This window comes from Drosophila serrata, unplaced genomic scaffold, assembly GCF_035046125.1.
Source record: "Drosophila serrata isolate PLE 108 unplaced genomic scaffold, ASM3504612v1 contig_276, whole genome shotgun sequence".
Lineage (NCBI taxonomy): Eukaryota > Metazoa > Arthropoda > Insecta > Diptera > Drosophilidae > Drosophila > Drosophila serrata.
This window is the reverse complement of record NW_028257174.1, coordinates 1,514,103-1,723,190: the sequence shown is the minus strand read 5'-3', so window position 1 is coordinate 1,723,190 and position 209,088 is coordinate 1,514,103. Positions and strand designations below refer to the sequence as shown.

At 38.4% G+C, this 209,088-nt stretch overlaps 8 protein-coding genes and 1 long non-coding RNA gene across 17 annotated transcripts; 6 read left to right on the top strand and 3 right to left on the bottom strand.

The window, feature by feature from the left end:
* Positions 1 to 262: 262 nt before the first annotated feature.
* On the top strand, positions 263 to 117,490 carry LOC110180430 (uncharacterized). 3 transcript variants are annotated; one of them, XM_086835412.1, is made up of 4 exons: positions 263 to 921; positions 33,624 to 34,193; positions 90,574 to 92,755; positions 114,775 to 117,490. In XM_086835412.1, the coding sequence occupies exons 2-4, from the start codon at positions 33,822 to 33,824 to the stop codon at positions 115,884 to 115,886; spliced, it is 3,666 nt and encodes a 1,221-aa protein (XP_086691538.1). In that variant the 5' UTR covers positions 263 to 921; positions 33,624 to 33,821; the 3' UTR covers positions 115,887 to 117,490. The 3 variants fall into 3 exon arrangements, with proteins under 3 accessions (XP_086691538.1, XP_086691536.1, XP_086691537.1); XM_086835410.1 differs by lacking the exon at positions 263 to 921 and adding an exon at positions 17,238 to 17,931; XM_086835411.1 differs by lacking the exon at positions 263 to 921 and adding an exon at positions 17,307 to 17,920.
* On the top strand, positions 47,100 to 50,782 carry LOC147643187 (uncharacterized). Of its 2 annotated transcripts, XR_015272249.1 has the most exons (3): positions 47,100 to 50,485; positions 50,549 to 50,621; positions 50,679 to 50,782. It is a non-coding gene; the product is annotated as an uncharacterized LOC147643187 (long non-coding RNA). The 2 variants fall into 2 exon arrangements; XR_015272248.1 differs by lacking the exon at positions 50,549 to 50,621 and having other exon boundaries at positions 50,679 to 50,774.
* Positions 85,048 to 171,875, bottom strand: Setd3 (SET domain containing 3). The gene is made up of 6 exons (XM_086835413.1): positions 171,219 to 171,875; positions 128,351 to 128,548; positions 120,878 to 120,988; positions 119,485 to 120,695; positions 86,057 to 86,323; positions 85,048 to 85,992 (listed from the first exon to the last, which is right to left on the bottom strand). Exons 4-6 carry the CDS (start codon positions 120,390 to 120,392, stop codon positions 85,473 to 85,475), a joined length of 1,695 nt encoding a protein of 564 aa, XP_086691539.1. The 5' UTR covers positions 120,393 to 120,695; positions 120,878 to 120,988; positions 128,351 to 128,548; positions 171,219 to 171,875; the 3' UTR covers positions 85,048 to 85,472.
* On the bottom strand, positions 121,059 to 124,963 carry comt (comatose). The gene is made up of 6 exons (XM_020948047.2): positions 124,359 to 124,963; positions 124,201 to 124,289; positions 123,917 to 124,135; positions 122,223 to 123,851; positions 122,002 to 122,160; positions 121,059 to 121,875 (listed from the first exon to the last, which is right to left on the bottom strand). The coding sequence occupies exons 1-6, from the start codon at positions 124,365 to 124,367 to the stop codon at positions 121,743 to 121,745; spliced, it is 2,238 nt and encodes a 745-aa protein (XP_020803706.1). The 5' UTR covers positions 124,368 to 124,963; the 3' UTR covers positions 121,059 to 121,742.
* On the top strand, positions 125,792 to 132,041 carry LOC110180380 (uncharacterized). The gene is made up of 3 exons (XM_020948048.2): positions 125,792 to 125,927; positions 125,990 to 126,086; positions 131,195 to 132,041. Exon 3 carries the CDS (start codon positions 131,195 to 131,197, stop codon positions 131,861 to 131,863), a length of 669 nt encoding a protein of 222 aa, XP_020803707.2. The 5' UTR covers positions 125,792 to 125,927; positions 125,990 to 126,086; the 3' UTR covers positions 131,864 to 132,041.
* On the top strand, positions 127,611 to 187,923 carry mew (multiple edematous wings). 2 transcript variants are annotated; one of them, XM_020948044.2, is made up of 8 exons: positions 127,611 to 128,517; positions 176,043 to 176,170; positions 177,176 to 177,205; positions 181,137 to 181,249; positions 181,639 to 181,772; positions 183,382 to 184,915; positions 184,986 to 186,107; positions 186,170 to 187,923. In XM_020948044.2, the coding sequence occupies exons 1-8, from the start codon at positions 128,330 to 128,332 to the stop codon at positions 186,413 to 186,415; spliced, it is 3,495 nt and encodes a 1,164-aa protein (XP_020803703.2). In that variant the 5' UTR covers positions 127,611 to 128,329; the 3' UTR covers positions 186,416 to 187,923. The 2 variants fall into 2 exon arrangements, with proteins under 2 accessions (XP_020803703.2, XP_020803704.2); XM_020948045.2 differs by lacking the exon at positions 177,176 to 177,205 and having other exon boundaries at positions 127,616 to 128,517.
* Positions 157,573 to 158,579, top strand: LOC147643186 (uncharacterized). The gene has a single exon (XM_086835414.1). The coding sequence runs from the start codon at positions 158,073 to 158,075 to the stop codon at positions 158,508 to 158,510; it is 438 nt and encodes a 145-aa protein (XP_086691540.1). The 5' UTR covers positions 157,573 to 158,072; the 3' UTR covers positions 158,511 to 158,579.
* A 1,010-nt stretch (positions 187,924 to 188,933) lies between the features above and the next one.
* REG (proteasome regulator gamma) lies at positions 188,934 to 191,230 on the bottom strand. Of its 2 annotated transcripts, XM_086835409.1 has the most exons (4): positions 191,049 to 191,230; positions 190,533 to 190,608; positions 189,915 to 190,456; positions 188,934 to 189,849 (listed from the first exon to the last, which is right to left on the bottom strand). In XM_086835409.1, the coding sequence occupies exons 3-4, from the start codon at positions 190,288 to 190,290 to the stop codon at positions 189,482 to 189,484; spliced, it is 744 nt and encodes a 247-aa protein (XP_086691535.1). In that variant the 5' UTR covers positions 190,291 to 190,456; positions 190,533 to 190,608; positions 191,049 to 191,230; the 3' UTR covers positions 188,934 to 189,481. The 2 variants fall into 2 exon arrangements, with proteins under 2 accessions (XP_086691535.1, XP_020803648.1); XM_020947989.2 differs by lacking the exon at positions 191,049 to 191,230 and having other exon boundaries at positions 190,533 to 190,622.
* LOC110180325 (Protein strawberry notch) lies at positions 191,092 to 208,734 on the top strand. Of its 4 annotated transcripts, none has more exons than XM_020947982.2 (12): positions 191,092 to 192,068; positions 198,289 to 198,394; positions 201,383 to 201,838; positions 202,148 to 202,501; positions 203,251 to 203,703; positions 203,768 to 204,560; positions 204,622 to 205,056; positions 205,117 to 206,359; positions 206,423 to 206,909; positions 206,979 to 207,117; positions 207,176 to 207,563; positions 207,636 to 208,734. In XM_020947982.2, exons 1-12 carry the CDS (start codon positions 192,066 to 192,068, stop codon positions 207,864 to 207,866), a joined length of 5,088 nt encoding a protein of 1,695 aa, XP_020803641.2. In that variant the 5' UTR covers positions 191,092 to 192,065; the 3' UTR covers positions 207,867 to 208,734. The 4 variants fall into 4 exon arrangements, with proteins under 4 accessions (XP_020803641.2, XP_086691532.1, XP_086691533.1 ...); XM_086835407.1 differs by lacking the exon at positions 191,092 to 192,068 and adding an exon at positions 197,182 to 197,438; XM_086835406.1 differs by lacking the exon at positions 202,148 to 202,501.
* The last annotated feature ends 354 nt before the right edge of the window (positions 208,735 to 209,088 follow it).

The following is a 209,088-nucleotide window of genomic DNA, read 5'->3' as shown; positions in this document are numbered from 1 at the left end:
TTTTAAGCTTTAGTTTGATTTTATTTCAATTGGAACTGCGTAGTTAGTGTGGAGAGGCTTTCGGCTTTTTCGGCTTCCATTCAAAGTTCTCATTTATAAATAGAATAGATCGTAGTTTAAGATAAGCCTCCGAAATGTAAGAGAGAGCTTATCAGATCTCATTATCTGCCTTCAGGTGTGTGAGAAAGAGAGAGAGAGTGTTGTTTCTAAGCTTCACTTCTCCCCTCTCAAGTTCTGTACTCTAATCTTTGCATTTTCTGCATTTATCATTGTTCGTTTGAAAAGGTCGGTCGAACTTAAGTCGCAGCTCGATGGGAAAAAATGCGTAGATCATGGAAATTGCTGGAAAAATCGAAAACAGTAGTGATTTTCCGAATCTTGTACTCTGCCGTGGAAAACCAGCCCTTGCATGGGTTCGGAAACTGATCAAAGTGTGAAAATCCGAACTTAAAGGAGGAAAATCGAAGCCCAGGGTGCGTACACTTCAGAATTTTGGGTGTGTGTTCTTTTTGCGGGTATGTGTGTGTATGGTTTCAGTTTATTCTTTTTATAGTCTGTTAATTGTAGTATTTTATATTTGTATTTTATTTTTGTATATTAATTTTTGGGTTTTTTGTTTGTATTCTTATTGTAGTATTATATTTTTTAGTTTACTTTTTTTTTTAGTTTATTATATTTATTATTTTTTGTTTATTTATTTCTACTTCAATTAATTATTTATTTTTGGTTTTGAGAGATAGAGAAATGTTCCTGGAAGACCGAAAACTACAAAAGTTACGCTATCTCAGCTTGGAATTTTTCAACACGCATATTATGCCTGGCTACAATTTTTTCTCCCGGTGTATTTGCGTGAATTGGATCTTGACAAAAGAGAAGACGAAATCGTTATCAGCGTGGGAACTTTCAGCAACTAAGAACAGAGTGAGTGAAGATCATTTTTATCTATTTTCTTATTCCCTTTTATCGTTACCGTTTTTCGACTTCGTGGTTAGGTTTTTGCATTGCTAATAATTATCTTTATTCGAGAATGTTCGACAATGTTCTTTGCATATATTCCAAGCGGGTTCATTCAGAGCTTTTAGTTAGCTTTTCTTATCGTTTGATCACAGTGGTTCAATTCTTAATTGTTTTATGATAAAATTAGGAAGGGTGTAGAATCTTCAGGGTGCCTTTCTTGTTTTGTTATTATTTCTTTATTATTTTAAACTGTTGTTCATTATTTTTAATTGAATAATTATTTTGATTAAATAATAAATAATAACAAATAAATTAATAATAAATAATAATCAATAATTTAATAAATTAATAATAAATAACAATCAATAATTTAATAATAAATAATATTACATAGTAAATAATAATAAAAAATATTAACTTGTATAAAATAATAAAAAATAATAATAAATATTACAAAGTAATAATAAATACCAATAAATAGTATAATAAATATCAATAAATAAAAAAATACAATAAGGTATAACAAAATATAATAAAATAATAATATATAAAAAAATAATAATATATTATATTATTATTATTATTTTATTGTTATTTATTATTTTTTATTTTGTACTATAATATATACAATAAATAATAATATATTATCATTATTATTTTAATATAATAATAATAATAAATAAATATAATAAAATATTAATATATAATATTTAATAAAGTTATAATATATTATCATTTATATTTTATTATATTTTATTATTTATTCTTATTTATTCTTATTTATTATTATTTTATTTTATTTTGCTGTTTATTGTTGTTTATTAAAATATAATAAAATAATAAACAATACTAAATAAATAATAAATAATTAAGAAATTGTATACAATTAATACAATTTTTTAATAATAATAAATTATTGTTTGCAAAAGAATATTATTTATTAGCTAAAAATTTCTATATAACACTAGAAATTTAAAAACTGCATTGCTTTGCTAGCCAATTTCAATTTATTCGCAAAGTATTAATATTATTTTATTTTAATAATAATATTATTATTTTATTATTAATTTGTTTTCTTATTTTATTTATTATTATTATTATTATTTTTTTGACTCCTCATGTTCCCTAAGGTTTGTTTCCTATTTCGATTAGTTATTTTGCTTTACGAGTCTAAAAGTTGTATTTTTTCGTGCCAGCATTTGCTTATCTGAATTTTGTTTCTCTTTTTTATTATATTTTTCTTTCACATTTTTTTTTTTCATGTGTGTGTGTGTATTTTTTTTAGCCATATTTTGCTTTTAGTTTTTCATTTCCCCCCCAATATCCTCTCATAGCCTGTTGTTTTTTTTGGCTGCACATTCAATTGCCGGTCCACAGACGCGTTAATAAAAGCAAATTCAAATTGCTGGCTGACCGATTTTGGCATTTGACTGGCAGCCAATTAGGGGCTAAAAAAAAAAATACAATAAAACACAAACTCCGAAAAAAAAAAAAAACAGAAAAGGGTTGGAGGCAAAACAAAATATATAGAAAAGGGTCAAAGTTCAAATGATGTTCAATATTTAATTGAATTATGTCCGAGTTCCGTGAAAAGAGCGGCAAAAAAGCTAGCGATTCACTCAACTGAAGTGGATGGAAAATTTATTTATTCGCAGACAGATAAAGTGGGAAATCCGCTGGCCTAGATTTTCACAGCGAACCAGCGATCAGCGAATTTTCCCCCCCATCATAATTGCTTGTTATTTTCATAGTCTAGCAAATACAAAAAAAAAATAAATAAAAATAAAACGGCCAGCATGAGTTGAAAATTAAATTACAAAACACACAAATTGGTCATTAAATGGACAATATGTATCCTACATATAGAAAAGGATACATTTTCATCTAGTATCCATAATCTGCACAAAGTCTAGGATGATAGGTGCTTGGCAACACATTTATTGCCGGTGAATTTTAATTGAATGCACACAAAACATGGTAAACACAATGAGATTTCATTAATTATATACACTAACATGCTAAATAATTGATTATTTCGCTGTCAAGTACAGAAAATAACCATGAAAAGCTGTCTGTTTAAAAAGGAGATTGTGAATATGACTTTTATAGAAACATAATTTTTGCAATGAATTGTTTAATTTTGAGTAGAGAATATGGCTTACAAGTGTTTAATTTTATTTGTCTTGAAAATTTAATTAAAATGGATATAAAAGTCATAGATTTTGTACATAAATATATTGTTTCAAGGCAATTTTTACTGATTTATATGGCTTCCTTTGAGTAAATTAAAGCACCTTTTTGCAGTTTCCTTGGTAATCGATTAAGTGGCAGCCAGACGATTTCATTTCGGAAAACTCTTGCTTCGATCCTGTTGGCCATTTAAGCCACTAAGCTGACCAAGAAAGTCGAAGACAAACACAGACACGACCATCGGCTTTTGGTCCTTTTTTGGCCAATTTAGAGAAGCACTTTGCATGCCGCACAGTTGAGGAATTGAAGAGAGCAGGACTCTGGTCTCTGGACTTGGACTTCGACTTGGAGCACTCTCCTGTCCATGGGCCATGCCCAGTCCGAACCATTAATTTCATATTAAATTCAATTTACTTCAACGTTTTGAAGTTTCGCCCATTGAAAGAACAACCTTATCGCATTTACCACAGACGCCACAGACGGCGATGCAGTCGAAGGATTGGCCAGGATGTGCCAGCAGGACTGGCAGGATCGGTGGGTGGGGAAGCCAAATAAGTGTCTTATCGCCATCTACACACGCCAGGTGGGCAAAAAAATAAAATAGAAAAAAAAAGAAATAGTAAAGAAAATAGTGGGAGTGACCTCTCTGCCGTTCATGACTTGCTTCCGCTCATAAATCAAATCAAAAGTAAGGAAAAACTAGAACTGGAAATAAAACAGGCAACGGGGTTGAGGATTGTAAGGAATATCTTATATTTAAAATTTAAAACTTGCAAGTACTCTATGAAAAGTATAGAAATTATGGAAGGAAAAGGGAAATAATAAATAATACATATTTTTGCTGCCTAAACCTAAATTATGTCATTTTTAAATATTTTTATACATACACTAAACAACTTTTTTAGGAAATGTAAGGAAATATAGTTTGACTAAATGCTTTTTATTAATATTTTTGGACTTTTAAGTTACATAAGTCGAAAACAAATAGAATAAATAAAGACAAATTTTATAAACTCAGATCGTGAATGACTAAGAAACTAATTTACAAAAATGTTTAAAGAAGTATAATGATAATCTGATTTTAATTAAACAAATTTAAATTCTTCAAGTACATACAAGAAAGAAAAAGAAAATAAATTAAATGGTTTATTCATTAAAAATATCTATGAAATAAATTATATATACATACATATGAAGATATATATAAAATTTAAAGAAAATGTATTTTTCTATATATGTATATAAGTATTTTCTAGGGCAACTTAAGGTTTATACCTTTAAATAAACATTTGTTAGGAAGCTTAAAAGACAGTTTTCCTAGATAGAGTATAAAGCAATGATATATTGTGATATATGTTTGAAATATAAGAACAAAAAAGAATTCTATTCAGCTAGCAACTGTCAGAATTTCATTTTATTTTTCCCTTTGTCGTTCGTCTTCTTCAGATTTTCTTTTAGATTCCTTTCAAAGCATTTTCTTTTTGTTGTTTTTGTTGCTCTCTCAACACTCTGTGTTTTAATATCCGCTTCCGGGACACATATTGTATGACATTTTCCCACACACATCATCTCATATCAACTCAGTTTTTTCTATACTTTATAGTTTCTTGTGCATGTTTTTTTTTTATCGTAGAGAAAAGTTCACCTGTCCTTGGGAATGCCTGAGGTCCGGTTATGATGGAAAATTTATGCACAATTAAGTCTAATTGCATCGTACATGTACAGAGTGCACATAATTGATGTGAAATTTATCCGAAATTTCCGGTTGCTGCTTCTGCCGAATTTATTTAATTAGCCATAATTTAATTTATCCGAAGAGTGCAACATACGAAAATTGAATTGCCGAAAGGACATCTGAATATGTCCTCGTCCTTGTCCTGGTCCTGCTCCTCGTCGTCATCATCATCGTCGTCGTCTCTCTCTTTGCAGTCTGCACTCCATCATAGCTGCCTTTTTTCCGGCTTTTCCTTATATATTTCCTTTTGCTTTTTCGTGTTATATATTTTTTTTTGTGCCTTATTGGCTCTTTCCCTTTGGAAATGATAAATGTTTGGACCCGTCAGCTGTGCATTTTTCTTCATAATCGAAAAACCTTTATAGCCGTCAAGCGGCACAAAGGGGGGTTGGTGATATGTCTACGAATATATATACGTATGAATATAAAGATGGATAGAAGTTATGGTAGTCAAAGTAATACCCTTATTTTCTATAATTTTTAAGGATAATATATTATGTTTATTCTTTTAGATAACACAAAAACAAATATTTATATCAGTAGTAAATCATATAAACAAATCAATAGAAAATCAAAGTCATAAAATAAGAAAGCAAAATTGTAACCAACTGACATTAGGTTTTTATATCCTGGCAAAGGATAAAGAGTGTGCCCAACTTCTTTAATGATGTATTGATTAAATATGCCCGTATCGTAAGAACTTTTTGCCACAAACAGTTAATTAATTTTTTTTTTTATTGTTTAGAAATATAGTAAAACGTCTTAACATATTTATATATGAATTATATGCTGAAATACATATTTTTTTCTAGTATTCTAACTAAAATTGTCCATCAGCAGGCTTGTTTAAGGTAAAACTTAATTTTAATCAATCATTTTAAATCTTTTTCCTTCATGTGTGATATTTTTAGTTTCTCATTCAGTATTTTGTTGGGAAATCGATTTTATTGTCGTCTGCTCCGTCGCCTTCTGAGATCTCAGATGTTGAAATTTATTACCGAATCTACTATAGTGACTTCCAATTGGCCATCGAACTTTGTTATTATTTTTATTTGTATTTTCCTCTTATATTTTTTTTTATGGTGGCTAAAAGTGTCCCCTTCCATGGATCGGTGGCTCAATTAAAAATTCGCCGTTGTTTATGATGCCAGACTATGAACAAAGAATGGAGAATGGTGAAGGGAGGGACTACTAGCGTCCTTCAGCAATCCGCCTTCTTTATTGCCCTATGCTTCTTTTTAGCACGCGCCGGCGCCAAAAAAGTATGCAACGATTTTTCGTGGATGCTTTATTTATTGCCTGCAATTTGCGTTCGCCGCTTTTATGTGCAACCAGCTAGCAGCTCGCAGCTTACAGCTTACAGCTCCCCCCATCCTTTTGGCCATTTGTTATTTGCGCATTTTCACTTAAATTCCGGCCAAGAAGAAGGCTATCCCGTCTCCTGCTGCTGCTGCTGCTGCTGCTGCTGCTGCGGCTGCTGCGTCCCCTTGGCATGGCCGCAAATGTTGATGAGGCTTTTTTCTAAAATTACCGAGCATAAAATTTAATTAGCCAAAACCGAAAAGGCAAAAAGAAAATTTCTTCCCCCATCCCCCCGTACACTTACACAGAAGTAAATTGCATTTAAGAGGGAGCAACCCAGGGCCCTGGCAAGGGGCGACGGCGAACATAAGTGGGTGCACTGGAGAAAAATGTTTGGGTATTAATAATATTGAAAATTAAATATTATAATTTTAGTCAGAAGGATAAAACTTTGTGAAGGAGATATTTTCGACCCTATAAAACATATATATTCTTGATCAGCATCAAAAGGGGAATCTTTCTAGACATCTCAGGCGGAAAGAAAATATGTTTTCAATTTATTCATAATTTTATAAGGGGTTACATCGTTAAAATTGTCAAAAATTTACCAACAAATTTTAATTTTTTTTTTTATTTAAATTGAGTATGCAGATTTATTATTCTAGCAAAAACAAACATAGGACAGCTTTCCGAATTAAAATTAATGGGTTTTGGGCTAAGCTATGACATTTTTAACCTACGATTTTTCGAAAATAATTGTCATATAAAAATATTAATAAATATTGATTTAAAAAATGCTAACATTTTAAACTTAAGATTAATTTCCGAGTCTATCATATACCTACAAGGGTTTACAAACTTTGGCTTTCCAAAGCTAGTTTCCTTTCATTTTTGTATGTTCAATTTTGTATTATTAATATATATTTTTTAAATTGTTTATTTTATATAAATAATTTATTTTTAATACCCCTTCCTGGTATTATAGTTTCAGTCAGAAGCCAAAAACTTAGGGAAGGAATCATTTCCGACCTTATTAATCATATATATTTTTGATCAGCATTTAAAGGAGAATCGATCTGGCTGTGTTCGGCATAAGTTAATTTTTTTCAAAAATTTCACAATTTTTTAAGGGGTTATATCGTTAAAATTGTCAAAAATTGACATAAAAAATTTAATTTTTTAAAATATTTTGTTGAGTATGCAGATTTATTAATCTAGCAAAAACAAACATAGGACAGCTTTCCGAATTAAAATTAATGGCTTTTTGGCAGAGTTATGAGTTTTTTAAACTTTGATTTTTCGCAAAAATACCATGGTTATTTTGTATTTTATTTATTAAAAAATTTTGAATTTTGCAACCCAATTTCTTCCAGTGCAGTGGCGACGGCAAGGCGCAGCGTGTGAATTTTAAAAGCTTCCCAAAGAGCGGCGAAGAAAAGGCGCCTTGGAGCATAACATTGTGGCCCCTTTGGGCCACGTTGCCGTTGCGTCGTTGCCTTCGCCATTGCTGCTGCTGTTGCTGCTGCTGCTGCTGCTGCTGCGCTTTTTTAGTGCCTGCAAGTATGCTACACAAAATTTTTTCCCTTTACCGAAGCAATTTGTGTGCATTTGGCATTCAATGGCAGGCGGGAGTCCGCGTCGCGTCGCACAATCCCTTAGCGAAAATCGCAAGCGTTAAATTGCCAAAGGCCATAAGTCCGACCCCCATTGCAGCCATGTCCATGGAGGATAGCCCTTCCCCTCCACCCACTCTATCTTCTCCTTGATTTCCTCTATATCCCCTTAATCCTAACCCTGGTCACCCTTCCCCCCTCTGGCATCATCGGTCTTTGGGGCTATATTAACCTTGGTCACATTTCAAGCGTCACTTGCCGAAAGGCCGCGGCCCATAAACATTTCTCTTTTCTTTCGCGGGGCAAAAATTACACTGAAAACTTTTTGTATATAAATTTTAAATATATGTCCTTAGTATACAGCAAAGAAAAATGTATAGAAAAAAGATATAACCTTAGAAAGCTATTGGGAATTGAAATAAGAAGATAGAAGATCGTCGTAAGTACGATAAATCCTTGTTTTGTGTTTATACATTTTCATTTATTTGAAATAATCTGTAAAATACACAAATTAAATAACGTAACTGTATGTTAACTAGGAAGATTAATACTTCTATATATCCTCAACTTATGATAGCTTCGATATTTTATCGATAGAAGTGAAATAAATCATTATTCTGCTTATTATAAAATAATGCTTCTGTTATTTTTGATGAATTGCAGTAACTTCAATGATATTTTAAGATATTTAAAAGATCTATATATCAAAAATTTCGAATAAAACATCTGGTACATCTAAAATCATATAAACCTAGCATTTAACCATAGAAAACTATTCAACATTGGTATATATAAAACATTAAAAAACGTGCCGGAAACCACATTGTAGCAGCAGCAATCGAAAGGAAATGCTTTCCAGAGAGTGTGAGAGATTGACAGAAACAAATTTTTATTGCATACTATCAGGCAGAGAAACTATTGTTGTAAAATACCCCAGAGATTTTAAGAACACCACGAACTCGTGTTTTCCTTGTATTTCTTTTTTATATTTTCCTCCCATTTTTTCTGTGTGGTTTAAAAGGGGTTTTGCACAAAACAAATTTCGAAGATTAATGCCGGCCGCTTGCAGTTTTCTTTGCCATATATATTTTGTTACCTCGTTTTTTTTTGTATTTGTTTCAATGTTTTTTTTTTTTATTTGTCTTTTTTTTTTTTTGGATTTGGGTTTTTGGGGTTTTCGTTGTTGTGGCGTTTTTTATGTTTCTTTCATTCACTTGACACAGTTTTTTGTTGAGGCCCCGTTGGCCATCACACCTTCAATGGTTCCAACGACGGTTTCGTGTCCATTTTCCGGTCAATGGCTGACCATTTCCACACTTGACATTGGTTCGGGGTAGAGGGAGTAGAAAGGAGGTGAAAATACGGGAAAATTTGGTTAGTTTATTTCGGAAGAATATCGGTTTTTTTTTTCTGGGTCTTTAAACAACATCTAGATTCGCTTGGATTAATTGCTGCTGTCTTGGATAAATTCTCCTGGGCCTTGGGGTTTCTTTTTATTAAAAACAATTAAAACTTATTGATGCAATCCAGTTTTGTTATGTTATTATTCCCCCCCCCCCAAAAAAAAAACTTTGCTGGACTCATCCAACTTTATTTTTAATTGAAAAATACATGTACCAAGTTGTTCAACTGCCCATAATTCACTTTTATTTCCCTCCCCCCCTCCCAAAAAAAAAGGATGTACGAGAACTCGAACATATTTGAAAACACTCAAACAGTGCGTTATGAATATATAAGGTTTAGAAAACCATTAGAGAAACCATTGAAAAAATGGATTTTTATTTCAAAATAAAGTAATTTCCATAGGGGGTAAATATATATTCTATAATAGTTGATAATCCACATTTGCACCTCATATATAATTGCGGAACGCGTCGTACTCACTTATGCCATTATGTAATTGTGTATGCAGGTGTGTGTATGCGATTATATCCCCGGTTTTTCCCCCCAATTTGTGGGAAATACATATGAAATGGTCACGTGGAGGGAGAGAGAGTGAGTCCTCGTCGTCGTCCTCGTCCTCGTCCTCGTCATTGCTATTGATATGCTTTTGCAGTTGTTTGCACTTTTTCGGGGTGCCTCCATCTCAGGGGGGGTACAAAAAAAAAGAAAAGAAAAACCAAGCAAAGCAGGTGCAAGTATTTTTAGTGCAGACCATGAAATACCCTGGTTTTTGGTACATAAAATGCATAGCTTCAGTTTCAGTTAAGAAAGAGAAAGATTGTGTATAGTTTTTTAACTTATCTTATTGCTATCATACATTTTTTGGTGCATATGCAATATTTCTTATACAAACCTCACAATTTCTTCATTTTAATATTTGAAATTTTATATAAATATTGTCTATACATTATTTATATTATTTTCTATTTCAAAATGGGTTTTAAACTCTCTAATGTATTAGATAGCTTAATATATATATTTTTTAAATTCAATACTCAATATTTCAAGTACTTTAGGTATTATCTGAAATGTTTCTTTTAACTTTCTGACTTTTGGACATACATAAAATGCATAGCTTCAGTTTCAGATAAATATAATATATAGTTCTTTAACTTATCCTATTCCTCTCTTACATTTTTAAGATGCATATGCAGTATTTCTTATACAATTCTTATATTTTCTTCATTTTATTATTTGAAATTTTATATATTAATTGTTTAAACCTTATTTATATTATTTTCTATTTCAAAAGGGGTTTAAAACGTGTCTTATGAACTAGACAGCCTAAAGAAATTTTAGATTTCTCTTGTATTAAATTTAATAAAATATTTGTAAGATATTTTATATTAAATACTCAATATTATAAATACTTCAGCTAGTATTTCAATTGTTTCCTTTAACTTTCTGACTTTTGGAAACACTTTCTTTTTCTTTTATTTTCTTTGATATTATTTTCTTTTCTGTAGAAGTAAACAAATATACCCTTTTACTCGGGGTGGTACAAATAACAGCTTTACCTTGGCACATTCTCGTTCGTATTCGTAGTTTTGCATGCAATTTTTGTTTGATTTTATTTTTGGCACGCCTACACATTTCATGAGCGGAGGGAAGGGCGACTCCTCTGTTCTCCTTCCTTATTGTTGATGCAACGTTTGGTTTTTACCATGAATTTATTGCTTGCATATATATATTTATTTTTTTTTTTTGGTTCCTACAAGCTACAAGCTCTTTTCCCTGGCCAACCCCCTATTTTTTTCCTCCATTTTCCGCAGCCCTTTTTCCCCCATGTATGTATTTTCACGGAAATTGTTAACAACAGCAGCGGATGTTGTGTAAATTTAATAAATATTACTCGTACCTTTTCGCTACTTTTGTTTATTTAACCAACTTGATTTTTTTTGGTTTCGTTTCGTTTGGTATTTCCTTTTGTTCATGAACTATATATATATGTAGACCGATATATGTATATATATCGGATGTGCATCTAATTAGCGGTTTGGTTTTCATTGTGATTTTTTCTTTTTTTGGAAGAGAGCTGGATGAAAGTCATTCGTAAATCGCTTGGATTATAATTTGTATAAATACTCATATAGTTGGACTTGTTAAACATTCCAGAAGCCGACTTTTGCCAGCTCAGACGGGCTTAAAATATATATATATAGATATTTTAATTTATATATCAATATATGTATATATATATTTATTGGCATTAAAAACAGGAACTAACTAATCCTGTTGCTTGTCCAGAGTAATTGCTACTTAACAGCGGTTTAAATCAATTTAATTGAATATTTGTAGATTTAAATGTATAGTGAGGGAATTTGGGAAAGAATTGCGGTATGAATAGTAATTATTATGAATTATATACATATGTATATAGATTTTATATTCATTATTAACTTATGAACTTTTGAAAACGGTATTTAAACAAGGTTTCTTTACTTCTTGTTTTTAAAAAAAGGGTTTTAGATAAAACCCCATTTGCTTATGAAAGTATTATAAATGTTTATTATTATTTACGCTATGAAAATATATAATGAATTTATTTTATATTTATATTATAAATTTATTTATTTGTAGTAATGTCTTTAGAATGCTTTCCACATAGAAATATATTACTTTAAATAATATTAATAAATATACTATATAATAATATGTTTGTATTAATTTGAATTGCCTTGAAATATAAAGATATATGTTATATATATTTTTAATATTTAAAATATATATATTTCTACTATTTTTCAATATTTTTAATATGTTTTTAAATATTAAAATTTTTTTATTTTCTTATAATGAAAACATTTATTACTTCAAAATTTCTGTTCAAACTGCAAACAGAATCCTCCAAGTAAACCGGCTTTGTTTGAGTGCCGCCTCTATAGAAAGTGCTCCACTAACCATTTTCACCTGACTAAATGGAAAAAAGAAGGCGTTTTGGCTTTCCACGAACAGGATTTTCTAGTTGCTTGTCGCTGCTGGCTTTTGGGAAAGTGACAACAACAACAATAACAAATAACAAATGACAAATAACAAATGACAACAACAAGAAGACAAACAGCTGTTGCAAGTGCAAGTTTCAAGCATTCATTGATTGCCATCTTGGCATTAGTTTCAATTTATTTCGCTTCGAGTGTGATGGATGGCACCCGGCATCCATCCGGTTTTTTTTTTTTAATGCCAAAACAATTGTTGCTCAAAAAATAAATGTATATCATTCCACAAAAGCAAGAAAAGAAAAGCAAAGAGTGGAGTGGAAAAATGGAAAGAAAAACCCGAATCGAATCGCAACGAATCGAAGGCGAAATTGAATTGCAGCAAAAAATAAAATAAAAATAGAGTAGACAAGACGAGAGAAAATGCGAAGCTTTTGGCTGGAAAATGCTATCTAGCTGGCTGTGAAATGGCCAAGCAATCAGCTGGCCCATTGTAATGGTCAATGGGATTTTCCTCGAGATGTGGAAAATTGGTAGCAGCAGCAGCAGCAGGGGGGGGGGGTCAGTGGAGAACCCTTGACAAATGTGCCGTTCAAATGCTGTGGACGCCATTTAATTGCCAACATTAATTGGCACACTACGTAGCTTTTCCAAGGGGGAGGAGGGAGGAGGAGGAGGAGGAGGAGTTGTGCTTTTCTGCCACCCATAAACAACACCCTGACTTGGACTGTTTTCCTCGCTCCCTCGATTTTCTCTACAGATTTTTGATGCTTTTATAAATGGCCAACGTCAAATTGTTGTTCAATGATTTCCAATTGACTTATTGCCACAGAATTCAATTGAGACGCCGGGGATCAAGAAAGAGACTCTTTTTGTTGAGTTCATCTTCGAATATTTCAGCACTGATTTGAGTTGCCAATTTAGGCTCAGTTTAGGCCCAATTCGAGCCCAGTACAAGTTCCAGGCCAAGTCCCAAGCACAGTTAGGTGAAAGTCAAGAGACATTATTTGACTGCCATAGGGTGCAAGTTTTCTTTCACTTACCAAGATTTTTCTTTGTATATTTTATATATTTATTATTATTTCTATTTTTAACGATCCTTTGTATCGTAGCTATATGATATAGTGGTCCGATTTTCATTAATACACAAAATTCTAGATTAATATATAATGGCTATATATCAAATTTGATGAAAATCTGTTGAAAACTGGAAAAGTTATCATTATTTTTTAAAATTTTCCGATCATTCCTATGGCAGCTATGTATATGTATGTATATAGTCCACCGATCCGCAATGCTCCGACTTATATACTAGTAAAATTATATAGAACAATAACACCATAGTTTTACTCAAATAGCTTGCTCTTGAATTAGTTCAAAAACAAATCTCACCCATGTGTGCTATGATTCCCAACTAGTTTTAGCCTCCCCGGAACGAAGTGCTTGCTGCCGGCCACGTCTCAGATATGTGTTGTGTTACAAAAGTTGCAAGTCATTGTTTATTAGTGTTCAAAGTTAGTAAATGAGCATACATACATCCCTACTGACCATAGATACTTACTGATCATGGTTAATTACTGATCATAGATACTTACTAATGAGAGTTACTTATTGGTCATATATACTTACTGATCAGAGTTACTTAATGTTCATAGATGATTACTGATCATAGTTACTTGCTGGTCATAGATACTTATAATTACTGATCATAGTTAATGTTCATTAATACTTACTGAACCTCTGTATTTAAAAACAGTTTCTCTGGCAGTTATATTAAATATTATTCCGATTTTCATAAAACCAAAAACAAAATTCTATAATAATAATAGATAGTTTTGAATCATTTCGGGAAATTTCTAATAATTTTTAAGTTTAAATAATAATTAATACGGCTCAAAAGTTTTCTTCATATATATCATCATTTAACATATATTTAACAGTCCAAACAATTGCATATAATTTTTCTGCAAAGCTTCGATAGGATTAAATTCCTATACATTTCCGGGAAATTCCTAGCGATTTTCGTGGGGGGTTTTCCCTAAAGGTAAATCATAATTAACACCGCCTGCTGCTGCTCCTCCTGCTGTTATTGCCAGTTGACCAGACATCCCATATATGCCAGCCGGTGTCCATCCGTCTCAATCCTTTGACGAACACACACAACACACACACACACTCATCGCACACACACACATCGCACACCTAATAGTCAAAGTGACACGCTAAGCTGATTAACTCTAATCTAAAGTTGCAACCGGGGGAAAATAAAACACCAAGCGGAGCACAATCAAGCCAGGAGAAGTGAGAGGGGGAGGGGTGGAGAGGGAGAGGGAGAGGGAGAGAGATAGGGGAAAAGCGGGGAAAACATGAGGGAGTGAGAGAGGAAAACACAACCCGCATGGCCGCCAAAGTGACACTGAAAGGAAATTTAAAACAGAAAGTATAAGAAATAAAAGAAAATATAATAGGGAGAGTGATAAATAAGTAAATAATATATAATAAATACATGTATTCAATTAATGAAATACAACGATTTAAGAGAAGTTTGTAAATTTTTTTATAATATTCTTATATATTCAGGGTAATATAATTCCTGTCAGAAGCTTAAAACTTAGTGAAGGAATCATTTCCGACCCTATAAATCATATATATTCTTGATCAGCATGAAAATCCGAGTCGATCAGCCATGTTCGGCACAAACAAATTTTTCAAAATTTTTTGTTCAAAATTTTATAAGGTTTTCCATCATTCAAGTTGTCAAAAATTTGACAAAAATTAAAATTTAAAAAATGCTAAAACCCAGTATGTAGATTTCTTAACATTATAAAAACTAGCACAGAAATGATATCCGAATTAAAATTGTTGCATTTTTTGCTTAGTTATGGTATTTGAAAAACATGGATTTACCTCAAAAATTAGCATATAAAAATTAAGATTTAATATATCTAAGCTTTGGTTTCCCTAAGCGAGCTTTTTTACTTATACATAAATAGTTTAAACACCTTTAATAATTAAAATTTTAAATAATTTAAAACCTATGGTTGTAATTTCATAAAAATATAAATATTTTATAGTATCGTTTTCATTTTCTTTAAAAACACATGAAAATATCTTTCTCTCTTTATAATTCTTCATGTTTTTAAAAAGCTAGTCTTTTGTTTTATATTCTCTTTAATAACAAAAATATAAGATAATACATTGCTTATTAAAAAAGTTTTCCAGTTAATTTTCAAGTTATTTCGGATGCTTTCGGAATATTTAATACATTTCTATGGTAATTTTTATAATTTCTCCCAGTGTACGGACTGAAACCGTAGCAACCCAACGACGACTGTTTACATTTGTCAAAGATTTTCGGAAAAGAAGAGCGAGTCAAAGGGGGTTTTCTTTTTTCCTTATTCTTTTTGCCAATGAAGACGGAAACAAGTGCATGAAATTGGGGGGCGACAAAGAAAGCAAAGGAGAATAAAAAAAAGGATCCCGATGAGCAGGAGTTCAAGCAGGAGCAAAGGCAGCAGCTTGACCAGAACCTAAAGCTAAAACTGGACAGATAAAAGTGCACCCGAGACACGGGACACCAAAGTGACCTCGAAATCCCGGTCCGAGACTCTTATCTGTCTCCGGATTTGGTTTTCGCTAGGAACCTCACCCCTCCTCAACCCCTCAACAGAGACTCGGTTTCCGTTTCCGCTTCCGTCTGACTGTGTGTGTGTGTTTGGTTTGGCTTTTTGGCCGCGTTTCCTCCCTATCCTTCGTGTCCTTGAGGGTGTCGGGATTTGAGGCTTTCTTATTCCCTATTTCTCTCTTTCTACCTTTCTGACAAAGGTGCCCCCCGCGTCCTAAGCTGACCGTGAATAAGGATGAGGATCAAGTTGTCGAATTTCCCCCAAACCAGGTAACCTGGCTTATCGTCCTGATAATAAGTTTCCGCTGTCTGTTTGTTGTCCTTTTATTTTTGTAGAGTCGTTTGTGTTGGTAAACTGTCAGCGCTTTGCGGCATTGAGCGGGTTGGCAGTCCTATCAGCAACTTGGACAGGTTGGCAGTCCTGAAAGTCCTTAAATATAGATTTTTATTTGGATTTAAATTGGGGTTTTCTGGGGGGTACTTAAAGAAATTAAACTTATTTAAGATAAAGATGGTTTTTGCGTGTTTTATTTATTTTTTGGTTTTTTAAAAGATCAAATATAGAATAGGTGCAGTCATGAATGCCTAAATAATGGTGTTTATTTAAATGATTTCCTGAATAGTATTATTTTTTTTTCTGTATACAGTTTTTGTACTATTTTTAACTTTTACTTTATTTTGAGATTATTTATTTAATTTTATTATATTAAAGGATCAAATATAAAATATATGTTGGCTTGGGCTTCTTCACTGACATTATTCTCAGTGTTTTTTTTTTTTTTAACCTATACGTTATTATTATTATTTGTATATGTTGGCATTCTTGATTTTTGTAATAAATAAAATATTGAGGCGATTTAGCCATCCTGTTAATAGTTTTTAATATTTTTTTTGGACAGATTCTCAAACCTTTTGCCTAAAAATCCATTCTTCAAAATATTTTTCCTTTATGTTTTCTTAACAATATTATTTTCATAGCATTTTATATTATTTATTTTATTGGGTATTATGGGGTGCTATAATATATTTCTATATAATATTATAAAGTTAATCAATGTTTAAAACACTTTGATAGTTTTTCATGATCTTATGATCATTTAAAAAAAAAATTCCTTTTAAAAGATGCTGGCATTTCCCTCAAAATAGAGCCATTCAAGTGGCAGCAATCATTCCGAGGCTCTTGGAAATCATCAGTTTTCCTTCAGGCAGTGGTCGGGGGGTGGTGCGGGGATAGTGGGGTAGGTTAAGGGGGGGGGGGGGAGGCAGGCGGGTACCGGCTTGGCCATATTTTGGCGCAAGTTTTCACCACACGCCCAAAAGTGGAAAATGCAGACGCTGCACCATCGTCGGCAAAAGTGGGGAAAAGTGCGATGGCATTCGGCTCAGAAGCTTCGGGAAATCATGGTTTGGCATGGGCTTCGGAAAATGCTGTCGGAAAATGCCACAAGCGGCGGCAGCAGCAGCAGCAGCAGCAGCAGCACAGGCGGCATTATCAGACGGCAACTTCAGTTGCAAGCGAGCGCTCAGCGTGTGTGCCTCGTGTCTCTCGTGTGGCAGCAAAAAGCCGCTAAATATTGCCAACAATTTCTAACATTAATAATATTAATAATAACGTGCAACGTGCAACACTTGCCACTGAGCCTGACTTTGACTTTGAAGCTCTAAAAATTTTCGTAAATACAAGAAAAAACAACCTTTTCGCGTCAAGTTTGTTGTGTTTTCCCTTTGTTGTGCTTGGTGTTGTTGTGCGGTGTGTGTGCGTGTGTGTGTTTTGTCACGTGCTCGATTTGTTTATTTTTATTTTTTTTTTGTTACTGTTTGCTGTGTTTTGCGGCTGTTAAGCCGGCAAAAAATAAAGGTGTTTGTTTGCTGGCATTAAAGCAAAAAAAAAAGGATAAACTGGTGTGAAATTAATAACTAAATTAAATACGTTTAAAAAAGCATATGATAAATATACAAAAAATATAAATTAAAGCATAATATTAAACAAACTTAAATGCTATAATTAATTCAATTAATTGAACTGTAAAAACTGTAAAAAATATTAACAAAAGGAAGTAAGAGGAAATATATTGCTGCAACACTTGCATCTTTGGACTTGGACTTGGATCTGGATTTGGTGTGTGACTGGTTCGTGTTTAGCTTAGTTTTCTTCTTCTTTGTTTTAAGTCTTTTTTTTTAATTTATTTTTTTAGCGAAAGTTTTGTTTGATTTTTCTTGTGCCCGGCATGACGAGTTTCAGTCGATGGCTGGATGCTCTTGGCCTTCTCCTCATCCTCTTAGCCCCCTAATTAAACTGGTTAGGCTTGGTTTTGCCTCGGTTTTTTTTTTGCTTCTTCAATTCCCCCTCCGGTTTTGTTTGGTTTTTGGTTTTCGGTTTTTGGCTGCTAATTGCCAGTGAAATTTTGTGACAGTCGCCAGACAACGAAGACAACAATCAGTTGCCATTGTGAGACCGGCAACGAGGGCTCCTTGTTAATGAAATCGTTAAGCCAGGGACACACAAGGACGATTACCAGGAGCACAAAAAAAAGAAAAAATACAGAGACAAGAAAATAAAAGACAAAAAAATATATATAATATATATATATATATATACAAAATCATCCAAAAGGATGCTGGCGATGGTTGTGCCAATATCAAAAGGATTTCGTTTGAATGCGAAAAATATGCGAAAAATGTTTTGCGTGGGGAATCTGGCAAAAATCTTGGGAAAGCCCCTTTTGGAATTATATATAATGCACATATATATATTTATATATACTCGTTTAAGCCTGTTCATATTGAAAATTATATTCCATTTATATTAAATTAAATCTAAAGTTTAAAGGAAGAAAAGGAACTAAAGGATTGGAGGAGAAATGGGGAAAAGGCAAAGGGACAATGCTACCCTTGATCCTTTTTGTTCTATAGAAAAGATTGGGAAATTTAATTTGCTTATGAATGGTTTGTTTTTATAGGAGAAAATATAAAACTAAACAAACAATATAGAAGTTGTGGGTTTACAAATAATACATAAATAAATACATATATAAAATATTTATTTAAAGGATTTATGATACTTTACTCACTCATTTATTTTCTTCACTTTGCAAAGCTAGTACAAATAAATCAATGTATTTTTAAACAATGAATTATTTGTTTAATTTTTTTTTTTTAAGGAAAGGATTTAAAAGTGACAAAAGAAATCACTTTTCTTTTGAAGACCAAAAAAGCAATCAAAACTTTTCTAGTTTTTAATAACTAAATTATTATTACTTTTATAACTTTAAAATTCTTAGATATCTAAGGTAAATACTGACTAAAATTAATTATTGACTGATTTATTTATATACTATACATATACGTATATTTATAATTATTTTATTAAGATAATGTATACTTGAAAGCTATGAAACTTTGTGGAATAAGATTAATTAATATTTCAAATTATTTATTTATTATGAATCTACTATTATATTGTAGATCAAATTTATTATATTTCATAATAATATAATATAAACTCTTCTTAATTATTTAAAGTTATTAATTAATTCTCATATTTTTACCTGCCCTATATAAATTATTATTTTCTTTGAAATGTCTAGTATTTGTAAGCAATTAGTAACTTGATTTTTAAGTATTTTTACCACATAATTAATATTCCTTTGATCAATCGTTTCCTTGAATTATTTTCTTTGTTAAAAAATTAAATAAACAAAAACCTTAATTCCACTTTAAAACCAATCAATGAAATGCTGTTTGCTGACATGTATCTTTGTTGTTCGCTCTTTGTATCTGAAAGATACTTTTACCTTTTCTTTTACATAAGTAAAGCCACCTTTTCCTGAGGGGGATGTCTTTCAAGTGGATTGCTTAATTTCTGATGAAATTGACATTTCATTAAATTTGGCAACAGGCTAAATTGTATTGTCATTTCATTTGATTAAAAATTTCATAATGTGAGCCTCAATCTTGTTGTCTGTGTGTTTTTTTTTTTCTCTTCTTTTTTGTCTTCTTTTGTGGGTTATTTTTTGTCAACAAGAGGGAAGGAAAAAAGTGAAAATCTAACATTTCTGGCCTGCAGGCAACACAAAAAAAAATTAATAAAAAATAAACTGAAAAAAGCGAGATAACATAAAAAAAAAAAAATGAAATTGTGCCGCAGTATTTGCGTTTGGCGGCATTTTTCCGCCGGTGCCCCGTCGCTTTGGCGCGTTTTCACATTTTCCCTACGCCCCCAACCCCTCCCCTATTCATGTCTCGATTTTTCACATTTTCACCCTCTTCCCTTACCGATTTTTCCAGCAAATTGCTGTTGCTTTTCCCGCCGCTGCCGTTGCACATGGTGCCGCGTTGCTGATGGCTTCATATTCATTTAGTTGCCCAATTCCTTTTGTTTATCTTTCTCTCCTCTTTCCCCTCTCTCTCTCTCTCTCTCTCTCTCTCTCTCTCTCTCTCTCTTTTTATTTTTTGTTGTCATCTCTTGTTTTATTTACATTTAGATGGAATTTTTAATTTTAATTTGATATGTCGCAAAACGACAGCAAAAATTGGAGGAGCAAGTTTTGTACGTTCGGAGGAACTTGCTTCGTTTAAGAATAGCTTAGCACAAAAAACAAGTGAAGTTTATTTTTAGTTTTTGGTGAAAAACATACTCAGAAAACAATTAAAATCTACTTAGCAGGTTTCTATATACTTTATTTTGTTTTTAAATAATTGCTTAGGGACTTTGTGATACCCTGTATCTAGTGTTTATAAGGACATTATAGATTGATGTCTCGACAAAGAGGCTTTACAAGATATCTTGGGAATGCCAGGAAATATTGATATGCAGATAAAGAAATTAGATTTAAAGCTCAATAATTAAATATATATTTTAAAATAATAAATGAGGGATTACCTGGATCTGAAATATATGTATTTATACCCTTTCCTGGTATTATTATTTTAGTAAAAAGCATGAAACTTACTGAAGGAGTCATTTGCGACCCTATAAATCATATATATTCTTGATCAGCATAAGCCGAGTCAATCTAGCCATCTCAAAGAAATTTTTTTTTTCAATTTTTTTTTTTTCATAATTTTATGACTTTTAAAAGCCTAAAAAATTGATAAAAAATGAGTATGAGTATTTTGAGTATGCAGATTTATAAACCTTATAAAAACTAACTTAGGACAGCTTTCCGAATTAAAATCAATGCTGTTTTGGCTTAGTTATGAGTTTTTTAAGCCTTCAGTTTTTGGAAAAAATTTCCATATAAAAATATCGTAAAGTGTATGCGAATATTTAATTTATTTATTTATTTTTGGAGATTTATTATAATGCAACTTTCTATTCTATATTTTATATTTTATATATTTTCATATTTTTGATTAGAAACTATAAAAGTTATAACTGCATGGCTTTAACTTGAATCAATACTTATTGTACAAAAAGCCTTAAATAAATTTAAAATATCTAGAATGTAAATAAATACTACATACTCCTTGCAACTTTTAATTAAATTGAAACCCTTTCCCTTGATATTTATTAACAATAACACCAAACAAGTTGGAAATAATCAAATTAAATATCAATTTTAGCTTGTTAAAATGTTATGCTCATCGGGCTTTCTTTAGAAATTACCCAAAGATTTGATTTCCAAATGAAAATTCACAATTCTATTAGGAATTGTTCAACAGTGTGTGTGTGTGTGTGTGTGTGTGTTCCAGGGGTCAATTATGCAAAGTAGATTTACAGATTTACTGATTTGCATTCGACATTTGGTATAATTGATATTAATATTGTAATTAAAGCATAAACCGATTGTGGCATTTCGGATTATGCAACATTTCATTTGTTAAAAACAATGCAAATTACGGAGACAGTTATGATACATATCGTATTTATCGAGAAATATATATTTATATATAATATTTATTTTATTCCTTGTATTTTAAGCTATCGAAGTTTGGATAATCGATCGCAATTTTTTGGTTCTGCTTAATTGAATTACCTTTTGTGTCTGTGTTGTGTGTTTGGGGAAAAGGCTGAAATTGTTGGAAAATTGCAATTCGAAAATCGAAAGTCGCCCACTCCCCTTTCCAACATCTCCCCCCCCCCCTCTCTCTCTCTCGCCGCTTTTCACGGATTCAACAGAGCATTAAAATTACCTTTTAATTATCACGAACGTACACAATACCCACACACACACCGCATCAAAAATAGAAAGAAAAACATGGCAAATGCCATAAAGAGTGCTGGAAAAAAAAAGAAGAAGCTAAATAAATGCATAAATTGCCTAAGCATGAAACAAAACATAAATGTATATATACAAAAACATATAGCTGGCAATCAGAGAGAGTGATTAACAATAATTGAAAAGCTTGGATTTTAATATTAAGATGAAGGTAAAATTCGGATTACAATTTTTTTTTGCCTGCCTGCTGATTTCCTTTCATTTGGGGAGATTATTTCATCAGTTTTTCTTCACACACAAACAAAGCTAACAAGTTGAGGAAAATTGCGTGGGGTATCTTTGGTTATGTGATAAGCTGCCACCTTAAATTAAGAAAGAAAAATATTGATATACATATAAGTAAGTGGTAAAGTTGTAAATTAATATAAATAGAGCATGGGAATCACTATGGAAAAGTCGTATAAATTATTAGTTTTGTTGTAAAGCATTTAGACAATATAATTTAAATTGCTTAAATATAAAATAGGGACTTGAAGTTGTTTAAAGATTTTGAAAATAAGATTTGATTACTAATTCTTCTTCTTTTTTTCCTAAGGAATTATCTATGATATATTAAGTTAGTCATAAAAACTTTTCTTTATATATTTAAAAATATATTTTTCTTATCCAACTTTAAACTTAAATGATCTCTTAAACTGCCTAAACTTTAATGTCAAAATTTATTACTCAAAAGTGTTTGAATTTTGGCATATTATCCATCTGCCATGGTTTTGCCCCTGTCAGTTCTCATCATCATCTTTGCTCAACTTGAAGTTGAGTAGTTTTATGTCTGAAACTATTAGGATTATATTCCGAATATATTATATTTTCGAAACATGTAACCTGTGACCCTGCTCTGGCTCTATCTATGAATATTCTTTAAAATGGGGATTATTTTGATCGGTCTTTAAGGCCCTTCCCCAAATATGTTTTGGTTAGTTCACCTGACAGCTGTCAGCTTCCAACTTTCCCCCTTTTCTTCTTCATTTTTGCACCTGGCTCCCTTTTTTTTTCTTTCTCTTCTTGTTTATTCTCTTTTCATTTTTGTTGTAGTATTTCTTTTTTTTTGTTTTTTACTTGTGTTTTGTTTTTTTGCACTTCATCAAGTTGCGTTGAGGCAGCGCAGAAGGAAACTAAATGCGCAAACACATGTTCCCCCCATATACTTGCGACACACGGCAACACTTTGTGGGAGTTCAAGCAGCTACACTGAGCGAAAAAAGGGTATTTGGTGGGAGAATTTAAAGGAATTTATTGGGAATTTGTTATGGGAAATTTTTAAATATTTATTAAGAAGTTGTAAGTGTTATTGTTAGATGAGTTAAGTTTTAGGTAATACTTATTTATATGAAATAAGATCATTACCTACTATATATAGTATTATACAGTATTATATGGTATTAAATAGTAGTTAATAAAATGTAGTATTTCAATTAGTTTATAGTATTTATATTGTATTTTAAATAATTATTTTAACAAAACAGTTAAAAACCTAAGTACGTATCGTATTTATCGAGAAATATATATTTTGTAGTAGTAGTATTTTAATTAGTTTATAGTACTTATATTTTATTTTATGTATTTATTTGAACAAGCCAGCTAAAACAATAATTAACTATTTAAAACCCTGAGTATTTTTTGTACATCATATTTAAATAATACAATTAATTTAGCAAACCCTTAAAAAAAGAAGAAAAAGGCTAACGTAGTAAAATAATTTCAATAATTGATATTAGTATATTTTAAAATATTATTTAAACTTGATAAATCACTAAACAAAAAAGTAAGTTAAGGCCTCAAGTAATCTTTGTTGAGTTCTTAAACTCGATTTACATATCAATGACTTTTTTAGTCTTAAAAAAAAAATAAATTACTAAAAATCAAATTCATTTAGTACATTTTTTTCTGTCTCTGCATATGTTTATATGTATATTTGCTCCTGTATATATATTTTCTGGCGTCAGGATGGCCAGGATATCAACAACAACAGCAACAAATAGTTAAACAAAAAGTTTTGGCTTTAGTTTTTGCATTTGGCTTTGGATTTGGCCTATGGCCATAACGAGATGAGACGGCCTGTATGTTGGCTAGTATGGATATGGGGGGAAAGGGGTTAAATGGGGGGGGGGTGTAGAACTGATATGGATGTTTGAGGGGGTGGTGTATAACACACACACACACACACACACACGTCCACACAGAAGTGTGAAGTAGAACTTGAGGCTAAAAGAGGAACAATTCAGATAATTGCCAAAGCAACGAACAGAGAGAAATTGCACTTGAAAAATATTTTGTTATAATTATAAAATACGTGAAATAAATATTATAATTATATAAAAAAAACCAAAGGTAGTAATATAATAAATTGAAAATATATGGTATAAATAAATAATATGTCAGTGGTAGTATTTTTTATTTCTCTTCAACTGTTTTCATTATTTTTTCTAACTAATAAAATAAAATATATGTTTTCGGTACCTTTGAAAAGCATAAATATTCTTAAAATAAATATGAGTTATTTATAATATTTAAAATAAATAGTATATAAATACTCTGTATTATTTATTTATAATATTTATTTTACTTTCTCTGATACTTAAAATCTTTCCTACCAAAGCAAAGTTAATTTATGTTTAAAAAATATGTTTCAAACTTTAAGAAACTTAAATCTAGTTAAATTAAATATCAGTTACTTAATATAAAGTAATTTTAATAATATAAAATTATAATTTGTACTCGGGGGAACTTTTTGAAAGACTTATTTTATTTTTCCTAACTTTTTTTTAAAATTTCTTCTAACAAAAGTAAATAGATTTGTGGTTTAATATATTTTTCTTTTGCCTTTGCATTAAAAATCATAAAAAGTATACAAAATTAATTAATTAAAACAAAATTAACTAATTTAAAGGCTTATAGATTTTCTAGCAATTAATTTATGAGCTTTTCTAATATTTTAAATATTTAAAAAACTAAATAAAATAAATACATAATCTTCAGTTGTATCTCTAGTTATTTCTTTGACTATTATTTATGGTATTTTTATTTTCTTTTTGCTGTCCTTGTGTCACATTAGTTACACTTTTCATTCAACCCTATTTTTTCTCCCTTTTCACCCATTTCTCTCTCCCACTCATAATTCTCTGTGCATTCTCCCTGGAGGTTTAAGGGTATCCAGTGCTTCGGCCAGAAAACTTTTCCCTCGCTTGACAAACGAACAGACAAAATGGCTTACTGTAACACTTCCGTTTCCTGCCAGAACAACTCACACACACATAGAGAGAGAGTCTCATTTGATTAATGGTTTTTTGTGCACTTCCCTGTCTCCCTGTCTCTGTCCCGTCTCCTGCCCCAGTTCCAGTTCCAGTTACAGCTTCTCTTGGCCCTGTTTATGAGACAAGTTTACAACACCAGAGGATCCATTGAAAATGCGTGTTATTATTTGATGCTCGCCTCGTCTCCGCTCCTCTAACTATCCATGATTCATTCTGGGTGGAAAACCAGGAGGATGCTGTAGGGGATGAGGGGGATGAAGAGGGGAAAGGCCTGGCAGCCACGTTTTTCCTGCTGATTAGTTTTGGGAATTTCCATCACCTTGGCTGTCAAACATTTTGAATGTTTCCTGCCACTACTGGGTTATGTCTGAGTGTGTTTTTCTGGCTTAAAGCAAAGCTCTTTTTCTCAACCAAAACCAAATAAAAAAATAAATCTTTAACTCTTTGGGAAGTTTTTATATTTTTTTATAACTAGATTTATGACAAATTATACTTTTTAATGATATTGTTTTAAGTACCAAAATACCCTAAAGTTATATTGAGAAAGTTATCCTTTGGTACAACGAAAACCATTTGCTTTTTAATTTAATATTAGGAAAATGTACTACAAAATGTTAAATCTTTGTTATGCCTTTTTTTTTATTACAACTTTTGTAACTAATTGAATTGTGTACAATATTTTAACTACATTTTATTAACAATATCGAAGTTTAAAATTGTATTATAGGATCGTATCGGAAATCGGTTATAAGTAGGCTTTTACATATTCGCATTAATTGAATAGATATTTTTTTATCGGCATTTTTTTTGATTAATCAAAGCTTAAAAAATCCATATTCCAAATTACATAAATCCGGAAAGCGTTTGTATGTAAGTTTTTATGATGTTTATAAATCTGTATACTCAATTTTAAATTTAAAAAATTCGAAATTTTATCATTTTTTTTTTTTTAATTTAAACGATGAAACACCTTATAAAATATTAAAAATTAAAAAAAAAAAAAATTTTTGCCTAACATGGCTAGATTGATTCGCCTGTTGATGCTGATCAAGAATAAATATGATTTATAGGTTCGGAAATTACTCCTTCAGTTAGTTTTAAGTTTCTGACTAAAATTTTAATACCCTGCAATGGTATTGAAATAAGACAGCTAAAATAATTTATAAATTTAAATATATACCATATTTATTCTAAAATTAAGCCCTAATTTAATGGCAAGCCTCTTTTGTTTTATGTAAAAATGTTCTCCTCCTTTCGAGGTTGATCTGGTTCCAATTTTCCTGGTTTTCCATTTCTGAGCCTCTCCATGGCCTCCATGGCCTCATCATCAGCGAGTCAAAGCCAGTCGGAGAGCATTCTCAGCAGCTGCCATAACTCACTTGCATTTCCGTTTCCTCTACCCCAACCCCCATTTTCCTTTCCTACCCCTTCTCAAAAACCAACTGCAGTCGCATTCATGCATAAATTACGTTGCGTATACGCAGCGTCTGACAGTAGAAGAAAACGAGAGGGGGGAAGGGAAAAAAAGTGGAAAAGAAATCCAAACCAGACAAAAGCGAAGATGACACAATTCGGGCACTTGGCCAAAAGGTTAATTGCCGTCGCAAAAATGCACGCTGATTGAGGTGAACTCTGAACTCTGATGGCATTTCAACCGTAGCTTGGATTTGGAACAGCATCGGAAAATCCAGCTGCTTGTGAACAATTTTCCTAGTTCATACAGTGAAAAATATATAATATTATATACCAGAAAATTTGTGTTCTTGGAAGAAAAATTTCAAATTAATTGAGTTTTTCCTAGGTTTTTAATATATTATTTAAAAATATTTTAAAGTTCTTAGCACTCTTGTCAAGTTTATTATAACACTTTACATCTAATTTTCCTCCCATTCTCAACCTTTATATTTATTGTTTATTAGTATTTTTAAATAATAATAATTGCAATTACTTAATATGATATTTTTCTTAGTGAAGACACGTCCTCTTTCGATTTTTGGCCAAGAGTTGAGCTCCAGCGGACTTTGTGCCAAAAATAGCCAATGTCCAGAAACGGTGTGAGATCGAAATTTGTTGCAATGCAAATCAAATTAGACACACACACAGAGAGGAAAAGAGAGGTGGGCATAGTCCTGCGAAGGACTCCTTCTGTTTTAAGCGGGGGGCTCAAAGGCCGGGATGCTTTTAATCAAAAAAACAGGCAATGCAGCGAGCTGAGTGAGGGGTTTTTTTCGGTGCTGCTGCTACTCCTGCTCATACTTCTGGCCTTGGGCACAAAGTATCGACATACATCCTGGCTGGAAACTAGCCTTTCAACGAGCCTGATTGCATTGACCATGGAGGAACAGTCGCGACCTCATGCCACCACCTCTTGCCACTTGCCACTTGCCACTTGCCACTTGACTTTGGCCCGTCTCCCTGCCTCTTTCTGGCTTTATTGTTCTGTTTTTGGAGGGTTAATTTCCGGAAGAGAAAGGAGGAGAGAAAGAGACAGGGAGGGGAAAAGAGAGGGAGAAAGAGGGAGAGAGAGGGAGAAAGAGGGAGAAAAAGGTAGATAGAGGGAGAGAGAGAGAGACTTTCTTTGAAAAGAAAAACGCATTTCCCAGTCTCATCAACAGCAGTGAGCTTAGATAACATTTATGTTAAGCCAATACTGGCTGATGATTTGTTTATTATATTTATATTAAGTTAAAATAAGTGTATGTATTATTTTTTAAATATTTTGAAATATTTTCTGTACAAGTCATATATAGACTTTAATCTATACGATTTTTTTTTTTAGATTTTAATAATATTCCTATATGTTCCATAAAATAATTTCATATTCTTTGATACCTTAAAATATGTATATATATTCCTTAAATATATTCCTTCCTTGAAAAATTCTACATAGATTCCTGCATATTCTTTAAGATTTTTAAAAGTTTATTAATATTTGCATAGCCTTGGAGAGTATTATAATTTTAGTCCGAATCATAAAACTAAGTGAAGGAGTCATTTCCGACCCCATAAATCATATATATTCTTTAAAAAAAATCATAAAAATTTTAATATTTTAAAATTTTCAATGGAGTATGCAGTTTTATAAGCCTGATAAAAACTAGCATAGTAAAACTTTCCGAATGGAAATTAATGCATTTTTGGCTTAGTTATGAGATTTTTACATTTTGACTTGTTCAAAAAATATTCATATAAGAATATTGTCAATATCGGTTAAAAAATCGTATTGCACCTTCAGTCAGAAGCTTAAAACTAAGTGAAGGAGTCATTTTCGACCCTATAAATCATATATATTCTTGATCAGCATCAACAGGCGAATCTTTCTAGCCATTTTTTAGAGAAATTTTTTTTATAAAATTTTTCAAAATATTTTAAGGGGTTACATCGTTAAAATTGCCAAAAAAAAAAATCATAAAAATTTTAATTTTTTTAAATTTACAATGCAGTATGCAATTTAATAAACCTGATAAAAACTAGCATAGTAAAACTTTCCGAATTGAAATTAATGCATTTTTGGCTTAGTTATGAGTTTTTTAAAATTGGATTTTTCTATAAAATTGGCATAGAAAAATAATGACTCAAATAATGCGAATATTTTAAACTTAGTTATGATCTAGTTCCAATTAAATCCTATACTAAAATTGCTAATGCAAACTGCAAGGGTATATAAACTTTTGCTTTCCAAAGTTACAATTCCTTCTTTTTGTTTTTTTGGTGACCACTTTTGTGTAGCGTGTAGGCGTAAATCTAACCAGGAAAAGCGATGAAAAACTAGGATAAAGGTAAACGGGGAAAGAAGGGAATGAAAGCGGAAGTGGACATGTATACCTGGCAGAGGGACTTGGGGTAAGGTTAAAGGAATGTGCAACTATTATCCTAACGAGCAACAAGGTGCCACGCCCCGCTTTCGGCTTGTTTGCTGGCTTTGTGTTCCGTTCATTTGCCTGGCTTCCTTCCACCGCTCACTCAAGTCCTAGTCCTAACCAGGTCCTACTCCTACTCCTGACCAGGTCCTGCACCTACTCCTACTCCTTCTCCTAACTAGCTCCTCCCCCCACTTCCGCTTTATTCCTGCAGCTACTTCCGCTTGTCCAGGACATTCTTATCAGCGTCGCACGTTTTTATCATAAATTTTACACTCTGCTTGCAATTTTTCCCTCGATTTTTGTGGGCAGCCTCTAAAAAAAAAATGAAAGAAAATCCAGAAAAAGAGGCGTCGCAAAAGGGGGGTTGGACGCATAAAATGCCAGACGACACCATCATTGGATTTCCAACTGAAACTGAAACTGATGCTGATGCGGGGGACTCTTGTTGAGTTTTGTGTCCCATTAAAATACTTTATGAGGCGAAGGTTATGGCGACATTACGTAATTTTTGTGGAACAAGTGTTGGCCAAGCTGTGAGCTCCCCAATATCGTACCCATTCCCTCATTTATTGTTTATCAATTTTACGAGGACAGCTATAAAATCAGGGGAGTGAGAGAAATACCAAAGGAACTGGATTTCTGAAGGGGAAAAAAAAAGAAAAATCAACACCAGAGAGAGATTTTTCAAGTGAATTTTTAGCTTACTTTTGTTTAACATATATAATTTTAGGGCTTATTAATAGGATTATAATATATTTTGTACCTTAAAATATATTTTAAATATTAAATTGAATTTATTTGAATTTGAATTTATTTAATTTATATATTTTTTTAGATTATAATAATAGGATATATTGTAAATATTCAATTTAATTAACAAAAAGAAAAATCAACAGCTGAAAGTGCTTTTGCAGTTATGTTTTTGCATAATTGTATTTATTATAAATATTTTTAGGGCATAACACTATGACTATAAAATGTTTCGTACCTTTAAAAATATATTAAATATTAAATATAATTATACAAAAGTAAAATCAACAGCTGAAAGTATTTTTGAAGCTACGTTTTTGTTTGAATTTATTTATTATACATATTTTTAGAACATATAACCATGATTATGATATATTTTGTACCTTAAAATATATTTTAGATATTAGATATAATTATAAAAAAGTAATATTATTAGCTTAAAGTATTTTTAAAGTCAAGTTTTGTTTGAATTTATTTATTATATATAATATTATTATTATTAGATCATTTATCTTAAAACATATTTTAAATATTACATTTATTTTATAAACTGGATTTAAAGGCAGTTCTCATATTTATTTTACAAAATGCAAAGATATTTCCTCACAGTTCTCATTTTAAACTCCCCTTTAAATATTTAAATTGATAATTTCCTGTACTTAATTTGACTTTAAATCTTTAAAAATATACGCTTCCTTTGAGCCTTACATATTTACACATCCACTCTGAGAGAGTAATGATTATTTTTCTGTATGTGTTTAAGTTCCCAGGCCCATTCCTTTTAGCTTTTCTCGGGATTTCTTTTTTTATCCATGGGGATTTATTTACACAGAAATCCCTTGCATGGCCATTATATTATTATTATAATTATTATTTTTATTATTGAAAGAGCTACGCCTTAACTCAACTCGACTCACCCGTTGATTGGCATAATGACGATGATTATTGGCCCACTTTACGGCCTGGCGATGAAAAGGGCCAACGTATACGCAACGTTGCGTATACGCCGCGTGTGCCGCTTTTGCCGCGTTTGCCACTTGCAATGATCATTGCTGCCGCTGCTGTTGCTGCAACGGACACTTGTGCAAATGAAGTGTGTACACAAAGTATCATTCACGCTATCATTGACACCAAACAAGGGGTGGGTGGGGGGATGATCGGGGGGAGGGAGTGGGAAAATTCCGCCGGGGTAAAGTGCCACAGTATCGCTGTTTCAGTGGCCAAGAGCGGGGCGCGAAAAAACAAGTTTGTTAACGCAGTCAAAAGTTGTTTTCCCCATTTTTTATTTTCTTTTTTTTTCCTGTGGCTTCTCCGTAAAATAAAATTTATTTTTTTCGATTAAAACACACATGCGTGCGTGTGTGTGCTTTTGGGATTTTTCATTCGCATTCATTCATATGCAGCACATTAAAAGGTTCTTATTGATTTTATTTTTGCAAGTTTCTCGGGGAAATTAACGCAAGCGAAATTTATGATTATGCCGAGGCGAACCAAGAGGCGCCAGAGCGGAGAGGCACGTTGCTACAGGGTACAGTGGGTACTCTAGATGAGTGACTTGAATAAAAATATAACACATAATGTAAATATATATAATATTAATATATACAATATAAATATATCTAATAAAATATATATTTAATAAAGTATACATAATATAAATTAAAAAAAAAGCTTTTAAAGTAATTTTTAATATTTTTTAAGACTAAAATAACAATTTTTTAAAATTTATTTTGCTCTGCCATAGGAAAGATTTGTCTAAAATGAACAATTTTTGAGTATATTTAGTTATTTGTTTACTTTACTTTAGTATTACCTTTTTTATGTTTTATTTTTACTATATTTTCTTAATTTTTTTTATTATACTTACCTCTGAAAGGGTTTTATAATTTTAGTCGAAAGCCAAAAACTAAGTGAAGGAGTCACTTGCGACCCTATATTCTTGATCAGCATTAAAAGGAGAATCGATCTAGATAAGCCAGACAAAAAATTTTTTTTTTAAATTTTATAATTTTATTAGGGTTAAAATTACAGAAATAATTGAAAAAAATTAAATTTTTTTTACATTTTAAATGGGGTATGCAGATTTATTAACCCGATCAAAACTAACATAGAACTGCTTTCCAAATTAAAATTAATGCTTTTTTGGCTGAGTTATGAGTTTTTTAAACTTTGATATTTAGAAAAAATTGTCATTTAAAAATATAGTTAATATCGATTAAAAAATGGTATTATAATCTTAGTCAGAAGCTTAAAACAAAGTGAAGGAGTCATTTCTGACCCTATAAATCTTCTTATTCTTGATCATCATTAAACGGAGCATCGATCTAGGTATTTTCGGAAAGAAATAATTTTTTTCAAAAATTTTCAAATTTTATTGACATAAAATTTATTAAAAATTTCAGTTTTTTAAGGTTTAAATTGTTTATAGATTTATTAACCTAACAAAAACTTTCATAGGACCGCTTTCCGAATTAAAATTACTGCATTTTTGGCTGAGTTATGAGTTTTTTAAAATTAGATATGTTGAGGAAATTGTCATTTAAAAATATCAATAATTATTGTTTATTTTCTGTTGATTGTTGATTTAGTCTTTCTGGTACACTCTAACGAGTCTTCACTGTTTATTATCCATCTGCTTCTCTGCCCCGCCCCCCTTTATGAGCCGCAGCAAAGTGCAATTTTTGCGGCAACTGTTATTGCATTTGATATTAAAAAATAGCAGCTCATCGGCATCATTAGCATCATCATCGTGAGCGTAGATCATCGTCATCATCCTCATCGTCATCATCATCCTCGGCATTTAATTGAAAAGTGAAATTGATTTCCTCGCCGTCTTCTCTCATCTCTTTCTTGTTGTTTGCCTCTCCTACTTCTTCTTACACTTTTCCAGCAAAAAGAAAATTGTTTTGTTTTGTTGCGTTGCGTTTCTTTTGTGCATTAATTATGGAAAATTATATTTTTGATTTTTGCACGCAGCAGACATTGCTTATATTTTCGTTGTTGTTGCTTTTGTTATTATTGATGTTATTTTGAGAAAAAGGATGGAGAGCATACAGCTCATTATTTGCCATTTTCTTTTGTTTTAATTGCTGCTGGATTTTTCTCGTTGTGCGTTTGTGGCCACAATTATTTCCATGGAATATTAAAATGATACATTCCATCCACAGCACTCCCCACTTCTCTCCTTTCATTTCTTTTATTGTTATTGTGCTTAAAAATTCCATTAACTTGCACACAGCTATCTATGATTTTTTTAAAGCAAATTAGAGTGGTTTGTTGGAAATTGTGATATAAAGTTGGGGGCCTTAGTTAAAATTCTATGTATACTATATATTTTAGGGAATGAAAAGTTTAAGGAATTTACAATTTTCTGCAGTTTGAAATATATTTTAAACTCCCCAATTATATCCAAAATAATGTAGATAATTTCTTCGTTTCTTGCTGACTTATGGCAAAATCTTTATTAATTGCTTTAAAAATCCTTGTTCTCACATTACTTAATTAAAACTATTAAATACTCAAAACTTAACCAAGTACAATCCACTGGAAACCACTTTAATAGACGGTTTTCTCCCAAAAGGGGGGTTTGGCATATCGAATGGCAAGCACTAAACAAACTATTTGCCATTTTCCCCCCAACCCACACACACACACACACACACAGACATATACTTATGTCAGACACTTGAGAACAAGTTGGAATTTATTTGCACTTTTCCTTCATGTTTTTCTTACAGTGGCAGAGCCGAAACTTGCAACTGGTTGGAGTAAAAATAGCGCAAAAAGCAAGGAAGAAGGCAACCAAAGTGTTGCATACTTGGCAGCCAAAGAATAGAGTGAAGCGGAAACGGATATATATACCGTACCCAACTCCTGTCTCTCTATATATATAATATATATCTATATATATATATATTTATATATATACTGGCAAGATGCCGTCGCCAGCAATAAATAAAACAGGACGCAGTGTTGCCAATACGCTGCAACTCCTGGCAATCGCTCTCTCCTGCTGCTGTCTGCTGGTGAATGGCCAACAGCAGCAACAGCAACAGCAGCAGCAGCAGCAACACTTGAAGTACCAGCAATTGCAATATCAAATGCAGCAGCAATATGAATACCAACAGCAGCAGCACTATCAGCAGCAATTCCAACAGCAGCAGCAGCAGCAACAACAGCAGCAGCAGCAACATCAACAGCAGCAGCAGCAATTGACACCCACAGCAGCATTGGTACAGCAACAGCAGCAGCAACAAAAGCAGCAACATGAGGAGCAAATCGACCTGCTGTCCACTCAGCCAACTCAGGTGAGCGATAATCACCGACAAGCAATCACAATTTATAACAATTATTATAGCTGCACGGGGAAAAATTAGTTAAAAGAAACATTTGTCATAAATATTCCAAATTTAAACCTTTTCCTTTTGAATATATATATTTTGAGGCAATTGAAGAGAAGCATCTTAAAAATCTATAGTACTTAAGGTTAAAGTATAGCTAGAAAATAATAGTATTCATCGATGAATTCCTGAAGAATTGATCTAATTTTCCCTAAAGGTTTTAATAGAGATGAAAAACATAGATAGTAATAAATTTACTACTGATTTATTGTTGATACTTTGGTGACAAAAATATCGAACATTTGCAATCCTTTAAAGTTATATTCATAATATATATTTCTTAGTCTTCTTTCTGATATTTTATGACATCAAGTTGGATTGTTTTTAAAGAAATTATTATAATATTATATTTATTTTATAAAGATCCATTGTCTAATAATTAATTAATTACAGAATAACTATGTTATTAGGCAAAATGCTTTTTATAAAGTAAATATAATTATTATAATAACATAATATAATATATCATTTATAATTATATAATTTTAATTATTATGATATTATTATAATTATTGTAATCAATATTATGATATTATTTTAATTATTAAAATAATTATTATGATATTATTATTCTTATAAAACCATATTAGGATCTTTTTAACCCGAGTTTTATTTTCAAATAATTAAATACTGAAAACAATCGTATTTTCTCAAGCAAAAAGTATTCAAATTTATTTTATTATGATATTATTTTAATTATTAAAATATTTTTTATGATATTATTATATTTCTCAAAATATATTAGGCCTTTTAAAACCTGAATTTTCTCTTCAAATAATTAATTACTGAAAACAGTCATACTGTCTCAGACAAAGAGTATGCAAATCTTTTTTTTTTGTTATGATATTATTAATATTATAATATTAATTAAATTATTAAAATAATCATCATGATATTATATTTCTCAAAATATATTAGGCCTTTTAAACCCTTAATTTTCTTTTCAAATATTTAAATATTGAAAATTATCATATTTCTCGGACAAAAGGTAATCAAATCAATATTATTATAAATATTATTGATATTGATATTGATACTGGCATTATTTTTTTTTTTGTTCTGTGTGAATCCCTGACCTGGCGCTTTATCCCGAAAAATAAACCCAGCTCATTGTGTAATTAATTGAACTTTGGGAGCTGCCAGAGTTGCCGCAGCTGCTGCTGCTGGTGCTGGTGCTCTGCACATCTGACTCTGGTTGGCAAATTGAATTTGATTTTGTTGAGCTCCCAGTTTTCCAGTTGCCAGTTCACAGCTCCCAGCTCCCAGCTGCCAGTTGGCAGTTCTCGGGGAGAGGAACAGTAGCAGCTGCAACTGCTTAAAAACCAAATCCCCAATTGCCAACTTTTCGTTTTTCCAGCAGCAGCAGCAGCGGCAGTACGGCCAGCTTTTGTGGATTGGCCCACAGCCAGTGAACCTCAAGTTCAATAAGCTGATTAACTGAATGAAATCAGCAATGAAAATGAAATAGAAAGTGCCTGCCCCGGCTTTTTGGCTTGGCTTTTCTTTTCTTTTCCTTTTCCTTTTTTATTTTTTGTGTGCTCTCTCGAGGCAACCGCAGGTTCTTAGCAATTTGCGGCTGTTAAATGATTAATTTGCTTTTGATAGACTTTAAGTTATATTTAATTAGCAGTGGGGCTTAAAAAGAAGGAAAGGAAATGGCAAAAGAAAATAAATGAAATTTTCCCTTTGGGAAATAAATAGAGAAAAAGTATTCCTTAGAGTGGAAGTTATCCAAGTTGGCAGCCAGATAATCTGGCAACTTTTTGTGGCATACTTCTTTTTTAAGAATTTATATTTATTAGCACAGATCTTGCATTATTTATTATTATTTGAAATATATATTAGTGATATAAAATATCTATAAAATATCTATTTTCACACTTTAAGCCTCAAAAGGCAGCCTCTATTTTCTCTCCGCTTTATATATTGACCTGGCAACCCTATCAGCAATTTGCAGCAATACCAAAAAACTTACTAAAAACAACTAAAGGAAAAGGAGAAGAAATATACCGACACCTTTGCTGCTCACACACATTTCGAAGTCACACATTTCGTAGGAGAGTCTCTCCACTTGTGCTTCGAGTAGCGGGTGACAACCCTGGTCGTGGCAAGCCTGTTAATTTCACACACGATTTGCTGCTTAGTTTTTGCACTTTCCATCCGCACTCCTGTCACTGACTTTTCACACAGCCTTCGTTCATCCTTCTTGCTCCTCCTCTTGGAATTTTCCTTTATTTTTTTTTGTCTGACAAAAGGCGTGTCGAGCTTTTGTCAGGGGCCAAAAACCACCAAGTTCCACCAAAAGCCCCCACCTAACCATCACCTCGCTCCACCTCCCCGAAAATCTCATCCTGAAAAAGCAGAAAGAGAGAGAGAGAGAGAGCTCTAAACCAACTTTTGCAGGACAAAACGTGGCAGCGTTTTGTAGATTTTTAAGTCCCATAAATTTTAAGTGTCAATATATAAAACCGCATATGTGCGGGGCCAACAATGGATGCGCCACATGCGGAGGCGGGGCAAGTGGCGAAACAGCGAACAGCGAACATTTCTGGGAGGGATCGGTTGCGGCCAGGGGCGGATCGTCCAGGGGGGGTTTGGCCAGCGGTGCCAGCGGCGAGTCGAAATTCATAAATTTAAGCGTGAAACGAAACGAAATGGTAAAATAAAATGCAACCAGCTGAAGCAAAGGCACGAGCGAATGCTCTCTCTCTCTTTCTGGTGATGGGATTTTCTCTGGGAAATATATTATAGAAATTATATAAGGTATTGAAAAAGTTATAACAATACTTTGTATTAAACTAAAAGCGGAGAAATTACAATAATTATTGCCAAAGAAATGAAAAATGTATTAATAAAGCATTTATCTTAAAGGAATTTTATGAAGCAATTCCATAGGAATTTTCTACAGCGTTGTGTGATCACTTTTTAAAGCATATTTTGAAGCATATTTTAAGTATATTTTGAAACACATCCCGAAACAATTTGAAACAAAGTCCTATTTATTAAATGGTTGTGGGAGACGCTTTTGTTTCAGTATTCACTCCATTTTAACAATTCTTAAAACTGTTTTACTTGTGGGCTTAAAATCGAATTTTGTTGAATTTGTTTTTAGTTTTGGTGGGTTTTTAAAGTAATAATTGCAGATCCTTTTGGTGGGGTTTTTAAAATGTTTTTCAAACGGCTTTTGTTGAGTTTTTGAAGCTGTTTTTAAAAAGAGATTTTAGAGGGACTTTTTAAGTATTTTTATGCAGTTTCTGCAAGGTTTTTAAGACCACTTTGGGGAGGTTTCTCGAACAGAGATTTATTATATTTCCAAAATTAGTTAAGTTAAAATATTTAGTTGCCTTGCTTTTTTCTGCCTTTGTTTTTCAAATTTCCAATAGTCCTGACCCAAAACTATCGTTGCCATTGCTAAATCCTCACGAATCAGGGCTTTCGTGTCACGCCACCATCCCCAAGGAGCGACACATAAATTATATGAATGAGGTTTTTTGCTTTATAGTTGCGCGTTCCGTGTCTGTGGCCGAGGGCCGTGGTGGCCATTCCGGGCCAAGCAACCAGCAGCTCCTCTTGGCCTCTCCCTGGACATGCTACTACGTCCTGACCATTGCCGGCACTCTAATCCCCCCGTCTGGGGCCTTGTGTGGCTTTTATTTTATTGCAAACTTCAAATAAAAACAGCAGCAGCAACGGCACCAGCTCCAACCAAAAAGTTGTTAAAAAGAAAAACAAAAAAACAAAAAACGGGTCGAGGAAAAGTGGAAATATTTTGTATGGAATAAAACACAGCAGCAGCAGCAGGATCAACAATATGAAGGGGAAGCCCCGAACTCTGAGCATACAGTGTGACCAAATAGTAAACCGAGACGGGGACTCAGGACGAGACGAGGCGGTGGGGGGTAGGGGCAATCAAATCAATTTGGTCTGCCAATCGAGAGTCCACCGAGCCATGACCACCACCAGATCCACCAGCACCACCGGCACCACCGGCACCACCACCACCGCCGCATCAAAATCGCATGGAGTTCAAAGTGCGGCGTTTAATAATCGATGGGTTCATCAATCAGCCTAGGCTTCATTTTTCACAGCTGTGGGAAAAGAATGAGTTGACACTAAAGTCCGAGTACCAACAGTCATTAAATTCAATAAAACGATTGATTTTGGTCATGTTTTTAGCTGGAAAAGAGGCCTAGCAAAAAAGGGTTTCAAGTGTTTTTTTTTTCTTTGTTAAAGCTTTTAAAAAATAATGTTCAAGGTTATTTCAAAGGGTTAATGCTTTTTTATAATAAGGTTTTGCTTATAAAAAATATATTCAGGGTTTTTTCTTAAATAGTTACTGCTAAATCAAGGTTGTTTTTAAATGTTTTGTGCCTTTGAAAAATGTTGAATTATTTTTAAATGATTTACTTTTCGGTGAATGCCATATTTCAATTAAAACAACTATAAAATATTTTTAAATAGTTCTATATACACAAAAATTAATGAATCTTATAAGTTAATTTATTGAAACATTCAAAATAATTTTATTTAAATTATTTTAAGGGAAAACTTTACAAATATATAATATATATAGTTCAAAAATATGGCGTGTATCACTATATTATTCTTAAAATTAAAAAACAAAAGCACAGCTAATTAGATACATTTTTTAAAGCTTTTTATCCATCTTATTTTTCCCTATGTTATTTTATTTACTCCAAATATAAATACATATTACTACAAAATGTATTAACAATTAAAACTTCAAGTAGTCCTAGGAACTTATATATTTTCAATGCAATCAGTGTTTAAAAATATTAAAAAAAATTAGTCTAGAAAGTTCGAACAAATTTATTCAATTCAGTTATCAATAGTTAAATCCTTGACAATTAATATATAATTTAAATTGAATGAATTTCCTCTAGTTAAAATTGTTAATCAATCATTTTAGACTTTAAATTCGTCTAGTTAACTCCCCCCCACACAATTTATACTTAAGTGGCTGTCAGTGTAAATTTCTTAAAACAAAAGTCTGACAAAACTTTGATAAATGAACTTTAAGACAATCACAAATTCGTAGCTAAATTTCTTTGCCATGATTTATGCATTTAAAATAGTTCAAAAAGTTTTCAGTAAAGTTTGCAAAAACAATTATGAGCACTTAGCTTCTAGTAATAACTTTAAAGAATATATATATACATATATATACAAGTATATCAATAAGCTAAAAAGTTTACACAAGTTTGCAAACAAAATAGGAACCGCTAAACAAGATGGTTTTGATATTTATGAACATTTCTCAATATTGCTCCCCTCACCCCTTTCGCACACACACACACACACACAGGCCAATTAAGATGAAATTGTAATTACAAAATTTGTAGCACGCTTATTAGGGCCAGCAGCTGGGGCAGCCCAAGGGAGAGGCGAAGAAGCGAGAAAGCAGGGAAAAAGCAAAGAGAAAGAGAGAGGGAGAGGGAGATAGAGATAGAGGGAGAGGAAAATTGGTGTAAAGAGAAAAACCCCGTTGAGACGCCGTGTCAGTCAGCGGCAAAGCTGAAAATCGCTTAAGATTAATGATGCAAAAAATTGAGCATCATTAAAGAAAGTGAAAATGGAATTAAGTGCAAGGCGAAATACGGTGGTCAGAGGAGAGGGGAGAGAGGGAAAAACCTGCAAAAAAAATACCAACACACACAAAGTACCGGAAAAAAGTACGTGCAACACGCAAGGCGGAAGAAAATGGCGGCATAAAACTTAACAACAATAAGCGACAGAGGCCAAAAAACGACCTGACAACAACAACAACAGGAGCAGAGAATGTTGCCACATTTTGGCGGTTTACTTTTAGAGTGCACTTAAAAAAAAAAAATAATATTTTTATAAATTTTTAAAAACGAAAATAATATTTATTAAGTACATAAACAGGAAATTATTTGAACTATGCATTAGCATAGAAACTCTTTAAGCTTCTCTTAAACTAAAAATGATTTACAAGCCTAGTTTGACTTGACTAATTTTTTCGTTTAATTTTTTTTTTACATATTTTTAATGGCTAGAAAAATTCCATAAAATTTTTTGCAGCTGTGTGTGTAGTTTGGGGCATGACCCCGAAAAGTCTATCTGTGTGGCAAAGTAGTTGGGCCAAGTGCCTCGTACGTGCAGCGGAAGCGGAAATGGCAAATGCCGTCACAGAACGCCCTCGCTTTACGGCTCCTATGCCACGCCCCCCCGCGCCCTCTCTAATGTCTTGAGCAAGTTGTCTCCTCTTTGGGAAGTACCCCGCTTTCCCTCTCTGTGTCTCTTGATAAGCCAAGTCAGCCATTGAGCCAGCGAAATGATGACAACAAGTTGGCCAGTTTAGGGTTCATGGCCCGAATAAAACACTTCATAAACTATGGACAAGTTGCGAATTTTCGCACATTTTCTTTTTAGGGTATCTTGCATCGATTTTGATTTTGTGTATATTAGGATAAAGATGGTTTACATTTTCCTAAGCTGTTTGTGACTAGAATGGAGTTACGTGGGGACTAGCTAACAAAATAAAGAAAAATAAGAAGAGAAAATAAGTACTCTTGCAGTTTGCAATTGTATTATAGTATATAATCGAAAATCGTTCATAAGTAAAAGATTTTTACATTCTTTGAATCGATATTTATCGATTTTTTCATACATATTTGCAAATTTGTTCGATACACTACAGTTTAAAAATCGTATAACTTAGCCAAAAATGCATTAATTTCAATTCGGAAAGCTGTCCTTTGCTGGTTTTTATTAGATTAATAAATCTGCATACTCAATAAAAAATATTAAAAAATTTACAATTTTATCAAATTTTAAAAATTTTAACCCCTTAAAAATAATGATATTTTTGAAAAATTAAAATTTTTGTCGGACATAGCTAGATCGATTCCGTTCTTCATGCTGATCAAGAATATATATGATTTATAGGGTCGGAAATGACTCCTTCACTTTGTTTTATGAATCTGACTAAAAGTAAAATACCCTGTAAGGGTATGAAAAGCTTAATCTGAGCTTTAAGACTTACTTAAATTCTAAATTCTACTCCCAATTGGGTTTTCTTATTTTTATAAAACTTAACTCAACCTCAACTTAATCCCTTCCCTCTTTAACTTCAAATTTACATCCCGCAAACTCTCTTAAACCTTTAGAAAATTATTCGTTAATTGGGAATTATCACAGATAATTACTCATAATTTTTGTCTCTACTTAGGCTTCCATTGCTCCCAATTTTCATCATCAGAACACCTTGGTTAACCTCCGTTTAGAATCCAAAGCTCTTCTTAACGATGAATGCCACGTAATTTCACCTGTCGAACGAACACAACTCCTTCAAAATGTGTGATTTTCCGCGACGCCTCCTCCATCCTCAGTAATGAGGAAAATTCTCGGGTCCCCGAAATGAAAATGTCTGTCTGGAGGCATTAGACTACAATTTAGTCGTAGAGGGAAAAAGGGTTTAAGTTTTCCACCGCAACGCGAACATTTTGTTACGCAACCCGAGAAGCGAGAGAGAGGAGAGTGTAGGAAGGCAGGCATGCTGAAAAATAATTAGCGCGTTGTGTTTATAAGTTTTCCTTTAAAAGCGTTTTACGTGAGTTTGGGGAAATGGGGGGAAATGGGCGTGGAAACTGTGGAGGGAGGGTTTTTTCAACTCCGGCTGAGATTACGACTTTGATATATTAATGAACTGCGGAAGAGGCAAGAGGCGAAGAAGATGGCTGTGACAGGAGCCGAAGCCATTGATGTCGCTCGAACTTTGAAGAAGGTTAATTTATTTACAGCCCAAGCGATTCAATTATTAATGGACAAGACACAAAACTTTCAAGGAAATTGCTTTCCTTGAACCAAAATAAATCAACGAATTATTTAAATATCGGGGCAAAAATATCTGAGAAAAACCGTATAACCTAAAATCCAAATCCAAAAACCACACCAATTTGCGGTTTTTCCACCGTGATAAAGTTGCCATAAGGGGGTCACAATGAAAAAACAACATAAACTAACGAAAATCCTTTGACTTTGTTTGGCGAAAGTTAAGGGTTAAACAACGAACGCCAGCACGAATATGCAAAAATATAAAAGTTGATTTTGCTGCTGGTTTTCATTTTGTTTTTTATATATACATATATACAGTTTTCGCATATATGAAAACAGAGGCAGCCGCTGCTGCTGGCATGTGATAAGCGCCACTAAAGCCCTATAAGCTCACGGCATTACAGCAACATCAGCAACCAGCAACCAGCAACCTGCAACATCAACAACCATCAGCAGTCCGTTGCCAAAAACTATGCAACAAACAGAAAGCAAAGTGAACGGGAAGGAGCCGGAAAAGCAGGGGCAGGATTCGCTGCAGGATTAAGTGCAACTCAGAAAAGTAGAAGGGGAGGCCAGGCGAGATGGATAGATAGATGGTAGTCCCAAGGATATGCCAAAATATGTCAGCTTTTGGGAAGACCTAAATAAGGCCAAGTCAGTGGGAATCAGGTGTCACGAAAATGGGGATTAAAACTTAAGAGAAAGAGTTTTCGTCAGTCTCAGTCTCAAAATTCTTTCTCTACCGCAATATAGAGATATTTTATAGCTTTTTCGAATCGGTATTTCCGCATAATTATCATATTGCTCACTCCATGGAGAATGGCGGTGTTTTCCCTTTCCAGCTACATTGTCCTGTATTCTTGTCACCGACTCAATCTCGCATCCTTGGGCAAATGGCTTTTGTAGTGGCTGTGGCCTGGGAAAAGTCCCCCGCAATTGAACGATTTTTCACCGGGAAAAGGGAAAGACATCTTTGTTTGCCCTGTACCCCCCATGACATGCATTTCCCTTCCTTCTGAGTGTTTTCCAAAAGGGCATTTCAATGTGTGAAAGCATTCCGAAAACTCTTAAGAAAATATTCAACATGTGGTCCTTAATATGCTCAATCAATTCGCTGAGGATATTAGATGCAAATGCTGTTCAAATGGAACTTTTCTCATTCTCATGAATGCAAAATGCCAAATAAAAATTGCATGTAATCTATGATTGTATGAAATATTAAAGTGACCACGGGGCGTATGAGTTATTTTACTATTTTTAAATATACAAAATGTTATATATTATTAGCTTGACTAGATTTAATTTAATTTCAACTGTCACACTTGACGTATGAGTAATATTTATACTTGCATTTTCCCCAAATATCACTCATACGCCATGTGTTACCCCAAGTTTTTAAATTACTCCTCTGTTTGAGTTAAGGTAATATAATTTTCTCAAAAAATAACTGCCAGAAACTATTTTCAAATAGAAAAACTGCTTCATTAGCACAAAATAAGAACAAACACAAGCCTTGTGAGTTATTATAATCCATGGAACGCCCGGAAACAAAAAGGGGTTTAAATATTTGCCAACATTATATTGCAATTAATTAAAGCGAAATGCAAATATTTGACCAAATGAAAATTCATGGCACCTCCCTAGCCCAAAGCCAGGCTAAAATTGATTAAAATTTGCGAATGGCAAAACGCACGAAAGCCATTTGAATGAAATGAAATGAAATGAAATTACAAAGTAATTGTCGGACAATGGTGTGCCAAAGAATTTTTATTTTGTATTTTTTTTTTTTAGTTTAGTTTGGTCAAATAAAATGTTGCATTTTATGCACAGCTTTTAAGTATTACCCACAAGCGCGCGGCCACGTTTTTACCATATTTAGTTTACGCACTTTTGGACCAGACCGAAAGCAATCTGAAATGGAACCAATGGGGGCGGAAAAGTCTCCCCCCTGCATTTTCCGACCCGCTTAAGCGCTCATTTAAATGTTGGTCAAACCTTTGCTGCCCCCTCCCCGGGGGAGCTGTGTGATGGAGGGGGAGGGTGGCTTTGGAAAATGATGGAAATGGTGTGTGGGGTAGGGGAAAAGCGAACAGATATCTTGTTCGCAGGCCATTACACACATAGCGAATAGGTGTGGCAAAAATTTCAAAATATGTAAAGTGTCGTAAGGGTTAAAAATTTAAAAAAAATATATAGATATTTGAAAAATATTTTTATTAATATATTTTGTATATATAAAATAATATAAAATATTTTATATACAAATATTTTATAATATATATTATTTGTGTTATACATAATTTTTCATTAATCTTGAGCTAGAATATTTTACGAAATATTCATAATTCTGAGGTACTTATGATTCTATTATTATGATTTAAAATCTGACCTCATTATAATACATTTTATTTATTTTGAATCTTGTAAAAATAATAATAATAATAAAATAAAAATCTCATCTTGAATGTATTATATGAACATATTATTTTTAACATATTTTCGATACAATATTAATATATCAAAGATGATTGCGATTGATCTTTTTATTGTCATGTTAAATGGTTTTTTATTTTTGCTATATTTTTCACTAGCTATTTATGTACATTTTGTAAAATACTGTTAAAATCTAGTGTCAATATAAAAATAATATGTTTTCTATATTTATTGTGATATCATATTGATATTTATACGATAGTTTTGAACCTATAATGATTTTAATAAGCATCAAGTCGTTTTATATTTATTTTACCATATTGTGTGTGATGTTTTTTTCGAAGTTCGTAAACTCTTTATTAATACTGAATCGATTGTTTCGATATTAATATACGCTTTTTATTCGTTAAACTGTTATTTTTCGATATATATCGAACTAATATTTCTTCTCCAGAAAAGAGAGAAAGAAAAAAGCGACCAAAACAATACACAGACAAGTGGCAGTCCGATATCTGTGATCTGTGTGTGTATTTATATGTATGCCTGCTTGTATATCTATGATGTGTGTGGGTGTGTATTTGTATGCGAATGCAATTCGATTGCACACGCTCGAGTGGGCGACAAGTGTAAAAATGCAAATATTTACAAATATGAGAACGAGACCAGACAGCAGCAGTGGGGTTTGAGGGAGGGGAAAAACGAGTGCAGGAGTTGGGTTGAAAACTGGGACATTGTGACTATAAGTTTTTGCCAATTTCCTTTACCCCTTCTCCCAGTCTCTCAATTGCTCTCTATCTCTCTCCTACTCTCTCTCTGTCTCTCTCCCTTTCATTGTTGTTATCATTGCCGCTCTGCCAGCTTGAATTTGGGTTTTTGTCAAAAATACTGGCAACACCATTTACCAATTTGCAATTTAAACACAATTTACTGAGTGAGTTTAGCATATGAAACATTGAATATTCCAATATTCCAATATTCCAATATATGTACCATCGCGACCTATCGATAGTCATGGAAGTACCAGGGGTGGGCTAAAAGCGGAAACGGAAATGGCAACGGCAACGGAAACCGAGGCCAGAGTTTAAGTCGAGGCTAACAAGCTCGGGAAAATCATTCATTCCGCCATTAGCCCTGGGGGAGCGGGATGGGTTTTGGTTGAGTGGGTGGTAAAATTGGGGAAAATGGCCATGGAAATCGTGTGCGTATGTGTGTGTGAATGTATGTGTGTTAATCGCGCCAAAGTTTGTTGCCAATATTGCGAAAAGCCCCAAGGAAAACTGCAACAGCCAACAAACTGTCATATTATTGTGCATATTTATGTACATATATCACCTACCAGGGTAAACATTGTCATACAGAGAGAGAAAAATTGATGAATTCTTAATTAAAGAAATTATTTTACATTTGGAGGCTATTTTAATTTCAGTCAGAAGCTTTTAATGATATGAAGGAGTCATTTCACACCCCATAAAGCATATATATTCTTGATCAGCATCAACAGGCGAATCTTTCTAGCCATTTTAGGGAGAAAAAACATTTTTCCAATTTTTTTTTTAATTTTATAGGGGATTACATCGTCAAAATTGTCAAACAATTTACAAAATTTTGAATTTTTTAAATAATTTAAATGGCGTACGCAGATTTATTAAACTAATAAAAACTTACATAGGGCAGCTTTCCGAATCGAAATTAATGCTGTTTTGGCTTAGTTATACGATTTTTACATTTCGATTAGTCGACGAATTTTTCATATAAAAAAATAGTTAATATTGATTAAAAAATGGTATTATAATTTCAGTCAGAAGCTTCAAACTAATCGAAGATGTCATTTCAGACCCTATAACTCATATATATTATTGATCAGCATTAACAGACGAATCTTTCTAGCTTTATCCGACCAAAATCAATTTTTTTTTTACAAATTTCCCATTTTTTTGGAAAATAAAGGAAAGGGGTTACATCATTAAAATGTGCAAAAATTTGCCAAAAATTTACATTTTTAATGAAGTATGCAGTTTTATTAACCTACTAAAAACTAACATAGGAATGCTTTCCGAATTCAAATTAATGAATTTTTGGCTGAGATATAAGTTTCTTAAGCTTTAATTAATCACTTATTTGATTCTATATCAAATTTCTTGAAGCTGGTTTCTTTCAGTGCACCTGCTCAGTGCTCAATGTGTGTTGTGCCGTCTGCTTGCCTTTCGTATTTATATTGTGTGATATCGTCGACATTTTGTCTTGTAATTAAATTTCCTGTCTCGCTGCGCGCTACACCCACACCTCCCCTTCTCACCCCTCGAGAGGGGAAAACGAAACACCTACTCCCCCCGCCCCTTCTTGCCACACCTTTGACCCCTAACCGCTGGCAATGCGACGACCTACACTCGCATGAAATCAATCGCGGAAGCGTTGAGCTGATTCTCATATATACTCTACCCAGTAACCGGTGAATGCTCGGGGGGAAAATGCCAAGGGAAAATTTGTGGGGGAAAATTCGAGGGGAAAATGTGTGAGTGTGTGTCTGTGAGAGAGGGAAAATAAACTGGGGAGAGGGCCTCAGCAAATATCGCTCATACGCCCCGTAAACTGTTTAAAACTGCATGACAGTTGATTTCACTTGACTTGAGGTGTTGAGGCGAACATGAAAAGAAAAGAGAAAACAGAAGGAGAAGAAAATAAATAAAGGAAAAGGAAAGAGAGTAAAGAGTAAAGAGAGGGAGATATGACAAGGTGGAAGGTCAACAAGCTGCGGCCAAAGTTCAAGCTGGCGGGTTAAGCAAAGATTTACCAACGAAAACGAGAGAGAACCCTCGAAGGAGGAGCAGCATCAGAATGAATCATTGAATTATTGAAGGACTTGGCCAATTGACAGGGAAAAGTACTCTTCCACACACACACTCTGGATGTGTTTGTGTGTACAATTTGAGGTGTAATGAAGCGATTGCCCAATGTAGTTACCGTCAGCATTTAGTGCCATCAATATGTAATGGCAAACCCAATCCCACGGTGGCGGTCACTCCTTACCTTCCTCCGGCTCCCTTGCTCAATAATTGCTCAAGTCATGACTCGAATCGAATTGAATGGAATGGTTGATTCATGATTCATGAGTGGCCCATGAACTAGGTACCCAGAAATCGCTTATGACTTAATAACCAGCCATTTAATTTATGTTATTGCTTTTGGGCATATTTGATGAAAGGGTTGAACTTTACCTAAGAAAATATATACACATTTAAAACATACCCAAGGCTATACACTGACCAAAAAAAATGGCACCCGTTTTAAAGTTCATGCCACCCTTTGATCGATTTTCAATTAAAATTCAGTGGTTTTTTTTACCCCAAAAAGGAAAATCTTTAAACACAAGCAATTTTCCAACTAGCAAAGAGATGGAGAGAGAGAGCGGAGGGATTCCATGCGACCATTAATTAAAGCAATTAAATGGATTTTTCATTTAAATTCAATTGCAGCATCCTTTGGCAGTGTCCTTGCTTGCTCCTCCTCTCATCCTCTCCTCCCCCTTGTACCTGTGAACTTTTCCTCATCTGCTTCTTGCCCGGCAGGACGACACGTGCTTTGGTGCTGGGTCCTTGGAGCTTGGGGGGCGGGCCAAAGTTTTTTTATGGCCTATGCAAACGATCTGGCAAAAGTAATAACATTGCCAAAATCCAGCAAAACAGAAGGAAAAGTAGTAAACAGGACTCGCATTGACATTTAAATGCCGCCTTTAAATTGCAAAATGGCAGGAAAGTTTTTTAAATGTTTCGAGTCAGAAGCAGGGTTTTCCTTTTAACTGAATGGATTTCAGGGTTTGTTTGTATTTTCGAATTAGTTGGATAATAAATGTAATTTTTACATTTTATAAATACATTTATTTAAAGATTTGAGATGATGTTCAAGTAATATCCTTTGAATATCCACAATTAACCCTTAAGTCACGTGCAGGGACTTCCCCCTTTTAAATATCCTTGGTCTCAATGCTGACGACATCCTGCTATAAGGTATAAGGAAGCTGACAAAGCGGATATATACGTATATATATCCACAGACATACATGGCATTATCCTGGCCATTTGGTTGGCAATAAAATTGCGAATGTGAATGGGGAATGGAGAATGGAAAATGGGAATGGGAATGAGACTGGAAATGGGAATGCGAAGCGCTTTAAATGCATTATGGCGAGTGTCATTAAGTACAGTTGTCCCCAAAAGTTGGCCGTAAGAAATTGTGAGAGGCGTGTGCGATTGTAAAACATGCATTAATGTGGCCTACGTGTGCATTCGTCCTTGCACGCACACAGACGCATAGCACACACACAGCACACACACACACACACATTTGCACGTTGGACAATTTTCAATTAATTTGCAGACCAAGAAGGAGGCGTATCCCATCGAAAAATGAAGTGTCTTCGTGGCAACTGACACCAGCAGAAAATGCCAAAGATACGAGTTGTCCTCTTCACACATCTAGCTATATATATATTTATTTATATATTTATTTATATATTTATATATATATCTGAAAATATCGAAATCAATCCATCGATATACAGAGGACAAGTTAGAGTTAGGGAAAAGGTTGATTGAAGATAATTATTTTTATAAATTACTACAAATTTTTGCAAATGGTTAGTTTAAAGAAAATGTAGCACATATCATAAAAATATATATGTATAGATATATATTTCGATATGTATATTCTTTATATACATTTTTATTTCCTTTTTTTTATATTTTGTTTTATTTTTCTGTTTATTTTAATATATTTCAATGGATTTCTCAATTTCTCTACATATTTCCATAAATATATATATCTATATTTCCCTATTTTCCTATTTATTTCACTGCATATCGATATACTGCGATAGTTTTGCATACATTTTCGATATTATTACGCTCACCTCTAGCGCTCACCAGCTCCCATGCTGAAGCTGTCAGAATGGTGGACTTCCGTCTTTTTTGCCGATGAAACGCCGCCATTGCGGCGGAAGTTGTGCGGTAAATGCATCTGCATCGATGCACACCCCCACCCCCCTTTCATCCAATTTTCCCCTTTAGAAAAAGCATCCCCCCCTCCTCCTCAAAAACACACACACACACACACACACCTGACACAGAGACCCTTTAGAGGGTGTGCCGGCGACGCGTTGTTTGCGCGCTTGGTCAGTCATAATGAATATTCATATGATTAAGGGATTTAACCCGCTTGTAATTGAATTACCCCAAAAGAATTTAAAAATAAAACCCAATTTAAAATGACGTACGCAACGTAATGAGTTAATGAGGAAATTGCCAGGCTCATTAAGGCTCCAAAGAGCAAAGCAAAAAAAAAAAAATAAATTAAATGAAATAAAATCAAAAATAATCAAATGGGAAAGGGAAAGAAAAAGTTATGGTTAAGTAAATACATAGAGGCAGAAAAATCAAAATAAATACAAGGAATTTAAGAAAATGACACACAAATAAAATATCATTCAATCAAAGTAGGCCAATACTATGGCAAGATATGTAACGCCTTTGCCATGACTCTAGTGTTTCTCATTCAAAGTCAAGTCGCTCTACTGAAAACACATTAGTATTACCTTGTGCTCAAATCAAAACAAATTTTTGGAATAGTAAACAAAAATATCTATATTATTTTAAATATCTAAAATAAATACAATTAACTCGGAAAGACACAAAATGGACCATTTTGGTGTACCCACAAGTGTAAATCGTCATGTCCTCCGGGCCGTGAACTTTTTAACAAACATCGAGAATTTCCCTGCCGCTCTGCCGGATGATATCGAGGCTCAGGTGAAATATACCATGCGCTACCTCAAACCCATTGACGATGTGGAAAATGTTATTAAACAATCAGTGGAGACTTTAGCCGGCATAGGTTTCCTAAAGAAGCTCGGAGGGGGTTACACAATCAACTTCCCAGAAGATGACGAACTTATGGTAATCATTATTAATATATGTATCGAGTTATAAGCATTATATTTGTTTAAATGTTATTTTTAGGAAGAATAATCAAGAGGACGTAACTTTTGAATTGTTAAAAATTGTTTTATTCAAAATTCACAAGATGTTCAAAGTTTGTAGCCTTTTTTCAATTATGAACTCTTTAATTTGAAAAGATTTTTTTTAACAGATTCAAGTCCTGGAAACTGGTCCTAAATTTATCAAGTAACTTTCAATAATTGAACAAGAAATATCCGACCATAAATTGGTCTACTAAATTATATGTTAATAGCCGTGCTTTCAATAATTGAACAAGAAATATTCGACCAACGATTGGTCTACTAAATTATATGTGTTAAAAGCAGTATTTTGTCATAAAGGATATTTCAACAGAATTCTTAAGTAAAGCTACGGGGTCTTGAGACAATCTGCTCCTAAAAGTGGCACCTAAATCTATCAAGTAATAAAACAAATTCAATAATGGATAACAGGAAAGACTGCCAGCAATTCGTCTCCTAAATTAAATGTTAGTATGAGTATTTTGTCGCAAAGGACACTTCAAGAGGATTAATAAATAGCCAACAGCCACGGAGGCTTGGGAATCTGCTCCTAAAGTCAGGTTCCCTAAATGTATTAAATGTTTATCAAAATAATTAGAATAAAAATACTCGTTTTAAAGTAGACCAACTATTAGTTTAAAGGATATAACAATAAGCATCAGAAAAGTGAAGGCTGCCACTTGCCATCTGCCTTTGGATTACTTAACGGTCATTTGGCCCATTTTGTGTTGGCCCACATTGCTGGTGACAAATGTAAATTTGGATTTGGCCAACAACTCTATTACCCAATAGCTTTCCCGCTCTCCCCCCTCTCCGCTCTCGCTCTCGCTCTCTCTCTCTCTCTCTCTCTCTCTCTCTCTCTCTCTCTCTCTCTCTGTTAGCCAGCTTCGGGCTTTTCGCCAGGCCTGTAATTGAAAAGCGTCCGCTGCTAATTGACTGGTCGAGTGACTGGCTGAGAAGCACACATGGAAACACTTTCCACCGCCCACAATTTACTCTCCCAACCACTTTGGCCTCTACTGTGAGCAAAAGAAATTGTCTTGCCACGAACACACATTTAAAATGCGCGAAAATAAAATGAAATTAAACTAAAGGAAATCAGGGGGGAGGCTATGATAGACTTCAAAGCTGGTCAAATTGTTTATAAATATTTTCAAAGGCAATTGAATGTAGTAAATCAATGATACAAGCTTATAAAAGTACCTGCTACCCTGTAAATAGCAAATAAACAGAACGACCAACTTTAATCCCCATTCAACTTTAGCCGCAAGTCAAATCATTTGCTGTATTTTCACTTCCTGTAATATATAATATATCCCTCGAAAGCTGCCAAAGCGATGAAAACTCTTTGACTTTAAAAGTTTCAAACAGTTTTTCTAAAAAATATATAGGTCTCTTTTTAATATAAATATGAATTTAATGTGAAATAAATTATAGCTATACAACAAATGGTAATCAAAGCTAGTGTTAATTAAGGAAAAAATTATTATTGGTGATACACATATACATAAATGTTCTTAAATTATATTACTATATATTATAGCATTTTAATTAATTAAAAAAAGATGATTTTAAAGTAAATGCAGTGTGACCTTGCCACTTAAAGTGTCCTAAAGCTAGGACATTTAAATGCTGGTGAGATGTGACCTTGCTACACGAATTGTTTTTAAATTTAACGAATTAACTAAGAACCTTGGATCAATATAGGGATAAAGACTTTTTAGTAAATGTTATTTCAGCTGAAATTGCTTCTTTATTTTAATATACATTTTATATATATATTTATTTTGTGTTAAATCCTTATTTTCCAAACCTTAAACTCTGGCTCTGCATTCTACTACTTTGAATTTGTGTGTGAACTGGAACATGTTAACTAGTGTGTGTGTGTGTTTGGTTGTGTTTGGGTGTGTGTGTATGCTTGTTCTTGGCCTTCTGGGTTTTTGGCTTTTGTCTGACGGCGGCGAGACTTCAACTGCGAGCAATATTGAGTGAATTTTTTTCTCCATCCTCTTGATTTTTTTTTGTTTGGCATTTTTTCATTCGAATTTCTCCGTCTTTCTTGTTCTTGTTTTTTTGTTATATTTTTTTTCTTTGTCCCTTTTTTTTCCTTCGTCCTTTTGTTTTGTTTTATATATGTTTTTTTGTTGTTGTTGTTGTTGTTTTCAGCGGAATGTCAGAGATAGTGGACTGGTCAGGGGTTAAGGGTATATACGATGTATCTGCTGGCATCTGCCAGAAGGCGTTAAGTGTTTGAATTTAGTTAGTGGCAAAAGGGATTCTGTTTCTCTCTTTTTCTTTTTATTTTCTTTTCTTTTCTTTTCCCTTTAGCCTGTTGCCATCAATTGAATTTACTGCGATTTATTGTTATGGCATTTGGCACACACACACAAATACACACACTCAGCCAGACAGTTATGCGGCTGTTTATCCCTTTTCCCCGGTAGCCATACATGGCGTATACGTAATATTTTCCAAGGGGAGAATAAGAAGCCTTTGATGAGGCATAGTGAGTGGAAGAGAGAAACCCATTGTTCTTTATTGAGGAAAACTAGCTTGTTTTCTTGTTGGTTTTTCCTTTTTTGGGGTAAATCAACTCAAGCCAACTCATTGCGCAATTTAGCAGCTCGATGCACTTGCAGCTATAAGGAAGGAAGCAAGGAAGGAAGGAAGAAAGCCAGGCAGGACTTGATGGTGGTGGTGTTGCATCTATCATAAATACACGCTAGATGCGATTTATGGCCAAAACTTAAAATCACCAAAACCAAGTGCCCCAAAGTGGATAAGCTAATGGGCAAAAGGATGAAGAGAAGCGAAGGAGTAGAGTTTCATCCGTTGAGAGGGACAAATGGTGAAGACGAGACGTTGAGTTGAGTTGTGAGAAATTGTGGGGGTTACTTTCGGGGTCACAAAACGAGCCTAAAAGCGTTTCGGGAGGGGATGCTGTAGAGAAACGGAAAAGCGGAAAAGCGGGGTTAGAACGAATGCAAAAACTATGCCGGAAATACGTGCTTAGCATGCAAAGGCACAACAACAGGAGACGGATGAACAGACATAGACACACACACACGGACGAGCACACACACACACACACAGATACTGGCAGACAGTCGGTGGGTGGAGGAGGAGGCTGTGTGTGCGTGTGTGTGTGCTCACCAATACCTATGCACAAGGCACAGACACAGACGCACACATGTGGCATATAAACCGCTTAACAATGCCACTTCCGCTTTTGGCATGCGGTTGCCCCAATGCACACCGTGCACAGTGGGACGGAAAATGATTGTTTTATATTTTGTAAAAATATTTGGAAACATATATCTTTGATTTGCTTATAAGAAAAAAGGGTTCCTAGTTGGTTAATATTTATTTGACTTATATTTATTATTCTTATATATTGACTTTAATTTTTAAAGCTTTAATTGCTTATGAGGTACAAAAAAGGTACATTGTTGGGTAAAATTTTTTTCTATTTCTTATAAATATATTTATTTATATTTATTACATTTATTTTACTTCCTAAAAACGAGTCCAGCTTTCTAAATATTTTTGGAAGAAAGGGCAATAGATTTTATTTGCTAAACACGAATACAAGTTCTGAGATGATTCTTCACAATATATATTATTTGAGAAATTGGTATTATTTGCTAATGAAAATGTTCTAATAAGACACATATATTAAATAAATTTTTAATATATATTAAATTTATATTTAATATATAATATATATAATATTATTTTCTATAATGCTCTATGTGTAATATAGTATTTTCTTTTGGTTTACCAAAATCATTTATCTCAATACATTTTCAAAAATAGAGAAGGAACTGTATGAGTTTCGGTATTCTTGAAAGTTTTTATCATGTGGCATTTTCTGATTAAGGAGTTATACTTTTCATAAAAAACATAATTTTACAAATTTATTTCCCAAATTCAACCAAATTCAATGGAACATTGTAAGCCCAGAAAATGTTAATGAATTTTTAAGTCAATTATTTAAACACAAATCTACCAGACTTTCACCTTATAAATTATAACAAATAATACTAATACTATATATTAAAGTTTAATATAATAATTTCAGGTGAAAAACTTTAAAACTTAGGTGCACAGTAGGTTTTGTTTCCAGGGGGTGTTATGCCTTAATTTCGGTGGCCACTGTTCCGTGTTTTCTCTTCGGTTAGAGACGTCAGTTGCTGAATTGTGGCTGCTTTTGTTGTTGTTGTTGCTGCCATTGTTGTTGTTTATGTTACTCACGCTTTTTGTGCACACACATACACACGCACACATACATTAAACGAGAGGGATTTTCGGGGCATACAAGAGCAGCGAAAATTTTCCACATTTTCACAGAGTTGAGCCAGCCTACAACGCTGATGTCGCCTCGGCTTATGCAATCATTTTTTTGTTTCTGTTTTTTGTTTGTCATTGCTTAGTGATATTTTGTGGAGTTTGAATTTGAATTTGAGTTTGGTTTGTTTTTTTTTGTTGCTTTTTTGGGCCTCATAAATAAGCATTTTCTTTGTCTCAATGTCAGAATTATTTCCATTACATTAGTAACAGCAGAAGAGCATCTGTTTAGGATTGTCCCCCCTGAGTTTCCGCTTGAATTGGTAAAACAAACCATGTTTTTGGTTTGCTTCTTTGGTTTTATGGGTTAATATTAAAGCCAGAACTAGAGGTAATTAATATTAATTAGTTTTTAAGAAAGTTGTAAGTGTTTAAAGCGGAAGTAAAAGCAAAGAAGAAGTTATAGAAAGTCTATAAAGAGTTTAAGAACCTAAGCTATATATTTCTTTATTAAATACTAAATTAAATAAATTTATAGTTTAATTTAGGTATAATTTTATATTCCGTGGCTTCTTTTTTATTGAGAATTATAAATAATTCCGCCCATAATTTGATGGCTGGCTTCGTCTTCTTAGTTTTGGCAATAGTTATTCTTACTGCCTGCGGTCATAGTTTTCGGTTTGTTGATTTTAAAGTTATAAATCTTGAATGCAATTTCCTTATTGTTGCTACGCCCCCTCTCCCCTCCGCCACCCCACTTCTCAAAGAGTCAAACTTTCGACCCCCCCTTGACAGGCCACTGAATGTTTAATGAGCAAATATTTGTGCCAAACATTGAACAAGAAGAAGTGCCACCTCAGCAAATGGGGAAGAGGGGTTGGGTTGGTAGAAAGGGGTTTTCCTCCCTCCGCCCCCACCTGTAAACAATAAGCAGATTGAGGCATTTGTGGCATAAGTTATTCATAAAACCACCTCGTCTCCTGTCCCCTGTCCTCCCCCCCAAAAGGCTTTCAACTTAACTTCCAGAACGCCACTTGAACTAATTCCCAAATATTAGCTAAACAAACTTCTTTGCAAAACTTTCAAACGGTGTGTGTGTGTAAGTGACCGGCAAAAATCAAAGTCAGAACCCCTTTTTCCACCCCTCTTCTGGGACGCCACTGTGTCACCTCAACCGCAATTGCCGCAAAAGCACACAAACACACATATGTACATACATTTGAGATTTTTAGCAATTAAGAAAATTCGAAATATATATTTGCAGAAAGCCAGCTAAGGCAGGGGCGGCGGCGGCCTATTGAATTATTAAACATATGGAAAGGGGGAGCCAAGGGAGGAGAACTTTTGCGGGGGGTAAAGGGAAATAGTGAAAGTCTCGTAGCAAATATTTGCATGCAACACTTGCTTACATTAAACAAACTTGAACGCACACCAAACACACAAACACACACACACACACACAGGTTGCAGCAACCTCAGGGCCTCACCCTCAAACAAACCCCCTACGTAGACACACTCGCACACACACACACACCTCTCTCCTGATCAGTGTTGCCCCAAATAAAAAATCAGCTTCAAAATTACCCAAAGGTAAAAGCTGGAAAATAGGGGGAAATATAATATAAAAAAACAAGAAAGGATATATAATATAAAAAACATTGAAATTCGATCACTAGAAATTAATACAATCTAAATTATATATATAATTATGTTAAAAAACAATAAAGTAACAACTGTTTTTATTTCATTAGCTTTTTTCTCCATTTTTAACGATCGTTTGTATGGCAACTATATGATATAGTAGTCTGATTTTCATTTAATTTAAAATTTAACACACAATTCTAGAAAAATATAAAATGGCTATATTTCAAATTTTATCAAAATCTGTTGAAAACTGGAAAAGTTTTCTTTTTTTTTAAGATTTTCCTATCGTTCCTATGGCAGCTATATATATGTATATATATAGTCCACCGATTCTCCATGCTCCGACTTATGTACTAGTAAAATTATAAAGCAGAATAACTCCATAGTTTCATTCAAATAGCTTAAATTTGTTCCGAAGCGTATCTCGCACATCTGTGCTATGATTCCCAACTAGTTTTAACCTCCCCGGAACGAAGTGACTGCTGCCGGCCACGTCTCAGATATGTGTTGTGTTACAAAAGTTGCAAGTCATTGTTTACAAGTGTTCAAAGTTAGTAACTGATAGTACATACAAACTTACTGGTACTGGATACTTACTGATCATTGTTAATTACTGATCATAGATACTTACTGATCAGAGTTACTTACTGGTTATAGATACTTACTGTTCAGAGTTACTTACTGCTCATAGAAACTTACTGATCATAGTTAATTATTGGTCATAGTTAATTACTGATCATAGTTCTATAAATCGTCCGATTGTTCCTATGTCAGCTATATATATGTATATATATATAGTCCACCGATTCGCCGTGTTCCGACTTATACAGTAGTAAAATTATATAGATGAATAACTTCATAGTTTCATTCAAATAGCTTGCCCTTGAATTTGCTAAAAAACAAATCTCGCCCATGTGTGCTATGATTCCCAACTAGTTCAAACCTCCCCGGAACGAAGTGACTGCTGCCGGCCACGTCTCAGATATGTGTTGTGTTACAAAAGTTGCAAGTCATTGTTTACAAGTGTTCAAAGTTAGTAACTGATAGTACATACAAACCTACTGGTACTGGATACTTACTGATCATTGTTAATTACTGATCATAGATACTTACTGATCAGAGTTACTTACTGGTTATAGATACTTACTGTTCAGAGTTACTTACTGCTCATAGAAACTTACTGATCATAGTTAATTATTGGTCATAGTTAATTACTGATCATAGTTCTATAAATCGTCCGATTGTTCCTATGTCAGCTATATATATGTATATATATATAGTCCACCGATTCGCCGTGTTCCGACTTATACAGTAGTAAAATTATATAGATGAATAACTTCATAGTTTCATTCAAATAGCTTGCTCTTGAATTTGCTCAAAAACAAATCTCGCCCATGTGTGCTATGATTCCCAACTAGTTTTAACCTCCCCGGAACGAAGTGACTGCTGCCGGCCACGTCTCAGATATGTGTTGTGTTACAAAAGTTGCAAGTCATTGTTTACAAGTGTTCAAAGTTAGTAACTGATAGTACATACAAACTTACTGGTACTGGATACTTACTGATCATTGTTAATTACTGATCATAGATACTTACTGATCAGAGTTACTTACTGGTTATAGATACTTACTGTTCAGAGTTACTTACTGCTCATAGAAACTTACTGATCATAGTTAATTATTGGTCATAGTTAATTACTGATCATAGTTCTATAAATCGTCCGATTGTTCCTATGTCAGCTATATATATGTATATATATATAGTCCACCGATTCGCCGTGTTCCGACTTATACAGTAGTAAAATTATATAGATGAATAACTTCATAGTTTCATTCAAATAGCTTGCCCTTGAATTTGCTCAAAAACAAATCTCGCCCATGTGTGCTATGATTCCCAACTAGTTCAAACCTCCCCGGAACGAAGTGACTGCTGCCGGCCACGTCTCAGATATGTGTTGTGTTACAAAAGTTGCAAGTCATCGTTTACAAGTGTTCAAAGTTAGTAAATGATCTTACTTATTGATCATGGTTAATTACTGATCATATATACTTAATGTTCAGAGCTACTTAATGTTCATTGATACTTACTGATCAGAGTTACTTACTGGTCACAGATTCTTACTGATCTTAGTTAATTACTGATCCTAGATACTTACTGTTCAGAGTTACTTACTGGTCATAGATACTTACTGATCATAGTTAATTATTGGTCATAGTTAATTACTGGTCATACTTTTATAAATCGTCCGATTGTTTCTATGTCAGCTATATATATGTATATATATATAGTCCACCGATTCGCCGTATTCCGACTTATACAGTAGTAAGTTATATAGATGAATAACTTCATAGTTTCATTCAAATAGCTTGCTCTTGAATTTGCTCAAAAACAAATCTCGCCCATGTGTGCTATGATTCCCAACTAGTTCAAACCTCCCCGGAACGAAGTGACTGCTGCCGGCCACGTCTCAGATATGTGTTGTGTTACAAAAGTTGCAAGTCATTGTTTACAAGTGTTCAAAGTTAGTAAATGATCTTACTTATTGATCATGGTTAATTACTGATCATATATACTTAATGTTCAAAACTACTTAATGTTCATTGATACTTACTGATCAGAGTTACTTACTGGTCACAGATTCTTACTGATCTTAGTTAATTACTGATCCTAGATACTTACTGTTCAGAGTTACTTACTGGTCATAGATACTTACTGATCATAGTTAATTATTGGTCATAGTTAATTACTGATCATAGTTCTATAAATCGTCCGATTGTTCCTATGTCAGCTATATATATGTATATATATATAGTCCACCGATTCGCCGTGTTCCGACTTATACAGTAGTAAAATTATATAGATGAATAACTTCATAGTTTCATTCAAATAGCTTGCCCTTGAATTTGCTCAAAAACAAATCTCGCCCATGTGTGCTATGATTCCCAACTAGTTCAAACCTCCCCGGAACGAAGTGACTGCTGCCGGCCACGTCTCAGATATGTGTTGTGTTACAAAAGTTGCAAGTCATCGTTTACAAGTGTTCAAAGTTAGTAAATGATCTTACTTATTGATCATGGTTAATTACTGATCATATATACTTAATGTTCAGAGCTACTTAATGTTCATTGATACTTACTGATCAGAGTTACTTACTGGTCACAGATTCTTACTGATCTTAGTTAATTACTGATCATAGATACTTACTGTTCAGAGTTACTTACTGCTCACAGAAACTTACTGATCATAGTTAATTATTGGTCATAGTTAATTACTGGTCATACTTTTATAAATCGTCCGATTGTTTCTATGTCAGCTATATATATGTATATATATATAGTCCACCGATTCGCCGTATTCCGACTTATACAGTAGTAAGTTATATAGATGAATAACTTCATAGTTTCATTCAAATAGCTTGCCCTTGAATTTGCTCAAAAACAAATCTCGCCCATGTGTGCTATGATTCCCAACTAGTTCAAACCTCCCCGGAACGAAGTGACTGCTGCCGGCCACGTCTCAGATATGTGTTGTGTTACAAAAGTTGCAAGTCATCGTTTACAAGTGTTCAAAGTTAGTAAATGATCTTACTTATTGATCATGGTTAATTACTGATCATATATACTTAATGTTCAGAGCTACTTAATGTTCATTGATACTTACTGATCAGAGTTACTTACTGGTCACAGATTCTTACTGATCTTAGTTAATTACTGATCATAGATACTTACTGTTCAGAGTTACTTACTGCTCACAGAAACTTACTGATCATAGTTAATTATTGGTCATAGTTAATTACTGGTCATACTTTTATAAATCGTCCGATTGTTTCTATGTCAGCTATATATATGTATATATATATAGTCCACCGATTCGCCGTATTCCGACTTATACAGTAGTAAGTTATATAGATGAATAACTTCATAGTTTCATTCAAATAGCTTGCTCTTGAATTTGCTCAAAAACAAATCTCGCCCATGTGTGCTATGATTCCCAACTAGTTCAAACCTCCCCGGAACGAAGTGACTGCTGCCGGCCACGTCTCAGATATGTGTTGTGTTACAAAAGTTGCAAGTCATCGTTTACAAGTGTTCAAAGTTAGTAAATGATCTTACTTATTGATCATGGTTAATTACTGATCATATATACTTAATGTTTAGAGCTACTTAATGTTCATTGATACTTACTGATCAGAGTTACTTACTGGTCACAGATTCTAAGTGATCTTAGTTAATTACTGATCATAGATACTTACTGTTTAGAGTTACTTACTGGTCATAGATACTTACTCGGCAGAGTTACTCAATGTTCATTGATACTTAATGTTCATAAATAATTATTAATTAACAGACGTTTCTCAGGAATTTGTATATTATTATTATAATATAATATAGCATTCCTATTTTCATAAAACTTTAAATGAAATTGTATAATAATAAAGGTAAGCTTTCAATCAAATAAGATAGAAATATGTTAAAAACAAATATTAATATACAAAAATAGAAAATCCTTGATGAAAATGTACCCCCTTAAATTAAATTTCTCTTCAAATAACCACAAGGAGATTTTCCCACCAAACTGACAGCAATGTGACTGTGGACAGCATACATATATAACTATGTTTATATATACATATATCTCAGCGATAATTAAGCACACATTATGAACGCTCATCTGGGCATCGCATTCACATGGACGAGTATTCCCCTGTGGGTGCTCTGTGCCTCATGTCCTGTGCCCCCGCTAGCCGGTGTTTGTGGCATATATAATGTTGCCCAGTTTTGGCCAGGATATATGTTTGTGTGTGTGTGTGTGTGTGTATATATATCCTCTGCACTGACCGTGACACGTGAAGGGGTCCTGTAGCTCATTCACTTTCGCGAGCATTCAAGTCAACGCGCGCATTGCGGCGCTCAAATGACCCAGAAACCGATTTTAGGGCTTAAAATAAAAGAAGAGATCATGAGTTTACAGAATTAACTAGTACTAGCATTGATTTCTTATAAAATTTTGAGATATTTTATGGGAAATTATGGGAATTTATGAAAGAAAAGGAATATTTGTAAGCCTAAACTTGAGGGAAATTTAATTTGCAATTTGAAGGCAACTAAAAAGGGCTTAAAAATATATTATATTCCATCAAAAAACGATATACATTTTCTTTGGAAAAAAGAGGATAGTATCATAGTTTACATTTTTTAAGAAATAGAAAACTTAAAGCAAATTTAATTTAAAAGAAGGTTTAAAGATCATATGAAAGTTCCTTTATTTTAAAATATGAAAGACAATTAGGAAGACTTAAATATACATGGTATTAAGCCAAAAAATAATACAAATATCGTTCGAAAAGTGGATACTATAGTTTATCTTAATTATTTAAATATTTCCACTAATTCTCCAACTACTTTATCGTCTTGCCGCGATGTCAATAAACTTTTTGGGGGGTAGTACATAGTATGCTGTTGTTGCAGCTCTGATTTCTCACTGACACCAAAAATCCTGGCAGGAGGAGGCAGGACCGCCATACCACACATGCACTTAAAAGTGTATTCGTGTAACACGTAAAAGGACTTAAAATGAAGGTGTGCATAACTAAATAAATTCTATCAGCGGCAGCGGCGGCGGCGACACATCCTCCCGTGGCGCCTCCCTTTTTCTTTCTTTTTTTTTCCTTTCGTCCTCGGCCAGAAACATGTGGGACAGGCCTCCCAAGTGGGACAAACACTATTTCTGCCTGTGACACCAAAAGAAAGCAAGAGAAAGCCAAAGAAAGGGGTGAAGCGAAATGAAGAAAATAAACTGCAAAAAAAAAAAGAAAGAGAAACTTAAAAACTAAGAGCAGGAGGAGAAGGAGAAGCAGCAGGGAGGAGTGTATAAAATTGTGTTAAGCGTTGATTCTTTTGTTCTTGACTCTCTCTTGCTCTCTCTCTCTCTTTCCTTTCATTTGGCGCCTTTCTACTTTACTGCCTAGTGGCATGCATGTCTAAGATGCAGCCGCCACGCCCCCCCTTTAAGACCGCCCCAGAAAACCCAGGGAGGCCCAATGCCCCGCCCCGTTCCCTCCTCTGGCTGCAAATTTGTGCTACTTTGTCTTTTGTGTTAAACAACAGCGACAAAAAATACGTTCTAGTCAAGTGTCTAGATCTAAAAATACCTTAAAGTATTTTTTAATAAGAATAAATAACAAAATAAAGCTTCAATTAAATCAGAAAAGTGTTTATAACAGAAAGAACTTTCTTTGAACTTTTAAAGTTGGCCAGGAGTTCTTCATTATATTCAATCATGAAGTTTCTGGATCCAAAAAATTACCTTCCTATATATATAAATATATTATTTAAAATATATAGATTATATAAAGAATAAATTGAGATTATATTGAAATTATAGTTTAAAGAAAACTAAGTGTGCAAAGAGTTAGTTTTATAGTTATTTGTAAAATAGCTTCTACATTTTTAAATGCCTTAAATAATACATTTAAATAGTTTATTAAATAAATAAAATATGGAAATATCCGCACATATTTTATTTAAATAAGAAACTAGCCTTGAACTTGAATTTTGAAGTAAAGTAAGGTTCAAGGAGTTGTTTTTAGAGTTAACTTGTAAAATAATTTAAACATGTTTCTTTATACTAAATACTTATATTTTACAATGCCTTTAAAGAAATTTGTTTCATAGTTTATTAAATAAATTAAGGATAGATATATTTTAAATATTTTAATTATATGGCAAAGAAGCTTTTAACTTGCATTTTGAAGTAAGTTAAGGTAAACAAACTTTTTTCGAGCTTAGTAGTTTTCGATTAATCAGTTCCTAAATAATTCTTCAACCTAAACCCCATATTTATATACCCTACAAAAAAAAAACCCCAAAATAAAGGGTACAAAAACCGAGAGAAGCACAAGAAATTGCTGCTGCCTAAAATATTTTAGCCCAAAAAACACAAAGTTTTGTTGCTTCTTGGCAACGTTGTCGTTGTCGTCGCTATTGCTAAAGGAGAGTGTGGAGAGAGCGGCAAAAAAAAAATAAGGAAAATAATAGAAGTACTTAATAAAACAAAGACACGGCGTGGGCGGCGTCATCATCATCATCATCATGCTGCACTTTTTGCATACTCCTTTGCCCCACCCCGGGCAGTGTGCCCCTGGTTGTTTTTTTTTATGGCCAGTGTGGCCAGCGCAACAAAAAAAGCAAAACAAAAAAAATCCGAACACGAGTGCCTCAGCTCTCCTCCTCCTTTTCGATTTGCTGAAAAATAGGCAAATTGCATGAAAATCTGGCGCTTTCCTTTTTGTTTTTTGCTGTTTTTTTTGCGTTGTTTATTCATTTTTCGTGCCCGATTTTTTGTTTTGCTTTCTGGTTTAGAGCTATGATCCCTTACGTGAGAGCAAACGAATTTTATGGCAGCTTTGATTTTGCATTTTAAATGGGAGAATTTATTTTCATCCAAAGGATATTTATATATCTAACAATATATAATTGATAAATAATTGCATGTGAATTAAATGGGGAAAAATTCACTTAACTGATGTCATTAGGCACCTTTTTGTTCCCGCTCATCTTTTTTGTTTTGCCACTTCACGACTTTATTAACTTCCCGGGGAATGCCAACTAGGAATCCTCTGACTACCAACTTGGAGGGCAGACACTCATAACTTGCTCTTCCATTAGAAGAGGGACCAGAAGCAGCAGGAGAAGCAGGAGCAAGGACTTGCTGCAGGACCAACTGGAAGCTGTATCGCCTTACGTGACGTAAGCTCAGCCTTAAGTTGCGCCTTATGACGATGGTGGTGCAACTGCAACTTCGTTTACACTTTCAGAGCAAAACCCACTTGACCTGCCATTACGGCTGCCCTGCACTCTGTCCCCCAAAGCAGTTACACAGCAAGAAAAAGTTATGGGGGGTGGAAGAAAAAGTTATCAAAATGTTGAAAAGTAATTCAAATAAAATATTTCTTATATATTTAATACAAATATTACAAAATGATTAAAATAATATAATTCGTTCTTATTTTTATGGCCTAAATTAAATTAAATTTAAAAATTGCATAACTCAGCTAAAAATTAATTAATTTCAGTTCTGAAAGCTGATCTGTGATGGTTTTTATTAGGTTAACAAATCTGAATACTCAGTTAAAAATTGAAATTTTGGTCAATTTTTGAACATTTTAACGATGTAACACCTTTCTTAATTAAAAAAAAACTTCAACATTTTTGAAAATTTTTTTTTTCTAGCGGAGTTTGCTAGAAAGTTTCGTCTGTTGATGCTGATCAAGAATATATATGGTTTATAGGGTCGGAAATTACTCCTTCGCTTAGTTTTAAGCTTCCGGCTGAAATGAAAATACCCTGCAAGGGTATAAAATTAACATAGACAACACATATTTTATTGTATTATTATAAGCTTAAAATTACTATTTCCTAAATTTTTCAATTCCATAAATATATTTTTATGCAATTACAAGTATAAATCATTTGCAAATATTTAAAATATATAATATTCCTCTTTCAAGAAACATTTTTAAACGTTATTAGAGCCAATGAGTTTATTAAGACTATATCAAATTTTATGAAGAAAATAGAATTGTTAAATAGGTATAAATTAGTAATGTTAGCTCTTGATTTCTTTTGGTGCAACACCCAAGCCTCAGGGAAGTTAGCGCCGCCCATTGATAAAGCGAAAAAGAGGGTAAAATATGGAGTAAGTGTGCTTCAGCCATTAGCACAGTACTTTTGCACTTTTTTGCACTTGTTTTTCTTTTTCTTTTCTTTTTTTGAGTCTTTTTTGCCCGGTGTTTGTGCTGTCGACAGTGGCTTTTTCTTGGAGGAGGTGGAAATCCTTGGGTGGCTCCCGGCTCCCGACTCCTCCTTGCTCCTACTTCTTGCCAAATTGTTATGCAAAATCTGCATAATACATTATGTAATTATGAACGTGACAAAAGTATATTTCCATCCCTTTTGCTGTTCTCCTTCTCTCTCTCTCTCCATTTCTGTTCGTATCTCCTTTTCTGCTCCTGTCCCACCGGGCGTATGCGCAATATTCGTTTTTGCATTTAATTTTGCATAAACAAGATTTAATTAGTTTTTGCGGATATCCTGGCGACCAGCTCCTTGTCGGGTCATCGGGTTACAGCAAATTATTTCACACCATTTCACTTGTGTGTATGTTTGTGTGTGCTGTAACTGGAAATGTACTCAATTAATTGTAATTTATATAAACACATATTTATCCGAGGATCTAGGAGCTAGTGTGTGTGTGTTTGTGTGTTTACCTTAACCAACACACACACATGGACACAGTCATCAGCATATGTCAACAATCTGGCTGGATGTGTGTGTATGAGTGTGTGTGCGTTTAACCCAACCAACAAATTGTTTGCCCAACTAAAAAATATTAATTAAAGTGTTTAAATAAATGACTAGCTGCTTAATTTATATTTTAATCTATTAAAAATTTCGTTAAATCTTTAATTAAGTAATAAAAATGATTAAATATGGGTTTCTATATTTAATTTATGGGAATACAGGTATTAACTGATATTTTTATAAAGCAATTGTGAGTTTTAATTATTCCAGAAAATTAATCAAAGCTTTTAAATTGAAGAACAAATAATTTAGAACTAGAAGATGTTAATTTAAGTATTTAAATAAATTATTAGTTGCATAAAGCATATTTAAAGTGCTTAATTAATATTCTAATTTTGCTAAAACAAAGTTTTATCTATGTTACGGATGAAGATCCTATCAAAGAGACTCTAACTTATATTTTCCAACAATTTAAAGACTTCAACTAACCAAGAAGCTAATTTTCTAACCTTCAGCTTATGCATATATTTTACCATCAATTTGGAATTAAACAATTTGGTTTTCTGGGTATTTAAAACAAACTTTAAAATTTATTAGCGCTGCATTTTTAATTGATTACATTACTCATTTATGCATTTTAATTGCTAATTAATGCAGAATTTACACAGGGAATCGGGGGGAAAAGCGGGAAGGGAGCTCGCTGGATTTATGTATAATTAGCGGTGGAGTATTAGGCAGCTCTGTGTGTGAGTGTGTGTGTGTGTGTGTGTACTGTGCACAACAATTTGCATAAACAAATAGGCAATGAGCGGCAGGTGGGCGTGGCCAGCTAACTGTCCGAATAAAGTTGGCGGCAAAAGGCGGAAGTTCATTTTATGGTGCTGTCTCTTCCGGTTTACTGTGTGTGTGTGTGTGTGTATTTACGGGGGTGTGTTTAATGAGCCGTTATTTATTACCTTGGCCTTTTAATTTATGTGTGTGTGTGCAACAAATTAGAGGCCAAGAGGCCGGTCCTAATGCCCTTTTTCAACTAGATTTTGCAAGTATTTGTGCAAATTGCTGCCCCCAGACAACAAACAAACAAAAAACACAAATCAGCAAAGTAAACAAAAAGGGAATAATGGCGGAAAAGAGGTGGAAAATAGCTCAGAAGAAGGAGGAGGTGGAGGAAAATCTACAAGCTGCAGGAGTAATTGAAGCAAAGGTATGCCAAGAATTAAATAATAAACAAGTTCTCAGTTCCACAAAAAATAATTTACAAGGGAGGGGTTTTGAATATTTTCAGAAATCTAAACAAATTTAAGAAATGAAAAAAGAAAACTAAACAAATATAAATGAAGGACTTCACGCAAAACTTCAGCTGAAAAGAGAACTTTTTCAATAAGTCACTCACTTACCAACTTTCCACTGCCAATGGCAACACAACAGGGCTAAATAGGACTAAACAGGACCCAACAGGATTCAACAGAGGACCAAATAAATTCTCCCCCTCTTTAGATATGAGCGATTTGAGTCCTTATATTTTCCTTTTACTCGCAGCAAAGTAAACATGCAACTGACATTAATACCACACGTACATATACATATGTAAAAGTTATGAAAACTCAAGAAACCTCAAAAAGCAACTCGCGGGGAAATGAAAAGAAAACGTCTTAACACTCAGTACTGGAAAAAATGGTTAAAAGGGAAAAGCCAAAAGAAACCAAAGAAAAGCGAAAAGGCGACGTAAAGTGTGGGGTGTGTCTGCGTGTACGCTTAAGGATAAGAAGGATCTTTTCCTCCTCCTTTGCGCGTAATGAAGACATTCCCCAACTTTCGGCACTGAAACTAATTTCGGCAAAACTGAGGAGCAGGGCGGAGTCTTCGTGGGATGGGGAAAGGGGGCGTGGCAGCAGCAAGAACATAAATTAAAATGTTAGCTAAAAGTTTTTGCCGCTAAAATGGCGCAGCAAAGGAGCCGCCTGCCCCGAGGGGGGCGGTAATGGGGAGTAGGAGGGAGGGGCTGCAAAAGAGTGTAAATGACACTTAACACAATTAAATAAGCATTTAAAGTTGCACAGCCTCAATTCGCATACGAGTGTGCGAGAGAGTGTGTGTGCGAGAGTGTGTGTAGCATGCATTACTGCGCTGCATATTAAATTAATGGTGTGCCAAAAAGTAGGCTACAGCAAAAGAGTAAGGAAGTTGAGCAGAAGGACGACAAAATGGTTGAACATTTTAAGGGGAAAAAAATTAAAAAATTAAAGGTTATTTGTTAGTAAAGATCAAGTAAATGTTGATTATAAAAAAACATAGCATACTTTTATGGGCCCCATTTGGTGACAATTATTGATAATTTAAATCGCTACAAATTACCTTGATTTATAATTTACTAATTGAAAATAAACCGATTTAAGGTCAGAACTGTGTAGGATTTTCACCTTCAATCTTTTTTCTACCAACATAAAGTACAAATAAGGCTTTATTTAGCTGGAAATAGGACAAAGTGCAAAACATTTGGCACTAAATACGAACAAAAAATGAGAAAGAAGGAGATAATTTTTGGAAAGTCGAAGCTTGTATGCCCTTGCAGTTTGCAATAAAATTATAGGATATTTATGATTGATTTTATATGTGATTTTTTTAGATTTGTTAAAGTTTAAAAATCGCATAACTCAGCCAAAAATGCATTAATTTCAGTTCGGAAAGCTGATCTGTGCGTGTTTTTATTAGGTTAATAAATCTGCATACTCAGTTAAAAATTGAAAATTTAGTCAATTTTTAAAACATTTTTACGATGTAACCCCTTCTTGTTTTTCAACAAAAATTTAAAAATTTAAAAAAAATTAATTTTTTTTACTAGAAAGATTCGCTTGTTGATGCTGATCAAGAATATATATGATTTATAGGGTCGGAAACAACTCCTTCGCTTAATTTTAAGCTTCTGACTGAAATTAGGATACCCTGGAAGTGTATAAAAAGGGCATTCGTGTGGCTGTGCCTTTGGGTGTGTTTAAAAAGTGGAAAGTGGGCGGGGCTGTTAAGGATTTATGCGCTCGTTAAGGGCAGTTTCATGCTGCTTTTTATGTGTCATGTGTGCTGCTTCCGGTGCTTTTAGCGAACCCTTGTAGCCATCTCCTTTCGCCTGTTGCTGCAGTTTGTTGAACTAATCATACATGATTCAGTTTGTTTGCTGGTCACACTGGAAAGTGCGTGGCAAGTGCAACTTGCAACTGGAAATGAAACAATAAACTGAGCAAATAGAAAGTTACGATGGGGATTTTATAAATATATCAGTATCAAGGTTGATTTATGGTACACAATACAAACTTAAAATAGATAAACCTCTTAATGTATGGATTAATTTTCTTTATTTATGTTTTAATGCTGGGTTTCTCTGCGAATTTTAATCACTTTTTCTTGAGGTGAAAATATATGTACTCTTTTAATAATTTTACAATATTTCAATTCAAGATAAGTTAATAAATTGTCCAAAGGCTATATGTTCATTTTCTGTCCCATTGAGTTTTCTGCTGCACTTTTCCCCCTCCCCTCCCCCCACTTCTCCTCTCTGAAGCAAAACAAAGTCAAGGAAAAGTCAACCAAGAAAAAGAAGATGAAGAAAAATTACGGTTTAGTTGGGTTTTCTGGACCCGCCAAGGACCAAATAAATGACGTGTATAAAAATGGTAAAAACGTAAATAAAGCGAGGGAGCCAAGAGGAAAATCTATGGAAAAGCTGTGAGTGAAGAAGAAGAAGGGAGAAAAGAAGGAAAAACAAACTATACTCCCGAAAAACTCTGTGCAAACATTTTATGGCACTTTTGGCTTATTTTCTGCTGCTGCTGCTGCTGCTGCACACACGAAGGCGACTTTGTTGCAAGGTTGCCTTGGCCCCACAACCACTCTTTTTGCAACTCGCCACCCCTGTTGCCAATACACTCCCCCCTTGCTACCCAACTAGCAATAACTGTTGACAATCTTTGGCAACTTTTGTTAGCCTCAGATTCTTCGCTTCGAAACTTTGTAGGGGGGGTTTTAAGGCCCCCTTTATAACCCCCTTTTACCGCTGCCACAGCCATCTTTCAATCCCTTCCATTTTCCACTCTCTGTCCCTCTCTTTCTCCCTCTCTCTCTCTCCTGCTACTCTTTATTATGCCCAGCTTCTGCACTCTTCTTGCTTCGCCATCACGCACATCAACGGAAATCGATCTCATCACTTATGCAAAATGTGACGCAGTTAGTTGGGAAAATTTATACGAAAGACTGTAGTGTAGTTTGTGTGTGTGTGACCCCTGATAAAAAACGACTCACGCCTGGGAAAAATCTCAAAAAAAAAAAAAAAAGAAAAGCATGCCTCAAACTGGGCAACAAAATACGAGTACACAAGTCAGTGCAACGTGTGTGCCTTCTGGCTAAACATTTCTTTGCTTTTCCTTGCTGGTTGAGATGCTTCGTTATTGAGATTTCAACCTTAAAAACTGCATAAAATTTCAAATATTTATGCTGAGCGCTGATGAGTTTAAGAACGATGTGGGCGGAGAGGGGGTGGGTGCAAGCGAGAGAGAGAGAGAGAGACAGAGGAGCCCAAAGTCACGAATGAAAATACCCAAGATACAGTTCAACATTTACGAGATGTTGCCAAGGTGAGCGATACGCAAACAAACACACACAACCAGTGAGGGGTGGGGGAGCTTATGCACTGAGCGAAAATATGGGGATAATGGGGGAAAAGAAAATCAGGGGTGATGTATGCAATAAGTAATGTGTTTTATTTTAAAAGTATATATTAAAATATGTTTACTCTTATTTAATAATAATTAATACAAATTTAATACGAATTGAATAGTTAATGGATACATCAAAATTTAAATATATATATATTTGTTTAATATTTATTTAATAGTAATTAATACTTATTGAATACTAATTTAATAGTTATTGAATACGAAAAATATATATTTCTCTGAGTGCTTAATGGCAAGAGACAGTGTCCTTTCTATTACTGCTTGACCATGTCCAGTATTGCAGTTTCAGTGGTCTCTTTATCTCTCTCATTCTTTAAGCTTACTCCAAGATTACTCTCTCTCTCTCTCTCTCTCTCTCTCTCTCTCTCTCTCTACTACCTGGCAATGTCCACTATCTCAGTTTTAGTGATCTCTCTTGCTTTCTTTAAGCTTTCTAAGTGATCGCTCTTACTGCCTACCTAAGTCCAGTATTGCAGTTCCCTCTCTCTCTCTCTCTCTCCTTTTCTCTTTCTCTTTTATTGCACTTTCCCTGTATAGCTCTTCTTCTCTTTTAACTAACTCCAGGATAGCTCTCCCTTACTCTTTCTCTTTTTTGCACTTTCCCTGTATAGCTCTTCCTCTCTTTAAGCTTACTCCATCATAGCTCTCATTGCAGTTCTCGTGCTCTCTTCTTTTCTCTTTCTCTTTTTTTTTGTAATTTCCCTGGCTCTTCTTCTCATTATTGTAGTATTGCATTTCTAGTGCATTTTCTCTTTTGTTGCACTGTTCCCTGTATAGATCTTCTCTTTTAACTAACTCCAGGATAGCTCTCATTCCAATGCCAATGCACTCTTCTTGTCTCTTTCTCTTTTATTGCACTTTCCCTGTATAGCTCTTCCTCTCTTTTAACTTACTCCATGATAGCGCTCTTTGCAGTTCTTATGCACTCTCCTTTTCTCTTTCTCTTGTTCTTCTCTCACACTTTCCCTTTATAGCTCTTTGGCTCTGTGATCTCTCTCTCTCATTCTATTGCAACTCCAGTACTCTCTTTTACTTTCTCCTCTCCACTCCGGACTTACATTTCTCTTGCTCCCATGCTTTCTACTCTTGAAAGTTGCATTCAAGTTTCCAGTTTTCTTTTCTCTCAGTGTGCTGGAATGGGTCCGTGTGGTACACAATCCGAGCTGTGACAGAGCGAGAATGCAACCGCGATGTCTTTGACTCCTTCCCCTGCTGCTACTCCTGCTACTCCTGCTACTCCTGCTGGTGGCAAGGATCCCCTGCCGTGTCAACTTCAGCTGCCATGGCAGTTGCCAAAAAAGAATGTCGGGCAAAGCGGAAACACATACAGTGCCCCCCTTGCCACGCTGGGGAAAAACTTCTCTTTCGACTCTCTCTCTCTCTCTGAGCGCTGCTTTATTTCCTTTTGGCTTTCGGTTTTTATTTATTTGTGTGTGTTTGTGTTTTTTTAAATTGTATGCAAGATTTATTAAGATTTAAAAGCTTTTATGTGTGTTGCTGTCAATTGTTGTTGGCTCACTCGCTCACTCGCCTCGCTCAATGACAGGCAGAGAGAGAGAGAGAGAGAGAGCAGGAGGAGGGACAGATGTGACGTGCACACGTGTTTGTCCTTTAATTTCCTTTTTGCCACAAAACTGTTGTTATTGCAACACTTTAATTGAAATTTGTCCCAGTCTCAGTCTCAGTTTCAGTCGCTTCCATTTTCCACTTTTACTGCTCTCCCTCTCCCTCCCTCTCACTGTCTCTCTATCTCTGTCTCAACTGAAAGCAGGGAAATGCCTGAGAGATTGCTCATACGCACTGTGTGCGGTCTCTGACCATAGAATTAATATTATTATCATGAACCATAAGTGTCTGAGCCTAGTGCCTTGCACTTGTGTTTGTTTTCGTCCTGGTCAAGTCTTCTAATTGGATTCTGACTGGGTTCTGCCAGATTTGTATTTGTTGTTGTTGTTGCTGTTGTTTGTTTTTAGTTTTGTTTTTGAGAAATGCATCTCCTGCTAGGAGAACAAGGTGAAACTGTTCAGCCTGGACTTTTGTTTGCCCATCAGAAATCGTTCATCTAACCGTTTGCGTGTCCCTTTGGTCTTACTTCCTGTCCTGTCTGGCAATGTCCTGTCTTGTCCTGTTCTGTCCTGTTTTGTCCCGTCCTGCCACTGTCCCAAGAATGTCCAGAGCCCAGCCAAATTAGTTTTTATTGTCCATTAAGAATGTTTCAAAATTGTAATCGCATTAAATGGCAAATGGTTATCGATAAACGACAAACGATAATTGCACTGGGAGTTGTGGGAATTATAATCGCATATCCACAAGCAAAAGCCATAAGAACGTGTAAAAGGGGTTTTATTGTTGGTTTTTAGCTTTGTTATATATAGTTGGGTTATAGTCAAGGTGCTTCCGTGCCTTTCTTTGATTGCTTTGCCCTACTTGAGGTCCTTGACGGCATAGACTTGATTGCTTTGATTATTTGTTGCTTATCGAGGACACAAATTATATTCCCCCACAATTGAGTTGTTTTGTCCTGGTTTAAAGTAATTTTTAAATTAAATTTTTAAAGCTAGAGTTAGGTAAGGAGTTAAATAACTTGCTTTCTCTAAGAATAAATAACTTTCACTTAACTTAACTTAAAAGAAATCCCAAGAGGCACACTCATTCCCGAAGCATAAATGAGCATATCCTTTGGTATGTACTCTGTTTCACTTATGTCCTTTTTTATAGTGCAATCATTGCATTTTCTTCCTTGAGAAAGAGATTGAAAGATCCTTCCTCTCTCTCTCTCGAAAGAGAGCCACTGCTTTAACAGTGTGTCCAACTTTCCGACACTTGTTACTATTTTTTGCGAGTCCTTCCACTCGCCAAAGTTTGTTGTACCAATTTACCATATATTACGTGTATATATACTCCTATATATATCCACACGACCATGTCTTGGTGATGGCACTTAGCTTAACCAACTGAAATGCACACAACATTAACTGACACTGGAGTGGGTGAGGGAAATGCAGCGGCATTATCATATCTTATTACAGCCATTCGCCAGTTATCCCAATGACGAGCAGAGGCAGAATCAGGAGCAGGAGCTGGAGTCCTGTGCAAGTCCTTCTCCTGCCACTGCTGGCAACACTTAACTCCATAAAGCCCCCGCCGTGGAGCATAAATTGAAATTTAAATGAATATGCCACAGAGAAAGAGAGAGAGAGCCAGGCATGGAAAAATAATATAAAAAAAGAGAAGGAAAATTCTCCACTTTTGCTTGGGGGAAAAAAATAACAGCAACAGCTGGCAATCATTTGATTATGTTTTTGGCTGTCATGTGTGTGTATGTGGTGGGTGTTATGTTGTGTTGTGTTTGGTTCGACAAGGCAACAAACCAAAAAAAGAGGAGACAATTAACACGCCATGTGTACAAAGTGTGGCCGCAGGGCCACAAAATGATTTGCATTAAAAATGCTCATTAACTATGGCATATCAGCAGCAGAGACCCCGCCCCCAGCCAGCATTTCTCCTCCTCGAGGTCAGCCGTCCCGGCGCCTGTTGTTATGCAATATGACTTTTTCGCCCAGAGGCCATGCAGCCAAAGCAACAGCAGCAGCAACAAAAAAATACATAAAACGAAAAATACAACAAAAAAATCCAACAAGCCAGCGAATGAGAGTGAGAGGGAAAAGCTGGAAAAGCAACATAGAGTTAGGTTGGAAATTTTTCACAGTTCTAGTGGAAGATGGAATGCCCTAAGAGTTGGCAAAAGAAGGGATTTACATAAATACAAGCAAGAGAAAGTAATAATTTAAATAAAAAATAATAATCAAGGGGAATAAAATATAATACATTTAATTAAATAATATTTAAACACCAGCTTCTTCAATTTGTTATCAATTAATAACATAATTAAAGTTCTTTAAGGGACCATTTGATGCTTTTAATGAAATCACTCATACGCACCGTTTTACCTTTACTTAAAAAATCACTTTTTGTGATACAATTTTAATATAAATAATCATACAAATACATAAGCAACATTTCTGTATTATTTTCACAATTTTTTCCGACCTTTTTCAAGACCTTTCTTTCTGTTATATTAAAATCACGTATACGCACTGTTCAACCTTTGCCTAAATATTTTGATTTTTTATTGCATTTTCAATAGAAATAATTCACCAAATATAAGCACAACCCTTCAGTTTTATTCATATAAATTTTGTTCTGACATTTTTAAGGTCTTTCTTTCTGTTTTACTAAAATCACTTATACGCACTGTTTAAAATTTCTTTTTATATATACATGATTTATTTTAAATTTAATATTTATAAATAAACAAGTAAATAAACAACATTTCTGTATTGTTTTCATAATTTTTTCCCAACTTTTTCAAGGTCTTCCTTTTTGTTTTATTAAAATCACGTATACGCACTGTTCAACCTTTACCTAAATCTTTCGATTTTTTAATACAGTTTTAATATTAATAGTACACAGCCACATAAATACAGCATTTCTGTAGAATTTGAATTAGTTTTTCCTGATCGTTTCAGAATTTCTCTGTCTGTTATTACATAAATCACTCATACGCACTGTTTGAATTTTTTTTAATTATTCAAATGATTTAATTAAATTGCAATACAAATGATAAACAAAATAAATACACAACATTGCTGTATTATTTTATTAATTTTTTCTGACCTTTTTTAAGGTTTATTTTTCTGTTTTATTAAAATCACGCATACGCACTGTTCAACCATTGCCTAAATATTTTGATTTTTTCATACAGTTTCAACATAAATTATACACAAGCCATATGTAAGACATGTTTTCCTTTCTAAGATATATATTTAATTTTTGTTTTAATCACTCACACGCACTGTTGTACATTTAATTAAAAGTTGTGATTTTTAATTGCAACATTATTATAAATATAGTTAGAAATTATTCCGTGAGATTATTATTATCATAATTTTGTATTACTTTTTATTGTTTTTATTTTACAAACTTCTCTTCTGAAAATATTACTCATACGCACTGGTGAAATTTTAATAAATAATATTATTTTTTAATTGACTTTTAAGTATAAGTACTATACAAATGTCATGCTTAGTATATATGTTTTATTATTAATATTTTCATTCAGATTTTTTGGGTTATATAAACAACATAAGTTCTTTAGTCACAATATCACTCATACGCCTTGGTGAACCTTTTTTATTTTGACATCATTAAATACTAGGCACATTTTAAAAAATAAATATACCCCACATTCTGTATAATTATTATAATTTGTTTTATTTTTTTTCTGCCCGAAAGAAAGTCAGACAGACAGACAGACATGCCCCATGCACAGCAGGGCATTATAATAACATGGCGCTTGCAACATTTAGCTCTATGGCACGTTTTTTTATGGCTTTTACTTTGCCTTTTGCCTTTAACACGATTTTAAATTGTGCTCGCAATTAAATATTTAAATTGTATTTTATATACCCCAGCAACCATACGTATATATATACGTTTTTGAGTGCCCAGAGCCAGTGGCAGAACGCTTTAAGTGCGGTCAATTTTCAGTAATTTGTGTGCGGTTTTTATGCTCGCCAAGCTCAAAGCGCACTTCAATTATTCAGGGAGCCGACGCGAGAAACACATTTACTGCTTGAGACATATTTGTGTGACCCACATTGTATGCTACAAATTTAAGGTTTTTGTCGTCGTTGTCCCTTTTGCCGCTAAGGTTGAGCCTGAAACCGAAACAGGAAACGGAAACGGGAACGGAAACCGGAGGGTGTGTGTGTGTGTGTTTGGGTTGGAATATATTTGAAATTTATCATTTGCGGTTGCATAATTGAATTATTAAATATTTATAATGTGACATTTACCTGGCTTTCAAAAACGAGTTCCGTCAACCTGTCAACCAAAAAGATTTATGAACATTAATATAAATCATTTATTTATTAGGTTTAGATGAAGGTTGTAAAGGGATTATGTGGAGGATGTAATATATTAACCAAATATGTTATTTATGTGTCTTTAAATAAGTTTATATTTATCCCTAGGAAGGATTTATTTTATTTATAAAGTAATACAAAATATGAAATAATATAAATCAGTTGATTAATTATAAATACTTGCCTTGAAATGTTTTTTATATATTTTATACATCAATTTAGTTTCTTAAATAGTATAAAATACAATTTGCAACTTGTGAACATTTTTTTTTTTTGTTGCATTCTTTTATGCAAACAAATGTCCAAGGCAAAACTTTCACTTGGCTTGACCTCCAATGGTGAGGGGCACTCTTCTCCTCCTCCTCATATGCAATTCAAATGAGAAGCCCGCCAAAGTAGGCCACAACTTGTCGTATTTCGTGGGATATATACATATATATGTATTCCTGAAAAGGAACACATATAAATATATATATATAGATGCAGTGGTAGCATTTTATATAACCCAGAACATCAATATCAATCCGTCCGATAAGTGACACTCGCTCATTTTAATGGTGGCCATCAATTTGTTGACCCATTGGGACTATATTTCTCGCTGAATATTCACAGATACATATTTCATCGGTCGGCGGGAAATGCAAATTAATCAATTATACATTTTGCTAAAGCATTTAATCGCATTTAATAGAATGTATCAAGTTATGCACATAAATTAATTGATTTAATGTGTGCGGCAAGCGAATTAAAACACCGCAAACAAACTGCCTGTGTATGTGTGGGGGAGTGTGTGTGTGCGGGTGGTGTGCAAGCTGGTGTGGTGTGTATGTTTTCGTTTGTTTGTTTAAAGTGCGGTTTTTTTTTGCACAGCCGTCTGGCAGCAGTTAATCAAAGGGCCGCCGCCAGTCTGGTCGGGATTGGTTCCGTTTCGGCTTGAACGCCATTGGCGACGCCATATTGCTTTTTCTGCTTTGACAAGCGGAAATGACAGTTGACGCCATTTTTGTTGCACTTGCCCAGATGCTCATTCAACGATTATTTACAATTATTAACGATTATTTACGATTATTTGCCCTTTATCAGAGATTTAAACTGCGTAAATAGAGATGTCAGGGTAGTTGGAAAGAGGGAATTGGGTATATCAAAAAGCTAAGGGTTTAATTAAACAGTAGAATTTGGAAATAAATAAATATATGTGGCAAAATATTTTTATTGAAAGGTATACCCTTGGAGGGTATAATAATTTTAGTCAGACCTTAATAATCATATATATTTTTTCTTTGATATTTCATTACCTTTTACTTATATTGTACCAATAAAACTAACTTATTTTAAGCTTTTGCTTATTAGAAAGTAATTTTATGGAATCTTTACTAGTCTAAGCATAAGCTTATATATTTTTTTATTTAAACCCCCTTTTATAATCAGAAATAACCTGCTTCCAATTAGTAAATTATCAATTAGTTAAACATTTAAGCTGGAAAATGCCCCCTCTCCTTTTTTTTATATATATTGTGAAAGTTAAAGAGCTTAGAGCGCGCGTGAATCGCTTCACATTGTCGGACACCAAAAACTCTTTAATGGCATTCAATTAATTAAAATTTAATATTTATGAAGCTGTCATATGTATATTGTGAAAAAGCGGCGCATTCTCGTTAATTTATCAGAGTGAGCCGGGACTCAGAGGAGCATCCCGGCCGTTCACAGTTGACAGATGAAGCCGCATGCTCGCGTGGCGTTCCACCAGGACCTGTCAATCTCCTTCTGCCAAACGTATCCCCAAAGGATATTTTTGCCGAGGGAAGCTGCGTCGCTTGATTGCGTAATGTGCCCCCATTATAGATTTAACAGCAAAATGAAACAATTCTCCTTGGGGGTAAAAGGCAAGCTGGAATGTAATTGCCCTGAACAATTTATGGATGTGTTTATGCACAGCTCTCCTTCATCCTTTCTCTCCCTTTTGAAGACATTATTAATTGAGGGGCCCCGAAATGAGCTCAAATAATAGTACTTTGACTTTGACTTTATTATGTATGATGGCCTTTATGTCCTGCCATCGATATATACATATATTGTGTGTGTTTGTGTTTGTGTAGGCCACTCTCGACAGGCTCTCAGCTTAACCTTATCCTGTTGGCCAAGTTACTGACTGTCAGTGGCCTTAATCGCCTGCAAAGTGTGGATAACGATGGAACTTCTGACAGGTAATTGACTTTGGAGTAAATTGAAAATATCAGTTGCACGCTCTCTCCCCATAAATCAGTTCAAAATTGGATTGTATTTATATGTATTTGTTGTATATCTGCTTCAAATGGGGCTGACAGGGTGACAATATAAATACTTTTGTGTGTCCTGTGAGAATTGTAAATAAATTACCTGCTAGCAAAAATAGCTACACTTTATTGTGTGTATGTTTTTTCCATCAATAAGTACTGATACCTTCAATAATTTATGTTTCTTAATAGAGTTTAGTGAGTAAGCAATTATATTTGATACTGTGAATCAGGCTTTAAAAAAATACTATAGAAAATACTATAATTTAAAGCTTAAACATTAATATTTCATTAATAATTGAAGGAGTCATTTCCGACCCTATAAATTATATATATTCTTGATCAGTATCAACAGGCGAATCATTTTAGCTATATCCGGGTGAAAAACATTTTTTTCACAAATTTTCCATTTTTTGAAAAAAAGGAAAGGGGTTACATCATTAAAATTTGCAAAAATCGGCCAAAAATTCACATTTTAAATGGAATATGCAGCTTTATTAACCTGCTAAAAACTAACATAGGAATGCTTTTCGAATTGAAATTATAGCATTTTTGGCTTAGTTTTGAGATTTTAAAATTTAGATTTTTTATAAAAAAAATTGCAACAAAAAAATATCCATAAAAACCTTGAAAATAATGGGAATATTTTATCCCATTTGATTACAAAATGCAAGGGTATTAAGTTTCCTTTCTTGTTTGCTTTATCAATTTTCTATTATCAATATTTAATAATCCAATTGTTTAAATTATATTATTCATTTAATTGTAATACCCTTCCCTGGTATTATAATTTAAAGCTAAAACATTAATTTCTCATCAATAATTGAAGTGAAACCGAAACCTGGCAAAGTCCTTGCCACTTTGGCATTAAACAAAATTATTATATTAACCCCCAAGCTGCCAGTCCTCTAAGCCGCTGCTTACACTGCTCGCTTTTCCAGCCACCAAAATAAAAAAAAACAGTACAAGAACAAGAAAAAGAAGGAGGGAAAACAAAAAATAAAATAATAAGCATTGCAATGGGTTTTCTCCTTTTCGCGTTTTTCCCAGGCAGCACTTAAGCCGCCCCGGCTTTTCTTCGCCTCGCAATTTTTGCGAGAACTCAACTCTCTCGAGTATCCTGGGGAAAACAAACGTCGCCGGCTTTCTGCTGGCTTTTTGGGTTAATGCCACGCCCCCGGCGCTACGCAAAAGTATGGAGGGGGCGGCACTTGTTTTCAGCTTAACTCATGCCATCAAAAGATGACGATGGAGATGTGAATGCAGGCCAAGTGCCAAGTTGGAGAGTGTAAAAAAAGAAATGGTTGGAATGCAAAAAACATAAGTGACTGGAGAATGTGGAAAACGGATTACCCAAGGGGGTTAACTTAACACCAATACAAGGATCCTTAGTTAAGGGAAATCCTTTTGTAAAAAGTATACTTTATTGATTAGGAAAACTATTAACTAATAATGTTTGAGGGTATCCTTAAAGGTTTATAAGTAATAAACCAATCACAGGAGTCTTTCCTCTTAAATCCTTTTTAATTTAAAAAGATGATAAAGAATGTCCAGCCAAAAGGTATTCATTTGATTAGTTTTGCAGGTGAATCTTGGGAAAAAAAATGAAAAAGGGAAATGATGACAGTTTTCCTTCTTCGTTTGCCATTACATTACGGGGGTAGGGCTGAAAGTAAGCTAAAAAGGCAAATGGAAACGAACTTGCAAAATGCGTCACTTTTAATTTGTTTACCCTGCCTTCGGCCTTCTATTTTTCTCTATATATATATATATATTTCTATATAGTATATAACTATATATATATATTTATTTGTGTGAATCGCTACCATCGTTGTCTGTTGCTGCTGCAACTTGTCGAGCACTTGTCGTCCGCCTGCTCTTGGCCCCGTCTTGAGTGTTGCAATTAGCAAATAAAATAAGTAGCAGCTACCAGTTCTCAGTTCCCTGACTTGCAGCGGCATTGCAACAATGCAACACAATGTTGACAACAATGGCCGACTTAATTGCAAACAAACACGATGCTGGCAACGCTGGCAGCTCGCAGCGGGTACAGTCACGTGCCATGCAAATTAGTTTCCATTCAACTTAACCTTGTTAGGACAAAGTGACAGTGGCAGGACTCCCACTCTAGCGATGCCACGAATATGCATGAGCAGTGCAGCAGAAATAAGCCGCATTGGGAATGTAAAAATAGCAAGGAAATGTATCTATTTTATGTCCTTTTTCTAATTGGCAAATGAACGTGTATTTGTATATTTCTAAAGTAGAGTTGGAAGATGGTAAGAAACTAAAGACTTTGTATAGAAAGAAGAAATTCTTCTTATAGATAAGTCCTTGCTGAGGTTTCAAATCTTTCTCTAAATAAAATACCCAATGCAATAGAGCAATAGAATTGTGATCAGTGTCGTAAAATAGACAATTCCATTTTGATAAGAGAAAAGAACATTCCTGCGATTTTCTCTCAAAATCAATATGGAAAAGTGGCTGCAATTTAAGAGCCCCAACTAGCTCTGGTTCATTTTGATTTTGTGCAACACCTGCTGGCATTTCCACTTACGCAGATTACCATCTGTTTTTATGGCAGAAGGCGGCCTTCAAGGCAATAATATGCAGCAAGAGCTGCTTGCAGCAGCAGCAGCAACAGCAGCAGCAACTGCAACAGCAGCAGCAGCAGCAACTGCAACAGCAGCAGCAGCAGCAACAGCAGCAGCAATTTTCGCTCCATTGCCCCTACTTAATCATATAGTTGGGAGCCACGGCCACGCCCTCACTTCCTGTGAAGGCAAAGGTATTCAGGCTACGCTTTAAAAGCGAAGCAAAACGGGGAAAAAATGTTAAGGAAAATAAGGCGATTATTAAAAAGCTATAAAGTTAAATAAATACCTTAAGGCGAAGGCCTTAAATAACTTTACCTGCCATTACCTGAGCTTAATTCAAATACCTGAGAAACTAGATTCGTTAAAGGAAAATTGCATAAATAAATGCCAAAGAAAATTAAATACATATAAATTGCAGTAATTATTTTAAAATTTTTAACCTTAATTAAATACATATATGTGTATATATTTTTATTATTTCTTGCATTTCGTGTGTGTATTGTGGCATTTTGACTTTTCGCCAATGTTAAAATACAAACTAAGCCAATTTCGAAACGTTTAAGTTGAGAGCAAATAAATACAATCAATTGGCAACAACAAAGAGCATAACTTAATAAAACCAACACAGTCGCAGGATACACACAGGACACACACAGGACTAGAGAGAGAGGAGCATAAACAACACAATGCCAATTGGTCGTCGCATGCAAATGAGCGTTGAAAATGAAATCGCCTTAAAATCTATGGAAATGCGCTTAAGTGCTTAAGCGGCATGCCCGCACACACACACACACACACACACACACACTGGCACACACACTCAGTCATGGGGATTGGTCACGGGGGTTGAGGGGGAGTGAAACAAAGCCTGGATTAAAGCAAACATGGCTCTAACCACGTGTCCCTGTGGCTACGCATCCTCCTCCTGTATTTTGTAGTCCTCTCTGTGCGACAACATGCCTCGATTTATTTCCGACTAACATACAAAAAAACCAAAAAAAAAAGAGAGAGATCGAAAAACAAGAAGGGAAAGCCAACTTTGGGAAGCCGAATTTTGCATACCCTTGAATTGGAAATCGATCATAACTAGGCTTTATATATTCGCTTTTTATATGGGAAATATTTTTGAATTAATCAATGTTTAAATATTGCATAACTCAGCCAAAAATGCATTAATTTTAATTCGGAAAGCATCCATAGGCTAGTTTTCAGCAGGTTAACAAAGCTGCATACTCCATTTAAAATGTTAATTTTTGGCCGATTTTTGCAAATTTCAATGATGTAACCCCTTTCCTTTTTTTCAGAAAATGGGAAATTTGTGAAAAAATTGTTTTTCGCCCGGATAAAGCTAAAATGATTCGCCTGTTGATGCTGATCAAGAATATATATGATTTATAGGGTCGGAAATGGCTCCTTCACTTTCTTTTAAGCTTCTGACTGAAATGAAAATACCCGGAAAAGGGTAGAAAAATGTTCTCTGCTTTAATGAAAACCATTACTTTTATTCATCTTTGCCAATGAAATTCGTGTTAGACAATATTATTTGTCAGTTATAAATGAAATTATTTCAAATATATAGGTTTTTAGGAACTTTTTCTACAGTTACTATGGTTCAGAATAGTTATAGCTACGATGCAACCACTATATTTTCTGGGTTCAGATTTATGTACCGCGCCTGGTCATCATTTTTGTGACCCATGTTGCAATTGTACATTTTAAGCAGCTTAAGTTTTGCGAATGTGGGTGCCGTTTTGCACATGAAAATCGGGTGACTGTGGTGTTTTTGAAGGAGGGGAAAAGCGACATTTGTCATTTGCTAATTGCTTGGACGAGAACACAAAACGAAATTTGTTGGACGGCAATTAGGAAAAGCTGGCGCTGCCAATCGATAACGATAAATGCGACTAAGCGATATCGATGCGACCCAGTTTCCCGTTTCCGTCCTCTCATTTCGAATATGTATTTCGAATATTTCAATCAACTGGCCAAACATCGTTCCTGCCTCCTGCCTCCCGCCCCCTCCTGCCGCATTTGGCAATCACTTTTCCGACGAGCGTGAAAATTGAGTGCCAACTGTGTGGGAAATGTGGAAAAGCGGCGCAGGGACGACGCGAAATGTGAATACGGAAAATAGCTATTCGAGTGTCAAATCAAATGTCAGGAGGAGGCGGAGTCGGAGGCTTTCGAGCCATTTTAATGACATTTTCAAAAGTGTTTCCCGTTCGTAGTTTTCACTTGACTTTCCCTCCACCCCCGACGAATATCATCAACACAACATCGTAATCATCATTATCATCACCATCATCGTCGTCGCCATCGGCAGAATCAGAATCGCGGGGGGGAAAGCCATCGCCTGCGTCCCCATAATTAACACCACTTGGAGCAGCAATTTGGAGTGCATTGTTGTCGTTCCCGGCTTCAATCCAGTCAGCCATCCTTCGATCCTTCGAGCCAGAGATGGCTGCGTGATTAGCATTTATAGTTGGAGAGGATTTTCTTTTCTTTAATGCATTTTTATGGAAATTATCGTTACTTTTCTTATGGAACTATAATATTTTAATGTCTTTTTAAAACATGAAGAGTATTTCCTTTTCTTAAGCTGTCAATATGTTGTTTCTTCTAATATCATCTTTCCTTCACTGTAAAGGTGAATTTCCCTTTTTGATCCGGAGTCTTTCATTTCCGCTTCCGGTCGTGACTTTACCTATACTCACGCGCTCATTCCTGTTATCCCCTCGAATCAGTTTTCTTCTATTAGCATCATCTTTCCTCGCCTGTAAAGAAAAAATTTCGCTCTGGTTTCATTTCCGTTTCCGGTCGTGAGTCTCCCTTGACTCACGCACTCATTTCCAACTAAAGTTGACCTCTGACACACGCACACAATCGAAATATCCTACATAGACAGACAATGCCAAAAGGCATTCGCCAGATGGTGGGGGGTAGGGTAGTGTGTGTGTGTGTGTGCGCCGGGCGATTGGTTTTACAAATTGATTGGTTTTTGAGGCTGTCACAGCTGGACAGGTCCTGGGCAAGTCAATTAGTTATTGGCAATTAAATGAATCTAAGTGACAAATGCCCAACTACCACCCCCAAATAATAATTTCACAAATCGGATTTGTTTTTTTTAAATAGTATTATAATTTCAGTCTAAAGATTAAAACTAACTGAAGGAGTCATTTCCGACCCTACAAATCATATATATTCTTGATCAGCATCAACAGGCGAATCTTTTTAGCTTAATCCGGGCGAAAAACAATTTTTTCACAAATTTCCCATTTTTTGAAAAAAAGGAAAGGGGTTACATCATTAAAATTTGCAAAAATCGGCCAAAAATTCACATTTTAAATGGAGTATGCAGCTTTGTTAACCTGCAAAAAACTAACATAGGAACGCTTTCCGAATTGAAATTAGTGCATTTTCGGCTTAGTTATGAGATTTTTACATTTTGACTTGTCCGAAAAATATTCATATAAAAATAGTATTAATATTGATTAAAAAATGGTATTGCACCTTCAGTCAGAAGATTAAAACTAACCGAAGGAGTCATTTCCGACCCTACAAATCATATATATTCTTGATCAGCATCAACAGGCGAATCTTTCTAGTCACCTCGACAAACACCCAAGTCCCCCCAGTAATAATTCCCCAAATCGGATTTATTTTTTCCATATTGCCAAAGGTCAAAGGTGAATGTAGAGCCCCCTTTGGTTTCTCCCCCGCGCGAAGAATAAAATACACAGTATATTTTGCTTTGTTGACTTCATTTATTTATTTTCCAAAAATAATTAAACAGGTTATAAATTAAAAATAATAAAATATAAACAAACATAAAACAATTAGGCTTAAAAAAAATAAATCATATAAAACTAAATATAAAATTCGCGGGACAACACTAGACGTACACAATTGTTAAAATGAATAAAGTATATAATCGAATATATATATATATATGTTTATAAAACTGATGAGGCCTTGTCTCGGCTTCGTTTTGGTTTTCAACTGCAGTAATTTTAATAAGTTAACTAACAATTATAAATGTAATCGGTGAAAAAAAAATATAAAAAAAAACCTGGTTTAATGCTAATTCTTAGACTGAGCTAATGTCGCTATTGATGGCCACTCGAATTGTGCTCCTTTTTTTTTTTTGAGAGGGAAAAGTGTAACCCTTTTCAGACCTTGCAATGCTCCTGGGCATATTGCAGAGCTCCCGCCAGGATGCTCCTCTCCAGGCGACGGTACTGCAACAGCATGAGATCAATCTCTTGACCAGGCATCAGTGCCTCGCCCGCAGTCTCCTTGATCTTCAGCTGGGACAGCAACTCCACCTCATCGGCCTCCTTCAACGTGGCCTCAAAGACACCCAAAAGCAGCTTCAATCGCTGATACAGATACTGCCAGGTGCGCGTCTCATGATCCGTCTCCAGGGCACAATCAATGTACAGCAAGTCCCCGGCACGTTCCAAATCGCTGTGCCAGTGATCCAGCTGCTCGGCACTCATGTTGAACACCCGGACGAAGGCCAGCAATTCGCCGGATATGAAATCCGGAGCAGGCAGCACACGTAGCTCGGCCTTGCGATCGATATTCAGCTTTCCAAGAATGCTGGCACGCTGCTCCACCAGCGGATCGGTGGGACTCAGTCCCAGGCGAATCTTCACATAATCCTTGCGGTTGTTCAAGTCCACAAAGCTGTCAAGTGCAAATAATATTTATTTAGATTATTATGTTCTTTCACTCAATTCCTCCAACTCACCCATTGTGCACGAGAAGATCGGCATTGGAACGATCTCCGTAGTAGATAAAGAACTGCTCGCCAGCCTTAAAATCCTCCTGGGCGGTGCAGTCCATCTGCCGTGTGCCGCTGTCATAGAAGGAGGTAATCTTGCCTGGCTTATGATTGGCCATATCCCAATACGGAATCAGGGCCGATATGGGCAGCTGATTCAGCTCCGCCTCATCGATGGCCTGCATTTCCCTGGGCACCAGATTCTGACGAGTCATTACAGTGGAAACGGCCCATCTGAAGGGAAAGAAAAATATAAATATTATTTATTTTTGACCAAGTTATGCGATTTTTAAAACTATGATTTTTCTTTTTTAATTCTCAAAATTGTAGTTATATCGTTTAAGATAATGGTATTATATATTCAGCCGGAAGGTTAAAACTAAGTGAAGGAGTCATTTCCGACCCTATAAATCATAGGCAGTTTTATTAACCTGCTAAAAACTAACTTTTTCTTTTCTTTTCGAATTAAAATTAATGCATTTTTGGCTTAGTTATGAGATTTTTACATTTTGATTTGTCCAAAAAATATTCATAAAAGAAAATTGTCAATATCGGTTAAAAAATGGTATTGCACCTTCAGTCAGAAGCTTCAAACTAAGTGAAGAAGTCATTTCCGACCCTACAAATCATATATATTCTTGATCAGCATCAACAGGGGAATCTTTCTAGCTTTATCCGGGCGAAAAACAATTTTTTCACAAATTTCTCATTTTTGAAAAAAAGGAAAGGGGTTACATCATTAAAATTTGCAAAAATCGACCAAAAATTCACGTTTTAAATGGAGTATGCAGCTTTGTTAACCTGCTAAAAACTAACATAGGAACGCTTTCCGAATTGAAATTAGTGCATTTTTGGCTTAGTTATGAGATTTTTACATTTTGATTTGACCAAAATATCATCAATTAAACGTATAGATAAATACTGATCGGATATTCACTTTTTTGCTTTTCAAAGTTAGCTTGCTTTTTGTATTAAATGATTACTAATTAATTAAATTGCAAATCGGTTTTTAGTTAAACCATATAATCAAATAATTAGTAAGGTAAAGGTGCCTGGTGTAATCCTTATCAAACGCTCTCTCAAGTAATCAGTACCACCTACTCGTCCTTTTTATGCTTTCCCCCTTTTTTTTAGTACTTTTCCTATTTTTGGCTTCTTTTTCTGCGCTTTGCTGCGGTTGCTGCTGTTGCTGCCTGACCACAAAGAAAACTTTTTCATTTAATTGTGCATAAATTTTTCAATTTAATTATGAAAAGCAGCAACTTGTTTGAAGTGGTTAGGAGCGGGGCGTGGGTCTGAAGGGGGATTCGCCACTCACTTTGTTAGAAATCACTATGAACAAGAAGCACCACAAGCAGCAATAGAAAGCTTCAAGTTTTTCACTTTTTCCTCTGTGAGCGATATATATATATATATATATATATTATTTCTGGTTACTGGAATTACCAAAAAATAAACCTCAAGGAAAGTCCAAGCGGGAAAAGTTTTCAACTTTTTGCTCGAAGCCTTTGTATTGGCTGTTATGTCTTTCCGGCATAAAGTTGGCCAGGATTTTTTTTTTTTTTGTATTAAAAGTAATAAGTGCCAGTGTTGGAAAAGCACAAGCATAAGGACCAAAAACAAGGGTGCCAATGGGACTGTACCTTAGCCAAAAGTAATGCCCCTTCTCCACTTATTCACCATTTCGCTTTGTGGCCGTGTGAATGCTTTGTTATTTGAGTTTTTCGTTTAGAATGTTCAAGAAGGAAACTAATTTAAATAATTAGGAAAATGAAACTACGATCTTTTAAGTTTTTTTTGCTGATTTTTCATACCTAAAGCAAATGATAATAAATTTCAAGGTACACATTAATTAATTGAAAGAATTAGGGAATTTAAAGTGTTGCAGTAGCAACTATAAGTTTTTTGGAAATATTTCCAGATACTTTTTATTTACTAAGATTCCCATAGAAGACAATTTAACATTTCTTGCTTAGTTCTTTTATTTTTGACACCTGTCAGGATCAAAAGTGTGATACTTTTGCTAGCTGCAGCTGAGGTAAACTGTACTTGATCTACCTATCGCTGTCGGCTGACATTTATCGATGGCAACAAAATAAAAGAAATGGCAAACTGGTAACTGACAACCCGTTTTTTTTTTTTTTTTTTTTCTTTTGAAGGCCAACCAACATCAATGTCGGCTGCCTTTTACAGCCATAAAGGGATGCCAAGCCGTAGCCATCTTGTCGCCATGTGTGTGTGCATCTCACCTGTCAAACCGGAAGTGAGTGCCAGTGTGTGAGTCAGCCAGACGGATTTAATGAACTCTTCGTCTTCTTGGGCTGACACTTTCAAGTGACTCGCATTCCAAACACGCTTCACACACTCTGTGTGACCTGTAAATGGGTGAACTTTTGCCCTGTCATTACATGTCACAAAAATTATAATAATAATATCCTTTTGGAACATTGAGCCGTTCGAGTGGATGCCAAAAAATGTCATATGCACAGTGAGAAAATATGAAAACCTATATGAGATTATTGCGGGTGTGTGTTTGCGTGTCATCATTTAATCATGGCTACGCTTCTCTGGCTTAAATCCTTTATTTCTTTCTTTTTGTTGAGATATCTGATTTTATATCCTGGACAAGTTGAGACTCTTACGATACAAATCCGATTGTCCTAACGTCTCACGTCTCTTTTATTTCCTTGGGCTGTTGTCTGTCGTCTATCGCCTTTATTATGCATGCATACTCCTAGCCGGGTCCTTGGTCCTGTGTGTCCTCTGTGTCCTGCATTCCTTTGGCAATTCAGCAGGAAAAACCAGCAGAAACTAAGGCCAAATTGAAAATGGGACCAAAAAACACAGGCACAGAGAACGAGGGAAAGAGAGAGTTGTCACGGCAAATGACGTGAGAGAAATGCGTGTAATGGTCGGGGGGTTGCATTCTTGAATTTCCTCGATTTTTCCCTACAACTCGATTCGATTTTCCGGGACTTATGCAAGGATTTTGCTTTCTTTTTTGTATTGTTTTGTTTTGTATTTTTTTTGCCATGATTGCCTTTCCCTATTCCTGTATTGTTTCTGCATTTGTTTGTAAGAATTTTTCTTGCATTTTCCTTAGGGCATTTCATTAGATAGATTTAGCCTGATTTCTGGATTATCCAGCTACTGGCTTTTCCGGTTAATTATGTCAGCTATCGGAGGATGTATGTTTTGCGGGGTCAAAGGTAAAACCGCAAAGTGCTCTAATGGAAGGATGGCCAATCTGCATTAGTCTGATTAGATCATGATGATGATGATGATGATGATGATGGGATGCTGGGTTATGGCAGTTAATCAAAGGAAAACATCCTTTACAGGCACACACACACACACACGTAGTACATATATATATTATTCATACAGCTGCTACAGGATATGCACTACCGGGCCTGCATCTTTATCTCTTTATCTTGAAAATTAATTACGTGAAGACAAAAGGATACCGGAAACAGATTCACCCCCAAAGCACTCCCACTATGAATTTAATCCTCCTTCCTTTTGTCTTGTCTTGTTTTGGCTTTAAGCCTTTGAGCCCCCAACCCCCCAGGCGAATTCTTATAAAGTTAATTAATATTAAATTAAAAATAATAAACACACAGACTCTGATCAATTCTGGAAAACATTCTCTTTTTCCCCTTTTTTCTCCTCAATAAACAACACACATTTGATTAGATGTCAATAATCCAAAATGAGCTCGGTTTTTTTCCAAAAACATACACATCTTGGGAAAGTCAATAAGGATTTGGAGAAGAGCTGGCCAAATATTTATAGATTCCATCAATCAGAGTTGGTGGCATCGGCAAAAGGCGGGCTCATCCATCAATATCCCACACACAAGTGTAAAAACATTCAAGAATCTAGCTCAGATACACTTGGGAAATTAAATGTATACTAATGTATAAGATTTCTAAATCGATATTTATATTATTTGAATGCAGAGCGCTATGCTTTTAATTAAACTGCATAATAAGTTTACCTTTAAACTGTTTTGTTTACCAACTATAAAAATATACATTATAATATTTAATATTTAATATTTTTATCAAAATGAAAATTTCGAAGGAAATATTCAAATTTAAAATAATCATAACTTAACCAAAAAAGCATTAATTTCAATTCGGAAAGCGTTTCTATGTTAGTTTTTAGCAGGTTAACAAAACTGCATACTCCATTTAAAATGTGAATTTTTGGTCGATTTTTGCAATTTTTAATGATGTAACCCCTTTCATTTTTTTCAAAAAATGGGAAATTTGTGAAAAAATTGTTTTTCGCCCGGATAAAGCTAGAAAGATTCGCCTGTTGATGCTGATCAAGAATATATATAATTTATAGGGTCGTAAATGAGTGCTTCACTTAGTTTTAGGCTTCTGACTGACCCCGAAGCTCTTTAAATTCTACATTCAAAATTGTTTCTGTCAGTGTCTAATAAGCTCTCCTCCTCTCACTCTCTTCCTTGACAGCTCCTACAGACGGGTGTCTCCCTGATTGTGGACGATGGCAAGGGATCCGGTGATGGCAGAGGAAGTGGAAGTGGAAGTGGAAGTGTAACCGGAACCGGAACCAATCGCCGACGCATTGCCCAGTTGGGAACGCGCAAGCGAAAGCGTCGTCCTCAACTCCCGCTGGCCACCATGGGCGCCAACGAGGAGGACTCGGATACCAATTCCAATTCCGGCTCCGGTTCCGCCTACTGGCGTGGTCATGTGGAGGATGATGCGGATGCCCTGCGCCGGCGAAAGCAACCACTGGTGCGGGAACCCATGGCAGCCCTGGAGCGGGATCGAGAGAAGCATCGCCAGCGAGTGGCAGAGCCCACGGATGCCACGGCCCAGGCCAGCAGCAGCAAAGCCTATCGTCGTCCCTATGGCCAGGCCAAGAGGGAGCCGATACCTTCTGTCCTGCCGGAGAGTGGCTTGCCGGTGGCCACCAAGACATCGGTGGATTTGAAGAATATTCTCAAGAATTCCGGTGGCCTGTCCCTAAGCGAGATCCTGCAGCAGAAGAATCTCTCACTGGACGACCTGCTCAAAGGGAAGCAGAATGCTTTGCTGGCTCTACAGACCACAGCCGTGGCACCGGCCTCTACATATTCCTCGCCAGCGGAGAGCTCCTCCTCCTCATCCTCGGCGGTGGTGGGCTACAGAAAGTCACCCATACAGCTGAATAAGCAGGGTGTCCGTCGATTGCCGGCTGCCTACACCACCGCCACCTCGTCCTCCTCCTCTGCCACCAGCAGCTCTGGGAATGAGGAGGAACGGGAGGCCACCAAGAACAAGGCGGGGAAATATCCCAATGCCCTGCAGCGCTTGAAGCTCTTTGGTAGCTCTTCCAGGGAGAGCAGCACCACAAGACGCATTGGTATTGGCAGCTCCAGCCTAAGCCCCACCACCAGTAGCAGCACCACCACAACCACCACCACTCGAGTGCCGCTCTACAAGAAGCGACAGCATCTAAGGTCAACATTGAAGCCACCAGGACTCTTTAAGCCCATTATGAGTACTCCAACCACGACCACGACGATAGCAGCGGCGGCGGCAAGCACCACACAGGAGGCGGAGACCAGCACAGTGTATTCCTCCACAACCACAGCGGCTAGTAGCCAGGAGCAGAGCGAGGAGGAGGAGGTGCAGGAGAAGGAACAGGATCGGGAGCAGGAGCAGGATCAGGAGCCGGCCGAGGAGCAGCAAGAGCAGGATCAGGAGCAAGAGCAGGAACCAGAGCAAACGGAGGAGGCTAACTCCCAGCAGGAGCCAGACGAGGAGCAACCGGATTTTGGGGAAAGCAGTCCTCCAACCGATGCTTCACCAGTTCCATCGTCTGCCCTGCCTCCTGGCAATCCTCGCTATCGCCTGCGCAATTCCAGCATCAAGGATCCGAATCAGAAGCGTCTCAAGGACAACTTTATAGGTCACCACTACGATCACAATGTGGTGGACAGTGTGGAGGAGCTGGATCAGCCAGAGAGTGGACCCAGCTCTACAGTTTCAGCAGCAGGAAAGGAACCGCCTGTGAATAGGAGCAGTGAGCAGGAGATGAACGATGGGGACGATGAGCTGGAGAATTTCTTTGACGAAGTGGAGAGTCATACGCATCATACTAGGGTGCCAGCACCACCTGCTGCTCCTGCTGCTGCTTCTCCCACTGCCATTGCAACTGCTCCTGCACCCTCTTCCTCCTTTGAGCCACCATTAGCAGTGGCTCCTTCACCATCATCCTTTCCCATGCCTGGAAAACCGTCACAGCTCAACATCATTGACGATGTGGACGATCGCACTGATCTCCTTGAACTGATCGAGGATCGACGGTCGGGTAATCGCCTATTCAAGGTTTTGGAGCAACGCAATATGACTTTGGAGGAGCTAATCGAGCATAGGAAACGTGGTTCTAGCCAGCTTCATCTATCCACCATTGTGAGTGGCGGCGATGAGCATTCACGGCTGTATCCTGGCCAGAAAGTACTGCTGCAGGACAACATGGACATTGTCACCGCCTTCGAGAACTTCCCACACTTCAATCTGATGGATCTGAAGAGCGTCAAGCCGGACGAGATTAAGACGGATTCGCAGGGATCCAGCTACTTCACCTCCATCATTGACATTGAGCCCAATGATGAGATGATGAAGCCATCGAATGGAAATCGAGGTATAACGGCCTTGCGCCTGCGCCAACAGCGCCAGCGACAGCAGAGATCCAAGGGGGCGGGAATGCTTATGGCAAAAGCAGTGGCAGTGGCAGGAGAGGAGGAGGCAAGGTCAGGTCGAGATGCGGGTCAACGAGCGGGTCCAAGAGCGGGTCCAGTAGCAGACCCAGGAGCAGGTCGAGGAGCAGGTCAAGGAGTTGGTCCAGGAGCAGTTTAAGGAGAAGATGAAGGAGCGAGTCCAGAAGCAGGTCGGGGAGCAGGTCGAGAAGCAGGTCGAGGAGCAGGTCGAGGAGCAGGTATAGGGGCAGGGCGAGAAGCGGGTCCAGAAGCAGCACCAGGAGCAGGTCGAGAAGCAGATAGGAGCAGCTCCAGAAGCAGGTCCAGGAGCAGGTCCAGGAGCAGCTAGGAGCAGCTCCAGGAGCAGGTCCAGGAGCAAGTTCAGAAGCAGCTAGGAGCAGCTCCAGGAGCAGGTCTAGGAGCAGGTCCAGAAGCAGCTAGGAGCAGCTCCAGGAGCAGGTCCAGAAGCAGCTAGAAGCAGCTCCAGGAGCAGGTCCAGGAGCAGCTCCAGTAGCAGGTCCAGGAGCAGGTCCAGAAGCAGCTAGAAGCAGCTCCAGGAGCAGCTCCAGGAGCAAGTTCAGAAGCAGCTAGGAGCAGCTCCAGGAGCAGGTCTAGGAGCAGGTCCAGAAGCAGCTAGAAGCAGCTCCAGGAGCAGGTCCAGGAGCAAGTTCAGAAGCAGCTAGGAGCAGCTCCAGGAGCAGGTCGAGAAGCAGATAGGAGCAGCTCCAGAAGCAGGTCCAGGAGCAGGTCCAGGAGCAGCTAGGAGCAGCTCCAGGAGCAGGTCCAGGAGCAAGTTCAGAAGCAGCTAGGAGCAGCTCCAGTAGCAGGTCCAGGAGCAGGTCCAGAAGCAGGTCCAGAAGCAGCTAGAAGCAGCTCCAGGAGCAGCTCCAGGAGCAAGTTCAGAAGCAGCTAGGAGCAGCTCCAGGAGCAGGTCTAGGAGCAGGTCCAGAAGCAGCTAGAAGCAGCTCCAGTAGCAGGTCCAGGAGCAGGTCCAGAAGCAGGTCCAGAAGCAGCTAGAAGCAGCTCCAGGAGCAGCTCCAGGAGCAAGTTCAGAAGCAGCTAGGAGCAGCTCCAGGAGCAGGTCTAGGAGCAGGTCCAGAAGCAGCTAGAAGCAGCTCCAGTAGCAGGTCCAGGAGCTGGTCCAGAAGCAGCTAGGAGCAGCTCCAGGAGCAGGTCGAGAAGCAGATAGGAGCAGCTCCAGAAGCAGGTCCAGGAGCAGGTCCAGGAGCAGCTAGGAGCAGCTCCAGGAGCAGGTCCAGGAGCAAGTTCAGAAGCAGCTAGGAGCAGCTCCAGGAGCAGGTCCAGGAGCAGGTCCAGAAGCAGGTCCAGAAGCAGGTCCAGAAGCAGGTCCAGAAGCAGGTCCAGGAGCAGGTCCAGAAGCAGGTCCAGAAGCAGCTAGGAGCAGCTCCAGTAGCAGCTCCAGTAGCAGGTCCAGGAGCAGGTCCAGAAGCAGGTCCAGAAGCAGCTAGGAGCAGCTCCAGGAGCAGGTCCAGGAGCAGGTCCAGAAGGAGGTCCAGAAGCAGCTAGAAGCAGCTCCAGTAGCAGGTCCAGGAGCTGGTCCAGAAGGAGGTCCAGAAGCAGCTAGAAACAGCTCCAGGAGCAGCTCCAGGAGCAGGTCCAGAAGCAGCTAGAAGCAGCTCCAGGAGCAGCTCCAGGAGCAGCTCCAGGAGCAGGTCGAGAAGCAGCTAGGAGCAGCTCCAGAAGCAGGTCCAGGAGCAGGTCCAGGAGCAGCTAGGAGCAGCTCCAGGAGCAGGTCCAGGAGCAAGTTCAGAAGCAGCTAGGAGCAGCTCCAGGAGCAGGTCCAGGAGCAGGTCCAGAAGCAGGTCCAGAAGCAGGTCCAGAAGCAGGTCCAGAAGCAGGTCCAGAAGCAGCTAGGAGCAGCTCCAGGAGCAGGTCCAGGAGCAGGTCCAGGAGCAGGTCCAGAAGCAGGTCCAGAAGCAGCTAGGAGCAGCTCCAGTAGCAGCTCCAGTAGCAGGTCCAGGAGCAGGTCCAGAAGCAGGTCCAGAAGCAGGTCCAGAAGCAGGTCCAGAAGCAGCTAGGAGCAGCTCCAGTAGCAGCTCCAGTAGCAGGTCCAGGAGCAGGTCCAGAAGCAGGTCCAGAAGCAGCTAGAAGCAGCTCCAGTAGCAGGTCCAGGAGCTGGTCCAGAAGGAGGTCCAGAAGCAGCTAGAAACAGCTCCAGTAGCAGGTCCAGGAGCAGGTCCAGAAGCAGCTAGAAGCAGCTCCAGGAGCAGGTCCAGGAGCAGCTCCAGTAGCAGGTCCAGGAGCAGGTCCAGAAGCAGCTAAAAGCAGCTCCAGGAGCAGGTCCAGAAGCAGCTAGAAGCAGCTCCAGTAGCAGGTCCAGGAGCAGGTCCAGAAGCAGCTAGAAGCAGCTCCAGGAGCAGGTCCAGGAGCAGCTCCAGTAGCAGGTCCAGGAGCAGGTCCAGAAGCAGCTAGAAGCAGCTCCAGGAGCTGGTCCAGAAGGAGGTCCAGAAGCAGCTAGAAGCAGCTCCAGTAGCAGGTCCAGGAGCAGGTCCAGAAGCAGCTAGGAGCAGCTCCAGGAGCAGCTCCAGGAGCAGGTCCAGAAGCAGCTAGAAGCAGCTCCAGGAGCAGGTCCAGGAGCAAGTTCAGAAGCAGCTAGGAGCAGGTCTAGGAGCAGGTCCAGAAGCAGCTAGAAGCAGCTCCAGTAGCAGGTCCAGGAGCTGGTCCAGAAGCAGCTAGGAGCAGCTCCAGGAGCAGGTCCAGAAGCAGCTAGAAGCAGCTCCAGTAGCAGCTCCAGTAGCAGCTCCAGTAGCAGGTCCAGGAGCAGGTCCAGAAGCAGGTCCAGAAGCAGGTCCAGAAGCAGCTAGGAGCAGCTCCAGGAGCAGGTCCAGAAGCAGCTAGAAGCAGCTCCAGTAGCAGGTCCAGGAGCAGGTCCAGAAGGAGGTCCAGAAGCAGCTAGAAGCAGCTCCAGTAGCAGGTCCAGGAGCTGGTCCAGAAGGAGGTCCAGGAGCAGGTCCAGGAGCACGTCCATAAGCAGCTAGGAGCAGCTCCAGGAGCAGCTCCAGGAGCAGGTCCAGAAGCAGCTAGGAGCAGCTCCAGTAGCAGGTCCAGGAGCAGGTCCAGAAGCAGCTAGGAGCAGCTCCAGGAGCAGCTCCAGGAGCAGCTCCAGTAGCAGGTCCAGGAGCAGGTCCAGAAGCAGCTAGAAGCAGCTCCAGTAGCAGGTCCAGGAGCACGTCCATAAGCAGCTAGGAGCAGCTCCAGGAGCAGCTCCAGGAGCAGGTCCAGAAGCAGCTAGAAGCAGCTCCAGTAGCAGGTCCAGGAGCAGGTCCAGAAGCAGGTCCAGAAGCAGCTAGAAGCAGCTCCAGGAGCAGGTCCAGGAGCAGCTCCAGTAGCAGGTCCAGGAGCAGGTCCAGAAGCAGCTAGAAGCAGCTCCAGTAGCAGGTCCAGGAGCACGTCCATAAGCAGCTAGGAGCAGCTCCAGGAGCAGCTCCAGGAGCAGCTCCAGGAGCAGGTCCAGAAGCAGCTAGAAGCAGCTCCAGTAGCAGGTCCAGGAGCAGGTCCAGAAGCAGGTCCAGAAGCAGCTAGAAGCAGCTCCAGGAGCTGGTCCAGAAGGAGGTCCAGAAGCAGCTAGAAGCAGCTCCAGTAGCAGGTCCAGGAGCAGGTCCAGAAGCAGCTAGGAGCAGCTCCAGGAGCAGCTCCAGGAGCAGGTCCAGAAGCAGCTAGAAGCAGCTCCAGGAGCAGGTCCAGGAGCAGCTCCAGTAGCAGGTCCAGGAGCAGGTCCAGAAGCAGCTAGAAGCAGCTCCAGTAGCAGGTCCAGGAGCACGTCCATAAGCAGCTAGGAGCAGCTCCAGGAGCAGGTCCAGAAGCAGCTAGAAGCAGCTCCAGTAGCAGGTCCAGGAGCAGGTCCAGAAGCAGGTCCAGAGGCAGCTAGGAGCAGCTCCAGGAGCAGGTCCAGGAGCAGCTCCAGTAGCAGGTCCAGGAGCAGGTCCAGAAGCAGCTAGAAGCAGCTCCAGTAGCAGGTCCAGGAGCACGTCCATAAGCAGCTAGGAGCAGCTCCAGGAGCAGCTCCAGGAGCAGGTCCAGAAGCAGCTAGGAGCAGCTCCAGTAGCAGGTCCAGGAGCACGTCCATAAGCAGCTAGGAGCAGCTCCAGGAGCAGCTCCAGGAGCAGGTCCAGAAGCAGCTAGGAGCAGCTCCAGTAGCAGGTCCAGGAGCACGTCCATAAGCAGCTAGAAGCAGCTCCAGTAGCAGGTCCAGGAGCAGGTCCAGAAGCAGCTAGGAGCAGCTCCAGGAGCAGGTCCAGAAGCAGCTAGGAGCAGCTCCAGTAGCAGGTCCAGGAGCAGGTCCAGAAGCAGCTAGAAGCAGCTCCAGGAGCTGGTCCAGGAGCAGGTCCAGAAGCAGCTCCAGTAGCAGCTCCAGTAGCAGGTCCAGGAGCAGGTCCAGAAGCAGCTAGAAGCAGCTCCAGGAGCTGGTCCAGAAGCAGCTCCAGTAGCAGGTCCATGAGCAGGTCCAGGAGCAGGTCCAGAAGCAGCTCCAGGAGCAGCTCCAGGAGCTGGTCCAGAAGCAGCTCCAGTAGCAGGTCCAGAAGCAGCTAGAAGCAGCTCCAGGAGCTGGTCCAGGAGCAGGTCCAGAAGCAGCTCCAGGAGCTGGTCCAGAAGCAGCTCCAGTAGCAGGTCCATGAGCAGGTCCAGGAGCAGGTCCAGAAGCAGCTCCAGGAGCAGCTCCAGGAGCTGGTCCAGAAGCAGCTCCAGTAGCAGGTCCAGAAGCAGCTAGAAGCAGCTCCAGGAGCTGGTCCAGGAGCAGGTCCAGAAGCAGCTCCAGTAGCAGCTCCAGTAGCAGGTCCAGGAGCAGGTCCAGAAGCAGCTAGAAGCAGCTCCAGGAGCTGGTCCAGAAGCAGCTCCAGTAGCAGGTCCATGAGCAGGTCCAGGAGCAGGTCCAGAAGCAGCTCCAGGAGCAGCTCCAGGAGCTGGTCCAGAAGCAGCTCCAGTAGCAGGTCCAGAAGCAGCTAGAAGCAGCTCCAGGAGCTGGTCCAGGAGCAGGTCCAGAAGCAGCTCCAGGAGCTGGTCCAGAAGCAGCTCCAGTAGCAGGTCCATGAGCAGGTCCAGGAGCAGGTCCAGAAGCAGCTAGAAGCAGCTCCAGGAGCTGGTCCAGGAGCAGGTCCAGAAGCAGCTCCAGGAGCTGGTCCAGAAGCAGCTCCAGTAGCAGGTCCATGAGCAGGTCCAGGAGCAGGTCCAGAAGCAGCTCCAGGAGCAGCTCCAGGAGCTGGTCCAGAAGCAGCTCCAGTAGCAGGTCCAGAAGCAGCTCCAGGAGCAGGTCCAGGAGCAGGTCCAGAAGCAGCTAGGAGCAGCTCCAGGAGCAGCTCCAGGAGCAGGTCCAGAAGCAGCTAGAAGCAGCTCCAGGAGCTGGTCTAGAAGCAGCTCCAGTAGCAGGTCCAGAAGCAGCTCCAGGAGCAGGTCCAGGAGCAGGTCCTGAAGCAGCTAGGAGCAGCTCCAGGAGCAGCTCCAGGAGCAGCTCCAGGAGCAGCTCCAGGAGCAGCTCCAGTAGCAGGTCCAGTAGCAGGTCCAGAAGCAGCTAGAAGCAGCTCCAGGAGCAGCTCCAGGAGCTGGTCCAGAAGCAGCTCCAGTAGCAGGTCCAGAAGCAGCTCCAGGAGCAGGTCCAGGAGCAGGTCCAGGAGCAGGTCCAGGAGCAGGTCCATGAGCAGGTCCAGGAGCAGGTCCAGAAGCCGGTCCAGGAGCAGGTCCAGAAGCAGCCAGAAGCAGGTCCAGAAGCAGCTAGGAGCAGCTCCAGTAGCAGGTCCAGGAGCAGGTCCAGAAGCAGCTAGGAGCAGCTCCAGGAGCAGGTCCAGGAGCAGGTCCAGAAGCAGCTAGGAGCAGCTCCAGGAGCAGCTCCAGGAGCAGGTCCAGAAGCAGCTAGGAGGAGCTCCAGGAGCAGGTCCAGGAGCAGCTCCAGTAGCAGGTCCAGGAGCAGGTCCAGAAGCAGCTAGGAGCAGCTCCAGGAGCAGGTCCAGAAGCAGCTAGAGCAGCTCCAGTAGCAGGTCCAGGAGCAGGTCCAGAAGCAGCTAGAAGCAGCTCCAGGAGCAGGTCCAGGAGCAGGTCCAGAAGCAGCTAGGAGCAGCTCCAGGAGCAGCTCCAGGAGCAGCTCCAGGAGCAGGTCCAGAAGCAGCTAGGAGGAGCTCCAGGAGCAGGTCCAGGAGCAGCTCCAGGAGCAGCTCCAGGAGCAGGTCCAGAAGCAGCTAGGAGGAGCTCCAGGAGCAGGTCCAGGAGCAGCTCCAGGAGCAGGTCCAGTAGAAGGTCCAGGAGCAGCTAGGAGCAGGTCCAGGAGCAGGTCCAGGAGCAGGTCCAGGAGCAGGTCCAGGAGCAGCTAGGAGCAGCTCCAGGAGCAGGTCCAGGAGCAGGTCCAGAAGCAGCTAGGAGCAGCTCCAGGAGCAGCTCCAGGAGCAGGTCCAGAAGCAGCTAGGAGCAGCTCCAGGAGCAGGTCCAGAAGCAGCTAGGAGCAGCTAGGAGGAGCTCCAGTAGCAGGTCCAGGAGCAGGTCCAGAAGCAGCTAGAAGCAGCTCCAGTAGCAGGTCCAGGAGCAGGTCCAGAAGCAGCTAGGAGCAGCTCCAGGAGCAGCTCCAGGAGCAGGTCCAGAAGCAGCTAGGAGCAGCTCCAGGAGCAGGTCCAGAAGCAGCTCCAGGAGCAGGTCCAGGAGCAGCTCCAGGAGCAGGTCCAGGAGCAACTCCAGGAGCAGGTCCAGGAGCAGCTCCAGGAGCAGGTCCAGGAGCAGCTCCAGTAGCAGGTCCAGGAGCAGGTCCAGAAGCAGCTAGGAGCAGCTTCAGGAGCAGCTCCAGGAGCAGGTCCAGTAGCAGGTCCAGGAGCAGCTAGGAGCAGGTCCAGGAGCAGGTCCAGGAGCAGGTCCAGAAGCAGGTCCAGAAGCAGCTAGGAGCAGCTCCAGGCGCAGGTCCAGAAGCAGCTAGGAGCAGCTCCAGGAGCAGCTCCAGGAGCAGGTCCAGAAGCAGCTCCAGTAGCAGGTCCAGGAGCAGGTCCAGGAGCAGGTCCAGGAGCAGCTAGAAGCAGCTCCAGGAGCAGGTACAGAAGCAGCTCCAGTAACAGGTCCAGGAGCAGGTCCAGGAGCAGGTCCAGGAGCAGCTAGAAGCAGCTCCAGGAGCAGGTCCAGGCGCAGGTCCAGAAGCAGTTAGAAGCAGCTCCAGTAGCAGGTCCAGGAGCAGGTCCAGAAGCAGCTAGAAGCAGCTCCAGGAGCAGGTCCAGGAGCAGGTCCAGGAGCAGCTCCAGGAGCAGCACCAGGAGCAGCTCCAGTAGCAGGTCCAGGAGCAGGTCCAGAAGCAGCTAGAAGCAGCTCCAGGAGCAGGTCCAGGAGCAGGTCCAGAAGCAGCTAGGAGCAGCTCCAGGAGCAGGTCCAGAAGCAGCTAAGAGCAGCTCCAGAAGCAGGTCCAGGAGCAGGTCCAGAAGCAGCTAGAAGCAGCTCCAGGAGCAGGTCCAGAAGCAGGTCCAGAAGCAGCTAGAAGCAGCTCCAGGAGCAGGTCCAGGAGCAGGTCCAGGAGCAGCTCCAGGAGCAGCACCAGGAGCAGCTCCAGTAGCAGGTCCAGGAGCAGGTCCAGAAGCAGCTAGAAGCAGCTCCAGGAGCAGGTCCAGGAGCAGGTCCAGAAGCAGCTAGGAGCAGCTCCAGGAGCAGGTCCAGAAGCAGGTCCAGAAGCAGCTCCAGGAGCAGCTCCAGGAGCAGGTCCAGAAGCAGCTAGAAGCAGCTCCAGGAGCAGGTCCAGGAGCAGCTCCAGTAGCAGGTCCAGGAGCAGGTCCAGAAGCAGCTAGGAGCAGCTCCAGGAGCAGGTCCAGGAGCAGCTCCAGTAGCAGGTCCAGGAGCAGGTCCAGAAGCAGCTAGAAGCAGCTCCAGGAGCAGCTCCAGTAGCAGGTCCAGGAGCAGCTCCAGGAGCAGGTCCAGAAGCAGCTAGAAGCAGCTCCAGGAGCAGGTCCAGGAGCAGCTCCAGTAGCAGGTCCAGGAGCAGGTCCAGAAGCAGCTAGAAGCAGCTCCAGTAGCAGGTCCAGGAGCAGGTCCAGAAGCAGCTCCAGGAGCAGCTCCAGAAGCAGCTAGAAGCAGCTCCAGTAGCAGGTCCAGGAGCAGGTCCAGAAGCAGCTCCAGGAGCAGCTCCAGAAGCAGCTAGAAGCAGCTCCAGTAGCAGGTCCAGGAGCAGGTCCAGAAGCAGCTCCAGGAGCAGCTCCAGAAGCAGGTCCAGAAGCAGCTCCAGTAGCAGGTCCAGGAGCAGGTCCAGAAGCAGCTAGAAGCAGCTCCAGTAGCAGGTCCAGGAGCAGGTCCAGAAGCAGCTCCAGGAGCAGCTCCAGAAGCAGCTAGGAGCAGCTCCAGGAGCAGCTCCAGGAGCAGGTCCAGAAGCAGCTCCAGGAGCAGCTCCAGGAGCAGCTCCAGGAGCAGGTCCAGAAGCAGCTCCAGTAGCAGGTCCAGGAGCAGGTCCAGAAGCAGGTAGAAGCAGCTCCAGTAGCAGGTCAAGGAGCAGGTCCAGAAGCAGCTAGGAGCAGCTCCAGGAGCAGGTCCAGGCGCAGCTCCAGTAGCAGGTCCAGGAGCAGGTCCAGAAGCAGCTAGAAGCAGCTCCAGTAGCAGGTCCAGGAGCAGCTCCAGAAGCAGCTAGAAGCAGCTCCAGTAGCAGGTCCAGGAGCAGGTCCAGAAGCAGCTCCAGGAGCAGCTCCAGAAGCAGGTCCAGAAGCAGCTCCAGTAGCAGGTCCAGGAGCAGGTCCAGAAGCAGCTAGAAGCAGCTCCAGTAGCAGGTCCAGGAGCAGGTCCAGAAGCAGCTAGAAGCAGCTCCAGTAGCAGGTCCAGGAGCAGGTCCAGAAGCAGCTCCAGGAGCAGCTCCAGAAGCAGCTAGGAGCAGCTCCAGGAGCAGCTCCAGGAGCAGGTCCAGAAGCAGCTCCAGGAGCAGCTCCAGGAGCAGGTCCAGAAGCAGCTCCAGTAGCAGGTCCAGGAGCAGGTCCAGAAGCAGCTAGAAGCAGCTCCAGTAGCAGGTCAAGGAGCAGGTCCAGAAGCAGCTAGGAGCAGCTCCAGGAGCAGGTCCAGGCGCAGCTCCAGTAGCAGGTCCAGGAGCAGGTCCAGAAGCAGCTAGAAGCAGCTCCAGTAGCAGGTCCAGGAGCAGGTCCAGAAGCAGCTAGGAGCAGCTCCAGGAGCAGCTCCAGGAGCAGGTCCAGAAGCAGGTCCAGAAGCAGCTCCAGGAGCAGCTCCAGTAGCAGGTCCAGAACCAGCTACCAGCAGTAGCAGGTCCAGGAGCAGGTCCAGAAGCAGCTAGGAGCAGCTCCAGGAGCAGCTCCAGGAGCAGCTCCAGAAGCAGGTCCAGAAGCAGCTCCAGGAGCAGCTCCAGGAGCAGGTCCAGAAGCAGCTAGAAGCAGCTCCAGGAGCAGGTCCAGAAGCAGCTCCAGTAGCAGGTCCAGGAGCAGGTCCAGAAGCAGCTAGGAGCAGCTCCAGGAGCAGGTCCAGGAGCTGGTCCAGAAGCAGCTAGGAGCAGCTCCAGGAGCAGGTCCAGGAGCAGCTCCAGTAGCAGGTCCAGAAGCAGCTCCAGGAGCAGGTCCAGAAGCAGCTAGAAGCAGCTCCAGGAGCAGGTCCAGGAGCAGCTCCAGTAGCAGGTCCAGGAGCAGCTCCAGTAGCAGGTCCAGAAGCAGCTAGAAGCAGCTCCAGGAGCAGGTCCAGAAGCAGATCCAGTAGCAGGTCCAGGAGCAGGTCCAGAAGCAGCTAGAAGCAGCTCCAGGAGCAGGTCCAGGAGCAGCTCCAGTAGCAGGTCCAGAAGCAGCTAGGAGCAGCTCCAGGAGCAGGTCCAGGAGCAGCTCCAGTAGCAGGTCCAGGAGCAGCTCCAGGAGCAGGTCCAGAAGCAGCTAGGAGCAGCTCCAGGAGCAGGTCCAGGAGCAGCTCCAGTAGCAGGTCCAGAAGCAGCTCCAGGAGCAGGTCCAGAAGCAGCTAGAAGCAGCTCCAGGAGCAGGTCCAGGAGCAGCTCCAGTAGCAGCTCCAGGAGCAGCTCCAGGAGCAGGTCCAGAAGCAGCTAGAAGCAGCTCCAGGAGCAGGTCCAGAAGCAGATCCAGTAGCAGGTCCAGGAGCAGGTCCAGAAGCAGCTAGAAGCAGCTCCAGGAGCAGGTCCAGAAGCAGCTCCAGTAGCAGGTCCAGGAGCAGGTCCAGAAGCAGCTAGGAGCAGCACCAGCAGCTCCAGGAGCAGCTCCAGGAGCAGCTCCAGGAGCAGGTCCAGAAGCAGCTAGAAGCAGCTCCAGTAGCAGGTCCAGGAGCAGGTCCAGAAGCAGCTAGGAGCAGCTCCAGGAGCAGGTCCAGGAGCAGGTCCAGAAGCAGCTAGGAGCAGCTCCAGGAGCAGGTCCAGGAGCAGCTCCAGGAGCAGCTCCAGGAGCAGGTCCAGAAGCAGGTCCAGAAGCAGCTAGGAGCAGCTCCAGGAGCAGGTCCAGGAGCAGCTCCAGGAGCAGCTCCAGGAGCAGGTCCAGAAGCAGCTCCAGGAGCAGGTCCAGAAGCAGCTAGAAGCAGCTCCAGGAGCAGGTCCAGGAGCAGGTCCAGAAGCAGCTAGGAGCAGCTCTAGTAGCAGGTCCAGGAGCAGGTCCAGGAGCAGCTCCAGGAGCAGGTCCAGAAGCAGCTCCAGGAGCAGGTCCAGAAGCAGCTAGAAGCAGCTCCAGGAGCAGGTCCAGGAGCAGGTCCAGAAGCAGCTAGGAGCAGCTCTAGTAGCAGGTCCAGGAGCAGGTCCAGGAGCAGCTCCAGGAGCAGCTCCAGGAGCAGGTCCAGAAGCAGGTCCAGAAGCAGCTAGAAGCAGCTCCAGGAGCAGGTCCAGGAGCAGGTCCAGAAGCAGCTAGAAGCAGCTCCAGGAGCAGGTCCAGGAGCAGCTCCAGGAGCAGGTCCAGGAGCAGCTCCAGGAGCAGGTCCAGGAGCAGCTCCAGGAGCAGGTCCAGGAGCAGGTCCAGGAGCAGGTGTAGGGGCAGGGCGAAAAGCGGGTCCAGGAGCAGCTCCAGGAGCAGGTCCAGAAGCAGCTAGGAGCAGCTCCAGGAGCAGGTGTAGGGGCAGGGCGAAAAGCGGGTCCAGGAGCAGCTCCAGGAGCAGCTAGGAGCAGCTCCAGGGGCAGGTTCAGGAGCAGGTCCAGGAGCAGGTCCAGGAACAGGTCCAGAAGCAGCTAGGAGCAGCTCCAGGGGCAGGTGTAGGGGCAGGGCGAAAAGCGGGTCCAGGAGCAGCTCCAGGAGCAGGTCCAGAAGCAGGTCCAGAAGCAGCTAGGAGCAGCTCCAGGGGCAGGTTCAGGAGCAGGTCCAGGAGCAGGTCCAGGAGCAGGTCCAGAAGCAGCTAGGAGCTGCTCCAGGAGCAGGTGTAGGGGCAGGGCGAAAAGCGGGTCCAGGAGCAGCTCCAGGAGCAGGTCCAGAAGCAGCTAGGAGCAGCTCCAGGGGCAGGTTCAGGAGCAGGTCCAGGAGCAGGTCCAGGAACAGGTCCAGAAGCAGCTAGGAGCAGCTCCAGGAGCAGGTCCAGGAGCAGCTAGAAGCAGCTCCAGGAGCAGGTCCAGGAGCAGCTCCAGGAGCAGGTCCAGGAGCAGCTCCAGGAGCAGGTCCAGGAGCAGCTCCAGGAGCAGGTCCAGAAGCAGCTAGGAGCAGCTCCAGGGGCAGGTTCAGGAGCAGGTCCAGGAGCAGGTCCAGGAACAGGTCCAGAAGCAGCTAGGAGCAGCTCCAGGGGCAGGTGTAGGGGCAGGGCGAAAAGCGGGTCCAGGAGCAGCTCCAGGAGCAGGTCCAGGAGCAGGTCCAGGAGCAGCTAGGAGCAGCTCCAGGGGCAGGTGTAGGGGCAGGGCGAAAAGCGGGTCCAGGAGCAGCTCCAGGAGCAGGTCCAGAAGCAGCTAGGAGCAGCTCCAGGGGCAGGTTCAGGAGCAGGTCCAGGAGCAGGTCCAGGAACAGGTCCAGAAGCAGCTAGGAGCAGCTCCAGGGGCAGGTGTAGGGGCAGGGCGAAAAGCGGGTCCAGGAGCAGCTCCAGGAGCAGGTCCAGGAGCAGGTCCAGAAGCAGCTAGGAGCAGCTCCAGGGGCAGGTTCAGGAGCAGGTCCAGGAGCAGGTCCAGGAGCAGCTAGGAGCAGCTCCAGTAGCAGGTCCAGGAGCAGGTCCAGGAGCAGGTCCAGGAACATGTCCAGAAGCAGCTAGGAGCAGCTCCAGGGGCAGGTGTAGGGGCAGGGCGAAAAGCGGGTCCAGGAGCAGCTCCAGGAGCAGGTCCAGGAGCAGGTCCAGTAGCAGGTCCAGGAGCAGGTCCAGAAGCAGCTAGGAGCAGCTCCAGGGGCAGGTGTAGGGGCAGGGCGAAAAGCGGGTCCAGGAGCAGGTCCAGGAGCAGGTCCAGAAGCAGCTAGGAGCAGCTCCAGGGGCAGGGCGAAAAGCGGGTCCAGGAGCAGGTCCAGAAGCAGGTCCAGAAGCAGCTAGGAGCAGCTCCAGGGGCAGGTGTAGGGGCAGGGCGAAAAGCGGGTCCAGGAGCAGGTCCAGAAGCAGGAACAGGTCCAGAAGCAGCTAGGAGCAGCTCCAGGGGCAGGTGTAGGGGCAGGGCGAAAAGCGGGTCCAGGAGCAGCTCCAGGAGCAGGTCCAGGAGCAGGTCCAGTAGCAGGTCCAGGAGCAGGTCCAGAAGCAGCTAGGAGCAGCTCCAGGGGCAGGTGTAGGGGCAGGGCGAAAAGCGGGTCCAGGAGCAGGTCCAGGAGCAGGTCCAGAAGCAGCTAGGAGCAGCTCCAGGGGCAGGGCGAAAAGCGGGTCCAGGAGCAGGTCCAGAAGCAGGTCCAGAAGCAGCTAGGAGCAGCTCCAGGGGCAGGTGTAGGGGCAGGGCGAAAAGCGGGTCCAGGAGCAGCTCCAGGAGCAGGTCCAGGAGCAGGTCCAGAAGCAGCTAGGAGCAGCTCCAGGGGCAGGTGTAGGGGCAGGGCGAAAAGCGGGTCCAGGAGCAGCTCCAGGAGCAGGTCCAGGAGCAGCTAGGAGCAGGTCCAGAAGCAGCTAGGAGCAGCTCCAGGGGCAGGTTCAGGAGCAGGTCCAGGAGCAGGTCCAGGAGCAGCTAGGAGCAGCTCCAGTAGCAGGTCCAGGAGCAGGTCCAGGAGCAGGTCCAGAAGCAGCTAGGAGCTGCTCCAGGAGCAGGTGTAGGGGCAGGGCGAAAAGCGGGTCCAGGAGCAGCTCCAGGAGCAGGTCCAGAAGCAGGTCCAGAAGCAGCTAGGAGCAGCTCCAGGGGCAGGTGTAGGGGCAGGGCGAAAAGCGGGTCCAGGAGCAGCTCCAGGAGCAGGTCCAGAAGCAGGTCCAGAAGCAGCTAGGAGCAGCTCCAGGGGCAGGTGTAGGGGCAGGGCGAAAAGCGGGTCCAGGAGCAGCTCCAGGAGCAGGTGTAGGAGCAGGGCGAAAAGCGGGTCCAGGAGCAGTTCCAGGAGCAGGTCCAGGAGCAGCTAGGAGCAGCTCCAGGGGCAGGTTCAGGAGCAGGTCCAGGAGCAGGTCCAGGAGCAGCTAGGAGCAGCTCCAGGAGCAGGTCCAGAAGCAGCTAGGAGCAGCTCCAGGGGCAGGTGTAGGGGCAGGGCGAAAAGCGGGTCCAGGAGCAGGTCCAGGAGCAGGTCCAGAAGCAGGTCCAGAAGCAGGTCCAGAAGCAGCTAGGAGCAGCTCCAGTAGCAGGTCCAGGAGCAGGTCCAGGAGCAGGTCCAGAAGCAGCTAGGAGCAGCTCCAGGAGCAGGTCCAGAAGCAGCTAGGAGCAGCTCCAGGGGCAGGTGTAGGGGCAGGGCGAAAAGCGGGTCCAGGAGCAGGTCCAGGAGCAGGTCCAGGAGCAGGTCCAGGAGCAGGTCCAGAAGCAACTAGGAGCAGCTCCAGGGGCAGGTGTAGGGGCAGGGCGAAAAGCGGGTCCAGGAGCAGCTCCAGGAGCAGGTCCAGGAGCAGGTCCAGGAGCAGGTCCAGAAGCAGCTAGGAGCAGCTCCAGGGGCAGGTGTAGGGGCAGGGCGAAAAGCGGGTCCAGGAGCAGCTCCAGGAGCAGGTCCAGAAGCAGGTCCAGAAGCAGCTAGGAGCAGCTCCAGGGGCAGGTGTAGGGGCAGGGCGAAAAGCGGGTCCAGGAGCAGCTCCAGGAGCAGGTCCAGGAGCAGCTAGGAGCAGGTCCAGGAGCAGCTAGGAGCAGCTCCAGTAGCAGGTCCAGGAGCAGGTCCAGGAGCAGGTCCAGAAGCAGGTCCAGAAGCAGCTAGGAGCTGCTCCAGGAGCAGGTGTAGGGGCAGGGCGAAAAGCGGGTCCAGGAGCAGCTCCAGGAGCAGGTCCAGAAGCAGGTCCAGAAGCAGCTAGGAGCTGCTCCAGGAGCAGGTGTAGGGGCAGGGCGAAAAGCGGGTCCAGGAGCAGCTCCAGGAGCAGGTCCAGAAGCAGGTCCAGAAGCAGCTAGGAGCTGCTCCAGGAGCAGGTGTAGGGGCAGGGCGAAAAGCGGGTCCAGGAGCAGCTCCAGGAGCAGGTCCAGAAGCAGGTCCAGAAGCAGCTAGGAGCTGCTCCAGGAGCAGGTGTAGGGGCAGGGCGAAAAGCGGGTCCAGGAGCAGCTAGGAGCAGCTCCAGGAGCAGGTCCAGAAGCAGCTAGGAGCAGCTCCAGGGGCAGGTGTAGGGGCAGGGCGAAAAGCGGGTCCAGGAGCAGCTCCAGGAGCAGGTCCAGGAGCAGGTCCAGGAGCAGGTCCAGAAGCAACTAGGAGCAGCTCCAGGGGCAGGTGTAGGGGCAGGGCGAAAACCGGGTCCAGGAGCAGCTCCAGGAGCAGGTCCAGGAGCAGGTCCAGGAGCAGGTCCAGGAGCAGGTCCAGAAGCAGCTAGGAGCAGCTCCAGGGGCAGGTGTAGGGGCAGGGCGAAAAGCGGGTCCAGGAGCAGCTCCAGGAGCAGGTCCAGAAGCAGGTCCAGAAGCAGCTAGGAGCAGCTCCAGGGGCAGGTGTAGGGGCAGGGCGAAAAGCGGGTCCAGGAGCAGCTCCAGGAGCAGGTCCAGGAGCAGCTAGGAGCAGGTCCAGAAGCAGCTAGGAGCAGCTCCAGGGGCAGGTTCAGGAGCAGGTCCAGGAGCAGGTCCAGGAGCAGCTAGGAGCAGCTCCAGGGGCAGGTTCAGGAGCAGGTCCAGGAGCAGGTCCAGGAGCAGCTAGGAGCAGCTCCAGTAGCAGGTCCAGGAGCAGGTCCAGGAGCAGGTCCAGAAGCAGCTAGGAGCTGCTCCAGGAGCAGGTGTAGGGGCAGGGCGAAAAGCGGGTCCAGGAGCAGCTCCAGGAGCAGGTCCAGGAGCAGGTCCAGAAGCAGCTAGGAGCAGCTCCAGGGGCAGGTGTAGGGGCAGGGCGAAAAGCGGGTCCAGGAGCAGCTCCAGGAGCAGGTGTAGGAGCAGGGCGAAAAGCGGGTCCAGGAGCAGTTCCAGGAGCAGGTCCAGGAGCAGCTAGGAGCAGCTCCAGGGGCAGATTCAGGAGCAGGTCCAGGAGCAGGTCCAGGAGCAGCTAGGAGCAGCTCCAGTAGCAGGTCCAGGAGCAGGTCCAGGAGCAGGTCCAGAAGCAGCTAGGAGCTGCTCCAGGAGCAGGTGTAGGGGCAGGGCGAAAAGCGGGTCCAGGAGCAGCTCCAGGAGCAGCTCCAGGAGCAGGTCCAGGAGCAGGTCCAGAAGCAGCTAGGAGCAGCTCCAGGGGCAGGTGTAGGGGCAGGGCGAAAAGCGGGTCCAGGAGCAGCTCCAGGAGCAGGTCCAGAAGCAGGTCCAGAAGCAGCTAGGAGCTGCTCCAGGAGCAGGTGTAGGGGCAGGGCGAAAAGCGGGTCCAGGAGCAGCTCCAGGAGCAGGTCCAGGAGCAGGTCCAGAAGCAGCTAGGAGCTGCTCCAGGAGCAGGTGTAGGGGCAGGGCGAAAAGCGGGTCCAGGAGCAGCTCCAGGAGCAGGTCCAGAAGCAGGTCCAGAAGCAGCTAGGAGCAGCTCCAGGGGCAGGTGTAGGAGCAGGGCGAAAAGCGGGTCCAGGAGCAGGTCCAGGAGCAGCTAGGAGCAGCTCCAGTAGCAGGTTCAGGAGCAGGTCCAGGAGCAGGTCCAGAAGCAGCTAGGAGCAGCTCCAGGAGCAGGTCCAGAAGCAGCTAGGAGCAGCTCCAGGGGCAGGTGTAGGGGCAGGGCGAAAAGCGGGTCCAGGAGCAGGTCCAGGAGCAGGTCCAGGAGCAGGTCCAGAAGCAACTAGGAGCAGCTCCAGGGGCAGGTGTAGGGGCAGGGCGAAAAGCGGGTCCAGGAGCAGCTCCAGGAGCAGGTCCAGGAGCAGGTCCAGGAGCAGGTCCAGAAGCAGCTAGGAGCAGCTCCAGGGGCAGGTGTAGGGGCAGGGCGAAAAGCGGGTCCAGGAGCAGCTCCAGGAGCAGGTCCAGAAGCAGGTCCAGAAGCAGGTCCAGAAGCAGCTAGGAGCAGCTCCAGTAGCAGGTCCAGGAGCAGGTCCAGGAGCAGCTAGGAGCAGCTCCAGTAGCAGGTCCAGAAGCAGGTCCAGAAGCAGGTCCAGAAGCAGCTAGGAGCAGCTCCAGTAGCAGGTCCAGGAGCAGGTCCAGGAGCAGGTCCAGAAGCAGCTAGGAGCAGCTCCAGGAGCAGGTCCAGAAGCAGCTAGGAGCAGCTCCAGGGGCAGGTGTAGGGGCAGGGCGAAAAGCGGGTCCAGGAGCAGCTCCAGTAGCAGGTCCAGGAGCAGGTCCAGAAGCAGGTCCAGAAGCAGCTAGGAGCAGCTCCAGGAGCAGGTGTAGGGGCAGGGCGAAAAGCGGGTCCAGGAGCAGGTCCAGGAGCAGGTCCAGGAGCAGGTCCAGGAGCAGGTCCAGGAGCAGGTCCAGAAGCAACTAGGAGCAGCTCCAGGGGCAGGTGTAGGGGCAGGGCGAAAAGCGGGTCCAGGAGCAGCTCCAGGAGCAGGTCCAGGAGCAGGTCCAGGAGCAGGTCCAGAAGCAACTAGGAGCAGCTCCAGGGGCAGGTGTAGGGGCAGGGCGAAAAGCGGGTCCAGGAGCAGCTCCAGTAGCAGGTCCAGGAGCAGGTCCAGAAGCAGGTCCAGAAGCAGCTAGGAGCAGCTCCAGTAGCAGGTCCAGGAGCAGGTCCAGGAGCAGGTCCAGAAGCAGCTAGGAGCAGCTCCAGGAGCAGGTCCAGAAGCAGCTAGGAGCAGCTCCAGGGGCAGGTGTAGGGGCAGGGCGAAAAGCGGGTCCAGGAGCAGCTCCAGTAGCAGGTCCAGGAGCAGGTCCAGAAGCAGGTCCAGAAGCAACTAGGAGCAGCTCCAGGGGCAGGTGTAGGGGCAGGGCGAAAAGCGGGTCCAGGAGCAGGTCCAGGAGCAGGTCCAGGAGCAGGTCCAGGAGCAGGTCCAGAAGCAACTAGGAGCAGCTCCAGGGGCAGGTGTAGGGGCAGGGCGAAAAGCGGGTCCAGGAGCAGCTCCAGTAGCAGGTCCAGAAGCAGGTCCAGAAGCAGGTCCAGAAGCAGCTAGGAGCAGCTCCAGTAGCAGGTCCAGGAGCAGGTCCAGGAGCAGGTCCAGAAGCAGCTAGGAGCAGCTCCAGGAGCAGGTCCAGAAGCAGCTAGGAGCAGCTCCAGGGGCAGGTGTAGGGGCAGGGCGAAAAGCGGGTCCAGGAGCAGCTCCAGTAGCAGGTCCAGGAGCAGGTCCAGAAGCAGGTCCAGAAGCAGCTAGGAGCAGCTCCAGGGGCAGGTGTAGGGGCAGGGCGAAAAGCGGGTCCAGGAGCAGGTCCAGGAGCAGGTCCAGGAGCAGGTCCAGGAGCAGGTCCAGAAGCAACTAGGAGCAGCTCCAGGGGCAGGTGTAGGGGCAGGGCGAAAAGCGGGTCCAGGAGCAGCTCCAGGAGCAGGTCCAGGAGCAGGTCCAGGAGCAGGTCCAGAAGCAGCTAGGAGCAGCTCCAGGGGCAGGTGTAGGGGCAGGGCGAAAAGCGGGTCCAGGAGCAGCTCCAGTAGCAGGTCCAGGAGCAGGTCCAGAAGCAGGTCCAGAAGCAGCTAGGAGCAGCTCCAGGAGCAGGTGTAGGGGCAGGGCGAAAAGCGGGTCCAGGAGCAGCTCCAGTAGCAGGTCCAGGAGCAGGTCCAGAAGCAGGTCCAGAAGCAGCTAGGAGCAGCTCCAGGAGCAGGTCCAGAAGCAGCTAGGAGCAGCTCCAGGGGCAGGTGTAGGGGCAGGGCGAAAAGCGGGTCCAGGAGCAGCTCCAGGAGCAGGTCCAGAAGCAGGTCCAGAAGCAGCTAGGAGCTGCTCCAGGAGCAGGTGTAGGGGCAGGGCGAAAAGCGGGTCCAGGAGCAGCTCCAGGAGCAGGTCCAGGAGCAGGTCCAGGAGCAGGTCCAGAAGCAGCTAGGAGCAGCTCCAGGAGCAGGTCCAGAAGCAGCTAGGAGCAGCTCCAGTAGCAGGTCCAGGAGCAGGTCCAGGAGCAGGTCCAGAAGCAGCTAGGAGCAGCTCCAGTAGCAGGTCCAGGAGCAGGTCCAGGAGCAGCTAGGAGCAGCTCCAGTAGCAGGTCCAGAAGCAGGTCCAGAAGCAGGTCCAGAAGCAGCTAGGAGCAGCTCCAGGAGCAGGTCCAGAAGCAGGTCCAGAAGCAGGTCCAGAAGCAGCTAGGAGCAGCTCCAGTAGCAGGTCCAGGAGCAGGTCCAGAAGCAGCTAGGAGCAGCTCCAGGAGCAGCTCCAGGAGCAGGTCCAGGAGCAGCTAGGAGCAGCTCCAGTAGCAGGTCCAGAAGCAGGTCCAGAAGCAGGTCCAGAAGCAGCTAGGAGCAGCTCCAGGAGCAGGTCCAGAAGCAGGTCCAGAAGCAGGTCCAGAAGCAGCTAGGAGCAGCTCCAGTAGCAGGTCCAGAAGCAGGTCCAGAAGCAGGTCCAGAAGCAGCTAGGAGCAGCTCCAGTAGCAGGTCCAGGAGCAGGTCCAGGAGCAGCTAGGAGCAGCTCCAGGAGCAGGTCCAGAAGCAGGTCCAGAAGCAGGTCCAGAAGCAGCTAGGAGCAGCTCCAGTAGCAGGTCCAGGAGCAGGTCCAGGAGCAGCTAGGAGCAGCTCCAGTAGCAGGTCCAGAAGCAGGTCCAGAAGCAGGTCCAGAAGCAGCTAGGAGCAGCTCCAGTAGCAGGTCCAGGAGCAGGTCCAGGAGCAGGTCCAGAAGCAGCTAGGAGCAGCTCCAGGGGCAGGTTCAGGAGCAGGTCCAGGAGCAGGTCCAGGAGCAGGTCCAGGAGCAGGTCCAGAAGCAGCTAGGAGCAGCTCCAGGGGCAGGTGTAGGGGCAGGGCGAAAAGCGGGTCCAGGAGCAGCTCCAGGAGCAGGTCCAGAAGCAGGTCCAGAAGCAGGTCCAGAAGCAGCTAGGAGCAGCTCCAGGGGCAGGGCGAAAAGCGGGTCCAGGAGCAGCTCCAGAAGCAGGTCCAGAAGCAGCTAGGAGCAGCTCCAGGGGCAGGTTCAGGAGCAGGTCCAGGAGCAGGTCCAGGAGCAGGTCCAGGAGCAGGTCCAGAAGCAGTTAGGAGCAGCTCCAGGGGCAGGTGTAGGGGCAGGGCGAAAAGCGGGTCCAGGAGCAGCTCCAGGAGCAGGTCCAGAAGCAGGTCCAGAAGCAGCTAGGAGCAGCTCCAGTAGCAGGTCCAGGAGCAGGTCCAGAAGCAGCTAGGAGCAGCTCCAGGAGCAGCTCCAGGAGCAGCTCCAGGAGCAGGTCCAGAAGCAGCTAGGAGCAGCTCCAGGGGCAGGTTCAGGAGCAGGTTCAGGAGCAGCTCCAGTAGCAGGTCCAGGAGCAGGTCCAGAAGCAGCTAGGAGCAGCTAGGAGCAGCTCCAGTAGCAGGTCCAGGAGCAGGTCCAGAAGCAGCTAGGAGCAGCTCCAGGAGCAGGTCCAGGAGCAGGTCCAGGAGCAGGTCCAGAAGCAGCTAGGAGCAGCTCCAGGGGCAGGTGTAGGGGCAGGGCGAAAAGCGGGTCCAGGAGCAGCTCCAGGAGCAGGTCCAGAAGCAGCTAGGAGCAGCTCCAGGAGCAGGTCCAGAAGCAGCTAGGAGCAGCTCCAGGAGCAGGTTGAGAAGAAGGTCCAGGAGCAGGTCCAGAAGCAGCTAGGAGCAGCTCCAGGGGCAGGTGTAGGGGCAGGGCGAAAAGCGGGTCCAGGAGCAGCTCCAGGAGCAGGTCCAGAAGCAGCTAGGAGCAGCTCCAGGAGCAGGTCCAGAAGCAGCTAGGAGCAGCTCCAGGAGCAGGTTGAGAAGAAGGTCCAGGAGCAGGTCCAGAAGCAGCTAGGAGCAGCTCCAGGAGCAGGTTGAGAAGAAGGTCCAGGAGCAGGTCCAGAAGCAGCTAGGAGCAGCTCCAGGGGCAGGTGTAGGGGCAGGGCGAAAAGCGGGTCCAGGAGCAGCTCCAGGAGCAGCTCCAGGAGCAGGTCCAGGAGCAGGTCCAGAAGCAGCTAGGAGCAGCTCTAGGACCAGGTCCAGAAGCGGGTCCAGGAGCAGGTACAGGAGCAGCTAGGAGCAGGTCCAGGAGCAGCTCTAGGACCAGGTCCAGAAGCGGGTCCAGGAGCAGCTCCAGGAGCAGGTCGAGAAGCAGCTCCAGGAGCAGGTTCAGAAGCAGCTAGGAGCAGCTAGGAGCAGCTCCAGTAGCAGGTCCAGGAGCAGGTTCAGAAGCAGCTAGGAGCAGCTCCAGGAGCAGGTCCAGGAGCAGGTCTAGGAGCAGCTCCAGGAGCAGGTCTAGGAGCAGGTGCAGGAGCAGGTGCAGGAGCAGGGCGAAAAGCGGGTGCAGGAGCAGCTCCAGGAGCAGGTCGAGAAGCAGCTAGGAGCAGCTCCAGGAGCAGGTCCAGGAGCAGCTAGGAGCAGGTCCAGGAGCAGGTCCAGAAGCAGGTGTAGGGGCAGGGCGAGAAGCAGGTCGAGGAGCAGGTGGAGGGACACGATCCGAAGAAGCCTTTAAAAAGCTATAGACCTAATCTAGACCTAAACTAGACCTAATGAAATATTACACTGAAATAAATACTAGGCAATAGCAAACAGCACACTTTTCAATGGCTTTATTCTGGTAGCACATTTTTGCACATTTTGCGGGTGAATGTGTACACATTTTTTAGAGGGACATGTGAATGGTGAATAAAAGGAAGAAACGAAAAAAATAAGACTTTTCGAGCAGTGTATTCCCTCTAGAAGACCTCAAATATTTCCAATATTTATCAATTTGTATATATGGAAATTTTTTGGATAAATTCAAATTTTAAAAAACTCATAACTCTGTCAAAAAAGCATTAATTAAAATTCGAAAAGCATTCCTATGCTAGTTTTTGCTAGATTAATAAAACTGCATACTCCATTAAAAATGCGAATTTTTGGGCAAATTTTGACAATTTTAACGATGTAACCCCTTTGCAAAAATGGAAAAATATTTGAAAATTTTATTTTTCTGCGGGAGATGTCTAGAAAGATTCTCCTATTGATGCTGATCAAGAATATATATAATTTCTGGGGTCGGAAATGATTCCTTCACATCGTTACAAGCTTCTGACTAAAATTATGATGCTCTTGGAATGCGCATTTTTTTTGACAAGGCATTCACTCAGTCTAAAATAAATATTTAGTATTCATTTTAAATGAAAAATTAAAATGTGAATAAGAAAATATCATTCGCTTTGTGCGTTTTCGAATATTTTACTAGCAATTCACTTGTCTTTACTTTATACAGTGGAATCGAATTTTAATTTGAAATTTAAACATAGGTGAATGGAAAAATAATACGCTTTTCTTCCCAGAATATCAAAAAGTGAGAATTTACGTTACCCATTCACATGATTGTAGTTTTTAATGAGTACTTTCCGTAGAATCCAAATGAGAATAAAAATGTGCTAATAGGAAAAGGCTTAAAATAACCAATTAGATCTACTCCTCTTTTTCCTCCATAATTTCTACACTTAACATCAAATAGTTCAATAGGAAATAGTTGAATAATCGAAATACTATCGAATACTATCGCATACTATCGAATACCTAAAAATTAAAATAGTCGTAGAGTTTTTTTTATAAATCTAACGATCTATAATGAATAAAGATCCCTAATCGACAAAGTTTTGGATTACTTTTGTTGTTCCTGCTGCCCTGCTGCCATAATCTATATCCCGCTCTCTCTGTTTCTCTATTTTTGCATTCCTCTTCTATCCTTCTTATCCTTGCAGGTCCTCCGTATGCACCGGCATCCTCCTCCTCATCGGCCTCGATTGGTGTGGGCACTGGAACCATATCCATTAATCAGCGAGGTGAGAAATCCCTGGGATTCTTTCCCTCCTGGAAGACCCTGGCCCTGGCCTCACTGGCCACGGCCACGGAGGAGCGTAATCCCTACTTTCTGCCACCGCCACGTCTCCTGCTCGATGGCAGTTCGAGTTCCCAGGAATCCACATCCTTGGACAGCAATCCCGAACCGGAAGCTAGCATTGACATCGACCTGAGTGTGAGTCCCTATGGCGGTAACAATTCCTCATCGATGCTGCTGGACAACGCCCGATTGCCGGTGAATAACGATGTGATCGATGAGATCGAAAATGAGGTGGCACGTGCCCATGATCTGCTCGACTTGGAGCTCTCTGGACCCGGTTTCCATCGCAGTCCAGCGGCAGCGGCGGCCACCTCGGCGGTGTCACAGCAACATCTGAGTAGCCTTTATGCCAGCATGCCATCCGGTGTGCGATCCGCAATTGTGGCCAGCTCAGCGATTGTGATCACAGCCCTGGCCACCTTCCTAGTGGTCTTTGTCGTCTGCCGTTGGAAGCAGCAACGTCGTCGCAAGAGTAGCTATCTCCGCACCTACAATGCGATGAAGAGCAAGCTGCCACAGATGGTGCAACCATCGCGACGCTCCTCGATGCGTCAGCACATGGAGGAGCTTGTCATTGGCTCGGGCACCGGCACCGGCACCGGCACCGGTTCCGGATCCAGTCCAGGCATTGCTAGCATCTCCACATCGGTGGCCTGCTGTACGCCAGTGCATCAGCTCCAGCAACGTCAGAGTTCTCTACTCTTTGGACGCGATGGTACGGCGACATTGAGCACCACCACTGCCACCTCCCTGACCAGCAATACGAATACCACATCAGGTGGCACAAAATCAGGAGCAGCGGCGACATCATCCTCATCAGCATCCTTGGAGATTCAGCAGCTGAGTGGAGGAGGAGTAGGAGGAGGACGTGGTCTCCGAAGTGCACACCAGAAGCTCAACACCATGGATCCCAATTCGCCAGAGGTGCAGGAATATCTATTCGATACGCTGCGCAAATCCTTTGACAATTAGGCAATAGGCTATATAGACGCTCCTCTAGGAACAATAGACCGTTGTTTAGGCCAAGTTTTATATAAATGTACACTCCAAACACACACACTCTCCCCCAAAGTCATACCCTAGAAAGGCCAAGGAGCTAAAAAGTTAGTCGATTAATTAGTTTAAGAGCAGGTGAAACGACAGGTGGAGTATGTGTTTTTTTTTCGGAGATCGATTTAGAGGAACATTCTGTGAGAGAAAAGTAAAACTAACGAAACAAAATACAAGAAAATAAACATTTAGGACAGTGCGGGGCATAACCAAGGGGTTGCTTTAAAAATCGAGAAGAAGTAAATAAAATATAAAAGAAATTAAATGCAACTAAATCTTTTGCTTTTTGTATTTTTCAGTTTGCTATTGAATTAAATGATTGAAGCAAAAATTAATCATAACAATCATATTTGTAATCCTTGAATCGATTTTTATGAATATTTTTCTATGACAATTTTGTTGAATAATCAAAGTTTAAAAAACTCATAACTTAGTCAAAAATGCTTTAATTTCAATTCGGAAAGCATTCCTATGTTAATTTAGCAGGTTAATAAAACTGCATACTCCATTTAAAATGTTATTTTTGGCCGATTTTTGCAATTTTTAATGATGTAACCCCTTTGCTTTTTTTCAAAAAATGGGAAATTTGTGAAAAAATTGTTTTTCGCCCGGATAAAGCTAGAAAGATTGGCCGGTTGATGCTGATCAAGAATATATATGATTTATGGGGTCGGAAATGATTCCTTTACTTAGTTTTGAGCTCCTGACTGAAATTATAATACCCTTAAAAATCCCTCTTTGGCTGTATTTTTGAAACTTTTGATTTAAAGCACCCTACGGTCATGTCCCGCACTGTCTGCTAGTCTCTAAGCTCGGCAAACTATCGTTTCCAACTAACTAGAATCTAAATTACAGAATAAAAACCAACAAACTAAAGGCACTCTCTTTCAACTAAATCATAAAATGGGTTTCTTAAGCACAAAACAAAAAGAAAAACAACACACTAGCAAAGGAAAATATTCGTAACACAAAAGGAAAAACCATTGTGAAAAGCAGGAACAGGATTTTGGCACAAAAAAAATCGAATATATGTATGAAAAAAGAGAAGAAAAATCAGAAATGCGAGAAGAGAAAAGTAAAAACCATTTATGAGGACAATAAAAAATATAAAAAAAAAGGAAAGAGAAAAAAAAACTATGTTCGAGACTAATTAAACAAAATTCGATTTCGAATTAGATCAAGGCAAAGGCATAGATGGGCACAAAAAAAAACAAAAAGTGAGCAGCTACAACAACAACACTAATAGTTTGAATGTTCAAAATGCACTGCAAGAAAAGAAATGCGAGAGAAATAGAACAAGATACTTGTGTATTTTAGTTTGTAGAGCAGGCACATTATTTTTGTTCAATTCTCAATGCCCCCCAGCCCCTCTCTCACAGTAGTAGAAGAACATCTGGCGACAGAGAATATATATAATATATATATAAATAAATATAAATATATATTTAAGCACGCTCAAATATGTATGTAAATAAGTATCAATTTGATTTTTTTGAGAAATAAAATGTAGAACAAATTGTGGCAAAGATTTTAAACATTTTCAAACACACATATATATTATATAGTATATAATATATAATACTATAAAGTATATATGTATATGCAATTCAATGGTTTCTTGCGATCATCCGAAGTTTGTCCTCGAAATTCCGCCACTCCTATAAATAGAGTCCGCCGAGTGGAGCAACAACATGCTCCAGATGAACCGGCCCCGACCCCGTGCCAAGTGGAAGCGGAATCCGTAAATAGATCCCCGCCAGAAGCCAGACGAACCCGGAGGAGGAGGGGGATGATAGGATGGAAGGTCAACAATGGTTTGTGGCCATCTGTACTCCCAAAAAAAACAAAGGAAAGAACCAGCTGGTGGCATCTTAATTAATGGCTTACGAAAGGGATTCGGGATTTTGTAAATTTCCCTTTTAAAGGTTTGTTATTACAAAATCGAATCTTTCGATATAAACATTATGATTTTGCTGATTTTTCTGCTTGCTAATCAAACTGAAGAGCGAAATAACAAAAGACCCCTGGACTTCTTGTTTAAGTCTGGCTTTTTTTGTTGAGAGAAAATAAAGAAGAAGCCTAACCAAAAATAAATAAATAATCAAGAAATCTGCTGAAGAGCAATAATTCTTGGGAAAAATAATACCAAGGCGGAGATCAATAATCAAAAGTAATAATTCTTGGGAAAAATAATACCAAGGGGGAGAAATCAAATGTTTACAGAGTCGGAACAAATCAAAAACCAAGCTAGGGTTTTGATTTGGATTTAAAATGGATTAAATTTTGTTCTTAATTTAATTTGAAATTGATTTAAATTTAATTTAAATGTGATTTGAACTTAAATTGAGTTGTATTTAAGTTTGATTTTAATAAGATTTGAATTGGGTTTGAATTGAAATTGATTTCAATTTGTTTTGATATGATTTGAATATAATTTAAATTATATAATATAAATTTATATATGTTCTTAATTTATTTTGAAATTGAATTAAATAATATAAATTAAATATAAATTAAATATGATTTCAAATTGATTTAAATATGGTAAGAATGTGATTTAAATTTTATTTAAATTTGGTTTGAACTTAATTTGAATTTGGTTTGAATTTAATTTAAATTTGATTATAATGTGTTTTAAATTTAATAGAATTTTGATTACCATATATATATATTGTAATTTTAATTCCAATTTAATAAGATTTAAAATTAATTTATATTTTATGATTTCAATTGTTATGAACAAAATTTAAAATTTAACTTGAATTTTATTTTTAAATGATTTAATTTTGATTTGAAATACATTTCTAATTGGATTAATTTTTATTTCATTTTGATTTTAATTTAATTTAAATTTAATCTGAATTCAATTTGATTTGAATTTGTTTCAAATATGATTTTAATTTTATTTGAAATTGATTTGAATTTAATTCGAATTTCATTTAAATTTGATTTTAATGTGTTTTGAATTTATTTCGAAATTTAATGGAATTTTAATAAAAACTTGATTTAATTTCGATTTGAATTTGATTTGAATTTAGTTTGAATTTGAATTTTAAAATAAGTTCTATTTAAATTTTATTTAAATTCTATTAAATTGTTATTTAAATTCTATCTAAATATTTAGTTTTTTAAATTCGAATAATATAAATTATATTTCATTTAAATTTGAAGTACATTTGATTTAAATTGTATTTGAATTTGATTTCAATTTGAATTCAATCTGATTTTAATTTGAATTCAATCTGATTTCAATTTGATTTCAATCTGATTTCAATCTGATTTCAATTTGAATTCAATCTGATTTCAATTTGATTTCAATTTGATTTGATTTAAAATTCCTTTAAAATTTATTTAAACAGTACGAATCAGTGTTAGATATTAATATGATTTGAATGTGACTCGAATTTAAAATTAATTTCAAGTTAATGTAATTCACTTATGAATTATGATTTCAAATCAAATCAATACTAAAACTAGAACTGTACCCACCACCTTAGAGCGCCATTTACGGCCAACTCACCTGTACAGCTCATAGCACAGGCCGTGCTGTGTGAATAGGACACCCATGGAACCTCCTCCATCATTGCTGCTCGCCTCCGAACGGATGTGGGCACACTTGTACATGTTGGCATACTGGCGGGCAATCACACGGCACTGACGCAAGGCCACCGCACCGGCGGCGGTGCCCCGAAGGCGCTGCATCTGCGCTACACTAAAGTACAGCACCGTATTGTACTTGGCCGGAAGCAGATCAATGTAGGGATGCCACTCGCTCTCCGTGCCGCGCACCTTCTCGATGACCAGGGCATAGGCCAGATTGAAGTTCGTCAGCAGCGGATAATTGCAGAAGAGACGCCGATCCGATTCCGGGAGATGTTCCTCCGAAAAGATCAGCTTACGGGGCACACTTAGCACTTGCTCGTCGGCGGCCAGGTCACGGGTGGCCCGTAGGCCCAGTTGGTAACCCGGAAAGATGGCTATCTCGACGCCATCGCTGCGCACGCCGGCCGCTTTGGCCCACTCACTGAACGCCTGCACTTTGGCCAGCCGCTGCTGATCGTCGCCGGCGGCGATCTCCTGGCACACCGCCTTCTGCAGTGGCTCCTCCAGTTGGGTAATGCGCTCCAATAGTTTCTGCAGCTGAACATACTGGGTCCACTCATCATTGGGATTTGCCGGCTGTACTTGCACCAAATCCAATAGTTGCAAAACCAATTGGTTAAGCTCTTTTCGCTGCTTTCCATTTAGCCGGGGGATGCGTCGTTGCAGGGCATTCTGTTCCTCATTCTTATTGTTGCTGCTGCTGTTGTTGTTGTTGTTGGTAGTGGTGCTGCTGGAGGATGCAGCTCCACCGCCGCCGGAAGCGGCTCTAGCTTGTTGCGCCTGCTGCTGTTTGGCTTTGTTGTTGCGCTTGCTGTTCTTGCCCATGGCGCTGCCGGTGGTGAGGTGGTGGGGGGCTGAAGATAATGACACACAGAGAGCGCGCGCGATCGAGAGAGAATGTAGCACCGCCGGCTTTGAGCCAAATAAGGAAAATAAACTCCAAATGCAGGCGGCAGGCACGACGAAAAAAATAAAAGCTCAGCAGCACGTGCCTGGCGGTTTATGTATGTGTGTGTAGGTGTGCGGCGGGGGCGACCAGCTGTTGCGCAAGTGTGACCAGTCGTGAAAATACCAAAAAAGTTAGCCACCCCCGCAAGACCGTTACTTCTTGATTGGTTATCGGGTGGACTGTGAAGGCAGAAGAACTCCAATTATAATCCTTAGAAGTAGTATACAATTTACTTAAAACTAGTTTTACTTATTTCTCACACCTTTTATATAAATAGACTTTTTAATACCCAACATAATTTATCGATAAATATAAAAAATACCAAACATTAAAAATATACCAACTTGAATTGGATTAATACCTGCAGACTGGTCACACTACTTTAATCGACCGATAGGTATGTTATCGGAAGCTTCATTTCAAATTTGATTTCCGTTGCAATGGCTCTCAAACTGTAGATGTTCGATGTTCTCTGTAAAATAAATAGAAATTTACTTTAATAAATATAATGATTAAAATAATTCAATTAAATCGAACTTAAATTGGAATTCGAGATCGTTTGTCTTTATTTGAAGATATATATATATTATTAGATGTATAACATTGGCGGTTAAGTTAACAATATAGTGGATTTAATAAATATTCAATTATTTAGTTGGGTTTTCGTTAATATTATCGATAAACAACGTTCACAAAAAACTTTGGTGTTCTTAATCTGCTCTCTGATATCATATTATAATACGTTTCGAAGCGAATCCTAAAATTAAAGGTAACGAGAAAGATTATCATGCTATTATATATATATATATATGTATGTTTATATATATATATTAACAAATTTAGCCAGCTACACGTGTTATTTATAAATGTAATTGAGTATCTCTCGCTCTGCCTGTGCTTTCACCAACTCCTACACTGCCGTCATCAAACTTCTTCTTCAACTTCAGGTCACGGATCTCACATATCTGTCAGATTTGATTGTGCTCTGTGGGGGGGAAGTCAGAAGCACAGGAAAGTCCTCCCGGAACTGGGACTGTTTACTGGTACTGGGACCGAACAAACAACGCGAAGCCTGGATAGTATGTATATAGATATATCTTGTCTATGTATAGTATAAGTTTGCGGTGTATTATGGAGAGTCTGATTCCGCATCCATTTGCTCTATCCCGATCTCCGCTTAAAAGCTAATAATTGAGACTGCATCTGGGCCGGCATAGGTTACTCCATCACTGCCTGGCCACCATGTCGAGGCCACCCTCCTCCTCCATTTTGGACAGGAACTTGATGGCCCGCTGCGATGGCTCCGTCTGGCGGGCCATATCGATTAGGCCCAATAGCTTCTTGATGCCAATGAAGACGCTAAAAGTTAGAATAATATAGTTACAAACTGATTGCTAATGGAACGATATTATATGATATATAAATAATGATTTTCTTGATCCATATTCATCTCTAAAAGATGAAATTGTATTATTTAAGACATACCGCTTGCCGGCCATCTTCTTGCCAATGGCCTGAACCTCGCCCTTGCTAAAGATATCCGTGTGCTCGAGCACGGCCAGAACATGCTCCGGATGCGAGAGATTTGGTACATGCAGCACCGAGGTAAATGCCGTCAGCATCTCCATCTCCTCGAGCACCTCCCTGGAAGGCAATGTCAATTAAATGCTGTTCTTATTACAAGATAAGATTCTCTTCAAACTTACCGCCTGCTGGAGGTGCACAGGATGAGCAGTTTCCTGCCCTTGGGTGGCTGTTTCTTGAGCAGCACCAGCAACGCCTGCAGCGTCATGTTCGAGTAACGTGGTCCAATTGAACCATAGTCCAGCAGACGCTCTACATTGTCCACCACAATGCAGCTGAGAGTAGAACGATAGGCATCGTCGAAGATCTTCCTGATATGCAGGCACTTGGCTGACTCGGTATAGCCCACCATATCCTCCGGTGAGCAGACCTTGACGAATGGGAAATCCGACATCTTTGCGAGCTGAGCGGCCAAAGCGGTCTTGCCAGAGTTAGGGGCACCGGCCACTAGCACAGAGACCAAGCCACTTGATTCCGGAGCCTTAGCCTGCTGGACATAGAGCATTCCATCCTCCAGAAGATTGCTGACTGGGGTACCCCAGTTGATCACACCACGGGCCAGCATATTATCGAGTATCTCCTGGGCCGTGCCAAACGCCGGCTTAATATCATTCTCCAGCGAATGGAGAAAGTCATCGCGATTAACCTTTAGCTTCTCCATGGCCTCGGGATCTACGGTGACCTTGGCATCGGCCTTAATCAGACGATTCATGGCACTGGACTGGGCAGCACGCACCAGACCCTCCAGCTCGGCGCCACTAAAGTTCTTCGTCAGAGCTGCAATCTCCTTGTTATCCACATCATCGTTGATCTTGTTGAAGTCCCTCATCCGCTTCGTATGAATGTTGAGAATCTGGACACGTCCCTGCTCATTCGGCAGACTGATCTCCATTTGAACTTCCAGGCGACCCGGTCGCAGGAGAGCCTCATCGATCATATCCCGACGATTGGTCATGCCAATAACGAGAATATTGTTCAGCTGATCAACGCCATCGATCTTGGTCAGCAGCTGATTGACGACGGTGTCGTGGACACCGCTATTACCGGCCACACTGCCACGCTGCTTGCAAATCGCATCGATCTCATCGAAGATGATGATGTGCAGTCCACTATTTGGACCGAGGCGCTTCTCCTCCTCCTCGGCCTCGGCAAACAGCCTGCGAACATTCGCCTCCGACTCACCCACATATTTGTCCAATATCTGCGGTCCATTGACTATCTTTGGCTCTCGGGCATTCAGCATAGTTCCAATCTGACGCGCCATCAGGGTCTTGCCCGTGCCAGGAGGTCCGTAGAGAAGGATGCCCTTCACATGCTTGCAGCCCAGCTGCTCGACGAGCTCCGGCGGGAAGACACGCGAGGCAAAGGCACGACGAAAGATCGAATTGAACTCCTTGTCCAGGCCACCAATGCCCATCTTGCCAAAGTCCCAGTCCGGATTAATGATAGACTGGCGCACCACCTTGCCCTTGCTCTTGCCCTGAAGATTCAGGGAGCTATTCTCGGCCTTCTCGAACTGCACCACCGTGTTGCCAAGGATGCGGCCAAAACGTACATTGCGCATGGCCGGCTCCTTGCCCTCGCCAAGGCTCTTGGGATCGATGGCCTCCAGTGATTTGACCGCCAGTCCCAATAGCTTCTTATCCTTGAAGTTAAAGACCAACGATTGGCCCACAGTTAGGGCCATGCCGGCGAACTGCATTATAAACTCCTTGGCCATTTGATCCGAATCATAGGGCTCCTGGGACACACTAAGGGATCAATAATATATATAATATAATCGAAAGGACATTATGTAATTCCTGCATACACTTACGTTTTCTTCTGCAGAAAGTCCGTTTCAAAGGAGACACATGTTATGACATCGGAGCTGGCATCGAAGCGATATGGACGCACCTCCAGCTCCTGGTTAATAGAGACCATGGCCCACTTCCTCTGGACCAAAGAGAAGCCCACATAGCCGCTGGGCACCTCAACGGTCTTCTCCAATGCAAAAATAAAATGCTGACCGGGTGCCGGAGAGATGTCTGCATATCTATGATTAGGGGAAAATATATATAAATAATGGTAATTAGTCATGGGAGAGCTGAGAAAACCCACTTGACATCCTCGGGAAAGTCACTAACACTGACAATGGCTCGATTGGTGAGCGATAGCTCGTCCGTGGGACACTTTGTGGCCTTCAAGCGCTGCTCAAATGTAAGGAAACCATTATAAATAACTAAAAGTACTTGATAAATATATAATCAAAGACTCACATAAGCCATGGCTGCTCCGGATTTTCCACTAGGGGTTGTTTATGCCCACAAAAAAAAAATCGATGCCAAGAGCTTTGGCGGACGCGCACTCACAAAAAATGCACAAACTTTTCACTTATAACTGTAAAACTCTGCAAAGACGATGTCACACCGTAACTTAAACTTTGCCTAACTTAATTAGTTTGCCAATTATTTTGTAAATGTTTAGAGTAAGATCACTTGTGTGTTCTATTGCTCCTGGGACGCTTTTTCACAGTCTGGCAAAGAAAATTCTCTGTAGCTACGGTTAGTTTTTCAATAAATTGCTGCACACGCGCGCAGGTGTTTATGACCGCGCTGCCCGGTGAATAGTTAGCCGCGTTCGTGGGGAATGCTTAAGTTTTTTAAATATAACGCGGGTAAACTTGTTATAATTAAACAAAAACTTAGCCTAGTCATATTAATTTTTTTAATTATTTTGCATTTGTTTTAAACACAGCTGTGCATTTTCCTTCACTGCATTTGGAATTTATTTCTAATAACAAAAAAAATACAGGCTCCGTTCATTTTTGTCAGTAAGCCCCAGCGTAGACATGTTGCAACCGTAGAGGGTGTTCTCTCACTACGCTCTCAGAGAGACAATCGCTGGAAGTGAAGAGCGTAAGAGAGAGTAAAACAGCTAATCTCACCACCTTAAACAGCTGTTTGCAGCATGAGAATGGCGACAACCGTATACGTTGCTCGGTGAATGGTTAAGAAATTCGAATTGAAGGCGGGAAGTGCAAGAATAAATAAAAGCAAAGAACACAGAAATTATCTCTGACAAACTCTTTTACTTTAATGCTGGCTGTTCCGCATTATATGTTGAATAAATTAAAAATGCTTTTTCGTTCCATTGCTATGACCATTTCGTGTAGCACATACAGCTTGCTAGAAATTGCTAAAATTTGTTCGGCCAGCTGCCACATCTGAATCGTGTTGTCCTTCTTGCTGTCGTCTTCAATGATTCGCGATAGGATCGCGCTCTGCATGGTCAACATCTCGGTGATTTCTCGGTATTGATCCTCAACCAACTTGGCCTGGCGACGACGCTTGAGCTGCCCATAAACGATTAATCCGACGAGCACCAATAGAGACAACGCCAAATAGTATACCGATACGTAGAGCGATAGAATGCCGAAAAATGTTGGTTTTGGATCGATTTTGTGAAAAAGATTTGGAAATACTGTATGTAAATGTTTTTTTATCAAAAATTTAAACTCATCGTAGGGCTTGTTTGAGAACTTCATTTTTGATGTTGCTCGATGTTTACTCTTGAAAGGGTCGATGTAAACTGAAATTTCCCCAGAACACACACAGTCAGGTAAACTGACAATTGCCAGTTTGGAGTTGGCATGGATTACTAGACGAGTACAAAAATGTTTTGGGAATGCACAGATTTTTCAAATCCACATCATATATTTAACTGATTTCGATCTAGGCATCATTGACTTTGGTTTCGTCTTTCCTACACCAAGCCTTGGATATTCAGTTTCAGTTTATCACTCTACCAGCACTTGTTCACTTGGAAACATTTTCATTCGTTACATTGTAAGATTAAAAGAAGCATCTAAAATATATACTCCAAATATAGCTCTTTATAAATTTTCTAGTTTCGATAAGGAACATAAGTAAACTACAATTTTTAACAGAGTTTTACATACCTAAGGCAAGAAGAATTCACTACTCCTGATTTTCGCATCATAAACGGTGAGTATTTGGGGTAAATAACTTGCACAAATCGAAACAGAAATCTTTAAAGAAACAATTTCGAAATCGGTCGCCCGTTGCGCGCGTTGTGTTCGCTGACAAAAGTTTCGTGGCACGAAACCCGCGTTTCATGCATGGTTGTTGCAACTAGTATTATCGAACATGTTTGAACATCTTCGAACGCAACGTTTGTACACCGCAACAAATTAAAGCAACCTCCAGTTCTGCAATATTTCGGTTCTCTTTGTTAAATTTCGTTAAAATATTTAGGTGACATTTAAAGCAAAGGTTGCTGAATTAATATTTCAGTTTATTTGCCGCTTGTAATAATAAACAGTGAAATAGATTTGTTGTGCATTTTGGTACGAAAACAAAATCTATATATTGCCGAACTCAAATACCGTTTAGCAAAGCCAAATATACGCATTCAAAAGAATTTGCCAAATTCGTATATTTCGGTATTAAAAATTCGTCTTCGCCTGTGACTATTTCGATTTCTTGCAGTGCAGAGCACATGCAACTTCGAGCGGCAACTACAACCGCAACGAACCTGAGAGATAAAGTGGACTTCGACTTTTCAGCTCTGTGGATTGCAACTATGCCTCTTTTTCAGTGTTGACATTTTAGCTATTTTTCCTACTAGTTCTAGCATTTACCAAGTGGCACGTAAATTATGCAGCTTTTGTAACCCCTTATAAAATTTTCAAATTTCGGAAAATGATAAAAATTTATTTTTTGACCGGACATGACTAGAACGACTGGGCTGTTGATGCTGATCAAGAATGACTCAAATGACTCTGACTCTAATTATATTCTTCAAAAAGGTATAAAAACAGACATCATAATTAGGCCGAAATTGCATTAATTTTAATTCGGAAAGCTTTTATGTGCTAGTTTTTATTGCAGAAACAAATCTGCATAATGCGTTTGTTGATGCTCCTTTCAGTTTTTGACTAAAATAATAAAAACCTGCTAAAAGGTATAAAAACAGACAATTTGTTTCAAAAATCATATTTATTTTAATCCCGTGCAGGGTATTTTAATTTTAGTCAGAAGCTTTAAACTAAATGAAGGAGTCATTTCCGACCCTATAAATCATATATATTCTTGATCAGCATAAACAGGGGAATCTTACTAGCTATCTCCGAAAGAAAAATTAAATTTTTAAAAATGTTTAATTAAAAAAAAGAAAGGGGTAACATCGTTAACATTTGCAAAAATCGGCAAAAAATTCAATTTTTAGAAATTTAAATTGAGTATGCAGATTTATTAATCTAATAAAAACTAAGACAGAAACGGTTTCCGAATTGAAATTAATGCATTTTTGGCTCAGTTGTGAGTTTTTTAAACTTTGATTAGTCGAAGAAATTGTCTTATAAAAATATTAATAAATGCGATTAAAGAATGCGATTTAATATTTATAATATTTTCTTATACAATAAATCGTTAATGCTACGAATGCAATTGATGCCTGGATATGCTAGATTTAGCCCGAAATAAGCCAAATTGGCATCACAGCATGGTGGTTTGAAACTTGAAATTCAGTCTGAATAATACAGTTGTAAATTGGTAACGGCAGCGATCCGACGTCCGTGGTGCCAAGATATAGCCTCTGAATCGTGAAACGTGCAACAAATAATCATTGTTTTGAGGGCAGAGTGCGTCGAAAAAATGTGGCAAAACCAAACGAAGCGATTAAAGCATTTACTCTAATTTATATATAAATATATAATTTTTTTGTTTGCTACAAATCCAAATTTGTTGTGATTATTAGCTTAAATAGTTGCGAGCGGAAAAGTTGGTAACACTGTTTTCGCCACCGCGGCTAACGGAACGTGTGAATCGCCAAAGTTCGATTAGGAAATCACGAATCTTTATCAATAATGCCGAACCGTTTTTGTAGTACCGTGTTTACGTAATTGCAAAAAAAAATTAAAATAAATATAGTTAGTTTAGTAGTTTTTTTTTTTTGATGTGCCGCGAGTGAGTGAGGAAAAGCAGCGAAGGAAAACGGAAAACTGCAGCGTGGAAAATACGCAAAACTACCTGTTGGAGATACGAGATCTCTCTTTCTCCCTCTCTACGTCCCTCCCTCCCTCTCCCTCTCAGCGGGAATTTATATTGAAGGTCGCACCGGTGCCGTGACCAGTGCACGTGCATTTTTCCACCAAAAATATATCCATAAATAATACAACAACAACAAAAAATACAGGATATAAATAATAGTAATACAAGTAAAAATTATGGCTTGCTCTGCGACTCACCTTATCCCGCTGATTATCCCATGCCTAATCCTGCCCTGGCTCAGCGCCGGCTTCAATCTTGAGCAGCGGCTGCCCATTGTTAAATTCGGGCATCAACACTCGCATTTTGGCTACTCGGTGGCCACCCACACAATTGGCGAGGCCCATTGGCCCAACAAGACAAATTGGTAAGTCCAAAACTGGCGCCAAACATAAATCCTAGGAAATAAATCAGAAAGTTGGAAAAAAATATAAATAAATAAAGCTGGGGAACAAAATGTTGACCAGATTTTATAAAAACAAACTAAACGCATGTCGAAAAAAAATGTCAAGTTGTTAATATATTTAAAGATACTTTTTGTATCTTAATTATTGAGATACAAATTACTCAACTTAGTTTTCTTACAAAATAAGTCATTATTTATATTAGTAAAAATGCTGAATATATATTTAAAGATATATTTTCACTCTATCTTTATCTTTCCTAATTCAGCTTAGTATTTGTAGTTTTGAAATAAATTTTAAAATATATGTTTAACGAGATAGAAGGTAGAAATAAACTAAAGCAAATGAATATGGTTAAATAAATATAAATAAAAAAATATATATATTTCCTAAAAGATTTTTATATATTTTAAACATTTCTTTTCTAATATTTATCTCCTAATTATTAAACAAATAAAAACCAAATTTTCAAAAAGTCAAACCTTAAATATTATTACCAATATAATATAAATACCAATAAACATTTCCCACAATTTTTTCTTGACCAAAAACGATTACTTAATCTTCTGCGTAACTTCTGCCTTAAGAATTCTTGGCTTAAATTTCCTACCAACAAAATTTAGGGTAAACGCTAAAGCGATTTCAGGTAACAAAAAAAAGAAAAAGAATCGCCAACAAGTGGTTCTCTATATACAAAATTCTTGGGAATCTCCTGGGTGCCCGAAAGAAAACAGGTTTTGATTTTTGCCAAATCGATTTCAACTTTAATTGACTGGCATTGATTGTTATTAATCAGCAGCGCCAGCAGCCGGTTAACAACAATAACAACCTTAAATAATAATAATTTGCATTGCAATCGCCATACGATGTTTGCTAATGCGCAAAACTTGTTTTCGGAGTCGTATTTTTTTATTTATTTATATACACTTTGTGTATGCTGCTGGGATTAGCATAAAGTGTTTCGAATATTGATTATTTTGAGAGATGATGCCAGGGCTTTAAAGATGCTTAAATAATAGTTAAGGCCATTAAGCAGTTGGGGGAGGAAGTTACCTTTTTGAAAATTTCACGTTAATGAAGTAATAATGAAAAAAAAATAACCATAAATATAAACAATGTATAAGTCGTAATTTTTAATACCTTATCTCTACTATTTTTAATATAATTATTATATTTCTTTAAAAGAAGAAGTAATATTTTACTTATAATTTATCAATAAAGATTTTTTTGGTAATATAGTTTAATTAAATTACAAGCTCCCTTGCTAATTCTTTTGCTATTTGAAATGTAACAAATTAATTATGGAGAAAATAGCAGAGACTTTCCATTTAATCCATTAATTTCCAAATTAATTTCTTTTAAATACCCAAAGCTTAACCAGAGTGTAAAAAATATTTAAACAATTTTTTTTACTTATTTAAAACTTCACTCTTTAACGTTTTTAAAGATAAAGTTTGATTTATTTGCTTAGCGATAGGAAAATGAGTTTTTGTCGCAGACGTTTTATTATTTGTTTGTTTCCATATTTCCATTTGTTTATTTTACATTTGGCTTTTATTTATTTTACTTTTATATATATATATATATTTTTTTTGCAAATATTTGTGACTCTCTTATCGCGTTTTTTTCGCCTCATTTTTATGGGTCCGCTCAGCTATCAGCCCTGAGATAGCCTGAAGACAAATGGAGGAGAACAGTCGAAATGTTTGTCTTTCTTTCGGGGAATCGCTTAACCCCCGACTGCCTGTCTCTTCCTCACTTATGATTAACCCTTTTTGCACTCACGAAGCGGATGTGTGGATTAATTTGAGTTTTCACGTTTGTCTTGGCCGGTCATATGATGTTTTTTGATGTTTGCCTGTTGATGGCTCATCCCCATTAAAGGTGTCACCGGTCTGACTGACTAGGCTTTCCTCCTTAACAAGTCGGTGACAATGTCTATATATATATATAAATATATTTATATATAAACCCCTATAGCCCCCTTTAGTCCCCCTTGAGCTTTGCTTCGATTTGCGAGCCAAACTTGGCAGACAAAACGGAGCCAGACGTCGGCGGCCATAAAAATGGGCAGACAACAAATCTGGAATCAATACAAGACTAGAGGCCAAAAGGCACTGAAAAAAAATATAATAAAATATAGTTACAAAAATAGTACAAAATATATATATACAAAAATGTATATAATAACTTAGAAGTAATATTAGAAAATGTATAAAAGAAACCCTTTCATGGTATTATAATTTCAGTCAGAAGCTTAAAATTAAGTGAAGGAATCATTTCCGACCCTATAAAGCATATATATTCTTGATCAGCATCAACAGGCTAATCTTTCTAGCCATGTCTGAAAAAAATTAAAATTTTTAAAATCTTGAAAAATCGACAAAAATTTTAATTTTTTTACATTTTAAATGGAGTATGCAGATTTTTTAACCTAATAAAAACTTACACAGAACAGCTTTCCGATTGGAAATTAATGAATTTTTCACTGAGTTATGATGAATTGAAGGGTATAGGAATTTCGGTTCAAATATCACCTACTTAAGTGCTATTTTTCTGAGTGTAGTTTGGGTCTGTCTCCTTCTCAGTGGGTCAAAGCAATTACACTTGGGCCTAATCGAGATTTCCACCTTCTCCTAGATGGAGCGACAGTCGGCTTCCAGATCGATCTTCACGATGAGGAATAACAACCCATTGTCGGGACGTCCATTAAGTCCATCCCGGATGGCCTTAAATGATATATTACAACGTAAGGAATTGGAGAAAATTCATACCGAACGATTAATGCAAAATCTAAGAGTGGTCAAGAAGAAGGCCTCACAGATTATGAATGACCACAAGAAAAAACCATCCGACATGAAGCGAATGGTTCTCGTCCTATGGATAACCCTCAAGGATCTGATTGAAAATATGGAGAAAGAGTCAAATTCCGATTCAGCTGAAGCTTTGCCAAATCAAGGCTATGAAATAGGTGAAAAATCGGAGGAGCAGCTGGTATTTGAGGCCACGCAGAAGTTACTGCAGATGCGGCAGGATGAGCCCAAAGATGACCTCAAAGTTGAAGAGAATGATCCTAAAGAACAGGATCTTGAAGAGTTTATACGCCAGGAGCAGGCCATTGAGGCGGAGCTCCGTAAGCAGATGGATAAATGGTATCATTGGTATCACGATGACTCTGTCCAAGACCTTGATGATGATGAAGAAATTTACTTTGACGCTACCTCTGAACCATACGAACCTGCTATATGGGACTCAGTGAAGGATATTGCCAAACGATGGTGTGAATTATTATATGAGCAGATGAATTAATTTTAATTCCTGCCGTCATTTAGTTTTGTTTCCCAAATTTTTTAAGTTTTTCAAGGATATACTAGAACTTTAAATATGCCTTTATATGGCTATATATGTAAAATGTAAATTTACATTGAAACACTTGAGAGAAATGTCCTGAAGTATTATTAAATATTGTTTTGTTTTTGAAAGTTAATCACTTGTGTATTATGTATGTTAGGTGAGCATTATCAAGGCTTAGCTTGGTTTATGGTTTCGAAAAAGAAAGAAGGGAATTTATGTATGAATCAAAAGGTACAAAGACCGCCGCACTGCAATCAAAAAACCATTTACACGTTCACTTGCACGATCCGTGCTTCCTCGAATCCGTGATGGTGCCCCTCTCCAAAGTCCATGGGATCCAACGTCATGTCATGTCATCCAGTACAGTCCCCCCTCTATACATGTATCCATCATGTTCCATCACGTGCTCCTGTGTGGTCGCTTTTACCTTAGCTCACGCGTGAGTCATGTGGCAAGAATCGGGAACATTGGAAAACGGAACGTAAGTAGTTTGGTAGATTGTGGGTTTTTTTAAATAAAAGTATTTCTTCAACGATAAAGAAACATTTTAAGAGATACAAATTTATAAAAAGTAAAACACAATTATAATTATTTAGAAAAGCAAGTAGTTCTACTATTTTGTTCAACAAACGTGCTAATGGTTGGCTCGTTTTATAAATTACCATCGCTCAAAACCAATGATTCAAAAAAGCAAATAATAATTAAGAATAAAGGTCAAGTTATAAACATGTATCATTTAAAGTGTACGCTTCATTTCATTTAGTTTTTTATGATTCAGGGCATTCTGATACATTTCACTCTGACTCTCCACTGATTCATTGCGTTCCCCGGAAATTCTTTTCTTCCGTTTTTGTTTCGTTATCCTTTCGTTCCTAATCTGCCACAACGTTTCTCTCTATTTTCTCTCGTTTCCATTCGTTTCATTTTTCCTGTCCTGTATATCCTTCCGCTTTATTTTGTTCCGTTTTCCATTCATTAAATTCCATAAACAAGAAAAACGAAACATTACATTATCTCACCGGATGCGATGAGACTTTTCTCAGTGAAGGCCGGGGACGAGCACTAAATAGTCACTGATTATTATTTATACGCTTCACATTATTTTTATTATTTTATTTTATATTTGTTGTGATAAGTGCAGTTGCAGTTTTATTTGCAACCTTGAATTTCCATCTCGCTGCGTTCCCTTGGCTCCTTTTGTTTGCATTCAGCGATTGTCCCATATTTGTTTTATTAATGAGCAAAAATGTCATTCAGGTGTGTGTGGGGGATATATATATAACATACATATATGTACGTGATCAGGGCAACGACGTGACGCCCTCGTTTGGCTCGATTTAAAAGCAGGTACAAAATTGAGATACGGATCGATTGATTGATTGGACCCTCGATTAAGGTACTCAGCCTTTGTGGTGAATTAAATTATCATAATTATATATATATTATATATTTATATATATATTTTTAATAACATTTACAATCACTTGTTAAAACTAGAATGCTTTTTTGATAAGATAATATACAGTTCGTTGACTATGACTGCCTCCTTAAATGTTTGGGGTATCTTGTGTAGATTCTCTTGAATATCTTGCAGATACTTTTGTAGATTCTGTAAATCTTTTAGATCTTCTAGATCTTGTATATCTTCTTTCTCCATTCCCTAGTGTTTTACTGCCACCATGTGTTCCGGGTTTTGCGCCAAAATAAAAACGAAAAAGCGTTTCTGTTTTTTTTTTTCGTTTTGTTTCGGCGAAATGAGGTCAACAGACGCCAAACAGGCGCCCGCAGAGGGGAAGGGGGAACGGATGGGGAAGGGTAGGGGTGTTTTTTTTTGTTGTGTCTTAGGGGGTGGCGTTGGGGCTGGTCGACAACAGTTTATGGTTATTATTGTTGCGACTGGTCCCCATGTATCTATGTATCTAAGTATCTCTCTGTACAGAGAACCCAGCCCCAAAAAGCCCATGCCTCACACCCAACACCCAACACACACACACACCCCTCCACGTCATAAACAAATGAAGCCAAAAACGCAAAATGTGAAAAGCAAAAAATACAAAAAGAGCGCCAAAACTAACAGACAAGGAAATGGGCAAAAAACACTTGCTAAGACCCAATGTAAGCTGGCCGACATGTGTGTATATGTAATAAATATAAACTAGAAACAGTGCGGGTCAAAAGAGTAGATATAAACAAGTTTTAAGATATATAAAATATATAAATATATCAAACATTTTGATTGTTTTAAAATTTACAAACTATTAAAGGTATTTTTCAGGCAAAATAATTAATTTTCTTATGAATAATGAATAAAAAGAAATTTCCCCCCTTAAAAATAAATATATAAGCAAATATACAAACTAATTTTTAATTAAATCCATATAAACTATATTATATATATTTAATTTCCCAGGAAAAACTACTATTTTAACCTTAGCTATAGGAGAATAATAAATAAAGAATCAAAAGAAATTCTCCCCCTTAAAAATAAATATATAAGCAAATATACAAACTAATTTTTAATTAAATCCATATAAACTATATTAAAACTACTATTTTAACCTTAGCTATAGGAGAATAATGAATAAAAAGAAATTCCCCCCCTTAAAAATAAATATATAAGCAAATATACAAACTGATTTTTAATTAAATCCATACAAACTTTATTATATATATTTTATTTCCCAGGAAAAACTACTATTTTAACCTTAGCTATAGGAGAATAATAAATAAAGAATCAAAAGAAATTCTCCCCCTTAAAAATAAATAATAAAATCCATATAAACTATATTATATATATTTTATTTCCCAGGAAGAACTATTATTTTAACCTTAACTATAGAAGGCATCCATCACATGGAAAGCCAGAACCGATCGTATGGCATTAAGTGCCCGACTATTTCTAAGGCTGCCGCAGGGTTAAGCATAGAGGGAGGGAGAACAGGGGTTAAGAACCGACGAGGACGATGAGATCCAATCCATGAGAACGAACACAGTTCACTTGTTCAATTTTAGCAAATCCCCTCAGGACACTGTGAAAAAATGCACTAGAAACTATTAAAGAGTTCTTAAATCTTAACTTTTTCTTAATTATAAAAGGTATGTAAGAAGAGATTTTTGTATAGATTTTTAATACCCTTCCCTGGTATTATAATTTCAGTCAGAAGCTTAAAACTAAGTGAAGGAGCCATTTCCGACCCTACAAATCATATATATTCTTGATCAGCATCAACAGGCGAATCTTTCTAGCTTTATCCGGGCGAAAAAATTTTTTTGCACAAATTTCCCATTTTTTGAAAAAAAGGAAAGGGGTTACATCATTAAAATTTGCAAAAATCGGTCAAAAATTTACGTTTTAAATGGAGTATGCAGCTTTGTTAACCTGCTAAAAACTAACATAGGAACGCTTTCCGAATTAAATTTAAGGCTTTTTTGGCTGAGTTATGAGTTTTTAAAACTTTGATTAATCCAAAAAATTACCATATAAAAGCATCAATAAATATAGATTCAAGGAATGCAAAAACTTTTAGCTTAATTCTGATCCTTTAATTCCATAGCAAAATGCAAGGGTATAAATATATATTTTACTTCTACATTAATCCATTTAAAATCCCCTTAAAAAATATATTAAATATAAATCTAAGAATTTCATTATATATGAATATATATTTTTTATTTACCCTTTAAGAGTTTTCACTGTACCATTACCATGGAACCGATGAGCAGGCCATAAACATGCGTGAAAATTCAATTGATTTTCCGGGGAGCCGCCACAGCGAAGGCGGCAAAGTTAGTTGTGCGTATTTATAGAAAATATCTGGGGGAAAAATTGGGGAAACTAACAGAAAAAAATACAGAAAAAAATTGCCCATTTCGGTGTGGGAAACAAGACTCGATGCGGATTGTGGCAAGCCGATCCTTGGGCACCGGCAGCTGTCGAGTGTGTGCGGATTGTTGAGATACAGATACAGATACAAAATTGCAAAAATACGGCAACTAATGAGACCCACACACACACAGAGAGAGATACTCCTCTTAACCCCTGTCATAAGTGTGGGCGTCTCTTGATTTATTGCCAATTGCTTGGCACCAAAGAATCGCGCCCAGAAGAGCCGTGAAGAGTCGCGTAGAAATCCGAATCTGATTTCAAATCCGAATCAAAATAAGAAATAGAAAAAAACCAGCGTGGGTTACTTGCAAAAAAAGAGAAGAAACAGGAAAAAATTAAACGCTCACGAAGATTTTGAAAAGAGCCCACGCCTTGGGGCAAGCAGGAGAAGAACCCACTCTAAAGAATTGAGTCCCTATGTGTAGCCACGATAAATCAATAAGAACCGAAATCCAGCAACTGTTTCTTCTCTATAAGTAAAGGAGCTTCCAAGGAACTCTTCAGAGTTCTTTGACAAATTATAATGATGGAAGGAAACTTCTGTGGGTGTTGAAACTGCCCCCAGAATTGGTACATAGGAACTCCCTAGGAACTCCTTATAAACTCCAACATATAATTGCAACCCTCTAATGAGAGAGAGAAACTTCAGAGGGTGTAGAATCTTCTGTAGAATTGCCAACAGAAGATTTGTGTTTCATTGCTTTATTAGTTTAAATATTAGAAAAAGTATAAATGGGAAAAAGAATACATTAAAAGTAAAATAAAGTTCAGGAGCTCAATATAAAGAGAAGATATTAAATAAATCAAGAGATCTTAAAGTAGAAGAATTGATCTTTAGAAAAATAAGATTTCTTAAAATTAGAAAATATATGTGTACAAAAAATAGACGATCTTGAGAGTGAGAAGAATTGATACTTTATAATAAACTACAAACAATTAATACAATATTAAAATCTCTTTCTTTAATAATTAAAATAATCCAAAAGATACAAATATAATTTGCAACCAAATTAGAGCATGAGAAAGTACCACAGATCTTTAGTTATTAATCGCAGTTAAAACAGTTAAAGAAAAGATACATGAGAAAGCCAAACCTCAACCGCAAAATCTTCAACCTCAAATATCTAGGGATCACACATCTCCCATTCGCATCTCACGCAGATTCAGATTCCGATTCAGATTTCGGATTCGGATACGGATTCGTGGCATTAACCCTGGATTCTTGCTCTTGGGTTGGGTGAGATTTATGGAGCAAATACCGTGCTTTTCTCTGCTATTTTCTGTGTGTCTGCCCCGCGGGCTTAAAGCCATGAGAGAAGAAGAATTGTGCGAATGAAACTCGTTACCATGGAGGGGTAAAAATAAAGAACAGCGGGCAAGGAGGGGTTAAGGCAAAGCAGGCCAAAGCCAGGTCCAGATCCAGAGTCAGACAAAGCCGCAAAGATGGATCGAAGCATTGCCAATACTCCCGATTCCTACCTATACACGGAATGCAGAGCCAGAAAAATGTATCTTTTACTTATTATTTATTTATTTTTAAAGTTATAGTTTTGAAAACTTCTTTAGGAAAGTTTAAAAGCAATTTTGAAGAAGTTTAAAGGAAGTTTTGAAGAAGTTTAAAGCTAGTTTTGAGGGAGTTTTGAAGCAGTTTTAAGAAAGTTTAAAGAAAGTTTTAAGGGAGTTTTAATACGAAATTTTAAAAATGTTTCAAAGAGGTTTGACTGAATTTTAAAGAAAGTTCAAAGAAGTTTTGAGAAACTTTTAAGGAAGTTTTCTGTAAGTTTTAAAGAAGTTTTATAGAAGTTTTATAAAAGTTTTATGGAAGTTTTATAGAAATTTTGAAGGAATCTTAAAAAAGTTTTTAAAAACGTTTTGAGAAAGTTTTAAGAAAGTATTGAGGAAGTTTTAAAAAAGTTTCCATGAAGTTTTAAGGAATTGTTAATAAAGTTTTGAAGATGATATAAAGTTGTTTTGAAAGATTTTTAAAGAATGTTTAAACAAGTTTAAAGATTTTTTTTGTTTAAGTTGTGAAAAAGATGTCAAGAAGCTTTAAACAAAATTTAAGACAATTTTAATACACTTTCAAGAAGTTCAAGTTTTCAAGAAGTTTTTAAGGTGCTTTTAAGATATAATCAATATACTTAATGTTAATTATAATATTGTTTATTATATTATAATTTGTATATTATTTAAAATAAAAACCCCCACTGTTTCCTCAATTATTTAAATATAATTTGTACCTCTAGAATTTGTTTAAAACCTCCCATGGCTTACACTTTTCCCCGTCATTAAAATATTTATTATTTAAGTCAAGAATTAAGCCCCATATTTTCCCTCAGTGCATTGGTAGTAAGCTGAAACTTTTGCTTTGGGATCGCTCTCCATCTCCAAGTGGTCCCGGACCCCTCTCACACCTTCCGCACCCCCCTTTGGGAAGCCGCTGGAGTCCACCGAAATCCGGTCCCAGTGGCTGGCTGCTGCGTCGTCTTCGGTGATCGTGCTCTGGTCGTGGTTGTGTTGCTTGTTTCTAATGAAAATTGACGCCGTGCTGGTAATTTAAGTTGTTTTCGTTCGGTTTCGGCTTTTACTCTGTGTTTGTTGTTTGGTAGTTGTTGTTTTTTTTTTACAATTTTTCCCCCCGGTTTTTTTCGGGTGCTTTCTTGGCCTGAATGTAACGAAATGGCGGTCAGTTTGTTCAGCATTTCTTCATTTTGATTTTAGTTTGGTTGCTATACAAATGAAGATCGTATCGAAAATTGATCACTTTTGGCACACGCTTCTTTGTTTTTGTTGAGCTTAGGAATTTTTATGTTTTATTTTCTTTGTCATAAAATAAATTTCTCAATAATTTTCTTTTAAGAGTTAAAACTTTGAGCAAGAATTTCCCAATGATTTAAGTCTTATTTATGGCTGTTTAAAGTCTCATGTTGTGACACCGGAAAATCGATCAAATCGAGCGTTTCACATTCACATTTTTTCGTAGGCATTTTTCTCGGCTATTTCCCATTTTCTTTTGTGTTTTCCTTTGCTACAAATTATGGCCTCAGACTCGACGCGTCGTTGGCTTCGCGCAATTTGGTTGCAACTGCCTCATGATAGCATTTTTCCCCCTGCCTTTCCTGCCCCTGAGGTTTTTCCCACTTTCCCCCGGCGCTTTTCCTCCTGGATCTTCTTCTTTTTTCACATGCTGCTGTGAGATTTTCGTGGCTCGTTTATTTATTATGATTATTTATTTTGTTTTTACTTGGAGTTTGGTGCCTCTGCCACAGATGTTGGCAGTTCATCAGTTTTGGTGTTGGAAACTCATCGGGAAAAATAGGGAAAAGAGCCGTAGAGAAAAGCTAGGCAGCGAGTCTCTGGCACTCTGAGGATTGATTAGATTTGTTCAGTTAAAGTTGAAATCCCCCTGAAAATGCCAACTCCTCCTCCTCCCTTTTGAAAACGTCTCTGTTTTCCGCCCATTGCCTCTGACTATACACTGAAAAAAAAAGTATTTATATATACATATATTGCTTAAATTTAAGGGCATCATTTAGGTAGATTCTTCTTCTTAATATTAGCTTATATTTTCCCCATTTTAACGCCTAAAAACCTTTAAAATCGAAGAACCTTTAAACCTATTTTAAATATTGAATTATTTTCTATAAATTTATATAGAAGAATATGATAATAAAATATAATATAATTTAAAATAATTATAAAATAATATATTTACCAATTTTATACATTTTTAAAATGGTAATAAGCCTCAATTTTAACCTTTCCTAATTTTTCTGCCACAAAATTGTCTTTGATTTTTTGCCCAAAATGCAAATCCTGTCGTGGCAAATCGACTTGCCACGCCCACCCTGCCACACACACACACACACACACACACACACACCACACTATGTGTGTATATGACACGTGGGCGTTGTTGTGCCAGGTTTGCTTGACGAATTTTGACTTGGCTCGAAAGGCTTCGACTTGGTCTTCGACTTGGGTTTCAGTTTCGGTTTCTCAGCTGCAACTTCCAACACCCAGACTCTTTGCCTTTGGCTTTAGCATCGACTTTAGCTTCAGTTTCAGCTTCAACTTGGGGCAACTTCAACTTCAACTTCTTGGATTGCGACGGCAACCGGCGACTGCGTGTGGGCGCCAAAATCGAAAACTGCGATGGCGACACAACTCTTGATAAGAATGAACATAAACTCGTATATAAACTCGTACTTGCCTATATGAACACACACTCCACACACACTCCACACACACTCCACACACACTCCACACACACTCCACACACACTCCATACATACATCGATGTTGACAAGCTTGCACTGCCGGCACTTTTACCAAAAAAAACGACAACAACCTTAACAACACCTAGAAAGAACCAAGTGTTTAATGCTTAATTCCAAGCAGTTAATGCTCTTTAAAAATATATTTTCGAACAAAAGAAGTTAAAGAAATTTTTCAAAAAAGAAACATAAGATAAAATCATATTTATATAAGAAGAACATTACAGAAAACTAACTTCAGGAAGTCAATGTTTATATACCTTTACAATTTCTAGTTATTTTATAGAATCGTATCAGAAATCAATCATAAATCGCATTTTTTGAATATTTATTATTATTTTTATATGACTTTTTTTTCGAAAAACCAAAGTTTAAAAAACTCACAACTCAGTCAAAAATGCATAAATTTCAATTAGGAAAGCGTTCTTATGTTAATTTTTAGCAGGTTAATAAAACTGCATACTCCATTTAAAATGTGAATTTTTGACCGGTTATTGAAAATTTTAATGATGTAACCCCTTATAAAATTTTCAAAATTTTCAAAAAATTTAATTTTTGCCGGACATGCCTAGAAATACTCGCCTGTTGATGCTGATCAAGAATATATATGATTTATGGGGTCGGAAATGACTACTTCGCTTAGTTTTAAGCTTCTGACTAAACTTATAATACCATTCTTTAAGTTGATATTTTACTAAAAAAGTCCCTAAATATTTATTAAAAACGATAAATATTTATATGTATATATATAAACTTGATCCCAAAAGCCATTATACCTTTACCAAAATAACAAAAAAATAAGAAAACTCAAGAGTGACAGCCTCAACTCGTTTATGTTGTTGTCGCCGTGTTTTATGTACTTTATGTACACTTTATGAGCTGTATTACTCGTAGTGGAGAGTCCATAGACCTGCTTTTTCACCGCTTTTCCCCGACTTCCATAAGTTCCCTCCCCGCCTGCCCCGCCTGCCCCGCCTGCCCCGCCTGCCCCGTCTTCCCCAGGCTTTATTTGCTTTCCAGGTAAAAGACTGCAACATTACTTTGGAGACGGCGACGTTTATCTGGTGGTATCTCTCTCTCCGGTGTGTGTGTGTAGGTCTTTGGTCTGCAACTCCCCATGGGTTAATTGATAAGGTTATTGTTTTTTCGACGCCGTCGTCGTCGTCGTTGTCGTTCCCCTTTTTTTCAGAGGGCGTATTCCCAGTTCCATTCCCCTCGAGACAAGCCCCAAATGGGGGCGTTCTTCCAGCCCAGAAAAGAGGTGCGATTAAGCCAAAAGGCGTTCTCGAAAAAAAAGAAACATAGAAACAAAAACAAAATACAGGAAAAAAATTAAAGTTAAGTTACCAAACTGATTGATTGCCCTGATTGATGTTTCCGGGTTGAAAATTCTGGGTGAAGTGTCTGGAGAACCAGAAGCTTTTAGGTTTTAAGAAAGAGTTTCTTGGAGTTTATAAATAAATCTATAAACTAGGAAGTTTTCTAAAATATTTTTTTAGACTATTTTGTATGACAGGAAAAATTAGCTTATATTTTACATTAAAAGAATAATATTTTCTACTAACAAGAAACCCAAAAATTCTCCCTAAATTCTTTTTAAGTTAGCTTAACTAACAAGTATAAACTAGGAAGGTGTTTATTAAATATTTCTTAAATGATTTTTGGTGTCCCTTTTTTATCATAGAAATATTCTGCTTACGTTTACTTCTAGAAATAATATTTTTTATTAATAATAAACCTTAAAGAATCCCATAAGAACCTAGTTTAACTTAAATTAAAATTACCTTAAATTATTAGCCTTCAAAAAATTCTAAAATACGTTCCTCAAACAATTTCCCCTAAAAATTCTTCTAAAATTCTCTTTTCCCTAAATATTTTTCTCAATTTTCTTCCGCATTTTCTTGCAAATTTTCTCTCAAATATTTCCCAAGGAATTTCTCATGCAATTTAAGCCAAAAACGATTTCTTATTTGCCATTTTGCCATTTTTCTAGCTTCTTTTTTTTGGTGGGCGGCTGCCATCATCAAGTTTATGAGACTTTTGGAGCCATTGCTGGGAAATGTTCATTATTCTCGAGGAAAAGCCTCTTTCTCGCTCTCCCTCCCCCTCTCTCTTTCTCTTTCATTACTTCTGGCTCTTATTTTTCGTGATTTTTTTATATAGTTTTTTGTGGGGCCATAATTAAAAAGCAAATCACGTTTCATTTTTATGATTTTTCATGGAGGTTTTCCTAGATGCTTTCATTTCTCGTTCCGCTTCTTTGGTTTTCAGTGAAAGTCGTGGTCGTTTGCCGATCGCACTTCAGCCCGGAATTTTCCCGGGGAAAGAGGTTCCCGAGTGGAACTTCCGTTTCGGGAAAAATCTCACAGATAATTAATTCCCTAGAGCACTCGAGCATGGAAATGGGAAATTATGTCACATTCGTTCGCTCAATTAAGCTGGAAAATTCGTTGCCGAATTTCTTTGTGTATTTAGTTTTAATGGGAAACAAATAGAAGTAAAAACACAAGAGCTAGCTTAACCAATTTCGCTAATGAATTGGCTACAAAAATGGCCAAAAGCCATCAACAGTTGTGTCCGCTTTTGGTACCAGCTGTGTGGGGCTGCTCTTCTGCGAATTCCCAAGCGGATTCTTGTTATATTTATTTATTTATTTTTCTTGTTTTTTATGGCCCATAAACAACATGATCTACACATCATCGGCTGCTGTGCGTTGATCCAATTTATTTTTGCGGTTAATTCGATCATTTTCGGAGCAATTAAACCGAAATTGTGTTTCAGTTTTGCAAAAGCAATTAAAGTTGTGCTTGACTTAACTTAATTATTTCTTTATATAATATCCTTTATAATTTCTTTAGTTTTTAACTTGAGTAACCTTAATTTTATACCCTATTTTTTGGGGTGTGGTTCCAGAGACACCCCGCTGATCTTTGGGTAATGGAAAAAATATCTTGGGGGAAAACCAATTAATATTTTTTCGCCTCAAACAATTTTCGCATTACGCATACGCCCGGTGGTGCCAGGCTAAATGTTATTAAATTTATATGAATATTTGTATATACATATATCTCTATATCTCTATATATATATCTATATATACATAAACTAGTTTCTTGATGGAGTTATGCCAGAGGTATGTCTGCCCACGCTTTTTGGGGCGGCAGCTGCCTTTTTTTTCCAGGGCTGGCTGCATTTTTAAAGAGTTGAAAACGAAAGATTTCTCATAAATAACACAGAAAAAATAACAAAACAAGTTGTATATAATAAATTTAAGTAAATTATGATTTTTTAAGTATTTTTTTTTCCATATTATTATCTGTTATTTGCATAAGTTTTTAGTAACTTTAAAGTTACTTTAATAAAACTCATAAAGCTAAACCATAAATAACCAAGAACAAACTTGCAACATAATTTTAAATATAAATTTAAAGAAATCTGTATGTTTTTTAATACTTTTTTTTAATAAGATCTTTAAATATTATGGATTTCTTTTATAGAAGTAAGAATATTAGAGTTTTGGAAGGTCTTCTTCATATATGGAATAACAGGCACACAGAAGAGTTTCCTGTTGAGGTTTGCTTCCGTTTCATTGGCATTTTCAACGCTTCGTTTGGGGACGTTGACGTTGATTGCCATCAGCCGCAGGCCAAAAGCAGGAGCAGGAGCAGGAGCTGCGATCCTTGTGGCCAGAACGATTTGCATGCAATATGCTGCCACAGTAGGCCACAGTAATTTGTGGCAGCCACACGAGAGAGAAACATTCCACAAAGGCGAAACTGCCAGTGAACTCGGTCTGTGGCTGTGGCTGTGGCCCTGGCTAAAAGCAATTGTCTGTCATTTAGCCAGCACCTGTTGCATTGATTGAGAACTTGTTGCTGCCACAGCAGCAGCAGCAGCAGCAGCAACATGAGGCATGTTGCAGCAACAGCAGCAGCAGCAGCAGGGTGCGGCACAGTCTCTTCTCAGCTGTCAGCAATTTGTTGTGATCAATTTATTAATTCTTCGGGTTGAAGGACGAGGCTTCAGCAGCCTCGTAGCATCCTCCAGATAATCACAGAGAGACCAGCCGAGACTCTCATCTGCATAAATGCCTTTGGTCTTCGATCTTCGATCTACACGAGTCTTTGGGTTCTGCAGTCTTTGAATCTTCAGTCTCCCAATCTTCAGTCTTCAGTCTTCAGTCTTTGGTCTTTTGGTCTTCGTTTCTGTAGAGACTTTGGACTACCGCCACCCATCCAGTTCCGGGAACTCGCAGCAATTGTGGCACCTTGCCCTGGAATTTGTCATTGTTGTATGTGGCTACAAGTACGGGTTTTGGTCGCAAGTGCACTGAAAACAAAACCTAATTTAAATTCTAGAAAAATTATGCAGCAATTAGGCACTTTTTAAAGCAGTTTTAAGACATTTCCTAAAGCTTAAAAATAGATTTTAAGCTGTTTAAGTTTTTAAATAGATTCAAAGATCATTTCCTCGGTCTTTAAACATATTAAAAGACTTAATTAAGGCTTTAAAATAAACTAAAAGTCTTAAGAATACCTTTTAAATAAATTAAAAGACTAGTTACAGGCATAAAGATATTTTTATGGGCTTTAAAATAGATTAAAAGGCTTTTAAGTCTTATTAAAAACTAAGAGACTTATAAAAGCTATAGTATAGGTTGGTAAAAGTCTTGTTATAAATATAAAAGATTTCAAAAACAACTTTAAAATACATCACAAACACTTTTTAAAGCTTTACAGATATTATTAAAGGCTTTAAAACATATTAAAAGACTTGTGAAAATGCTTTTACCACATTTTAAAGCTTTAAAAATCATTTTAAGGTATACAATATTTATATATTTTATACATTTTAATTTTGTAAAAAGAACACCCATTTCTTTCTCTGTATAAAGTGTAAAGAAACCAAAACTTCAGAGCCAAGAACAGCATTTACATGATCCCAGAAAACCCGTCTCTTCAGAGGGTTCCCTGTGCTCTCCACTCTCCCTTCTCCTGGTTGTTTTGGATGGATCTAAAGGTGTTGTCGAAGGGTACTGAGGAGGAGTCAAGGAACCACAAACAACACTGTGGACTTGAAAAACCTCTTCCATGGCCTTAGGACAAGAGCACTGTTTACTGCGATTTTTTTCAGATTTGCTCAACCTTTTATTAGCGACAGACAAAGAAATATGGTATATACCATATAATTTATGTTTAATTTTAGAAACATGTTATAGTAGAGAACCTATAAATATTCTAAAAGATGTTTCAAGTTAAAATAAACTTCAAACTCCTCTTTAAATTCTATAACCTTTCCATCTTTACTTTCAAGAATTTTCCCTGATTGTTTGTAGACATTTTCTAACCATTAAAACACATTTGTTTTTGGCATATTTTCCTTTCACCCTGCTGCAAAATTTATTACAAAATTCCTGAACTCTGGTGTTTTGTTTGGACCATTTCCCGTCACTATTTCGACCACTCACACATTCCTGGCCAGGCATTTCTCTCTCCCCTTTCTTTCCAATCACAACTTTTGCCACTTGCCTCTGTTGGGGTCACTGTTTTTCTCTCCCCACCAGAGAGCCTTGGCAGATGGCCACTCGAATCCAATCCAATCGCATCCAATCGCCTGGACCAGGCCAGTCCAGACCAATGCGGATGCAAGTCATGAATGCCACCACATTCATGACCAGTGGCAGTGGCACTGCCAAATGCAAAGGGCTGTCTCCTGTCTTTACATGTACATATATATACCCCAACTTCCACCTTCCCCACCCTCTCCACCTTCCACAATTGATGCCACAGAGCAGCTGTTGCAGCGATCTCGCAGATCACAGATCACACAGATCACAGATCACGATGTGCTGGCTGTCCGCTCACGCTAATGAAGCCTGATGATGACGAAGTGCATGCCTCATGTCCAAGAAATGCACTGGGAATTTAAGCAAAGGGTATCAAATAATATATATAACAATATATAATATAATATAATATATGATATAATATATAATAATATAATATACTATATAATATAATATATATTATACATATTATAGGATCGAATTGGAAATCCCCCAAAACCAATTCTTAAGTTTTCGTTCGATCAAAACTTCAAAAACTCATAACTCCGCCAAAAATGCATTAATTTTAATTCGGACAACGATCCTGTGCTAGTTTTTATCATATTAATAAGCCTGCATACTCAGTTTAAAATGTTAAAAAATTCATATTTTTATAAATTTTTGTAAATTTTAATGATGTAACCCCTTTCCTTTTTTTCAAAAAATGGGAAATTTGTGAAAAAAATTGTTTCGCCCGTAGAAAGCTAGAAAGATTCGCCTGTTGATGCTGATCAAGAATATATATGATTTGTAGGGTCGGAAATGGCTCCTTCACTTAGTTTTAAGCTTCTGAATGAAGGTGCAATACCATTTTTTAACCGATATTGACAATATTCTTATATGAATATTTTTGGGACAAGTCAAAATGTAAAAATCTCATAACTAAGCCAAAAATGCTTTTATTTCAATTCGGAAAGCGTTCCTATGTTAGTTTTTAGTAGGATAATAAAACTGCATATTCAGTTAAAAATGTTAAAAAATTCAAATTTTTATCAATTTTTGTAAATTTTAACGATGTAACCCCTTATAAAATATTGAAAAAATTTCAAAAATTTATTTTTACACCAAACATGGCTAGATCGATTCTCCTGTTAATGCTGATTAAGAATATATATAATTCACTTAGTTTTATGCGTCTGACTAAAATTAAAATACCCTGGAAGGTTAAAAAAAATTGGAAAAATTATCTTATCTCATTTTAAATAATACAATTAATATTAAATAATTACTTTCATAACTCTAGGTATTTTTAAAGCTTTCTTAATGTACTACATTTGCTGTTTAATAACTAAATAATCTTAATAATGAGATTCCAAGTATTCAATAACTATTTTCCCAAGAAGTTAGTATACCTTTTGCTATTTCCTGCTGTTCAATATCATACAACACTTCCTGACTTATTTTTAAGTAATTTAAAACCTTCTTAATGTAATTTTTTTTCCAGTGCTTTTTTTGAGATAAGAAAGGGTAGCCTGGGTAGGAGACTCTGGAGGAGTCTTGTCCGGCTGATGTTTTTGCGTGCCGCAATTTCAATTTGTTTGGCCACTTGAGCGAGGCCTCCTGCCCCCAGCATCCCAGCATCTCCTCTGTCCCATCATCACACCACATCACCATCGTCATCATCATGGGTTTTCCCTCTCCCCGCCCCCCAGCTCTTTCACTTTTGAGTCTCTGAGTCTTATTTTGTTTTTAACTTTTTGAGTTTTGCAGAGCGACTTGCGCAAGCATTTTACTTTATTGGATGGATGCCGACCACTTGGGATGGCCAAAGCCTCTCCTCCCGGATCTCCGGAGCTCCGGAGCTCCTATTTCCCCATGACAGCTTGCACTTGAACTAAAATGCTGCCGCTGCTGGTTTTGTTTTTTGTTTTTTACATTTTTTTCTTGTTGACAAACACACACAAATGGAAAGTACAAATAGAAACCGAGCACCAAGAGACTCTTCTCTTTTTTTTTTATTTTGCTAACGGATTTCTGCCCGCTTGGCTGCATCTCCACTGGCTTAGCCTTGAAAAAGAAAAATTATAAAAAAAATATAAAAAAATTATAAAAAAAATAAAAAACTATGTAGGGGAATCCAGGCATTCGACATAGATTTTCAATTTGGAGCTGACTGTAAACGGAAATGCATCAAGCCATTTTCTCACCTCGTTTTCTTCTCCTTTTTTTTACTCATATGTTTTTTTCTCTCTCTTGGCCACATCTTGCGTTCTCGTTTTTTATCTGTCTGACTTGTCACTTTGTGGTTATTGCTCCCGATCTCTCGATCCCCACCTTTTCTGCTTATTTATATTTATTTTTTTTATATATTTTTTACCTGTCCATCAAGGCTTATCTCGGGCGGAGTGAAGGGGGTTTAGAGAGGGGGTTTTATAGCTCAGGAAAGGTTGCTACTTTTTTATACTTGGATCCCAATGGCAGATCAGGGAAATCTTCAGGGAATTTTGGGTTTGTTTAGAGGAAATTTAAGGGGAAATTTAGAGATTTGGGTTTATTTTAAGAAGCTACTCTGGGAATTTGTGTCAAAGATATAGTACATCTTAGTAATATGTAGAAATTATTAACTCCCGCAAGTTATAAGCACACAAAGAATTTAGTTTTTATCAAAACTATTAAAAACCTAATCCCACAATTACGAATGTCTCCAGAGGTTTGGGTATCTCCAAAATATTTGATTTTTATTGATAAAAACTGGTAGGAAAATTGTGCCTCAGTCATGGAAATCTACAGAGACTTTAAAGTCCCAAGAGAATTTGATTTTATTTTTGAAATCTCTTAGAAAACTAATTATAAAAGTCCCAATGGTTCATTGAGAGCTCCAGAGACCTGAATAAAGCTAAATAAATATTATATATAAATGAACATATAAAAAAATATATAATTAAAATTGTATAAAAATAAAAACATATATATATAAATACAAATGTTTTTAATATATTTATAATTATATCTTTTTAGAGATTTTTTTTCAAAAAAGATTTTCTTTTAATTTTTATATGTATCTTTTTTTGGCCATCATTTCCTCTGCCTTAACTCCATTTCCAGTTTCTTTCTCCTTTATTTGTAATATTTTTTTATTTAGGGCGTGGCATTTTTTTTGGCATTCCCTTTCTACCTTCTTCGTATGCTTTAAGCCCACATTTATGTATCCTTCTTTTGAAGCACAGTCGAATTCCTTTCATAAAATAAAACCAAAACCCACAAAAAATACATAAATTTAAGGCGCGTTCAAGGCCGCGAAAGAAACTGAAAAAAAATGGAATGGAAAGGGTATAACCATTAGATGGCAGGCGTGATAAGTCCAAAAAAATTAATCGTATTTCGATTTGAGTTACGCCCCCTCTAACCCACCCCTTTTTTTTTTGTGTGCCAAGAGCCAGCTGTGCGAAAAATCAACCGAAAATCGAAACTCAACTGACCAGGGGCTACTGTTTAATTTCCCTTTTTTGTTATTAGCCAATCGAGGGGAAAATCCCGAGCCAGGGGAGGGGGGAGAGCGGGGGTGACACTGACGGAAGCGTCAACATCCATTAGCCACAGGCCACTGAGCCAATTAGCCAACTGAATGTGTGTGTAAGCCACCCCCGAGATGGATGGAAAATCACTTGAAAACTCTGCAAACAAAATGCAATTGCGCTGTGAGAAAAATTCTAGAAATAGAAAAATATATTTCTAAATATATATGTATATGTATATATATTTTTAAAATATTTTTTTTAATTTTAACAAGCCTTAAATATACAACAACTTGAGCTTGAGAAAAGACTTCTTCTAAAAACAGCTCCCTTGAGATGTATTATTTAAAAGCCTTAAAAAAAACCTTTAAAATGTATCTAAAAAATTTATTATAATTATATATACTAAGTTTCCTCCCTAAAAAAATCAGAAATAGTATAATAATTAATCCTTTTCCTTATATAAAATTAAATCTCTTTGTGTACAAATTCTGCGCCCGTGGCCTGTCCATCACTTTCGCTGTCGCCCCAAAGGAAAATCTGGCCAATTACCCAAGGAGGGGCGGGAAAAGCATAAGCAGGGGGGGAGGAGAAGGTGTATAAACCCCGGGCTGCCTTCGAGCCTTAGATGGTTGTCTTTAATTAGCAGGCAGCGACAATCGAATCGGATCGCCTTGGATTGCATCAATGCCCCCGATGTGATCTTCGAGTTATTTCATCAATGACATTTAAGGCTTCATTAAAAGTCCTGCAAACGGGCGTGACCTTATTTGGTGACCAAGGAGTGCAGCAGGATGGGGGGGAGGGGTGTGATGGGGGGGTAGGGTACTAAAACTCACAAGGAACCGAAAGGTAGGACGATCTCTAAGGCCGACAATCGCATAAATTTCATTTGATTGGAAGAGAGCCCCAAAGTTGCAACGCTAACGAGCTCAGCGATGGCAGCGTGAGATCCTTAAATATATATATTTTTAAATATTTAATAATTTGTTAATATAATTCAATTCATTTTTAATGTATTTCTGGTATTTTTGGGAAATTTTGGGGTATTTATTGTGAATTTTATGAATGGTTTTGGGGCTTTTCTTTGTGCATTTAAAACCTTATCTCATATCTATGAGTTGTTTCTAAAATGTTTCAATTATAACTCAAGGAAAATGTTATTAAATAACATATTTAAATTTTTATATAATTATTTGCTTAATTATATACTAAATTAGTATATTTACTTAGGTCTTTTGTGGCAACTTTTTGAATACTTAACTTTTTTGAAAAATAATATAAAATATGTAAAAATCGTATATATATAATTCCCACAATAATTTCTGCAAAGATGGCAATCTCTATGCTCCAGTTTCATTTATCTTATCGTTTGGTGCGGCATAAACATGAGATTAAATTGATTACGACTGGTTTTCAGGACAAAAACTGAATCATCGCAGTAAATGAGTAATATTCTCTGATATTTCATCAGACAAAAATAGATAATTCTCCCCCCAGCAAGAATGTTAAATATTTACAATGATAAATAATCTTATTTTATCGTATCAAAGGGCTCTGGTTATCAGAGACATATCTAGCCATTTATTGTGGTATTTATTTGCTTTATCATATATTTTTATCGATTTAGTTGATATTAATATGATTTTTTCTTTATTTAACACTCAGCAGTATCTTAATCAAATAAAATCAATTATAATTGCACTAAAAATATCCCATTTTCTTGCTTAAAAATCCCCGTGACACGTTGCGTGTTCTGTCATCTCTTAAAAGGCAACAAATAAAAAAATAAAATAAAACAACAGAAGCGAATTCAGCTAAGCATCTTCTGTGTTGCCTTCGCCTGACTCCTGGTGGCAGGCACCATTAAAAAATGCAAGTTGCTTGGCCAGTTGGCAGTCGGTTTGTATGGAGAAGGAGAGAGGCTAAGGAGCTCGTTTCGCTTTTACTTAACATTTGAAGCCTTTGCGCCGCTAATTGGCTGAAAATACCAAAAATGGCAATGCATGACGACGATTCCTAGCCGCCAGTCAGCTAACAAAAGGAGCAAAATAACAGGGGGGGAAATCCCCCTTCTTAGGTTCGAGGTAAAGTTATGTCCAGACCTGGGTTTATATACGGAAAACATTGTTAAGACTTGTCGATAGTTGTCGTTGATATTCTGCCGAAAATTTTGAAATATTTTAAACTATCAATAGTTATTTATTTATATTTTTTATGCGAATTTTTTGGGTTAATCACAGTTTAAAAACCTCATAACTAAGTCAAAAAAGCAGTAATTCCAAATCGGAAAGCTGTCCTGCGCTAGTTTTTATTGGGTTAACAAATCTGCATACTCAATTTAAAATAAAAAAAAATTGAAATTTTTTGTACATTTTTGAACATTTTAACGATGTAACCCCTTATAAAATTTTCAAAATTTTGAAAAAATTAAATTTTTGTCAGATATGTCTAGAAAGATTCGCCTGTTGATGCTGATCAAGAATATATATGATTTATAGGGTCGGAAAAGACTCCTTCGCTTAGTTTTAAGCTTCTGCCTAAAATAACAATACCCTGCAAGAGTATAAAAATGTTACAAAAATTATAATATAAGATTAAAGATACTTAGCTTACATGGGAGTTAGGATTAAATACTCAGCCTCCAGCTAGGTTTAGTTTAATTTTCCTTAAAAGTAACTTATTTAAAATCAACATTTTTATTAAAAGATATTGAAATAATATAAATAAATAAACTTGCATTATCAGATTAAGTTTAAACTTAAAAGAACCATACATTATTTCACTATTCACTATTTCAAAACTTAACTTAAAAGGTTCTTAGACAGCTTGTAATCTCTTAAAGCTAAGGGTTATATTATAACCTCTATAGAGTGTCTTATTTACCTAAAAAAAACCCGCATTAATTTCCATTAATAACAAGGATATATATCCTGCAACACATCTCCTTAATGAGCAACAGGCGGTTTCCTTTTTTTATTATTCGCTCTTAATTGACGGTTCCCTCCTGGGCTGCAATTTTCCCATTTTCAGTGGGCGGAAAAACAATGCAATATTATAAATAAATAATATTTATTTGTGCTGCCATCGATTGCGTGGGCCGCATCAGCAGCAGCAGCAGCTGCTGCGTGGGTGCCGCCAGGCTCAAAGCCTCTTTTTCCCAAAAAAAATAAATAAAAAATAAGGCGAAAGGGTAAACTCCAAACTGGCAAATCGCGGGGCGTGCATCTGCAACATGCAACTTCGATCGTTGCAACGATCCTCGATCAGTGATGCCACCAAAAAAATATATAGAGAAAATAATATATATATAAATACATTAATTTTTCATTAGTTCTTTAGTAATATTTCTCAACTTTTACTTAACAAATTTTCAGTTTTTTTTTGTGTTATCTTATCCATGGCTATGACTTTGATATCGTTAGGCCTTGGTTGCCCTTCAACCTGTATTATCTATAGATATAGTCACATTCCTGGTGGTTAGTAAGCTTTATTTGGTAGTATAAAGTTTTTGATATGTTTAGTAGCTCACATAAATACTGAATTGTATTTTTTTTTAACTTTATGAGATAGGAAACAAATATTTTAAAAATATATCCTTATAGTGCATGTGTTTTATACATTTTAAATATTTCTAAACTACATTAAGGCACTTAAATTGTAGAAATTTAATGCCTTATATTTTTATAAAATATTTTATTTATTCCCCGAAAAGGCATGGCTTCTTTACAGCCAATTCTTCAGCACTTTTTCTGGTAGCTTCCTAAGCCTGTCTTTGGCTTTCTTTCTTCTCTGTCTGCTGTGGCTCCTTCTCCTCGTTGTTGTTGCCAATAAAAAAACGCGACAGCAAACAATTTAAATTTGAATTTAAATTAGCTGCTGGCCAGCAACACCAAAAAGGCAAGAGATACCCAGAAAGTGGAGCTGCATCCCAAAGATACATATCCCAGAGAGTCTGATCACGAGAGGCAGCTTCCTTTTTGGCTTTGTTTGAACGAAAATATTATAAGTTAGGCCAGCAGGGTTTCAAAAGGATTACCTATAGCCTATTTTATTTATAAATTATCTGATATATATAAATTTAAATATAGTTTTAATACCACTTATTGAATTATTAATTAATTGTTTGTTTCCCCCCACTTTTTGACTCGTTGCAGGTATGTACTTTGGACAAACTTTAACCCATTTGCTGCTGCCTGCAGCTGTGATTAATTAAGGGGCATTGTGGTCTCTCGATAACAATGCAATATAAATAAACAAAAAAACGCAAGCAAACAAACAAATAAATGGACCCCACTGACAGTTTGCATTTAAATGTCAATCAGCGCCAAAGAAAAAGAGAAAAAGTGACAGGACAGCGACTGCGACTGCGTGCGGGTGGCAATGTTGGTGGTGCTTTTGATGGTTAATGGTGGTGGTTTCATTACTATAGATCTATATATACTTAAAAATATATATACATATATATATATATATATATTTGTATTTGTACCTGAGGCCGCCTAATGCGATTTTGACAAATAAATTCATCAACACTTCCGCTGACAACTGGCAGATGAGGCTGGCAGCCAAACAACTGCAAAAATGCAACTGCAACTGCAACTCCAATTGCAAGATCAGGCAGCCAAAGGCACTGGGAAAAAATATAAATACGATAACTAATAAATCTATAAGGAATTTATACTATTTTTTTGGATTAGAAATAATTTTTTATGACAGAAAAAATTTCGAAAGAGTTACATGTACTTTTGTTCACATTTTTGTAGAGTTTATAGTGAGTTTCCAATCATTTTAATCAGTTTAAATAAATGTGAGCTTGATTTTGTAACATAATTATATAGTATTATATTATATGATATATTTTTAAACTAGAAATATATTTTTAAACGTCTCTAAAAGGTCTGAAAACATACAGAACCTTTTCTAATATTTATAAAAAGTTTCCAAACATATTATTAATTTTCAAAAGACTTGGCTCAAATTACCTGCTCTTTCATATATTTTTAATAATTTTTTCTGAGTGTATTTAACTTGTGGAAAATGTTAACAACAGCAGCAACAGACAAACGCATTTGAATTTCAAATTTGAGCACATTTAACGAGCATTCGCCTGGACAGAACAGCAGTTGTAGTTGCATTTAAGTTGGTTTGTGTATTTTTTGTTGTATTTTTTGGGATCAGGATGAGGTGGTTGCGGTGGCTAAGGTGGCTGTGGTGCAGTGTGGCTCCACAGTAGTGGTTGTTGCTGTTGGCGGCCTGCCATGTCGACGCTCATCAGGCTGACAGCTCTGGCAGAGCGATAAATTCTGGCAAAAGGCACCACAAAGCCACTCAAATTCGCTGTAAGAATTCACAAAGTTAATTGAGCATGCAAAGAGATCAGATTCCACCACGCCTGCGCGCCCTTTACAAACAAAAAAGAAATAACAAAATGACACTGAGGGGAAAAATAATTAAATTAAATGGGAGTAGAAAAAGCTTACAACTTAGGAGGAAGTGTAAATAATTTTGTACAAAGAAAATAGCTTGTTAGATGCATTAAATATTAAACTGGCAGCCAGAAGTCCATTTTAAAGTAACCCCTTTTTCTGCCAGTGCATGTTGGAGGTTCTGTGGGTTCGCCCCCAATTTGCAGAGTCAACAGAAAAATGCACAGAGACGTGCCAGGTCAAAAAAAAAACATAAATGAAAGGGCGTGCAAAACTAACAGAATTTGGAATGTACTCACCACACTTCTGAGAATCTGACTATTGAAGTGTTGGAGTATTGGAATATCGAAGAAGAATATCTGAGTATCTGAGAATCTGAGTATCTGAGTATTGGAGTATTGCAGTAGCCGAGTATCTAAATATCCAAACATCTGAAGATTCGAATATCCAAGCTTTTGAGTAATTGAGTACATAAGTATCTTAGTATCTAAGCTTCCAAGTATCTAAGTATCCAAGTAACTGAGTAACTGGGAATCTAAGTACCCGAGTATCCAAATATCTAAGTACCCGAGTATCTAAGTAACCAAGTATCTGAGTAACAGAGTATCAAAGGCTCAAAGTATCAGAGTATCTGAGAATACAAGTATCTGATTCCACAGTATCTGATAATCTGTTTATTCCAGGTATCTATGTAAGTATGAAGTACCCGATTATCCAAGTATCTAAATATTCAAGTATCTAAGTATCGAAGTATCCAAGTATCCAAGAATCCAAATATCTAAGTATCCAAGTATCAGCCTCCGAGTAACTGAATAACAGAGGATCTAAGTATCTATTAATCCAAGTATCTGATTCCAGAGTATCTGATAATCAATGAATCCCGAGTATCTGAGTATCTAAATATCCAAGTATTTAAGTAACCAAATATCTGAGTAACTGAGTATTTAAGTACCAGAGTATCTAAGCATCTGAGTAAATTATATGCCAAGTATCTGATTCCAGAGTATCTGATAATCTATGTATCCCGAGTATCTGAGTATGAAGAAATATCCAAATAACTAAGTATCCAAGTATCTTAGTATATAAGTATCCATGTATCTAAGTATCCAAGTAACTGAGTAACAGAGAATCTAAGTATCTAAGTAACCAAGTATATGAGTAACAAGTATCCAAGTATCTGATAATCTATGTATTCCAAGTATCTGAGTATGAAGTACCCGAGTATTCAAGTATCTAAGTATTCAATTATCTAAGTATCCAAGAATCTAAGTATCCAAGTAACTTAGTGACAGAGTATCTAAGTATCTGAGAATCCAAGTATCTGATTCCAGAGTATCTGATAATCTATATATCCCGAGTATCTCATAATCTATGTATCCGAGTATCTGAGTTTGAAGTACCCAAGAATCCAAGTATCTAAATATCCAATTATCTAAGTAACAAAGTATCTGAGTGTCTTAGTTTCCAAGTAACTGAGTAACAGAGTATCTAAGTATCTGATAATCCAAGTATCTGATTCCAGAATATCTGATAATCTATGTATCCCGAGTATCTCATAATCTATGTATCCGAGTATCTGAGTTTGAAGTACCCAAGAATCCAAGTATCTAAATATCCAATTATCTAAGTAACAAAGTATCTGAGTGTCTTAGTTTCCAAGTAACTGAGTAACAGAGTATCTAAGTATCTGATAATCCAAGTATCTGATTCCAGAATATCTGATAATCTATGTATCCCGAGTATCTCATAATCTATGTATCCGAGTATCTGAGTTTGAAGTACCCAAGAATCCAAGTATCTAAATATCCAATTATCTAAGTAACAAAGTATCTGAGTGTCTTAGTTTCGAAGTAACTGAGTAACAGAGTATCTAAGTATCTGAGAATCCAAGTATCTGATTCCAGAGTATCTGATAATCTATGTATCCCGAGTAGCTGAGTATCTGAGTCTCCCAGTAACCAACTGTGGGCGTCGCAGATAAGCAAATGCAATGCGACCCATAAAAGTCAGCGAACCTAATGAACTTGCAAATGTTTACGACTGTGTTTGCTAGAATTTCCATTTGATTTTTCCAAGCCGCAAGAATTTGCTTTGATTCTACAACCAAGTTTTTGCCAGCTTATCACTAAAGCCGGCACACTAAAAGTTTTTATAGCCAAAGTTCTGGCCACAGAGGTTAAGCCCATTCATGTTCTATGATCTATACAAAGAAATATATATAGAAAATGTAACAATTTCTACTAATAAAATGAACTTGTGAATAGAATGTATTGTTTAACTAGCGATAAAGATTTCCTCGTACTTAATACAATTAAATCTCTTAGAAAAGATTTTCAAAAAAGTACCATAACTTGTTCATTAGTGTATTCTGCATACCAAATCGAATCGAATCAAAATCGAATCGAAAACGAATACCAAATTGATTGCCTCCTCCGGATGCAATGAATTTCCAACAAACAAACGGCGAGTCCACGAAATAATAAACAACGGCGATCGTCTACAGTAATAAGTAAACTCTCGACCAGTCCAACCATAAAATGAGGCGATACGGATTAGAGTTCAATAGCGATGCGAACATAACAATTATGATTGCCAAGCGTCCGATCTGGGAACATGAATATATACATATATATATAGGAATGTATATATATACGTATTCCCCACTTACAATTTCGATTTTCGATCGGTATGCTACCAAAAAAATCCGCCCCTCTGCTAATAGCTGATAGCTGCTATCGGAAATAAGCTATGCCGCATGGCCCCCAAAAGGCATGACCCACTTCCAAAGTCAGGAGTTGGGGCACAGAAAAGTGGTAGAGGAGAAGGAGGAAACTATACAGGAAACTATATCTATCAGATAGCAGATATTATCTTATGAACATATGTTGCTTTCAATGCTTACAATGGCTTTGAGTTATATATTTTTATATAAAAAAAACTTAGATACTTATAATACCTATATATTTCCTAGTGTCATAACTGTATAATAGTAAAGATACACATTAAGCTGAAGATTATATTTATAAATATTCATAGTTTAATTTCTACCTGTTTTATATTTTATTTTTTTAAGAATGGATCAGTATTCCCTAGCATATTGACAGAGTTACAAAATAAGCCGCAGATTATATAGAAAAATATCTTACTGAGTAAACGAGTATTTGAGTATTTTAGGTAGTTCTCATTTTTGTTTAAACAGCTGCCAAACTTTGCTTATTTGTTTGCCTCTCCCTGTTGGTTTTTTCCTATTTTTTTTGGCATTTCCGATAAGAGAATTTAAAACGTGTGAAATATCAATCATATTTGGCACGATAATGCCGGGTTTATGCGTCTGTAAGAGGGCATATGACACTGAGACATGTAACTAAAGTTACTTAATATTATAAGCCTTAGCAGGCTGAAATTGTCATACAAAAAATTAAACCTAGATTCCATAGAAAAGTCATTCCTGAAACCCAATGAAAAACCTGAAATCCAACTCAATATCCTTAAAATAAAAACAAAACTATATAATGTCGGTTGCATTGGAAGGATCGTTCCTGGAGGAAAGCAGCACCGATGATCAGTTACCGGAAGATACCGAGAGTGTTGATGAGGAAATAGATGTGGAACAGGCCCAGATAACAGAGCCCCTTGATGAGGAAGTATGGATGAGCCTGCATGGCTTCCAGGACGGGGAGGATGACCACCTGTTGGTCATCTTTTCATTTTACTGTTCACTTGCCGAATTCAACCAGTTACCTGGCGGTCTGGAGCTTCGTTTTCCCACGGCAGAGCACCTGGAACGAGGCTGCCTGTTGGCCAAACGTTTTGTGGCCAATAAAATGCCACTCCATTGGCACCTAGGAAGGCTTGAGGTTAGCTCGGAAAATGCCATTGTTGGGACTCTTCGCGGCAAGACGAGTTTTTTTCGCAAATTGCGAAGGGCCTTCGCCAACTATTTTCTGTAGTAATTATTGTTTTACACATTTCACATTCATTGTAATACAAAACTTTGATTCAAATGAAATGCAAATTGCAGGAAATTGTGTTGTTGAAAGTTGTGACATTCTAATTGAAACTCCAATACTTTTTTGGATATTTGTTGTTGAAAGTTTTAAATCACTTCAATACCTATTTTGCAATTGTTGTTGAACCATTTCAAAAAAGGTTGAAAATGTTGCAAATTTAAGAAATACATTGCATACTACATCTTTCATTTGTATACATATAAAGAACATTTTAATAAATTGTTATAAAATGTTGTTGAAACTTCACCAATTTCATTAATACTTTTCTCAGTAGCTCTAAAATCTTCCTCAACTTAAAATCCTTATCAAACCACACATCTTATTAGTTACAAAACCCCCCAAACAAAATCAAGAACAACCTCTCAAAATTGAGTGTTTATAAACCCTTATAATACCAACAATAAAATAGGGATTTTACATCCAAAAAGGTCAGTTTCCCTTGGGTCTAAGTGGTGTCCCTTCGGTGGTATTAAATGGAAATCCCATAAACAATTTCCATTTAGAGACTTTTGATTTGATTTTCTCACACAATATGGAAACATGTAAATTTAAGACCCGCAACATGTTGCTGATCATCAATCGCCTTAAAATATATTTAATTTAACAACCACCCCAAACCCGAAAAATGCTGAAAGGCCGCCAAAAATTCAACTGAAAATTCTCCAAAAAGAGGGGGAAGGGGGGAGGGGCGCTGTAAATAAAATGCTCATATTGCCAGAGTCTTCAATTAAAACTCATTAACATAATGGCCTAAAACAGCCGCCAAATGTGACAAAAATAAAGCAATAACCCGACGAGGGAACTGTGGCGGGGCCCGGCTTCAAAGTGAATTTACTTGTCAGTGTCGTCGCATGTAATTTATGCAAATTTTATGCGCACACCACCAAAAAGCAAAGCAAGCTCAACAAAAAAAAAAAAGAATAATAATAAAATAAAGTGTACTAAAGCCAGCGCAAAAATAACAACAAAAAAAGAGATAGAGACAAGAAAAACATTAAACGCAACGCACGCAGAATTTGTTGGTTGTTTCTCATTGTTTTTATTGCTGTTTATATTTCTGTATTTTTGCTCAGGGTGGGATGGGTGCTTGTGTCGTTTTCATTTTGGTTTATGGTGACATAATTAAAATTTATACGACTTTACAGCCCGCATTTTTTCACTGGAAGGGTGTCGTCTCTTTTGCTCTATCTCTATGCCTCTTTCTCTTTTCTAAATGACAAAGTCACTCGTTGATAGAGTATATATGTTACGTATTGGAGCAATAACCCAGGTTCCATCGATAACTTATCAATTAGAGAATAAAAATTGTGCAACCGATTATAACGTAGCTATTCGCTAAGTGGCTTTACTTATTGATTAATCCCTAGGTAATTATCGTGTGGTAACAAGGTTTTATGTGGTAGTTAGTTCTCAGGTAGACTTAATAGTAGGTTCAATAATAAAACGAATTGAAAGATTAATTCCTCTGAACTATATACTTTTAAGTATCTACGACCGGTAATTACCTATGATCAGTAAGTAGCTCTGATCAGTAAGTATCTATGACCAGTAATTAGCCATGATCACTAAGTATCTACGACCAGTATGTATGTATGTATGATCAGTTACTAACTTTGAACACTTGTAAACAATGACTTGCAACTTTTGTAACACAACACATGTCTGAGACGTGGCCGATAGAAGGCACTTCGTTCCGGGGAGGTTAGAACTAGTTGGGAATTATATGTACAGATGTGGGAGATTTGTTTTGGAACGAATTCAAGAGCATGCTATTTGAATGAAACTATGGAGTTATTCTTCTATATAATTTTACTAGCATGTATGTCGGATCATGGCGAATCGGTGGACCATATATGTATATACATATATATAGCTGCCATAGGAACAATCGGACAATTTATAGAACTATGATCAATAATTAACTATGGCCAGTAATTAGCTATGACCAGAAATTAACTATAAGCAGTAAGTAACTCTGAACACTAAGTATCTATAACCAGTAAGTAACTTTAATCAGTAAGTATCAACGAACATTAAGTAACTCCGAACATTAGGTATCTATGATTAGTAATTAACCATGATTAGTAAGTATCTATGACCAGTATGTATGTATGTATGATCAGTTACTAACTTTGAACACTTGTAAACAATGACTTGCAACTTTTGTAACACAACACATGTCTGAGACGTGGCCGATAGAAGGCACTTCGTTCCGGGGAGGTGAGAACTAGTTGGGAATCATAAGCACAGATCTGCGAGATACGTTTTGGAACAAATTTAAGCTATTTGAATGAAACTATGTAGTTATTCTTTTATATAATTATACAAGTATATGAATTGGAGCATGGCGAATCGGTGCACTATATATATACATGTATATAGCTGCCATAGGAACGATCTGAAATTTTTAAGGAAAAAGTTATAACTTTCCCAGATTCAACAGATTTTCATTAAATTTAATATATAGCCATTACATATTAATCTAGAATTTTGTGTAAAATTTCCTTTCTTGTTTTAAACTTTGATTAAAAAAAATGTTAATATAAAAACTAACTATCGATTAAAAAATGGTATTTCATCTGTAGTCTGAAGCTTAAAACTAAGTGAAGGACTTATTTCCGACCCTATAAATCACATATATTCTTGATCATCATCAACAGGAGAATCGATCTAGCTGGGTCGGGCTAAAATTTAAATTTTTCAAAATTTTAAAATTAAAAAAAAAAAATAAACAAAAATTTATTTTTTTTTAAATTTTAAATTGAGTATGCAGATTTATTAACCTGCTAAAAATTAACATAAGAACGCTTACCGAATTGAAATTAATACTTTTTTGAATGAGTTATGATAGATTTAAAATTGCAAACGTCGGCTTACAGAACATACATAGCTTGCATTTATATTAATTATTTAATATTAATATTTTAGTCAAAGCTTTTAATTTTAATTACCTAGACAATGGAAATAAATAACATTTATAAGTTGAATTCCCTCTGTTCTAGTGCCCACTGTAATCAAAAGAAATTATGTCAAAATGTGAGTCAGTTGAGTTTCCTTATCGGCTCCCCCGTCTCTCTCTCTCTCTTTCTCTCCTTCTCGCTCTCACACTCCCTTTTCTCTGGAGGGGGTGTACGCCCCTACCTTAAGCATTCCAGTGTCCCCTCTCTCACTCTTTGGAAGGAACTCCTCGCCGTGTGTGGCCCTCTCCCTTGCACAATTTATTTCAAATTCAAATTCAAAGCCAGACAAAAACAACACTAAATTATCAAGAAGAAAAAGAAAAGGAATAAAAAGGTGGAAGGCAAGGGGGAGGTGGGGGAAGACCCCAATCCTGCCATCTCGCTTGCACCGGAGTCTGTTTATTTATGCGCACGTTTCTCTTGCGCTCTTCTTGATCCTCTTCACTTCCCATCCCCCCCCCCCCTCAACTTGCATTTCTCTTGATCCTGTTGCTCTACTCTTTTGTAAGCACTGAGAGAAATGTATGAGAAGTTAGGCTTTACATTGAATTTAATAAATAAATATATGAAGAAGAAAATAGATAGCTAAATAAATTAAAAATATATTTCATTTTAAAAAATTTTAAATGATATTTATATTTTTAAAAATTCAGTACCATAATTTTTCTCACTGTTCTTTCTGTCTTCCTCTTCATCTGTTGCTGTTTGTAATTTACCTGCCATCCGAACTGTTTTGTTTACCTATGCCGGCTTTTCCCCGCGTTTTCCCTTTTCCCTCTTATACACCTTGAATTCAGAATTCTCCTGCTTCTCCTTGTTGATTCCTCTTCAGTTGCCTTCCACTTAGCGACCACTATTATTCCTCCCCTGCTTCATCATCAGCTTCTCCTCCTTACGTGTTTTTTGTTTACGCTGCGCGGCTTCGTTCTTTGTCATGAAAGGATAATAAAAAACGAAATTATGTTTAAATATGCCAATGTTCCCTCTATCTTTGCGACCTCCATTTCCATCTTTCTTTATATATCTCTCTATCTCTATCTATATCTCTTCATCTTCTACATCTATCCCGCTCTTTTGGGGGCATAGGCGTGTTAACGCTTTTATTGTCGCCATGTCATTGCCATAAATGTGCCATAAATGTACCACGGACCAACGCCCGTATAAAGAAGGAGATATAGGGACATTGTACAGGCATATATCTCAGTGTAGATACATATGTTGTATATACTAACCATATCTGTTTTCTGTATTGCCATCCTTATTTGGGAACTGTTCATGTTTCGGAGAGTTCCATTAGGAGACTTCCATTTAAAGTGTTCACTTTGGAAGTGTTCATTTTGGGAAGTGTTTCTTTGGGAAGTGATCCTTTGGGAAGAGCTAGTTTAGAAATTTCACTTTTGAATTCATTTTCTAAGAGTCAAACAAATAACTTGCAACTCTGTAAAATCGCATAATTTTTTGTTTTTATTAATATTGAATCAATTCCAAATATAATAATAACGATTGGGCAGATCGATAACCAGAATCACACTCCTTAATCTCTTAAGAATTTATCAAACAGCTAGAAATTAATTGGATTGCTTCCATTAAGAGGCAAGCGATATTTATCGTTCAGTTTATCGAATTAATCAAGCATCCTCCTGCCTTCTTTCTCCTTCCCATTTCCCATTTCCAATTCCCCCCTTTTCCAGTCGACCGCAACTACAATTTGTTTACGAACAATTTATGAGCGGAGCAGCCAAAAGTCAAAAGGGGGTAACAGTCAAACTTCGCTTTATGGAATTTCTAATATATATTATTTTTTATATATGCATATATATTTTATATATCTATATAAATAAATATATGTATATATAAATTTACTTCTATATATCTCCAATCCATTCCATAATTATTTTAAATAAATATACAAAGATTTGTTCAATTAAGGATGTTTTGACTGTAGAGATTAAAGTCAAGCCCGAAGCTGCGCATGCGCGCCTTTTGCCAGAGACAAATTTCCGAATGCTGATCCAACCGCTTGACCTTGCCATCAATTCTCATAATGGAAATGGTTTGGGAAATGTGCGGGGGAAAAATGGAAATGAAACCGCTGCTGGGCTGCTTTTCCCAATAACAACAAAATACTCGTACAAAACGCGATAAGCTGCAAAGCCGCGGGCCAATTTGTGCTACTTGGGTTACGTCCACCAAAAAAAAAACAACAAAAAAAAGAAAATATGGGGAGGGATGCACACAGAGTTGCACTGAAAATAAAAGCTTTAGAAAATGTTAGAATATTTTCATAAGGGCATTTTCTGAATTTATCAAAGCTTAAAAATCCCATAACTCAGCCAAAAATGCATTAATTTCTATTTGGAAAGCTGCTCTGTGTAAGTTTTTAACAGGTTAATAAATCTGCATACTCATTTTAAAATTTCAAAAATTTTGAATTTTTATCAATTTTTGAAAATTTTTACCGATGTAAAAAATATAAAATTTTTAAAATTTTGAAAAAATTTAATTTTTGTCGGACATGGCTAGATTGATTCGCCTGTTGATGCTGATCAAGAATATATATGATTTGTTGGGTCGGAAATGACTCCTTCACTTAGTTTTAAGCTTCTGGATTAATATATAATACCATTATTTTAAACGGTATTAACTATAATTAGTTTTAAGCTTCTGACTAAAATTATAATCCCCTGCAAGGTTATCCAGAGAAGTTATTCATTATATTATATCTATATTATCCCTATTTAATCTACAATTTTGAGACTAATGATAAAGTTAGATGTTTGCCAGAAAATAAAAGAGCTATACTAAGCTATCTTTATAGCTTAGTAAATGAGATGTAATATACCATCAAAATACTTAAAAACTTGTAAATATATTAGATATTATGTATAAAAAATGTTTAAAATTTAAGCACATTTTTTCCAGTGTCCAAAGATGTATAGATCGATGGTTTGTGGGTTTGGTGCTTTTTTGAAGTTTGGGTTTTCAGTTTTTTTTTTTTTTTTTTGGTGGTTTAGTGGCTTAGTTCCGCGGCTATGATGGGTAGGCGGTCGAGCGGGCTACAGTGGCAGCAATTTAACGCTCCAGTGGACGCATACCATATGCATGTAGATCGGCGGAGATATCTACATATATATATATATATTTATACATATATATGCATCTGTGTTTGACCCACAATTAATCAGAGAGCTCGGCCACAGCTGCGCACGAATATTTTTGTTGTATTCATTTTTAGGCAGAGTTATCAGTTAACACACAAGGCCCAGTTATCGGATCGGGGTTATTCGGTTGCATTTCCTGTATCAATTTCCCATTTATATATATTTTTTTTGGCTAGCCAAATTAACGAGCCGTGAGCGATGACCCAATCGAATTTGGAGCGAGGTTGGGCCTCCCAAAAATGCGTAGTTTGCTCAATTTTCCCAGAGTGCTTTAGTTTTTATGGGCAACCGATTAATATTTTTGCCATTTCGAAAATTAATTTGTATATTAAAATTATGTGACTAAATGGGTATAGTAAATATTTGTAATAATTGTTGGTTTTAATGTGTTATAATTAGTTTTTAAATACAAAATATGGTTCTATTATTTTGTATGATCTCATATTGAGTTGTAGAAACTCTGAAAATAAGTTTAAGCTGGGCAAAACTTTTTATGATAGTTTATAAGACCTTAAGACATAGTTATATCAAATTTCAGACCATTAGACTATCTTATCTTTTAGTTTTTAGAGGTCACTATCAGGGTATACCGAATTTTGGCGTCATCTCTTAGGCTCTTCTATCTTATATATACATAAATAGTAGTATATACATATATATATATAATTTTAGTCTCTTCTGGTGTCTTGTTAATGAACACATTATGTGTTTGACCAACGACGGAAGCGCGTGCCTGCCTCCCATTATGGTTTTAGTTAAAGATTTGGCTTCTGGTTTTTTTGGCTTCTTTGCAAATTGAAACATCCGCAGATGTCGGCCTAATGGCAGCCAATACCTTATAGAAAATTATTGGAAAAATATGATTAACAGCCCTAAGGGAGCCCTACCATTTGTGGGTATGACTTCATATTCGGACAGCAGATCTCGCGGCTTTTTCTTTTTTTCTATATATATATATATAGAAATATATTTACTACTAACGCGCGTCACCGCGACACCTTGACATGCCACGCCTACAAAAAAAACTCCCCTGACAATGGATGACTTAACCAAATCCCATCAAATTATGCGCCTTCGGTGACTGCCCGTCTTGAATTTTAAGCCAGAAATGAAAGAAAACCCGAAAACCGACAAATTTATTGAAGTATGTCTCGGTTTGGATGTATATATATATATATTTTTTTTTTTTTGTAATTTCTAAAGTGACAAATCTCTTGGGTTATTATATTATTGAGCTTGGGGTTAGGTTACGAATATAACATATATCGTATAAATAATTATATCCAACAGAGCTGAGTGGGAGCGTTGAAAGGGAGTGTCTTAGGGAATTATTTATTTATGTATTTATGAAATCCGATGCCAAATGTTATAGAATAAAGAATGCAAATTGCAAAGCAAACATAAGTTATTAAATTGAAAGTTTAATATTATTTCTGAGAAGGAAATTGTATATAATTGTCATGGGATATAGGTATTTTCCATGAGAATTTTATTAAGCTGAAAAATATGTAATGGAATTTTAAAGTTTTATATAAGTAACTATAATATAAGTAATATAACTTATGGAATAATGTTCCTTAAGTTATCTTATATATGTACCTTAATTTTATTTTTTAATTGCTACTTATTCTAAAATTGTTTCTTATTTATAGGGAATTTTATATAATTCTATAAGACCTTCAATTCCATTAATTTCATTATGATTTCTTTTTCAAAATTCTTTGCCATGCTCTTAAACATTTCTATATAATTTTTATAATTCCATAAGAGTTCCAAATTTACTAATTAGCCTAAAATTTCTTTCTGGTATTTCTCTCCATGTTATTAACAAATTCTACTCGAATTTTCGATAACCCCTCAATATCTTATAATATTAAATTAGTTCTCCAAAGAAAACATTAGCTTAAACATGGTTTAACAACATTTCCACCTAGTTTTCCATATAATTTCTGTATAGTTCCATAAAACTTGAAATTCCCACTCATTTCGCTTCACTATTTGATGGATGACTTTGACATTGAGCCCCAAAGTCCATGGGTGCGAGTGTCAAATCGTCATCGCGTTGTCGTCTTAATGCGCAAATTGAATTAGGCAATGGTAAATGCCATTGCTTCTGTGTGTGCCCCGTATTATTTCTATTCGTAATTTGATTTTCAGCTTCGCCTGTCAGTTTACACATTGAACAATATGCATACCTACAAATATATAAACCATTAACAATCGCCAATCGCATTCCAATTTGAGGCAACAGCCTCCTTTCCTCCGGGAGACAGCTGCAGGTAAACGACACCGCATGTCGCCTATCGTCGATGCCGATCGGACAGGTAACAAGACTCTGTCAGGTAGGAAGAAAACCACACTAAAAACACAACCTCATCCTGGATCCTCTTCAACCACTCCATCCTGCGATACCTTTATCCTGTTTCACACAGCAGGAAGTGTCCTGGAAAGTATCCTGCAAAGTATCCCGCTTTCTTCGAGCACTAGAAATACGTGCCTAACCTCGATTGGCCTGCGGGCATAATTAGACTCTAGACTCGAGATACATCACCTGGTGGCCGGTGGTGGTATGGCGACAACACACAAAACACCTTTTGGCACACAATCAGCACAATCAGAGCCCTGCCGCTGGGCAAATAATATCTCAATCGCTTTGCAAATATCAGATTCTGCGATAACAATGAGAACACTGAGCGAAATAAGGAGGGAAATCGATATTACAGATGTTAAATCGAAGGAGTTTTACTATTTTAATTAAGATTTCAAGTTAAAATACTAAAATTACTTTAAATATAATGATTTCTTTGGGAATTTTAAACAAAAAAGAACTCTAAACTTTTAAATAATAATAATAATATTGTTTCAAATTTAGTCAGAAATGAGAGCTGGTTATATTTAAAAAAATATAAATATAACTTTAGCTTACTGTAGATTAAGAAAATAATAATTTTGAAGTATAAATATAGTAGAAACTAAAATAAACGTTAAATAAGTTAAGGAAAATTATGCATTTTAGTACTTCATTTTGAATAACAACCTGAGTAATATCCCAAAAGTTTACCATATGATTCAAATTTGCTTAAATAACATAAAAAATAACAAAATGCGTCAGTAGATGAGAATCTTATCTCACTTTTTTGTTGCCTCATTAGATGAGTTTTCCAGCTAAAAGTGCGGCAAGTGCGAATGCGAAATAGGAACGGCATTTCCTCACCGGAAACCGGAATCGCTTCCATCCCCATCCTTAAGTCTACTCCTATATCTCCATGAGATCCATAAATATTTACAGGGTTCACGGGGGTCACGAAAATGAATTGAAATTTCTTGTGGCAGACAAACGATAATAAATAAATATGCAGAGAAGGAAGGAGAGAGAAGGGGGAGATGGGAGTGTTCCGATGATGCTGCACCACTTAAGCATCTTCTTATTTTTTTGGGGGGATTCGAACTGGTATCAAAAAGGGGGTGAAACACTTGGAAACACTTGTGATAATCATGACTAATAAGATACACAAACAGGGCACCCAATATAAGAAAGAATATTCGAAGACAAACACAGCTGGCTGGGGCCACAAGACCAGACAATAATGCAATTTGGGGGGTTACAAAAATAGCTCTCAAGTTAAACCCATTTAGATGGCAATCGAAAAAAAAATATACAAAAAAAAGAAATAGAAAAATGAGCAAGTGGAAATTCGTCAGACGTTGCAATGAAAATGTATTTTTGTTAGAGAAAACTATGGCAGTAAAATATAATCGGAGATTTTAGTTAGAATTTATTTGTATACCCTTAATCAGTAATTAACTATGACCAGTAATCAACTATAAGCAGTAAGTAACTCTGAACATTAAGTATCAATGAACATTAAGTATCTATGATTAGTAATTAACCGTGATCATTAAGTATCTATGACCAGTAAGTAAGTATGTATAATCAGTTACTAACTTTGAACACTTGTAAACAATGACTTGCAACTTTTGTAACACAACACATATCTGGGACGTAGCCGGCAGAAGGCACTTCGTTCCTGGGAGGTTAGAACTAGTTGGGAATCATATGCACAGATGTGGGAGATTTCTTTTGGAACGAATTCAAGAGCTAGCTATTTGAATTAAACTATGGAGTTATTCTTCTAGATAATTTTACTAGTATGTATGTCGGATCATGGCGAATAGGCGGACCATATATATATATACATATATATAGCTGACATAGGAACAATCGGACAACTTATAGAACTATGATCAGTAATTAACTATGACCAAAAATTAACTATAAGCAGTAAGTAACTCTGAACAGTAAGTATCTATAACCAGTAAGTAAATATGATCAGTAAGTATCAATGAACATTAAGTATCTATGATCAGTAAGTAACTCTGAACAGTTAGTATCTATGATTAGTAATTAACCCTGGTCAGTAAGTATCTAAGTACGTAAGTAAGTAAGTTTGTATGTATGATCATTTACTAACTTTGAACACTAATAAACAATGACTTGCAACTTTTGTAACACAACACATATCTGAGACGTGGCCGGCAGCAGTCACTTCGTTCCGGGGAGGTTAGAACTAGTTGGGAATCATAGCACGCAAGTGAGAGATTTGTTTTGGACCAAATTTAGGAGCAAGCTATTTGAATAAAACTATGAAGTTGGTCTTGTATATAATTTTACTAGTATGTAAGTCGGAGCATGGCGAATCGGTGGACTATATATATCTATAAATATATATATATAGCTGCCATAGGAACAATCGGACGATTTATAGAACTATGATCAGTAATTAACTATGACCAGTAATTAACTATGAGCAGTAATTAACGTTAAAGACTAAGTATCTATGACCAGTAATTAACTAAGATCAGTAAGTATCTATGACCAGTAAGTAAGTATGTATGATCAGTTACTAACTTTGAACACTTGTAAACAATGACTTGCAACTTTTGTAACACAACACATATCTGAGACGTGGCCGGTAGAAGGCACTTCGTTCCGGGGAGGTGTGAACTAGTTGGGAATCATAGCACAGATGTGCGAGATACGCTTCGGAACAAATTGAAGCTATTTGAATGAAACTATGGAGTTATTCTTGTATATAATTATACTAATATATAAATTGAGGCATGACGAATCGGTGGACTATATATATATACATATATATAGCTGCCATAGGAACGATCGGAAAACTTTAAGAAAAAAATATTATAACTTTTCCAGTTTTCAACATATTTTCATCAAATTTAATATATAGCCGATATATATTAATCTAGAAATTTGTGTACAATTTTATAAAAATCGGACTACTATATCATATAGCTGCTATACAAAAAATCTTTAAAAATAGAGAAAAATTCAAAACGGTGAATTTGACTTCTTAATTTTGGTTTTAAAGAAATTTATTTAACAAATAGAAAACCTAATGATTCTGTTTGTTAAATATTGTTAATATTGTTAAAGAATATTTCTGTTCTTAAATTTGATAAACAACAAATCAAACTTTAGTTAAGCCCCCTTACTATTTTTTAAGTATTTCTTTTTCACCCCTTCTCTTTCCATAAATTAATTATTCAGTTTTTTCTCTAAGAGAGATTGAAGAATCCCCCCACCCCTGCCATTCGGCAATCAAACAATCAAATTCTTACAAGAGCCTCTTGAGGCTGCGGGTGCTTGGAATGCACTGTGGGATATCCAAAAGGGGCGGGGGTTGGGATATTTAAGGGGGGTGCTATGGGATGAGGGGATGAGGCCACTTGAAAGGGTTCTTTTTTTTCAAGCAATTGAGGCGACACGCGCGACGCCTTAAAGCGGCAATTAATGTTCAAATTTAATTAAACGCATTCTAAGCCATCGTCGCCAGTGCATTTGCTGCACTGCCCCCATACCACATCCCCCCACAACCCATTCTTAATTCTTGATTCTTTTTTTCCTCCAAGAAGTTCGGCGTCATCGGATTTTAATTGGAGCAGTTTGAGTGCACTGAGAGAAAATAGTTCTGTGAAAATAAGTCATAACTCTGTTAAAAATGCATTCATTTTCAATCGGAAAAGTTTTTAGAAGGTCAACAATTTTGCATATTATAATAAAATGTTAAAAAATTTTAATTTCTCTTGATATTAAACAAATTTTAATGATGTAGCCCCCTACAAAATTTTCCAAAAATGTTTTCCCACCTAGATCGAATCGGGTATTGATCCTGATCAAGAATATATATACCTTATAGAGTCGAAAATGACTCCTACACTGCATTCATGCTAATTACTAAAATCATAATACCCTACAAGGGTAAGAGAACTTAAACAAGAGCAGCAGCTTTCCAAATGCCAAAATTGACTTTCTCAAGAGAGGGACGTACTCTTTAAGCGACTCTCTCGCTCTTAGGATGCACTCTTTACAGCGAAAACAAACAGCGTCAGTAACGGGACTTTGCATGGAATGCAGGACAAGGACAAGAGATAGAAAAAACAGGCGCCCACGAAAAGCAACAGATGACGAAAATAAAAGGAAAAGAAAATAGTGTCGTTTCACTCACTCATTTACTTTCTTATTGCTGCAAAACCAAAACGGCGAATTAGTTTATGAAAACACACAAAACCTTTTAACTTGTATTTGTTAATACACTTCTTCACATTCCTTGCACTTGCACATATAAAAAAACAACAAAATTGACTTGCCATTCGCACAATTTGGCTGCTTACACACACACACACACACACACACACACACATACATGGTTTGGCGCACGAATAAAGAAAAATCGCGGCAGCGGTCCCGCTCTTCTTATTGTTCTCCAAAACGGCGAATTAGTTGATGAAATCACACACACACAAACAAAAAAAGAACAAAAACCTTCTAATTCGTATGTATACATACATTTTTTCACATTTCTTGCACTTGCACATACAAAAAAACAACAAAATTGCCAGCCGAACGCACAATTTGGCGGGTTTTCACACACACACATACATGGTTTGGTGCACTTCTTGCGAAAAATTGCGACAGCGGTCCCGATTTTCTTTTTGGGGCTGATTTAGGCCATGCCCCCACTTTACAAACACTTTCCACTATACTCCACTAGCACCTGCACCACGTGGCACTGTTTTTCCGCCGTAAATTTCCCGCTTTTCACTGTTTTTCACCGATCAACTGCGGAGCGATGTTTTTACGCCTTTTCTTCCGTCCGTTTTGTGATCTGCTCCTGCAATTTAACAGCACCTGTTAGATTTGCATTTTACATTTGGCACGCGTGCATAACAGTTTTACGTGTTTACAGATACATGGGGTAGAAGTCATGCCTGTTGGGGTTTAATTCCCATGTAGAAAGTAAAGTTAATTAACAGATCTGCACTTATCAGTGGAGGTGGGTGTAAGTTAACATAGGAAGTGATTTAACATGGCAATTGGGAGGGGGGGATTCTCGCGATAATCGAAGGCGGTGTGAAGAGAGGATGGGGAAAGAGAGGCTAGGCAAGAGAGACTGGGTAAGGGAGCCTTGGTAAGGGAGGCTAAGCAAGAGACGCTGGACATAAGAGACTGACAACACGATCCAATAAGTATCTGTCTCTAGTTTGTATCTTATTCTTCTAATTGGATGACATGACAATTTCTTCGAAATATCTAAGTTTAAAAATATCATAACTAAGCCAAAAATTAATTATTTTTAATTCGGAAACGTGTGTATGTTAATTTTTAACAGGTAAATAAAACTGCATACTCCATTTAAAATGGTAAAAATTTAAATTTAGGCCGATTTTTTTTTTCAAAAAATGGGAAATTTTTGAAAAAAATTTTTTTCGGCCGGAGATGGCTAGAAAGATTCGTCTGTTGATGCTGATCAATAATATATATGATTTATAGGGTCGGAAAGGATTCCTTTACTTAGTTTTTAGCTTCTGAGTTAAATTATAATACCCTGCAAAATATAATAAATTCTAGAAACAGTGTAATATATTGAATTAACAGATTTCATATATGTATATAATATTAATATGTTTATAAATAAATATTTATATTTAATTTTATACATTTCCTTTGTTCTTCCTTATAAATACAACAAATCTGAATAATTTTTTCTCTCAGTTTTCCCTATTCAATAATTGAGGGTATCAAAATTCCCCACTTGAGCTGGAGAGAAAGGGAGAAGCCTTCTCCTGATGAGTTAAGTTAAGTCTCCCTGCTAATTGATAAGCTAAGTGGCAAGTGCCATAAAAACGAACATCGTTCGCTCCAAAATCAATTTTATTTAATTTTCTTTTTTTTTATTGATGAAAAATCAAATAGCAGCGGCATACCGCCCACTCCCTAAGGGATTGGAATTTATACAGCTCACCGCTTCCAGCTCCAGACTTCCACTTCCAGACTTCCAGCTCCCCAACTTCCAGCTTCAGTTCACCATCTTTCCAGCTCCAGTTTTCCATCACCCTTAAGTCCCAGCTCCAGATCATTAAGACTGTTTTATGGACTCCCGGTGCCATGTCAAAAGATTTACGGCCAGCGGCGTTTGGTGACCAGATTTATGCATGTGGTTCTTGTTTTTTTTTTATTTATTTATTTCTCTTTGGAAGTTGGAGTTTCTCTCACCTTGCGGGGCACCTCACCTGGGTCACCTGCTAAGTGAGCAGTCCAAACAAACCAAAAGGAAAAACGTGAAGAAAAAGCGGGGCCATAAAAACCCCTCGAAAATGAGGAGGGTCAGGTCTTGGGCTTAGGGTTCAGCTTCGGGTCAGGTCAAGACTATGTTGCAATGCCAGCTTGTATCTAGTGTCAACGTTAATGACCACAAGACAAATATATACATGGGTATATACATATATAGAAAATATATAGGAAAACGAGGCTAGTGAGATAGAGAGAGTCGGAGTGATCTAGTTTTCTTGGTTCATCTGTGGCTCAACAGGTTCTTGGAAGGCAGCAATAAAATTTTACAAGATATTTAAGTGGCTTAAATAAATACTTATACAAGTATGAATATATATAACAGCTAGTCTTTTGTTTTAAAATATATATAAAATATAGTAGGTACTGTTATGTTTAAAATTTTTTATATTTATACTAACTTAAATATTACACATTATGCATAGGTTTGATTTCTTTTTGTTCATTTACAGGGTATCATAATTTCAGTCAGAAGCCTAAAACTAAGTGAAGGAGTCATTTCCGACCCCATAAATCATATATATTCTTGATCAGCATCAACAGGCGAATCTTTCTAGCTTTATACGGAAGAAATTTTTTTTTTGAAATTTTTTCAAAATTTTTTAAGGGGTTACATCGTTAAAATTTTCAAAAATTGACAATTTTTTTACATTTTAAACTGAGTATGCAGATTTATTAACCTTATACAAACTAAGAAAAAACCGCTTTCCGAATTCAAATTAAAGCTTTTTTGGCTGTTATGGGTTATGGGTTTTTGAAGTTTAGATTTATCAACAAAAATGTCATATAAAAATATTAATAAATATTTAAGGAATACGAATATTTTAAGCTTAGTTATGATAAATTTCCACTTCTATTCTATAACTGCAAGCGTATGCAAACTTTATCTTTCCTAAGTTAGTTTCCTTTCCAGTTTCCCATATATTTTTTCAATAAATATACCCACTTTTTAACTTAAAATTATATAAAAATAATCTATAGAGTTCCCAGAATCTTCTCTTTCTATTCTTCTCTAGAAAATTACCCCTCTTAACCCTCTAAAATATTTAATAGTGCCCCTTAGGGAACTAAGTGTCGATTGTGAGGCGACAAAAGCGATAACTCTGACCTCGCCCCTAAACACCACTTCCTTCAGCTCACTCATTTTTCTTTATTTATTTTTTATTATTTAATTTTTTGTTTAGTTTATTTGTTGTTATTTTATTTTTATCTATAGATATGTATATATATTTTTTGTTGAAGCCTGAGTGTAGGTGGGACTTGAGCCTGAGCCTGGGTTATTGGTGATTTTGGCCACCAGTTTTGCCTGCTTTTGCGGCGTGGCACTTAAAGATTTCTTTTATTTTTTGATTTTCCTTCGCTTTTCTCGGGTGTGTATGTGTGTGTGTGTTGTGTGTGTAGGTGCCACTTAATGGCTGCCATAAAACCCACTCCTCTCGCCCTCGTGTCTTGCCTGGTTGTTGTACATGCAATTTCCAGTTGTTGGCTGTTATTGTCGCAAAAGCGTCTGTTTGTTGCTGTTGCCGCGGGTTATGGCCGGGCTTACGGCTGCAGGATAATGAACATTCATGTTAAACACGTTAAGCGACCGAACGTGGGTGTTGTTTTTTGTCGTGTCTGTTTTTTCTTTGCTTCTCTTTTTTTATATTTTTTATATTTATTTTTTTGTGCAATTGCCTGGGCCCTACTTTGTTGCCATTTAGCGTGCTTCTTGGCCATGTCTTGCATGCATCTGCAATTAGACTTGGCTTTAAATGTGTATCTAAGCCTCTTTTTTCTGGACATATTTACGTGGACTTGGGTAAAATAAATATATTTATATTTTATATTTCTAATTTTATTTACATTTCTATACAAAAACCTTACAGATATTTCATATTTTTGCATATTTTATAGATATCATTATATATATTTTAAAAGTCGATACAAAAAACTTCAATATTTATCGAGATACGATTTTTTCGATAACCTTAATTTCCCTTTCCTCTCTACATAAATCTTTATCGATATATCCTGCTGAAATTTCGACAGTTAGTTGGACTTTTGCCCGGCTCATTAGCCACATCTTTCGTGCAGACATGAAAACCCATCCCACATTGCACACGTTTATCACCCCAAGTAATTACATTTTGGCAGGGCCAAGCCCCGAAAAAAACAACAAAAACCCGAAAATAAAACCAAAAAAACGGAAGAAAACAAAACCCAAATTTCAAAAGACAAAAAGTGCATTGAACCGACTCGCCAATTGTCGCTGAGTCTGAGTCTCAGTTCGAGTCTGACTCTGGGTTTGAGTTCACCCACAAAAACAAAAACAAAAAATCGATTATCAGCGGAAAGAGCAGAGAGCCGCAATTAGTGTTTGGCCAGAGGGAATCGATATACAAGGCAGATCTTGGTCGGGACTGACCGCAGATAACTCATGTCTGGGTCCATTTTGCGGTTGGGCTTGGCTTACTACGAGGTGTTAAGTTAACATGACTTTAAAGCTGAGAAAAAATAGCAGGGAGATAATAATAGGTGTTAAAATCTAAAAACAAACAAATCGATAACTATCGAAAAATACTTAGATACTTAATAATACAAATACAAAGAGAATTCTGCAAACCAAGTGGTTAATATTATACAAATATATAATTTCTAGAGCAATCTTTTTATATATTTAACTTTCTGTTAATAATGTATTTTACTTAATTTTTTTCAGCATTCTAGTGGGAGCTCCTCTTGATCAAAATCGACAGCCCAACACCTCACATTCGGGCGCCTTGTGGCGATGTCCGATAACTTCAGGATTCGATGACTGCGAACAGGTGATCACCGATGGCAGACGCAGTAAGTGTTGTCCCTATGTTATCGCTAAATTTAAAAATATATAAGTTATGATCTATCTATAAGTATAAACGATATATAGAAAAATATATTAAGTGACTAGGTTTTCAAAAAATGTTAATCTGATATCCCCCAATAAAGCTTTTGGTATCTGTGTACCCCTTTCTTATCCAATTCCAAGCCTGTGTATCCTACATCTAGTCATTGGTGAAGGTTGATAGTTATAGTTTTATATTCCTAGTATTATACCTTAGTTTTATAGGCCTGAATGTCCTCAAACCTCCTGATACCTGATACCCAGCTCCCAAGTGACTAACCGGAGTGCCAGGAATCAAAATCCTACTTATTCAGATCTTAAATTTAGTCATTGAATTGTACATAAACGATTGCCAAAAAGAAAATGATATACTGTACAAAGATCCTGTGACTAAATATACATATATCTAACATTTTAAAACTTACTTCCTGTAGCTGTAAGTTTGGCGTGAATGCTGCTATCGATATTTCAAAATTGTATAAATTGGATGTATGAGAAAAAGTCAAAATTCTAATTGACCTATTGAAAAATAATCTAAAATAATTGATTCGACAAATATCGATTAATCCGTTCCGTCGTTTATATCGATTATTTGTCTATAAGCACACACTATAATTATATTATATTCTCATATTATATCCCATAGTATTGTATAGATACCCAAACAACATATAATTTAAATTATTTATAATTATTTTTGATCTTTCTTTCTCTTCTTTTTTCTTTCTTATGTTTTTGTTTTTCGTTCTCTTCCCCCTATTTCAATTAATCGAAATTCGCATAACTGGGAAATATATATAAAAATTTGTTTCGCTACCGAAAAAACGAAACCTAAACCCGATAACTGAAACTGAAACCTAACCCCAACCAACATCAAAAAAATATATATATTAAAAAAAAAATAAATAAAAAACTGATCAATCCTTTCTCGATATTTACCAATTCGAAATCGATAAATCGAACGAACTTAGCACCGAGCGGAGTATATGAGACTAATAAGAGTAAGTGGTTTTGGGTGCTTTAATTGTTGTCTTGCCCACGGCATCCCACTGACTAAAAAATCAACAGAATCGACTCATCGCAACCGCCTAACACCCATTCAGTATTCGATCTATATACTATATATATACATATACTATTTATAACCAGTATCCATACCTTTTTGGGTTTGCGCTTTTGATTCGTTCACTTACGGTTTGATTTCTCGTTCAATTAATCCCTGGCATTAATCATTGTTTTATTATTCGATTCAATGCACCAGAAACACATCTATCCAAAAATACAAATCTCTAATCAAATTGCTTTATAACAAATATATTGTATATATATCATATATCTTTTGCAAAAACCAAAAATATTTATATTTGCAATCACCGAATGTACAGTCATGCACGCATGCCTAAGGACGCCATCTTGCTTACTTCGTTTCACTCTTTTTACCTCTCTTTTAGTACTATTATTATTATTACTATTATTATAATTATTCTTACGATTTGTATTACTTTTACTTAACCGCCACGCATGCGCGCACTAATTGCAAACCGTATTTATATTTTGAAACTTATCCACTTGATTGATGTAAATATTTATTGTCACTTATTTATATTTAAATGAAAATGATATACCTATATAAATATTTTTAACTTTTTAAATATATTTATTATTTATTTAATATTTTATATCTCAAAATATTTACACTGTTATATATTGTCATATCTATAATTCCATTCACAAGTATCTTTTCCAATTCGATTCGATAAGGGTTAAGTAAACATTATGCAATGGATAATAATAATTGTTGAGGTAATTTCAAGAAGTTTACGATTATTATTATAGAACAATCGTTTCCAACTGTTCCCTAGTTCCCCATTCACATCGATTGCTCCCCAAGGACAAGGGGGACTTGGCTTTATATATTATATGATATTTTCTACATTATAGTTCTATATAGACGTCACGTGTTAACCATTTCCTTTAAAATGCTCGGTTGGATTCTTGGAATTTTGCCCGCAAAACCATTTGTTAAATGCCATAACACCCCTAAAAAAGGGGATTTACATTTTCGGCGGCTCCAATTGGCGACTCATTTAGCGCTAATTATATAGCAGCTGCAAGCCCCTCATTTTATACCCTATAGAAGAGGGTATAAGCAATTTTATGGAATTTTTTACCATTTTTAAGTAAAATTTAAGGCGGTTTTAAAAAAGGTTTTTGAAATGTTATTGTTTAACTTTGAGATATCTTTGTTTTGTATTTTAAAATATTTATAATATGTGATCATCCTTATAGCAAAGATTTTTTTTATATATAATTGTTATCGTTACTTCCTTTATCGTTTTCCTATTTTTATAAAATCTATTAAATTGTTACAATTTTCGTAGAGCGACTCTATCCCTGACAGTTTTACTTCACGAATGGTTTTTATAACTAATTTTTGTTGTTTTTACAATTTTTTAATTTATGTTAGGGTATTGATAGTTTCGGCTTTGTCTCGCTTTTATGTAAATTCAAGTTTGTCCCCCGGTTTTTGCATGCAACTGGGTCGCCTTTTGCATTTCTTGTGACCGGGTTTCTTCAGCAGCTGCTTCTTCTTCTGACTCCAAGTCTCTTCCAATTCTTCGTTTCTTTCTTTTATATTATTTTTTTATTATTGTGTATTTTTTTGTTGGCAATCAGAGCGTGGCAGCTTAAAGAACAAGAAGTTGTGGAGGAGAAGGGCGGTCTAATGCTAAAAACTTTGCCAACGGCGCCGCCCCAGAACGTGACAAATTTCTCAAAACTTACAAAAAAACTGAAGAATAAATTAGGAGAGAAATGAAATATGAATAATATAATATAAAAAAATATTTTAATAAAATAAAAAGCTGAAAAAAAATATTCTATAAGTGGTATTAAATTCTTCAACAGAAAAGTGCTCTATATAGGCTTGATTTTCGCTCAGTGTACGAGCCGAAAGGCAAAAATAAATGTTGGCAGAGGCATAAAAATAACTGCAAACTGTAAAAAATACAGCGCATATGCGAATTCTTGAGTGCAAAATAGCCCGAAAGTTTTCTTTTTCTTGCTTTTTGGCGGCAAAAAGCAGGGCAAAAGCAAAACAGAAAAAAAAAATGGAAAGAGAAAGAGCAAGAGAAAAGTGGGAGGGAGGGGGTGGCTTGTTCGCATTACTGTACATTAGCCATCACCCGCTTTTCACATTATTCCACCTTCAGAATGAAGAATTCTTCTGTCTTAAATGCTTTTGTTTTTCTTTTCTTGTCAATGTCAAAAATGCGTGAAAAGGGGGTTGGGGAGGGAAAACTGCATATGATGGAAAAGGGGGGAGGAGAGTTTACAAAAAAAAGGGGGCGTGACAGTGGGCGGGTGCGACCAGCTGTGCGACTTTCACTGCAACACTGCGAACGCGTCAAAAAACCAGTCAAGAACGGCCCACGCCCCAAAGGCAACCAAAAAAAAAATGGAAGAAAATGAAGAGGAAAAATCAAGAAAACTCAAAAAGGCCATAAAAAAAAATGACACACAGCTAAAAAAATGTCTAACATTTTCAATATTTAAGAAATTATAAATATATTCCCTTTCAATGTAAACCCAAAAAATTATAGAATTGCTTTTGGCAAACTTTCGACTTGAGAATTGTAAGGTTTTAGTATTTGTATCTTAAGGGTTAACGTTCTTTAAGATATTTTTCTTCTGTGCACCTTTTTTTTGTTGCTATCTCTGTTATTCTGGCAAGAGTAATAATCATTTATCATATTTCAACACTTTGATGCTTTAAAATGCATTCTAAATCAATTTTGTTCGGCTCTGTCTCCCTCTCTCTCTCTTTCTCTATATATATCTCTCTATCTCTCTCTGTTGCTCGATCACTCTCTGCTCGTCTTTTGCGGCTGCGCTTTCCATTTTTTGTTTTTCTTGCTCTTTTGCTTCGTTTCATGCTTCGTTTAATCAACAAAATTTCGTTTTTCTCCCCCCCAACAACTCTCTTTATTTTTTTCTTTGTGCAACTTGCCGCCACATGTGCTTTACACACACACACACACACACACACACACACACGTGTTGGATGCTGTTGTTTGAAAATCAGCTGTAAATAATTGAATTGTTTGGAGTTTGTGGAAGTTGCCGCTTCGTCAAGTTAAATTTGCATTTTACCGTTGTTAATTTTTCGATTTCCAGTTTGGTGTTAAACATTAGGGTGGACAGCAATTAGGGTGGTAAGAAACTTGGGTTTCTTAATATGTTCAATAATACATAATAATGGAAAATCTAGGTATCATTTAATTCAAAGTACTGTTTTAACCGCAATTTGTATACAAAAATACAAATAAATAATCAATAATATTATAAATAATAATAAAATATTACACTAATAAAATAAAAGAAAAAATAATTAATATAAATAAAATCAGATAGTACTTGGAATAACCTTCTAGGTTATCCTTTCCCTTCAGCCAAGGTCCACCCTTTTGTACATATGTTTTTATGTAAACTATATATATATGTATGTAAATTTGTGAATGATTATTATTATAATTAATTATTTTTTAATGTTGTTTCTCACATATATTTCGTTGTTAATATTGCATACTTATTCTCAGTTATTTTTTAATATGTAATATAATAAACTACCGTTATTGTTGATGTTATTATAATATAATTATTATTCTTAATATTGTTGTTGTTGCTGACAAACACACACAAACATTTGTAAACAAAACGCACACATAGACACCTCCAAAAACACACATATACATAGAAGAATCACAATTTATTGCATCTTTTAATTAGCAATTTCTAACATTGGTATCTCTCCATCTCTCTCCCTCTCTCTCTCTCTCTCGCTGCACTCTCCTTTTCTTACGCAATCACCACAACTCTCCACAAATCTCTACAACGCGACTCTCCACTCTGCATTACCGTTATGATGATCAGGCTTCGATAGCGAAATCCTGTCACCGCCCTCAGATGATGAGATCAAGGAGGGTCAGTGGATGGGCGTTACAGTGCAATCGAATCCTTTGCAGGCCAATGGATCTGGTGGCAAGGTGAGTATCATTTGATCCTTTAATTTGAATATATATATTTATACATCCTTATATAGTCCTGAATTCGAAGAACTAGTTTCAAAACTGAGGGAATGTGGTAATGTATTAGGGAAATTGTCGTCTGTTAATATAATACTTTAATGCTAATACTTTATATTCTTAAATTTTGATAAGAGATATATAATATTTATTTGATCATTTTTACTTAAATCTACTCCAACTCCAAGAATATATTGTAAAAATATCCATATACCTATTCTCCTTTTTCTTTAAATCTATATTATATTATTTTTATTGATCCCATTGTGAATATATATCCCTGGCTTAAGTTCTCTAATTTCTAATCTCTAATTTTCTTTTTCTTTCTCCAATTCTTATAATTCTCTTAGGTATTAGTTTGTGCCCATCGCTATATGTTTGTTGTACGGGAAAATCGTCATGGTCAGGGTCTTTGCTATCTTCTAACCAACGATTTGCAATTCGAAGAGGTCTACGAACCCTGCAAAGGACGAACTGTTAAAAGGTAAATAATACTATATATAGTATATAATATTGATATTATTATTAATGGTTCTTAAGAGTGATACCAAAGAGGGATCACTAAGAAAGATCTCATAGAGTGCTCCCAAAGAGTGATCCCAAAGAGTGTTCCCAAAGAGTGATCTCAAAAAGTGATCTAATAAAGGGATCTTTAAGAGAAATCTCATACAGTATTCCCAAAGAGTGATCCCAAATAATCATCTCAAAGTATGATCCCAAACATTGATACCTTTCTCGATCTCTAGTTCATTTTATAATTCATTTCTTGAGTGTTATCCTAGGTCTCATGGTCATATCTAACGCAGGTTGAGGTAATCATAACACTCCCTATCCCCCGAAAAATTGACAAGGGTCAGTTTTATATATTTATTTTATTTTCCTGCCAGGGGGAAATGGAAAAAGGGAGAATATAAAAAAAAATAGGGGACAGGGAAAAAGTGTCAAGGTGAATTATCTTCAGCGATGAATAATGCGGGGAGTGCTTTGTTTTTCTTTTTTTTTTCAACCAATTAGCATGCAGCGTGTGTGGTTTGTTATTTATTTTCTTTATTTTGTTATGGGAAGGCGGCAGGGTCACCACCTCAAGTGTGACACCGATGACGTCGTTCCTGTTCCTGCAACACTCATAAAGGTGAAATTTAATTTATTTAAATGAAATGAGGACGATCCGCACCCACACGAGGGTGACCAAAATCAAGGAGCGGTGTGTCCATGGAGGAGGAGGCCTGTCATCATTCTGAATATGCAATTTTTCATCCAAACTGGAAGTTTGTTGCGTGTCCAAACTCGATTCGGGAATAGGTACAAGGGGGGCATGGAGTTGGTTAAGGTTGTGGAGAGGTGAAGCCACCAGGTGGAGGAACAACTGACAACCGTTTGCTGTTGACCCTGGTCATCCATTAATGTCCAAAAGACACACAGACACACTTAGTTCCATTCGGGAATAGGCAAATGGCAGGAAAATTAAGATAGTCCTAAGCCAAAGAGTCCCTAAGTTGACCATGGTCATCTATTAGAGTGTCCCAATCCGGGAATAAGCAGGACCAATGGATGGGGGGTTACGTGATGCAGATAAGGAATGTCCTTGGACTCTTTTCTGGGGTTTGATTTTCTAAGGTAAACTATAAATTGGTTTGATAATTTGTAAGTAGATTTAAGAGATAGTTTTTAGAGAGATTTTAGAAAAACTTTTTTAAAATACTTTTTAAAAAGAGTTAAAAAAGATTTTAGAGAGATTTCAGAAATCTTTAAAGAGATATTTTAGTGAGATTTTCGAAAGATATTTGTGGGATTTCAGGGAACTTATAAATGACGATTTATAATACTATAATATATGGAATAGTACAATATAGTGGAATAATATATGAAATAGTGTAATTTACTGGGTTGTTTTTTTTTCAAAATTTTTATAAGGGAACTTAGCATAGATTTAAGAGAAATTGATATGACGATGAGAAGAGATTAAGATGGGAATTTAAAAGAGATTTAAAAGAGACTTTAAAGAGAATTTAATAGAGATGCAGTAGAGGTTTATTAGAGATTTAATTAAATATAAGGTTTATTAATTTAATTTCCCCATCTCTCCATCACAGACAACACGAGGACTATGGCATGTGCCAGGCGGGCACATCGGGTGCTCTTCTGGATGATGACACCATGGTTCTGGGCTCACCTGGACCCTCCACGTGGCGCGGTTCCATCTGGGTGACCCAGGTGGGTGGCGAATATCTGCAGCGGGATAAGACCACCTACTATAGCAATCATGCGGATGTGGGATCACCGGTGGATAAATACAGTTACCTGGGAATGTCCGTCACAGGTGGACGTTTCTTTGGACACATGTCCTATGCGGCGGGAGCACCCCGTTCCGAGGGTCATGGTCAGGTGGTGATCTTCGACAAGTCCAGTGAGAATCCCATACCGGTGCATATGATCCTCGATGGTGAACAGTTTGGCTCCAGTTTTGGCTATGAACTGGCCACCGCGGATGTGAATGGTGACCATCAGCCGGATCTTATTGTCGCCGCTCCTCTGTACTTTAGCAAATCCGAGGGTGGAGCAGTGTATGTGTATCAGAATCAAAAGGATTCACTGCCTCTGAAATATACCCAGAAGCTGACAGGAACACTGGAGAGTAGATTTGGTCTGGCTTTGGCCAATATTGGGGATTTGAATAAGGATCATTGCGATGATCTGGCCGTGGGTGCACCCTACGAGGACAGAGGCGTTGTGTACATCTATCTGGGTTCTCGTCAAGGACTCAACACCAAGCCGGCGCAGAAGATCAAGGCCGAGGATTTGGGTGGCATTATGCCACAGGGACAGCCACCGATACGCACCTTTGGCATCTCCATTTCAGGCAATACGGATCTTGATGATAACTCATATCCGGATGTGGTCATTGGTGCCTTTAACTCTTCGGCAGCTATTATACTCCTGGCACGTCCCATCATCAGCATCCAGACGAGTGTCAGGCAGGAGGAGCTCCTGAATATGGATCCCAATCAGCCGGGCTGCAAGGCGGATGCCTCCAGCAATCTCACCTGCTTCTCCTTCGAGGCCTGCTGCAGCATTGATCCTTACGATGAGAAGAGCAAGGAGCTCCGTCTGGCCTACAGTGTGGAAGCGGAGACCTTTGATCATGCCAAGAAATTCTCCAGAGTATTCTTTGATCGTGAGAACAAGCGGAGTAATGTCCTTGGACGTGTGGTTACAGTGAGAACGGATGGCAAGGTGGCCTGCCAAAGGGTCACGGGTTATATCAAAGCCAATACCAGGGATATACAGACACCAGTGCGTTTCCGCTTGAAATACTCGCTGGTGGAGCCACCTCTGGCGGAGACCGCTTTGGTACATCTCAATCCCATTCTGGATCAGACGCAGGCTCACATAGATTTCGAGGGAACCTTCCAAAAGGATTGTGGTGATGATGATCTCTGTGAGAGTAATTTGATTATACGTGCAGAGCCAAATATCACACGTTCTGGCAGGGATTACACTTTGATTCTGGATGAAACGGAACTGGAGGTACGCATTAATGTCAGCAATCTGGCGGATTCGGCCTATGAGGCACAATTGTTTATCCAACATCAGGCGGGAGTCTCCTATGTGGCCACTAAGAAGCCGGTAAGTGGGATCACCTTCTATTTCATTTCTTGATTAATTTATATAAATCCTTTGTGTAAATCCTTTCCAGACCAATGCCACCTGCAATAGCTTCAACACCACTTTGGTGGCCTGCAGTCTGGGTAATCCGATGCTACGCGGTGCCACCACCTTTGTGACCATACGCTTCCAGCCCAAGGGTTTGGAACCGGGTGAGAAATCCATGTTGTTCCATATCTTTGCCAATACCACCTCTAAATTGGTGGGCCCTGAGCCACCAGAGAGGGATCTCCTGGTGAAGGTGGTGCGTCAGGCTAAGCTCAATTTCCGTGGTTGGCCCAAGCCAGAGCAGAGTTTCTATAGTGCAGCCACCATGAAGAAGGGTAACCAAGGTGCAACTTCCGGTTCTGCCAGTTCCGATTCAGATGGATCCTCTTCATCCTCTGCAACTTCTCCCATGGAAATGGATGATGTGGGCTCTCAGGTTAGCCATAGCTTTACCGTATTCAATGATGGTCCCTCCACGGCACCCAAGGTACACATGGTTATCCATTGGCCTTTGGCCTTGTATAGTGATCCCCAGAGCAATCGCCTGGATCAATATCTTTTGTATTTGGAACAAATACCCACCGTGGAGGTGGGTGTGGGTGAGTGTCGTGTGCCACCGCAATATGTCAATCCTTTGGGACTCACAACGGGTTCAAGGGAGGCTCAGGGTTATCTCAGTGCCCCAGCACAGATGCGTATGTATCCATCGGCAGTGGGTGGCAGGCGGTTGAATAAGAGTATGCAGCATACACAAAGGAGTTATTACTCCCATGAGGATCAGGAGGATCAAGAGGATACGAGATCACAGAATCAGAATAGGATAAAACGTAGCTTCCTGGAGCGTGTGACCCGCTTGGAGAGGCTCACCTATGACCCAGAGGGAAGTGGTTCCAATGCCGCTGGCAATGCCAATGGCAATGGCAAGAAACAGGATATTGTAGAATTGGATTGCAACAAGGGCACCACGCGTTGCATACAAATTGATTGTGAAATATGGAATATGCCCGCCCGATCCGAGGCCCAAGTGGTGGTCACTGCACGCCTGTGGAACTCCACGCTGGTCAATGAATATCCTCGGGTGGATCGTGTCCGGATTATATCCTCGGCCACAGCGCGAATACCCGAGGATTATGGTGTAGAGGTCATGGAGCTCAATGATTGTGAGGTAAGATCATTAGATTCCTGCTTATAGATATGATTATAATATATAATATACCCCCCCAACAGGTGGAGACCCGTGCCTATCCCGAGTTGAGGAATCAACAGCGTGATACCTCTATACCCTGGCTTATCATTATCCTGGGCATCGTTGGTGGCCTGCTCCTGTTGGCCCTCTTCACGTATTGCCTCTGGAAATGTGGCTTCTTCAAGAGAATTCGTCCCACGGATCCCACGCTTAGCGGCAATTTGGAGAAAATGAATGAGGAGAAACCCTTCCTGGCGCCCAATAAAAACACGCATCATGTTTTCTAACAAGAGGGCACCGTTGGCTGGGATTTGGTGCGACGAAGGCGGAAACGGCATTGCCGCCTAACTGCTGCACTGCATCATTTACCGCCTACACGTCAGGGTTGGCGCAAAGCTCCGAACAACCAGAAGAACCATTATAACAATAATAATTATAATCATAATAGTAACAACAATAATGACAGCGATGTGGATGTGGATGTGGAGTCACTAACGCCACCACCGCCACCGCTGAGCATCCTAAGCTGGGGCAATGATGGCTACTACCAGGCCAGCGCCGCCTGGTGGGGTCACATGTAAGTGGGGGAAGAGGGGGGAAGGAAGGAGAGGAGAGGAGAGGAGAGGAGAGAAGAGGAGGAGGGGTTAGGATCATGTGGGTTGTGGTTCAATGTGCCATTTCGTTTACTTAATGCAACAGACTAAGTTTAGTTCTGAGCAGAAGCGAGATCAGGAGTAACTCCTTGTAAACAAAACGAAAACCTTTAAAAAAATTTCAAAACTTTAATTTTTTCAAAAGATATTATACGATAGTTTTGAAATCCTTCTAAAAGTAACTTATTTTACCTTAAAAATATGTTCAAAATATCTCTATTTCATAAGAGACCTTCCGGGCTTTTTGAAATCCCTTCAATAAATCCACACTAATACATAAAAAAATAAATTCTAAAATTAAATTCAAAAACCAGGAGAGCCACAAAAATTCCTATGGTTTTGAAATCACTTAAAATGTCACCAAAGAGTGTGCCACAAAATGTTATACCTTATTTTATTTGAAAAAAACAAAAATCCTCCTGGAGCACTTAAATATCTCATGGCCCATCTTTTGGTGACTTTATAAATTGATTTTTTTTTTTAATATTCCATGATATTTCGCTAATGTTCTGTTCTAAAACTTAGTCTAACGATTTAGCTAAGCCCCCAAAACGTTGAAAAAATTCTTTGTAAAAATGTTCATTGTCATATATATAAGTTATAAGTTATAATATCGATGCTAAGCTAGGCTAAGGAGAACGAAAAAACAGAGAAAGAAACACCGAAAATTCCGAATATAGCATACACAAGAAAAATCTATATAAACACTGCCAATCGACTAGAAGAAATATCGATTCGAAATCGAAAAAGATTCATAAACACATCTTGAAAAACAATTATAAAAAAAGAACGAAAGTATTAGCACAAACTTAAAGCCTAACTAAGGACTAAACTATGTTTAAATGGCCCAAAAAAAAAAATTAAATCCACAAGCAACAGAATAATCGTTATTTCGTTTATCTTTCTATTTGTTTTTATACTATTTTTTTTTTAAATTATATTAAGAAGAGAACATTTTTAAATATGCGAAGATAATTGCACGTTTTTGTATGTATGTATGATGTCTGTGTGTGGGAGGTAGACGTTTTGTAGTTAAATTAGTTTGTAAATAATATTACGATATGCTTTAGTAACTAGCTGTAAATAGTAATTATTCTTGTCTTTATCTATTTAATATACCATGCCTTTTTTTTAAACAATCTTTATTTGTTGAATTTGAATTTAATGTTGAACTGTGGTAAGTAGAAGATTCTATACCCTTTTTAGGCTTCTAGGAAGACATGAATATTTAAATATTTAAAATCTATATATTTATATGCTAATTTTTTGGCAAATCAAGATTTAAAAAATAGTCATAATTTATTCAAAAAAGGTTTAATTTCAAATCGGAAAGCTTTCCTGTGTTAGTTTTTTGTTGGGTAACAAATCTGCATGCTCAATAAAAATTGTTTAAAAATGTCATTTTTTTTACAATTTTAACAATGTAACCCCTTATAAAATTTGGAAAAAAAATTCAAAAATTTATTTTTCTCCAGACATGGCTAGATCGATTCGCCTTTTAATGCTGATCGAGAATATATATGGTTTATAGGGTCGAAAATGATTCCTTCACTTAGTTTTAAGCTTCTGACTAAAATTAGAATACAATTTTCTAATCGATAATAACTATATTTTTTATGACAATTTAAAAAAAATACTAGTTTTAAAAAACGCATAACTAAGCCAAAAATGCATTAATTTTAATTCGGATAGCGTTCATATGCTAGTTTTTAGCAGATTAATAAAACTGCATACACTATTTAAAATGTGAATTTTTGGCCGATTTTTTAGCCCCTTTTTTCAAAAAAATGAGAAATTGTTGAACAAAATATAGAAAGAGATTTGCCTGTTGATGCTGATCAAAAATATATATAGTTTATGGGGTTGGAAATGACTCCTTCACTTAGTTTCAAGCTTCTGAATAAAAATTAAACACAGAATTTTTGAATTTTGAGTTTGAATCGAAACGGTTCAAACATGTTTGAGGTGTTGCAGCTGTGAGAGCTCTGGGCTCTGCAACCGAAAAGGTGGCTGCTCTGAGACTCGACACGACTGTCTATCGTAATTGCTATCGAAACGCAAAAGCAGAGTGGCCTCACGCCGATAGTTTTTCAAGGTCTGGCGCCAACGTAAACAAATAAATTAAAATTAGTATAAATAATAAGACACTCTCTTAATATTTTAATACTCTGCCAAAATGATGAGAAGGCTTAGGTTTTATTACAAATTGGTTTTGTATATATTTCTTTCAAGTGTCGAGCGTTAAGACGTTTCCATACTTAGGATTTTAAGTCGGCCGACAATTTCCATGCGCCGTGTGTGTGTGTGTTTGTTTGTTTTTTTTTTTTTTTATTTATTTAAATGTATGTAGTAGCTACAGCTATTTAGTGGAATCTATACAGCATCGGTTTTTGTCTTGTATATTCTACCCTTTCCCGGACTCTAATTTAACTGGAAATTGAACTGTCAAATCGATGCATGCCGATTCATGTTCAAGTTGCTTGTGAAAACCGATTATTTGACATCTTTCGAGTTGTAGAATCGCGACGAGAATCGCTGTCCGTCCGTTCGTTTGTTACATTAGTTCGTTCGTCCGCTCTACGGGCTGGTTTGTATGGGAAAAGAAGGGTGTAGGAGGATTCCGTGGATTATGAGTGTGTGATAGAGAGTGGGGGCAAAAAAAAATAGAAGTGTAGAAGATGGAGAGGCACGATGTGGTACCTAGTAGAGGCTCTCGGCGTTGGAGGAGCGCGGCTTCTTCAGCTTCTCCAGGTTCTTCATCACTGTGTCGTGGAGCGATGAGTAACGATTGCGCACCTCGCAGACTACGAGCCACAGGCTGAGGTACTCCTTCTCGTCCAGCTCGACGACGGCACGGCGATAATCATCAATGTGCGGATATTTGGCCACCTTGGACACGACCTTGGCGCGCGATAGGAAGTAGCGCGAGATTTGATCAAAGAAGGCGGCTGCCTCCGACTCCACAGTTTGGATTTCGGCCAGGGTATCCTCCTGAATGGATACACCAAAGTTGTTGCCATCCTCGATCTTGGGAATCATGAACGAGATCCACATCTTCAGCAAGTTGGCTGCAAAAAAAACAACACACATGTAGGAATCGGAAAGGTTTATAAAGATGCCACCAAATACTTACAATCCTCCACCAGTTTACGGATGATGGGCTTGACCACCTTGATCATATCGCACAGCGGCTTGTTGCACGGCACCGTGCCCGATGGCAGCGCCAGAACCGGCACTCCGCTAATCAGAACATCGTTGCGAGCACGCTTTGTTGGCGGATGATCACCATCCTCGGTGGCGGTCTCCTGCTTCACCAGCACTGGCGGCAGGGCCGGGATGTTCAGGTCCTGATGCACCTCATCGAAGTTGCGCTCATTGAACATTGGCGTGGCCAGCAGTTCGTTCAGCGAAACGATCTTCTCCGGAAAGCGCTTGGTAATAAGCAGCTCCGCCTTTTGGATCAAGGTATTCTTGTATTCCTGCACCTTAATAACCGTGTCGTTGGGCATCTTGTCTTTTTCTTCTTTTATATCTTTCACGGTCACACGTTCAATTAATCTTTAGGCGGCTTTGACGGCGGCGGCTTCTTTCTATTTCCGCTGAAGTCTCGCTACGGTTTCGATCCCACTCCCTGGACGTTGTATGGGCCTGCTCTCCCTTCTCTGGTTCCTACCTCTGCAATGAGACGGCGGTCAAGTGGCGTCGGTGACGATAGATTGCGAAATTGGTGCCAACAAAAAAAAACACTTACCGAATTTTGTACAGATGCCTGATATTATGCGGCAGCGTGGTCGGTAATGTGGCGTAGTGCTTGCTCCTGAAATGTGCTAAAAAACATCGCACACTAAAATATACCAGAAATCAGGAAATGGTCGCACACTGAAATATACCAGAAAACTGCAAATAGTCGCAATAGGTGAAGTTTCTACCAGCGGGATTACAAATTATTGTAATTTGCTCAAAGAAACGTTAGTTATCAGACCTGCTTCGGTATTAACATTCGTTTTCCAGATTGTTCTGGCAGATCTCGTGGGTTTCTCTGTGCTTCCCGCCACCAGCTCAAAATAAGTGTTGTAAAGCGCATGAAAACCATATAGAAAATTTACAACATTTGGTAAATATAGGCTTCATTTCGAATTTTAAACAAATTTATTACAAATTCCTTAATTAATTTTGATGCCACCATGCTTGTATTACTTTATTTTTCAATTACTAGCATTCTAGTATGCCTACTGCTGCGCATTGGTATATTTCCAACAGGTCATACCATTTAGCTCGTTTGGTATATTTGATGTATTTCCGATTAAAAGTGGCACGTTCACGTTGGTATTTTCGTTCGGCCAGTTTTGCTGCCACACTGCATCTCGCACACAGTCGGATTTTTCGTGTTTTAACAAGCAAAAAATACGAATTTTGACGAAACCGTGTTTATCTTTGGCACGCAGGCGGCTCTAGCGCCGGCGTTACGATTTGAAATACGTAGTGCATGTGGAATTACTGAAGTGGCAAAAAGCGCAACGCCAACAACTTCGTGCACAGACACGCCGAGACACCAGTGTGAAAAGAGAAGAGTGAAGACAACGCGGTGCCGTTCGTTGTTGGCATGTTACGTGTTTTTTCGGCATTTCTAGCTTCCTTTTCGATTCCTTTCTCCTTTATTTTGTTGTTGCCGCCTTAATTGTTATTACTGCCGCCGCTGTGATTGCAACGCAACAAATACAAAAACCACAGGCTGAACGCAGGACGATACCGCGTGCACGGAGGCGAGGCAACAACACACACACGCGGACAAAACTCACAACCACAATCGCATTTGCTGGTCGCCCTCCGCGACTCCGCCACACCGCGCGCCCATCATTGTCGCGTTGAAATTTATTGCGGAGTATTTTTCGCTGCATTTGCTGACTGGCTGGCCGCCCATTTGGTTTGCTTCCTTTCGCACACACACACACACACACGCCGCCACCACCGTTCATCATCGGCTCCACGGTCCCAGAAGAGAGCGAATAAGACCGAAGAGCTGGAGAAGCACTGGAAACGGTAAAAAAGAAGCCAAGACGAACAGTTGGAGTTAAAAAACAAACAGAAGAACGGACACAAAAAAAAAAAACTTTCGGTGAAAAAGAGTGGGAAAACGCGTGTGCTTAGTGCTGTTGCACATTATTATTATTTTTTTTTTTGCGTGCTTGACAACAACATTAATAGTGGCTGCGGACATCAACGGCAAAGACGACGACGACGACAACAAAAACAGTTAACTGAAACAAATTGAAGAAGCATCACAATGGTAAGTTTTTGTTGGAAGCGCAGGCCGCTGTTTAGTTTTGTTTGTTTTCTGATTTTGTTATTGCCACTGCATGACTTAATATAATTTCTTTGTTGCTCAAAAATTTTTGCCATTTTCCACACACACATGCTGACACGCACGCACTTGAAACACACATATGCATAAACAAAAACAAAGCGCCTGCAGAAGCGGAAGAAGTAGAAGAAGAAGATGAGGAGCAGAAAGCAACGGCATCGACAGCAGCAGCAGCACCAGTCAGCGCCACTCATTCAAGAATTATTTTTATTTTTTTTCTTGCTTCTTTCTTTTCTCTTCTATCCCCACTCCCCCCTATATTTTACTTGGAGTTTAATATTTCCATTGCAATTCGCATTTTCGCGTGGCCTGGAACTCTGGAACCATGTGTTTTTTCAGCTCTCTTCTTCCTCTGCCGCTGCTGCTGTCTCTGTCTCGCGCGCACACATTGAGATTTAATATATTTTTTTTTGTTCTCCGCACACGAGTTGGGCGAAAAAGTTGCGCTAGGTTAGGGTTAAGGCCATGCGACTCAGTTTTTTTTGAGGGGCAACATGTGTGTTAAGGTGCGTTGGGTGCCGTCGTGCATATTTTATTCAGAAATTATAGTTATATATATATTTTTGTTTTTAACTTTTAATAAAAATATGGCTAAAAATTAACAACAACAAAAGGATTATGTTAGATTTATTATTGTGGCACTTAACAAAAATAAATTATAATATTTAGGGGATTCACATGATCCGCTCGCTGACAAATACAAATTATAATATTTAGGGGATTCACATGATTCGATGGGCTTTGGAAATTAATTCTTGGAAATCATTGTTTTATGTAGCCTTGGTTTTAGTCAGAGGCTTGCAACGCAGTGAAGGAGTCATTTCCGACCCTATAAAGCATATATATTCTTGATCAGCATCAGCAGGAGAATCGATCTAGCCATGGTTGGTGGACAAATAAATTTTTGAAATTTTTTCAATATTTTATAAGGGGTGTTAAAATGATCAAAAATCTAAAAAAAAAATTTAATTTTTGCCATTTTAAATGAAGTATGCAGTTTTATTAATTTAATAAAAACTAGCAGTGAAAAGCTTTCCGAATTGAAATCAATGCATTTTTGGCTTAGTTATGAAATTTTTAAAACTATGATTTTTTTTAATTGTCATATAAAAATATAGTTAATATCGATCAAAAAATGGTATTATAATTTCAGTCAGAAGCTTCAAAATGGGTGAAGGAGTCATTTCCGACCCTATAAAGCATATATATTCTTGATCAGCATGAACAGGAGAATCGATCTAGCCATGGTTGGTGAAAATATAAATTTTCGAAATTTTTTCAATATTTTATAAGGGGTTACGTCGTTAAAATTGTCAAAAATTCATAAAAATTTTCGAATTTGTAAAATTTGGTATTTAGTATGCAGATTTATTAATTTAATAAAAACTATCAAAGGACAGCTTTCCGATTTAAATTTTATGCATTTTTGGATAAGTTTTGAGTTTTTTAAACTTTAATTTGTTGACAAAATTTAGATAAAAAAATATAGATAATATTTTAAGCTTTGTTGTGATCGAAGATTTGTAAGAGATTTCAAAGAGTATTTATTTACAAATTAAAACTAGGCAACTTTATCGGCTTTTTTTTCTAAAAATATTAAAGAATTACCTTATAATTCAACTAACATAATTTTATAAATTAAGCTCTATTTATTTTATTTTTTGTATTTCTTTTTATATCGAAACCCTTAAATATTGTGAATTGATTTCTTTTGTCACTTGTTGCTTAGTGGTGACCGCCACCTCGGAGAGATGTGCCCCCTTTTTAAGCTGGGTCAGGAACCCCAACAAAAAATCTCTTATTTTTTTCTGATTTCTTTTCCCTTGTAGAGAATTCTTGCCTTGGGGGTCTTCACTGTACCTTGTACCTGCTGCAGCTGCAATTGCAACTGCAGTAACTGCACCTGCTGCTGCTGCTGCTGCTGCACTTGATTGCCCCTCCCACAAGCTGCGCTGCTTACCTAAAGCCGTTGCAGTTTTGGGCCTCTGATTGGATGGGTGGGGGTGGGTGGAGGGTGTAAGGACATCAATCCTTCCCTCCTTGTTTTCGGAGCTTGGCTATTTATCGTTGATTCCGCTTTGGTCGCTGCATTCGGAGTTTGGCTGGCGCCTGCGCTCTCTGGTTTGTGTCTTTGGTCAGGTCAGCTCCAAATCGCCTTCTCCTGCTAGCTTCCCCACTCTCTCTCTCTCTCCCTCCCTCTTTCTCTGTCCCTCTATGTCCTGTGTATTTCTATCCCTTTCGTTGTCATAGACAAAGCCTCACATGTCCCTTTCTGTCACATTTTGTTACAGTTTTACAGGTTTTTTTCCCTCATTTTATTTGTTTGCTTTTCAGCTTTTCCTTTGTTTCTTTTTTTGGAGAGCCTTTATCCTCAGTTTTTGTTTTTATTTTTATATTCGCCAACCCTTTGTCGAAGTTCCTGTTTTTTTCTCCTAATTTTTATATGAGTGTGTTGCTTCTTTTTTTTTTTTGAAGGCAACAACATGTTGATGTTGCTCTTGCTCCCTGTGTGTGTGTGTGTGTATGTTGTGTGTGTTTGGGTGGGTGGCAAAACATATGTTTTCGGACAAGAGACTTTCAGCATTTCCTTTATTGCAAGGTCATTCGTTTTGATTTTATTTTGTGTGTCAACACAAAAATGTTGCAAATCTATAAATAGACAGGGGTGGAAGGAGAATAAAGGAGAAAGGGGGTGTTTTGGGAGAAAACTGCACAGCCTGTAGATTTGTGTGTGCTTTATTCTTTAATAAAGATTACGAAGCTTAAGTTACGGAAACTCAGATACCTTTATTTTGAGAAGGAAACTTGAATAAAAGGCTGAGGAGTAAAAAGCAAAGAGCGGGTCAGTTTTCAATGGGAGTTTCGATATTTACAATTTTATTATATCATAATTTACAATACTATACCTTTGCAGGGTATACTAATCTTGGTCAGAAGCTTAAAACTAAGTTAAGGAATTATTTCCGACCCTATAAACCATATATATTCTTGATCAGCATCAAAAGGCGAATCGATCTAGACATGTTCGACAAAAATTTAATTTTTTTCAAAATTTTGAAAATATTATAAGGGGTTACATCATTAAAATTGTAAAAAATTGATAAAAAATTTGAATTTTTGGAAATGTTTATTGAGTATGCAGATTTGTAAACCTAATAAAAACTAACATAGAACTGCATTCCGAATTAAAATTTATGCTTTTTTGACTTAGTTATGAGCTTTTAAAAATTGGATTTGTCGAAGAATTCGTCATATAAATATATCAATAAATATCCATTAAAATAATGCGAAAATTTTACAATCAATCAACTAATTTAATTAAAAACTTCGAGGGTATATAAACTTCGGCTTTCTTTCTTGTTTTGATATAATATTAAGTGATATATTTTAGTGGATATATCAGTCGGACTTTTCCCTTCGATACATGTAAATTCCTAACTATAATATTCGACAAAAGTTAAGCAAGATTTTTTAGGCAACACGATGCTTATTAATAAGTCTTATTTTTAGCTTCTTTAATAAAATATAATTTACAATAAATTCGAGAAAATAATCTTGGGTATCCTGATATACTATTGTGATTATCAGCATGTTTCCCCCATCAAGTGGGTTCACTGTACCATGCAACATGCACTTGGCTCGCCGCCTGGTTGTGTTTGCTCTGGATTTGGGAGCACCTCCCCAATCCCCATCGCCAGAGTGTGTAGTATACAGAGGTATAAGGTGTATATATGTGGACGCATATAGCCATCGAATGACGAGAGCCAACCAGACCCGGCGCCAGGTCCCTCGTCCCAAAACGGAGGACCACCCCCAAGGACATTCCCCCAGCCGCAGCAGCAGTCTGTCTTGCTCTAATTGCTGTGCATGCGCTACAGATTGCTGCTCCTCCAACAACACAGGACACCCAATCCATCCTCCTTCTCCTTCTCTATCTCCTTCTCTGGTAACCCTTTTGTTTAAACAGGATGAGGAGAAGGAAGAACCATAGGGGGTTGGAGTGAGAGTAGGATGGAGGCGGGCACACATGCATATTCCGTTCTCATAAAAGGAGCAAACTTGGTATCTCTGCATGCCAAACATGTTGTTGTTGTTGCTTCGCTGAGCCAAGTGGGTGGCACCGAGGGGTGGTGTATAAAATCCTGAGCGGTTGGGGGAGAGGGGATGTGCAAAACAACATTCCAACCCCTTTTGTTGTCGGTTTAAAGTGGAGCACAGTGTGTCCTGGACGGACATACACAAGGGTACAGTGGCCGCTGATATATGCAAGTTTTCAATTGATTTAGGTTTTTAAATCCAAATTAATTAATTAAGAAATTAAAGAAAATGTGGCTATCAAGAAGCATTTACCAAATGCTAGAAAATTAAAATTAGTAAAACTGTTAGTAGAACAGGGAGGTTATAGAAAACGCTTTGAATAAAACAAAAAGAGTTAGTTTTTTAAGTATATTTAAATTTTTAATATAGTAAAGGTTCGAACCTTAATTGTAAAGCAGATAGAGGACCTCTATTGTTCTACTAGCTTTAATTATATGCTTGTACTTTGCAGGCAAGACATTAAAGTCGAGCGAGCATCCGAAAGTATTAAGCAAAATATTAAAGAAAAAGTTTTTTAATATGTTAAAAATGTATCTAGGAATATGTAAATTTAAATTAACAATTAGAAACTGAAGCTAACCACTGTTCCCAGTTGCTATTGTGCCAAAGGGGGTGGCAAGGAGTTGTCCTCTCGCGTTTGTTTATCGTCCTGTTCCCAGTTGCCAGTTCTGCGTTTCTTGCTTGACTGTCGTCGTCTCCTGACCGTAGTCTCACACACACACACACACACACACACAGGCATACACAGCACACTCTGTCCTGGTCCCGAAGAGATGTTGGCCAAAAACCCACCCCATTCGGACCTCGGCTTACCCCCGGGAGTGGCAGCAGCACCCCCTTTAACCCGTTCCCCGAATAAGTGCAACCCAACTGAACCGACTGGGCTGGGCTGGGCTGGGCATGGATATATTCGCTGGATGGGCTGTGTGTGAATGTTAAATTTTCATTTTGGGGGTTCCAAAGTAGTAGCCCGGTGGCCCGGTCGTGGCCTGACTCTAGTTAGCGATGTAGTTGGCTCCCACACGAGCATCGAATCAGTCGCAAAATTCCCGATATTAGTGTCTATATATATCTAGAGATATCTGAACTATCAGTTGAATCAGGACATACCAGAGCCGGAGCATACCAGAACCTCATCGCTACGGCGACGAGCAGCATCTGACCGCTGGTCTTGCCAAAGACTTTCCCCCGAGCTCTGTGAGTGAGTTTCTTTCCTTGCTTTTCTTCCTTTTTTTTGTGTTGAGCTTGAATCTTTCTCCTATTTTTTTTTTCTTTCACGCGGCGTGCGCAATTTTTTCCCTCGTGCTTTTTGTGCCGTTTTTTCTAAACACCGCACTCTCTTTTTCCGCTCTCTCTCTGTCTGCCTCTCTTGCCGTGTCCTGTGACGCTGAAAAGTGTGCTACAAAAATGAACCATTTTTTTTCGCTCTTTTCTATGACATTTGCACGGCTTTGTTTTTGTTTCCTTTTCGCTAAAGAGAGAAAAAGAGAGTGTGTGTGTGTATTTTGGGTGATTCCCCCTTATATTTCATATAGTGTCCTGTGTGTGTTTGTGTGTGTTTTCCCTTTAAAAAGGACTTCAATCTGACAAAAACTATGAAACTATGAAAATATCGATTTTGTGTTCGCGTTTTTGGGGGTTTCCGGTGCACTGGAAATAATTTGGTGTCATTAATTTAAGTAATTGCATAGAAAAGGAAATATAATGCATATTAATTTTTAAATTGTTTGGTTTTAAAGCATAATTGTGATGTTATATGGTCATATTTGTATTCATATATTTATATATTAATTATATTGTACTTATAATTATTATTAATATATATTGCCTATTATGTTTATAATTAAAATTTTTAATATCTTGTAAAATAATTAAATTCTTCTAGCTTTCCCTTGATTTTTTCTTAATAATTAAAATATTCAAATAGCTCTTAAGATCTTTTTCATGATTTCTCCTCAGTAATTAAAACTATTTAATAGTTTTTAAATAACTAAAGCTTAATAACGTAAAACCCCCAATAAATAATAATATCCTCTCTTTATTTTAGACATCAAAAAAGCGCAAAACCCCCTTTGATGACGACGATATTGATGAGGACGATTCAGGCTCCGATTTTGATGATGACGAGGATCCAGATCTAATAGAAGTGCCCGGTGAGTCTCTTCCCTTTCTAATATTACATACTTAACATTCCACTTTTGATGCCTTAAAACCTTGGGCTTTTTGGTCTGAAAGAGGATTTTCGCCTGCAATGAAAATGGTGAAAAGTGGGGCTCCTTTCGTAGGGATTTGGGCGGAGGCGGCAGCCTGTTCTCCTATTGTTTAGACAACAATTTTATAGGCACCCTTTGGATGTCGATGTATAGATGTGTAGGAGAAGGAGGCTTCTGCCCGAGAACTGAGAACTTTATGGTATAGTTTTTTGGCCTGCCAGGAGGCGAAGGAGGAGTAGATCCTTTTGTTCCAAAAAAAGGGGACTGGGTAGAGTGAAAACAGGAAGGGCTTGACGGGTGGAAAAAGGTAGCTGAACTAAGGTATAGAGTTTGGCCAGAGCCAGTCAGTAGTAACTTGTACACTGAGTTGACATTTCAATCAGTGTTGGGGGTAAGGAGAAGGTAGGGTAAAGTTTTATTGTGTACATTTCCCAACAATTATTGAAAGAGTTTCTATGTAAACCCATAATATATTAGTAAATAGAATTGGATATAAATTAAAAGGGAATATTTGAATGCCAATAGAATGTGCAGAATGAGCTTTAGTAATTCCCCGAAAATATATAATATATATTATAGTACATATAATATAATATGAGATTAATACTGTCTTTCCTTATTGAACTAAACTATAGCTAGAGTTTCCAGTCTCTAGATTCCAATATAAATCTCTTTCACCCTTCCAATTGATTTGTTATCCTTGAACAACATTAATTAAAACCCCTTTAGCATTTAGTCGCTGAAATATTTATGAAATTACCCCTTTCGAAAGCTTATACAAGGATAGGGATGTCATGTTTGTTTGAGATCTGCTGGGTATCGATGGTATATATAAGGTATATACGCAAAGCCCACTCCTATATGTATCCAGTATGGTGTGTCACGCGTATATAACAACACATAACCATGATTATTTAGCCATATGTATATATATAGATATTTATATAGACGGGAGTTGAGCTGGGTTGACCGTGCGTCATTATTCGTGAACATCCATATCCTTTGAATAATTAAAACCGATTAGTTCCAACCATTTCCTTCATATAACGTCAACACAATCGAAGGCCAATGGCTATGAGGTTCTTGGTAATAAAAAAAAGAAAGCGGATATAATATCCTTAATTATTTAGAAAGCAATATCGAGTCCAGAGTGTTAAAAACGCAAGTGTGCCTTCTGACAGGTGTGTGTGTGTGTGTCTCTTATAGATTGAAACTGAATAAAATATCAACAGATTATTGTTGCTCGATCATTCTCCTTTTTCGATATGGATTAGCTAACGAAATTCTAAACATTTGTGGTTTTTATAATTGGAATTTGCAATTGCTTGTTGCCTGAAGTGGTCATCATAGTTAACCGCGACATCAGGCAGGGAATTACAGACCAAAGGAGCATCGTAATGACATTACGATTTCCCTCCCCCCCCATGTGCAAATCATATACATAGGTGTATATATATACTATATATATATAGATATATAGAGAGACAGAGTAAAGAGGACAAGTACATGGCTTCCTGCAGCATATACTTATAATAATTATGATTATGTCTTAGACACAGAAGAAGAGACGGCGACCCTTCCCCTTTTCAAGTCGATATGATGACTCCCAAGTACATGGCATATACTTAAGAGGGCACATATGTACCATCTATCTTTGCTCATTAATTAGATATTTACCTTAAATGAGGGTTGGTGGTGCTGGAGGTGGTGCTCTTCTTCCTCGTGCTCTCTGATTATGTCTGCAATTTGTGCAGCGGAAATGGCAATCTGAGGAAGGCCTTCGATTTGTATCAAAAGAGGTTATATATACATATGTTTGGGGCAGGGGCGGGAGGCATTAATGTGTGCGAATTTCATAAAATATTCACAAGATGCCAATTGAGAAATCACGTGCTTTGCAGAAATTCTAAATCAAATTTGCAGGCAACAACAATAATAACAATAAATCGCTCCCTTCCTTACGGCTTTAGCTTTTAATTATTGCTTTTGTGTGAATCGCAATACTTTTCTTACTATTTTACAAAGGTATTTAGTTTTGTATAATATATAATTAAGTTGTTATCAAATGTGAGCAATCAATAGATATATATTAAACTAACTTAGACTGATTAAATGTAATTTATTTAGTATGGGAAATTAAAACTAGTGTTAGGCTATAGTCAGCAGCTTAAAACTAAGGGAAGGAGTCATTTCCGACCCCATAAATCATATATATTTTTGATCAGCATCAACAGGCGAATCTTTCTAGCTTTATACAGAAGAAAAATTTTTTTGAAATTTTTTTTTTTCAAATTTTACATCGTTTAAATAAAAAAAAAATCAATAAAAATTTGAATTTTTTAACATTTTAAACCGAGTATGCAGATTTGTTAACCTGTTAAAAACTAGCACAGAACAGCTTTCCGAATTGAAATTAAGGGATTTTTGGCTTAGTTATGAGATTTTTAAAACAATGATTTCTGTAAAAAATTGCCATATAAAAATATAGGTAATATTGATTAAAAAATGGTATTCTAATTTTAGTCAGAAGCTTAAAACTAATTGAAGGAGCCATTTCCGACCCTACAAATCATATATATTCTTGATCAGCATCAACAGGCGAATCTATCTAGTATATTTCCAAAAGAAAATTTTTTTTTGAAATTTTTTTCAAATTTTATAAGGGGTTACATCGTTAAAATTGTCAAAAATCGATTAAAATTTTAATTTTTTTACTTCTCAAACTGAGTATGCAGATTTATTAACCTGATAAAAACTATCACAGAACAGCTTTCCGAATTGAAATTAATGCATTTTTGGGTTAGTTATGAGATTTTTAAACTTTTTTTCACTTAATAATAATTATAAATATAATATATAATATAATAAATAAAACCCTTACAAAACAGTATTCAATAACCCTTTCTCTTTTCATTTATTATCTTTCAGGTGGTGGTCGCGATCTGAATACTGCTGTTACCTACGCCCAGAACATACGCAGCGGAGTGGGCGTGACCAAAGGTCCTGCACCTGCTCCTTCTGTCGCTGCAACTGGCGGCATACCCAAAATAGCCAACATTTCCACCCTTGGCCCAAAAATTGTTATATCTCAGAATAATATTAAACCAATATCGTTGTTACGCATCAACAATAATAACAATAATATTATCACCGGCAGCAGCAACGGCAATAAGATAATAACAACAACAACCGGGGGAGCAGCGGGACTGATAAAGGGTGTGGGCACGGGTGTGGTAACTGGAGGCGTGACCACAGCGAAAATCGGAGGCGTGACCTTGGGCGGAAAGATCACACCGATACCAACGATAATAGCCCGAAAAGTGGGTGGTGGACTAGAGAATAGCCTAAACAATATGCCAAAGAAACTGAATAATGCGATAACGGGTAAGTGATAATAACAAATAATAGTAAATATATTAATTAATAATAAAACACGAACACGAACTACAGCGAAAGCCTGAGCCAAGATCAATTAAAAAAAATTAATGCCAATCTTCCCTTATATTTCTCTCTTTCTCTCTTTTCCTCATTTGGTTTACCTTGCTTTTCACCTGGTTTTTCCACCTCTTTTTCGTTGTACCAATATCTTTTGATTGTTTTTCTTTTGGTTTTGTTTGTGGATTTTCCGTTGTCGTTGTCGTTTTGTTTTGTTTTTTGTAATTTCCCCTGGATTTTGATGCTGCTCTCCACTAGCCATGGGCAGTCCTGCCGCAAGGAGCACCAACAGCAGCAGCAGCAGCAGCAACAACAACAGTAGCAACATCAGCAGCAGCAGCAGCATGAGCAGCGCCTTTGGGTCAGGTGGAACCAATACCACCAGCAATTACCTAAACAGCCTGAGCACCAACGAACTGATGAATTTGGCCGCCTATGTGGCTGCCAAGGGAAACAGCTCACCATTGCCACCGCCACCGTCCACGGCTGCCAATTCGGTGAGAAGTTCACCTGGCGGTGGTGGTACCTTCTTTGATGGCATGGGAGGAGGAGGAGCGACCACATCAGCCTCTGCTGCTAATTTCAATATGGCCGCGTCTTTATTGGCGCAGAGTAAGTCGATTAATGTTGGTAACCAACCAAGAAGAATGCCGATTTATCACTTTGTTAATTCCCTTGACTAAGGCACAGATCGTTTAGCAAATGTGTTGTATGGTTTGCTTAGTTATTCTATCAAATTTAATCATAATTCAAGTCCTGAATGAGAAAGAATATGTTGAATGTCTTAAAGGAACCCCAAGATTTCGGAAGAAGAGAGTAGAATCTTTTAAAGAATTCTTGTTTTGTTTGTTGTTATGTTCTTCATAGTTTTCCCCGAGCCAAAGCCAACTGTTTTCTTCCCTTTTTGTAAAACAGCCTGTCCTTCCTTGCACATTTGTGAATTCCTGGAAAGAGCACCCAGAGATTATAAGAAACGAGTTCTCCTACGAAAACATATAGAAAAATGTATAAAAATATGTGTAAATCTTGGAAATCTTGTTAGATTTGTGTTGAGCTTATCAAAATCCCTTGAAATATGTTCATATTTAATAATAATATGTATAAAACCTTTCTCGTAAGCTCTCTTTCTTCTCAAACATAGCTTGCTATCTCTCTCGATCTCCTGATTACCATATTCCACAAATCTCTATAGCCATCTCTTTCCCTTTGGAGGCTCCTCTGCTTGTCAAGAAATGTACCTATTTCCCCCTCGCTCACTTTGGTGTCGTCGTTGTCGTCGTTGTCGTCGTGTTTAATTATTAATACCAACCACAAATCATCTTCGTCATCATTATCCTTTCCCTATACCTATTTGCTTACAGTGAGCTATGCAGGCGGCGTAAGTCCCATTCGTCCTTACAAGGTGACACCGGGAACACCAGGAAACGCCAACGTGGGCAACACCATCAACAAGCAGCAGCTGACAACAACAGCAGGTGGTGGAGGAGGAACACCAGCTGGCGGTGGAGCTGGTGGCATGAAGGGCAACATTACCATGATGGAGGCCGTGCGCAAACTGATTGCCCTGAATCCGCAATACCTGACCAGCGGTATACCAAACGATGCGATTCAGCTTTTCTTGCAATCGACGAACCAAAGGGCACAGACACCAACGATAATGCCACCGATGCCGGTGACGGCCAATGCAGCGGCAGCAGCAGCAGCAGCAGCTGCCCACGCCTCTGCCGTGGCCTATGTCCAGCAGGAGGAGGACGAGGTGGACTATGAGGAGATGGGTGTGGCGGAGACCTATGCCGATTATTGGCCAGCCAAATGTAAGTTGTTTGCTTCTATATACAATTTCTTAATTAATTAACGGAGACCCTTCCTTCTCTTTAGTGCGCTTGGGCAAAAAGCATCCCGATGCCGTGGTGGAGACAGCCTCCCTGAGTTCTGTGGAGCCCTGCGATGTCTATTACCGGCTAGATATACCCCAGGAGACGATCCAAAGCGGGCAGCTTAGCGCCCTGCAATTGGAGTCCATAACGTATGCCTCGCAGGCCCATGATCACCTGCTGCCGGACGGCAGTAGAGCGGGCTTCTTGATCGGAGATGGTGCTGGTGTGGGCAAGGGTCGCACCATTGCCGGCATCATCTATGAGAATTTCCTAAAGGGAAGGAAGAAGGCCCTCTGGATATCCGTGTCCAACGATCTCAAATACGATGCTGAGCGGGATCTCGCCGATATAGGAGCCGGTCGGATCAATGTCCATGCGCTGAACAAGTTCAAATATGCCAAGATCAGCTCGTCGGTGAATAACAATTGCAAGCGCGGCGTCATCTTTAGCACATACTCGGCGCTGATTGGCGAATCGAACAATAAGACGGGAAAGTATCGTTCCCGCTTCCGTCAGCTGTTGCAGTGGTGTGGCGAGGACTTCGAGGGTCTGATCATCTTTGATGAGTGTCACAAGGCCAAGAATCTGTGTCCTGTGGGCTCTGGCAAGCCCACAAAGACCGGTCAAACTGTGCTGGAGCTGCAACAGAAGCTGCCCAAGGCTAGGGTGGTGTATGCCTCCGCCACGGGTGCCTCGGAGCCAAAAAATATGGCGTACATGGTGCGTTTGGGTCTGTGGGGTCAGGGCACGGCATTTGGTTGCTTTAATGACTTCATCACAGCTGTGGAGAGACGGTGAGTTGGAAAATTATACCAATATATGACGTTAACTCACTTTACACCTCTTCCTTTGCAGTGGCGTTGGTGCCATGGAGATTGTGGCCATGGACATGAAGCTGCGAGGCATGTACATAGCCCGACAGTTGAGCTTCAAGGGCGTCAGCTTCAGGATTGAGGAAGTGCCTCTGACCAAGGAGTTCCGGAAGATTTACGATCAATCCGTAGAGCTCTGGGTGGAGGCCATGCAAAAGTTCACCGAGGCAGCGGAACTCATCGATGCCGAGAGTCGTATGAAGAAGACCATGTGGGGACAGTTTTGGTCATCGCATCAGCGATTTTTCAAGTATCTCTGCATTGCCGCCAAGGTCAGTCATGCGATACTGGTGGCCCGCGAGTCCATCAAGTATGGCAAGTGCGTGGTTATTGGTCTGCAATCGACGGGCGAAGCGCGCACTTTGGATCAACTGGAGCGGGATGATGGAGAGCTAACTGATTTTGTGTCCACCGCCAAGTGAGTTGATTTTACTTTATTATATTCCTTTGCCTTTAAACGCGTTCTTTCTTGCCACAGAGGCGTCTTCCAGTCCTTTGTGGAGCGTCACTTTCCAGCGCCCGACCGCAATAGGATCAATCGCATTCTGGGACTCTACGATGATTCGTCCTCGCCGCTCGAGTCTTCCTCAAGTTACAATAACAATAATAGCTCTGCAGCGGCGGCAAGCAAGCGAAAGGGTGTAAGCACTAGTAATGGCAAGGCCAAAAAGCTCAAGAAGCGCAGCGGCAGCAGCAGTGATAGCGACGTGGAGTCGGAGGTCAGCAGGAAACAGAAGCGTCGAAAGAACAGTGACAGCGATGAGGGACAGAATAGTGATGACAATGCCGCCTTTCGTAGCGATGCAGACGATGATGATGATGATGAGGATGAAGACGAAGATGAGGACGACGACGAAGATGATGATAGTGATGATCATGAGGCGGAAAGCGATGTGGCCAGCGATGCCAGTTCCGATTTCAATCCATTCTTCAGCGGTAGCGACAGTGACATTGATCCCTGGGTAAATGCACGCAGTAAAAAGTCATCCTCCAAGAAGGTTACCAAAAAGAAGATCAAGAAAAAGGTGAAGAAGGAAACAAAACCCAAGAAGGAGAAGGAAACAGAAGCGGCTACATCTAGCACATCCTCCAAGACGAGCACCACCACCACCACCAACACCACCGATGCCATGTCAGCCGCTGTGGCCGCTGCTCTCAATGCTGCAAAATCCCGTAAATCCCAGCTATCCACGCAGGACAAGATCCAGGATCTCCTGCAAAAGAAGCAAGAGCTCAAGGGCACTGTGACCCCAATTGGCGTGAATGGCGTCAAAATGAACTACGGGCCACCGCCCAAAGATGCTATCGAGCGGGCATGCACCATGAAGGAGGAGCTCTTGCGTAAAATTGAACGTTTAGGCTCTCGCCTGCCACCGAATACTCTGGATCAACTGATTGACGAACTCGGTGGCCCCGACAACGTGGCCGAGATGACGGGCAGACGGGGTCGCGTTGTCCAGAACGATGATGGTTCCATACAGTACGAGTCGCGCATTGAATCTGATGTGCCACTGGAAACGCTTAATATTACGGAGAAGCAGCGCTTTATGAATGGCCAGAAGGATGTGGCCATTATTTCGGAGGCAGCCTCCAGTGGTATCTCTCTCCAGAGTGATCGACGGGTTGCAAATCAGCGGCGTCGCGTACACATCACGCTGGAGCTGCCCTGGTCCGCCGACCGGGCAATACAGCAGTTTGGACGCACACATCGATCCAATCAGGTGAGCATACAACATTGATTTTGATTATGTTCTGAGATTAATTCTATTACCTTTTCCTTCTAGGTAAATGCCCCCGAGTACATCTTCCTCATTTCGGATCTAGCCGGCGAACGGCGCTTTGCCTCCACGGTAGCCAAGCGTTTGGAATCGCTGGGTGCCCTCACACATGGTGATCGTCGGGCCACTGAGACCCGTGATCTCTCACAATTCAACATAGACAACAAATACGGCAGACAGGCATTGGAAACGGTGATGCGTACTATAATGGGCTATGAGGCGCCACTGGTTCCACCACCCACGGATTATAGCGGCGAATTCTTCAAGGATATCGCTGGTGCCTTGGTGGGCGTTGGCATAATCGTGAACACCGAGAGCCATCCAGGAGTGCTCAGCCTAGACAAGGATTACAACAACATATCAAAGTTTCTTAATAGGATTCTTGGCTGTCCGGTGGATCTGCAGAATCGTTTGTTCAAATACTTTACCGACACCATGACGGCAATTATACAGCAGGCGAAGCGTGGCGGTCGCTTCGATCTGGGCATAGTGGGTAAGTCTTCAAGTAGGATATTATATGTACAAGAACTCTTCTAAAACAATGGCTAATTATTCCTTACAGACTTGGGTGCTGCGGGCGAGAATGTAACCCGCGTGCGGCTCATACGGTTTCTGCGAAAACATGCCACCGGAGTGGCGCCCACGGAGCTGCATACGGTGCGGGTGGAACGCGGCATGATTTGGCAGGAGGCTTTGGACAAGTAAGTGAAAGGAAAGATCATCCTCGAACTGTATGCATAATATTTAATTTGTCTCTAGGTATGCCGATCTCTTCAACGAGAATGAGGGCTTCTACCTATCCCATCAGTTGCGCAATCAAAAGCGCACCGCCATCATGGTGGTTATCTTGCCTTACAGCGCGACGAACAGCAGCAGTAGTAGCAGCACAGCCGGAGATTCCGACAATCCCAAAAAGAAGAAGGCAACGCGCAGCAAAAAGGAAATAATGTGCCAGATCTACAGACCGAATACGGGCCTGCAGGTGCGTCACGAGTCGTTGTTCGAGCTGGAGAAGAAGTATCGGAAGGTGCAAATGACGGAGGCAGAACCCCATTGGACAGAGCAGTACGATGCCTCGGTGAATACGTGTTCGCATGCGTACTGGAATGGCAACTGCCGGAATGTCAGTCTGGGCAATGATTGTGAGGTGAGTTACGGAACGATATTATAAACCTAAAGGTCTTTAATTTAAACTCTACTTTAATTTCTTACCTTGTAGGTGGGCTTGCGGCAGCGGTTGTACCATGTCCTAGCCGGCTCCGTGCTCTCCGTTTGGGGTCGCGTTGAGCATATACTGAATACACGTTCCAACAGCAAGATGCAGGTGATACGAATGAAGACGACGGATGACGAGAAGATTGTGGGCACCCTGATACCCAAGTCGTGCTTCGAGACATTGATGAATGATCTGCGCAGCGATTCCGAGAAACACGAGGAGTTCAACTACTGAGCGTCCCCAGTGGTTCTTGTGTGATTTTTGCATGCAAATTTGTATCCTTCCAGCTGAGGATGATCAAGGCTCTAGATATATCCATATATATATATATATATATATATATATATATATATATATATATATATATATATATATATATATATATATATAAATAATAATTTAACTAAACGTTAAGATACCGCTACATAGCGTATATATGTATGTAAATTGACACGACAAGAAGTGAAGAGTGCATGAGAAAACTCCCCAATAATTTTGTTTGTTTTTTTTCTTACCTTAAAATGGACACAAAAAAGAAGATGTTATAACCAGACTTTGGCTAAGATATACAGATGACAGATATAAGAAATACAAAGAAAAGGAAAGAAAGCAGAAGAGGAAATGTAATGAAATGAAAACGCTTATAAGAAAGGACTTTTCTCAATGATTTCTATATGATTAATTAATGATACAAGTTATGTTTAAAACCACTGAATAAACCGTCACCCTTGTAAACTATTTATTACTATTATTACGTACATATTACACATATCTATTAATAGACATACGAACATATATATATATATATAAATGAACTATTTTTTTTTCTTGTTTTTAAATGTAACAAAACCCCCCAGCAAAGGCATTGCATTTTTTTCTTGTTTTTTTCTATTAGCAGCAAAGTGTACTGACTGCTCTCGTTGTAATTAGACATAAATAAATATATATATATTTAGTTATAATAATTAAATATAAGTTAAGCCAACAGACATTGAGAGATAGCTCTTAAAAAAAGGGAAAGGAGGCGGTGTAGAGAGAGTGGAGGAAGGAAAGTAAGCTGTACGTACAATTAATAAATCTAAATGTGCGGATTAAATGAAAATTAAATGTTTTTTTTATTTTTGGACTATTTAACAAAATGTATATATTATATGCAATTGTTTATTGGGATTATCCAACATTTACGTATGTTTTGTAACTGGTTCTGGTAAAACCTTTCTTTGAAATTGAATATAATTTCAAAATAGAAAATATATATATCGATGCCACTGAAATCTGACGTTGTGATACATCACAATTGATGTTTAAACGAAAACTGCCGTATTTTTCTTTTCGATAGTTAAAATTACATACATTTTTAGTTAACGATATTTTCAAATTATTTCGAAAACGATATTTTTGGCGATATATCCTATTGGAAATCAATTTTAAAATATTGGCGAGGTATCTTTAAGTC

Coding starts and splice junctions, on each gene's coding strand:
- LOC110180430 (XM_086835412.1), top strand. CDS start 33,822: ATGCCGTCGCCAGCAATAAATAAAACAGGACGCAGTGTTGCCAATACG. Junction 34,194..90,573: donor TGTCCACTCAGCCAACTCAG/GTGAGCGATAAT, acceptor CTTCCTTGACAG/CTCCTACAGACGGGTGTCTC. Junction 92,756..114,774: donor GCCATCGAATGGAAATCGAG/GTATAACGGCCT, acceptor TTATCCTTGCAG/GTCCTCCGTATGCACCGGCA.
- Setd3 (XM_086835413.1), bottom strand. CDS start 120,392: ATGGGCAAGAACAGCAAGCGCAACAACAAAGCCAAACAGCAGCAGGCG. Junction 86,324..119,484: donor CTGTGCTATGAGCTGTACAG/GTGAGTTGGCCG, acceptor CTTTCCCTTCAG/ATGGGCCGTTTCCACTGTAA. Junction 85,993..86,056: donor GATCTTCTCGTGCACAATGG/GTGAGTTGGAGG, acceptor TGCACTTGACAG/CTTTGTGGACTTGAACAACC.
- comt (XM_020948047.2), bottom strand. Junction 124,136..124,200: donor GACTTTCCCGAGGATGTCAA/GTGGGTTTTCTC, acceptor CCCTAATCATAG/ATATGCAGACATCTCTCCGG. Junction 122,161..122,222: donor CTGTGCACCTCCAGCAGGCG/GTAAGTTTGAAG, acceptor ATTGCCTTCCAG/GGAGGTGCTCGAGGAGATGG.
- mew (XM_020948044.2), top strand. CDS start 128,330: ATGGCTTGCTCTGCGACTCACCTTATCCCGCTGATTATCCCATGCCTA. Junction 128,518..176,042: donor TGGCCCAACAAGACAAATTG/GTAAGTCCAAAA, acceptor AATTTTTTTCAG/CATTCTAGTGGGAGCTCCTC. Junction 176,171..177,175: donor GATCACCGATGGCAGACGCA/GTAAGTGTTGTC, acceptor GAACGAACTTAG/CACCGAGCGGAGTATATGAG.
- LOC110180380 (XM_020948048.2), top strand. CDS start 131,195: ATGGAGCGACAGTCGGCTTCCAGATCGATCTTCACGATGAGGAATAAC.
- LOC147643186 (XM_086835414.1), top strand. CDS start 158,073: ATGTCGGTTGCATTGGAAGGATCGTTCCTGGAGGAAAGCAGCACCGAT.
- REG (XM_086835409.1), bottom strand. CDS start 190,290: ATGCCCAACGACACGGTTATTAAGGTGCAGGAATACAAGAATACCTTG. Junction 189,850..189,914: donor CCGTAAACTGGTGGAGGATT/GTAAGTATTTGG, acceptor TTTTTTTTGCAG/CCAACTTGCTGAAGATGTGG.
- LOC110180325 (XM_020947982.2), top strand. Junction 206,910..206,978: donor CTTCGATCTGGGCATAGTGG/GTAAGTCTTCAA, acceptor TATTCCTTACAG/ACTTGGGTGCTGCGGGCGAG. Junction 207,564..207,635: donor GTCTGGGCAATGATTGTGAG/GTGAGTTACGGA, acceptor CTTACCTTGTAG/GTGGGCTTGCGGCAGCGGTT.